Consider the following 288,358-nt stretch of genomic DNA (forward strand, 5'->3'; position numbering starts at 1 on the left):
TATTGAGGCATTTGCTCCTCAAGGGGAAGGCTATCTAGAACCAGACCCTGTGTGTATCCCAGAGACGGTGGGGGGGGAGGGGTGAGGTGGAAATCAGTCCTTGCCCTCAGTCTGAAGTCAAGGGCACAAGTCCCCGAACACGCAAGGAAAACTGGTGGCATTCATCAAGCACGTCACTGTGGCAAGGGATCCAGCCCTCTGAGGGGGGGCCAATGACCACAAGGTGGAGCTACAACGCAATCCTGCTCAAAGCTCCTGGGCCATCCGGACAGAGGCCACAGTTGCTGCTCTTCAGCCTGCTGGGGAGGCGGGAGGTGTTAGCCCCCCACCCGTCTCCCCATGATGATGACCTCTCAATGTCCTTTTACATTCAGTTCCTGATGGAATGCACGTCCGTCCAGCCCCAGCACTGAAATGATTAAACTGTGACCGAATGACAATTAAAAATTCATTGAATAACAGATTAACAGGCAAGATACAGGGACCATTCACGGCTCACAACCAAAAGCACCGTAGGCACAGAACTGCATTGCTAAATGAGCTTTCCAGCTCCCAACCTGTGGGCAGGAAAGACGCTAAATTGTGAGGGTGAGGAGAGAAAGGGACTGGAGTGGGGACTGTCTTCATCATCTTTAAGTTCTCCAGTCACCATTGTGGGCTATTCCACCCTGACACACCCGGCGTCTTCTACCCGAGCACATGTGTGTGCAGGCCCAAGACATTATCTCTCACTTGGTTTAATTTTGGGAGTAACTTCCTGTCACTGTCTTTCCAACTAAGTCATGTTAAAATGTCTAAGGCAGCAAATTCCATGGCAGCTTGGGACATGCCCACCATTTGGACAGAGGGCCCTCTTAGTTTGAAAACTTCTGTTATGAATGCTCCCCTCCTCCAAACATTTTATTCCGGGATGTTCCACTTGAGCTCCTTCCCTTCCTTCCCTCTGGCTGCTGCATGCAGCCCTTGGTCTGTAGCTGATGGGGGCACGGGTTCCGCATTCACTCCGAGGTGACATTGTTGATCCTGGTCAGCAGCACTGTTGCTTCTAAGCCTAGGACAGGGGAGAAGAGGTGGCTCATGTAGGGGGTGACACCAACGGGAATGAGGAGGAGGCAATGAGAAGCAAAGGGGCATTCTTACCTGTTCTCTTTCTCCTGGCACATCTCCTAGAGAGAGAAAGTTTTTCTATTGTGAGTTCCACTGACTTATAGCAGAACACAGGGGTTCTCCAAACTGCTTTGCCCAGGGCCAAGACAATTTACTGGTATAAGGAAAGCTCAAAAATCAACCGGACTGGACCAGATCCCAATCCTGGGCAGCATGTGAGTCACAATTAGCTTTATTACCTGGAGCCCCGGGGAAGCAGTGACCCAGGAGACCAAAGCAAAAACACTCACCCTCGGAGGACGAAGATACACGAAAGCAGCAGAATAGAGGCACAGTCGGTGACGATCCATATCATTAAGTAGATCTGAGGGGGCTACGGGGTTAGCAGAGGGCCGTCAGTGGTCAGAGTCCCCAGGAGTAGCATATGGGGGTAAATAAGTATGGAAGGGGACAGGTTTAAGGAAGGCAAGAGATGGGAGATGAAGAACAGTGAGAGCCCTTACAATAAGCCAGAGGGGGTGGTGCATCTGTTTCAGCAGCTGGCAGTCGTTGGTGGTGACTGAGTCTACCCCTGCACACCAGAGCAGGGAGAAGAGCCAGGGCTTGTTCACTACGAACAGGTTCACCGAGACATTACTCTGGTGGAGTGCCCTGTGCAAGTGGGAAAGGAACGAGGAAGCATCCAGAATTTGCCCAGCTCACAGCTGAGACTCTGCCCTGGATCCATCCTCCTTTATACGGATCTCTGGAATGTAGAATTAATACTAACGCCTTTCTCATGTCCAAAGCCCTATCCAGTTTAGCCCCTGTCTCTCTCTCCAGCTTCCTCCTCCCCTTTCTTGCTCTTTATTCTCTCCTTGCTTCTTCTGGATTTCCCACGGTTAGCTCATCCCACTTTTCAGTGCATCCTAACGTGGCTTCCCTGCTTCCTTACCCCCAACCCCAATCACTACCCGATAAAAATGTGATTTTCTTGTCTATATATTTTGGTAGTTCCCAAATTTCATGAAAGCTGGGACCTTTCTTGTCTTATTCACATGATCTCTTTAGGCCTACAATAAATGCTACATGATATATAGCAAGCATCCGATAGGTATCCATTGTGGGAATGGATGGATGGGTAGCTACCCCCGGCAGCGGTTCTTTCCTGACACTCAACTTTGGGGTTCCCTTTATTCCTCTCCTCTGGCACTTACTTGATATCCAACACTGGCAGGTCTTGATAGGGGAGGTTGAGAAACTGGGGCTGCTCAGTCCTGTTGCCCCCCTGATGTCCATATATCTGGCGCATCCTGGGAGCCCGTTGTTGCACAGAAGCACGGTCTTCATCCGGGAGCCAAAGGACCTGTGGTTTAGGGGAGATGAGTGTGCAGCCGAGGAAGTCCCAGGGATTCCAGGGACAGGTGCAGAGACCTTTGGCCACAAAATGTGGTATGTGACCTGGGGTAGGAGGACGAGAGCAGGAGGCAGCCTCAGAATTATCATGGCTTAAGGAAGGTAGGTGGGAAGAGGGGCAAAAGGGGGACTTTGGGAGCACTGGACAACATCACCATGGCTTGGGGCACGCTTGCATTCAACACAGCCTCCAATGTCTGATTCACAAACGTGTCATAGTATGAGTGGTTGATCGGGGGTCGGCGCAGGTCAAACATGACGGAGAGGTTGAGGGCTGCTGCTTCCTTCAGCAGTTCTTCTAAGGCTGGCACTGTCTGATTCTCAGCCTCCTTCCGATCAGAGCCTGACAGCGCTTTCGCCCCCCAGAAGGGTTGCCTCTATAACAGAAGGGAATTATTTCAACATCACAGGAAGCCTCTAGTTTTCTCCTGATACTTGCCATTATTTGTTCATTCGTTCCTTTTGAGCCGGGCTTTCACTATGCAGTCCTGGTGGCCTGGAATTTGCTATGCAAATGTAAAGCATGCTGGCTATGAACTCATAGTGAGCTGCCTCTACCTCCCAAGTTCTGTCTGGGATTAAAGATGTGAGCTACCACACGCAGCTCGCTCCCCTCAGTCTTACTAAGTGTGCTACCTGGGTTCTACCCACCTCTGAGCCAAGGTCTCTTTCTCCAAACTGTTGCTTTCTCCTGTCTAATCTTACCCTATGGCTCAGCCTCCTACCCCTCCAGGTTTCTAACTTCTTTTCCTCCTGCTACATCATTTATTTATTTATTTATTTATTTATTTATTTATTTATTTATTTATTATGTATACAATATTCTGTCTGTGTGTATGCCTGCAGGCCAGGAGAGGGCACCAGACCTCATTACAGATGGTTGTGGGAATTGAACTCAGGACCTCTGGAAGAGCAGGCAATGCTCTTAACCTCTGAGCCATCTCTCCAGCCCTACACCATCTCTTGAGTCTCATAGAGACCTCTGTGATCTTGAGCCTTTGCTTTCCTCCTGGTCCTCCGGTTCCTTTCTTGTTGCATGAATTACTTTGCACAGTGCTCTCAAGAGACTCCTTTCTGCCTTTCGTACACCCTCCAAACTCTGATTCAGTTTTCCAACTGTCTGCCCCCTCCACCTTTACGACAGGGGCTGCACACTGTCTCAGGTAGATGACAGCATGGGGACCCTCGGCATTGCATTTCCTGTTTTCACTCACCGTGGCTTGATGCACCTTTTACTTGCTCTTGACTGGCCTTTTCTCCCATTCCTCCTAGGGGCTGTTCCAAGCTACTGCCATCCTGCCTTCCTTCCCTTACTATCAACTAAAGATCTCAAGTGCTGACATAGGTAAACCTGGGTAACACTGAGTATTTGCTATGTGCCGAGTGTTTTCTGTGTATGAACTGACAATCTGAGAATCCTAGAAAGGAAGTACTACAATTATTATTCCTGTTATACAAATGAGGAAACTGAGGCACAGATTGGCTAGGGATCATTGGCCAAAGTCACCATAGCTAGTAAGGGCTAAAGCCAAAGTTCAAATATAGACATTCTAGCTGGGCGGTGGTGGCGCACGCCTTTAATCCCAGCACTCGGGAGGCAGAGGCAGGCGGATCTCTGTGAGTTCGAGACCAGCCTGGTCTACAAGAGCTAGTTCCAGGACAGGCTCCAAAACTATAGAGAGAAACCCTGTCTTGAAAAACAAAAATAAAATCAAACAAACAAAAATATAGACATTCTTGGTTCTTAATTATTCTGCTATGCCATCAGATATAGACTTAAATATATAAAAGAAAAAGAAAACTGAAAGTCTGTGTTGTGATCTTAATCTTTTTGAAAAAAATACATACATACATATTATTAGTGAATATTTTAAATGGTTGGATTATGGGAGATTCCAATTCATAAATTATTTTTCTGTGTTTTTTTTGGTACAATGAACAAATACTACTTTTGCCATCAGGAAAAGAGGTACTGTGAAATTAAAGTATCCTTTTAAATATTTGTCACTGCCGAGGATTAAAGTCAACACTTCAATGGCCCAAACTTCAAAATTCTTCAAGCTCAAGCCCCTACCTCCCACCACTCCATGAATCGAATCTGCCAGTTCCACTGAGCTACTTTTTGTTCTCTAGAAACCTACTTGTGTTTCCGGTCATTCCCCATGCCCTTACCTCAAACTAGCAGCTCCATGTCCCAAGCAAGGGTTTGGAGCAGATGTCAGGTTAAGTGCTTGTCTAGCCAAGGCTCCGAGGCCCATCCTAGCACTGTGAAACTAGTTTCCCATTCTGGCTTTGCGAAACAGTGGACCTCACTCCCGTCTGCCCAGGAGAAGTATTTTTATTGCTCTATTTCCGACTCTGATTGTCTTTCACTCCGGCTCTCTTTCCTTCTTAGCACGTGGGAGCGACATGAGGGCAGAGACTGTTCTTACTGACCAGCACAGGGTGCAGCGAGTACATACTGCTGGCATGAACTCTGCCCTGAGTGCCACCGAGGTGGTGGCCTCTTAGCCGGCGCCCTCACCTCTAAGAACCAGGCTCCAGCGTTGAGTCTCTGCAGTTCAGCCCAGGAGAAATCGCTGCTGTGGGCTGAGACTCGCTCTGGAAACACAGAGGCTACATCGGTAGTCCTGCTCAGCCGCTCGTCATGCATGAGAAAGGGGACTCCATCAGAGCTGAGGGCACAAGGAGTGTCAGGCATCCAAGCTCTGGAGCTGCCATCTTTTCCTGAGTGCCTTCACAGTGTCCCTCAGCCCACCAAACCCCTGGGCCCCACCCTCCATCACCTGACCATCACGTCTGTCTCAAACACAGTAGCTCCACATTCGGCTGTCTTCCTTAAGGACATCAGGGTGTTCTCGGGGGCCAGCTGGGAAAGGGAGTCAGGAGGATGTAGTAGGGAAGGGTAGGGGTCTGCAAATCCACAGGCCGAGTTGCTGAAGCCTAGCAGATTCTTCCTTACTTGCCCAGGCTTCTTCCTGTCACTCACCATGGGAGCCCCTCGGTGTCCCACCAGACCAGGCTTGGGGGGTAAGTCTCCGAGTTTCATGATGCAGGGGGAGGAGATGAATAGGGGGGCCAGGTAGATGACCAGAGTGATTCCAAAAAATAGGAACAGTAGTAGAACCTTGGGGCCTATAGAAAGTGGAGGACAGGCTTTGGGGAAAGGCAGCAAATGAGTGGGAACTCTAGGGGCAGAGGGCAGACGCTCAGGCACAAGAAACCGAATAAGCAGTGGGAAGAGACACTGGTGACCAGGGAGGGTGTGTACGGGCTGAAGTTGGCACCTCTTGGTTGCATACGGTAGAAGGTATCTGCCACAGGCCAGGCCAGGAAGGTGATTCCAGCAACTGCTCCAATGTGAAGGAATGGGGCTGTGGCCTGTGGATAACAGCTGGTGAGGAAGGCTCGCCCTCCTATTGTCTCCCCGCCTCCCTCTTAGGGCCGAACTTTTGGAGTTCAGAGAGACCTGCAATCTCACGGGACCAGGGACAATGTAATGTTCCAGGCCGCGGGCCAAGGCTTCTGCCTAGACAGTGGAGATCAGCCACTCACCTGCAGTGACAGTCGTAGACTATGCCACTCCTGCCGCCATTGGATATCCAGTCCCACCAGGCCAGTGGCCACCAGAAGTATAATGAGGAGCAATAGCACCTGGGGCAAAGGAAGAACGAATGGGCTTCACTGTCAGCCTCGCTCAGGGTTGAGTATGCTACCTCCTTATGCCGTTGACACAGGGTTCTTCCCCTCCCTGAACACATCCGCTCTGCTTTCACTCAGTAAATACGGGCTGGGTTCCAGGTCCTGGCCTGGACCCCAGGGATCAAAAAGTGACGGCCTCAAGCAAATAGCCATCCATCGGTGTTGGACCCGACATCCCTTCTCCCTCAATGCCACGTCATTGTACCTTGTGGAGACTGTGAAGATGCAGAGGCTGACCACAGAGCTGCAGGAGCAGGCCCAGGAGCTGGGGACAGAGGGTAGGGGCACTGAGGAGGGGCCCGGAGAAGGCAAGTTCACCCAATGGGGATGTGCAGACTGGCATCTCCTTCCCACCCCAGAATTATCGCCACCCCTTCAGTGGCTAGGACGAGAACACGACAATAGACCTGAGCAGGAATGAAGGGCTTAGATGGGAATTGGGTCAGATATCCTTGGACCAACCAATAGCAGGGATGCGTATGTGACCAGCAGAGAGATGACCAGCACGACTACCAGGGACCAGTCCATCCAGTGTCCCCAGTGGCGGAACAGGAATCTGTAGGAGGGGAAAGGGAGGTGTTCAAGGGGAGGAGGCGACTTGAAGGAGGTTGGGAGTTGAGTCCAGGAAAATAACTAGAGCAAAGGGGAAATGCTTCATAGGGCCAAGGTCTCCAGGGATGGGATGGCAGGGGTGTGGGGGGGATCTTTTCTAAAGCGGTTGGGAATGCGGGATTCTGGGGCCATGTAGAGCTGGGGATGACTGATAGCGGGGGCGGGGTGGCTGAGCATGGGTTAGGAAGGCTGATATGCAGAGGAAGGGGTAGATGGAACGTGACACACTCATTGAAGTTGTGCAGATCATTGAGAAGGATGAGCCCGATGTAGAACCAGCCCAGGGACAGGAGGAAGGTGAGGAAGAGCAGGCCAAACCAGATGCAGTCGCACTGCGGAGGGGCAGGAGAGAAGCTCTCAGCTGATCCCCTGTTCATGCTCAGAGGCCCCCAGGACAGCAGCTCTGTCCTACACTGAGCCGCTCTTCCTGTATTTGAGGGAGATTTTCTTCCTGGGGAGAGAAAACTCCTTCCTCCCAACTGCCTATGAGTACAATCAGTCTCCATATTTCTTCCATGCAGCCCTTTCTCTAACTCAAGGCCTGCCCCCCCAACCCCACTCCACCTTGCTGGTCTTCATCCTCTGTCTAGGCCATTTCTTCCAGTGACAGCTATATAGGCAGTGGAGGCCGTGGGCCCAGATGGAGCAGCAGCCAGGAGACTCGGCCATGGTGAAGGCCTGGGGGAAGGGACATGACCTTCAGGAAACTCTGACAGAGGACAGATCTCAGCCTCCCCTCCCTCTTGGGTTTGCTGTCACAAGGAAGACCCAGAACTCTGGATTCGATAAGGTGACTGGCACAAGCCTGGAAAAGAGGGACTGTTAGGAGTCTTCCATTTCTGCTGATTTTTGATATTTGGGAAGTCAGTGGTCCAGCCTTTTTGCAGGCATAATGTGTACTCCTTTCTATTTAATGACATCCAGGTTTGGGGTTGGAGTCCTTGCCCATAGTAACTTAGGAGAATTGCCCCAGGGTGGGGCAAATTCAGTTCAGCAAGTTAAGGCAGACCTGACTGAGCTTGAAGCAGCCAGCCCATTGCTGCCTTCCACCCCAGGAAGCAGAAGTAACCTGAAGCAGAGGTTCCCATTCCGACCCTGGGCTAAGGGAGGCAGAGCAAGCTGATTAGTTGCTATGGATACAGAGATTGTACAAACCACAAAGCCTGGACTGAAAGATTCCGTGTCCACTTCCCAGGGTTGGGGGCACTGCTAAGACTGGAGAGGAGCTGGTTGCCTGGATCCCTTTCTCCTAGGCCTCTAAAGGAGCCCCTTTCCTGCCTGCGCAGTCCAGAAAATCCAAGCCCCCCCCCCACTCTAGCCTCGTCCTTTCCTGCCCAGGCATCATGTGCAGTCACCCTCCACCCCAAAGAGAAATCCAGCTCTCACCTTCCCCCTCCCAGGGGCCCCACCCTCTGAGTTATCCTTAATGAAAGTACAACACACACACAGGGCAAAGGTGCATGTGTGAGTGCCTGCATTTGCGTGTACGTGTGTATAGGGGTGGTGGTGGTGGCGGCAGGGGAGTTGTCTTGGAGCAGGGAAGGCTTGTACCTTGTAGTTCTGAATACGGCTGAGACCAAGCTGATCCACAAACTGGGCTGGGCCTATGACTGTGATTCTGTATGAGAGGCTGGACGGTTTGTAGCAGGTGAGAATTCTACTACCGAAGCACCAATGTAAGCAGGGTGTGCTTGTGTGTGATATGTCAACATATGTACGTGTATGTGCACTAGTGGACTGGTGGCTGCCAGTAAATGGGTTTCAATCTGACTGAAAATGTAAAGGAATCCCTGGGTAATATCTCCCTCCCTCCCTCCCTCCCTCCCTCCCTCCCTCCCTCCCTCCCTCCCTCCCTCCCTCCCTCCCTTCTTCCTTCCCTCCCTCCCTCAGCCTCTCTCTCTCATCTAACTGTCCTGTACAAAAGGACAGGGCCCCTTGTTCACCGTGAGTCTTATAGGGGTCCACAGTGGGAGGGCTCCAACAAGGAGGAAAGGTGTGTGTTGTCTGTTCTTGAAACTACCCCCCTTATTCCAAGTTCCCCCTGGGAAAGGAGGGTTCTGTCTAAGGAGTGGCAGCGTGGGGTCTGGGGAAAGGAAGAAACCTTTACCTTGTGGGTCTCTTCCCAGACTGTAGTCAACCCAAAGGGAAGCCCCTGCTTCTTCCCATCCCCAAACTGGGCTACACTAGCCTGTTCTGAGCACTATCACACACCCCTTGTCTCCTCTAGGGTGTTCCCCTGCACCCCAGACTTCTAGAGTCCTCCCTCCCTCCAGAGCTGCCTGGAAGATGGAATCAGGATCTGGCCAGTCTGAAAGACCCAGAGCAGAGAATTTGATAGGGGTGTTGCCTGAACCCCTGGACTCCATCCCTGCGGGGTTGAGCAGGTCCCCACTCCCCAGCTCCCACCGGTCGCCCCCAGCCTTCCCCAGCCCTCACACCTTTTACTCAGGGAGCGCGCAGCTCTGCTTCCCAGCTCCTCTCCGAGGTGTCTGCCTCCTCCCTTTTGCAGTCCCTGGCTCAGCCTCACTGATCAAACAGGTGTCACTGTTGCCACCTACAGGAAGAAGTGTGGGTCCTCTTGGAATGTTCGCAGAGGCTCTACGGCCTGAGCCCAGCCACGGTGGGAAGGCGGGCGGGCGCCAGAGAGCTGGGAAAGAAGGTCGGCTTCTTTACTCGCAGGAGCTGGCGGTCAGGGGGCTTGGTGTGAGGAATTCCTTTGTGCAGCCTTCCCCATTCCTCTGTCCCTCCTCCTGGTCCCCTCCCAGTCACTGCCAGAGGGCTTTGTCCTGGTTCTGGGAGGCAAGGGCTGAGGGCATAGGCGGGAGGGAAGATGGGGGAGGTGACCACACAATTTTGCAACTTGGCAGCAGTGAGAAGGGGCCCCGCCAGTCCCCTGGAAACTCTAGAACAGATGAGAAAGTCTCACCTCAAGCTTCCTGGAAGTACAACTTCCAATCATTAGCTTCCCTTTCCTCTTGGGCTATTTGCATTTCTGCAAGGTCCGCCTATGAGACGCTCTTGAAGTGACTTTCTCAACTCTGGGCAGCCAGTTGCCCAATTCCTGGACTAGGGGTCCCTGTGGCCCCCTCTGAGAACCTCATTCAGGATATCGGGCTTGCTGCCTTGTTTGCCTGAACATTGAATCATTTCAAGAATCGCTTCGGGAGTGTGGAGTGTATTGGGGTACCATGCTTTTGGAAGATGAACATGCACAAAAGAATCACTCCAGCATCAACAGGAGGTGGACTAGCAAGTTGTGGTAAATTGAGTATAAAGCAGAGTTGCCTGTGAGCTTGGAAGGGCTGAGACAGCTCTTGCATTATGACTTGGGGTCTGTGCATTAGCACTGTTGGGGTGTTGTTACAAATAAACTGGCTTCCCCTCCCCCTCCACACACTCAATTTCAACAAGTGAGGGAGATTGGCTCTCTTCTGCCAGGAGCTGGTCCCCTCCCTCTCAGCTTTCCCATTGTATCCAGAGGCTCTAGTTGGCAATGACAGAGATTCCCTAATTCTCTCAGAATTAAAATGCAAAGAAAAACAAGGCTGCTTGCTGGCAGGAAGCCAGGGAGGGCCAGCGGGTCACCTAGTCCTCCACCGGGAGTCATTCTTGGCAGGTTGTTTTTCAATTTCGTTTCTTTGCTTTGGTTGTGTTGGATTCTAGAATTTTGTCTTTCTTTTTTTTTTCTTTTAATCACTGCTTGGCCCTTAGCTCTAGCCCTTACTGGCTAAGAATTTTGTCTTTCTTACATGTGGGGACAGTTTGTGAGCTCTTTAGAAGCAGAGGGGGTGGGGGAACAGACCAGGATTCAATATGCATTGCTATGAGTCTCAAGGCTGGCAAACTCTCCAAAGGCTTCAAATCTAGCCTGTATGTGGTCCTGCAAGGCTGCCCCTCTATCTTTTAATTGGAGATGATGGTAAAAAGTAAGTCTTGTTTCTCCTCTCTTTTTTCAAGGGGAAACAAGGAGCCAGTTTGTAGTTTTGTTCTGTAACTGAAAAGCAGCGTGGTGCTACACCCATTGAGCAGACTGCAGGGCATAAGGGTCATATAGTTAAGTGTATATTGAGTTCTCGTCTTTACGAACATTGTAACTCTCCATAACTACTTCCCTGTACCTCGGTACTATCAGTGTGCTAGATGTTCAGCATTCCCCGAAAGGCCCATGAGTTCAAGATTTGTTCTCTGGCCTGTGGTGCCATTTGGGAGGCTGTGACACTTTTAAGAGATAGCTTCTTGTGGAATGTTTTTAGTACACTTTAGGGTATTCTCTTGAAGGGACGATGGGATCCAGATCCTTCCACTGGTTTTTCTATCCTGGCCATGAGGTAAGCAGCTCTGCATCATCACATGCCTCTGTCATGATCTGATATGGGCTACAAACCCTGGTCTAGAACCTCCAAATCTGTGAGCTAAAATAAACCCATTTTTTCCATGAACTCATTATCCCAGGCATTTGCTATAGTATGGGGACGCCGACACTCTATTTTCTTCTATGTAAAGTACAGGCTCCTATCAACCTTGAGCATGTTTTGGTGAGAAGCAAATACAATTATGGCAGGAATGTGGCAATGGCCATGCCATTCCTACTTCCTAGAGCAGCACAGCAGAGAAAGGCAGTGCCATGCTCTGTGCCAGGCTCTAGGAAAGGGTAGGAAGTTGGGGCAGGTGTAGCTCTGTGACAGAATGTTTGTCTGACATGTCCAAAGCCCCGTGTCAATTCCTATCCCTGTAAACAAAACAGAACACCGAACAAACAAAACACTAGGCAGACTTCCTAGAAGAAGGAAATATCTGGACTTGTGGGGAAATTGTAATAGATCCCCTTAACAGTTTTCCCAGGGGGCTGAGGAAAAAGTGTTGGAATTTTATTTCTTCCTCTAACAAAAAAGGATCTCCTTTAAGAGCTAAATTTAAGTGTTGGAATTTTATTTCTTCCTCTAACAAAAAAGGATCTCCTTTAAGAGCTAAGGTTTATTTATTTTCTTAACATTTAAAAATGTTTCATTCACTTTAGCAACATGACAGACAGTTGAAGTTCCTGTTAAAATCCAGAGTTGGAATGGAGCAGCCCCACTCCTGAGTTGCGGTGACGGAGTTGAGTCAGGTCTCCATCCTGCATGAGGCTCCTCCATTAAGCTGACATGACCACGAGAGAGGAACATCTTGGCCTCTGCTGCATGAGAAGAAAACTCAATTGCTTGCAAAGAAAGAGCTAGATTGTGCTGGGGATGGGTGTCCTATGAGTCAGTCATCAGGAAGGTCAGTTAGTTCTTTCCAACAGATGGCTCAGCACCTTCTGGAGAAGAAAAGTAGTTGTTTGGAGTAGACAGAAAAGGTCAACATTCAGCAAAGGTCCTCTTCCTTTCAGTGACACTTTTTTTTCCTTTTCTCAAAAGCAAAACCTAAAAGCTACAGAAGTCTTTAGCACCCTTCCCCTCTGAGCTGCACCCTGAGAATGTGTCCAGGACAGACAGAAGAGAGAGACCATGACCATAACCTCAGTGGGACTCTTCCTGTATAGGAGAACAGCCAGAGAAGAAGCTGGTATTGCTGGCTAGAGCTCGCTTCTTCTTCTTGCTTGTGACCTTATTTTCTTGTGATTCTGAAGGTCTCAGTTCTGGGTGGTCAGAGGAAGGAACAAAAGCAGGCCTGCCCAGCAGCACCTGATCTGCATCATATATCTCTTTTAGGATCTAGGAAAGACAGAGACAGAAATGAATAGACGGGCCCAGCTGAGCCACTACAAAGGTTCCATACAACCCAAGTAATACGAGGCATCTCCTACAAATGCTCTCTATTAGATAACACACTCCAGCCAGCGCAGCAATTTGATTATATCTTTCTCCACAACTATCTCCCATGGGCTTCTATCATAGCTAATGCAGAGAAGGATGCAAACACAGTTTTTTCATGTTTTGAATTTAGCCACCCACCTTGCTACTGGGAGTTGTACAGACAGGGTTGAAGAAGCTTAATCCTGAGGTCACTTCTGTAGGGTCTTCCAGTTTAAAGGAACTTTCAGAATCCTGGGTTTGCTCAGTAGCATCTAAGTTATCCTGAAATCAAGCAGACAGGCTTATTATAATTTAGCTCCCTGAGTTACAAAATAGCCTGTTCCTCTTCAGCCAGGGAAGCCCCAGCTCTGAGGACCTGATCAGCCCATTACTCAAAGCAAACCTAAGGGAGCTACTGTTCAGAGAAGCCACAGGGCTTAACATGTTCTGTCCCCAAAGAAATGAGTTTGTGCTTAAGAGGTGAACTCCCTACACAGAGAAACCCTGACTCAAAAAAACCAAAAAAGAAAAAAAAATAACAAAAGAAAATATCTTCAACTTACGGCAAATTTTAGACCGGGTAGTGATGGTGCACGCCTGTAATCCTAGCACTTGGGAGGCAGAGGCAGGTGGATCTCTGAGTTTGAGGTCAGACTGGTCTACAGAGTGAGTTCCAGGACAGCCAGAGTTGTTACACAGAGAAACCCTGTCTTAAAAAAACAAACCAAACAAACAAACCAAAAACCAAAATAACAACAAAGAGGAAGAGGTAGACTCCAAGGACTTATTCACGTCTAGAATGAGACATATGGTAAAGGGAACTTTAAAATTAGGCCGAGCTGAGTGTGGGGTATATAGCTTACTACCAGGATTTGGGAGGCTGTGGCAGAGGGATGACAAGTTTGCTACAACCTGGGGGAATTAGCAAGACCTAGTCTCAAAGAAAATTATAAAAGAAGGAAAATGAGGTCAAGCTTTGGCTATTTCTGTGATTAAAGTTATTCTGCCTCTAACCTGCAATAGCACCTATAGGAGGCTCTCTGCATTAGTATTTATTTAGGGTACAGAAGTCATGTGGGTCATAAGGTGACTCTGCATAGAATTAGCATTAAAACTGGAGTGGTTTGTTGTAAAAAACAGCTGGATTGAGATCCAGGAAGCCTGAGGTTTAATCTTAGTTGTCAGGACAGCTATATATCAGGCAAGTAACTTCAGTTTGTCTCTGGAATTTAATTTCTTCTTTTGTAAAATGGAAACCTTGCCCCAAATCAATGGTTTTCTTTAACTGAAATTCTGTCTGTCTATTTATTTTAGTTTCTCGAGACAGGATTTCTCTGTAGCTTTGGGACCTGTCTTGGAACTAGCTCTTAGAGACCAGGCTGGCCTCGAATTCATGGAGATCCACCTACCTCTGCCTTACAAGAGCTGGGATTAAAGGTGTGTGCCACCACTGCCTAGTTTTAACTGAAATTATAAGGAGAGGCCCAATGTGAAAGTAAGTGAAGAGCAAATTGTTTTGATGGAAATGAAATTCTAAAGGTTTCAGGCAGAGACCCTTTTATGCTGCAGCTTCAGGGTTCTAGAATCCTAAATGAAAAACCATGAGAACAGTGAACCCTTACAAGCCTCCATTATGTCTCTGAGTTTTAGCCTGACCTATACATAGCTTACTTAGCTTAGAAGTCTTCGAAATAAAAGGCCCAAGCCCAGACTATTCCTGTGCAAATGTTCAGAAATGCACGATGAATGTTCATTATACAGTACACTTGCAAGTCTTGTATTATGTGTCAAGAGCTGTGGCCAAGATTTCTTGCCATCGGCATAAGCAGGTATAAGGCAAGTACAGAGACTGAACCTGGTTGCTGCTGCTCTTTTCAGGGAACATTTTGTTTCCTGGAGTTTGTTCTTCCTGGGAGTAGCAGAAGGACAGATACAGTTAATTTGCTTCACAACGCTCTTTCCCCAGAGTCATGGAATGCTCGGTTCCCATACAGCCTACTAACAATTGTCTCAAGATGCCAGAAGGATTCACTTCCTTTCTGGAAGCTGCTATCTCAGTACATGGCTTTCACAATTCCAAGTAAGCCTCTGGACTAGTTTGATCCTGTGTCTCTGTAACCTGTAAGTTCTTGCTTTCCTGTTCCTCGTTCCTGTTTCAGAAATCATGCAGAAGCTTCTCAGACAAGGCTAGGAGTGGGGGTGGGGACTGCATACCCGAGGAGTGAAATGTTTCTTTCTGGGTACAGAGGAAGAAGTGTAGGGATTATTGTTAGGAGATTCCAGGTTTCAGGGCAGAAGGAGCAAAAGGCTAGAAACTCTGGAGAGTTCTGAAGAGATGGTGAGAAGAAGCAATACTGATCTTACTTGGCTCTGCTGTTGGTTCCGACACTTTGTGGGGTCACAGCTGCATGCCACATTACAGTCTGACCTTTGCTTTCTGCATCCACATTGCTTGTTCCCACACCAGCCTTTGCAGGAACACTGCAAAACAGGTTTGTGGGAAGACACATTACTGAAAGGATTAGATTCTAAAGTACCTTTCCTTCATATGCAAGTCTTTTTAGAAACAAGACAAAGAGCTACCATCTCTACCAAACCAGTCCCTCCTTTCATTTAACCAAGATCACCAGGAAGCACCATAGGTTAACTAAGAACAGGTTACATCAAACAATGAAATGCTCTATTTTAGGCAGTATAGCTGAAGAAAGATAAGTGGTCTGTCCTAACACCCTTCTCTCATGACAAGTACTGGGTCACTGTGACAAATACTAGTCACAGTTTCACACTCAAAGACCATGCTAGTACAGTTAGGCTTATTTAGGGACAGAGTCAAGTTGTTCTGCATTTCGTGACCTACTTAACTGTACTTTCTTTCAATGCACATTTCTACATTTTGTCCAGTGTCAGCTAGGGCTTTGTCCTGAGCACTAACTCATCTTCAATATCACGAAAGATAGGAATTAAAATCATTTATATTTGAAACTGCAGTTTTCACAGCACACACACGCAGTACGTACACACACACACACACACACACACACACACACACACACACACACACACACCTTAAAGTCAATTTGTTTATTGGCTCTAATGATGACAAAAAGCTGGAAGGATGACTAATAGGTAAGATAACAAAAATCACAATCTAAATATTTTGACAGGCTGGAATTATAGCTGAAAGTAGAAAGAAAGGATACAATAGGAATAAATACAAGATCGGCATCTGGGCTCCTCCAAATCAGCTATTTAAATACAATATATGGAGATCTAGCTTAAAGTAGTTTGCACAGTGGGTCAAGGCAGCCCACATCTTTAATCCCAGCACTCGGGAGGCAGAGGCAGCTAACCCAATCTACATGGAGAATTCCAGGCCAGCCAGGCCTACACAGTGAGACCAAAATGAATCCAATAGTATGGTGGTTAACAAGTCCTGAGATTACAGCTGCCAGCACTTTTTTTCCTGGTGACATCTGTGGACTCATCCTGAGTTTATAATAAAATTCAAGATCTTAAGGGCCGCTGGGCGGTGGTGGCACATGCCTTTAATCCCAGCACTCGGAAGGCAGAAGCAGGCGAATCTCTGTGAGTTCGAGACCAGCCTGGTCTACAAGAGCTAGTTCCAGGACAGACTCCAAAACCACAGAGAAACCCTGTCTTGAACCCCCCCCCCCGCCAAAAAAAAAGATCTTAAGGACCTTACACATAAGAACTATCATCTTTGTTCTGTAGCTATATAGGAAACCCACAATAACACTTTTTTTGATCAGGAGGATAATGCATATCATCCTATAAAATTTTAAAGCCCAAGGCTATATACAATATTCCATCATGTAGATACGTCAGTTTGTTTAACCAGTCCCCTAATGATAGATACTAAGATAGTTTTGAAAGAAAAGACTCGCTATTACAAATCATGTTTAGTGAATATCCTTGTACACAAATGGAATCTAAACCATACATACAAGGCAAGGCCCTTGAATTCTGGCCCAACTACACCTAACTTCACCTTTCCCACTTCTCAACACATGACCGTCACAATGGCCTTTTCAGGTATGTAAACCCCATTCCCACCCTGAGGTCTTTTCATTTGCTCTTCCCTTCTCCTCTCCTTTACTCTTACTTCTCTCTCTTTCTTTTTGCGACTTAGGCTGGCACTACATAGCCCAGGTTGGTCTCGAACTTGTGATTCCTCTGCCTTAGCCTCTAGAGTGCCAGGAATACAACTATGTCCCCCCATGCCTGGTGCTCCTCATTTTGTTTAGATCTCATCTTAACCATCTGTTTCCCAAACAGCCTTTCCCCTCCCCATTATCACTATAACTTCACTATGGAGTTTTGTTTTCTTCTCTATCACCATTCAGAACTACTTTGTTTTTCTTGATACTATGTCTTTTCCTACAAGAATATGTTCACAACGATAAAGTTAAATGTATTCTCAGAAATACGCTCATTCCTGGCAAAAAGCTACTTAGAAAAGATTCTTGATGATTATTTCCTTAGTATGAATTACTATGTGAGTAATTCTGGGTCAAAGAATAGGAACGCTTTTAATATATGTGTTACTAAAGTGAGCATGACGGAATATTTTTAAAGTTTCTGATATTTTCAGGTTACCTTCCAGAACAGGTATACCAAGTTATAATTCTAGTAGCATTAAATAAGAATTTCTGCCTTAGTCACTTTTATCAACATGATACATTATAATAAATTAAAAAATCCCTTTAGCTACTTTGAGCAAGACAAACAAAATATAAGAGTTTTATGATCTGTCTTCTAGACATTCCTTCAGCATGGCCTTGATCCATTACAGCATCCTAGGTCCTTTGTCCATTTGTGGCTCATGTAAAGGCCTCAAAAATGCTCTTTTTAGCCGGGCGGTGATGGCGCACGCCTTTAATCCCAGCACTTGGGTGGCAGAGGTAGGCGGATCTCTGTGAGTTCGAGACCAGCCTGGTCTACAGAGCTAGTTCCAGGAAAGGCTCCAAAGCCGCAGAGAAACCCTGTCTCAAAAAACCAAAAAAAAAAATGCTCTTTTTACCCTGCCAGCATTTCTCTATTTTATCACATGGGATGATGCAAATGATATCTGAAGGACTGTCATGAGTGATTAGAATTTTTCATAGCCATAACCCGGTGAAATGATTTATAGAATAGCACACTTACACACAGAAGGAACATTTTCTAAAATCCATCAGCTGGCTGCCTTTGAACCCATAGACTTCTGATTTTGCTAGTCTTCAGGCAAGCAGAGACTAGAGACGGGCACTTGGTAGTGATGACGGTAGAGCTGAATGCTCATGAATATTTGACAGATGCGCCACACAAATGTCATATGCCTTTGCTATGCCTCCATCTTATTCTCTCTCATCCCAGGAAGCAGATTAGAATGCCAGAGAAGGACTGTGACACAACTGTACAGAAAGTGCTGGCAACCCACCAGCATATCTCAAGAGATAGCACAGACAGGACGACTCCTAGGTTTGCCTTCTCAGCGCTTACAATACACAAGAAATCTCTGCAGGAGCTAGAGAGGTGGCTCAGTGGTTAAGAGTGCTTGCTGCTTTTCCAGAAGACCCAACTTCAATTCCCAGCTCCAAAGGATCCAATGTGCTCAAACTGGAGCTTCTGTGTCTCTGGGCTCGAGCACCTGTACACATGTGGCATTCACCCACACAGACCCACACATATACATGAGAAAAAAATCTCTGGGGAACTTTTCTAAAACTTCAAGTCCTACCTCAGATCAACTCATCCCAGGTTCTATTTTTTAAAGAGCTCCCCTGAGAAAAACTAGGGTTGAGATGGTTGTTTGACAGTCTGTAACTCTAGTAGTAAGTTCAGCATGTCTCAGAAGAATAAGAGCTGGTCAAATTTTAAACTCAAAGAATAAAGAATACCACAGCAGGACTTAGAAGCATAGCTTTTATCCCTAAATTTAATACTTGGCATGGCCATGGAAAAGTCACTTCTGATTTCAGCTCTACTCTCTCATTAGCACAGAAGAGACAATATCTATTCCCTTTTGGGCACATATGGTAGCACACATTTGTACTGGGAGGCCCAGGCAGGAGGATCATGATTTTGAAGCCACCCTGAGCAACATAAGGAGTTCAAGGCCAAACTAGTTACCCTAAGATCTTGTCTCAGAAAACAGAGCAAAACAAATAAAGATGTGCCCCCAACACAGGTGACAAATGCAAAAAATTTAAATGTGGGTATAGCTCAATGGTAGAGCATTTGACTGCAAAATATTTAAAGATGCTTTCAGTGCTTTAATAAAAATATATAAATAATTATTTTATTCTTTACAAGGTACTTTTTATAATTTTTAAACTTCTAATATATAATATAACATTATATAAAGGTAGTATTACTAAATTTTTCACTAGTCCTTGGACTCAAGACATTAGTACTGGAAGTAATCTACTCTTGTTTAATCTCTTCATTGTACACATAAGGGAATGCAGGCTCATGGAAAGTAAGTACCTTGCTCAGTTACTCAATGAACTATTGATAAATTCCAGACTAGAACCCATGCCAATTTACCTTCTGAGTTGTTACTCAGTCTACTATAGCAAGTGACTTATCATTTAGCATCTCCTTAGCAAGGAAGACATTAATTCTGGAAAAGCCATCCTTTTGGTATCTGCTATAGTATTCTTTCTGTAAGCACAAGAAAGTGATTAGATTTCCCACAGGTCAGGGAACCCTGATTGCTCTTCGGGCTGATGAGGGAGGGGGACTTGATCGGGGGAGGAGGAGAGAAATGGGAGGTAGTGGCGGGGAGGAGGCAGAAATCTTTAATAAATAAATAAATTTAAAAAAAGAAAAGAAAGTGATTAGAGCTGCCATCTTCAGCTGGGTTGAAGCAACAATAATAAAGATGGCCTTCATGTATACTTAATGTGTCTTCCAAGCAGTCTGATCAAGAGTGGACATGGCATCTAAATATTTTGAGGTTGTTAAATAGGAGAGTCCACTTGATCTCTTTAAAGTCCATGCGTAGCCACTTATCAAATTATAAAGAATCACTTCCCAGTGTTAGAGCAACAATGCTGCTGGTAAGCTTTCTCAAGAGCAAGTGTATCCATAATTGTTTCATACCTGCAAACTCCTTTCCAAAGGTTTTAGGCCCTCTATCCTTTTGTTTTTGTGTATGTTTCTGAACTCTGTCTCTATAACTTAGATGCCTATTTAATCTACATTCAGCTCACAATGTTCCTTCAATCATAATAGTATAAATATTGGTTGAGGAAATAAACAAAAGACAGACATTGGGGGCTAGGGAGATAGCTTTGTAGTTAAGAGAACTTGCTGCCTTTGCGGTGGATCTGGACTTGATTCCCAACACCCAAATGGTGGCTTACAACCATATGTAACTCCAGTTCTGGGACATCTGATGCCCTCATCTTACCTTCACAGGCAACAAGCATGCAAATGGTGTGCACACATACGTGCAGGTGAAACAGTACACATACATACATTGAAAGTTAAAATCCTGCTTCATTTTGTGTACGTGTCTCAACACTCTGCTTCAAGTCTTTGCAATCTATGATTTATTGTGCCACAAATGTTCTCCCTCTTGTCCTCAACACTATCTTTGCCACACAGTCACCTCCTTCAATGTCATCTCCTTTATCTACACTTCTGATTGGCTTTAAAAACCCAAACCCTCCTAATTATTCTTCCTGACACAAATGCACTAAAGTTCTCAATATGCTTCTTCCTATTTCTTGTCTGGATTCCTCCATTAGGTTAGAAGCTCTCTGAGGGTACAGTATGCTGCATTATCCATGTCACCACCTGACCAACAATGACACCACCTGGCCGTTTGTTCCTTATGTCTGCTTCACTTAAGCATTTGGCTTTACAAAACTGGTCAAATCAAGTTTATGTTAAGGAAGCCAGTAAGTTAAATTAGGAGCCATTCTTTAAGAAGGTGATTATAGAGCACAGGAGGACTACTGATGAAGCACAGTATTTTGGAAATTAATGTTTCAGTATAAAACAGCTGTATTTAGTAATTATGGAGTACTAGCATTGTGGAAATAAGTAAAGTACACCTTAAAGTCAGGACAGTTTTTAGCTGGGCATGGCACTGCAAGTTCACCTATGATTTCAGCACTCAAGAGGTAGAAGTAGGAGGACTAGGTGTTGATCATCACCCTATGTTACACAATGAGTTCAAGCCTAGCCTGGGATTATATAAGGTACCATGTCTAAAACAAAGCAAAGCAGAGCAAAGCAAAGCAAAACAAAACAACACCCCAAGTCAGACTATTCATAATTAGCCTTAACTTAGCATGTTTGTTCTTACTATCTTTTTCCATAATTCCATTTGTTACTTAGCCTAGTAAGAAAAAAAGGAAAAAGACCACAACAGGCAAGGAAGATAAAGTACCCACTTCAGTTTCGGGTCCAAGGTTTTTTTAAAATACTAATGTGACCACCATAATATGGTGAAAATAAACCAGATCTGGGAGTCTGAACACTAAATTCAAATACTGACTATCACTTATTTTGGTGACCATGGGCCAATTCACTTTCCTCTTGTGGATTTGAAGCCTATCTGTAAGATGCAAGCCATAAATACCTCTCTGGATGTTTTTTATAATTATTAAAAGATGATGTCTTTTTATAATTAAAAGAATGGTTGGTTAAACTATAAAAAAAAGCTGTACAACACAGACTGGGATGATCACTTGGGTATCAGCTTCAGTGAAATGGTACAGAAAGCTAGTATTCATTCAGATTGCCATAATCCTGAACAATCAAAACGAGCCAGCCAACTTGAATACTCAGGTGTTCATGCAGCCCTCACAGCTCATACAGAGGTAGTCTGACAAGTTTCCCTTAGAGCTGATGCCTCTGAAGGAGCTCTAAGGAGTTCAGATGCAGGGCAGGGACAAATGTGAGATTCAGAAGCCAGCCCACTGGAGTTAATTCAAATGAGTGAAATTAGAGAGTTGGCTCATACCCCTTGGGTGTTCTTCCTGGACACCTTGACTAATTTTGTTGGTATCCACTCCTCATCAGTACAATCATCACTGTCATTCTCCTGCTCGATCACAGAATGCTCTGAATAATATTGTAGCTCCTCGATGTCCAAGCTTTCCTCTGGGCATTTGTCTTTAATTCGGCAAGGTTTGGGCTACAGAAAATAAGGCAGTTAATAAAGTTTTTGAAAACGACATATAACATGTTATCATCTCAGTAACTATTGTCAGCAGTATTTACAGAGATTTCAGACTTCTCAAATATATTCCACTTGATTTTGCCAATCACAAAAATTCTGCTTTAGCCTTGCAGAGTCTTTGAAGAGCTAGAAACTGGAGGTCAATCAATCTGAGGGAGGAAGAGAAGACTCATGGTCTAATAAGATAAGCATCTCTGGATGGACAGCTGAACATTGCTCTTTGCTTCTGTTCCTTCTCAGCTATGTTACGTAATAACTGCATGATTGACCACAATTAACCTTCTGCGGAAGCTGAGTGCCTATTTTCCTTACGAGTATATTCTAGTTTTATTGGGACTCCTTACTCTTACAGCCTTTTACGCAAAACAGGTTTAGTACACTCACTCAAACTTGGGCTATGTAAAGGTATCATAGACAACTGAACATTTTACCTTAGGTGGAATATATTCAAAGGAAGAGTCTGGAGACTGAAGGATAGTTTTCATAAGATGGGGTTTCTGTTTACTGGCTACTTGGAGGAGGGTCAGTTTCTGTTTGAATAGGAGAGACAAAGTATATAATGTTAAGGCAGATTCTGGGAGCGTTCATGGCTAAATCAAAGATTCCAGACCTAGGCTATCCTCCTTGTATATCACAATAAAGTGAGCATGGTTAACAATAGAGTATTTGGCTTTCTAAGATCACTATTAGATTAAGGAAAGATATTTAAGGAGGGGTATACTTTATTTTTTGTTTGTTACCATGCGGGTTTTTGAGACAAGGTCTCACTATATATCTTTGGCTGGCTTCGAACTCATAGAGATCTGCCTGCCTCTGCTTCCTGAGTGCTGGGATTAAAACTGCTGGATAAAAACTTACATTTGTTGACTGGTTCACATAAAACCTTGATGGAGACCTTACAAAATCAGGCTAAATATAGTCATCAAAACTGGGGACTGCTTCCAAGGGCTAGCTAGTCTTGGTGGCAACAAGGATCTCCTGAGGCTTATCAAGTGGGTGGAAAGTCATCTTACCTGCTTGATGGCATTGTTTTCTTGGAGAAGCTGCTGATTTTGCTCACATACTTCTTGCATCTTCCTAAGCTCTTCATCCTATTTCCCGATAGCATAATTATAGGTGAGGTTATTTTGGATCCTACATACGAGCTACTAAACAACTCAGACGAAAACACTGCTTTTAAGTGGCCGGTAGATGATTGGTTTTTACATCCCAGGCAGACACACAGAAAGATGTCTCATTCCTTGTTCCTAGGTACTGTGAATGCCTCATATTTCAGTATTCCCCAATATCCCTGAATATACTTGCAGGAAGTGAGCTTTCTTGTCATTTCCTGCTCTCATAGCACCTATGGACATCAGCATGCTGATTCAGAAAGCTGCACCACATTAGCTCTTCCCTGAAATCTGCATGTGCTTCTTCTGTGCACCCTTCTCACATAGACTAGCTAGTCTGAATGCTACTCTAACAAGCCTGCTTAAACTTGCTGGCACTTAAGGCAACTTTATTCATCTATCTAACTTTAACTTGTCTGGTTATGTCTTAAGGTGTGAAGGGCTAAGGCACTCCCGGACTGACAGTGCAGAAATAAGATTCTAAGTTGGACTAAAATAGTGCTCTCACATGCTACTAAAGGGTGTGGTGTTCCCAGACTTTGAAAGAATTTTAGACCTAGGCATTTTATTAACATGTCAGGTCTTGGCCCAGAACAAGTTCAGAGAGATACATTTGAATGCCTTCAGTATTTTTTTAAAATTTACTTGTACTATTTTTAAGTGTATATGAGCACAGATGCCTGCACATGTTGGAGGCTGGGCATGAAATTCCTCCTGAGCTGAAGTTACATGCACATGTGAACTGCCCGGCATGTGTGCGAGAACTCAATCCTCCGCAAGAGCACTCAGTGCTTTTAACTACTAAGTTATCTCTTCAGGCCCCTGCCGTCAAGACTTTAAGTAAATACCAGATCTTCCTCAGCTCTGGAACTTAGGTTAATAAGGCAAAAGAATCAGGAGGCCTAAGTCTGACATGGACCCTTCTGTTTTGGTACTGAAAATTAGGTTTTTGTTTTATCCTTTTTTTTTGAGACAGGTTTTTTTTTTTTGTGTGTGTGTGTAGCCCTGGCTGTCCTAGACTAGCTCCGTAGATTGGGCTGGCCTTGAACTCAGAGATCTGCCTGCCTCTGCCTTTAGTGCTGGGACTAAAGGCGAGCGCTGGGACTAAAGGCGTGCGCCATCACCGCCCTGCCTGAATATCAGGCTATTCTTATTGTAGTTAAGCTGATTTGCCATAACCAGATCCAACAGGGCCTCAAAAGAATAAAGGCTTTGGTTTGTCATTAATTACTTTCTGCTGCAAGTGCCACGGCTCAAATGGAACAGGATCTTCCATCATTTTTTTTTTTTTGATTTTCGAGACAGGGTTTCTTCGTAGCTTTTTGGTTCCTGTCCTGGAACTAGCTCTTGTAGACCAGGCTGGCCTCGAATTCACAGAGATTCGCCTGCCTCTGCCTCCTCTGCCTGCCTCTGCCTTTAGTGCTGGGATTAAAGGCGTGCTCCACTACCGCCGGCAACTTCCTTCATGTTTAGCATACCTGACATTTCAGTGTATTCAGTAGCTGCTGTTCCTTTTCACTAACCGGCTCCTCCAGCTGCTTCTCTGCCATTTGGCATTGCTGCAGCTGGCTGAGAAGATACAGCACCTAAAGAAAGACACAAGCACTGGGTGATAAGAAAGGAGTAAGGGGAGAAAGAATGTTATCTAGCTCAAGTAGTGATTCATGTAACTTTTTTGTGAGTTAAAGGTAAAGAATGTCTTCTTCTCATGGTCCAAAGCAATAAGCTTCTTAAAGCTGTTTCTCAGTATGTATCCTTGGGATCGGAGCCAGTGGCTAGAAAAGTCATTTTTGTTTCAGGTTACTTACTTACAAAATGTGAAAAAGACCACATAGCCTTTTGAAAAAAGCTTCATGTGCCATCACTGTTTGTTTACTTATTTTTTAGATAGTGATAGGGTCTCAATGTAGTCCAGATAGGCTTTGAACTTGAGATGATTCTTCTGCTTTAGCCTCCCAGAGTGCTAGGATTACAGGCATCGGCCACCATGTCAGGCACATTCTACTTTTTAAAATAATGAACCACCAAAGGCAGTGACAGGCCATGCCTTATCATTAACTTCTTATCTTGCTAAAAGTTACCTTTTCCTGGTTCTGTTGCTCCACTTTGATCAGCTCAGCTTTTAACTCTGTCTCCATCTCAGTAAGATGATTTCGCTCTTCAAACAGCATCTTCTGCATGTCAGTACAGCTGGTCTGGCTCTCCTTCAGGCTGCTCTCAAGCTTACTCACCTGGATTTTGGAGGAGACTAGCTGAAAGGATAAGAGAAAGTCATTCTATTTGAAGAATAATCTATCTTTTCCCCCATTCACTAAACAAGAAAGGGTCAGCTTTCTTGAAACAGTTTGAGAAAAGTTCTTCCAAAAAGTCAAAATCCATTCTAATTTTTTACCATGTCAAATAGATTATAATACTGAACTGAAATACTACTATTGGCTTTAAAAGTTTTACTTTTGATGCGTACTGGTGTTTTGACTGCATGTCTGTCTGCACACCATGTACATGCCGGGATCCTGCAGAGGTCTGAAGAGAGGGTGTCAGGTCACCTAGAACTAGAGTTACAGATAGTTGTGAGCTACCACACAGGTGCTAGAAATTGAACCTGGATCCTTTGGAAAAGCAGTCAGTGCTCTTGGGTCACTGAGTCATCTCTCTAGCACCCTAACAGCACTGTTTTATTCCTACGCCATAAACTGATATTTCTACAGAGACAGGGATCTTAGCAGTAGAAGCCACAACTCAAGTCATTTATCTGCTGCTCTGCATGGAGGCAAGAATAGAAACCTAACATGGACAATATCTGACAATTCCAAAATTCTGAAACTCTAAAAAGATCTTAAATCTTAAAGAAGAACTCACAGGACACAGTTTATTGTCAATTCTGTTTCAGAATCTCTGTTCACATGTTCGAACTTGTAGATCTGACAGCTGAAATTGTAGAACTTTCAAGACAAACCTCTTTAGGCAAGACTGGAATGCTGTACTGACCTACTTTTATTTCCACTACTAGTCCAGACAGTGAGCATCATAAATACCAGTACTCATTAGACTAGTCAAGATTCCTTAGTAGACTAAATCTGCTAGCCCAAGATAAAAATGTATAAAGCATAACAATGCTCCAACTTCTGAATTCAGAAACTATATGCTTGTCTTGAGTGATCAATTTTGATTCATTTTCTGGCAGCTTACAACAAAATATATTCAGGATAACGAAGAGGGCTTTTTCTTAAGACGAATCTGTGTATGCCAAAATGACTAAGTTTTCTCCCTGAGACTATGTCTCAAAATTTTAAACATTATCTCAGGTGTTTTTCAAAGTAGTAGTATAATACTTCATGCTTACCAGTAACTTCTTTTTCTATTAACAACAGGTCACATTACTGCATACTTGCTATATGTCAGGCATGATGAGTATCAATTTATGATATTTTTCTAAGTCACTATCCTGTCCTTGTTTCTAACCACCTTTTATCTACCAAACTCTTCAATGTTAGTATCTTGGAGTTTTTACCATGAAAAGTAGCTATAGCACTAAAAAAGTATTCCTTCATTTGTCCATAATAAACAGGAGAGACACAGCAATTCCTTCCTTCTATACTATTTCTTCACATGTTCTTCTTATAATAGAAATAAAATATTATGGGAAGACAAAAAGTGGCAAGTAAAAGGAAAACAAAAATAGTGATCCATCATAGGAGCAGTTCTTAAAAACAAAGGTGGGATCCAGTTTCTTGTACCGAACTCTCAGTTTGGAAGGCAAGAGAAGTAGACGGAGATGGTTTTGCCTTCATAGCATTTTGGCAGCTTAGAATGGCAATAGCTACTACAATGCCTTTGTGTAAAACAGTACTTCATAAATAACAAATGCAGTTCTAAAGGAGTAGCTCATCATGTTTCTAAGTAGGAGGTTTCTTTGCTAGCAGTAAACTTTTGTCTAATAAAAATTAAACTATGAAAAAAAAGAAAAAAAGTGTTCCTTACACTTCAACCTACCCAGCCAGGTCCCCTATAACTGTTATCATTAGGAAGAGTAATTTTACCTCTCCAATTAAATATTTTATGGCACATTTGGCTTCCAGAATTGTGGCAATATTCTCCCAGCGTTTTTTCGGCCTATCTTCGCTTTCAGCATCTAGGAGCTTTTGCTGGAGGTCTGCAATCTGAGCATTCCTTCAGGGAGAGAACAGTGAGATTTATTGTGATCAGCCTCAACAGCAAGAAGAAAGGGAGGAGCTCTGAGAAGAAAATTAAAAGACTCTTATATATGGAGTGATCAGTTAAAAAAAAATAATAAGCCACCTATTCAAAGTTTATGTGGTACCTCCAAACCTATAACAAAAGGAAGTCCAAGGAAATATCAAAGTGGATCTAATTTTATTAAATATTGGTTGAAATAAGTAGAACATATATATGTAGAGGCTTAGAACAATTGATTTTTTTCTACCTTTTATTTATATCTCTGTGTATATGTAGGTGTGGGGTAAGCATATCATGGTATGTGAACTGTTAGTTCTTTGTCTCATTGTTTGTCTCAAAATTTTTTACTATGCCAGGTGGCGGTAGCATATGCCTTTAATCCCAGCACTCAGGAAGCAGAGGCAGGCAGATCTCTGTGAGTTCGAGAACAGCCTGGTCTACAAGAGCTAGTTCCAGGCCAAGCTCCAAAGCTACAGAGAAACCCTGTCTCGAAAAACAAAAACAAAATTTTTTACTTCAGTATATATTCTAATTTTTAACCCTCTGTCAGATGTATAGCTGATAAAGATTTTCCCCCCATTCTATGGGCTGCCTCTACACTGGAATGATGGTGTCCTTTGATATGCAGAAGCTTTTATTTTTCATGAGGTCTCATTTGCTGTCAAAAGTGTGTGCTTCTGGGGCTGGAGAGATGGCTCAGCAGTTAAGAGCATTGCCTGTTCTTCCAAAGGTCCTGAGTTCAATTCCCAGCAACCATATGGTGGCTCACAACCATCTGTAATGAGGTCTGGTGCCCTCTTCTGGACTACAGGCATACATGCAGACAGAATATTGTATACATAATAAATATAATATTAAAAAAAATGTGTGCTTCCTATAAGTTGAAGTGTGTTCACTATTTTCTTCTCTATTGGGTTATGGTCTCAGGTCTGTGATTTATGTGGAGATTTTGGTGTATAAGAGGAAATAATCTAGTTTCATTTTTCTATATGTAGCTAACAAGTTTATATAGTGATATTTTGTTTTAATAAATAAAGCTTGCCTGAAGATCAGAGTGCAAAGCAGCCATACTAGTCAGACATATAGGTCAGGCAGTGGTAGTGCACTCCTTTAATCCCAGTACAACAAAGGAATATAAGGCTGGATAAGACAGAAACTCACTCTCCTTTCAGTCTGAAGATTTTGTAGAGGTAAGAGCTCTCTAGTGGCTGGCTGCCTTGCTTCTCTGATTCTTCAGCTGGAACCCCAATATCTGTCTCTGGGTTTTATTATTGGTGCTACAAGTTTGAACCGCATCATTTCTTAAAGATCCTGTCTTTGTTGCAGTGTGTATTGTTGGTCTCTCTGCCAAAAAGTTTAAGATCCCCAACTTTGCTTCACAAATGTAAAGAGAGAAGAATGACACTTACCTCATAGAGCATCATAGTGACACAGTCCAGAATGGATTTCAAAATTCCATTACTTTCTGTTCGCTATTGTTTTCCCACCATAAAATCTTTTGAAGAGGACAACTCTTGAATGAGTGGGATGGTGGCACCTATTTGGATTCCAGGCATAACATTTTATGCTTCAGCTATAGCCCTATTACCTGAGCTCCAGTTCAGTCTCCCGGCTTTCAATCTTCTTTGCAATACAATCTTCTGCTTCTGAATCTTGACTACGCACTTCATCAAGTGAGAATGTGCGCCTCTGTAAAGACAGTGGGCAAGAAGGTTAAAAGGAAAGAGTACTCCAAAGCAGTGAGGATTTGCTGGAAATTCTATGTGGTTATTGTTAGCATTTTCCCATGACACTTACTCGGAGTTTAGGAGGTGGATTCTCTTCAAATTGTTTTTTTTCTTTGAGCTGTGCCACATCCTGAGCAAGGATCTTTCTATCTTCAAGAAGGTCATTCAGATGCCGTTTGGCTTCCTCAGTACTGACCATAACTTCAATTTCATTTCCAAGCCAATTCTAGAAGAGAAATCAGTGACATGTGAGTTGGGCTAGATATAGTTCATTTGGACTAGAGCCTATGAAACCAGAAGTGAGATTCTTATTTATGTCAATCTCACTAAAACCATTACCTCTCTAAGAACTTTTATCAACAATATCCCCAAAGTCACGAGAGGCTTTCTATAGCAAACTTTTCTCTAGGTATCCTACTACTTCTGTTTACTGTTCCCATAATATTTGTGGGTTTTTTTTGCCATTAACTATCATGTTTAAAGTAGAAGGTGTGTGAGGGGCTGGAGAGATGGCTTTGAAGTTAAGGGCACTTACTGTTCTTTCAGAAGACCCAAGAGTGGTTGCCAGCACTCATGTCAGGCAGCTTACAACTGCCTGTAACTCTAGATCTTGGGATCTAATGCCTTTGGCTTCCCTCAGATACTTGAACTCAGGTACGCACATCCACATGTACATACACACACTTAAATATAATGAAAAAGTTATAAATAAATAAAGATAAAAGGGAGATTAAAAAGAAAATGTAATTAGCTAAATAGACTTTTAGAAACAGTAACCTTGAAGGTTGGATATAGCTTAGTGGTATAGTGGGTGTTCATAGTCAAAATGTTATAAATTTAATCCCCAACACCAAAACAAGAAAAAGAACCCACAAAAGACAGATGAGTTCTTAAAAGAACAAGAGCTGTGTAAGCTCAAACCAGACAAAATCCCAGGAGGTATAAGTGGGCTGAAGTCCTACCCCTAACTGGGGAGCTAGCGACAGCTATCAGGGGATAAAGAGTCAGCTTTCTGTAAGGGTGTGTCCTTGTAGGTAGCCCACACTCCAGTGAATGGTCACACAGCCCAGAGTATTTGGGCAGCACAGATTAGATTGGTGGGTTTAAAAATAAAAACGAGGACATGAAGTTGGTTGGGTAGGGAGGTAGAGGTGGATCTGATGGGAGTTGGGGAGAAAAGGTGAATATGATCAAAATATATTATATAAAATTCTCAAAGAGCTAATAAAATATTATTAAAACAAGCAACCACAACAACCACAAAATCCCGGTTATCATTTCTGTGAACATTTAAGATGATGATTAAGATAAATTATACTAATAGTGATAAAAAGAAAGCTCGAGTGGCTAAATCAGTAGCTGGTTAAGTAGAATTCTTATGTAGGAATACTACCATGGATAAAAAGGCCCATTTCATCAGGAAGAAAATAATTCTCAATACAAAGCACCCAAAACTGTGAAACAAAACTATCTTTAATTCAAACAAAAAGACAATAGAAGCAACAACTTGCTACTTATGAGAAACACACTTAAACAATGCACAATAAGTTAAAATCAATTGGGTCTACAATTACCAGACTAAACACTAATCGAAAGAGAGCTGGGGGGAGGACTACATTAACATTAGAGGTAGATTTTAAAGGCAGGCATGATGGTGCATACCTATAACAATAACACTCAGGAGGCTGAGGTAGAGGATCTTCAGAGTGAGGTCTCAAAGCAAAACAAGAAGCTGGAGAGACAGCTCAGCAGAAGATTCAGGTTCAGGTCCCAGAAGCCACATGGTGGCTCACAACTATCTGTAACGCTAGTTCCATCAGATCTATGCTCTCTTCTGGCCTCCTCAAACATTAGGCACAAATGGGGTGCACATAAAAGAACAGGCAAGCACTCATATACATAAAATAAAGACAAGTATTTTAAAAAGCAAAAAGAAACAAGTAAAAAAGAACAGGTAGATTTTAGAAAAAATATTACCAAGAATAAAGAAGTTATCTTCATAAAATTGAAGATGCTAATTATTTTTTTCTTTCTATTGAGACAAAGTTTTGCTATGTAACACTGGCTGGCCTAGAACTTGGTAGGTAGAACAGGTTGGACCCAAACTTGATATGATTCTCCTGCCTCTGTCTCCCAAGTGCTGGGTTTAGTTTACAGGCATGAATCACCTTGCTTGGTGAAGCCGATATATTCTAAATGTTTGTGCCGGTAATACCAGAACTCCAATGTTCCCAAAGGGCAGCAACATTGCTCCAGATTGTGAAGCATATGAAGTAGAAGTCAGCATTTTTTTTGATATTGTGTTATATGTTTTCACATCCCATCATATCTACCAAATACCTATTTTATTTCTTATACCTATAAAATTATTGTTTTTCATTTTCAGCATTGTATGGAAGAAACTACATTAGATATTAAACACTTAGTAGACATTTTGTTAGATGATTTTGTCCAATTCTAGGTAATATGTATTAGCATACTTAAGGTAGATAGGTCTGAACTATAATACTTAGCAGGTGAGGTGTACTAAGTACATTTGTGACTTAATGTAAGTGTTTTGGGATAGAGCCTCATTATGAGAACCATGCATCCATAAAATAATAAAAAAATTCTACTATGTTTGTAAGATATTAGTCTGTAGTTTCCTTGTAATGTCTGTATCTGGTTTTGGTTATCAGAGAAAACTACTGACAACCTCATAAGTTGAGCAGCAAAAGTAGTCCTTCTGATTCAGTTGTCTAAAAGACTCTGCATAGAATTAATATTATTTCTTCCCTAAAAATTTGAAAGAATTTGGGCTGGGCGTGGTGGTACACACCTTTAATCCCAGCACTTGGGTGGCAAAGCTAGGCAGGTCTCTGTGAGTTCAAGGCCAGCCTAATCTGTTTATCTGTTTAGGGAGTTACAGGTAACCCAGAGATGAGACTCTGTGTGTGTGTGTGTGTGTGTGTGTGTGTGTGTGTGTGTGTGTGTGTGAGAGAGAGAGAGAGAGAGAGAGAGAGAGAGAGAGAGAGAGAGAGAGAGAGAGAGGGAGAGAGAGAGGGAGAGAGAACTAGAAAACCTATCTGGATCTGTAGGGCCATATAGTTGTTTACTTGCTTGCTTTGTTGTGTTATTTATCTATTTATTTATTTAGGCAGGGTCTCTCTGGCTGTCTTGGAGCTCTATATGTAAACTAGGCTGTCCCCTTGAACTCAGAGATCTGCTGGGATTAAAGGTGTGCATTAGCACACCTGTGTTTTAAATTTTTTTTTATTGATCAAGATTTTCATAGCTGGGCAGTAGTGGCCCATACCTTTAACGTGGGAGGCAGAGGCAGGTTGATTTCTGTGAATGAGGCAAGCCTGGTCTACATAGTGAGCTCCAGGAAGCCAAACCTACATAGTACAACTGTCTTGGAAAGATAAAACTTTTCATATATGACTAACTTAAGGCCACCCTCTACTTCTTCTCTTATTCCCATCACCAGAAAGGAAATTAACCAAATTCAACTTCAAAATTGGATTGCAAGGGCTAGGGAGGTGACTCAGTGGTTAGATCTCTTGCCACAGAAATATGAAAACTGGAGTTTAGATTCCCAGCATCTATTTAAAAGTCAAGGGATGGGGGCATGGTAGCCTGCCTGTAAGTCCAGCACCTGGGAGTCAGAAACAGGATACCCATGCCTTCACAAGGTCCACCCCCCACTTATGCAAACCTGCATATACACATACTAAACACACAAAAACTTGGTGTAGGAGGCTCTTCTCTTCATGTGTTGCTTTCATTGGTTAATGAGTAAAGAAACTGCTTTGGGTCTGATAGGACAGAACTTAGGTAGGCGGGATAGACAGAACTGAATGCTGGGAAGGAGGGCAGAGTGAGAAACACCATGATCTTCTGCCTGAGATGGATACTGGTTAGAATCTTGCTGGTAAGCCACAGTCAGGTGGCGATACACAGATGAATAGAAATGGGTTAAATTAAGACCTAAGAATTAGCAAATAAGAAACTAGAGCTAATGGCCAAGCAGTGTTTTAATGAATACAGTTTCTGTGTGGTTATTTCAGGTGTAAGCTAGTTGGGTGGCTAGAATCTTCCCAGTAAGCGCATCTAGCTGTGCTACATAGAATATTAGAAATGGGCTAGTCCAGGTGCGAGAGTTAGCCTAGAAGAGGCTAGATAGAAATGGGCCAAGCAGTGATTAAAAGAATACAGTGTCCCTGTAATTATTTCGGGGCATAAGCTAGCCAAGCAGGCAGCGGGGGTGCTGGGGACGCAGCCCCACCACCCTTATTACTACAAATGGCGCCCATGTGGACAACTGTATCCACTGAAAGCCTGAGAAAGCTTGGAAAAGAATAGAGTAAAGCATGTTTCTTGTGGCAATTTCTTGGGTCTGCTCTGCTTGCTAGAGGCAAGCAAGCTCTCTCATCTAAGAGAGGCTTCCTGACTCAGCTTTAGCTGCAAAACCCTGCAGCTCATTAAGAGGTCCTGCCACGAAACACTTAAACGGTATTGACGAAAACCTGAACGCATGTTTTTCAGTTTTCAGCCGTAGCAGGAAAAAAGCTGCGCCGTTTAAAAATGCTGCGCTGTTTGAAAATGCTTGCTTTCTGGCTGTCCTGCCAGGGCAAACTCTGACTGTTTGAGGCAGGAGGGCCAACTACAGAGAGAGGACTTGTGTGTTTTCTGTGGACATAATGCTGCAACTTACTTGCTGGCAGAAACCTTGAAATGCCTTAGAATTATGGCATTAAACATGGCTACAGCCAGTACCTCAGCCACGAGGTTGGAAAGCTAAGGAATGGACTGGATATAGCTGGCAAAGCCACGGCTTTAGTCCTACTGATATTGCTTGGTAAATTAAAGACTCATGTGGTCAGAAAAAGAGAGATATACACTAAAGAGAGATTCAAAGACAAAGTAAATTTTTAAATGGTTTACAATGTATTAAAAATATATGCAAACTAAAAGTTAAAGTTCTTAAAGTAAAAAACAAAACAAAAAAAAGGAAGAGAGTTGTTGTGTATGGTAGTACACACCTTTAATTCCAACACTTGGAAGGAAGAGGGAGAATGACCTCTGTGACTTCAAGGTGCGGTAGCACACACCTTTAATCCCAATGCCTGGAAGGCAGAGACAGGCCAATCTCTGAGAGTTCAAGGACAGCCTGGTCTACAGACTTATTCTAGGTCAAAGATACAGAGAACCTGTCTCAAAAAGCAAAAAGTTAAAAGTAAAAATAAACGAAATAGAGGTTAAAACAAAGCTGTACAAAGATGGAAAATAGACATAGAATTTTGATACTGTCTGTTATTATGCTCTCTTTGAATTGTTTAAATGCTGAGGAAGGAGCAAAAGCTGCTAAAAGATATTTATTTATAAATGCTGCTGAACTAATCCAACATAGATATTTTGATGCCTTGACTTTAAAATTTGGATCTAAGGACATGATGCTTTGGAAAGGAGTTTCTTATTTTGTTTTCACAGAGGATGAGACCCTGTTCATTTCTTCTATTCCGATTTGGTATGATGGACCACGCCCTCCTAAAGGGTTCAGAAAATTACTTCACTCAACTGCCAACTGAGATAAACCTGGCACACAGGTTACACCCTAAATGATCTGATTAACAGCGCCCCCATTCAGCAGGAAGCAGTTTGGAGAGAAAAAACTGCGCCCATGTTCCCAAATATGGTTTATAAATGTTCTTTTACATTTAAAGGGGGATATGATATAGATATGAATAATTTGCATTAGTATAGATTTTGCTTTATTGATAGAGATTTAAGGTCAATTTTGTTATATGTATATGTATTTCTGATCTTTATTAAGGTATTGTGATTGTGTAGTTCATTTAAAAATGTAATGTATATAGGTAGTTAATAGATAATCATAATAGTCAAGTTTGTAGTCACGTTAGTTAAGATTTTCTAGATATGCATAGATATATTTTAGATAGGCATTTTTCATATTTTCAAAGATTATAGAATATGGCATTATAAAAGTTTTAATAACTTAGGGTTTTTCATGACAATGAGACACTCTGCTCCTGGCAGCACCAATCTACTTCAAGAAGAAGATGGGCATCGAAGAGGATCCTTATGGAGTTTGATAGCCATTTGGGCAAGAAACTGCTCTTGCCTGGACTATTGCATAAACTGGACACAGAGAACCCACAGAGAGAGGACTACTGAACTTGCCTAAAGGTGAGATGATCTTTCGGGGTTCCTGATTCATGAAAGAGTCTGTGAGACATTCTTCAGGACAAGCAGATAGTGATTGCCTTTGAAATTTCCTGCTTTATGGAAATGTCTGCTGGAAACTATGGGCCTGTAGGCCGAAGATGGATGCCCCAACGGTACAGAGGAATTTTGGGTGACTGTACAGGCAGCAAGATGTCTCTGTCATTTCTAGAGTTTTAAAAGTTGCTTTTTTCTTGTTTGCTTAGGTAGTATTGTATCTTTCTGGAGTCTTTGATGGAGTTAAGAATAGTCAGTTATAGTTATAGTTTTCCTTAGTTATGATAAAGATTATTGTAACTTTTACTTTATAACTGTTTTGTTATATGTAATTTTGCTATGTTAAAGTTAAAGCCTTTTTTTCTGTTTAAACCGAAAAAGGGGAAATGATGGAGGAAGGTCATTGGTTAAATAAAAAGAAACTGCTTGGCCCTCATTGGTTAGAAGATAGGTGGGAGGAGTAAACAGAACAGAACGCTGGGAGGAAGAGGAAGTGAGCTCAGACTCCACAGCTCTCCACTCGGGAGCAGACGCCTCAGAGAGACGCCATGATCCCAGGCAGACGCACGTGATGAAGCTCCGACCCAGGATGGACATAGGCTAGAATCTTCCCAGTAAGCGCACCTAGGGGCGCTACACAGATGATCAGAAATGGGCCAAGCAGTAATTAAATGAATACAGTTTGTGTGTTGTTATTTCGGGCATAAGCTAGCCAGGCGGCTGGGGTGTTGGGGACGCAGCCCCGCCGCTCCTATTACTACAGGCAGGGACAAACAAAGGGGCCCTCTCTCCTTACAACAAAAATTGATCTCAGGTTGTTCAGGTTATTATATGCATCTTCTTCAATAAACTTCTGTAGTTTGTATGTTTCAGAGAAATTGTTTATTTCAGTCAAACTCTCAAAGTAGGCATTTAGCACATTCCTTTTTAATCTTCATTACAGTATATAAAATATACAGTGATATAATTTATGAAATTTCTATTAATTACATTTTGTTTTCTACCTTTTTTTGATCAGGAAATCCAGAGGCCTATGAAAGAACCAACTCTTCCTTTCTTCCTCAACCAACTCCTTCTTACAGACGGCTAACTTGGAAAAAATTGATGCTTATATATATTTTACCATAAACATATTTTTTGTTTGACATAACACTTTTCGAAATAGAGTGCTATTATGCAGCCTAGGCTTACTTTTATTTTGTGATCCTCCTGCCTTGATCCCCAAAATTCTAGCACCATAGGTATGAACTATCAAAATTAGTAATAATTTTTACAAAGCTCATTAATTAATTTTTACTCTGGTCTTTATTACTTCCTTATTTCTGCTTAGTTTGTATTTAATTTTACTTTCTTAGTTTCTTCAAGGAAGAAGTTGATATCAATGACTTGCATTCATTTTTATCTAACATAGGTACATAGGGCTAGAAAAGTTTTCCTTTAAAAGCAATGTATTTTCATTCAATTCAAGATAAATTCTAAAAGTTTGGGTTAATTTTCTCTTTGATGGTGGGTTATTTAGAAGCATATCACTTAGTTTCTAAGTACCTGGGGAGTTTTTCAAATATAGTACATGTAACTCAGGCGCGCTTCAAACTGTAGTGAGGCTGGTCTTGAACTTCTGATCCTCCTGCCTCTACCTATGGGGATATTGAGGTGACAAGCATGTACCACCATGCTGTTTTTCAAGTATCTTTTTGATATCCATTTCTAGTTTAATTCCATCATGGTAAAAAAAAAACATACTGCACAAGACTTAAACCATCTTAAGTCATTCAGAGCACACTAAAATTTATTTTATGGCTCAGAATCTTAGTAGGTTTTCTCTATGAAATTATGATGTATCCCATTTCTTAGGTGTGCCAAAGTGAAAGGTAATGCTTATGCAGAAATTTGCATGTGAACTTTCTAGTAGTAGTTTAATTCATGTAATGGCTTATTTTAGGTTCTGATTTGATTGGATTAAGGGATACCTAAAGAACAAGTAAAGTCATTTCTCTGAGTATATCTGTCAGGGTGTTTTCAGGGGAGAATAGCAATTGAGAAGGTGGACTGATTCGAGAAAATTCATCATCAATGTGGGTGGCTACCATGCACAACAGGCCAGAGTAGCAGATAGAAGAAAACTGACAGGCAGGGAGGGCAAATCCTCTAACTTTCTTGGAGTTGGGGCATGAGAGCTCCAAGTACTTTGATCTTTGGACTCCAGGACTTAATTCAACACCCCCAGATTCTCAAGCCTTTGCCCTGTGACTTACAGTTATACAACTAGTCTCCTATCATAGACTCAAGTGTGGTATGGTATCCTGAATCTCCAGCATGCAGATGAACTACTATGGGACATTTAGCCCTCTCTAACTATGAGAGCCATTTCTCCTCATAAATCTCTAATGTCTATTGGTTCTGTCGCTCTGAAAAACCCAATATAATCCAAAATTGTTATTTAGGTGTGGCAGTTCATAGCTATACTTCCAGCACTCTAGAAGCGGAAGCAAGAAGAGTGCTACAAGTTAGACTAGCCATCCTGGGCTACACAAGCAATCCAGGCCAGCCTTTGCCTAAAAAAAGTTAAAAGCACTTAACAATTGATTGGATAAACAAACCATAGTAAATCCATATACTGGAATAGGACTTATACACAAAAATTGAGATGACTCAATCTTAAATACCTCACATTAAAATAAGCCATATTTGGGCTGGAGAGATGGTTCAGCAGAAACGAGCACTGGCTATTCTTTCAGAGGACCCAGGTTGAATTCCCAGCACCCACATGACAGCTCACAACTGTACAACTCCAGTTCCAGGGGAGCTGATACATTCACACCAATGCACATAAAATGAAGTTAAATAAAAAAGTAACTTAAAAAAAGAACCCATATTTTATGCTTGTAATTATAAGACCAACACAAAGGAGAGCTAACTATGATCTAGATCAGTGTATGGGAGGTGCTCATCAGTAGAGTACCTACCCAGCATGCACAAGGCCTTGGTTTTAATACTTAGCACTTACTAAACTACCCAATAAAACATGCGTATGCGCGTGCACGCGTACACACACACGCGTACACACACACACACACATACACTTTATGTCAATTATGCTTTAATAAAATAAACTCGGTAAGAAAAGTAATGTCATTTTATATCCTAATAGCTAAAATAATCAAGCCATGAGATTATTTTGATAATAAAGGGAAAACTGAAAAAAATGAAATCAATTTTTAATAAAAAATTAGTTTTAGGTATATGGGTATTTTGCCTGAATGTATGTATGTGTACCACATGTGTTCCTGGTACTGGATGGGTAAGAAGAGGATGTCTGATCCTTTGGGACTGGAGTTACAGATGGTTTTAAGCTTCTATGTGGGTTCTGGGAACTGATTCTGGGTCCTCTAGAAGAGCCAGTGCTTGCAACCACAGAGTCACCTCTCCAGCCCCCTCATTTTGTAAAATCCTTAGTATTCTTACATATTAGCTATAAATTTTATGCAATCCTAATCAAACTCGTAGCAGACTTGACAGAAACTTAAAACCAATTCTAAAATTCAGATAGAAATGCGAAGGACCCAGTTTTCTCAAACAAAAAAAGAAAAAGAAAAAAGAATAATGAAATTATGAGGACTTATACTATCTGATGTTTTGGAAATTCAGGAATAGCATTTAAGACATTTTGGTAGTAGCATAAATATGTAGATCAATGTAATGGAATCTACAAATAGATATACAGACATGTAATTCTTACAGAAGTATCATGCCAAAATGAACCATATGCCTATATGTAATGATTAAAATTACACATTTCAAAAAGAATATTTAGGAGAAAATCTTCACAAACATGAGTTTATTAATGATGTCAAGTAAAACATGGAAACTATGAATCATAAAAGAATCAATAAATTGGATAACATCAATTAAAAGCCTATGTTGGGCATGGTGGTGCGTGCCTGTAATTCCAGAAATTAGTGGTGAAAGATTACACGATCTGAAGAGAAACCAAGAGCATAATCCTAGCACCCAGGAGGTGGAAGCAGGAGGATCAGGAGCTCAAGTTCATCCTCAGCTATACAGTGAGTTTGAGGTCAGCCAGGAACACACATGGTCCTGTCTCAACAAAGATAAGTTTTGGTATTCCAACAATTCTATTTAAAAATGAAAAAAGCAAGTCAGGGCCTAAGAGAAAATAATATAAAACAGAGGTCATCTATTGGATATATCCAAGTTACAGAAAGAATTCAAAGTTTATAATAAGAAAAACAAAATCCAGTCAAACAGTGGGGAAAATATTTGGATACTTCACAGAATAAACATATTCAAAAAAGTAGGCTGGGTGTGGTGGCTCACACCTTTAATCTCAGCTCTCAGGAGGCAAAGGCAGGTAGATCTCTATGAATTTGAGGACAGTGTGATCTACACAATGAGTTCTGGGACAGCCAGGGCTATGCAGAGACCTTGTCTCAAAAAAAAAAAAAAACAAAAAAACAACCAAACAAAAAACAAAAAGCAAGTAGACACATAAAAAGATGCTCAGCATCCTTAGTTATTAGGAAAATGAAAACAAGGTATATGATTTACTTAGTAGAATAAATAAAATTTAAAAGACTGAAAATACCATAAGTATTGTTGAGAACATGCAGTAACAAGGACCTTTTCATTCACTGCTAGTAGTACAACCACTTTGAAAACAGTTAAGTAATTGTTTAATAGGTAAAACATATTACTTAGCAGATGAGAAAGCCATTCGAGTCTGGGATGTCTACCCAAAAGAAATAAGACACATAGTTCCCACAAAAACTTAGTCCATGAGTATTCAATGTAGTATCTGTAATAGTCCAAACTGGAAATAGCTCAAATGAGCGACAATGGGTGACCAGAGAAGTTATGATATATTAATACAATGGATGAGATACCACTCAGCAATAAAAGTAACTGTTATAATAATATGAATGAATGTGAAAATAATTATGCTGATAAGAGGCCAAAAAGTCAGATACCATGCAATTTCATTTTAATAAAATTATAAAAAATTAAAACAAATCTATAGTTAAAGCTAAACCAGTCTCTCTCTCTCTCTGGTTTGTCAAGACAGGGTTTCTCTGTGTAACAGCTCTGGCTGTCCTGAAACTCACTCTGTAGACCAGGCTGGCCTCATACTCAGAGACCTACTTGCCTCTGTGTCCCAAGTGCTGGGATTAAAGGTGTGTGGAACCACTGCCTGGTTATATTTGGGTCTTTAATTTAAAAAATTTTAAAACTTTAGATTTACTTAATGTATATGAGTGTTTTGCCTGAATGTATGTATATGAACCAGTGGATTCAAACATTCCATGGTGCAAAGACTTGCCTTGAACTCATGATTTTTCTTGCCTCAGCTTCATAAATGCTACTAGGTCACCAGTATACCACCATACCTTGCCAAAAAGTGTATTTGGGGATTCTGTGTATATTGGTTACTTTTCTCAGTGCTTTGCTCAAACACGTGACAAAAGCAACTTAAGGAACAATTGATTGGTTTTCACAGTTTAGTGACATACAGCTCCCCATAACAGGGAAGGCATGAGGGGAGGAGTGTGAGGTGGATGGTCATACTATGTTGAATGTCAGAAAGCAGAATGACAGGAATACTCAAACTCTGTCCTTTTTTTCAGTCTACACCCCTGGTTCATGGTATGATGCGACCTAGCATTTCATCAATCTATACTTTAAATAAGTACCAGTCACCATATGTCTGTTATACCAGAATAAAATGGAAACTGAGCTATGACAGGCAGGGATAGAAAGAATTCTCTACTCTTGTTCTTTGACAACAGTTTACAGATATAAATCTTTTGAAAAATAAGGATTTCAGGCAGAACTTCAAATTCCATATTTACTTTTAAATCAAAAGAAAGTTATTTCCTATTTTTCCTATCCCAAGTGCATGTAAGGAAAATGGCAGTTCAGGCTGTTCATACCTTCATTTGAGCTGCAGTGCCTTCCATCCCACGGCTTTGAGTCTCTTTCCGTTTATCTGCAACCTCCTTTTGCTTTTGGAGAGCATCCTTAAGACGTTTGTTGGCAGCTGCTACCTAAATACAATAGGAAACGGTGATGTTGAAGAACATTCTAATTTGTAGCATCTCAGTAAATAAACTCTCGGTTTGAATTCCTATAGGAGCCAGGTTTTAAAATCTCCATGGACATAACTGATGAATAACTATTGCTTCAACTTGCAAGAGGGGTAGATTTAAAGGAACTCCTGCAGGCTGAAAATGTCTGGGAATGTCATGTATTGCTAGCAGTCTGTTTTATTTTTTTAAGAAAATAAAAATCCAAATTAGAATTTAAAAAAAAATCACATTTAGGGCTGGAGAGATGGCTCAGCGGTTAAGAGCATTGCCTGCTCTTCCAAAGGTCCTGAGTTCAATTCCTAGCAACCACATGGTGGCTCACAACCATCTGTAATGAGGTCTGGTGCCCTCTTCTGGCCTGCAGGCATATACATGTAGAAAGAATATTGTATACATAATAAATAAATAAATATTTTAAAAAAATCACATTTAAATGGTAGTTTTCAACACATTTATTTGTTCACAGGTCATACTAGATGAAAAGAGATGAAGACTTAGGACTTATACAGCTTGGAAGGTAGTGCATGTTCATAATCCCACCACTTAGGTGGTAGTGTCAGGAAGATTAGGAGTTTAAGGTGGGCCTTGGCTGTATAGTGAGTTCATTGACAGCCTGGACTACAGAAAAACAAAAACAAAAAACAAATCCCCAAATAAAACAAAACAAAGAAAAAGACTTAAGAATTGTTGGCCAATATTGACACCTCCTATTCCCTAAGACACGTGTTTTAGTTTGAAAAGGACAGCCGGGCGGTGGTGGCGCACACCTTTAATCCCAGCACTCGGGAGGCAGAGGAAGGTGGACCTCTGTGAGTTCGAGACCAGCCTGGTCTACAAGAGCTAGTGCCAGGACAGGCTCTAAAGCTACAGAGAAGCCCTGTTTCGAAAAACTAAAAAGAAAGAAAGAAAGAAAGAAAGAAAGAAAGAAAGAAAGAAAGAAAGAAAGAAAGAAAGAAAGAAAGAAAGGAAGGAAGGAAGAAAGAAAGAAAGAAAGAAAAGGACAATGCATTTAGTACAGCAGATAGGCTTTTCTTACCTACCTCCTCAGTTTTACGTCTGAGCACTGTAGACTGTTTTTGGAAGTTCCTCTCAAGTTTGAGCAGCTCATACTGCCTCTTACGATCCTGATAACAAAAGAGTCAGATCTTAATTGATGTTCAGTTAACTAAAATGAAAACTTAAACTGAGAAGCCTTCTCAGACGTCCTTCATATTTAAGTCTAAGTACAGCAATACTGTGAGTTGCCTTATCTTCTCTTATCAGAATTAAGAACTGGAAGTTCTAGAAACTATGTTTGCATACATAATAAAGATCCTTGTCTTCCTCAGCTTATTGCTCTACGTGCAAATTCTCCATTTCTCAGACTTACGTTAATTATAAATATTATCAAAGATCATCCAGTGAAGAGCTTTGTCCATATAGGTGGCTGCTGACAGCTAGAACTCAGTTCTACTGATAAGATCAGTACTCTTTTATCCTCAACTTTAGGAGCTGATTGGTTATAAAACCCAGTGGCCAGAAAAAAGAAGAAAGCTACCATAGAGCTAGACATCTATAAAATTAGGACAACTCCAGCTAATGAAGCTTCTCATTTCTGAACAAATCTAGCTCATCTGAATATATCCTCTCTGCTCAGAGATGAAAAATCAGGATCATGAAACATTATGGGGGGCTGGAGAGATGGCTCAGAGGTTAAGAGCACTGACTGCTCTTCCAGAGGTCCTGAGTTCAATTCCCAGCAACCACATGGTGGCTCACAGCCATCTGTAATGAGATCTTGTGCCTTCTTCTGGCCAACAAGCATACAGACAGACAGAACACTATACATAATAAATAAATAAACCTTTTAAAACAAACAAACAAAAAAAGAAACATTATGGGATACTAGCCGCTTCAAACAACCACACACTTAACTGCTTTGATTTCTTGACTCAGTCCTTGTCTTTTTAATCCATTAAGTTTTCTGGTTCTACTTGTTGCTTACCCAATCTGGATGGCATTGTCAACCATTTTAGTCATGCCTTTGCCAGCATAAATATAAGAACTATTATGAGATGGCTAACACAAATGAACTCAAGGGTATTTTTGTAGACTTTTTGTCTCATATTAATTTTGTTTTGGTATTTTTTGTCTTACTGTTGTTTTACTTGTATATTAGTCTTCAATTTTATGTTCTTGGGAGTTTATTGTGTACACTTTTTTGTACTTAAAAATTATTCTGGTTTGTTTTGCCTGTTTGTTTTCGAAACAGAGAAAAGGAAGGCATGAATTTGTGTAGGCAGGGAGGATCTGGGAAGAGTTGGGGGAAGAGAAATGGTGATCAGAATATAAAAAATTTATTTTCAATAAAAAAGTTGAACAGCGGGCGGCGGAACGCGGCCGGACCACAGGGCGGCAGAACGCGGCCGGAACACCGGGCGGCGGAACGCGGCCGGAGGACGCCCAGCGCAGCCGGCGGGGACCCACTGGGACCAGAGCGGCAGCAGAGGACACAGGCTGCTGGCGGCGGGAACCGTCCCAGCAGCAGAAGCAGGCTGCAGGGACCGCGCGCAACACCAAGAACAGATCGCCCCACTACAATTAAACCAAAGAGGTAGGCCTTCGGTTGGGGAGGTCCCTGGCAAAGGAGGAGCCGGGTCCTATTCCTAAAGACCTTTCTGAGGGGTGAGAGGGATCTTGGCCCCCGGCAGGAACCAGGAAACAGAGCAAGGGCATTTTGTAAGAGGAGCCCCTGGCCAGCAGGGGAACCTGAACCAGTTTTAAAAGACCCCTTAGATAGCATTGATAGGAGGAGATGGGCAGGCGCCAAGGAAAGAATTCACCCAATAATCTGAAAAACAACATGAAAACACCAGAACCCAACGATCTTACAACAGAAGGTCTCCAACACCATAACACAGAAGAAGTGGAAAAAATTGACTTTATGAAAGCTGTAGAGTCCCTTAAACAACATGTGAAAAATGCCCTTATAGAAATGGATGAGAAGTATAACCAAAAATTTGAAGAAATGAGTAAATACGTACATAATACCCTGGGAAACCAAGAAAGAACGATCAAACAGGTAATGGAAACAGTTCAAGAATTGAAAACTGAAATGGAAGCAAGGAAGAAAACACAAACTGAGGACCAGCTGGATATGGAAAATCTAGGTCAACGAGCAGAGCCTACAGAAACAAGCATAATCAATAGAATACAAGAAATAGAAGAAAGAATCTCAGATTCTGCGGACACCATAGAGAAAATAAACGCTCTGATCAAAGAAAACTGCAAAGCCAACAAATTCTCATCACAAAACATTCAGGAAATATGGGACACAATAAAAAGACCAAATCTAAGAATAATAGGAATAGAAGAAGGAGAAGAGTCACAGCTCAAAGGCCCAGAAAATATTTTGAACAAAATTATGGAAGAAAACTTTCCCAACATAAAGAAAGATATTCCTTTGAATATTCAAGAAGCATATAGAACACCAAACAGACTGGATCAAAGGAAAACATCCCCTCGCCATATAATAATCAAAACACAAAATATACAGGTTAAAGAAAGAATACTAAGAGCTGCAAAGGAAAAAGGCCAAGTAACTTATAAAGGTAAACCGATCAGACTTACACCTGATTTCTCTATGGAAACAATGAAAGCCAGAAGGTCCTGGATAGAAGTACTGCAGAAGCTAAGAGATCATGGATGCAAGCCCAGACTACTATACCCAGCCAAGCTTTCGTTCACTATAAATGGAGAAATCAAGACATTCCAGGATAAAAACAAATTTAAACAATACGTAGCCACGAATCCAGCCCTACAGAAAGTAATAGAAGGAAAATCGCAACCCAAGGAATCCAACATTGCCAACACTGCTTACAATAACTCAGGCATCTAGCGACCCTTCACTAGCACAACTCAAAGAAGGGAGACACACAAATTCTACTTCCAAAAACAATAAGAATATCTGGTGTAAACAACCACTGGTCATTAATATCACTTAATATTAATGGTCTCAATTCACCTATAAAAAGGCACAGGCTAAGAGATTGGATACGAAAACAGGATCCAACATTCTGCTGTTTGCAAGAAACACATCTCAACCACAAAGACAGGCATCTACTCAGAGTAAAGGGCTGGGAAAAGATCTTTCAAGCAAATGGTCCTAAGAAAAAAGCAGGTGTGGCCATATTAATTTCTAACAAAACTGACTTCAAACTAAAATCAATCCGAAGAGATCGAGATGGACACTTTATACTCATAACAGGAACAATTGGTCAGGATGAAGTCTCAATCCTGAATATTTACGCCCCTAATATAAAAGCACCCACGTATGTAAAAGAAATATTACTAAAACTCAAGGCAGACATCAAACCACACACACTAGTAGTAGGAGACTTCAATACACCTCTCTCAGCAATGGACAGGTCAATCAGACAGAAACCTAATAGAGAAGTAAGAGAACTACTGGAGGTAATGAAGCAAATGGACTTAACAGACATCTATAGAACATTCCACCCAAATAGGAAAGAATATACCTTCTTCTCTGCAGCCCATGGAACCTTCTCGAAAATTGACCACATACTCGGAAACAAAGGAAACCTCCACAGATACAAAAACATATCAGTGTCCACCTGTGTCTTATCAGATCACCACGGATTAAAGTTAGAATTCAACAACAATCCTACCTCCAGAAAGCCGACAAACTCATGGAAACTGAACAGTCAACTACTGAACCACACCTGGGTCAAGGAAGAAATCAAGAAAGAAATTAAAGTCTTCCTTGAACTTAATGAAAATAAAGGGACAACATACTCAAACCTATGGGACACTATGAAAGCAGTGCTAAGAGGAAAGTTCATAGCACTAAGTGCCCACTTAAAGCAAACAGAGAAAGCATACATCGGAGACTTAACAGCACACCTGAAAGCTTTAGAAAAAAAAGAAGCAGATGCGCCCAGGAGGAGTAGAAGACTGGAAATAATCAAACTGAGGGCGGAAATCAACAAAATAGAAACGCAGAAAACAGTCCAAAGAATCAATGAAACAAAAAGTTGGTTCTTGGAGAAAAATCAACAAGATCGACAAACCCCTATCCAAACTAATTAAACGACAGAGAGAGAACACGCAAATTAATAAGATCAGAAATGAAAAGGGGGACATAACCACAGACACAGAGGAAATTCAGAGACTCATTAGATCTTACTACAAAAGCCTGTATGCCACAAAACTAGAAAATACAAAAGAAATGGACATTTTTTTAGATAAGTACCACATACCAAAGCTAAACCAAGACCAGGTGAATGATCTAAATAGACCTGTTAGTCGCGAAGAGCTAGAAACCATTATCAAAAATCTACCTTCCAAAAAAAGCCCAGGACCAGATGGTTTCAATGCAGAATTCTACCAGAACTTCCAAGAAGAGCTAATACCTATACTCCTTAATGTATTTCACAATATAGAAACAGAAGAGTCATTGCCAAATTCCTTTTATGAAGCTACAGTTACCCTGATACCAAAACCACACAAAGACCCAACCAAGAAAGAAAATTACAGGCTGATCTCACTCATGAATATCGATGCAAAAATTCTCAATAAAATACTGGCAAACCGAATCCAAGAACACATTAGAAAAATTATCCATTATGATCAAGTAGGCTTCATCCCAGAGATGCAGGGCTGGTTCAACATACGCAAATCTATCAATGTAATCCACCATATAAATAAACTGAAAGAAAAAAACCATATGATCATTTCATTAGATGCTGAAAAAGCATTTGACAAAATTCAACACCCCTTTATGATAAAAGTCTTGGAGAGATTAGGGATACAAGGGCCATTCCTAAATATAATAAAAGCTATTTACAGCAAGCCGTCAGCTAACATTAAATTAAATGGAGAAAAACTCAAAGCCATCCCACTAAAATCAGGAACACGACAAGGCTGTCCACTCTCTCCATACCTCTTCAATATAGTGCTTGAAGTTCTAGCAATAGCAATAAGACAACATAAAGGGATCAAGGGGATTCATATCGGAAAAGAAGAAGTTAATCTCTCGTTATTTGCAGATGATATGATAGTATACATAAGCGACCCCAAAAACTCTACCAAAGAACTCCTACAGCTGATAAACACCTTTAGTAATGTGGCAGGATACAAGATCAACTCCAAAAAATCAGTGGCCTTCCTATACACTAAGGATAAGGAAACAGAGAGGGAAATTAGAGAAGCATCACCTTTCACGATAGCCACAAATAGCATAAAATATCTTGGGGTAACTCTGACCAAGGATGTGAAATATCTATTTGACAAGAACTTTAAGTCTTTGAAGAAAGAAATTGAAGAGGACACCAGAAAATGGAAAGATCTTCCTTGCTCCTGGATTGGGAGGATCAACATAGTAAAAATGGCAATTCTACCAAAAGCAATCTATAGATTCAATGCAATCCCCATCAAAATCCCATCAAAATTCTTCACAGATCTGGAGAAGACAATAATCAACTTTATATGGAAAAACAAAAAACCCAGGATAGCCAAAACAATCTTATACAACAAAGGATCGTCTGGAGGCATTACCATCCCTGACTTCAAACTCTATTACAGAGCTACAGTATTGAAAACAGCTTGGTATTGGCATAAAAACAGAGAAGTCGACCAATGGAATCAAATAGAAGACCCTGACATTAACCCACAAACCTATGAACACCTGATTTTCGATAAAGGAGCTAAAAGTATACAATGGAAGAAAGAGAGCATCTTCAACAAATTGTGCTGGCAAAACTGGATGTCAACCTGTAGAAGAATGAAAATAGATCCATATCTATCACCATGCACAAAACTCAAGTCCAAATGGATTAAAGACCTCAATATCAGTTTGAACACAGTGAACCTGATAGAAGAGAAAGTGGGAAGTACTCTGCAACACATGGGCACAGGAGAGCACTTCTTACGTATAACCCCAGCAGCACAGACATTAAGGACCTCATTGAATAAATGGGACCTCCTGAGACTGAGAAGCTTCTGTAAAGCAAAGGACACTGTCACTAAGACACAAAGGCAACCCACCAACTGGGAGAAGATCTTCACCAACCCCGCAACTGACAAAGGTCTGATCTCCAAAATATATAAAGAACTCAAGAAACTAGACCGTAAAAGGCTAATCAACCCAATTATAAAATGGGGCATTGAGCTGAACAGAGAATTCTCAACAGAAGAACTTCAAATGGCCAAAAGACACTTAAGGTCATGCTCAACTTCCTTAGCGATCAGGGAAATGCAAATCAAGACAACTTTAAGATACCATCTTACACCTGTCAGAATGGCTAAAATCAAAAATACCAATGATAGCCTTTGTTGGAGAGGTTGTGGAGAAAGGGGTACACTCATCCATTGCTGGTAGGAATGCAAACTTGTGCAACCACTTTGGAAAGCAGTGTGGTGGTTTCTCAGGAAATTCGGGATCAACTTACCCCTGGACCCAGCAATACCACTCTTGGGAATATACCCAAGAGAGGCCTTATCATACAACAAAAGTATATGCTCTACAATGTTCATAGCAGCATTGTTTGTGATAGCCAGAACCTGGAAACAACCTAGATGCCCTTCAATGGAAGAATGGATGAAGAAAGTATGGAATTTATACATATTAGAGTACTACTCAGCAATAAAAAACAAGGACTTCATGAATTTTGCATACAAATGGATGGAAATAGAAAACACTATCCTGAGTGAGGTAAGCCAGACCCAAAAAGAGGAACATGGGATGTACTCACTCATATTTGGTTTCTAGTCATAAACCAAGGACATTGAGCTTATAATTAGTGATCCTAGAAAAGCTAAATAAGGAGAACCCAAAGAAAAACATATAGGCATCCTCCTGAATATTAACCTTCAGCAAGCGATGAAAGGAGACAGAGACAGAGACCCAAATTGGAGCACAGGACTGAAATCTCAAGGTCCAAATCAGGAGCAGAAGGAGAGAGAGCACGAGCATGGAACTCAGGACCGCGAGGGGTGCACCCACACACTGAGACAATGGGGATGTTCTATTGGGAACTCACCAAGGCCAGCTGGCCTGGGTCTGGAAAAGCCTGGGATAAAACCGGACTCTCTGAACATAGCGGACAAGGAGGACTACTGAGAACTCAAGAACAATGGCAATGGGTTTCTGATCCTACTGCACGCACTGGCTTTGTGGGAGCCTAGGCAGTTTGGATGCTCAACTTACTAGACCTGGATGGAGGTGGGGGTTCCTTGGACTTCCCACAGGACAGGGAACCCTGATTGCTTTTCGGGCTGGGGGGAGACTTAATTGGGGGAGGGGGAGGGAAATGGGAGGCGGTGGCGCGGAAGAGACAGAAATCTTTAATAAATAAATAAATTAAAAAAAAAAGTTGAACATACTGATTCTAGGAAACAGGCCATGGGAGGCATGAGATAAGGCTTTCAGTTGGCCTTTTGAATTTATCTGACCCTAAAAACTATAACATGTGTAAACTGATTAAAGCTGGAATGAAGTCTTGAAATAATCTTGCATCCACAATAAATTAAAAAATTGAATAAAAAAGAACTATTAGTTTCACCACTGGGGACTGTAGCTTAGTGGTAGAGTGCTTGTCCACTGTGCAAAAGTCTTAGGGAAAAGAAGAAGACAGCTATTCATTTTGTATAACTCATAAAATTTATACAGTAGGTACTGCACTAGGTTCTGGGATGTAGACATGAAGATGATCTGGTAAGCATTCTCACAGACTACAAATGAATATAAATGACACATAATTAAAGAGAGTACAATATAATTGTAGAATTGTAGTTAGGCCTATTTTAATAGGATGTGTGTTAGTATGAGGTTGACAGAATTATAGAGCTAGAAGACTGAACTTGTTCAGTGACAAGAAAACCCAACACTCTCATCACAAAGCTTCTCAAAGAAGTTAGTGCTCTAGCTGTCCTTACACTTCACTTGTAATTAGTTCTGCTGCTGTCCTGAAATCTCTTCCCTGTTTAATTTAGTGTCCTTTTTATAGTCCTGACTTTTGACAACAGACTAAACATCATCAGCACTCTCAAAACCTTATTGCAGTATCCTTGTTCATTTTCAGTCTTACAAATTTCATTGTTATTTTATTCTATGTGAAATAAAGAGATTTTATTCTTAGCTTTCTCTTTTTTCTTTCCTTCTACAGGATGCCCTTGAATTAATTATACTTCTTTTTTCTATACAGTCCCCATCTCTATAGTAATATTATTCCTGTGGTTTCAATTTTCACATTTCTGTTAGATAATTCCCTGATTATTAACTCCAGTCCATTCTCTCTTTTCAACTCAGCTAATATTGTCTCTCTGTCTCAGTGATTACACTCCTGAAACCACCATCATCACTGCAAAATAGAATTTGCCTCACTCAAAAGCCTGGAGTAACTGTTGATGCTCTCCTTGACTCTTTTTTGTGGTTGTTTGACAGAGTTTCACTGTATAACAGTCCTGGATGTCCTGGAACTTGATTTGTAGACCAGACTGGACTTGAACTCACAGAGATCTACCTGCATCTGCCTCCCACGTCCTGTAATTAAAGGTGTGTGCCAGGTGGCGACCTGGCCATTGATTCATTTTTGAAACGTATATTTATATTTCTTATCACTATGGTAATTCAGTAAACATTAGCTGAGTGCATACTATAATATACAATCACTGTTTTAGTCAATGAAAAAATGAAAGTGAACAAAATGAAGATTCTTGGCAATATAGCATATCCACTGCTGTAAAGTAATAACCTAGGGTTTTATAGATAAGCCTTCTTTTGTTTTTAGTGCTTTTATAGAGATAATGTATAATGCAATTTAATCACCTAGTGTATGATTCATGGCTTTTGTCATATTCATAGAACTGATGTAAAACCAACACCACATTCGCCACATTTTCACTACCACAGAAAGAAATCTCAATTCCTTTACCTGCTGTGGGACAATGGTCTTTTATCCTGTCACTTGTATTTTAATAAAATGCTGATTGGCCAGTAGCCAGATAGGAAGTAGAGGTGGGGAAAAGAGAACAGGAGAATTCTGGGAAGAGGGAAGTTTCAGTCTGCAGTCGTCATCCAGACACAGAGGAAGCAAGATGTGACTACCTCACCAAAAAAGGTACCAAGCCACGTGGCTAACACAGATAAGAATTATGGGCTACAGAAATAAGTGTTTATGTTCATTTTTTAAAATCCCATGCCAAAATCAAGGGGGTGGGAATAAAAGGGAGGCTGCAGAATGCCAGGTATGAGTGAAGATATAAACAAGGTCTCATCTCAGCCCTGAACCCTTCTGATCCCTTCAGACATCCTCAGGATCTTCAGGACTGTCAGTGTGGGGAATCCCTTCCACCAAAGGCCCAGGCAGGAGAATGGTGGGAGGCAGGGCTGGGGCAGTTCTCTCCTCTCCTATAAACTTGTAGACTCACAGTGAGGAAAAAAACCCTGCAGTTTTAAATAAAGAGATTTCTTTTTTTCCCTGGGGGGAAAAAGAATTATTGGCTAATATAACTTATAAGAAGCTTGAACTAATAGGCCAATCAGTTTATAATTAATGTAGACCTTTGTGTATTTCATTGGGACTGAACACCTTAGGGACTAGGTGGAACAGAAATCTCTGTTAACAAATGGTGCCCAACGTGTGGACAACTGTATACACAGAAAACCTGAGAGAGCTTGGGAAGTAATTCTAGACAAAAAATAACAGCATCAAGCATGGCTTCTTGGTAGCGGTAATTTCTTGGGTTTGCTCTTTTTGCTAGAGGCAAGTGCATCTCATTTAAGAGAGGCTTCCCGACTTAGCTTTAGCTACGAAACTTTGCATTGCCACCAAACACTTAAATGGTGTTCATGATTGCTGACAGCATGCTTCTTGGTGTCAGGGACCTTGAAACTCCATATGTAGTAATAAGGAGCAGCAGCGGGGCTGCGTCCCCAACACCCCAGCCGCCTGCTCGGCTAGCTTATGCCCCGAAATAATTACACGGACACTGTATTCTTTTAATCACTGCTTGGCCCTTTAGCTATAGCCCTTACTGGCTAATTTTGATATCCCGATCAACCCATCTCTAATAATCTGTGAGCACCGGTCTTAGTGAGCACCGGTCTTACCGGGAAGATTCTAGGTTGGAGCTTCATCACATGTGTCTGCCCGGGAGCGGGGCATGGCGTCTCTCTGCTGAGGCGTCTGCTCCCGAGAGGAGAGCTGTGGAGTCTGACCTCACTTCCTCTTCCTCCCAGCGTTTTGTTCTGTCTACTCCTCCCACCTATCTTCTAACCAATGAAATGGGCCAAGGCAGTTCCTTTACTAGCCAATGACCTTCCTCCATCATCCATAGAGTTGTGGCAATAAACATGGCTCCAGCCAGTACCTTGCCATGAAGCTAGGCTCTCAGAAAGCTAAGGAATGGGTTGGATCCAGCTGTCAAAGCCACAGGTTTAATCTTAGCCATTGTTGTTTAGCAAATTAAAGACTTATGTGGTCTGAAAAAGATAAACAGTAAAGATAAATTCAGATGAAGAAAACCTCTAAATGGTTTACACTGTGTTTAAAAATATATGTAGGCTTGTGAGAGAAAAGAAAAAGGATAAAGTCCTTAAAATAAAAAAGAAAGAGAGTAGTTGGGTTTGGTGGCAACACACCTTTAATCCCAGCACTTGAGAGACAGAGGCAGGTGGATCTGTGAGTTCAAGGACAGCCTGGTCTACAGAGAGAATTCCAGGACAACCAAAGATACACAGAGAAACCCTGTCTCAAAAAGCTAAAAATTAAAAATAAATGACATAGAGTTTAAAATAAAGCCACGTAAAGATGAAAAATACAAAGAGTCTGGATATTGTATGTTATTGTGTTGTCTTTAAATTGTTTGATGGTTGAGGAAGGAGCAAAACTGCTAAAAGATATTTGATTATAGATGCTGCTGGATTAATCAACATATATGTTTTTTAAATGCCTTGACTTCAAAATTTAAGTCAAAAGGTTATGTTACTTTGGAGAAGAGGTTTTGCTTTTGTTTCCACAGGAAATGAGAGGATGTGGATTCATTCTGGGCTAAGAAAAATCAGGTTTGATCAAGGAAGACCCCCTGAAGAATCTCCAATAGGAGCAGATGGTACAGATGATCCAACATTTCAGAGGACCTCTGTTGGAGTTTCCTCTGAGTTCTGCAGTTCAAGAGTCCAGAACAGTTACAAGACTGTTGGCTGAGATGATCAAGCCTCACAGAATTTTCCAGCCAGGACTTGACCATAATCTTAAATTTTCTTTAGTTCCCCCCAAAAGATTATCAGGGCCCCCAATAAGCAGGAAGTAGACTGTAAACCTATGATCACATTCCACAAAAATGGATTATGGATATTTATCTATGTTTAGAGCATTGTTAAAAGATGTTATGGATAATGGAACAAAAAGTTAAAAGATACTAGATTCAGAGTTCTTGTTTTTTTAAAGGGGAGAGAAGTGTTATGGGACAATGGTTTTTTATCCTATCACTTGTATTTTAATAAAACGCCGATTGGCCAGTAGGCAGGCAGGAAGCAGAGGTGGGGCAAAGAGAACAGGAGAATTCTGGGAAGAGGAAAGATTCAATCTGCAGTTGTCACCTAGATGTGGAGGACGCAGATGAGAATGCCTCGCTGATGAAAGGTACCAAGCCACATGGCTAACAAAGATAAGAATTATGGGTTAAGATGTTAAGAATTAATAAGAAACCCGAGCTAATAGGCCAACCAGTTTATGATTAATGTAGACCTCTGTGTATTTCTTTGGGACTGAATGACTGAGGGACCTGGTGGGACAGAAACCTTGGTTAACATTTACCTATCATAATACAACACTGTCACTGTAACTACTATTTTCAACCTATAAATCTATCAGTTCTGGACATTTTCTGTAATATATCATTATTTGTGACTAGCATAATGTTTTCAAGGTTCATCTGTGTTGTAGCATATGCCAGTACTTAATTTCACTCTATACATATATTTTTATTTATACATATACTTATTGATACACTCAGGTTTCCTTCTACATTTTTGGCTAATATCACTTATGTTCTGTGAACATTTGCATACAAGTTTTTACAAGGATAAGCCTTTATACCTTCTCAGTAGACAGAACCATGAATAGAATCACTGTCTACTGAGAAGGTATAAAGGCTTATCCTTGTAAAAACTGTATGATCCAATTTTTTTTAGCCTAACAAACTGTCAATTGTTTGTCGAGGCAGCTACCCCATTTTCCCATTATACCAGCAAATGTACGATGTTATCTATTCTGAATTCTTGCCAAACCCTGCCTTTTCTTTTCACAATAATTTTCTCAGTGGGTGTGAAGTGGTATGTCATTGTGGTTTTCATTTGCATATACCTGGTGGCAAATGACACAGAGGACATAGAGTACCTTTTGTGCACTTTGCTGCTCTATTCATCTTACAACTGGATTATGTTTACTGAGCAGTAAGATTTTTTATGTACTTTCAATGTAAGACCCTTGGCAGCTATATGACTTAGGAATACTTTCTGCCATTTTCGTCTACTATTTATATTGATGCAGGTATTGTTTACAGTAGAGCAGCTTTAAGTTTTTCTAATCTAATTTTTCTTTTTTTATAAAGATTTATTTATTATATATACAACATTCTGTCTGTGTGTTTGCCTGCAAGCTAGAAGAGGGCACCAGATCTCATTACAGACGGTTGTGAGCCACCATGTAGGTGCTGGGAATTGAACTCAGGACCTCTGGAAGAGCAGTCAGTGCTCTTACCCTCTGAGCCATCTCTCCAGCCCTCTAATTTTTCTTTGATGCTTTAGGTATCCAATTAAAAAAAAAATGGAGTGGCTTGGGAAGTATGTAGGGCCACTGGCAGTGGGACCAGGATCTAACTCTAATACATGAACTGGCTTTGTGGGGTCATTCTCTATGTAGAGACACCTTGCTCAGCCTAGGCATGAGGGGGTGGGGAACCTTAGTCCTACCTCAATGAGGGGGATGAGACAGTCATAGTTGACTTTTCAGGGGAGGCCTTAACCTCTCTGAGGAGCAGATGGGAGGTAGGGGGGAGCAGGAGGAGCGGAGGGAGGGGCAACTGGGATTGGTATGTAAAAAATAAACAATAAAGTAATTAATAAAAGAAAAATAAAAAACCTTTTGCCTAATCAAAGGTCACAAATATTAACACCTTTGATTTTTTTCTAAGAAATCCATAGATTTAGCTCTTACATATATTTAAACTTTATTATATATTTATTTAGAATGTGTGCGTATGCATAGTGAGGAGGTTCAAGGGGAACTTGTGGAAGACAGTTCTCTCCTTCTAAATATGTTGGTTCCAGTAAATGAACTCAGGCTTCGTGACAAGTACCTTTATTGGTTAGGCTATCTCACTGGGTCACAGAGAAACTTTTTATATGGTTTGATTTAATTTTATATATGGTGTGAGGCAGGTTCCAACTTTAGTTCATTGATTACCTGATTGATTTGGCATTGTTTGAAGGAAAAACTATTCTTTGTGTATATGATCAAATGCATCTGTACATATGCACATGGTGGAAGTGAGAGGTGAGTCTCAAGTGTTCTCTCTCTCTCTTTGGTTTTTCGAGACAGGGCTTCTATGTAGCTTGTCTTGGAACTAGCTCTTTTAGACCAGGCTGGCCTCAAACTCAGAGATCCCCCTTCCTGCCTCTGCCTCCCAAATGCTTGGATTAAAGGGGTACTCCCACCCCCATTCCCGGGCTCAAGTGTTATTTCTTAGGAGTAATCTATCTTGTTTTTTGAGACATGGGTCTCTCACTGGCACCAATGACTCATAGAATAGCCCAGTCTGATTGGGTATTGAGCACCTCCCCGAAGAAAAGACTATTCTTTCTTCATTGAATTGTCTTGGCACCATTGCTGAAAATCAGTTGGGTCACCAGTTCTAGTGACACATGTTTGTAATTCCACAACCTACTCAGGCAGGGTCTGGGACAAAGCAAGTTGTAGCCAAGTTTGTACAACTCAGTGAGATTGGAGTTAAAAAATGAAAAAGAAATACATTAAAAAGACATGGAGTAGAAGAGGGCAACTGGGAGGAATTAGAGAAATATGGGTAGAGGTAAATAAGATCTAAATACATTGTAGATATGTATGGAATTACTAAATATTAAATCTTAAAAATTAGGAAATTAAAAATATAAGTACAACCAGGGCCAAGGATATAGCTCAATGGTGGAATGCTTGCTTAATGTGGGCAAGGCTCCACATTCAATCCCTGATGCTGGCACTCCAATAACACAACTGATTATAAATCATGATTTTGGCCATTCAATTCTAATCCACTGATAATGTATCTATGTTTGTGCAGTGTTAGTCATAATTGTTATAGCCTTTTCTTTTTTATTGCTCTCACATTTCCTCCTGAATTTTAGAATTAGCTTGTGAATTTCTGTGAGAAAGTCAGAAACGTTTTGTTTTGTAACACTAGGGACTAAACCCAGGACCGCATTTTGTCACTAAAGTTCTGACTAAAACTTTATTGAATCTACAAAGAAATCTGAGGGATATTCTATCTTTAGAATATCAAATCTTTCCACCCATGAACATGAACTATCTTTTATTTGGTTCTTTAATTCAATGTTTTATAGTCTTCAGTGTGAAACTGGAAATTTCTTTTGCTAATTATTCCTAAGTATTTATAGAGGCTATTCCAAATTAAATGGTTTTCCCTATTTTTTATGTATAAAATACAACCTTTTCCGCTTTAAAATTTATTTATTTTATGTACACATGTGTTTACTTGTGTAAATTTATGCGTACTATGTGCATGCATGAGCCCAAGGAGACCAGAAGAAGAGGGCATTGGGTTTCTTGGAGCTGGAGTTAGAGGCAGTTGTAAGTGGTTATGTGGGTGCTGGGAACTGAACTTAGGTCCTATGCAGAAGCAGGAAATACCACTGAGTCATCTTTCCAACCCCACAACTTATTTTGTTATATTGACTATGTATTCTGCAACCTTGCTGAACTGATATGTTAGCAGAAATATTTTAGTGCACCCTCTGGAATTTTCTGTATATTTGGTCATGTTGTCCGCCAACAATTTTACAGGTTAGAATCAATATGAGAATTTTTAAAGGAAGGCAATAAGAGTGGACATCCTTGTTCCTTATCTAAGAGAAAAATTTTTATCATTGAGTATAATCTAATGTTAGTTTTACATACATGACTAACAGATTCAGGAAGTCATCTTTTAACTTTGATATTTTTTTTTATGAAAGAAGGTTGGGTTTTGTAAAATGCCTCTGCAGATATGTGTTGAGGATTAAAATCAGTATGTGTGTTTGTGTGTGTTGAGGGCTGAAGCCAGGTTCTCAAGCAAACCAAATTTCATGAAAATTCTCTGTTTAACAGATGGTATATTTGTAAAAGGGGGAGGTAAGCCAGCAGGAGGGTGGCAGCACCTGCTGTTAAGCCAGTGACCTGGGTTTGATTCCTGAGACTCACAGGTAGAGAAATCAACTAGAGCAACTTCTCCTCTGATCTCTACAAGTGGGCCATGGCACATGTGCACCCACACACATATATGAGATAAGTGTTAAAAAAAAGTGGCCAGTCCATTTTATATTCTACTAGTAATGTGTGAGGGTTCTGATTTCATCACATTACCACCAACTTTGCTATTTTCTGTTTTAATTGCACCTTTTCCAGTTGGATGAGGTGATTTCCACTGTGGTTTCCATGTGTGCTCTATTAAACCATTCAATTGTCAAGTATTTTTTTAAAGATTTTTTTTTGTTTTTTGAGACAGGGTTTCTCTGTAGCTTTGGAGCCTGTCTTGGAACTAACTCTTGTAGAGATCCGCCTGCCTCTGCCTCCCAAGTGCTGGGATTAAAGGCGTGTGCCACCACCGCCCGTCAAGTATTTTTTGTTTCTATTACATACTATGCTCTTTCTTCTCGTATTTTGTCCAAGTAGCATGCTTGGTTTTGAACTGCCTATTGTTAAGCATAAACTAAACTAAATACAGACACTTTGAAAATCTTTCTTTTCAGAAAAATCTAAATACTAAAAATCTGGTGAGATGGTGGGTGGTGAGATGGCCCAGTAGGAAAAGGTACTTGCCACCAAGCCTGATGATCTAAATTCGATTCCTTAAATCCATATGGTAGAGCACAAGATGCTCTCTGACCTCCCATATCTGACTGATGGTGTCCTCCTCTCTCTGCACAATACAATAAAAATAATTTTTAAAAGATTTTGCTAAAACAAGTGTTTTTTTCTGACTCCGTGAGCTATCCATTACCATAAGCAATCATCAGTAGTATATTTTCCCTAGTGACACTTTGGTTTCTTTAGAATTCTCCCCTGCCAAATCCCTCCTGTATTTAGAATCAGAAGCATCTGTAACTTGCTGAATCGCTTATAAGATCATTCTGGTTTTAGCGCAATATCACTGGAGGTAAGCAGATAGTGTCCCTTATCCTACAGCAACATCAAATTCTACTGATGAGGTTCAATGTATACCTTCTGCCTTCTGTTTTATGTCTCATATATTTTGGTCTTGTTTTTCCGTTATTGCTTGTTTTTGCTGAAGTGATTATTTTTTTGTGTGTTGTTCTTCTTAAAATTATTTTATTTATCATTGTGTTTAGGGATGTGCCATGGCACATGTGTGGAGGCCAGAGAACAATCTGTAGAGACACTTCTTTCCTTCCATCTTTAATATGTTTCTGGGGATCACTCAGATTAATAGGCTTAGCAGCAAACACCTTTACTTGCTGAGTCTCTTTTTGTATTATTTTTAAATCCTCCAATGATTTAGTCCTTGTATTCAAGAAATCCAGGCCTACATTGCACTTTCCTGTATAAACAAGATATTATTCAAGGATAGAGCACATTTATTACTCAGCTTTAACTTCCCATAGTACCTAGGCCAGAGTGCCTTGCATATGGTAGGCACCAATAGAAAGCTGTTCAATTCATGAATGTCATACTTCTGGAGGTATCAAATATACAAAAAGAATCTTAAGTATTACAACCTTGGAGAAGGGCTCATTAGCTAGGCTTTTGAGAAGCTTTAATTAACTTACCCGTTCTTTTAACTGGATTACTTCTTTGTCTTTTTGTTGCTTCCACTGTCTAAACTTCTCAGCATCCTCCTTCATTTGACGCATTAATTGTACTCGTTGGTTTTTCATCATCTGCAAAAAACAAAAGTAAACTAAACCAAACAAAACCAGTGTGTTAGTCATGTGTACTTTATTCTAGGCTGATGTACAGAAGAACAGAGCAGCCATAAACAAGAGAGGAAGGCTAGAGCTAAGCTGAGAAGGTCACGGACAAATGCTGGTTAGTTTAGCTAGACTTACACAGATTTCCAAATATAGACCATACGAATGGAGACTCAAAAAGAAACCTTCAAAAAAGCTAAATGCAGCCCTACCTTTACTTTAGATAAGTAGACTTTCAAGGAAGCATTTGTGTTTATTTTGTGTACGTGTGTGTGTGTGTGTGTGTGTGTGTGTGTGCGTGTGTGTGTGTGTGTGTGTATGAATGTTGGTGAGGTGTTGGATCTTCTGGAGTTGGAGTTCCAGGTGAGCCACCTCATGTATTATTAGGAACTTAATTTGGATTTTTTGGAAGAACAGCAAGGGCTCTTAATTACCAAGTCATCTCTCTAGCCCCTCAAGAAAGTAAAGAAGATATTTTGTTTGTTTTTTTAGATAGTGTCTCACCAGGCAACTCTTATTGGCCTAATAATCGTTATGTAGAGCAGGTTGACCTTGAATTTAGAAAAATTCACCTGTCTCTGCATCTGGAGTACTGGGATTAAAGGTGGCTCCAATGAATTAATCCTAAAATCAGGGACAAATTCGCCTATCAACTATTAATATTCTAAAGAATTCAGTACAAATGAGCTGTAATCACTTTGCTGATAGCACAAGCTAAACAATCAGTAACTGAAAATATCCTCTAGATGTCTGACATCTTGCTACTACTTTACAAAATTGTACCCTGAGATCATGGAAGAAGATCAGAACATCACCATTAAATATTGACACATTTTAATCTCTTGGTTTAACGTTAAAATTTCTGTACGCAAAAAAGAAGTCAAAGGTCAAACCAAAATTTTATACTTTAGATTCTAGAGAGTGACTAGCACAATGTCCTAGAATACCATACTTATGGTCATTTTTACATCTGAAATGATTGCCCTCCTTCCCACTTTCTCTCCTGAAATCACTTCGGGCATGGTTGTAAATGAACACCTATGCTTGCAGTTCCAATGTGGTCAAGGGTAAGAGTTTATTACCCGTATCTCTTGGTTCAGTTTGGAGACAGTATACTCAGTGGATTCCTTCAACTTCAGAAGTTTGGACTGTTCATGCAATTTCTTTTTCAAATCAGCTATTTGACCCTCTAGCTCTTGGAGACGTTTGCGACGGCGCTCACTCAACCTAAACACAGTTGTAATAGAAGAGAAGTGAAATGGTTTATTTTAAAACATCTAACAAAGGACTCTCAGGTTTACAACTTTAGATCCATCCCTCTTTAAAATAACGACTACAACCCATCCAATAGAAACTGTCTCTACTAATGAGAGCTTCATTTCAGAGTAAAGCAACACATTTTTGAGTAGACAAAAATGAACTGCTTCAAATATATTCTCCCACCATTCATGTCCAAAGGGAGGAAGTCACCTTGCTTTAGCTGTAAGCACTAATCCTGATGATTATTATATAAATTGGAGACAGAAAGTAAGCATTTAACATGACTCTAAAGAACCTGAGGTTTAAAATGAAAACAATCCTAAGTAAGAGCAAATTGGGCTGTCTACGGTAAAAGTCTAAGAGAAAGGAGGGGGTTCTGATTGCCTATCTTAGCTTTATTCTAACTAATCAATGGATGGCTACATTGATTTTTAATTATTAACATGGGCATTAATTTTATTCACAAACAGAGGCATAAACATTGTCAAGGAGGCCTTAAGATTTTTCAAGTGCCTGCTCACATTTAACTTTTTTTTTGCATTTTAATATTTATTTCTTATCCATCAGATTAATGTCATTTAAGTGGCACAAAATAGTATTTCATTATTTAATTTGCATTTGTTCAATCACATTTAACTTTTTAAATCCTTCCTAGATCACACTAGCCTGAATCAATAGCTCCTGTCTGTGAACGCTAATACAACTTTTTCTTTATATTTTATTTCTTGTTTTTTCGAGACAGGGTTTCTCTGTGTAACAGTCCTGGATGACCTGTAAGTAGCTTTTTAGACCAGATTGGCCTTGAACTCACAGAGATTTCTAGTCTCTAGTACTGGGATTAAAGGCTGCCCTGCTTAATACTGCTTTTTCTTAACAAACTAACTTGTAGTTACTGCTAAAAACTGATTTGGGCACTAGTTGTTTGCTGTGTTATAGCATGCTTTTATTGTCATCCTGAGATGTTATTTTATTGAGGCTTGAGTGATGGCTTAAGACTTAAGAGCAAATGCTGTTCTTGCAGATTAGCCAAGTTCAGTTTCCAACACACATACTGGGTGGCTAACAACATCTGTAACTCCATTGTCAGGGGATCTTGTACCATTTCCTGGCCTTCATGCGCACCTGTACTCATGTGCACATACTATAACCCAATAATTAAATATAAAAAAGTAAAAAAATCTCAATTATTTAATTTTTCTTCTGTTTAGGTTTCTTTTCCCTACCTACTATGTTTAAATCACTTGGGGACATTGAATGGATCTTCTACTTCTCTATTCTCTCAAAATCACCTTATATATGACAGAGCCTTAGCATTTAAAGACTTTATTCTTACTTAGCTTGGTTGACATCCTTCTTTGTTGTTTGAAGTTCAAGAACCAATTCTTCCTTTTCCTTCTGTAGACTGAGGACTTCCAACTCTAGATTTTTAATGTTATCCTAAAAAAACAATACAGGCCAGAAAGAAAGGATCAAATAGAATGGGAAGACAATTGATTCAACATTCTGTCTCCAAGAACCATAAATTACTATTTTTTTTGTGGCAGGGTCTCATTATACAGCTATAGATGGCCTGGAACTTGAAAACTGGCCTCAAAATCATAGAGATCAGCCTGTTTGTACCTCCCGAGTGTTTGGATTAAAGTTGTATACTACTTTGCCTGGCCTGTGAATTACTTTTATTAATTTTTCCTTCTTTTCTCCCTCCCCCTTCCTTTCTCTCTCTCTCTCTCTCTCTCTCTCTCTCTCTCTCTCTCTCTCTCTCTCTCTCTCTCTCTCTCCCTCTCTCCCTCTCTCTCTCTTTCTTTCTTCTTCTTTTTTAAAGTAAGACAGGGTTTCTGTGTAGGTTTTGAACCTGAACCTAGAACTTGTCTCTGTAAACCTGGCTAGCCTCAAACTCACAGAGATCCTCCTTTATCTGTCTCCCAAGTGCTGGGATTAAAGGTGTGCACCACCACCTGGTCTCATTTTCTTTGAAACAATCAGATTCTTATTATTCAGGTCAGTCTGGATTCTTTGCTTTCCTCAAGCTTTAGAGTCCCAAATGCTAAGGTTACAGGGATTCCATATCTGGCTTTATGAATTAAATTTTACTATTTTAATTGCACACTGAAAATACCTATTTTTTTTTTGGTTTTTCAATACAAGGTTTCTCTGTGTAGTTTTAGTGCCTGTCCTGGAACTAGCTCTTGTAGACTTGGCTGGTCTTGAGCTCAGAGATCCACCTGCCTCTGAGTGTTGAGATTAAAGGTACATGCCACCATTCCCCAGCTGCTAAAAATACTTTTTAACTTAATGAAGCTGGGTGGTAGCAAAAAAAGGTCTTGTGAAGTTCAAAGGCTCCAATTTGAATCTTTTCTTTTTTTGGTTTTTTTTGAGACAGGGTTTCTCTGTAGCTTTGGAGCCTGTCCTGGAACTAGCTCTTGTAGACCAGGCTGGCCTCGAACTCACAAAGATCCACCTGCCTCTGCCTCCTGAGTGCTAGGATTAAAGGTGTGCGTCACCACCACCCGGCTTCTAATTTGAATCTTGACTATAACACTAAGCATACAATAGAAAACCCCTTTTAGCCTTAGTTTCTATTCCAAAAAGAGTTAATAAAGTAGTTCTGAGAAACCTATCAATAAAAAGAATTTATTGCAAGGTTGGCTTTTGATCAGCTCCACAAAGCGGTCTTCTGATCCCTGCATATGTGTAGTGATGAGTATGTGTGTGCACACATGCAAGCACACACTTTTTTTAAAAATTGGAAAACTGTCATTATTTCTTAGAAAGAGAAGGAATGATTTACCTGTAATTAAAAGGTACTATTTTTATTAAGAGTATTTCTTTTTACAATTGGTTCCTAGGGGGTAAAGACTAGCTACATTCCTTCATCTATATCTCATTATTTATATTATAGAGTAAGAACTACCCTAGAGAAACTTGTTTTCCATGTTTCTGGGTAGTATAAGAGAGACTCACTAGCAATCTTTTATTGATCCTGGAAAACAAAAACACATTTGACATAAAAAGGGTTGTACTGTATGCCTTGCCATAGACAACTGAACTACATTTTTATCCTTCCTCCTGTAATTCCACTAAAATGAGGCAAAAATTGTATAAATTAACAAGCATGAAGAGTAGGCAGTATTCAAAACATTTCAACAAACTTTGAAAAACAGCAAGTGACTTTCAGAACGGAAACAGTCTTAGAAACTACACACATTTATTAGAACACACTTATTCTATAAGTAGGGACTACATTTATGGTAACATTATCAGACTATCACATGCCCATGGCATACAATGAGACAGTACATTAAATGGAACAAAATTACACATTCCCTGTAAGGAAAGTATCCTTAAGAAAACCTGATAATAGAATTCCAGGTGCACCGTGCACATTATCTTGTTTTTTTCATTATCAAAAGTGGTGTGCTTGTCTTCTTTCTATCAGTTAATGATGGTAGACACGACCAGCTGCTGACGGAGAAAACACTTTACCTTATACAGGAAGTGAATGGGCTGTAGTTGGCTATCATTCTGAGTCATCTTCTTAGCTAGTGCCTCTTTCAATGCAAGTTCTTTATTCAACTCAATCAGCTCCTTGGACATCTGAGCTTGACGGAGAGCATGTTGAGTGCTGAAAGCAGTAGAAGACCTGCTGGTATCTGGACTGATTTCCACTTGCTGGAAAAGATAATGATTTTGTGATAGCTATTCTTGGTTGTCAATTTGACTATATCTAAAATTAACTAAAACCTAAAAATGACTGGGCACGCCAGTCTTTTTTTTAAAATATTCATTTATTTACTTACTTACTTATTTATTTATTTTGTATACAATTTCTACATGTATGTCTATTTATTTATTTATTTATTTATTTATTTATTTATTTATTTATTTATTTATTTATTTTGTATACAATTTCTACATGTATGCCTGCAGGCCAGAAGAGGGCACTAGACCTCATTACAGATGGTTGGGAGTCACCATGTGGTTGCTGGGAATTGAACTCAGGACCTTTGGAAGAGCAGGCAATGCTCTTAACCACTGAGCCATCTCTCCAGCCCCCTTTTTTTTCTTTTTTTAAGTGGAAGACCCACCTCTAATCTGGGCCACACCTTCTGCTAGAAGACTATATAAAGGATATGGAAGAGAGAAACTTGCTCTGTTGCCTGCTTTCTCCTGCACTCACTAGCAAATCCATTCCTTCAATGGCATTAGAGCCTACTTCTCCAGGGTTCTAGCATATACTGAAGATCAGTTGAGCCATCCAGCCTTATAGACTCAACAAATACTGGATTCGTGGACTTTGCATACATATGAAGCCACTATTGGATTAGATGGACCATAGCCTGTAAGTCATTCTAACAAATCCTATCTATCTATCTATCTATCTATCTATCTATCTATCTATCTATCTATCTATCTATCTATGAATGATTCTATAAGTTCTATTACTATTACTTAAAAGAATCCTGACTAATACAGATTTGTAAGAGATACAGGAAGCTGGAGCTCCTAAAATACTACTTCACTCCCCAAAGCCATTTTTCTATCAGCAATACCTGCGTTCTTTCACTCTTGTGGTTTATCATATAATATCTGCTTGAAACACTTGAAATTAACTATGGAGTTTATTCCTTTCCTCATATAATCCTCTCTAATATACACAAGTTTTCTTGTTCTTTCCTATACTGATCTGACAAACAATCCTTACTTTCATTTCATCTCAAGAGGCCCCCAAAGAAGAGAAGACATGGGAAATGGCACTTTGGAAATGGAAAAAGATTCATTTATTCTGACACAGCTAACTTTTATTACTTAATTTATCTCTTATCTTGTTTCATTCAAAATAAGGATATTACTAATATGTACTTGCTTGGGAGTAAAAAGCTGCTTCAAGAAAAACCACTGACCAAACTTCCATTTTTTACTTTACTGTATAACCTTCAATCAAAGTAAATAACAGATACACTTTATCTATCAATATGATCTGAACACTCTAAACATTTTCCTTTCTTTGTTCGAGTACATGATCATCCCATCCATAGAAAAGCATATTCAGAAAACATTTTCCTCAAATGCTTTTTTTTTTTTTTGGTTTTTCGAGACAGGGTTTCTCTGTGGTTTTGGAGCCTGTCCTGGAACTAGCTCTTGTAGACCAGGCTGGTCTCGAACTCATAGAGATCGGCCTGCCTCTGCCTCCCAAGTGCTGGGATTAAAGGCGTGCGCCACCATCGCCCGGCCTCAAATGCTTTTTTGACACTGTCATTATTTGTTCCTTACCTTGTTTTGAATTATTGGGTAATTGAAACAGAATTCTACCACCTAATAGAAAATAAGCCAGATTGAAAAATGAAACATGATGCCCCCTGAGAAGTCCTGCTGCTCATTACTAGTTAAATTATTAGAAATAGAGCTTATCCTTGTTTGAGGTATTATGAAACAGATTTACTCTTAAGATTTCTAGATTTCCAGAGTATTCTATGAAGAATGGTAATAATCACAGAATCAAATGATCAATTATAGGAAGCTATAGGAAGCAGCAATGAGAGCTCCAGGTTCCACTCAAATGGGTCAATTACTTACAGTGTCTGCTTCTACTGCAGTATCAATGGTTGCAGTCATGCAAGCAACAGCTTCATCCTGTAGCAAAAATGTTTTGATTTAGAAAAAAAAAGTGAAGTCAAATTTACAATTTTTTTAACTGCTTATTTGATTTTACGTGATATTTTTAAAGTATACACAGAGGTCATTTATGGTACTGGACTGATTTTGTACTCAGAGATAACATAACAGCAATTGTTTCCATTTCCCACCTCTCAGGAAGCTTTCTTTTTTCTAAAGGGTAATTGTGTAGTCTTTAGGGATAAAAATAAGATCATGTAGTAAGAGAGCAAAGATCACTAAGCCCGAGTGAAACATTTAACCATTCTAACTAGTCAAAATTTAACCCATTTTATAGACAGTTATACTTTACTTTTATGCTTCTCCCACTGAGTCTCTATTAATGTACAAGCCTAGCCACTCCTCTGGACATACCAGCAAAAAACAGATATAAAATAATGGTAGCACATCAGGAAAGTAGACAGAATGAAGAGCTGGCTTTGACTTTTATTTTCTAGTCAGGCAGGATGGCAAGCTCTCACTCGACAGGGAAACTAATGTCCTAGATTGAGTATGCCAGAAAAAAATGTACTCATAGTTGCACATGGTCCTGTGGCCTCTGTTGTTCGCATCCTATGATGGTGCTGTCGGTAGTTACTAGGAGTAAAAGAATAAGCACCTTGGGAGGTTAAGTTCCCTTGTAGAGAATGGCTAATCCTTTTTTGTGCACTGGAACACCTAGAAAGGTAACTAAAAACTACCTATTAGGACGAATTTGTTTCTAGACAATCACCTGAGCAGTTCTATTCTCATCACTGAAATTTACACTTCACTCGGCACTGTAATGTATATATCACTGCTTCTGCTTCAGTGATTCTGAAGGCTTAGGAAGAAAGCTTTGTTCTCAGGAAGTCATGTGGTGAAGGAGTTTAGAGGTGACAAGTGTTGGTTGTCAGAGTTTAGGGTTAGAACATGCAGCATCTGTATCAGCTGTGTGAAACAACACACAGTTGCAATCTTAGTACCTTAAAGGTCAGGAGATGGACCTTTAATGAGTGCTGTTTGTAAAGCATTTCCCTTGTTCTGCCCAGAAATTCCTAACCAGTGAGGATCAAAGAGAACTCAAAGGAAGCTTCAGTGTTTGCAAATTCTTTCTTATCCTAATGTACAGCATTGGCAAGTCTCCAGGCATAGGGAAAGGTCTTTAAAAAACGAGGCACCAATCTAGGATTGCTTAGTGGTTACCCTTTCTTTCTCCTGTGTTAAAATTTCAATATATTTATATTACCATTAGAGATTATAAGAGCTCATAACACTGGGGGCTCTTTTTAGAAACAGCCACTTGCAATGTACTTCCTGGAAATCATATAGCTACCTTCAAAGTCACTGTCCTCCTGCTCCCATGTCCCAAGTTCTGGGATTACGGTAGTCACCAACATTTCCAGCCTAAAGACTTTTCCTAGCACCTTTTAGAGGATCAAGACCAAACTAGATGGCTTTTGGACCAGTGAAATTTCAAAATGCCAACATTTCAGCTCATGGCTATGGCGATGTGTTTTGTATAATCACAGAATGGCTCGGTTCTCACAATTATAAATGTAACATTATGCCAGGTGGTGGTTGCTCACACCTTTAATATAGCACTCCATAGGCAGAGACAGGCAAATCTCTGTGAGTTTGAGGCCTAACTGGTCTACAGAGCGAGTTCCAGGACAGGCTCTAAAGCTACAGAGAAACCCTGTCTCAGAACCCTCCCCACCAAAAGACTTCCAAAAATATCTAGTAGTAGATTTTGTTTCAGCCTAACAAGTCCTTTTCTCCTCTTCTACACCCAATCTAAGGCTGCAACTTCCAATGTCTTTTTTTTTTAAAAAAAGTATGATCAACTCAAGTGATAGGGGATCAAAAGCAGGGTACTTCATTTACAATTAATAGCAGAGCCTTCCAAAATGAAGTATGTGTTTAAAAAAGACATGCAAAATACTTTATATGGACTTTGTCCTGGAAGAGGGGATATAAACAAAAATCGTACTTGATTCTGCAGGAACGAAATGACTGATTTTCCTCACAGATTACTGCAACAACAAAGTTTACTTGAATTATACTTTAAGGGTACAGCTTGGTACCTAAAGCCCCAGGAGGAACGTCCAGGAACAATGGTTGCCTTCATGACTAAAAATGAGGTGTTCACCTGTCACTTAAAATAAAAATAGTTTTAATTCAGAATGAAGGGCACATGTACTTACATTTGAAACACTTTGCTTTCACTGTTGTGAGTCTTAATAAAAGTCATGGGGATATATTGTTGTGTATTTAAAAAATATGTAACTGGGAGGGTCTCTAGACAATAGAGAAGAAAAACTCTAATTCAAGAGTCCAGCAGGAGCCTTGGATAAAAGGGTTTACTCTGATTAACTATGATGGTGGAGGGAAGCCAAGAACTTTATCAGCTTGTGGCAATCTTTAGCACTCCCCTACTGTGTGTGCCAAGTGCATTTTAGTGGTAGACAGCAATTCTACAGAGTTTTTCTGAGCCAGTCACCACTAACAGAACTGCCTACAGGCATACCAGGCTGCAGCTCTATTGCCAGCTCTTCAATGAGGATGGTTTATTGTATTAAGTTCATTCCATGGCTTTGCTTCATCTTTCATGTAGTTCAGATCTCAAAAATAAGAAGTATGAAATTCTCTAAAGTTGGTGTGGCAACGAACACTGCTGTCCTGAGCCCGTATTTTCAGGGGTTGTAAATTTTGGCTCTAGTAGGTTTCTGTACCCTACATTATCATAATTCTGGGACAACTCACAAGGTTAACTTATATTTTTCAGATATAGTTAAACAGAATTAGAACTAGAAGCATTTATTTTTGTGCTAGCCATTCTTCAGCAAGTATTGCAAAATCTTCCCATCTTCTAAATTTCAATAATTCTTGGCTTTTGGAAGTATTTCTTTTTGCCTCCAAAAATGTTCATATGCAAATGTATAAAAGGTTAAGGCAGATGTTGAGAAATTTCTCAGTATTTGTTTTCTTTAGATCTTGCCTCTTCCAATCTTTTGCTGTCATTTCTGCCAGTGATCATAAACCATAAAGTTTGAGTAAAGAAATTTTAAAGATTTATTTATTTTTTTTCATGTGAGTGTTTGCCTGGATATTATATATGTGTAATGTGCATGCCTGGTGCCAGAGAAGCCATCAGATTCCCTAAAACTGGAAACCAAACCTGGGTCCTTTGCAAGAGCAATGAGTATTCTTAAATGGTGGTCATCTCTCTAGCTTCTCAATAAAAAGAAATTTTTATTCTCACTATGTAACCTTGGGTGGCTTGGAACTTGCTATGTAGACCAGGTTGGCTTTGAGCTCATTGAGCCCCAATTGCCTCCCCCCCGCCAAGTGCTGGGCTTAATTCGATAAATTATTTTTCTTTTCTTTCTGAAATTATTGTAAAATTATGCAATTTCCTCCCTTCCCTTTCCTCCATTCAAACCCTCCCATATATCCTCCTTTCTCTTTCAAATTTATGGTCTCTTTTTTCATTGATTACTTACATGCATATATGTATACATACACACACATATATATTCCTATATATAACTATCTCTTTTGTGGGATATTTGTACACTGTGTAAAAAGATGTGCTGCTGTAACTGGTGCAATAAAGAGCTAAATGGCCAATAGCTAGGCAGGAGAGGATAGGTGAAATTTCTGGGGAGAGAAAGGAAAAGCAGAAGGAATCTAGGTGTGCAGCAGATGCCAGGGAGATACTGAAGAGGTTGGACATACAATACAGAGTAGAGGTAACTGAGCCACATGGCAGAATATATTATTTATATATTAATAAAAGCAGGTTAAAATAAGCAATAAGAGCTAGTGGGATAACCTAAGCAAATGGTCAGCCTTTCACAATTAATAAAGAAGTCTCTGTGTTGTTATTTGCAGGCTAGCGGTCCACATAAGAAAGTACAATTACACTTCTCAGTCTGCATGTTACTTGTATATATATGCTTTCATAGCTAAGCATTGGGCATCAGATAAGCAACTGGTATGCTCTTCCCTGGGGAAGACTATTTGTCTCCAGCATTCCTTAGTTGCCTGGAGTTCTTTGTGTAGAGCTGAGGCCTAGGTTTTCTTCAACCCCCATCAAGGAAATTTCTTTTTTCAATAGAGATCATTACAGAAAATCATGACCAATCAAAATGCAGAGTTCTGGAGCCCAGTCTCAATGGATTCATTTGCAAAACAATTCCTGCCTGTAAGATTCAGGAAACACATGGAAGTGGGCATAAAAAGCTTGTAAGAACCAGAGGATTGGGGGGGGTTGCTGTGAGACCTGGTCTGCAAGGAATGGAAGAAGTTATACCCAGAGAGTCTGAATAAAGTCTCAAAAATAATTAGAAAACTTCCAGAAAAGGATTGAATCGACATTTTCCTAAGGAAGGGACACGAAAACTCAAACAACCAAGAGTTCAACAGCAATTAACAACAAAAACTGCTGGGCTGGAGAGACGGCTCAGTGGTTAAGAGCACTGTCTGCCCTTCCAAAGGTCAGGAGTTCAATTCCCAGCAACCACATGGTGGCTCACAACCATCTGTAATGAGATCTGGTGCCCTCTTATGGCCTGCAGACATACACACAGACAGAATACTGAGAATGCTTTATATATAATAAATAAATCTTAAAAAAAAACCTGCCACCTGAGCCAAAACACAAGGATACCACACACACCTTTTTTCTTTTCACCTTATAAAGCTTTCAATCTTTGGGAAGTTACGTAGTATTTGAGTCCTCCCCACATGTGCATAAGCTGAAATAATGTCTTTAACCTCAACCTAAGTCACCTAGAATTATTTCTTTCTGACAGTAAATACAGTAAGTAAGGTTTCATAACTAGTAAATGGCGGAGTTGGCTCTAAACCTGACTAGGTCTGGCTCTGGAGCCCACATTCCCCATTACTATGTTCTGTTTCTTAGATAAGTAAACTACAGTTTTGATCTCAAGTTTTCTATAGCATCTCTCATTCTAAACCATGGTTTAATGTTTTAGAGAGGTTTACTTATTTTAGAATTGACCTCCATAACTTAATAATAGTTTATTTTTTCATTTACTCTTTTAAATCTCTTGGATGATTTTGTCATAACACGCCAGAAACTCTAGAAATAACAAACTGGCAAGACCAGAGATGGAAAATTCACTGTTCTAGGAGAATATAAACCTCTTCCCAAGAGGGCAGAATTCCCCTTAGGTAGTTACAAATACATTTATGCTATAGAATAATAAATTGAAGAATGTAAATAGAAAAGCTCTAAAACAGGAACTCCATCCATAAAATAAGAGTGGTTCTTTGTTTTCTGAAAGAATATTATGTAGTCTAGTCTAGCCTTAAAGTTGTGATGTTCCTGTCTCTGCTGAGAGAGAATGAATCATGTCTTAGTCTCATATCTATTGTGATGACAAAATTATAGGTCTGCAGTGCCATGGCTTGGTGTAATACAGAAATATTTATGTATATTTATACATATATATGTATAAAACCTATGAATGTTTTAATGTAGAACTTAATGTTCAGATCATATTCAGTGTTTCATGATGTCTCAAACAGTTCAGTTTAGGTATTTCAGCAAAAGTTCATAGAATTAGAAATGTGTATATGCGTCAAGGAATGAATGAAAGTGATAGGCCTATTACAGTGCACCTACTTGACTTACAGTCAGCTGAGTAATCGCTTGTTGTAGGTTGCGTATTATCTCTATGTTTTCTTTTAATTCCTGGTCTTCCAATGTTTCCACCAGCTTTTGAAGATCCACTTTACAGCTAAAAATTCAAGCAAAAGAACGCAAGGGTTAATCATACCACAAAGGCCAGATTACATATGAAGATGGTTTAAATTGCTAACAAATACCTCATCGGAAACTTACGCTGCATGCTGCCTGAGTTCTTCTAGCTTGGCGTTCATTCTCTCATTCGCTTGCTCAGTCTGGAACAAAGATCCAGGAGATGATAAATGGCAGTATCTGACAACTTCACCTAATTATGCTCGATCCTCTACCCTGTAGATGAAGACCTAGGTAGTGGGCTATATCTTTTCCTATAAGAGAGGACTTAGTGGGCTTTGGTTATATAGTAGGAAATGGTATTTTTTAGCATTTATGAAAATTAGCCCTAAAATTATGAGCTACTAAAAATAACAGCTAAACAGCTGGATTTTTATGTCTTCTATGAAGCTCAGGCTATGGGTTAGAATGTGAAGCCTTGATTTCAGAAAGAACTTTGCAACTTGAGGAAAACCAATAATACTTCCTGCTGTTTCAACTGCCTCCTTCACGGTACTTAGAATTTTCAATTTATTTTATTTTTTATGTATATGAGTATTTTGCCTCCATATATTTATGTATTTCATGTGTGTGCAGTGCTTGGAGAGGCCTGAAGAGAGCCTTGCTGTGGTAGGAGTTGCAGAAATTTGTAAACCATCAGGACCTCTGCAAGAACAACAAGTATTCTTAACTGCTGACTCAACTCTCTGGCCTAGCATTTAAGAGAAGCCAGTTCTCAACTTGTGGGTCACAACTCTTTTGAGTGTTGAACGACCCTTTCACAGAGGTTGCATATCAGATATTTACATTGTAATTCATAACAGTAGCAAAATTACAGTTATGAAGTAGCAATGAAAGTCATTTTATGGCTGTGGGTCCCCATAACATGAGAAACTGTATTAAAGGGTTGAAACATTAGGAAGGTCAAAAACTATACTGATTTAGAGTATTTAAACATAAAAGGACCTCAGATCAATTTGAGCTAGGATTTTTTTTTTAACATTTTTTTATTGATAAAAGAAGAATAAAGAAAAAAAAAACAAATTTCCACCTCCTCCCAGCCTCCCTTTTCCCTCCCCCTCCTCCCACTCTTCTCCCTCTCCTCCCACTCTTCTCCCCCTCCTCCCACCCCTCTCCCCTTCCCCCCACTCCTCTCCCCCTCTCTCTCCAGTCCAAAGAGCAGTCAGGGTTCCCTGCCCTGTGGTAAGTCCTAGGTCCTCCCCCCTCCGTCCATATCTAGGAAGGTGAACATCCAAACTGGCTAGGCTCCCACCAAGCCAGCAGATTGCGTAGGATCAAAACTGCGTGCCATTGTACTTGGCGTGGGATAAAACTGAACTCTCTGAGCTAGGATTTTTTAAAAGTAAAATTATATTATCTGATATGGTAGGCTATTTTTTAACAAGAGAAAGAAAGAAAAAAGATAAGGCATAAGAATAATGCTAGTAAAAAAATAAATGACAGAAGGCATCTATGTTTTAGGAAGAATGATTATTTCAATCACAGAATTCGTGAGAATTCATGAGAACCTGGATGCTACAACAGATTTGGGAAAGACAATTCTGACAGGAAATAAAACAATAAGCTTATCAGGGAGCCATTGTAACAACCTTATAAAGGTCATATAGGTATATGGCTAGAATAAGAAGTATCATCTAGGGGGCTGGAGAGATGGCTCAACGGTTAAGAGCACTGGCTGCTCTTGCAGCAGTCCTGAGTTCAATTCCCAGCAACCACATGGCAGCTCACAACTGTCTGTAACTCCAGTTCCAGGGCATTTGACTCTCACACCAATGAACATAAATTAATAATAATAATAAATTTAAAAAATAATTAAAAAAGAAGTATCATCTACTATGTCAGTCATACTCACATACTTATGAAACATACCACTTTAAAGACAAAAAAATGAGGCACTAAAATAGAAAATAAAACTCTTTTAGATCCCACTTGCACCTTTTGCTAGTAGAGGACAATAAAATGGCTGCAGGATTTGGTCACTTCTAAAGAAAACTTTCAGGAGCTTCCTTCTCCTTAACTAGAAAGCACTCCTGCATGAAGTGTTTACATTACAGAGGTACAGTTACATTTTGGTAGAAACTGTTTCCCTTCTGGCAATAGCTATACAATCTAAGATTTGAATTGTACTTAGGCTAGTAGGAAAACTGTAGTGAGAGAGTCAGCATGCACCGACTGATTTATGAGGTTAGAATCAGACAAGCAGGATTTGAAAGTGGTGTAATCAGTCACGTAGCAAACCACTTATTTGGAAATTAACATATGGAAAATTAATTCAAATGATTTTCCCAGCTGTTTTACTTCCCCATGACAGCTGTTAGGATGAAATATGAAATGTGAGAGCTTTAGACAAAGAGAATGAGAGAATTCAGAGTGGAATGAAGGAATGGTTACTTGGCATATGTAGAATATTCCTTTACTATAATTCTTGAGACCTAAAAATGCTTCAAATTTCAAATGGTTTTCAGATTTGGGAATATTTGTATACATGACAAGCTATCTCAAGAATGAGCCCCAGATCTAAACATGAAATTCATTATGTTTCCATCACAAACATTTTTATTAACATAGTCTGAGGGTGTACACAAGCTTAAGACATTGTCTCATGTAGCCCAAGCAGGCTTCAAATTCACAATGTTGCTGTATATCTGATCCTCAGAACCCTACCTCCTAAGAGCTGGACTGACAGGAGTACACACCACATCTAGTTTGTGCAAACTGGAAAGCAAACCCAGAGCTTTCTGCCTGATTTCAGATTAGGGATGCTCAAGCTGTATTGTGGATAAAAACTGGGCAGGATTTAGGGTAACAGGAATTCACTTCTTTCCTCTGGGACATTTTATGACAAACCTATTTTAAAATGACTTAGTATAGATTAATTGTAGTGATAAGTATTAATTGTACCATGCTGTATAAATGTCTTTTACAATACAAATCATGTTAAATATTTTAGAAATGAAGCTAATAAACATTCAAAGTGTTGGTGTTTGAATTTTGGAGCCTCACCAAAATGATTCTCTCTAACATCTGGGCTGTCTGACCAGCTGCCTCACTCAGACCACGACTTAATTTTTCATTCTCTTCTATCAAAGACTGATTCTTCTCCATCAGGGACTGTAGATTTTCTGATGGTTCCACACTAAAACAAAGAAAGTAAAATTTTAGAAAAATACATTTGATGGCCTGATTGGGGTAAAACTACATTACAAAAGGCCACCACTATCTATCCTCTCAATCATGCAGCATATTAATGTATGAATAAGAAAAGCACTCAAGTACTTCACAATTTGGAAGAAGAAACAATTCAAAACCAGATAAGGCTATATAATAAGCATAACTAACTTTTTTTGGTTTTTCTTTTTTTCTTTTTTGGTTTTTTTTTTTGAGACAGGGTTTCTCTGGTTTTGGAGCCTGTCCTGGAACTAGCTCTTATAGACCAGGCTGGCCTCAAACTCACAGACATCCACCTGCCTCTGCCTCCCAAGTGCTGGGATTAAAGGCGTGCACCACCACCCGCCTGGCTTTTTTGGTTTTTCAAGACAGGGTTTCTGTGTAACAGCCGTAGCTAGCTCTGGAACTAGCTCTGTAGACCAGGCTGGCTTCAAACTCAGAGATCCACCTGCCTCTTGCCTCCCCTCCCCACACGAGTGCTGGGATTAAAGGTGTGCCCCACCACTGCTTGGCTTCATGATTAACTTTTGTCATGGATCACAGTTTAGGATTTTTCTATTATTTGTGTCATGCAGTTTACGAAATGAAGGCTAACTATCTAAAATACACATTCTCCCATTCTTCCCACCCTTAACTCCTCATTAAGAATTAAGGAGGCCATGGACTCATGAACACGACTCTGGAAAAATATGCTTGCTCTGCAAGCACAAAGGCCCAAGTTTGGATCCCCAGTGCCCTTGTAAGAAGCAAGGCATAGCTGAATGTGGTTGTAATTCCAGTGCTGGGAGGCAGAGATAGGACTGTGGATCTCACTGGTGGCCAGTCAAGTCTAGCCAATCAATGAATTCCAGGTTAAGTGAAAAAACTTGTTACAAAATTAAGGTTGACAGGAGCTGGAGAGATGGCTCAGTGGTTAAGTGAGTTTGTTCCTCTTGCGGAGGACTGCAGTTTAGATTCCAGAATCTACAGCAGACAACTTACAACCAACTACCTGTAACTCCTTCCTCTGGCGTCCAGGGAACCAGCACTCACATGCACAAACACACACACACACACACACACACACAAACACACACACAATTACAAATAATAAATTTAGCTGAAAAAAAGAGGTGAAGTGCTTATAAAGGAAGGTACCTAATGACAACCTCTGTCCTTCATACATGCATGAATGGGTGTTTGCACTTGCAGATGCACACATGCACAGACAGACAGATGCGTGCACACACAGACAGACAGACAGACAGACAGACAGACAGACAGACAGACAGACAGACAGAGGAAGTAGTGCTCAGGGAGCAGCTGTTCACAATCTCAGTAAATGACAAATGATTTCAGGAATACAACATGACCTCTCACCTAGTTTTAGACTTCAATCAATTTTCAGAGATCTTAACTTCTTAAACTTGCTCTTTATCAAAAAGTTAATAGCAAGGCCACACAATAAGGTTTCTTATCACCCTGTTAAGACTTTGCCAAGACTCTTTAGAAGGAATGTTTCATTCAAAAACTATTAACATACATAGCATTATTTTAGAATGCTGTTTTTTATTCCCTTATCATTAAATTGAAAACTTCCATATCATTCAAGAAGCTTCAAAGTAGTGATACTTTTAACTCACTATTTTTTCCTAAAATATTTCTCTAAGTGGAGAAATCATACTTAAGAGAACTGTTCATTTTTCCAAGAAAAATTTAGTACTTATAAGAAGACTCTTCACTACAATTTGAGGTTAATACTGGAATATTTAAACATTACTAAAATATGTGAATACTTCCACAGTAGCATGTGCTAGGCTCTATAATAAACATTTATGTACATTAAATATTTCATTCTCACAACAGCCCCATTAAGTACGTTCTTTTGTGATTCTCATTTCATGGTTGAGGAAACTAATATACAAAGAGGTTAAATAAGCCAAGGGCAAATAACTAGGGGATGATAGTGAAGGTGGGATTTAAAGTCAGCAATCTAGTTTCAGAGACCATACCCCAAGTACTACACCAACTATATACTGTGAATATGTATTACTCTCATTGTAGCTGGGCAGGAAGAAATTGGGTGGGAGAGCCAGACTTGGAGAATTCTGGTTTGAAGGAGGACAGAGTTAGGGAGAGTTGCTGAGAGACACAGAGCGAACAAGACATGCTGGAGGACAGGTAAAGCCATTAGCCACGTGACAATATGTAGATTAGTAGAAATGGCTTAATTTAAATTGTAAGAGCTAGTTAGCTGTAGCAGCAGGCCGCTTGTTTGTTCCGGCCACCCAGCTAGCTTAGCCCTGAAATAATGGTGAAGGAGAGGTCTTTCCGTCTATGTGCTGCTTTCACTGGTTAATGAATAAAGAAACTGCCATTGTCTGTTGATAGGGCAGAACTTAGGAAGGCAGAGAAGACAGAACTGAATGCTGGGAGAAGGAAAGAGTCAGAAAGATGCCATGGAACCACCAGAAACAGATGCTGGAAATTTTACCCGGTAAGCCACTGCCACGTGGAGATACACAAATTAATAAAAATGGGTTAAATTAATATAAGAGTTAGCCAATAAGAAGCTAGAGCTAATAGGCCAAGCAGTGATTTAATTAATACAGTTTCTGTGTGGTTATTTTGGTTCTGGGTGGCCGGGATGAACAAGCGGTTCCCTCCTCCTACAGTTAGCAATAAACCTGAGCTATCAGCCTAGCATGTGTAATTAATATTAAGTCTCCATGTCAGTTACTTGGGAAGAGATGGGACATAAAATTCCACCTACAAATGGTACCCAGTGTCAGGCAATGAAGCGCCACAAAAAAACCTGAGAAATCTTTAAAAGGGCTCTAAATACACACAAAAAGAGCTAAACTTGGCTTTCTAGTCTCATGTTTCTCATGATGGCAACAATGTGAAGACTTATCTCCTAGAAGCTGCCTGCGGACTTGAGCTGACAGCCTGAGTTCTGCCAGTGTGCCATGAGCTAAACCATATTGGGATCCTGTAGTATCTTACACAAGCTGCCATACAGAGAGTTGTCTCTCAGCCACTGCATGTGGACTTTAGCTGCTAATGCAAGTTCTGCCAAAGCGTTGCATGGATGGTTTGGGATTTTGTTCATGCAAACAGAAAAGATTACAGTTACACAGTAAAGACAGATTCAGATAGGAAAAAATGGGTTACAGTTTTGTTTAAAAATATATATAGGCTTGGGAGAGAAAAGAGAATGTATAGACAGCTATAAAAAAGAAACATAGGGTTTTTTTTGTTTGGTTTGGTTTTTCAAAACAGGGTTTCTCTTTGTAGCTTTGGAGCCTGTCCTGAACTCATTCTGTAGACCAGGCTGGCCTGGAACTCATCTGGCCTGGTCTACCTCCCAAGTGTTGGGATTAAAGGGGTGCACTAGCAGCACATGACTAGTTTTAAAATAATAAAATAAAATCCTAAAAAGGGACTAAAGTAATACAAAAAAAAATAAGCCACATAAAGGTGGAAAATACAGAGTCTGGATCCCATATGTTCTTGTGTAGTCTTTAGATCTTCTGATTGCTAATAAAGAAAGGAAAGCTGTTGAGACACATTTGAATATGAAAGCTGCTAGATTAAACCAACCTATATATTTAAAAAATGTCTTGATTTCAAAATTTAAATCAAAAGATATGTTACCTTGGGGAGGATGTTATGCTTTTATTTCCACAGGCAATGAGAAGCTGTGAATTCATTTCAGGTTAAAGAAAACAGGTTTGATTAGGGAAATGCCCCTGAAATTCTGGCTACAGGTATTAAAAAAAATTTAACCTAGAAGAACTAGTTAAGACACATAATGTGTTTTTTACCTGCTTAAACATAAAACAATAAAATCATCTTTAACTGACTTGCACACATCACATATTTCATACCAATATATATATGTTACCTTTAAAAGTTTATGTATTTTCAGAACAAGGGGACTGGACACTAATAAAAACGGATGGCCCAGATAGTACAACATCCCAGAACACCTGTTACAGTCTCCTCAAAATTCTGCATCAAAAACAGCTTTGAGGCTACTGGCTGAGATTACCCAGTCTCACAAACTATTCCAGCCAAGACTTAACAATTATTCTGGTTGTCTCAAGGTGCCCCCAAAGATATCAGCATCCATAAACAATAGGGAGTAGTCTAGAGAACGACATCCACATTCCCCCAAAATGGGTTATAAATTTTTATTATCTTTTAAGGGGGGGTTGGTTACAAGTTCTTATTGGTAATGGTCAGGGAAAACGCTGAACAAAGATTAGATACAAGGATCTCTTTCTGAAAAGAAAAAGGGGGATATAGAAATGATAGGATAAAAGGGTAGATTATGGAATCTACTTTTAAACCAAAGAAAAAACAACTATTAATTTCAAAATATTTTAATTGGTATGGATTTTGTATACTGACACAAATTTAATTTTCTTATATGGTATGTATAAGTCTACTCTTATTTGGAGTATTATATTTATGCATCTCCTTTAAAAATATAATTTATAATGAAGAAATACAGATTAATAGTCATCTATAAGTCCAACTTATATCAGGCATGTTTTCAAAGTAATACACAGATATATTTAGACAGATAAATGGTTTTCAAACACTTCAAAGGCCTATAAAAATAGCATTTAATATGTTTAATAACCTAAGGTGACTTTTCATGACAGTGAGACACATTTGCTCCTGGTAGGACCAATTTACTTCAGAGAAAATAAAGGGCATGGAAGAAACTCCATATGGAGTTTGCCTTCCTAATGGCAACAGACAGCTGTCTGGGCAAAAAACTGCCCTTGCTTCAATTGCTGACAGTATTCTGTTCAAACTGGACCAGGAGAACGCATACAAAAAAGGTAACTGCCAAACTTTGCCAAAACAAGGTAGAACAGTCCTTAAAAATACCCTGCTTTCCAGAAAAGTCTGGCAGGTCCACTAGGCCTGTAAGCCAAAGTTGAATGCTCCAATGTTACAGAAGACCCTAAGGTGATTGTTCAGACAGCCAGATGTCCCTGTCATTAAGTAACATTTTACACTTCTGGGGTCTTTGATGGAGTTGAAGACTAGTTAGTTATAATTATAGTTTTCCTTAGTTATGATAAAAAGGTAAATTAGAGGTAAAACTTTAGATTCACCAAGATAAGATAGATAATAGAGTATTTTCTCTAATTTTGCCAAATACAAATGGACTATATATTGTACCTGTAATTCTTACTTGATAACTGTTTTTGTTACATATAGTTTTACTAAGTTACAGTTAAAGCCTTCCTTTTCAATTAGACAATAAAGAAATGCTATGGAATAATCTCTCTGTACAGTGTGAATATGTATTACTCTCATTGGTTAATAAAGAACTGACTCGCCGATAAATGGGCAGGAGAGCCAGACTAGGAGGATGCTGGGATGAAGAAGGGCAGAGTCAGGGAGAGTTACTAAGAGACACAGAGGGAAGAAGACATGCTGAGGATGGGTAAGGATAAGGCACATGGCAATATACCTATGTATCTACATATATATGTACAGAAAATACTGCACATAAAAGCTCTCAGCGTAATAAGAAAAAGATGAATTCTCCACAAGATTGTAACAAAAGCAACACCAAACCACAAAATAAAGTGGGACACCCATATTATGGGAAGGGCTTAAAGGAGTAAAGCAGAAAGCAGGATTTGGACCAGGCAAAGATAAGGCAAAAAAGAAAACACACTGAAAAAAAAAAAACCAACAAAAAAGTATTTCTTATTTCACATGTTATTTAGTTGTCCATGCTAGGAATTCAAATTTGCTAAGCAAGTACAAGCAGATACAGAAATAAGAACAAAGGTTCCATCAACACAGATCCTGGAAAAAAAAGATACACTCTAAGGAAAAAAGCTAAAAATACTCAATATGTAAAATGTACTTTTTGTGAACTGCCATACAGCATGTCTAAAAGTACAAATATACATTGTTGAAAAAAGCATTTTTATAAAATATTGAATGATGAATTGTATGAATCATTGTTTCTTGTAGTTTATTTTAAAGTTTTATCTCTCTACCTACCTACTTTATCTATCTTTATCTATCTATCCACCCACCCACCCAACCACTTACCTATTTGTGTATGGGGTGGGAGGATGATACACATACATGCTATGGCACATATGTGGAGGTTAGAGGACAACTTACAGGAGTAGAAACAGCTTGTTTCCTTATATCACATGGATTTCAGGGAGCAAACTGAGGTTGTCAAGCTTGACAATAAGCATCTTTATCAGCTGTGCCAACTCAATAGCCTGAGTCTACTGAATTACAAAACATGAGTACTACAAAAAAACATGTTTAAGATATTTTATGTGTATGTGTACATCTGCCTGTGTGTACAGGAAATCTGGGTGCAGGTGCTTGCAGAGGCCAGAAGAGGGTGTATTATTCTCTAGAGTCACATACAGGTAGTTGTGAGCCGCCCAACGGGGGTGGTTAGGAATCAAACCCTGATCCTCTGCAGGAGCAGTATGTGCTCTTCATCAGTGAGCCATCTCTTCTGCCCCAAAGCATCTTTTATTTTTAATTTTGGGATAAGGAAAGACTTTAAACTATGAATTGAAATTCAGAAGCCTGAGGAGAATGTGAGTGGTATAACCACTTTAGAAAACAGTTTTACTGTTTATTAAGTTAAACACATATCTCAGTACCCATGAGGCAGAGGCAAGAGGATCTGGTCTACACAGTAGTGAGTTGCAAGTCAGCTGGAACAACATAGTGACAGCTTACCTCAAAAACAAAAACAAACAAACAAACAAAACAAATGACCTAGCAATTTCATTCCCCAATAAAAATGTCAGTCCACAGAAACACTTGCAAATGAAGATACACAGTGGCACTATTCATAAACAATTTAAAAGTCTATAAAATGACAAATAGTGTAGTATATCCAGATATGGCATACTATCTAGAAACATATATATGCTTTAATATGAATGAATCTTAAAAATAACATGAAATAAGTCAAGAAAAGTCAATATACTGTATGAGTCCACATATATGAAATGTCTATAGTAAGGCAAATATTTACAAACAATGAGCAGATTAGTGGTTTCCTTGTGGTGGGTATATAAATGTGAGCAATACAAAATGGGTAGAAGATATCTGTCTGGACATGTTCTAAAACTGCATTGTGGTAACAGTTGTTTAACTGTGTAAATTTAATAAAAATCATTGAGTAGTATGTGTAAGAGGAGTAAACTTTACGGTGTATAAAAGATCTTAATATAGCTGGTAAAATCCACAGGCAGTAAAAAAGATTGATTCATTTTAATACATAAAAGAAAAAAAAAGATCTGATGGCACAGGCCTGTACTACAAGCTACTCTAGAGGCTCAGGAGGATTGCAAGTTCATGACCTGCCTGGGCAACTTAAAAAAGACTCCTTCTTAAAATCAAGACTATGAAAAGGGCTGGACATAGCTCAGCAGTAGAACAGTCAGTCATCTAGTAATATGTGAAGACCTAGGTTGATTCCCTAGTACTGCAAATACACATACACAGAAAACAAACAAACAAAACCCAAACAAATAACAACAAACCCATGACCTAAGATAACAAAATAAAAGACTAATGATAAATTAGAAGAAAATATTTGTAACATATACCACAAGGGGCTAACATAATAAACAAAGAACTGATTAAAATATGCAGGCCCAAATTAGGGTTTACTATCATTCAAAAAGCATTAAAATAAGAGTTAGTAAGAATATGAAGGAACTAGAAGTTTTGACTACTACTGGTGAGAATGTAGAACAGTACATTACCTATGAACTGTATGGTAGTTTAGTTATAAAATTAAAAGCAGAATTAACACAAGATTTAGCCATTCTAATTCTAGGTGCATACTCAAGGGAATTGAAAGCAAGGGTATACCTGCTGTTTGAGCTTATCAGTTGGTCAGAATTCCAGAAAAGGAAGCAAGGTTAAGTGATTAGAAATGGACGAACCCACTGCTACAACAAGGAGAAATATAGTTGAGACTTGCTTTCCTCCCTAGGCTGGATCTGAGGCTCTGAGATTAGAAAGAGAGCTAATAAGCTCCCAGGAAAGGCAATACTAGCATTTGTTTCTTGTTTAAACGTTTTTCTCCTGGGTGGGATCTGAGAGTGGACCTTGAGGCTGACGGGATCATGGAGTTCTACTTTATTGTGACAATTGGATGCTAGAGTCTTCTCACTCCCTGGAACAGACTCTAGAGTAGGGTCTAAGGGTAGGCCTAGAGGCTGGCCATCTAGAGGTTTATCAGGTAGTACTTTAGCACTTTCTATTTCTGGGAGTTGGAAGCTCATCTTTGCAAGTGAACTATGCTATTGACTTATACCTCTGAGGCCACTACTATGGCAGGCACAAAAATGTACACATTTATCCTTTAGGTCTCCTTGCTTTTCTACCCAATCCCATGTCACGAAGCTTTGTAGTTTCCCCTATATTTCCTGTTCCCTGTAAAGTCATGCTTGAGTAGGCGTACTCAGGAAAATCTTGGAATGCTAGGAAAGATGGGTTTCTCTTTCCTCTCTTAGAATCATCAGTCCTGGGAATGCTCCTCTGTGTCACTGTGTGCTAACTTGGGAGGAGTCCAGATCACTGCTGCCTGAGAATGTGGCTGGAAGAGTGATTCCACTGAGGGGCTGAAAACACTGTTCCCTGCTGCATTCAAGATGTACTGTAAATCTGTTACTAGGGACATCAGTGGCTGGATGGAGTTGGAAGGAATGGGTAGAGTTGAGAAGAAAAGGCCAATTTAGAGTTAGTCACATATTCAATCTTTGTGGACTTAAAAATATTTAGGCATACTTAAGATACAATTAAATTTACCCATTTAAGATGTAAAAAAAATACACTAAAATCTATAGTGCTGGAAGAAAATCAAAAGTATCAGTAGAAAACTGTGGTTTTTAATACACATACAATCTAGATAGATACAAAAGTGTAGATGAGTACATGTGTAGGTTATTATACATGCAAGCATTTCTGAGTCCTACCCACCAAGAAGGCTCAGGGGCAGTGATACCCCAGCAACAGTGAGCACAACTAGAGAAACCACACAGATCTTGGTTTCTAAACACCAGTTTCCAATACAGGAAACCAAAGCTCCTTGGAGATATGGTTAATTCCAGGCCTGGAGCAAAGATTTGTAATATCTTGTTTAAATGCTCGAACTTGATGATTTGTTAAAGGACATAAGAGTCCATCTGAAGGAACTCTGAATGGACAAAGAAATCAACCAAATGATAACTATGGATGTTAACCCAAGAATAAATATTCATGAATCTATGTATATAACTAAGTAGTCAAATAAATAAGTAGATGGCAGAGACAGCTCTTCCTTAAAGGAGCATTCTAATTAATACATTTCTGGGTATAGAATCTATGTTCTTTCCATTACATAAGGATAACTACTGAAATCCTAAGTAATTGACAAGGTTGGCAGGATCACTTCCTGGACATCAAGTGTCCTGAGAAACTACAAGCTATCAGAAGAAAACAGTCAACAGGCAAAATACCATCTAGAAGAAAACACCTTTAAAATTAATCTATGACTTACTTTATGCTTCCAGGCAAGGTACCTCCATGGGCTTGTAGCAACAAGACCTGCAGTTGTTGGACCTGGGAGATGCAATAAAAATAATCAGCTAATTCACAATCAAAAGCCACTTCTCACCTGGTGTGGTGGCACATATCTGTAATTCTAGCACTTGAGAAGCTAAGAAAAGAGGATCAAAAATTTGAGGCCAGCCATGGCTACACAGACAGTTTCTGAGTTCCCAACCAGAACAGGATACATAATCAAGACTCTCAACCTCAATCCACGAAATAAGGCCTAACCCTTTGTAATGAAGTCACTACAACTAGCAACAGGATAATCTTACTCAATGCCCATGAACCTTAAGTACACCTTAAGCACTTAAGTATATCTTATGTGGCATCTGTCATATAACTGTTTGAATAAATAAACAAGTAAGTAGATTAGAAGATGGGCATTTTTGCCAATAGAAATAGACGTAAGAGAAAATAAAGGGATAGATTGAATGTTGTTTTATAATTCAGAAGACCCAGCATGCAGGTTATTACTTGTATTTGCTACAGAGACCTTGAATAAGAAAAAGGAAAAAGACATTAACATATAGTCACTATCACTGCGGAGGAAGGCTGGAGGAGTGAGCACTGGACAGATGGGAATACAGTTCCAAGTGGAAATCAAGTCCTCTTTCCTCTAGCATGCAGGAAAACTTGACTCTTTTAAACCTGCATCAACAGGGCCAAAAATGGTGATGTGTACCTTTAATCTTAACAATCAAGAGGCAGAGGCAGGCTGATCTCTGTGATTTTAAAGTTAGCTTGGGCTTCATAGTGAGTCTATGCTAGTCAGGATCACATAGTGAGACCCTGTCTCAAAACAAACCAAAGCAAAACAAAATACAAAAACCCTACACCAATACTTGAGCATAGTGGTGTTCACCTGTAATCCCAGCACTAAGGAGAGAAGAGGATCTTCAACTACATAAATGTCCAAGGCCAGCCTCTGCTACGTTGTGCTACATGAGTCTGTCTAAAAAAAAAAAAACCAATCGAACTAACCAACCAACCAAACAGCTAACCAGAAACCCTCAAAACCTTCCACATCAATACTATTCCTGCCTTCACGGTTCCTGTACTAGGACTGTGAGCTGCTCTACAGTCATATGTATACCACCACAAATTTACAAAGAGATAGATACCTTTCTATTTCTGTTGAGAATGATTTTAAGCCATGTGTGGTCTCTTCCAGTCCTCTCTCTATCTTATTCCCCAACTGCTCACCATTAGAAGATGATCTGTCCTTATATAGTTGCTGTTTTCCTTTTCAGTCTCTCTGGATTAAAGGCTCTATCATACTTAAAAAACAAACTTATATCTCTTTGCCCTTGATTACCTGGCCATTGCCTTTTCTCATTTTGCCTCCGTGGATGAAAAGCCATTCACTTTCACTTATCTACTATTCTATACCACTGACTGGCTCTTATCACTCCCGACTTCACAGTAGTTGCCAACAGCTTCCCTGACGATTAAAAAAAAAAAATCAATGGATACTTTTCATCTTTATACTTCTTAGTAAATTTGTTCTTATGGCAACACTCCTTGAAGGACTCTTTCCTTGGTTTTGGTGACATCATTGATTTTCTTCCTGTCTATTCTTACCTGTTTCTCCTTTATCCATTCTTTAAGAGCTGGTATTCTCAAGTTGTAGGTCTGGACCTCTTCATTTGGTTCTTTAGCAAACATTTAGTGATTACTCCATGTGTGATAACACTTTGTTCTCACGTACTCACTAAGTTCAGATATCATCTAAATGCTAATGCTTTTAGAGCTGCCTCTTTACTCTTCATCTGATACCCTCTAAATCAAGCCTATGTAGTCAGCAATATTTGCGTATTTCTATACACATTCCCTAAACACCTTTCAAGTTCAAAATGACCTAAACTAAATATATCATTCCTGTTTTCATGTGCAACTCTGGTTTTCCATCTGCTTTCCTTATCAATATGATTTTTTGTAATTCAAGGAAGAAACTTGAAAATCAAATGTGGCTCCTTCTACCCACTTCGTTTCCTACATTAACTTTGCAACTAAGCAAATCCCAATATACTTTACTTTTTGTTCTTTGTCCTCTACTTCTGTGACCGTTCCTTGATTTTTATTGCTACGGTCTTTAGTACAGACCATAGTTCTCACCCAGGTTATTACAAAGCCTGTCTTATTTTTTTCTTTCTAGCCAGTCATCTTTCATCTGTTGTTACTGTACAAAAACCAGATTTCCTTCAAACGCATATTTCATCAAGTTATTCTCTTACTTAAAATCTGTAGCCCTTAATACTTCCCAGTTCCAAGCTCTTTAACAGAGCATATTAAGGAACTCCAGGATTTGAGCCCTGCAAGGCGTTCTTGCTTCATCTACTCTTCACTTTTTTGTTTTGTTTTTAAAATACAGGGCTTTTCTGTGTAACAGTCCTGGCTGTACTGGAACTCACTTTGTAGACCAGGTTGGCCTCAAACTCACAGAGATCTGCCTGCCTCCCAAGTGCTGGGATTAAAGGCATGCACCACCACCATCCTTCTTACCCTTCACTTCTTATCAGTAAAATACCCAATGGCACCCCCTAATATTAAAGGGATAGCAAACACCGTATTAGTATTATTATTTGACAAATATAATTAGAACAAAGAAATAAAAGCTAAATCATTCCATTCACATACTTTGTAACTTTCCTATAAAATCTTATACCTGTTGCTTAAGATGATTAAGTTCAGCTGCCTGGGGATCAATATTAATAATAGGTTTGTTCTTGATTTTTCTTGCTCTGTCAGCATAGCGAAGGGTATTTAATGTTTCCTCTAGATTAGAATCAGCAGGACTCACACAGGCTATCATAAGTGTATGGCTATTGCCTCCTAGAGAATCTGAAAAAGAACAATAAGGGATAATGAAAGGAAATAAAATCAAACAAGTAGGTTGCAAGCAAAAGCTGCCTATTTGGGCTGATGACTTTGAATTCATAGATGAAAGAAAAAATCTTAGGGACACTTGATTTGGCTTTGATTTTATTTTTCAGAACTATTTGGCTTTAATTTTAAAACCATTCTAATTATTGTTTGAAAATTTCACACATGCATACAATATATTTTGATTCTATTCACCCTACCCATCCCAGATCAACCATCTGACCCTTCCTAATTTCATCTCTTTTCTTTTTATAGTTCAATGATTAAAATTTATGCTGCATATATACTCATGGGTGTGGGGTCATTTACTGTGATAGCTACAAATTTTTGATTTGTTTCAATATAAGAATAGTAAAACCTCAGATGCACAAAAAGATAGAGATTTAGAATCCTATTTTATATGCCACTAGACTCAAGATAAACTATGAGTTCAGCAGTTAATCAGGTTTTAAAACCAGGCTTGGCTCAGGCCCATTACAAGCCTCTACTGAGATTAAATATTCCTAGGATGCCCTGTCAATGAAGATTTTAACTCTCCAAAGAATTCTTCTTAGCATACTGTCAATTAAAGAAAATGTAACCAAGTTCATTTTCAGATGCAAGGCCCTAAGTACAGATGGCATTCTATAGATTCCTTGGCTCTCAAAGCCATCTGTAAAGACATTTTCTCATTCTCTTAGAAATCTGATTGCCAATAGCTATTTCATCTTTTCATCAATTAGCTGTGGATGTGACAGCCCACTAGTGTTTTGCCTGTTTCACCTTTGCTTTCTTTCTCCACACTATCATTCCAAACTACCCTCTCTTATTTTAGAGGCACTTTGGACTTACCCTGAAGCAGACGAGTCAGCTTGGAATCTCTGTAGGGCACAAAGCTACCCTTTTTGTCATCTCCAAGAGCACTGATTACATTTCCCAAGCACAGGAGGCCCCGGTTAATGTTAATACCTAATAGTAGGAAAGAAAATTTAAACTTCTTGGGAAAACAGCTAACAAATATGTACATTTTTTTCTGATAAAGGAAAATACTTCATAGAAATATCACCAGCAATACTAAGGAAATGTCTTAATTCTATTCATTTTTCCGGGAGTGCTGCTTCTTAGGAAAGCTCAGGGGCAAAGGCTCAAATGTTAGGTTCCTACAATTGAGTGCATTGCACTTACTGTTTCTCATGGAAACAAAGCGGAGACAGGTAACAATTGCTATGACAACCACCATATACACAGATAGTAAAGTAACCTTTTGTATCCATTATGACAATCTTTAAAGTAACACTGTGAAACCAGGTTTATAACTACTTTAACAATCTTACCATTATTTTCATCAACATTATTTTCATTTAGCAGGTAAGGAAAGTAGTTCAGATGTTAGTTGGCTTCCCTATATACAAATAGTAAGTGGTAGGCATGAGATTCCACTTCAGAATTTCAGCCAATCGGGCTGGAGAGATGGCTCAGAGGTTAAGAGCATTGCCTGCTCTTCCAAAGGTCCTGAGTTCAATTCCCAGCAACCACATGGTGGCTCACAACCATCTGTAATGAGGTTTGGTGCCCTTTTCTGGCCTGCAGGCATACACACAGACAGAATATTGTATATATAATAGAAAAATAAATATTTTTTAAAAAAAGAATTTCAGCCAATCTTACGCTTTTTGTACCACATTGGAATATCATAATTCTTGTTGCTTAAAAAAGGTAAAAATTACTTTTCTACTTTACTATCTACTTTTCTTTAAAAATAGGGCCTCACTCTATAGGCCGATCTCCATTCATTGCAAGCTCTTCCACCAGCATCCCGAGCTGGGCTTTTCTATTTTCTACTTAATTCAAACACTCTCAAAATCTTTCAGGTCTGTCTAAAGCATTTGACTTCTCCCACTGTTACATTTACAGCACAAAGGCTTTATAGGATGATGTTTGAGTCCATGGGCTTTGGTGTCATGTAGACCTAGATTTCTAATCCTGGTTCTGTTACTGTCATAGGATCATAGGTAAAATGCTTTGTAAAATGAGGCAACTCTATCTACTTTGTTGGGTTGTGGAAGGAATTATATGAGATGTTATAACTAAAAGGAAATTAAATGTTAGACAAATAATACTTTGGTTTAAATGTTTTTGTTTCCTTCAAAATTCATGTTGAAATTTGATCTCCAAACTTTTAATCTTGGCACTCCATGGCAGAAGCAGGAAGATCTTTGTGAGTTCTAGGGCAGCCTGGTCTATATATTGATCTCCAAGATAGTCAGGGCTACATAGAGAGATCCAGTTCCAAATAATAACAATCTTAACAATGCAAAAAAAGAGGTTAAGGGTGTGATAATACTGTCTCTACCCTCATGGATAGAACAGATCTAGCAAGACCTTTTAGTCTTTCTGCCATGTGAGGGCACAGAGAAGGCAACCTTATTAGATACCAATTCTGATGGTGACATCATCCTGGCATTCATAGATTTCAGGTGTAAAAACATAATTTCTACTGTTTATGGATTACCTATCCTAAGGTAGATTGTGAAAGTAGTACAAGTAGTACAGATGAACTATGAGAACTTGTATCATTACTGTTAGCTCTACTTAACTTTATACTTATTCAGCCATACTTTGGATTCCCTTATAACGTGAAACAAATATATTTACACAATCCTATTATAGTTTAGATATAAAATGTCCCCAGAGGTTGTATGTTGAAGGTTTCCTCCACAGTTGGTAGTGCCATTGACAGGTGATTGGGAATTGAACTCAGGACCATGATTGGACCATGACAGCCCTATCTGTATCAATGGACTAATCCATTGATGAGTTCATAGTCAAATACACTACTAAGAAGCAGGGTCTAGCTGAAGGAGGTAGGTCCCTGGAAGCATGGTTCTGAAGGGCATATCTTTATTTAACTTTATTTTATGTACATTTGGTATGAAGGTGTTAGATTACCTGGAACTGGAGTTACAGACAGTTGTGAGCTACCATGTAGGTGCTGGAAACTGAACCCAGGTCCTCTGGGAGAGGAGCCAGTGCTCTTAACGGCTGAGTCATCTCTCCAGCCGCATGAAGGGTATATCTTATCCCTTCCTATTCTGCTGATTCTGTTTTCCAGAGATGAGGTGAATCATTCCTCCCCACAATGGAATGTAACCTCGCCACAGGCTCAGAAAAGGACTAAGAAACATTAGACGGAAACTAGAAACTTGGAGCCAAAAGATAGCTTCCACCCTCTACGCCAACTTTCTCAGCAGTCTTGTTCATGATGAAAAACTCCAAAATCCTCACTGACTACATCTTTCATGGACCTTATTTTCTCCTTTCTTGTGACTACCAATTTGGAACTAACATCTCAGGATTAGCTTCTTGGGGGTATTAGCTGCCTATTCTGAAGCCACAACCAATCATTTCAGTTTTGTGTTCTCAAGCACTCAATGCTCCTATGACCTGCCATTTCCACCAGAGCTCTATTTTTTTTCTTAAATTTTTTTATTTGCTATGTATACAGTGTTCTGTCTGCATGTTCACCTGCAGGCCAAAAGAGTGCACAAGATCTCATTATAGATGGTTATGACCCACCATGTGGTTACTGGGAATTGAACTCAGGACCTTTGGAAGAAAAGTCAATGCTCTGAGCCATCTCTCCAGCCCAACAGCTTAATTTCTTTCTCTCCAACTAAAATAAGACCTCTCTTCCCACACATATTAGAAAAGTATCTTACCCATCCAGCCCCTCTTACCATAGATAGAGGTGTGTATGTGTGTGTGTGTGTGTGTGTGTGCGTGCGCACATGTGCGTGCACATGCCTGTATCTCTGCAGGGTGCAAGACTGAAGGAACAATATAAACAAATGAGTTGAATCCATTACAACCATGCTATTGATCTTAATTGAACCCGTGGTCAATTGATGATCTTGCCTGGCTAATTTAACTCACGTGGCAGCTATTCTAAACATCATTTTCAATACTACAAAGCTACCTTCATTCTCTATTAGTAGATTTCATCAAAAACTTCACAGAGATAATGTTATACATGAAAGCTCCCTAACCTTTGTCCTCTCTACTTTATGCTCTTTACTTTGCTGTTACTTATTCCTTTGCTTTTGCACCTATTTTGGTGAAAACAACTATCATTACTATGAAGTCTCTGTTCTTTACCTCTGTTCATATTTCTAGTCCCTTTATTGCCTCTGAGACCCAGATGCTTTGATCTATTTTCCCATTCTTAAACCTTCAGTTAATTTCCCCCACTAACTCCTTCATATATATCCATATATATACATTTCCCTCATTTACATCAAAAACAGTATTCTTAAAAATCAATCCCTTTGTTTTCTTTTTATTGCCAGTTGGAAAAATGCAGCACTTTGCAGAGCCCTTTATTTCACTCAGGAAGGACCTGCTGAGATATAGCAAATCTGCCTGCAGTACAGGTAACTAATCCCCACATTAGCCCTCTGTTTTCTATTTCATCTTGTTATTAAGATATTAAAATGGAGACTGCAGTGGTAGTGTGTACACCTTGAATCTCAGCACTTGGGAGACAGAGGCAGGCTGAATTATACAAAATAATGTTCCAGGACAGCCAGAATTATACAAAAAATCCTGTTTTGAAAAAAAATTAAGACATTAAAATGGTAAATTCTTGGCAAACAAACAACAACAACAAAAAAACAAAAACGACATTGTTTGCAGAGCCTTAAAAGCTCTGGTCAAGGTGGCTGGAGAGAAGGCTCAGCAGTTAGAGCACTTGTTACTCTTGCAGGACCTGGGTCTGATTTTAGAACCCATATTGTGACTCACAATATTCATCATCCCAGTCCCAGGGGAGCTGACACTAGGCATACACATGGTAAGCATACACACACACACACACACACACACACACACACACACACAGACAAAACACTCTTATACATCAAATAAATAAATCTTTAAAAATGTTGTGATCAAGGATGGTTCAAAAAGTTGTTCAGATAAAATTATGTGATGAGAAGTTCTTTTAAAACTCTGCAAGACTGAAAAAGTCCAAACAAAAGGAGAGTTGAGAATATTATTCAGTACCACTTCATACTTATTCATTATGGCAAGAAATAAATAACAAAGGGGAAGTTTTTGGATTTAAAACAGAAATACAACTTCACAGCTACCAGAGGCACATTACAATAGCTTCAAAAGAAGGGTACATCTGTGGTAGGGAAGAGCCTGGCTGGGAGGAAAATGAAGCAGCTCTATATAGAGTGGTTCTCAACTAGGCAATTTTGCTTATTACTGGACAGCAGACAATCTCTGGAGATAGTTACTGTCACAACTTGGGGTGAGAGCGGTACATGTTTCTAATAGGAAGAGGCTAAGAATTCTGTTAAGCATTCTACAAAAGTACAAGAGAGTCTTCTGTTTTGTGTTAATTTCATTGGTTAAATAAAGAGACTGCCTTGGCCCTTTAATAGGACATAAAATTAGGTAAGCGGAGTAAACAGAACAGAATGCTGGGAGAAAGAAGCTGAGTCAAGGAGTCGCCATGATTCTCCTACCGGACACAGATGCAGGTTAAGATCTTCCTGGTAAGACACCTCGTAGTGTTACAGGGATATTAGAAATGGGTTAGATCGATATGTAAGAGCTAGTCAATAAGAGGCTGGAACTAATGGGCCAGGCAGTGTTTAAAAGAATACAGTTTCCGTGTAATTATTTTGGGTATAAAGCTATCTGTGCGGGCGGCTGGGTGGCGGGACACAGCCCCGCCACTCTTATTTCAACAGAGCTCCCCACAAAGTAATTTAATTCAAAATGTCAACAGTACCACAAGTGACAAATCCTGGTTAACATGAAAGGAAAATTATGCATGGATAAAAGTCAGGTAGACTGGCTGAAGAAGTTGCCCGGAAAGACTTAAGTAATAGCATAATATGGTTGTGTTCTCCAGTCAAAAAGGAATGGATTAATCTGTTACCAAAACAGATTTTAAAAATTACATAGGGCTTGAGATGTAGCTCATTTGGTAGAGCGCCTCTCTAGTATGCACTGCAGGAAGCCCTGGGTTCCACATCCAGGACTGCATAAACCCGCATGGTGGTAAACACCTGTAATCTCAGCACTAGAGGGTAGAGAGGCAGGAAGGTGAAGAGTTAAAAACCTTGGCTATAAAGTAAGTTCAAGGCCAGCCCGAGATGTATATGGTTCTAAAACAACAACAAAAACAAGCAAAGAACCTTACAGAGGTAACCATTCAAAAAGTGGGAAGAACATTTGATTAGGAGACAGAGGATCTTAACTAAAACTTGGCCTCAGTCACTTACCAACAAATTTCAAATTTTCTCCATAAAACAGTGGCAATCTTTTCCTTGGATTATGAGAGTATGATAAAAATAAAATGGCATCTGTTGAGAGCCATATACAAGTAATTCATGTTAAAGGGTAGAAAACCTTAGATAATCTGGCTATTTGCTAAATCATATGAGGCTGAAATCCTGTATCTACTCTGATGACAATTACATCACCCAGAAGGAACTACAACTGATTACAGACGTGAATACTTTTGCTTTCAAGATAACACAGAACTGACTCTAGAAGTGGACTGATAGAAATCTGGTTGCAGGAGACTAAGGAACAGACAAATGTCAGTACCTGAGATTTCATAAAAATCATCTCTAAAATTCAGGAAAGAATGATATTTAAGATGCCAATGTTATGAAGTATAAAGGGAAATGAATAGGAGTCTTTTCAAAAGAGAAAATTCAAGCTGGCAAGATAGCTCAGTGGGTAAGGGTGCATGATGCCAAGACTAACAACCTGAATTCCATTCCCCAAACCTACATGATAGAGAGAACTGACACATACTGTCCTCTGATGACACATGTGTCATGGCATGCACATACATATACATATGAATGAATAAATGCTATTTTTAAGTTAAGACTAATAAAATTATAATTATCTGCACATAAATTAATTAAAATCATTGAAGATGATTTTAGCTAGAAATTCTGCTCTTTAGAGTTGTGAAACTACAATACCCATCCCCTGTTTTCAATCATTCTCTATCTATATTATGCAAGGCTTTCTGTATCTCTATTAAATGTTGGTATTCCCTTATAACCATGTTATAATCTTTTTAGTCTATACTCCTTCTGTTTAACCTCCTCCATGCCTAGAGTTCCAAGTATCTACTACTATCAGGGCCTGAAAACTGTATCCACAAACAGGGCCTTTTTCCTGATGTCCAAATCTGTACTGTGAGTGCTCCCTGACTATCTTGGTTAGACTAGGGCACTGCACAAAAGACCTGAACAGAACAGAATCTGCTTAGCTGCACTCTTACTCTATTTCCAACACTGTTCCTTTTCATTGTCTCACCTTTAGAAGGTCATGCAATCAATAGCAAATCTGACTCATCCTAGAGTCTCCCTATTGTTACCCCCACATATCCAAGGCTTTTATTCACTGCACATTTGGTGGATATGTACAGTCTCTATCACTGTGCTAGTTAGCTTTCAGATATATAAAGATGAATAATGATATCTACTTTATAGGACTATTGTAAGAATTAAATGAGGGGTTGGAGAGATGGCTCATCAGTTAAGAGCACTGCTTGATTGCTCCAGAGGACCTGGGTTCAATTCCCAGCACCCACATGAAACTCGCAAATGTCTATAACTCCAGTTTAGAGGATCTGGCACCCCACAGACGTGTGTGTGTGTGTATACATATCATATAGGCAAAACACCAATGTACATATAAATAAATCTTTTTAAAAAGTAATTAAATGAGTTGATTTTTGAGAACTTCAGCCTAAAAGGAGAGGTTGACATACAAAACAAAAACTGACAGTGTAATACTAGAGTTTACAAGGTAGCTAGCTAGCTGAATCAACGAGCTTCAGGATAGATGAGAGATTCTATTTCAATACAAACAAACAGAGAGAGTAACCAAAGCACATACCCCAAATCTATCACAGGTCTCCACACATACATACCCATGATTTGGGATTCCCCTCTGTATGCTATGAACATATTTTATGAGAATTGGTTAATAAAGAAGCTACTTTGGCCTATGGTAGGGTAGAATACAGCTAGGTAGAAAAACAAAATTGAATGAAGGGAATAAGAAGGCAGAGTCAACCCGATGCCATGTAACCACTGAAGAAAATAGATGCTAGAATATTACCAGTAAGCCACAGTTGTGTGGCAATACAAAGATTAATAGAAACAGGTTAGTTTAAGATTTAAGAGCTAGCTAGGAATATGCCTGAGCCATTGGGTAAACAGTGCTATAATTAATATAATTTCTGTGTGATTATTTGGGTTTAGGAAGCAGGGAAACAAAAGTGCAGTCTGTCTACATACACCCATCTGAACTCACACCCCTCTACATTCACAGATTGGGTGGTGGCTAGAGAGATGGTTTAATGGTTTAGAGCACATTCTGCTCTTATAGAGGACCTACGTGTCCCTAGCATCCAAGTCTGGTGGTTTAGTTACTTCAGAGTCAGAGGAACCAAAGCCATCCTCTGGCCTTTCTGGGAAGCTGCACTCATGTACAATACCCAAAGACATACAAGCATACACATGATTTTAAAATAAAATAAATATTCTATTTAGCAAGTATATCTCTCTGTGTACATGTGCCTATGTTCAGGCACACATGCCTTGGTAGACAAGTGGAGATCAGAGGGCAGCTCTCTGACTGCTTTTCTCTTGTCACCTTGTGGGAACCAACAACTAAACTCAGATCTTTAGGCCTACCTCTTCTAGTCACTGAGTAATCTTACTGGCCCCCACACAGAGATTCTTAGAGTGAGTGACGTACTCAGTATCATAAATTTGAACTTATAACTTGAGAGGTGGAAACAGGAAGATTGAGGGTGCAAAAGCTAGCCTTGGCTACCTACTGAGTTTGAGGCCAGGCTGTAATACATACTCTGTCTCAAACAAACAAACAAAAATAAATGAATAAACAATATAAATGCATCTAAAACCCATTTTTCTTTGCAATATTTTGATAATATTTTAAAATTATGTGTATATGGGGGAACCAAGAGAATTTACACTCAAGTGCCTTGAAAGCCAGATGTTGGTGTAAGCTAGGGAGGATGTAGTTGAAGGGGAAGCCCTATTTACTGCTGATGGGAATGTAAACTAGTATGGCCACTATGGAAGCCAGCATGGAGGTTTCTCAAAAAACTAAAAACAGAACTACAATATGACCTAGGTATTTTTGAGTATGTACTCAAAGAATTCCATATTCTACAAGAGATATTTGTACATCCATGTTTATTGCAGCTCTACTCATAATAGCAAGGAAGTAGAATCCATCTAGATGCTTATCAACTGAACAATGAATAGCAGAAATGCTGTACATATTTATACAATAGAATTATATTCACCTGTAAAAACTTGAGTTCTATTCCCAGTACCAGAGTCAACATACAGTCAGGGAGCATGTGCGCTTGATGTAACCAAGTTTCTGAAGGCAATGGGAAAGGGGGAAAATACAGGAGAGAACACTCAGCTGTAATGCTACTGAGATGTGAATCAACACAACTATGTAGACAGTGATGAGTTACAGATGACAACATAAGTTGATGGATGTGGACTGAAAATACACAGGGGCCAGAGATGACATTACAGTTCTCTGTCACTATAGAATTTTAAGACAAAAACCCTATGAAATCATTTTTAAAAGGCAATGTCTAAACCTGCAAGACAAATTGGGCTTTAAAGAAAGGCTGTGTTAGAGACAGTTTGATTGTGAGGGTAGGGTAGGGGCAGGCACACATTGGGTTCTCTGCAAGAGGAAGAGAAGGCTGTGGAGAACATATACAGAAACTGAGCATGTTGTGGGCCACATAGCTTGAGTGGATAGTGTGGGTAGGGAAGCTATGAAAGACAGCAGAGGAGCTAGGCTAGAGCTTGGGGGGGGGGGGGGGCAAAGGGTCTGGAAGGACAAGTGGCAGTGTTTAAAGTTCATCCTGTAAGTAGGACATGATACTTCAGTTTGTATCTGGAACAGGTATCATACGCAAAGTGGTATTATAAGAAGCTTGGTCTAGCTATAGTATTTGGAATGGAGTGCCTTTTAATGGTCCAGTCAGGAAGCTCTTTTCCAGATGTACAGGATGATGCTATAAACTTGGCAGAGACAACAGGAACAGAATGGAAGTGGGTGTATCTCCACACTAGTGCTAAGAAAGAACCTAACAGCAGGTAGTGGGTACTCATTCCTAATTGGGGAGATCATGCTGAGTATAATAATTAACCTAATGGAACAGCAAAAAGAAAAGGAATCATATGAATTAAAAAATGAACTAAGACAGTAAGAATTTACAAATCAAGGGAAGTTCAAAAAAGGGGGGAGTCAATTATAGCATTAAAACAACTCCTAATGACTTATTGCTATACCCGTACATCAGTATATCTTATAACCCTCACGAGAGAAACTTTTTCTTGAAGTAAATGGCAATCAACAGCAAGACACAACTGTCAACATGCAGAGAATACGATACTGTGTAGTGCTCAGTCCTAAAAATAGGGCATCTCCATCACACACACACTCCTCTTAGGGATTTATGAGGATGAAGATGAGGATGAAGAATGGAAAGATGGTAAGAGTCAGAGACAGTGAATGACATCAACGAAACGGGGTAGATATACATATGAACTCACAACACTTGTGACAGTATGAGCACGACCTGTGTGAGCTCAAGATGGACAAAATCCCAGCATGGAGGGGGGAAAGGTAGAAAGTCCTACCCCTAGCAGAGGAGCTATTGGTATTTGGTTTCTGGTAGGAAAGTCAATTTTCTTTTCTGGTGTAACAACTGACATATTGACCACTCTAGGGCAGGACTCACACAAAGCAATAGTCAGGCAATACAAACTGGACTCGATGGGGGAAAAGTAGAGAAGAGACATGAAGTTGAGTGAGTAGGGAGGTAGAGGAAAGAATATGATAAAATACGTTGCATGTAATTCCCAAAAAATAAAAAGATCATTTTAAAAACATCTTAGTTGAAGTGTCAATGCACAGAGAGGTCAGATAAGTACTGAAAGAACCAATTGGTTCTAACAATTAAAATATTCATGGTGGATCTTCTACATACTGGCACTAACAAAAGCTAACACAGACTACTGAATCTAAAACAAAACAAGTTGCTGGATACAAAATCAATATTAATAAGTTTATTTTTGATCAGTTAATCCTAGTACTTAGGAAGAAGAGGCAGGTGGATCTGAGTGTTCAAAGCCAGCATTGTCTACATAGTGAGTTCCATGACAGCCAGAGCTACCTGGTAAGAACCTGTTTCAAAAAAGATAAGAATAAGTGAATTTTGGCTCACGCCTTTAATCCCAGCACTCGGGAGGCAGAGGCAGGCGGATCTCTGTGAGTTCAAGACCAGCCTGGTCTACAGAGCTAGTTCCAGGACAGGCTCCAAAGCCACAGAGAAACCCTGTCTCGAAAAAACAACAACAACAAAAAGACTGCGGAGATGGTTCAGTGGATAAAACACTTGCTGTGCAAACTTGAGGGCCTGAGTTCAAAGCTCTGATCCCACAAACAAAATTAAAGAAGTTAAGCCATGGCGATAATATGATTCTATATACAGAAAAAATTGAAGTATTTTATTTCTTTAGAAAGCCATTAGAATTAATAAATGAACTCAGTAAAATAGCAAGATTCAAAACTAACAAAAATCTTTCTTATGTATCAATAATGAATCTACTTAAAAATTATTAAAACAATCTAATTTGTGATAGCCACAAAAATAAATATATAGGAAGTGAAACACCTATACAGAGAAAAGTTTTAAAAGTCTGGTGAGGTAAATTGAACCACACACAGAAACACACACAGGAAAATGTTCCTATGTTTCTTAGTTAGAAGAATAGATATTGTTAAAGTCCATACTGTGCTCAGCAGTGGTGGTGCACACCTTTAATCCCAGCACTCAAGAGGCAGAGGCAGAGGGCTCACCAAGTTCAAGGCCAGCCTGGTCTACAGAGTAAGCTCCAGGACAGCAATGACTCTGTCCTGAGAGAGAGAAACCCTGTCTCGGGGGGGGAGGGGGGGAAGGCAAAATGCTCATACTGCATCAAAATACCAATGACATTCCTCACAAAAATAAAAAAAATAACTGTAAAATTAATATTAAAGAACAAAAGGCTCCAAAGAAATTTTGTTTAGTGATGAACAGGGACCAAAACCAAGACAAGTACTCTATCACTGAGATATATTGTGAATTTTCTTTGTTTTTCTGAGACAGAGTCTTGCTATGTAATTCAAGCTGACCTTGAGCTCACTATGGCTAACCCTGAACTGCCTCCATAGTGTTGGGATTGCAGTTAAGTGCCACCATTCTCAGCTAGCCAAAGCAATCTTAATCCCCCCAAATAGCTGGAGGGATGACAATACCTAATTTCAAGACACACTACAGAGCTACTGTAGTCAAAACAGCATGGCCCCTGTAAGAAAGACAAACATACAAACCAATGTAACAAAAAACAGACTCCAGAAATAAACCTAAGTAACAAAGATGCCAAAAATGCATCGGAGAAAGGACAGCCTTTGAAATAAATGGTGGTGAAAAACCTGAGTGTTCACATGTGAAGAGATGATACTTAACCCTTATCTTTTAGTCTTCACAAAAATCAGCTCAAAATAGATGAAAAATCTAAATGTAAGACCATAAACTACTATTAGAGTACAAGGGAATTGTTTCAAGACACTGGTATGGGCAATAATTTTCTGGATAGAACTTTAAAGGCACAGAAAACAAAAGTAAATATTAATAAAATGAATTACAAAAAGTCAAAAACTTTCAGCAAAGGAAACAATAAAAAAAGGTAAAAAGATCAGCTACAGAATGGAATGTCTTTTAACATTTCATCTGATAGAGGATTAATATCCAGAATATATAAAGAACACCAAAACCTTAAAAATACACACAATTCCATTAAAAATAGATAAATGATTGAAATAAATACTTCTCAAACTATAAATCACCAATAAACTTGTAACATATGCTCACGATATTTAGCTATCAGCAAAATGCAAATCCAAGTTATATTGATACTGTCACTGTATACAAACAGATAAATACTGGCAAGGATGTAGAAAGTAAAGAAGTCTTATACACTGTGGAAATTAGTATGGCTGTCATAGAGAACAGTATGAACACTAACTAAACTAAAAATAGATCAACTATATTACCTAGCTCTCCCAATTATGACTATATAGCCAAAGGAAACAAAATAATGCCAAAGGGCTAACCATCTACACTTATGTTTATTATGGCACTAACCAGGATAGATAACTCAGCAATCAGTCTAGGTGTCCTTCAACAGAAGTTGAAAAAAGTTAATTTGGTACATATATACACAATTGAATATTATTAGCAGTAAAGAATGAAGGTTTGCCTTTTAAAGTTAAATGAACAGAACTGGAGGACATTATTTTAAACGAAGAAAGGCCAGTTCAGGCACCCTCTCCTCTGCTGCCCAAGGACCTAGCTGGGGTCATCCCCGTGGACACCTGGGATCCCCTCTAGATCCAAGTCTCTTGTCAACCCTAAAATGGCTCCCTTAATGTAGATACCTTCTTCCCTGCTCCTATATCTACCCTTCCTCCATCTCCACCCTCCCATTCCCCCAAGCTCTCTCCAGTCTTTCCTTTCTCCTTTCTCTCTCCCCCCTCCCCCATCTTCACTCCCCCCCCCCCCGTGCTCCCAACTTTTGCCCCAGTGATCTTGTTTGCTTCCAATTTCAAGGATTTATATATGTTTTTCTTTGGGGTCACCTTGTTATTTGGCTTCTCTAGGCTTGTGAACTATAGGCTTAATGTCCTTTGTTTATGGCTAGAGTCCACTTAATGAGTGAATACATACCACCACTATCACACTGATGATTATCTTGCATATCACCATAGAATCTTCGTCCAGCGAAGGATGGAGATAGAGACAGAGACCCTCATCAGAGCCACGGACTGAGCTCCCAAGGTCCAGTTGAAGAGCAGAAGGAGGGAGAAAATGAGCAAGGAAGTCAGGACTGCGAGGGGTGCGTCCACCCATTGAGGCAGTGTGCCTGTTTTAATGGGAGCTCACCAAATCCAGCACCAGCATGTGATCAAACCGGACTCTATGATTGTGGCTGACAATGGGGGCTGACTGAGAAGCCATTGATAAAGGCACTGGGACTTGTTTCCACTGCGTGTACTGGCTTTTTGGGACCCTAGTCTATTTGTCTATTTGGATGCAAAGCTTCCGAGGCCTGGATGTAGTGGGAAGGGCCTTGGACTTCCCACAGGTGCAGGATTCCCTGACCTCTCTTAAGGAGGGAGGGGGAGGGAGGAGGGTAAGTGGGGGAGTGGGAGGGGAATGGGAGGAGGGGAGAAAATGTAAATTTTTTAATGGAAAAAAATAAATAAAAAATAAAGTCAGACACAGGAAGATATAATATGTGTTCTTTTATGTGGAAGTTAGAATTTTTTAAATTAAATGTGATGCATTACCTAAGGAGGTCAGAAGAAGGTATCAGAACCCCTGGAACTAGAGTTACAGATGGATGTGTGCTGTCATGTGGGTGCTGGAATCAGAACTGGGCCCTCTGGAAAAATAGCCAGTGCTCTTAACTGTCTCCAGTCCATATATATATATATATATATGTGTGTATATATATATACACACACATATATATATATATGCTTTGATATTTATTAATTTATTTAAATGTTTACGATGTGTGTGGCTGTGGTGCGGTATGTGTATGACCTACCTATGCATATGTGTGTGGAATCCAGAAGTCATTAGGTGTCTTCCTCTATCGCTTCCCACATTATTTTTGAGATAGGGTGTCTCCCCGAAACTGAATCTAGATTGGTTAGACTGGATTGGTTAGATTAGCTAGCGGTGGGGACACTACCTTCTTAGCCTCTCAAGCCCAGGACTATAGATGCATGCTGCCATACCTGCTTTTTATGTGGGTCTGAGGGATCCAAACTCAGGTCCTCACATTTATACTGCAAGCATTTTGACCACTGAGCCATCTCCTCAGGTCTATCCATCCATCCATCCACCCACCCATCCATTCATCCATCTACCTACCTACCTACCTACCTACCTACCTACCTACCTACCTACCTACCTACCTGTGTGGTGGGATATCTCTATTGCCCAGGATGACCTCAAACTCCAAGCTTTAGTCTTCCAACTATTGGAGTTACAGATACCTGTCACCACACCATCCTAATTTTTTCTTATAAAGTACCCAGAAACAGATCAAGGCAATATTTGGGCACTTTATTTACACCAATCCATCCATCCATTAGCTGGGTGTAGTAGTACAGGCCTTTAATTCCAAGCATGCCAGAAGCAAAGGCAAATGGATTTCTGTGAGTCTGAGGTCAGCCTGGTCTTCAGAAAGAAGTCCAGGACAGCCAGAGCCACACAGAAACCCTGTTTTGAGAAAACAAACAAAACCGCATATAACCACACATATTTTTTTAAAAAAGTAGCACTGCTTCTCAGAGGGAAAATGAATTTTTTAAATAGTACTAGGACAAATATTAATATGGAAAAACTAGAACTATTCATCATGCCTTATATAAAACATTTTAGGTAGATGAGAGACTTAACTGTGAAAGATAAAACTGTGTCATTTCCACTGATAATACAGAATACCTTCAAGATCTTAGAGTGCTGAATTTCTTAAATAAGGCACAAAACAACATATACATGAATGAAGAAAGTGAAGCTTAGGGATGTAGCTCAATAGAATGAGACCTTGGGCTCCATCCCTAGAATGAGGGCTAGATGGAGAAAAGAGGAAGATACAGGTACACTATATAGGAGTGGAAGAGTCCCCCAAAATAGAACTATATGAATAGTATGGAAAATACTACAAGGAAAGCTGAGTGTGGTGGCTCATGCCAGCTCTTGGGAGGCTGAAGTAGGAGAATTGCTGTTAGTTCCAGAGACAGGGTTTCTCTGTGTAGCAGCCCTGGCTGTCTTGGAACTCTCTCTGTAGAGCAGGCTGGCCTCAAAAGCACAAAGATCCACCTGCCTCTGCCTCCTGAGTGCTGGAATTAAAGAATTGCAACACCATTTGGCTCATAGTGAATATTTTTAAAAGGCATATTTGAACAGACATTTTACAGAAAACAAAATACATATAGCCAATAAATATACGAAAGGGGAACAAATCCCATAGCCATCAGGGAAGAAAATTAAAATCACAGTGAAGTAGGAACTCCATCCCTACTCAACTGGCAAAAATTAAAAATTCAGACAAGGGGTTGGGGACATAGCTAAGACAGTAATAGTTTAGCAAGCATAGAAATCTGAGTTCAATCTTTAGCACCCATGTAAAAAGGTAGGCATGATAGTCCATGCTTATATTCTCAACTCTGGGGAAGTGGAGACAGGTCACAAAGCTTAGACTAAATGGCAAGCCTAAGGTCCAGTGAGGGATCCTGTCACAATAATCATGGTGGACAGCACCAAACTAATGACACCTGAGATTGACCTCTGACTTTACACACATGCATCAGAATGTGCATCTGCACATATAGACATACATATATACATACACACACACACACACCACCAAAAAAATGTTCAAATACAAAAGTTGGGCAATGTGGAGTGAAAAGGACTCCTACATACGCATATACAGTTTGGAAGAGTTAGTAGTATATATACCCAATGACCCAGCAGTTCTACTTGTAGGGATCTACTCTAGAAAAGGTCCGTACATAGTCATGAAGATTCAAGTTTGTATGGCATTGTTGATAATAGTCACAATCTGGAAACATCTGAAATATCCATCAAATGCTAGAGAATGCTCTGCTTATCACCCTAGGTAAGATTTACATGGGTAGGTATTTATGTTATAATTATCTGTTAATCTATGCCATTACTTATGTAAATTTCTGTGCTACTTTACAAAAAATAAGGGGGAATCCCAAGTGTAGTTAAGCAGCATGAAGGGTTTTGGGTTGTGGTTACCCTTTAGGAGAATAGAAGAGAGCAAAAATGGAGCTTCTGGGACACTTCTCATACTGTTTCTTCAACTAGGTGCTATTTATGTGTGTACAACTATCATCAGGGCACTTTCATATATGTAGATTAATACTTTGGTGGACTAACACACTTCCTGTACTGTCTTTGTAATCTATCTGGTGGTTGCTTAAATATTCTAAATCAAGACAAAAAAAGTGGGCTAGATGTAATAGGAAATGTCAGCATTCACTGACTGAAAGGAGAACAATACCTGGAAAGGGCAATTCTACCAGGAAGAGAAATGCTCGATAAACGTAAAAGTATATTAAACTCATGAGGCAGCATTTACCCTTAGCAAATCAGAACAATACTCAGTAGAAAAAGGAAATATCTCATGTTGTGCCTTTTTGGCATATTTGAGCCTTAATGAACAAAGAAAAATGGTACACTTAAGGGACTAAAAAGCCAAACAGTAGAAGGAATATATAAAACACAACTTAAAAAAAAGTTAAAGAAGCATATAACTTGTATTAAAAAAACTTTCTAAAAGAAAAAAAAGAATTAGATACTATTTGCCAAAAATTTATCATTCCAAACAATAAAACACTGAAACAATTACAATTTAATTTGGAAACTAAAGTCCTATGAGGAAAACAACTTCATAAACCCAGGTTGTATGCTATGACATCCTTCTTGCTCTTAAATAAAAAAAGCAATAGAAATAATCACAATAAATATTGACAAAGGTAATTTCCTTTTAATCAATTTCCTATTAAGAAAACTCAAGATAAAGAAAACTCAAGATTCTAGTTAATAAAACAATTCTATTGAAACATATTTTCAAATGGATGAATTTCAAGAACATAACGTTGAGGAAAACAGAAGACACATACATAATGAAGTCATTTATGTTTAGAATTTGATAGAACATCAGTACAAATTGCTAAAAGATACAAGGACAGAGATATTAATGGAAAAGAGAAATATGGCAGCCCATACTTAGAATAGTAGTTAGATCTCTCCCTTAAGGAGAGTAACCTGACCTAATTCCTTAGGTCAATGTAACCTGACCTAACTCCTTAGACTGCTTTGGTAAAATAAATAAACAAACCAAACCAAAACCTTAAAAACCTTGGGGGGGGGGAATCCTTTCTCAGCAAGGAAGCATTCTCCACAAATGACAATCCCTTTGTATAGAAACCCACACTCTGGTTTTCTAGGCACCACACCATCCTGTCTCCTCAATGTCTTTATTTGACTGCTTTACTCTTGGCCTTAAAATGGGAGTGCTCCTCATTAATATGTAATGTTGGTCCTCTCATTATCTAGTTACATAGTTTTCAAATATTTGTCTCTAGTCCAGTATCCTAAATTTACTACTCCCTCCTGGACTTTTGCTAATATGTATTCAAAAACTGATAAATTCCAAATCAAATTCAGAAGTTCTCCCTCTGTAGTCTCTTTTCTACTAGTCACTTGACAACAAGGGACACCACATGAAAAACAGATAATTTAATTATTATTGCAGACATCAGACTTACACAAACTTAGATGACTACAATGTCACTAGGAGATATAATCTTCTGTAACTGAGGTTGTGCATGGGGCTCACTGTTGACAGTCATGGTTATGTGACATGGCTGAGCTTTATTTCTGCCTTTCCTACAGTTTTAGCACCTTCTTCTTTATCTAGGACTCAACTGTGTGTTTTTTCCATTAACTTCTTTGCCTCACAAATCAAGTCAACCACTTGGATACCTACTTTCCTCACTCTCCATAATACAACATGTAGTAATTCTCTGATGGGCTGTATCTACTCTGTTCAAGTATTATGAAAGAGCTAGCAATTTTCTTAATTCTTAATAGGTAGAAAGTGATTCCTTTTAGAGGAAGCATCTTTGAGAATGGCCACTGACATAATTCCACTGGTAGAAGCTACACTCATAAGACCCTCTTCCATTCTCAAAAGCTACTTCAAATGCTAACAAGCACCTATAAAACTCTTAGAATGCTTAATTCAGCTGACGAAGCACACAAATATTAGTAGCACACTCTGTTACTTATTAGACATCAGACACAGAAGGAATTAATAGTTCTCAATCAGGCTACTAGTTACTAGGACTTCTGCTATTTTCTAACTATGAGTTTGTTTAATCAGTGTATTTCTAAGGAACTATTTTTACAAATAAGGTAAGTAAATGTAGATCAAAGATATGGCAAGAATAAGCCTTCCATACACACACACACACACACACACACACACACACACACACACACACACAATCAGTGATTCAGACTGGGAAATTCTTGAAGACTGCCTAAACTTTTCAATAAATAAATTCCCAAGAACGGAACGGGGAAGAAGAGGTAGGTGAAAGAGATACCTCCAGATTTAAAAATATCTCACAATCAGGATGTGGTACCTCACAATTGTAACCCCAGTCTTTTGTGGACAGGGGCAGTAAGAGCATGAGCTTGAGACCAGCCTGGGCTTAACAGTGAGACCCTGCCTCAAACAAACAAAACAAAAAACCTAGGGCATATCAAACAATGACAAGGCATGGCTCTTGTTTAGATTTTTATTCAAATAAAATCTGAGATAATTTAAATAGCAAGTCATTTCAGGCAAGAATCTTTTTTTTTTAAAGTGTTCTTAGCCGGGCGGTGGTAGTGTACGCCTTTAATCCCAGCATTCGGGAGGCAGAGGAAGGCGGATCTCTGTGAGTTCGAAGCCAGCCTGGTCTACAAGAGCTAGTTCCAGGACAGGAACCAAAAGCTACGGAGAAACCCTGTCTCGAAAATCCAAAAAAAAAAAAAAAAAAAAAGAGTTCTTATTTTCTACATATGCACACTGAAATAAGTAAAACAAGACATTCAAGATTTGTTTCAAAATATTATCAGGTTACAACCATACCACCCTGCATGCAACTATCTTGTCGAAAACTATCAGAGAGTGAAAGTAGGTAGGATGCAGATAAAAAGTCTGGCCACAAATTAATCACCATTAAAACCGCTTGACACACCTGAGGGCGTCATCATACCAGTCTGGCCGCTTTGGTACATGCTCATAAAACTTTTTAAAGGGAAAGAGAAGAGGCAAACTCAGTTTCAACCCAAGAAGTCATACAAAGAATATACAATTCAGAACCCAGGAAGAAGGTGAAAGTATAAGAAGAAAAAAGTAAAGCTAGTCAACAAATCTGTCAAACTGATAAGAAGTAGAAAAGACATACAAATGACAAAAACAAACATAATTAGAACTAGAGAATAGAAAGCAAATTTATTTGCAATATTATGCCAACAAATTTGAGAATCTACACAAAATGAATAATTTTCTGAGAAATATAAATTAGCAAAATTGAATCAATATATAGAAAAATCAAATCATCAAAAACATTTTTGAAAATATTTCCCATGTTACAAGAATGGCATTAAAGAAAAACTGAAAATGTTCCAAATTATTTTATTTTCAAACTAAAATTAGATGGGAAAGCACATATACCAAAAAAAAAATTAGAGGCACTCTCTCACAGAGCCAGACTTGCAAAAGTCCTGTCCTAACTACCCTAGCTGTGGAGAATAACATTTCATGATCAATTCAGTAATTTACAGAAAATCTATTTTTATAATCTTATCAACAGTGTAGAAAAAAGGACACTACCTCATTTCCAATCAAGATAAAATACAGCACTAATGTGTTTCTCTCCTTTTCTTCTTTTTTGAGATTGTGTTTTTCACGCAGTCCAGGCTGCACATGATGATGATGATGACCCTGAACTCCTGATTCTCCTGCTTCTACCTCCCACATCTTAGGATTATAGTGTGCCTATTATGTCTACCTGGTACTCATTTCTTCTTTTAAAAATATACAGCTAGGGATGGAGAGATGGCTCAGTGGTTAAGAGCATTGGTTGCTCTTCCAGAGGACCCAGATTCTATTTCCAGCACCTAATTGGTGGCTCACAACTCTCTCTTTCCTGGCCTCTATGGACACCAGGCACACATGTGGTGCATAATCATACAAGCAGGCCAAATACCCATAACATGTAAAATAAAATAATTTAAAAGTTCTACTACTTACAAATTAGCAATAAAAGACCACTTCCTTAACTTGATAATGGCTACACACTATAAATGTACAGAAGACAGCCAAGAGTAAAATAGTTGCAAACTTTCTGGTTAGAGCATGAAAACAAAACAAAAAGAAATACAAGAATGACAACATCACTGGCACCACCTAGCATAATCCTGAAGAAGTTAACAAAAGAAGAGAGGCATAAATATTTGAAATAAAGAGACCAAAATATCTAACTGAAAATAATGAGGCAGAGGCAAGTGGATCTTTGTGAGTTCAAGACCAGTCTGGTCTACATGAGGTCTAGGCCAGCCACTTTAAAGCCAGAAAAAAAAGAACAGTGGAAGGGAGTTAGGTTCCAGACAAGATCTAAAAAGTAATATTTTCCTATACAGACATAGAAAACAGAAGTACTCAAAATATCAACAAAACTATAATGTTGTGTAGAAATCCTAACAAGACATGCAGTGTAGCATGAGTAATAAAATCCCACCCAGAGACAGATATTGGGGTTCAAGCTGAAGATCAGTAAAGCAAAGCAGTCAGCCACTGGCTCTTACATCTACTTCAGACCAAAATGAGCCATTCTGCCTCCATGAATCCTCAGATTGAGACTGAAAGTGAGGCCTGTCTCCTCCCATTTTATATTCCTCTTTAGGGCTGGAATTAAAGGTGTGCACCACTACTACCCAGCCTCTATGGCTAACTCGTGTGGCTGCTTTGCACTGATCTTCAGGCAAGATTTATTAAAACACAAATAATATATCACTATATTTCCCCCTTTGTCTAAAATAAAAAAGGCTATAACTAATAGAAAATTATATACAATAAGTACAATAACTATATACAATATATAGAGGTAATAAATAGATCAGCAGTGTCTAGTTCATTTGCATTTGACAAATTCAGAAAAAAATACTTCATATCTATCCTATCTTGATGAGTTCAAAACATTGTACCTAATTCACTTTCTATCCTGATTTGCCTTATCAAATTATCTTTTAATGTCTCTCAACCTTTTATACTTTACACCTCTTTAGTGAGTTTCTTTTCTGAGTCTGGTAAACAAGAAAAAACTATAATTATAACTATCAGGTCTTCATCTAACTCAGAGATCCGAGAAGTAAATATTATTAACTCAGTAAGCAGGAAGTGTAAGCAAGTGACTTTCAAAAAATGTGAGAAATGACAAAAACAGCTGAGTGCCTGGACAGTCACCCAAATGTTGGGGCATCCATCTTCAGACTATAGGCCTAAAATAACTGACAGACTTTTCCATGAAGCAGGATGTTCTGAAGTGCTGTCCTATTTTGTCTTGACAAAGATTTGGCAGTCACTCTCTTTTGTGGCCTGCTTATCTCATCAGGACAGCATACTGTCAACAGTGAAGGCAAGTGCATTTTCTTGCCCAGAGGCTTACTTTTGTCACAAAGAAAGTAAACTCCATATGGAGTCTCTTCGATGCCCATCAACTTCTTTGAAGTAGACTGGGGCTGCCAGAAGCAGACATGTCTCATTGTCATAAAAAAGAACCTAGGCTATTAAAACATCTTAAGTGCCATATTCTGTAGATCTAGGAGTGTTTTGAAGATTACTTGTCTATTTAAAATATATTTGACCTTGAAAACATACCTAATGTGACTACAAGTTTGATTGTAATAGGTGACTAATTACTAACCTGTATTTATTATCATAAATAATTGGTAATAATAACTTTCAATAACTAGAAATTTGCATTACATTGTTAAATGAGCTGAATTGGTACAGTGCCTTGAACAAGATTAGAAAGATGTACAGCAGGCTTTAACAAAATTAATTTTGAATTTGTATCAATATACAAAACAACTTTTGAAAGCTCTGTCTACACTGGACCAAGTGGGTGGGAAGGATCAGGTGGAAGGAGAATGGAGGTAGAGAGAGTACTAGGAGAGACTATTAGAATTAAGCGACACCTTGAGGATGAGCTAGAAACCTAGTGCAATGGAAACTCCCAGGAATCTATGAGGGTGACCCTAGCTAAGATTCCTAGTAATAAGGATTACAGAGCCTGAATTGGTTATGTCCTGTAACTAGGTAAGACTTCCAGTGGAGAGACTGGCACACCGATCCAACCACATAACCCTCCACCTACAATTTATTCTGCCTACAAGATGTGCTAGGGTAAAGGTGGTACAGAAATTGTGGGAGTGGCCAACCAATGACTGGTCCAGCTTGAGACCCATACCACCAGAGGGAGTCCACCCCTGACACTGCCTGGAGGGCCAGGACCCAGAGGCTAGACAACCCAGAAATCTAGGACAGAAGCAAACATAACTGACAAAAGAGTCACTGAAATGATTCCTAATGATATTCTGCTGTACTCATAGATTGGTGCCTACCTCAACAGTCAGAACTCTAGATCTCAGTAAAAGTATGCTATGAAACCATTTGAATTATGAAAATGTGAACAAGTGGGAACCCTAATACAATGGAGATGTAAAATGGTACCAAGTATGCTAGAGTTTGTTAATCATTTTGTTATCATCTTAAGCATGTATTTACCCTCTTGAATTCCTAGGTATGTCCTGGAGAAAAATTAAGACATGTTCACAAAAGGGCACATAAATGTTTTGAACAGCATTATTCATAATGGATAAAATTTGAAATAATTCACCAACGTAACAGAAGTCAAATCATTATATAATCAAAAGCTAGAACATTATTCAGAAATACAAAAAACCAATTACTAATCAAAGCAAGAATATGAATAAGCCTCAAAAACATTATACTGGGCCTGAAGAACTTAGCTCAGTAGTACATCACTTGTCTAGCATATGCAAAGGCATGGGTTCAGTCGTCAGCACTGCAAAGGAAACACAAAGCTCAATATATTGAGTAAAATAAGCTAGGTGTGTGTCACACACACTACATCATCATAGTTAAAGGAAGTCTAAGAATGTGCAAAATTACTATGGGGCCAGAAAATAGTAATTGGCTGCTTCAAGTAGAATGGGGGTAAAATGGGTGAAGAAAATTTCTGAGTGGGATGGTAATGTTGTCTAATGTTTGGGTAGTTGTGGGATCTCTCTCTGTGGCTAAGGAAATCCCCGGAGGGTAGGTGCATTTCAGGGATTTCCTTGCATGGAAGCCTGGAGAAGTCATTGAGTGAAGCTTTGAAGGTGAAATCTGGATTGCCTTGGAGACCCCAAGAAGTTAGAGATGCCAGAGCTGTGGGATACCTGCTGAGGAAAGCTAATAACAGGGAATGGAACCAGCCCAAGAGAGAGAAGTGCACTGCAATTACCACAGCTGAAAGAAGTTGGAGTTCTGAAGAGTGTTTTGACATCAGACAGAAATACAGAATTTATTCTGAAGGGTTTTGGTATTGCTTTGGTCAATATTACCTCACTATGTTTCCTTTCCTCCCTTTTGGAATAATATACCACTGTATATTGAAAGTATGTGATCTGCTTTTTGATTTTCATTTTATGGGGGGGTTATAGTTAAGAGATTGTCATGAGTCTCAGAAGAGTCTTCTGAACATTTAAACACTGTTGAGACTGATAGACTATGGGGACTATTGAAGTTGGACTGAAGGCATTTTACATTATGATATGGCTAAAAGTCTATAGGGTCTAGGGAACAGAATGTGGTAGCTTGAACAAAAATAACCTCTTATAGGCTCATATACTGAATAGTTTTACTTTTAATATGCAAGCACACACACACACACATGACTTTATGTGTCTATATAAAACTTAGGATCCACAATGAGAGAAAACATATTATTCTTCCTGACTTAATTTGTTTAATACATTTGATTCTATTTTCCTGCATGTTGCAGAACTATTTTCTTTTTTGGCTAAAACAACTAAAATCTACTTTATTTTTAAATGATTCATTATTTACATATGAGCATATGTAAACATAGAAGCCAGAAGAGGACATCAGGTGTCTTCCTCCATCATTTTGTGCCTATTCTTTTGAGGTAGGGTCTCTCCTGAAGTTGGGATTCATGTTTTCTCAACTAGGGTGGAAGCCTGCAAACCACAGTAATGCTCCTGTCTCCACCCCATTCTGAGCTGTGGGAATTGACAAAATGTCTGGCTTGTTACAGGAGTGCTGTGATTCAAACTGTGGTCCTCATGATTGTGCAGTAAATTCTCTAAACTGCTGAGACACCTCTCTAGCCCTAGTCTCAAGGTCTTACTATGAGAGTCCAGTCTGGCCTAGAATTTATTTTTTTTTTCGAGACAGGGTTTCTCTGTGGCTTTGGAGCCTGTCCTGGAACTAGCTCTGTAGACCAGGCTGGTCTCGAACTCACAGAGATCCGCCTCTGCCTCCCGAGTGCTGGGATTAAAGGCGTGCGCCACCACTGCCCGGCCTGGCCTAGAATTTATAATCCTTATGTTTCAGCCTCATTTTATACTTTGCTAATCTTTTTTAATCATTCCTTATATTTGAATGGACTAAAAGTGCTGACTTGCTGGAGAAAGTGTGCCATTGGGGGCGGGCTTTGAGGATTCAAAAACCCATGCCAGGCCCAGTCTCAGTCTCTCTACCTTTCTCTGCTTGTGGATTAGGATATATAGCTCTCAGCAATTCTACAGCACCATATCTGCCTGTCACCATGCTCTCTGCCATGATGAGAATGAACTAAGCCTTTAAAACTGTAAGCAAGCACCCAATTAAATGCTTTCTTTTACAAGAGTTGACTTGGTCATGGTGTCTCTAGCAATAAAGCACTGACAAAAACAACTGTTATACTAGTTAGCTTGACTATGCTAATAATTTCACAATAATATTATCAAAACATGATACTAAAGGTAATATAAACAACATATATGAAGTTAATTTATAAAAATAAAACTCAAGCAGGCGGATCTCTGTGAGTTCTAAGCCAGCCTGGTCTACAAGAGCTAGTTCCAGGACAGGCTCCAAAGTTACAGAGAAACCCTGTCTCAAAAAAACAAATAAAAGAAAAAAAATTCAATAAACCTAAAGGGAGAGAAAAAAAATCACCCCAACAGTAGCTAATTCTAAATGTTCAAAGAAAATCAAAATAATTGGGGGAAAGCATATAGAAAATTTGAGGCTTGCTCAAGCAATGAATAAATGCTAATGCAGAGCTGTAAAGTGCATGAGTGTGGAAGGTGTATCTCCCAACATGTACAAAGTCCTTGGTAAATGATGGGAGATTTGCAAGGCCAGCATTTAAGGAAACCTGTGACTAATCATTAGCTAATCACTAAACTAAGTAAGCAGAAACTTCTGTGATGGCAAACTAGAGAGAACAGAAACTACACAGAATTAACTCAAGAAAGTTACAAAACTGAAAACAAACCAACAACAACAACCAAAAAAATATATGAAAGCATAAAAATAATGCAACCATGTCAAAAATGACAAAAAGGCACTTGATAAATACCCATATATAATAAAAGCAATGCTCAGCAAACCAGACTTAGTGCTTCTTCAACATGTGTGAAGGCTTCTATGTAAAATGCATAGCAAACATACACTAAAAGTAGAAAAAAAACTGTTGTGTTTTTTTCTCTTAAGGTCAAGAACACGACAATATTCACACTTAATATTTCTATCAAATAATGCATTGAAACTTCAAGCAAAGACACTTAGGCAGAAAAGGAAAAGCCCTAAAGAAATAAAAGCATCCTGATTGGAAAGAAAGAAGTAAAATTCTCTCTTCACAAATGGCATAATCCTGTACATAGACATCTTGAAAGACCTAACCAAACTATTAGAACCAATAAACTGTGCAGGTCAATGGATACACGATCAATTATATTAAACTCAATAAATAATTTTTAAATGAAATTAAAAAGACTTCAGGGGTTGGGGATTTAGCTCAGTGGTAGAGCGCTTGCCTAGCAAGCGCAAGGCCCTGGGTTCCGTCCTCAGCTTCAGAAAAAAAAAAAAAGACAAAATAACAAAAAAAAGACTTCAATTTAATAGTGCTGAAATAATATTTAGAAATAAAATTAACAGAAGCATTAAATACTTCAAAAAATTTAAAGCTCATTAAAAGATAGTAAGGAAAAAGGACAGTGTTCCCGACTATAAGGCTGAACACGGCTGAAGGAGCAATGCTCTCCAAAAAGACCTGCTTATTGTATGCAACACCTCTGAAAATTCCTGTTTGCTTCTTTGCAGAAATCAATCAGGCTGATCCTCAAATTGCAATGAAAATTTAAAGAACCAGGCGGTGGTGGCGCACGCCTTTAATCCCAGCACTCGGGAGGCAGAGGCAGGCGGATCTCTGTGAGTTCGAGACCAGCCTGGTCTACAGAGCTAGTTCCAGGACAGGCTCCAAAGCCACAGAGAAACCCTGTCTCAAAAAACCAAAAAAAAAAAAAGAAAAGAAAATTTAAAGAACCATGAATAACCAATACAATCTTTAAAAAAAACCTGTTAGAGGCATCGCTTTTCTCAACTTCAAAACTTACTACAAAATTACAGTAATCAAGTCAGGTAGGCACTGGTGAAAAAAGAGACAGATCTACAGAATAGACTGCTTCTTACAGGGAGATCAATGAAATTTAGTAGGAAAAGAATAGTCTTCAAATAAATAATACTGGATATCTAGATATACACATGAAACAGATTGGAAATGAGGAAATAATCTTAACACGACATTCAAAAACTAACTGAAATGAATCAAACATAAATAAATGGTCATTTTCTCCAAGAAGATATACAAATTATCAATGAGTACATGAAACAATGTTTAACATACTTAGCCATTAATTAAATACAGATGAAAACCACAATGAGATATTTTATACCTACTAGGAGGGCTAGAATTAAAAAAAAAATGTAAATACCTGGTTCGGTGGTACAGGCCTTTAATCCTAGCCCTCAGGAGGCAGAGACAGGAGGAATGCTCTGTGTTAAAGGTCAGCCTGGTGTGCATAGCAAGTACCAGGCCAGCAATTCTATTCTTAGATTTATACCAAAGAGAAATGAAAACCTCTATCTTTAAGAAAAACTTGTGTACAAATATTCATAATCAATACGGTAACACATGTGTGTAATCCCAGCAAATGGGAGGTGGAGGCAAGAAGATCAAAAGTTCAAGGGCAGACTGGGCTACATGAAACCTGGTTGAAAAAAATTCATAGCAGCATTATTCATAGTAACCAAAAAGCAAACAAAAACTGGAAACCACTCAAACATCTGTCAAGGGAAGAATACATCAATATAATGTGTGAAATAGGGCTGGAGAGAGGGCTCAGAGGTTAAGAGCACTGACTGCTCTTCCTGAGGTTCTGAGTTCAATTCCCAGCAACCATATAGTGGCTCATAACCACCTGTAATGAGATCTGGTACCCTCTTCTGGCCTGCAGGAATATATGTAGGCAGAACACCATAGACACAAATAAATAAGATGTGTGAAACAATTTTCAATGAAAAGGAATGAAGCAATGATACATGCTACATGGATTAACTATGAAAACATGTTTTGAGGAAAACAGTCAATCAAGGGCTGAGGCACTCAGGATTAGCATGCACGAGAACCTAGGTTCAATCCCTAGCACTGGCTCAAAAAAAAAAGTCAATAAAAAATGGGCACACAACTACATAATTCCTTCTATATGAAAAGCTCCAAAGAGTCAAATTTGTAGAGGGAGAGGATTAATAAGTAATAGGGAGTGGCTGCTAATGAATATTAATTTCTTTGGGGGAAGAATAAAAATAACCTAAAATTTATTTTGGTGATGGCTAAGAACTCCTTATGAACAACTAAAATTCACTCAGTTACATGTTTTAAAAAGGGCACACTACTCATAACTTTACAAAAAAGAAAGTTAAAATGGAGTTAACAAGTAACCCAGAAATTCCATTCCTATGTATATTCTCAATATATATTTAAAAGTTTGTCTGGGGTGAGCATAGTGGTGTACACCTTTACTTTCAGCACTCAGGAGGCAGAGGCAGATGGATCCTAGTCTATATATAGTGAATTCCATGTGAGCTGAAAATAGAGAGCAAGATTCTGTCTTAAAACAAAAACAAACTGTCTGTTTGAAAACTTATATAGAGAGACTTAGAAAAAAATATTTACAACAGCCATCATTGATAATTGATGAAAGGACAAAATGTGGTATATCCATACTGCTGAATACTATTCAGCAATAAAAAGAATGAGTACTGATTAATATGCTAATGTGCTTACCTTGCAAATCTTACACTAAGTTAAAGAAGTCAGTCACAAAGGTACTATATTTCATCTAAGGATAAATGGGAATGAGGGATGGGTCCCAACAAGTTGTGATGCTTTTCTTCAAGATGATAAAAGATTCTGAGATGAGGTTGTGGTGATGCCTGCACTGTTCTGTGGACATACTAAATCAACTGACATGCACAATTTTAAATATAGTATGTTGAATTATATCTCAATTATGTAAATCTCCCAAAGAAAACAACCCGGAACTAAACACCTGAAAAAAGAAAAGGAAGGTATGGGTATGAGACCTTTGAAATTACATTACAAAGGCTAAAATCCAAAGTGTGAATAGCAAACAAGAAGAGTGCGTATAAAACTCATTCAGAAATGAAAGATGGATGCCAAAGAGACAGTTCACGTATATCACTGGGTTACTGTCATACTAGATGGTTTCCAATAGCATCAACTTTCACACTTCTCTAGTCAACAACTTGAACAAAGATGGAAACCATGTTGATAATGTTTACATACGGCAACATCTGTAAGGGACAGCAGACACTTGTAACAACAGAACTGGAATATTTTAATTATATGTGGGTGGAGATAAACCTAAAATTTACTGGAGCAGATGAAATCAAACCAAGGGAGAGGTTCAAATTTCATACCTGAATTTGTGAATCAGTACAAGGGTAAGAAATAACTTTTCACCATTTCTGAAAGTAATCTCAAATTTGAACTGTAGATATTATTTAGAAGGTAAACTGAAATAGTCCTTTCATAATACCAACAATACCAACAAAGGCATGCACATTTTTATCAAGAGCTATGACCTTAATTGTCTCACCCTCTTTCAGACGATCTCCTTCAGCCTTGGTTTTCTTCTGTCTCTCTGAGCCAGCAAGGTCTACAAGATGCAGCTTGGAACGAAAATTGCTGTTTCTGTGATGATAACAGGAAGACACAGTGAAAACAATACATGAGCTTGAAAGCAGCTGAGTTATCAAAGCTAATTGGCTATCTCTTATTTCTTTCAAGACAGGACAGGCTCCAAAACCACAAGAGAAACCCTGTCTCGAAAAACCAAAAAACCAAAAAAAAAAAAGAAAAGAAAAAAGGAAACACCTTCAAGACAGTAAAAGTAGCTCCAGTGGTCATTAATGCTCATCGTTATAACATCTAAATGTCAAATCAACGGAAAAAGCCACCTGACATTTAGCCTTCACAGTACATGACAACTGTGATGCTCTAACTTACTTGTCATTTTTCTTTCTTTGTTCTATGGAGATCGTAAAGATGGCATGAGATCGAGATGACTGGGAATTCATAGCCGTGGAGGCCACAGTCCTGGAGTTGTTACCCTGCTCTAGACAGTCAACAGTATCCGAGGCAACTAGCACAGTCTTCTCCGTGAGTCCCACAATCTAATTTCAAGAGGAAAAAAAGCTTCTTTGATTCATTCTTTTCATTCTTGAATAGACGTAAAGGGATTAGAGAATGGAAAATGCCTTCCTGTTCCAGGAGAATATCATTATATGCAAGGCTGGAAAAATGAGAACTTTTAATAGGGAACTATATGATGACATCTGAGAAGCAAAGTCTCCAATCTTACCTATAAAGTTGAGAAAAAGGGTACTAGATATAGTGCTGGAGTTAGAGAAGGTCTCTAAATCTTGGAGGGTAAAAAGTCAACATTTGCTCCAAAAGAGATCAAGTACAACATAAATTGCAATGGCATTTCTCTTTGCTATTTTCTCCTCCACATGACTCTGTTCCTTCCTGTACCTTCAATCCATTTCATACTCCATTTTCTCCTAGAGAAAACAGCATGGCAGTTTTCACCAGCTTAGGAAGCCACAAACATCAAGTTTTAGGCATGGTCCTTAACTACCTGAGGGAACTTACACATGTCAAACTCTCTTGGAGCTTTGGGGTAGGGCTGATAGGACTGTATTATTATGAGGTTCCTGCTAGCCTTAGTATACTATGAGTGTATTCCTAAATAGCTATCTGTGACTCCAATTTCTTCTCCTTTATTTCTAGTTGCTGACTACTTATCCTTTGGAATCAGGACATTATAAACAAAATTCATCTTGCTTCCTTCCACCAATACCAATTCTCCTTACTATGTCTCATTTCTATTAACAGCTCCACCCTCATAGTTTCAAAACTTCAAATCACTGTCAGTTCCTCTTACTCCTTCATATCCCATGTATCACCAACTCAGACATTATTGGGAATCAGCTACTTCTTTTTAAAACCACATCCACACCAATATTACCTCATGTGCAAAACACAAGGCAATAATTTCCCCAACTGCATCTTCATCACCCTAGTCTTTCTCCCATTGAGTTTATTTTCATTTCCAGTCAGCCTTCCTAGAATGTCAGCATACTACTAACCCTTATTCTAGATGAGGTGGATACAAAGACACTTTGAAATTCTCTCTGAAGTTCCGGGAGCAACAAAGTTGGAGAGATACACACATAAGACTAAAAGCCCAGTGTAAGTAGCCAGGGCAGTGTTTCCTTCAGAAGCTTTACATAATTACGTACTGTTAGTGAGGGCTGGGGAAAAACTAAGTTGTCTAGGCTGGCTTCATAATCTTTTCCTAACACAGTTCTTTTCACTTCCCAGCCCAAGTTTCCTATCCTAGACAGGCCGGTCTAGGCTTTACTTTCCTGCTATAGTTACTCCTTACTATAAAGTCTTTTTATGCAAGTTATTGTGTAAGGGTATGTGTACACACACAGCTGCTACAGCAATACATCTGCTGCCAAAGTACATGTGCAGAGGTCAGAAGACAACTTGTAGGAGTCAGTTCTCTACTTCCACCTTGTGGGCCCCAGGGCTCAAACAGTTACCAGGCTTGGTGGGAAGCATTGTTACCTGTTGGGCTATCTCCACAGACCTCCTGTTTGATTGTTTCTTAAATGCTATCTGGAAAATGTGTAAAAACTTATTCTTACACCAATTTGTGCCAGGAACACATTTTTTTTGAATCACATATCTTGTCTCACACAATGTCTGCCCTGTCTTCATGTGGGGCACATAAAAGATCTTAAGATATAGTCAAGATGTAGTTCAGCACCCACATTCTTCCTGATGATATATTTTGCCCAGATTTCTTATCTTTGTTATCCAAATTATCTTCCTGTATATTTCAAACTTACCAGGCCCGGTATATTTCAAGTGTGGCTTTAATACCTGGATAACAGGAAAAAAGACTGGCACCTAGTCTTTGCTACACCTTAAATAGTCACTCTCTGTTCTTTGTGACGAGCAAGAAAGAAAGTAGATAAGCTACAATTTCCCACACTTCCCCAAGCCTGTTCTACTCAATGTCATCCACGCACAGCCTCTGATTCTTCTAGTTCTGAATACTCAAGCACTGCACCTAGACCATGTGATCAAAGTTCTCAGATAAGTGATCATTTCCTTATGGGGCTATATACTCTAAATTGCTGTATTTCGTTTTCTACTTTTTAAAATCATTCCAGAGCCCAGTATAGTGTCTGGTGGTGATGTCCAGTAGAATTTTCTATGATCATGGCTATCTTACATATCTGTGCTCAACAACAAAGTAGTCAGAAGCAGCACAGAAAAGTGACCCCTGGATATATGGTTAGTGTACCTAAGGAACAGATTGTTCAATTTTAATTAATTACAAGTTAAATACCTTCTTGTAGCAAGTGGCTACCATACTAAAGGGCTTAGTCTCAGAACGCTGTAAACAATGTTCTTCTACGTCCTTCAAAAAGAAAGTGATGATGCTGAATACAAATCTTCCTTTAATTTCTTCTCACAAGAGCACTCCTCTAGCAATTCTAGCTTATATAAAAGAATTAGGGCCAAACAAAACCTGAAAGACTAAGATGTTGGCAATCACTAAAAAACCAGTGGCAAAAAAGGGATGTGACCTTTATTACTCACCAACATTTGTAATAACATCACAAAAAGAAAGGAAAAAAGTAAAACACACCTTTATGCCTTCTTTTGGATCCTCCCGGATATTTATTTGAGTTTTCTCACGAGATGGACATAAAAGGTCCAAAATTTCTTCATTGTAAATCTGATATTGTTGAAAGAAAGTGGTAAAATATGTTAACAGTGGCCACCTCTGTGGGTTTCACAATCATAAGTAATTTTTAAAAATAATATATATATATATATTAAAGAAATATATGTTTTTACACATGATAGCTAAATAGAAAGAAAGGAAGGGAGGGAGGAAGGGAAGGAGGGAGGGAGGGAGGGAGGGAGGGAGGGAGGGAGGGAGGGAGGAAGAAATTTTAAAGCCTTTAATGGCTGTGGGTATAGGTCTGTAGTAGAGCTTTTCCCTTGCCAACCATGCACAAGGCTCTAACACCGCAAACAACAGATACAAAGGAAAAACAAAGTAGAGGAGAGAGAGAGGAGAGGAGGAAAGAATAGAGACAAGAGGGGTGAAGATAGGAGAAGACTGGAGGGGAGAAAAACAGAAGAGGGGAAAAGGAAAGTAGGAGAAAAGGAAAGGGAGAAGAGAAGGAGACAGAAGAGGGGAGGGGGAAAAGAAGGAAGGGATTAGGGCAGAGGAAAAGATAAAGGGGAGAAAAAAGGGCTTTATATGTATTAACTTCATATTAAATTCATATATTGTAACACAATTAATACCGCTTTTAAGATAAAGTCTCTTGGAAATAACAGGCACAGGAAAACTTAGTTATATGGGTGTTCAAATTCAGTTCTATTACAAAAAAGATTGATTTGTATTTTAATTATGTGTATGTCTGTATGTATGTTGGCATGAGCCTGTGGAGGCCAGGAGCATCTATCTGATCCCCTAGAGCTGGAGGAACCGAACCCAGGGTACTCTCCAAGAACAGCATGTGTTTTTAACCACTGAGACATCTCTCCAGCCCCCAAATTCAGTTCCTTACTGCTACCACAACAGCATCACTTTACCAGTTAAAATGTGAACAATGGTTGCTTATGATGCGAAAGGGTGGAAGTTGGGAGCAAGGGAAGAACTGAAACTAATGCTTCAATAAAACAGTAAAACTTAAGTACCTAAGAGAATGTTTCATACATGATGAGCTCTACACCTCTTTACTGTTATTGCTGATGTCATTTTAACACGCTAGTTTCTCAAATCATTTCTATATTCAATTACCTTGACCAAGGCTGAGTCAATCAAAACTCAAGAAGGCAAAGCTAGATGGGGTTGGAGAAATGGCTCAGTGGTTAAGAGTGTACTGCTCTTGTAGGAGGACCCACGTTTAGTCCCTAGCACCCACGTTAAGCAGCTCACAACTTCCTGTAATTCCAGCTCTGGGGTATCCTTTGTCTCTGACCTTGTCGGGAACCTGCACTCACAGGTGCACATACGCACATACATACATACATACATACACACATACACACACACACACACAAATAAAACAAACCTTTAGAAAATAAGACGTAATTGTAATCATCTGTAACCTCCTAATTTTATCTCTTATACTCTGTTAATATATAACAACTCGACATCAGGATGAACTATTTACATACAATTTACAATTAACATGCATAAATTTTGCAAGTTTAATTCTTATTCCTCAAAGCTATCACTGCATCACTGCAGTAGAACCAATAAACTAGCTTCTAAGAAGCCAAATTCTCTAAATATGCCTTATGCCTTTGGGTATCATGAGGTTAAATACAATTGGCCAATCAATTTTATACTGATATACACTACAATTCAGGTTCCTTTAAGGACAGGGTCTTTAAAATCTTGTTAATCCACTGAATCTCCCATGTACATTATCTATCTGAGTACCCAGATCAGGGTCTGGCACATAGTAGATGCTCAATAAGTATCTGTTGAGTAAATATATATTTTATCACCAGTTACAAAGCATAATATTTTGCCTGATTTTTACTAACATTCTTCATGAAGCAGCAGCATTATAACTCAAGCCTCAGGAGAAAAGTGAAATGGAGCACTTTTCTGCATACTCCACAGGGAATCAGTGATACAAGCCAAACTAAAATTAAAGAATTTCTATATATTTTTGTATGGAAGTGCCAACTCTTATAACAATCAGATTAAACAGATTAATTCTAATTAAGAACTGGGTTGGATCCAGATCCAACTGAGAAAGTAAGTTTTTGCTATCAATTTATTAAAATGCAATTTACTAAAAATTCAATTTACTAATTTGAGACATGCCAGGAAAAAAATCTCATTTCGATGTATTTTTCTACTCAAAGATAATCTTGAATTCAGAATAACAAGATAAAACACTTACCTCCAAGTAAGACACTTTCAGAGTAAATTCAAAGTCACTCTTTTTATTAATTTCTTGGAAGAGAAGCTGTATTACCCTGGGAATGACCCCGATAGTTGATTCATGTTCTTGCTCTGCAGTGTATGCACCTCCCATTGAATAGGTTTTTCCAGAACCAGTCTGCCCATAGGCCAGGACAGTTGCATTGTATCCTGGGAAAATAGAAGCCACATGGATAACAGTGGCTTTCTTAAGACAGATTCCTTTAATTAGCAGCTACAAAGAAGAGTTCTGTGGGTTCTATAAATTTATATTACTCAAGAAAAGTAAAGAAAATTACTGGTCTCAAACTGCACCACCTTTTGAAAGTCCTTAAAAGCCAAATACAGATGTGGGAGCTGAAGAGATGGATCAGAGGTTAAGAGTACTCAAAGGCCCTGAGTTTAATTCCCAGCCACCATAGGGTGTCTCACAACCATCCATAATGAGATCTGGTGCCCTCTTCTGGTGTGGTAGGTATGCAGGCAGAACACTGTATACATAATAATAAACCTTTAAAAAAAAACCACAGATGTGACTAAGATAATAAAGGTAGCCAAGTCATGGTAAAAGCCTTTCCAAGATTTATTCTTGAGGATTTATACTCCCTATTTCGAACAATTCTAAATTATGAAAGGTAAAAAGTAAATAGAAGTCTCAGCAGCTGTGTATGAAAGCACATTCTTGTATCCCAGAGTTCAGGTGGCTGTGACAGGATTAAAAGTTGGGACTGGGGCTGGAGAGATGGATCAGTGGTTAAGAGAGTGGCTGCTCTTCCAAAGGACCCAGGTTTGATTACCAGCCCCCACATGATAGCTATAACTGTCTGCAACTCCAGTTCCAGGGAACCTGATGCCTTCATCTGGCTTCTGTGAACAGCAGCCGAACATGTGGTGCACAGACATACAAGAAGTCAAAACAGCCATGCACATAAAATAAAAAGAAATAAATCTTTAAAAAAAATAGAAAGAGATGGGATAGGGAGAGAATTTGAAAAGCAGTAACTTTTTTTTTAACAACTGATGAAAAATCTCTCTCTGAACTATCTGAACATACACAGACCACATTGTCAGGATCCATGCAGAAATAGCATTTAAGTATGATTAAATGTCATATTTATCCTTTGCTTTTATAGACTATTAATAAGGAATAATCCATTCATAGATGCTCATGAGCCAGGCCTGGTAGGGCTTTTCTGTTAATGCCAGCACTTTGGAGAGTTCATGGCCAAGCTGGGTATGATAGAACACATTTTTAATCCCAGTATGCTGGAGACAGAGGCAGGAGGATCTCTGAGTTTGAGGCTATCCAGATCTACACAGTGATAGTGAATTGTAGGCCAGTCAGTGTAAAACAAAGAGACCTTGTTTCAAAAAAAAGAAAAAAAAATTAGGATCAGATTGAGTTACACAGGAATACTTTTGTCTCTAAAACAAGGCAGAAATGTTTTTTTTTTAAAAAGTCCATGATATAATGAGCTGAAAAAAGAGGCTTAAATAGCAGGTTAAAAGTAATTTAAGTGAAGCTGGGTGGTAGTGGCGCATGTCTTTAATCCCAGCACTCAGGAGGCAGAGGCAGGAGGATCTCTGTGAGTTCGAGGTCAGCCTGGTCTACAAGAGCTAGTTCCAGGACAGGAACCAAAAGCTACGGAGAAACCCTGTCTCAAAAATCAAAAACAAAAAAAACAGTAATTTAAGTGTAAATAAAAATACAGGAAAAGATCAAAAGGCTATAAATTCACATTGTTATGATTATCTGTGACTAATAGGATGGTAAACAATTTTTAAATTATTAAATGGGACGCACCGTGGAATAGTGTCTGTATTTCCTATTGCCTATATAATCTGCATCGCTTGCAGACAGGTAAGATATATACCTGTTTGAGCTTAGTTAAAGTATTATTTTCTACATCTATTTTTATTTTCTGCCTTGCCAGAAAATACGGAATACTACTTGGTACATTTCCTTTTATACCATAAATTTTGAGTTTTGACTGAAATTGGAAGCAGATAATTCCAGCTATAACTACAGCAATATTTTTTAAAAGAAAACAATTAGATAACCGATGAGTTATTCACACATTAAATTATTTTAACTTACTAATTTAGTATAATAATTTAGTATAATAGCTAAAGAAACTATAAATTCAAATTTACTTCAACATCTAATAGATACCCCAAAAAGCCATCCCTTATGAGAGGATTAGACACAGTCTAAAGGCAACTCTGTTAAAACAACCATTATATTTTTGTCAAAGCTGTCATTTACTTTTTACCCAGATAATTTTGAGGCCTAAAAAGAAAAATCTTGGGGCTGGAGAGTTGGCTCAGCAGTTGCAAGTACTGGCTGCTCTTCTTTCTAGAGGACCCGGGTTTGATTCCCAGCACACACATGGTGGCTTACAACTATCAGAAACTCCAGTCTCAGGAAATCCAATGTCCTCTTCTGGCCTCTCCAGACACTGCAAGTTATGTGGTATACAAACATACATCCAGGCAAAAAAGTCCATACATAAAGCAAGCAAACAAACCCACAAACCCCACAACTTTTTAAAACCTAAAAATAGAAAATGAAAAAATCTTTAAATTTAAAAAAAAAGTAGGCCAATTTAAGTGATAACTCTGAAGTTTTTTAAAAAATTTTCTGGTGTGGTAGTTCAACACCTTGAATCTCAGCACTTGAAAGGCAAAAGCAGGCAGATTTCTGTGGATTTTTAAGACAGCCTGGTCTATACAACAAGTTCTAGGCAAGCTAGACCCTGTCAGAAGAGGAGAGGAGAGGAAGGAAGGGGAGGGAATTTCTACTCTAAGCTCTTAACCTGTAATCGGAAGTTTCTAATATATTGCTGCTATAATCTGATGACTGTTGGGCAGGATATAATATTCTATAACTTTCTACAATATCACAAATGCAGATAAGCAACAACATCTTAGGAAACCAAGTTTTAGTACTGTGTCAAAAATACTCAGGACTCTGATACCAGGAGTCCAAAGTATAAGGGGATACTATTGAGCTGAATATAAAAAGACAAGATTTGTTCTTGCCATTAAGGATGGTGTTAAACAAACGCATGTATATCTGTATTCATATATTCATTTGTATTTTAATAAATAAAGCTTCCCTGAAGATCGAATGCAAAACAGTCACACTAGTCAGCCATATAGGTCAGGCAGTGGTTGCACACACCTTTAATCCCAGCAGCCACACTAGTTAGCCATAGAGGCCAGGAGGTGGTGGTGCACGCCTTTAATCCCAGCACTACAGAGGAATATAAGGCTGGATGAGACAAGAACTCACTCTCCTTCAGTCTGAAGATTTTATAGAGGTAAGAGCTCTCTAGTGGCTTAGCTGCTTTGCTTTTCTGATCTTCAAGTTGAACCCCAATATCTGTCTCTGGGTTTTTATTATTTGTGCTACATATCTGAATCACTTTATATTTGCCATTGTCTTCAAATAATAGTTTAATCCTCATACTTCCCAGGGTAAGAATACAAAAGAAGGGGCTGAAGGAATGGCTCTGTGGTTAAGAGAATGCACCATTCATCCAGATGAGCTGAGTTCAACTCCAAGCACTCATTTCAGGTGGCTCACAAGCAGCGCCAGAGGAATCTTGACACTTGTGGCCTCTACGGACACCTGGACTCATGTGCACAAACTCACACATGGTGGTGCATGCCTTTAATCCCAGCACTCGGGAGGCAGAGGCAGGTGGATCTCTGTGAGTTCGAGACCAGCCTGGTCTACAGAGCTAATTCCAGGACAGGCTCCAAAGCCACAGAGAAACCCTGTCTCAAAAAACAAACAAACAAAAAAAAAACAAACACACACCAAGAGAAAGGCAGGCAGGCAGGCAACAGGCAGAAGAGACAGACACACACACACACACAATTTAAAATAATAAAAAATAGATAAATAAAAAGTACAACTACTGTACTTTTACTAAACTATAGAAGTGCATTTGTGGAAAATGACCAGATAGTGAAGAGTCTAAAAAAAATATTGTTTTAGAAATGACCAAAGCAAACAGGGGTGGTAGCTGGGCATGGTGACTCAGGCCCGTAAGCCTGACGTATAGGAGAATTAGGAGCTCTTATGTGGCCTGATCTGTTGGGAGGGCTGGCAGTGGGATCATGATGTATCCTGGGTGCATGAACAGGCTTTTTGGAGCCTATTCCCTATGGAGGGATATCTTGCTCAGCTTTGATACGGCGGGGGGGGGGGGGCTTGATCCTGCCTCAACTTGGTATGCCAGACTTTGTTGACTCCCCAAGAGAGGCCTTACCTACTCCAAGGAGTGAATGGGGGATAGGATGGGGAGAGGTGGGGGGAGAAAGGGACAGTGGGGGAACTGAGGCTGGTATGTAAAATTAGGAGCTAACAGCTAGTCTCTACTGCATTACAGAATGAATTCAAAGCCAGCATGCACTCGATGAGACTCTGTTTCAAAACAAATAGCAGAATATATGTGATATGAAGGGGAAAAGAGGAAAATAAGGGTGGGGCTTTAATTACAAAGGAGCCAGAGAGGACAATACGGGAGAGGGAGGATAGAGGGACAAATAACACTAAGGATGTTTGAAAATGCCATTAAGAAGTCATACTATTTTTATTAATTACAAATAGTACATATAAGTATATGTATATGCATATATAGTTTAAATGAACTTATACCATTTGGATTGGCAATGCTCCCCTTCAAGAGTCATAGATTATCTAACAAAACCCTAGTACTAGACATGAGAAACCTTTCAAGTTGTTGGTCAGAGGAGACAAGAAACTCCCAGTACAATACAGGCTACTGTTATTACATTCCAGAGGCTAAAGGGTTAAATCCCTATTACTGAAGACACCATGAACTTTGGACACTGGACTTGGAGGATCTACAATGGATCTGACCTGAACAGGAACTAGCTTTCATAGCATAGGAAGGTGCTATGCAAACTGCTGAGCAAGTGAAACAACCAATAGTCCTACCTAGCTGTGAAGCTTATGAACCACAATGGCCAGCATTAACCTGATATCCCTAAAGGTCAATAAGTGACACTCATATCTTGGTGCTAAGGCCCCCTCAACAGGAAGGAAATCATGCCTGATACTTGAAACCTAGCCAACTACAACTACCCAGGGCTAGTGAGGCATGGATCTTGTAGAACCTACTAAAGCTACTTTACTAAACAAGTATAATTTCAAATTGCATTCTAAATACTTATCTTTCTACCCACAGATAAGAGAAGCCCTCACACTTTGGAGAAGCTTCTCTTTACAAAAGATAGAGACCATTACAAGAAACTATAACTTGTTCAAAATACAGAGACACCTCATCATGGGGTGCTCAGCCTCAGTGGGTACATACACAACACAAATCCTCCACCTAAGACCAGGGAACATGGCAGACAAGGGTGCAGAAAGATTCTAAAAGCCAGAGGAGCAGTAACTCTGCTGTGAGATTGTGTCACCTAGGAAAGGCAGAAAGGCTTCTCCTACAATATGTCAACAGTATAGGTGCCTCAACAAGACCCGAAGAAAGATAATACCAACAGGCATGCTAACACGGAAGGGAGAAAACTCATAGGGCCCCACTCCTACACAGAGAACTACAGTCAATTAACGACTGCTGAGAGATGAATAAGTCTTTCCCAGGGACGATCCCCTTAATTGGTTATCCATACCAAGTGGTCAGTCCTGAAATCATATATAAAGCAACACTATAGACTCAGCAGGTTCTATTTACATATTATGCACTAGAGAGAGAGAGAGAGAGAGAGAGAGAGAGAGAGAGAGAGAGAGAGAGAGAGAGAGAGAGAGATAACAATTAAAAAGGGACCATGCACTTAAAGAGAAAAGGAAGGGGGAATAATTTAATTATTGAAAAATAAATAGGATGAGGAAGAGTGGAGGGAAGAAAGTTAATTAGATGAGAATCAAACAAAATCATGTAAAAGAGAAAAGTAATTAGAAGAGAATTGGAAACATAATGGTTTTCCAAATATGCAAAAAAGGAAGAAAAAATTAACCTTACAGTGGGAAAATTTGGCAGATTAATACCTTAGCCAGAATATCAAAATGAATACCAACAAAAATAGGGCAAATAAAAACCATGTACTGCCTAACAGGAATCAATGGGAATACAGAAGCACACCTGTGGTGTTTATTGCTAAAAACCATACAGCTCAAATTTTATCATGTCAGATAAAAGCAAACAGACATACAAATAAGTGCTCTGTAATCTTAAGTATCAAGACAATGAAAGTAAACAAAGATTCAAGAACTACTTTATACCTGAGGACTAAAGAACATGATTTTTGAACTAAATCCTTTTGCTATTAAAGGGTATTGCTGAAACTGACAAAATTTGAATAGTTCTAGGGATTAGATGGTGGCAATGTAACAATGCAACTTCTGTATGACAGCTTTGCCATGTAATTTTGACTCTTAGAGGAAATACATGATCAAGTATTCAGCGGTCATTAGATCAACAACTTATCACAATTGATTCCAGAAAAAAAGATGGCTTCTTTAAGCCCTGGGTTCGCTTCCCAGCACAGAATAAAGCAAACCAGGGATGGAGGTACACATCTGGAATCCTGACACTTAGGTCACAGGGAGACTGAAAAGTTCAAGGTCATTCCTGCTTATTTAGTGAGTTCCAGGAAAGCCTGCACTGCCTGAGACCTCAAAGAAAAAGAAAAAACAGGTTGGCAAGATGGCCTGGTGAGTAACAGCATTTACTCCTGAGCCTGACAACTGGCATCTGGGCCCTAGAACCCAAATAGTGGAAGAACTAACTCCTGCAAGTTGTTCTATGACCTTCACATGTTCATTGTGACACATTAGCACATACAATTCACATTAAATAAATGTTAAAAAAAGTAAATGAATGAATAAAGGCTGGGTCTGGGGAGATGTCCCAGTGGGCAAATTGCTTTCTGTGCAGCCTGAGAACCTGAGTTGAGATCTCTAGCAAGCTACATAAAAACTGGACATGTTAGCATGTAGCTGTGTAAAGCCAGCACTAGGAGGGCAGACACAGGTGGATCCTGGGGACCTGCTGGCCATTCATTCTAGCTGAAATGGTTTGGAGAGAGACCCGTCTCAAAAAAGAAGATGGAGAGCAATAGAAGAAAACACCTGTTAAACCTCTACATGCAATAAGACATGCATGAGCAAGGACATCTGTATACACATGTGCATATACTTCGATATTTAATATACCCTGAGACACGATATCATTTAAGTTTTGCTATGTGTACTCATGCAGGTACACATAGAGTTAAAAAATTTAATCCCAGCACTCAGGGAGGCTTAGACAGGCAGATATCTGAGTTCAAGGCCAACCTGGTGCTGGGATTAAACTGTGAGCTGCTTGATATGAGTGTGGGGAACCAAACCTGGGTCGTCTACAAGAGCAGTAATTGCATCCTTTTTCTTTTTGGTTTTTCAAGACAGGGTTTCTCTGTAGCTTTGGAGTCTGTCTTGGAACTAGCTCTTGTAGACCAGGCTGGCCTCGAACCTACAGATATCTGCTTACCTCTGCCTCCAGAGTGCTGAGATTTAAGGTGTGCGCTACCGCTGCCCAGCTAGTAATTGCATTCCTAACCACTGAGCCATGAGTCCAGTTCCCATGGTATTATATTTAAAGGATGAAAATACATTTGACTAGCTGTTGCTTAGAAGGCTTGAGCGTATCTAGAATGATAAACTAAGATCACTGGGTCGAAACTAATGGGAGATAAATTTCTTTTCAGTATTGAGATCTTTGTTGCATAAATAACGTTGTGTAAAAGCTGATAAGTTCAACAGATGGATTTCAATATCTGGGGGAACACATGGTAGGAAAGGACCATTTCCTGTAAGCTGTCCTCTGACCCCCCTCTCCCACACTCTGACACACACTCACACAAAGTAACTGTAAAAAAACTGAGTTGTCCAAAAGAAAGCAGCCATCAAGTGGGCTACTTAATGACAGTATGACTTCTCTGTCAAAGAAAAACTTTAAACAGACATTGGAGGTGTGTTGTAGTGGTTCGTGTATATAACCCCAACACTTTAGGGGTAAAGACATAAGGATCAGGAGTTAAGGGTCAGCTTCTGCTACATAACTATCTAAAGGTCAGCCTGGGATAAATGAGACCCTGCCACAAACAAGACACTGTAAGTTCATCTAATTGCTATAGCAAGGCAGGAAATCCAAGCAGATAAAGAGGAGGAAAGAAGGTGGAGTCAGGCTGACACCACATAGCCACCCAAGAAGCAAGGGGTAAGAAACTAAGAGCCTCGTGGTAAAATATAAAATACAAATGGGTTAGTTTAAGGTATAAGAGTTAGATAATAAGAAGCCTGAGCTAATAGGCCAAATGGTGTTGTAATTAATACAGTTTCTGTATGATTATTTGGGTCTAGGCAGCCAAGATGCAATGTATTTTATAATTGAAAAGACTAATATGATACAGTTCTAATTTTTAAATGAACAGCTGGTGAGGTCTGCACAAAGTCCCAGCATGGATACTCATGAAGTCCTGCACCTAGCTGAGGAATTACCAGCAACTGATGGGAGCTCAATGGAGGAGGAACAATCACTTTTCTTCAGGGATGTGACCCGCAGAAGCTACCCATGCTCTATAAGATGCATCTACATACTGGCAACACTAAACATTCTCTGTGTTCAAGAAAAAGAAGAGAGAGTATATGTGCTGGAAATAGGGGACAGACTGGAGGGGAGGAGATGGGAGAACTGATAAAGCTGATATGCTTGTATGAAATTCTCAACTAATTAAAAAATTGAAAGGAACTCAGGACCGTGAGGGGTGCACCCACACACTGAGACAATGGGGATGTTCTATCGGGAACTCACCAAGGTCAGCTGGCTTGGATCTGAAAAAGCCTGGGATAAAACCGGACTCGCTGAACATAGTGGACAATGAGGACTACTGAGAACTCAAGAACAATGGCAATGGGTTTTTGATCCTACTGCACGTACTGGCTTTGGGGGAGCCTAGGCAGTTTGGATGCTCACCTTACTAGACCTGGACGGAGGTGGGTGGTCCTTGGACTTCCCACTGGGCAGGGAACCCTGATTGCTCTTTGGGCTGATGAGGGAGGGGGACTTGATTGGGGGAGGGGGAGGGAAATGGGAGGGGGTGGCGGGGAAGAGACAGAAATCTTTAATAAATAAATAAATTTAAAAAAAATAAAATTGAATAACCACTGTACTAAAACAATTAGACATCTCTCAGGTTCTACTTCTCTTTGGAATCCTGCTAATAAAGCCTTTGCTTCTGCAAGAAACTGGCCACGATATTCAGGGGCTTAAAAAAAACTATCTAAAAAATTCTACTCATCATTCAATACCTACCTCAAAAGTTCTCTATGCTTGGACCTTCACCTAAACTCCCCGAAAAGGAGCTAGTGGCAGCCTTCGACTTGTCATAGGTACTTCGTAGGAAAGCAGCAAAACGTCTATAGTAGGCGTCACTGTGTGTGTTACCACAACGCTACACATTAAACGGGGTCTCGCTATGTAGCCCTGGCTGGTCCTGAACCCAGTATGTGTAGACCAAACGGGCTGGCCTTGATATTTACAGAGATCCACTTTCCTCTGCCTACCCCTGAGTGCTAGGATTAAATGCATGCACCATCACATCCATTTCTGACTATATTATAAACCAGATTTGGCTCTAACAAACTCGGGGGGGGGGGAGAAAAGAAAAAGAAAAATCACAAAAACCATTTTAAATAGGTGCAAAACTTTAGGTTTTTTTTCTATGTATTCAAACTCACTTATGTAGTCATCTACCTGTTCTCTGACCTTTCTGGACTTTGAACTCCTTTAGAGCCCAGAGGCTATATTATCTGAATACTGAGGCTTTTCACTCCAGCAGGTTGGCATACCATTAGAACCAACAAATCTATATTGTTTTGTTTCGTTTTGTGTGTCTGTGAGACAGAGTTTGTTTTTTGGTGTGTGTGTGTAGCCCAGATAGGCTGGAACTCAGAGATCTGCTTGCCTTTGCTTCTCAAGCACTGAGATTAAAGGCATGCGCCACTATACTCCGAGGGCTGAGCTGGCCCTCTAGGGATCCCACACCAACAAAAAAAAAACATGCCTAGGTCAAAGATAAACAGCATAGTCTAAAACTAGCTTCAAAGGTAAAAAGACTGAAAGATTTTCACAAATTTTACTAGGCTGTGAGCTTTTTTTTTTTTAAAGGAAGGAGTCTGCTTTAGCCGTTCCTATCTGTAGTGCCTATATATCCACACAATACATGCTCAAAAAAACAGTGAATTAAACAGCCTCACCTTTAAATATGCCTTTTATGAGTGGAGCTACTGCTGTATTAAAGACCTCTTCCTGCTCAGTAGAGGGGTCAAACACAAAATCGTAGGTAAACGATTTATCATTACCAACCACCACCTGCAAAAGGCAAAAGATAGGCATTGGGGGTGGTGAGAACTAAAACCCAGACCACGCCCCCAGCTGCCTTTCAGCTCCAGCTGGGGCGAGCTAAACTCTTACCCACCTGAGGCTCTCCGGGTACGAAGGACAGGCACGTCTGGCAGCCCTCACTGATCTCTTTGGAGACCAGGGGGCGACAACGCAGTGCCACCCTCACAGGAATTCCCTTCACCTCTTCTTTCATGGTAGCAGCTCAGCAGGCGTCCACGCGGAGTGAAGGCGGCTCTCCGAGGGGGCACCGGAAGCTGGCAGGAGTGGGAAGGCCCTGAGGCCGTAGGGGCTCTGGGAACTCGGCAGGGCAGCCTCCCTCCCAGCGAGATCACAGCCCTCCCGTCACTCACACTCGGCCACAGCCTAAATGTCGGTCAGTCTCAGCACTGCGGTGTCTGAAATAAAAAGGAAAAAACCCTCCAGCGCAGCCAGCGACCTCGCCAAACCCCTAACGTACTAGAAAGGGCCGCGTCTGAGCTACCGCGGCCCCGTAACTCACCAAACTAAACGTCCCTTTCCCGGATCTTCCCTGGCGCCCTGTTCCAACTGGAGCTGTAACCGCCAAGTTTCAAATGGAGCCCGGAGGCGCCAGCCAATCGCAGCGCAGACAGCCGGGCCGGGAACCTGCGCGTGAGCACGCACAACGTGACGCCGGCGAGGGCTTGGGAACCGGCTCGCTACAAGCGAGCTCCGCCCACGCTCGCTGGTAGCCAGCATCCGCTTCCGGTTCCCGGGCCGAATTGGCCGCGAGCCAGGGCGCCGCGGAGGGAGGCCTGTTTGCCGGTGAGGTGGTGCTGCGATAAGTGGTCGTGAGCGCGGGCTTCGGGCGGGAGGCAGGACCTGGATCTGGAAAGGAGCCGGTGCCGAAGGAGTCCATCTGTGGACGGCGCGTTTACTAAGCACCTCTAGAGAAGGTGGGGCGGCGCCTGGCCCCAAGCCCTATGGGAGAGAGTTGGCACTCCCTTGCTGTTTTAAAGTAGATCTTTGTAGCTGCGTTCTAATTTCCCCTTCTCTGGGTTGAAGGCGATGACACCGATATTTCTAGAACTGTGAGAAATGAGAACATGCCATTAGAGTGCTTAACAAGGTGCTAGGCATTTAGATATTTAGAAAAGTTGATAAGGTTTTTTTTTTGCCCCCTTGTCCCCTCCCAATCTCAACACGTCCATGCTGCTAGGCCCATAAATGGATGGCCTTAGGGTGGAACGCTTTCTGAAACAGAGAGCATAGTCCTTTGAAAATCATTTTATTTGCTTTGATTTCTCCTTTTCAGGGCTTTGCCTGAAATGGATACCCGGATCCCTTATGATGATTACCCAGTGGTTTTCCTGCCTGCCTATGAGAATCCCCCAGCATGGATTCCTCCTCATGAGGTGGGAACCATCCTCGTCCCTGAATAAGGGATACCTACCTCCAAGTATGAGATCTATGAAAGATAACGTAGCAAGATCGTGAAGCTGAATGGAGAGTGAATCAAGGGGTGAATTCCAAATGGGGACCCATAGGAGACTTCTTGTAGTATCATCTTTCCAGGACCTTTCACGCCAGTGAATGCCGAAAACTGGGAATCATAGTTTCCATTCTGTCAATAAAATAGTGATCTTTGGGGCTGCTAGCGGGTCCTGAGGCTGAACATCTCATTTAGACTGTGGTATCTGTTTCGTAGAAACTGAGTCTGTTACTTCCTCACTTCCTAGCCCTAAGTTAGCTGGTTTATTGATGTTCTAGAAGAAGGTAGGTGTAATTAAGATTGGCAGTAAGATTTCTGAGGTTGCTGTGTCTTGCAGAGAGTGTACCACCCAGACTACAACAATGAATTGACCCAGTTTCTGCCCCGAATCGTCACACTGAAGAAGCCCCCTGGTGCACAGGTAAACTTATAGAAGCTGCTAATCTCACCTACATTTTGGCCATGCCAGAGGTTGGACTTGGTTGGGGCTTGGATGTGAATTGGGAAGTAGGTGGCCAGAAAAGCTGGTGCTTCCGTAGTGTCTCGTTTTCTTCTGAGTACACTGATGTTCCTACGTATTCTTGTGTCTGTGATCTTGTCTTACAGCTGGGATTTAACATCCGAGGAGGAAAGGCCTCCCAGCTAGGCATCTTCATCTCCAAGGTCTGTGCATGAATGTGTGTGTGGCAGGCTGTATGGCTAGCTACTTCCTTTTAACAAAGGGAATTTATTAAAATACACTGGTGCCCCAATAGCTGGAGAATGGATGACCGGTGGAGTCATAGAATGGGCATAACAGGAACTCACCCTTTCCTTCTCAAAATTACATTTGGGTCAGGTATGGTCAGTAATCTGAGGACTCCAGAGGCAGGAGTGGGAAGGTCAGGAGTAGGCAATAAGAATCTATAAAGCAGGCTAGGTGGTGGTGGTGCACACCTTTAATCCAAGCACTCTGAAAGCAGAGGCAGGTGGATCTCTGAGTTTAAGAACAGCTGGGACCAAACAGCAAAAAAAAGAATCTATAAAGGCAACTGCATGCCTTTTATCCCAGCACTCGGGAGGCAGAGGAGGTGAATCTCTGAGTTCAAGGCTGCCTGGTGTACAGATCAAGTTCCAGCACTACACAGAGAAACCCTGTCTCCTGAATTTCCCCTGCCATCTCCCTGGAATTACTCCATCTCAGTTACGTGTATTATCCCTTTACTAACAGGTCATTCCAGACTCTGATGCACATCGAGCCGGACTTCAAGAAGGGGACCAAGTTCTAGCTGTGAATGATGTGGATTTCCAGGATATTGAGCACAGCAAAGTAAGCATAGCACATGGGCTATAGTCGTATAAGAAGCCATCTCAGGTAGGACAGGCCGGACGGGATTAGCCTTATCTGTAAGAAAGCATCTCTTCAAGGGAAATGCACCAGAAGAGAGCAACTCTCGGTGACCTAGATGTTTGAAGTGGCAGATTACATTCCTTTGGTGTGTTTCTGTCCTGGGTAACCTCTCATCATTTGTACAAGCTGCTGTGTTCCTTCCAGGCTGTTGAAATCCTGAAGACAGCCCGAGAAATCAGCATGCGCGTGCGCTTCTTTCCTTACAGTAAGACAACTTTTTTTTTCCTTACATGGCAGGGCTCTAGGTACATAGAACTCTTATTAATATGGAGAACAGCAAACCCTGGAAGTTGGGAATAGGGAAATTGGGAGCTCAGCCCGAAAATAATGTGGTGTGTTCTTTCTTACCCCAGATTATCATCGCCAAAAAGAGAGGACTGTGCACTAGAGGCTTGCAGCCCATAGCCCTCCATGTGGAATCTGCCCGAGCAGGCTGGCTAGCCCTCTGAGACGCAGTCAGGAAATTCTACTCTCAGCGCCTTCCTGGCTTTGCGGGTGGGGAGGATGGGGAGCAGCTTACCAGCTGCGTTCTATATCAACTGTACTGTCCTTGGAGTTCCCCTAGTTTCCTGGGTGAGTTTCATTCTGGAAAAGAGAGAGCTGGTGATGTTTGTAGCCTGTGTGGAAAGCCAGCTGGAAAGCAACTGGCATTTATCAGGTACCACAGATGGGTCACTTAGCATTTTATTTGTAGAAATCAGAAAGAGAATCTGGGGACCTTCCATCTGATTTGCCTAGCCATGCCACCTAGTCCTTGTACATATACTTTGGAGTCCCATACACTTGGGAGACTCTGAAGAGACAGTGGTTTTGCCCCTTCCTCCTCATCCCCCTAAAGTAAAAACACAGTACCAAACAAATGTGGCTTGAGTGATACTATATGAATATAAAATACCACTGAGTAAAAAAAACCTACAACAACCAAACATTGAAAGAAACAGCAACATCAAACCTATTTTATTATTTTCTTTTTATTAAAAATTTCTGCCTCCTCCCCGCCTCCCTTTTCCCTCCTCCTCCCCCCACTCCCCACGCCCCATTCATCAAACCTATTTTACAACTATCTGTGTCTGGCTAGAATACTTGGGAGGTTAAAGAACCTTAGCTGTAGAATAACCAAGGGATGCCTAGGGTCAAGGACCCTGCAGGCTAAAACTGCCCCTTCTCCAGGAGTGTTAGGCTGACTGCTACAGGGGCTGGTATCAATATATTCTCCTTTCCCATGTTCTCTGATCTGGAACTTAAACCAAGGAAGTAGCATGGATACACTGCTTCTCACAAGCAGCAGTAGGAAACTGGTTCGTAATTTCCACTTGTAGTTTGAGTAGAGCTAACTGCCAACTTCCTCCTTTTTCTGACCCCACCCCAAATAACTTTTTGTCATCGTAGATATTTAGTGACTGACCATTAGATACTACAGAAATCACATCTGTGCAGTCTCCACTGACATCAAAATACCATTCAGAATTTAAAGTTTTTTTATTTCCTCTGAAGAAGGTGCTACAGCAATGAAAGCCCAAATTTTGACTTAAAAATCCCACAGAGAGTCATCAAGATGGTTCTCTGGGTTGACAATCTGAGTTCGACCCCTAGGACCCACGTGGTGAAAGGAGAGAACTGATTCCCAAAGTTGTCTGTTGCCCTCCAACTGCAGGCTTTGGCATGCAAGCACATTACAAGAATCCTGGGGAGCTGAACTGAATCTCTTAATTCCTTCTGGAGAGTGAATCTTTGGTTTGTGGGAGAACTAGAAATCTACCTATTTAAATAAACAAGTTAAATCAGTTTTTCAAGTGGATGACATGCAGAAACTGGCTCTTCCCATGAATCCTACCCCAGCTATACTAAAGGTATTGCTCGAGGCTCAGTTCTGTTATTGGCACCGTACCTTCTGAACAGAGCTGGAGGTAGAATTAGTTTGTCTTCCTGAGAAATCCTCTAATTTGCTCTGCTGACCCCCAGTGGCCATCTGAGAAAGAAAAGCATGGACATTTCTGCAAAACCTGTTAGCTGAGTCTACCAAACAACGTTAAAGTCAAGACTCTCCGTGGTTAAGAAATTTGTGTTGAGTTTTTTTTTCCCCTGAGACAGGTTCTTGCTACATAGTCCAAACTGGCCGTGGACTCAGGATCTTCCCGCCTCATCCTCTGAAACTCAGAGATCACAGGTGTACACCACTACACCCAGCTGTGTTTAACAAGTGTGTGGTGTGTGTGTGTGTGTGTGTGTGTGTGTGTGTGTGTGTGTGTGTGTGTGTGTGTGGTGTGCATCTGTATGTGAAGGTCCAGGGGTGTGTGCTTGGATGTAAAGGTTCAAATCAACTATTTCCTCAATCACTTTCCACCTTATCTTTTGGAGACAGTGTCTCTCACTGAACCTGAATCCTTTTATTTGACTGGCCTGTTTGGCAAGGAAGTCCCAGGGAGCTTCTTCTCTCTGCCTCCCCAGTGCTGGGATTACAGGTATGTGCTGCTACATCCAGGATGCCTCTTTTTTTTGAGACAGGGTCTCTATTATGTATCTCTGGCTGTTGTGGAACTTACTGTGTAGACTAGGCTGGCCTTGAGCTTGGAGAGATTCACTTGCCTCTGCTGGGATTAAAGGTATGTGCCACTATGACAGACTAAACATCCAGCATTTTAACTGTACTGTGGGGTTCAAACTCATGTCCTCATGTTTGTGCAGCTAATACTTTACTGACTTAAACATCTCTGTAGCCTCCAGTTGAGATTACTCCTCACCACTAATTTATTAATTCATTACTCACGTTTTACATCTAAGGTACAGGGAACATTGCAGAAAAGGGGGATGGCGTGGAAATATGTCAGAGCCAGAGGATAGATAGGAGAGCTTTCCTCTGTCTCCTGGATATGACATAGCCTTGTAGTCACAAACACACCACAGCTATGGCTACCTGCATAAGAACTTTTGAGATTTGTATGATGAGCTAGGGGGGAAGTCGATAGAAGCTTCTTTTTTATTATTATTTATTTAATAAAGATTTCTGCCTTCTCTCCACCACCACCTCCCATTTCCCTCCCCCTCCCTTACTAGACCTGGAAGGAAGTGGGAGGTCCTTGGACTCCCCACAGGGCAGGGAACCCTGACTGCTCTTCACTGACAAGACAGGGGGAGTTGATTGGGGGAGGGGGAGGGAAGTGGGAGGCGGCGGCGGGGAGGAGGCAGAAATCTTTAATAAATAAAAAAGTTTCTTGTAAAGATCTTGCTCTAGAATAGCATTTGTTCTAGAATAACATGTAGGTTACGACCCCTTTGAGGGGTTGACCAACCCTTTCACAGGGGTCACCTAAGACCATCAGAAAACAGACGTTTACATTATAGTTCATAACAGTAGCAATATTACAGTTTATGAAGTAGCAATGAAGTAACAAAATAATTTTATGGCTGGGGTCACTATAACAGGAGGAACTGTATTAAAGGGTCGCAGCATTAGGAAGCTTGAGAACCACTGCTTTAGGACGAGGTTCACAGGTATTCATTATTTTAATTTTACTAATGTGGTTATTGTTCTAAATAAGATTCTTCAAGGCCCAGTAGAGTGCCACTGAGCTGGATTTCAGGTTAAATTTTATTTAATGTAGGTGGCTTGCGGGAAGCTTGTGAACCTGGCCTTTTAGTCGTCAATGAAGATAGATAGGGTACTCTGTCACCGAGTAGTTAGGAGATGGAGTAAAAGGAGATGACTACTTCTGGGAGCTGCTTTATTTTAAGTATAGGAGTTGGAAGAGAGTATTAAAACCATAACCCAGCCAGGTGTGGTGGTGCACGCCTTTGACCCCCAACACTTAGGAGACAAAGGCAAAGAGGTTATCTGTGAGTTCTAGGTCAAACTAGTCTACACAGCAAGCTCCAGGACAGCCCGGACTAGATAGAACAGTGGTTCACAACCTTCCCTTTGACCCTTCATACAGTTCCTCATGTTGTGGTGACTCCCAACCATAAAATCATTTCCATTGCTACCTCATAACTAATTTTGCTACTGTTATGAATTATAATGTAAATATCAGTTTTCCTGTGGTCTCAGGTGGCCCCTGTGAAAAGGTTGTTCAACCCCTTCCAAGGGGCCACAGCCCACACACTGTGAGCCACTGACAATAGACCCTGTCTCAAAAACAAACCAGCTGGCCAGTGGTAACACATACCTTTAATCCTAACACTTGGGAGGCAGAGGCAAGCAGATCTCTGTGAATTCAGGGTCATCCTGGCCTACAAAATGAGTGCCAGGACTGTTACACAGAGAAACCCTGTCTCAACAAACAAAACCACCATCACCTTAGGGATGGGAAAGAATAACTGCTATGGGAAGCCCAAACACAGTGTCTACCAAATTGGGCAACGATGACCTAAGCCATAGATGGGGAAAGGGGTTTTGATGCCTGAATTCTGAAAATTCTCAAGTCAGTTTTTAGCCCCTAAGTTTTATGAAATGGTAGGAGAGTTGAGGAGATGAGTCCAGTCTCCTAGGGACAACTAGTAAAAATGAGGAGTTCTGACCACATGGTTTTTACTTAAAGTCAAACGAAGAAGCTACCTTTGGCTAAAGTTAGTTCTGTTTTCCTTTAGCACTAAGCAGAAAGTTTGTCCTGGCTTTTAACACTGAGTGAAGCTTGCTGCTCTGCTTTCACTCTCCCTACCCCTGGAAAAGCTAAGAAAAAAGATGTGCCCCTTTTCCAGGAGTGGAGGTGAAGCCATTTATGAAAGGAAGGGCAGAAACTGTATTGCAAGTGCTGCTGCCTTAGTAAAAGTTCAGAGAGTAAGATGATTTTGTGCTTTCAGACTGTATGATGGGGGGGATGAACCTTGCCTCCTCGCTGTCATAGGGCAATATAAGGTTATCTAAGTGGTGGTGGGTAAGTAGAGAGTGCAAAGGATGTCTCAGAAAGAGAAATGGTGTTGTGTTTTTCACACTGCAGCTGGTTTTGGCACTGGTCTCAATAAACGTCCCATTGAATTCAATTATTGTTCACCCTCTTCTGCAGAGACTTGCCTAGCTAAAGGAGGATAGTAAAGGGACCAGATAACAGAAACCTGTAGTGAGCTTAACTCCTTTATATATGGTGATGCCAGGAGCACTAGAAGCCTTGAACACAGTACTTCTGTTCCAACCTAGTTTCTGCTCCCCCATATAAACAGCACAGTAGGCCCTCCATGTGAGGATTGGACCTGAGGTGTGCAGACCAACAAACCTTACTATTTGTTGTTCAGAGCAGTCATATACCACACTGGTGACACTTCTTTCTGCCCATACATCTAGTACTTGTCTCTGTGAAAGGCCAACCATTGTGTTTTCTTCAGAGACCCCTCCACCGTCAACACATGCCAACGCGTACCACAAGAGACTCATCCTAGAAGCCGCCTCCCCATCCCATTCCATAGTATTCATAGCTTCTTATCCTAAAGCCCATTCCAGACCAGAAACATGAGCCTGGCTTCGCATAGAGACTGGTATTTGTGTTTCCTATTGATCTAGACCACAGCCTCTGGCCTCATTCTAGGGCTCTTGGCCTCACCATAGAAGGAGCAGAAACATTCCTTGAGCTGGACAGGCAGAAATGATGTCACAATGGTTTTCTGCACCTGTACCACCTGACATCACACCATGTTCTCCAGTAGCAACTGGAAACAGTCGTCACAGCCAGGCCTGGGAGTGGGAAGCCCTTTGGCTTCCCCTCTGCACTTCCTTACAGTATAAGTAAGTACTAGATACTGCTAGGCCAAAAGTTGATTACAAGAATAAGTGATCGAGTGGGGACCAGGGTAGCTGAAGTCAGAAAAGGGAAGTGACTTGTCAGAGGAAAGTCTGGGACCGCATAGGGGCAAAGTACTTAATACAGGTAATCTAATCAAGCTTGTGAGCCAGGTGGGGGAGGGGTGCAGGTGCTTGAAGCGGACAGATCATCCCCCCCACCCCCCCACCCGTAGTTCCAGTCCTCTCCTAAAAGGAAGGAAATAGCACAGAGACCACCAGCTGGTCTGGACAAAGCTATTTTTTCAAGTGCTGCACTGGGGCTTCTACACAGGACTGGCAGAGATAGGCTGCCGGTGTCTCTGAACTCCATTTGCTGCTGGAGTTTTCCAGTTCTGCCTGGTCTGTTGCATAAACTCCTCGAGGACTATGTCCTCCGAGCTTGCAGAAGCAGCATAGGAGAACTGAGGGTTAGCAAACTCTTCCTGGGCTTTCTCCACATTCTTGATTCTAGAAAGGCACTCCCTTTCCTGCTTCTCAGCCCTCCCCCCACCTCCATGGATTGCTTGTTTCCCTTTTGAGTCTGTCTAGACAATGGTGTCCCGGGAGTGTTAAAAGGGAAACAACGGAGTGTAGGAAGGTCAGGTAGAGGGAAGGAATTATAAAAGGAAGACAGGAATGATGCAATGCACCCCAAATCAACAGCTTAAAATAGAGAAGGGGCTCCCCCCTCCGTCCATATCTAGGAAGGTGAACATCCAAACTGGCTAGGCTCCCACAAAGCCACACATGAAGTAGGATCAAAACCCTGTGCCATTGTCCTTGGCATCTCATCAGTCCTCATTGATCGCCATGTTCAGAGAGTCCAGTTTTATCCCATGCTTTTTCAGTCACAGTCCAGCTGGCCTTGGTGAGCTCCCAGTAGATCAGCTCCACTGTCTCAGTGGGTGGGTGCACCCCTCGTGGTCCTGACTTCTTTGCTCATGTTCTCCCTCCTTCTGCTCCTCATTGGGACCTTGGGAGCTCAGTCCAGTGCTCCAGTGTGGGTCTCTGTCTCTATCTCCATCCATCACCAGATGAAGGTTCTATGATGATAGGCAAGATATAGGACCACAGGGTAGGGAACCCTGACTGCTCTTTGGACTGGAGAGGGAGGGGGAGAGGAGTAGGAGGAGGGGGAGAAGGGTGGGAGGAGGGGGAGGGAAATGGGAGGCTGGGAGGAGGTGGAAACTTGGGGTTTTTTTCTCATTTTCTCAATAAAAAAAAAGATTTAAAAAAAATAGAGAAGGGGCAACCAGCCCAGTTTTGCCAGTGGGTATGGGATTATAAAGAAAACAGCAGAATGGGTTTTTGAAGGGAAAGAAGAGAATGGAAGGGATGAGGGGGAAGAACAATTCCAAGAAGATCACCAGCTGACAGGCAGGGAGACAGAAAACAGGGCTGTGGAAAGCACCAGGCTGTGGCGTGAAGCTAGACCATGCTTCCGGTTCAGTCTTGAAAGTGACACTTAGAGGAAGCTTTTAAAAATTCCATCATAAAACAGCAGTCGGCAAGGGGGTGGAATAGGCTTCCAAGCCTCATACTGACTTACCTGGTAGCCACCTTGCAAGGATGGAGAGGGACGAGAAATGGCTCATATGTGGCTCTGCAGTCCCGTGAGGAAATTTCTTTGCTCTTCTCCCTCCTTTTCTTTCTGGGTCTCCCCTCACCTATATGTCCCCTGAAAACCTAGACATCCTATCTACCCCTGCCCAGACCAACTGGAAATCTTCACTCCCCCTCCCCCCCCACATAGGACACCATCAGGTTGACTCTAACTTTGTAGGATACCAGCTCCTTGTTCATTCCAGGTTGAAGACTTGATATTGTAGTGTCAATTTGGGGATGTTAGGAATATAATTGAATCTAGCTCCCCCAAATCCTTCCTGTGGTTTCCTATTGCCATGCCCTGTTACCTGTGTCTTTTCCCAAAAGATATCCCAGACTGTGATTACTTTTACCCAGTTGGGATGACATTTTTCTTCCTACAATTCCATTTGACTGTGTTACTGTCTGCTCAAGGGCCTTTTTTTTATTGACTATAACTACTCTGCTTGATTTCCAGGAGCCAAAGCAATCTAGCTTCTCTTTTCTGCTCTAACTCCTAAACACCTAGAACACAGCCTAGGCAGAACCGCCTTCCTTTTTTGCTCCTCAAAATGCCATGTGGGCTTCCTACCTTCTAGCTTCTTCCCATGCCAGGTTTCCAGTCTGGAATGTTCCTTCCTTCTATTATTAATATCCAGATTTTACCCATTCTTCATAATATGACCCGCATGCAACTAACGCTTAGCTGTTGGATTCCATTCACTTTCCCCAGTGTTCCTCATCCAGGCTGTATATTGACTGAAGGCAAAGACAGCCTTAAATTTCTTTGTATAATCTGATTGTGTTGCAGAGGAATGAACTTGTAATAAGTGCTCAATAAAAATAAGATACCAAAAGCTGTAAGAATCTTGGGGTAGTCTTTTGGTTGCTTTGGGGTGCAAATATAAAATATAAAATAATGCTCTTTGGATAATTTCTAAGGCTATTTCTAAAAATAATGACCTGTAGATAGTCGTTTGATAAGGCATGGGGAAAACTGGGCAATTATGATTGTAAATGACGGACAAATGGCTTTGGTGAGAAACACGTCTAGTGCTAATCTGAAGGCATAGAACCAAATGAATGGCATCAAAGAATTCTATCAATTCCAGTCATATAATTCTCATTTTATATCCTCCTTTCCTGCTATTTCTTATCTCCTAACCTTCTCCTTAATTCTATCTTCTCTTAGATAGTAGCTAATGTGGAGATCACATGTTTAGAGCCAGATGGCATATAATAGAATCCTATCTGCCTCATAATCACTCAAACTTGACCAGGTCCCTTGTCTTTAAGCCCCAGAGTTCTTCCCTCACCCCCCAGGGGAAAGCGCAAATGCAGTCCCCCACTAACAAAATTATGCAGTCGAGTTTCCCGCATTTGGGGAAATCGCAGGGATCAACACACCCCAAGTGCAATGGGTGAGCCTCACTCTGGGAAAACCACCTGTGTGATCATGGTATCTCCCCTGCCAGGTAAGTATAAGCCTCAGAGTTCATATGTGTAAGTCGAATACCATACCTGGCCAGGGTTGGGGATGGAAGGCCCCGAGTTCATCCTCTGCACCTCAGAAACAACAAAACCCTGACCACCTGGCCAGTGTACCTAAATAGTATTCTTAGGAAGGGAAGATGATAGATGTAAAGCTTTCGTGAATTGTGTCTTGTTTTCATTTTCTATTATTAGTACATTTTGATTTCTCCATTTTGTGCCCTTGTATGGGTGTGGGGGTACAGGTGGCATGGTAAACAGGTGAAGGTCAGAGGACAATAAGATCTTCACCATGCAGATCCTGCGGTTTGAACTCAAGCAGTGAGCTAAAGAAGCGCCTTTACTTGTTGAGACATCACACCAGCCCCATTTGTATCATTTTAGTGACAGGGTCTTGCTGTACAGCCTAGGCAGGCCTCATACTTGTGATTCTCCTGCCTCAGTGCTGACCACTAAGTGTGCTAGGATTACAAGCAAGCACCCCTGTGACTCGTTTGGACTGTAAAAATCTTATATAACAAAGATTTTCTGTTCTCTGCATTTTCCTTTCTCATTACCTAAGATCTAAGCTTCCTATGGGTCCCATAGGTATTCATTTAGCTTGAGGCTGGCTCTGAGGCCTGTGAGTGTGCTGAACACTAGCTGAGGGGCATTTTAAAAGACAAATAGTCTCAAACAAAGATGAAACCTCAGAGCCATGCATATAGCATGTAGGATGGGTTAAGGGTAGAAAGTAGAGGCTGCAAATTACCTATGAGCTTACATTGTGCTAGAGGCCAGATTGGTGCCTTCGTGCTTGAGTTTGCCATCCAGTGCCAGGCCCTGTTTCTGGTAGTAGGCAGCCAGGAGTGGAGTTACTGCCAAGGTCCGTGACCCTATACATATGCAGTAAGTTGTCATCGCATGTTTGCTTTTGTCTTTTCCAGACAGGGTTTCTCTGTGTAGCCCTGGCTGTCCTGGAACTAGCTCTATAGACCAGGCTGGCCTCGAACTCACAGACATCCACCTGCCTCTCCTTCCCGAGTGCTGGGATTAAAGGCATGTGCTACCACCAGCCAGCAGTGATCACATGTTTTAATAGGCCTGTTTGAGGAAAAAAAACTAAGATAAATGTAAATGAGTAAGAAGTCCAGTTGCGTTTTAGAACCTGTGGTCTGGGGGTTAGATGCAGAGCAATAAGACACTCACCTGCAATCTTGATTCTTTAGATGACCCTGTTGGTAGAGTTGTTGATAAAAACAGACAGAAATAGCTTCTCCATAGTGAATCTGAACCAGAAGAAGGTTGGAGGGAGGATACCCAGACCTAAATCTAGAATTTTCATTTCCTTAAAACTGTTGTCCCGACTCCCATGTCTGCCTACTCAAGTTAAGACATCAGTAAAAAGGGAGTATCAGAGGGGTTCTAATGTGAGGGATAGGATATAGGTGGGTATCACCAACCTCCCTGTCCATCCAGGAGTTGTTGGGGTTGAGCTGATGAGAAGAAGCTGCGAATGGTCTGTGCACGGGGACCAGGGTCTGGTTCTGGGGTGAAAACTGCACTTTCCGTGTAACCAGCAGCACAGAATAGCTGAGTAGAGGCCAAAGGATATGATCAAAATCTCATTCTAGAACCACAGACAACTCCATACTGCCCTTAGATCTCTGTGTTTACTTGGGGATGGAGGTGGGGAAAGGCCTCCCTCAGAGAATGCCTTGAATCTTTGGTGTTCTATAAACCAAGGGGTTGCAAACTGGCCCGCTGGCTAAATCTGTCCTGTTTCTTGTTTATCTATGGCCTGCAATCTAGGAATAATGCCTGCAGTTGTAAATGGCTAAAATAAAGAAAAAGCCATAGTCTATGACAGATGTTATATAAAATCTAAGTGTCAGTGTCCAAGAATTCAGTTTTGTTCGAATGCAGCAACATGTTTTCATTTTTTTGGTATCCATGACTACTCTAGCACCACAACAGCAGAGTTCTGCAGTTGCAACCAAGACATGGGAGCCCACAGATTATAAATATGCCTCATTTGGCTTTTCACATGTCTCCCAACCCATGTCCTAGAGTGAAGAAGGAAAGTGAAATAGGAGGGAATCAGGACATCCAAGTTGGTGGCAATGGTGCTATGGTAACTAGGTCTGCTGTCCTAAGAGCAGGGTCGGTGGTAGAGGCATAAGGCAAGGATTTGAGGAACACCAAGAAATACCTCTTAGGGATTTTCTCATTCAGATTTTCTGCAAAGAAATTCTTCACTTCAAAGTCCACCCCACACAGCTGTAAAGAGTCAGGAACAAAGAAAAATGCATTTCCAATTCTATCTCTCCCTTCCTTGTGGGACCACATAGAAATGTCTTCATCCCTTAGCTCCATTTCTCCAATCTCGTCCATCTGTCTTTCTTCCTACACCTCATTGTAACTACATGTCTGTCTATCTGCTCTCTATCTGTTTGGAGCCAAAGCATTCCCCAGGTGCCTGTGAATTAAAGGTTTGGCCCCAGCTTATGTTTCTTTTCTTTTTAAAACAGGGTCTCATTGGGTATCCCTGGCTGACCTGGAAGCCACTGACCAGGTTGGCTTCAAATTCAACAGAGATCTGCCTACCTCTGCCTTCCAAGTGCTGGGATTAAAAATGTGCACCACCACACCCAGCCTAGATGATGTTTTTGTTGGGAGGTGGTAAAAACAAATTAAGAGTTGAAACCTCTTAAGAGAGATTGGGAAAGTTTGGTTATTACAGACATGCACTTCTTGGTTCCTCCCTGGACACTATGGGGACCAGACCTCTTCTGCCATAAGCTCCCACCATGATGTACTGTGTTGCAACAAATCCAGATCAACTAAGTTGCCATAGACTGAACTATGAGAGAAAAAAAGACAAAAAGTCTTCTTTTTGGATTGACTATGTCATTGGTGGATAGGTAACTAGTTCACTGTCTTCCCTTGCCTTTCCTGAATTTTCAGGCCTAGGTGCAGTGTCACTGAATAGGGCAGGGTAGCAACCATCTAAGAAATCAAAAGGATCTCAGCAAAACAGGGAGACCTTTTCCTGTTCTTTTATCTCTTCGTCTCCTCTGGAAATTGCCCAAGACTTAAAGTCAGTACCTGGAGTGTGAAAGGCCCCAAGTTTGTGCAGAAGCTGTAAGGCTGTGAGGGGGCCCTGGGTGCTGCTTGATTCAGCTGGAGCCACTTGCTTGGCCTGTACATAGAGATCTTCGCATATGTCAGACCAATCACATCCAAGTCATCACAACCATAGTAAAAAGCACATGTCAACATGACAAACACTGCAGGCAAAGGAGGAAAAGAGGGACTTGTCAGAGCAGTGGTGAAGGAAATCCTAAATGGGGGATAGCAGGGCCCAGAGAGGACCCTGTTATAATCCAGAAAGCGTGGCCATTAAGAAAAGGATCAATACATTTGGTTGCAGGCAAATTTTAAATGTCTCTGTTAAAAGTTTCAAAAATTAAAAAAGGAAATCCAGAGTTAACATATTTGAAGCACATTTAATAGTTTAGCATCTGGAATATAAAGAACTCTGGGAGGCTGAGGAGATTGTTCAGTTGACAAAGAACTTGCTGCGAAAGCATAAGTACTTGCATTTGATCCCATGTAAAAAGGTGGGGCGTGGTGGTGGTACATGCTTCCAATTCCAGCTCTGCTAGGTGGAGAGAGGTGGGGAGCCCTGAGGCTCAGTGGCCAGCCAGCCTAGTCTAACCAGTGAACCCCAGGACAGTGAGAGATCCCGTCTCAGAAAACATGGTAGATGGTGCCTCTTGAGGAATGACACCCAAGGTTGGCCACTGGTCCCCACATATACCTGTTCACATGTGAATAAAATAACTGTTACAAATCAATTAAAAAATGCCATTCTCAAAGTTTGCAAAGAATGAGGATGTATTCTTAGTAGAAGCACAAGTGGAATGACTGGCCAATGATTTGTGTAGTCTCAGTAGTAATCAGATGCACTCAAATTAAAGCCACAGTGGGAAAACATTTCACACAGATCAAACTGTCAAAAATATTAAAGCCAGACAACACTAAGTGTTCATAAGGATGTAGCCCAATTGGAGTTCAAATGAACAATTGGTGGGAACTACATTAATATAACCACTTTGGAAAACTGGTGCTGTCTAGTAAAATTGAATCTTTTCTCATCTTCACTTATGAATGGGGCTAAGGTCCTTATTAGAGAAGACTTATGTAGCATCCATCTTTTTTTCTGTTTCTTCTGCCACCTAAGGATACAGCATTCCTCCCCTCTGGAGGGCCCAGCAATAAGGCACAATTTTAGATGCAAAGAGAAGCTTTTTACCAGAGAATTGAACATGCTAATCATTTGAACTTGGATTTGCCAGGCTACTGAATGGTAAGAAAATGGATTTCTTTTCCTTATATATCACCCAGTCTTGGGTATTATGGTATATCAGCATTAATGGACTAAGAAATATATTAGCATGATTAAATCTCAAAAAATAAATACCAACAGTGTGTAAAAAAAACTTCTAGCAACAGAACTAAATGCATGGTGCATCACCATTTATATAAAGCTTAAAACTGTATGTAACAATATAAAATTGGTTGTAGATACATAAACGTAAATTATAAGTATACAAGCATCATGGAACAAATAAACAGTAAACCTAGGAGAGTGGTCACCTGCGTAGGAGAAAAGAGACGGGTGAGGGAGAGAGACTCAAAGGACACAGGAAGCCTCAGGTTCTATAGTTCTTTTCAAAGCTAGGTAGTAGCTATAATCTTTATGCCTGAAATGTTTAATAGTTCAAAGGAGTTAACGAGATTTAGGGTCGGGTACCAGCAAGCTAGCACAATGGGTAATCCCCCACAAGCTGGATGACGTCACTTTAATCCCTGGGACCCACGAAAAGCTGGAATTGGTGGCTTGCATCTGTAATCCCTGCATTCATAAGGCGAAATGGGAGCAGAGGCAGGAGATTCATGGGTCAGCTAGACAGAGTAGCAGAACAAGAGAGACCTCAAGCGGAAAGGAGAGAACTGACACTCCTAAGCTCTTCTCTGACCTCTGCACACACCCCATCACATCTGCATTGACATACCTGTATTATATGCATGTGTGCCCATACAAACACGTAATAATAACAACAAAATTTCAAAAATATTTCGGGTCAGGATACCTGGACTTTAATAGGACTTATAAAATTCCCTTGGCTTCTCTGAACCTGTTAGTATGATTGTCAAAAATAGGACTGGAGTTGAGGAGATGGCTCAGTGGGTAGCCGTGCTAGCCCTACAACCACAAGGACTGAGTTACAATCTCCAGAACCCACATAAAAAGCTGGACATGGCTGCATATGCTTGTAATCCCAGCATTTGTGGGAAGAGACAATTGGATCCCAGAAGGTCACTGGCCATCATGCCTTTCCAACATGCTGGGCTCAGTTCAGTGAAAGACCCCATCTCAAGTGCATAAGTTCTAGAGGATGCCACCTGGAGGTCTCCTGTGGCCTCAGTGGGTGAACAGGCCAGCATACATGTACACTCGCATGCACTACCATCACATTCACACAGCACATACATACATGCCCTCAATACACACATGGTCCTGCACTGTGAGCCATAACTCTATTATGTAGACTTCACAAAAATCCTTAAGTAAAGAAAAAGTTAGGTAATGGATCAGGATTCCTCTCCTTCTACTTATTTATTTATGCATTTGTTTATCTTGACACAGGGTATCCCGTAGCCTGAGGTAGTCTTGAACTTCTGAACATGTGCCACCATGTCTGGTTTCTGCAGTGCTGAGGATTGAACCCAGGACTTCATGCATGCGAGACAAACGCTCTGTCAACTAAGCCACATCCCCAGTCAGGTTCAGAACTTCAGGCCATAACTCATGAGGGTCTAGACTTTAGAGCCTAGTCTCATGTGTACCAAAGTTCACTCAGAGGATAGCTATGAGGAGTTAATGTATAAAAAATCCCTTTGATGCTTAATGTGGCATTTAGATGTAATCTTAGCACCTGGGAGTTGGAGGCAGGAGGATCAGGACTTCATGACTAACTTTAGCTCCGAAATGATGAGGCCAGAATGAGCTGCGTAAGACCCCGTTTTTAACAAAGAAAGAAAAATAATTTTATTTGGAAGCATCCATAGATATGAATGATTGGTAATGATGATGATGATAATGGTGATAGAAGTCTTAGCAAAAGATGGAACAGGTACAAGTGAACTCATACTTTGCAGCTGTTATCTAAGATTAGGGGTAGACAGAAAGCCTCCGAACTGTACTAATGGGGTGTGGGACGGGGTAGGCAGGTGTACTCCAAAGCTAAAGTGACAGGAAAGGGAAACAGAGATGGGTAACTTTAAGTCTATCTGGAGTCTTTACACAGAGAACTGCCAACAGCCATGCGTGAATAGAAACCAACTTATTATATATGTTGTACATGGTCCATAACTGCTGCACACACCAAAACAAAACCAGACTAAAGTAGGAGGGGAATGGTTAGGAAGGAGGAGATCCTCGGGAATGGGGGATGAATATGATGATAATATACAAAATATGTAAGAAAGAATCCTAAGTGCTGGCTCAAACTCACAGAGCACTATCTGCCTCTGCCTTCCAAGAGAATAGCTCTCCTGAAATGCTAGGCTTCGCATTACCATCAAGCCAGATCCCCAGCCCTGCAATCCAACCCTTTCCATCTCCATGGCTTCTCGGTCTCTTGCTATCTTTCCTCGCTCCTCTGTAGTCAGAAGAAGGCTATGTCCTCGCAGAGGAGAGAGATGATGCTGAACTGCTGAGCTCAAATCAGAGCTTAGGCCGCACTCACTGACTTTGCTCTTTCCATGGCCCGAGTTAGGCACCCATAGCAAGGTGCTCCAAGGTTCATCAGGTTGACAACCTCTCCACAAAGGTTACTAGACCCTTTCCTGACTCGTTCCTTATCTCTTTCATTTGGCCCTGCCTTTGCCTTCTTCAGACTCTTGGTGGTAGTACAGTGATTATAGGGATCAAGCCTATGACCTTTTTAGAGGCAGGGTCTCACTATGTAGTCCTAGCTGTCATGGAACTCACTTTGTAGATGGGGCTGGCCTCAAACTCACAGGATCTCATACATGCTAGGCAAGCACCCCACCACTTAGCTTTCTTTTTACATTTTATTTTTAGACAAACTCTCATTAAATTGCCCATTCTTGAACTTGTTTGTGATCATCCTGCCTTGAGCAGCCCAACCACCCTCAGTTACTGGGATTACAGGCCTACCTTACCAAATCTGGTAGCTCGCTTTTACTTTCTTTTAAAAATCAATGTCTTCTCTAAATGGATCCATTTTTTTGTCTTAATTGTATGAAGCATAGACATACAAACTTGTGAGTATTAGAAAGTAGAATCGAAAAGAGAATCCAAAGCTCTCCCACAACGTCATATTCCAGAGAGAACGGCCACGTTATCTATCTTCTGTGATCTGTTGCCAATTGTTTTGTTTCTGTAACTGAACACAAAGTAATCTCAGGTGCTTATAACTGGTCTCTCATTTCATTTTTGAAATGAAACTTTTTTAAATTTCATGACCACTGTACCTTCGTGTGCATTTGTGAGAGAGGCCAAGTAAAGTGGTGTTAGACAGTAATACTGTCACATGCCCACACCTTTTGTCTTACTCGCTGCTAGCACTCAATGGCATAGAATAAGATACTTTCCATTAAAACACACACCTCTGATGAAAAGGACATAAGAAAATACGGTGGAAGTGTGATGATGCTCAGAAAGTGACCAAACAGAACTGGGGGTAAACTTCAGAAATGTGTGTGATTTAAATGAACAATAATATAAAAGTCTGCTAAAGAAACATAAAAGAAATTCAAAGGAAAGGAAAAAATCTATCTAATTTCTGAGTAAACGAGCATTTTGGGGGAGGTAAGTTCTGATACATAGCTCCATTGGCCTGAAAGTTGCTATGCGTGCTAGCCTGGCCTTGAACTTGTACTTTGCTTCCTGACTCAGCCTCTTAGATACTGGGATAGATGGAGGCCATCATGCAAAGTACCATGCAATTTTTACAAGTAAATATTTCCTTCCCTATGATATTCTGGGCATTTTTAGGAATGTGCCAGGGGCGGGGTATTTAGATGTTAAAAACAGAGTATTTGTTACTTATAAATAAGTTAGCTAACTCGTGGCTATCCTGCAAAGTTTCTCTGATATTTGAAACTTGCCAGAATGCTTATTCATGGTGCTTAATCTGAGAGATGAAGGAGCGTTTATTCCTCAACATCTAAGGGCTGTTTCTAGACTAGTCATCACCAACTGATTCAATCTTTTTTCCAGTTGAACCCAATTTTCAGTCCAGTTGGATCACAGTGGGGTTAATCCATAGTGCAAATTAAAAGGGGAAAATGCAGTGGAAAATATTTCTGTGCAATCTTGAATTAGAGTTCTGCTGCCAGAGTGCTGTCTCCTGCTGTTACTGCCTGTGGTTGTTATTCCTTTGGAATTTTTTGTTAAAGGAATGTTTAGGCTCTCTCTCTCTCTCTCTCTCTCTCTCTCTCTCTCTCTCCCTCTGTCTCAACACATACGGACACACACACACACACACACAAACACAAAAAAAACAAACAAAGGAAAAACTCAGTGGAATGACATATATCATAGCTTACAAAATGGAAGCCCAAGGGACACTTAGGGTATAAAATAGAAATAAATAAATAAATAAATGGAATGGTTAAAGACCTATACAGGTCTTTAAAAATCACTTAATGAGTTGTTAGCATTTGAAGGTCAAGACATTTATGTAAAAATATGGGCTTTTCTGTGTGTTGGTTCACTCCATAGGCGTCTAAGCTTAAATGGAAACCAATAGTCGTGCAGGACTGCCATACCAATAATGGGAAAAAACAGAAATTTTGTAAAGACATTATTTTAACTTCAACACATATTTGCTTTGTGTAATTTTGAAGAGCATAATTTTATTTGTTCTCTAGAAGCATAGTTATTTTGAATACTCTTTGGGGAAAAAATGAACAATCTTTAGAGATTTGGGTCCTATGAAGTGCTTACCGTGAGCTCCACTTCCAGTTCTTTTTACAACCAAAAGAATGTGGCCATGTTATGCCCTGCTTCCTGGTTGTCAGGACCTGGCAGACAAAACACTTGCAGTTCCTGTCACTTTCCGGTTTTCTGATGCCCCTCTGGCCTAGGCCTCTCATTCATGTCGTCTGTCTCGCATGTGTGGCTTTTCTGCACAGGAGCTGGTTCTCCTGCAGCTTACAAAAACCAATAAGGACTTCTATTTACTCTTTCAACCTTTTAAGTACTCGGGGTCAACAAGGATTGCTCCATCTTCAGAGAGAGGGGGAGGTGGCATCCTGATCAGAAAACCTTTGAGTATGAATTCGACAGGGGTTGATTCCTGGAAAGATGCTTCCCTTCCTACCCTTCAATTGGCCTCATTGTTCTGTGTGGTCATGCTTGGCCTGTGTTTTACTTCCTGGCTCCCACTCCCTTCACAGGCTCTTTCCCCCTTGGGACTCACTAACCAATGGGCTCCATCATGTCCAAATCATCCACGAAGCCTCATTTCCCAGGTACAGGGAAAGCTGGTGTGGAACAACTTGCTGGGGCAGTCTCAGTTATCTTTGAATGAATAGTCCCAAAGCCCAGAGCTCAGCCCGCCGAGACCTTGAGGGATGTGTCCGCTTGTCCCCTTTGCACTTTATTTGCTCGGCTGTACCAGGTTCTCTTACCTTCCCACTGGAGCTAGTCTCCCTAAACACTCTATGGGGTGCAAATCAGAAAGAGGAAGGGAGTTGGCAGATTAGGAAAGAGGAGAGAAAAGAAAGGGAAGTTTGGGGAACAGAAAAGGATTCCTAGGATTAGAAGAGGCTCCAAGAGCATGAGATAGAGCAGAGCAAAGGTAGGAATAACTGGGGGGGGGGGGGCAAAGCTATGAACCTTTCCATCCCAAAGGCAAACACTCAGGTTTGGATAAGGAACAATTCAGAGATCCAGAGCCCCTAATATACTAGACACTTAAATACCAGGCCAGCACTCAGTGCTTCCTGTTCTTCCCCCTTCCTATGACACCTCTTCAGTTACACATTTGGCCAACTGGACAAGGGGAAAACACCTCCCTCCCTATTTGTTATAAGCCAATCTCTGTCTCTGTCTGTCTGTCTCTCTCTCTCTCTCTCTCTCTGTGTATACACATGCGTGCATGTATGCATATGTGTGAAAGTGTCTTCCTTGGTTGCTCCCTGTCTTATTTATCCCACTTGATCCCTATCCCACGTTGTCTCTTAAACCATGGTTTGGGGGCTGCAAGATACTGAACTTCAGCTGGCGCACAGTCGTTGGCGAGACATGTTTGTTAACTAAATGAATGAACAAGTGACTGGATTATATCTCTGTTTGTCCCTGGAATGGACTTGACGCTGAATTAGGATGTTTTTGACCTTCAACTAAGATAAGGAAGAAAGGGGAAAAGGGGGAGGAGGAAAGGTGTAGGGGAGAAGGGGTTGCTGTGCTCAATTTCTTGCTGTTGGTGGCAGAAGCCTCCGTGGAGATGAAAAGTCCTCCTTGCCCTTACTTATCTTCCCTCTTATTACTTTCCTCAAAATTTCCCACCCTGGTTCCACCCATCTCTTCAGGTTCTAGGGAACCATAGAGAGGGAAATGTCTTTCTGGTGCTTTCCTTCAGTACATACCAGGCCTGGTCAGAGGGATGAGTTGAGGGTGGTGCATTCTAGAAGTCTCTTACATCAATCATCCATTGCTTGCATCAGGAAAGGTGTCCCTCTCCTCCCCCTAAAGGAGACACTAAAAGCAAGGACGGTAGGCCTAGTAGGTAGAAGTAGGGAGATTTAGAGCTGGAGTTCACATGAGCCTTCAGCTCTGGTTGCTAAGCTGGCCTCCCAGCCTCTTATATCTGCAGTCCTCTGAACGTGTAGATTGGTGGGAGTCAGAGAACAAGAATAGGGTTGAGGTGGGTGGCATGAAACACTGCTATAATTAGCTTAGGGGCCAAGAGTTTGGAAAACAGATTAGTGAGCACAGATTAGTGACTATGAAATCAGCCGGCTGTTACTGAGGAGGTAGGGGATTCTGATGATGGTACTGATTAAAAAAAAGAAGTAAAAAGGAGGGCATGACTGTTCCTTTGTATGGTGGAGGAGAAGGTTTGTTGTAGATAAGAGGCACCTGGAAGGGTCCGGAGTAACAATGACCCTGAGCCAGGCCATGTAAGGGAGACCAGGAGACCAAGAGGCCAAAAGGGCAAAAAAGGTAAAAGGAGTAAAAAGGATCACATAGCCCAAATGGCTGGATTATATTAAGGAAGAGCCACTCGGGGGAATGGAACCCCAGACCCTGGGCTGCTGAGTTCAGGGTAGGGGGTGGGTACGCCAACCACACCCTGTAACAGGTAGGAACTGAGGGATACTGGGAGAACGTGGGGACCAGGTCCGCTTTGATATGTAAACAGGCACCTCAGCCATTTGTCAGGGATTTGAGACCTATCAGTTACAGGCAGTGCATTTAAGAAGGGAATTTGTGGGCTTTGGACTTGTAAAGCCTTCCACATGAGGGCTGGGATCAAAGACAAGTTGGAATTCTTAAAGGTGAAGGGGTAAAAGCAGGAGGGCTCATGGTGTGGACCTTGGTCTGTCTGAGCAGCCTGTGCCACATTCCAGCCCTTGTATCTTTCACCATCTGTTGTAGGCCACATGAAAACCCAGAGGGTGGGAACGAGTCCTACTTGGGACCTTGGGCTCTTGAAGCCTGATTACGATGAGACACCCAAGTTATCCTAACTCCGGTGTAGGAGAGGAATCAGTCTCCTGTAGGCGGTGGAGCAGGAGCAGAGATCCTTGAATTTCTTTTTTCTGAGAGGAAGGCACAGCGTTCCTGGCCTGGGGGCAGGTTCTCTGCTAGAGCAGCAGAGCGTTACACTTCAGGGAACAGGCAGCTGACTTCTGGATGACCCAGACCTAGAGGAACTTGCCCACCTCCCACTGCCAGCTCTTGAGTCTTTCCAATCCCTGAAACTAGGTCCATGCTCTAAGCAGCCTGCCTCAGCTTGTGTGACCATTCATGGAATTAGAGCTATTTCTGTCCCTGCAGCCACCATAACAGTAGCAACAAAGTTCTCTCTAGTTCTTGTTTTTCTCCTAGGGCCTGGGCCCCACCTCTGTACGCATGAAGCGTGTAGAAGCAGAAACTCCGAGGTCTGAGGATCCAGGACTCTGGTCAGCCTTCTCCTCCCCTTAGACCTAGCTGGCCTTTACTTATAAACACAGTCTTCAACCCTTGAGATGGGCTCTCTAGGTCTTGAAGGATAGCTATGGCTGTGGCTTAGAAGGCTGGCTGAGTTGGGCCCTTTCTCACCTACGGCTCTATGTAGGGTAGAGATAGAAGTATCAAGATTACCATATGGCTGGGTGTGGTGGCACATGCCTCTAATCCCATGGCAGGGTGTAGTGGTATATGCCTCTAATCCCGACACCTCAGGAGGGAGAGGTGAGGTGGATCTCTGTGAATTCCAGGCCAGACAAGGCTACACAGAGAGACCCTGTCTCAAAAATGAACATGTGAATGAAAGAAACTAATGATAGAGAAATAGCTTAGAACTCAAAACCAAGGGCTACATGTATGGAACAGAATATCCGTGTGAAAAACGTCCCAGAAATACACATGGTAGAAAAGGCGAGTGCTATCTTAATGACCCATAGGAAGTCACAACTCTTGTAGCCCCGTACCATCCAGTTTCCAGTTCTCTGGTTCACTTACTTCCTTGATTGGAAATGTTCTTTCTTAATAAGCAGTCTCTGTTACCGCCACAGTCCAGATGTCCCTGGTCCAATTCCTATAGGTCACAGGGATCTGGAAATACAGCAGGTGCCCTGCAGATTCCAGTTTCTGCCTCTAACACCTAGATAGAAAGCCTGTATTCCTTTGCACAGTTGAGTGAGTCAGCCGGGCCCTTCCGTGACCAGCATGCTCCTCAGGGCCAACTCAGTTAATTGCTCTGTGTCTTTCACAGGCATTTCCAGGCAGTTAGAGAAGCTCGAATTCTGCTGGGACTGTAATGAGACAGAAACTAAGCTTTGGCATGTGGGAAAAAGCCTGAAACTTGCTAAGGTTAGTGCCTATGGGGAAGGTGAAAAAACCAGAAGCAATCTATTTTTGGCCTACGTTTCATCAGACCCACACTCAAAGACCCACTCCTCCTTTTAGGGGCTTATCCCCTCTCTGAAATCAGGTTCTGATCCGCTCAGTGGGAAGAAAGGAGACCTGGGCGGTCTTTAACTCATTATTATCGAACTTAAATCTTTATCTCTTTTTCTGATATTTGCAACGTGGGGCTGGGATATAATTTGTAGATGGTAAAATGCACAATTGTTTTTGAGACAAGGTCTCACTATGTAGCTTGGGTTGGCCTGGAACTCACAACTCATTGAGATTGCAGGCATATGCCCCCGTGCCTAGAATAATGCATAAATCTTGAATGCACTTCAGTGAATCTTTACTTACTATGATGGACTGAATACTGACACCCCATGTATCAGGCTATAATTATTAAAGCATATAGATATTACCTTACATGGTGAAAGGGATTTTGTAGATGTAATTGGAATTCTTTGTTTGCTTGCTTGTTTGTTTGTTTGATTGATTTTTGAGACAGGGTTTCTCTGTGTAGTCCTGGCTGTTCTGGAACACACTCTGTATACCATGCTGGCCTCGAACTCACTGAGATCTGTCTGCCTTTGTTTCCCAAGTGTGTGATTAGATTCTTTTTATTTTTAATAATTTATTTATGTGTATTTTATGTGTATTGAGGTTTTGCCTGCATATATGTCTGTGTGAGGGTGTCAGATCCCCTGGAATAGGAATTATAGACAGGTGTGAGCTACCATGTGGGTGCCGGGAATTGAACCTGGGTCCTCTACAAGAGCAGCCAGTGCTCTTAACTACTGAACCACCTCTCCAGCCCCGTGATTAGGATTCTTAAAATAGGGAGATTATTCTGGGTTATCTGAGTTGGTCCAAAGGGAATCAGTCACTAGTCTTATAACGAAAGAGAAGCAAGCTGTATGTGTGTGCACCTTTAATCCTGGCATTTGGGAGGCAGAAGCAGATTGATCTCTGCGAGTTCAAGGCCAGCCTGCTTACATAATGAGTGCCAGACCAGCCAGGGCTACACAGTGAGAGCCTGCCTAAAAAGAAGACGAAAACTAGGTTTGACTGAAGAGACAGGCCATATGAAGGCGGAAGTAAGATGCTATCACTGCTGGCTTTGAAGACCGAGGAAGAAGCCAGTGCTGCAAACTGCAAAGGCAAGGAAATGGATTCTCCCCACAGACTCCCAGGTTGCCAGGTGACTCTCGCAGTTTAAGTAAAGTCCTGCTGACACTTTAGTTTTTAGCTCACTGATGCTGATTTCAGACTTCTGACCTACGGGGTTGTAGAGAACTATTGTGTATTGCCTTGAGAAAAGTCTGTGATAATTAGTTATAATATCTGTGGGAAACTCATACCCTGTGTACACCCACATCCCCCGAAAAGTCCCTTGTTCCCCTTTCCCATTAGGAATGTCCCAAAGAGAACTATCGCCATCTTTTCAGTTGACATGGAGGATCTGTGTTTTCCAAGGATGCAAGGGTAAGAAGGCGAAGGAATACATCTGATAGTCTGTTGGGAGCAATATTTTCACGTCCTTATCCACTGCCACTCTGTATCCCTCAATGATATCTGAGCTAGACCGTCCAGTTATGATGTGGTACTAGTACCTCTGTGTGAGGAAGGGGTGGCGTATTCAGTAAGGATTGTAGCACACGGTATTGCTCACCAACTCAGCAGCCCTCTCCCCATCTTTGTAGACAGAGTCACCCTTTACAGAGGTGTCTACCCTCCTCCGGTGCCTCTCTCAACAAATGAGTTAGGGTTGTTTCATCTCTTTGAAAGTCACTGGGTTTTCTAGGCATGATGAAATTCAGGCCACTGAGATGTGAGAGGAAATATGCTGGGGAGGTTCTGAAAAAGGTTTCCCGAGTGATAAATATAAATGCACAGGAAGAGAGGCCTTCCTCTCTTCTCATTGAATAATGCCAAGTTTGGGTGCAATGCCCGAGCTGCCACAGTCCCCGTGTGACCATGAGCATTCCTAACAACATGCTGAGGGCTGCAGATCAGAAGGGCGGAAAGAATCTAGCTCGGTATGACATTACTGAACTGCTGAATCCGCTCCTGCACTTAAATGCAAGCTAATATATATTTCTTTTTTTTAAGTTAGCTGAAATTTTCAGTTATTGCAATGGAAAGGAAATCAACAGATTTTAAAATAGTTTATTGGCATGTGTTAACTATACATAATAAGTGTCATGATGACAGCTCCAGACATGAACATAATACATTTTGACTGTGTTCAGTTCACCCTCAGTAGTCTTTCTTGCTCCTCCCCCTTCTTCCCAACCAGTCCCCTTTTGTTCTCATGTCTGTTTTCTCTCAGTGAGACTGGGATTTACGGGAGCACGGGTTAGACTTGGTTTACAGGAGCAAGAGCACTTTACCAGTAGTAACACCACTGAAGAAAACAGTCTCTCCCTCTAGTACCATCACCATCAACCTTTAGCTACACATAAATCCTCAGGGAGGGGGTGGAGCCTCATGAACTCCTCCCCTTCCATAACGTGTGTGTGTGTGTGTGTGTGTGTGTGTGTGTGTGTGTGAGAGAGAGAGAGAGAGAGAGAGAGAGAGAGAGAGAGAGAGAGGGGGAGGGAGGGAGGGAGGGAGGGAGGGAGAGAGAGAGAGAGAGAGAGAGAGAGAGAGAGAGAGAGAGAGAGCCCAATTCTGTTTAGATCTTGTACAGTAATTCTAGCTGCAGTAAGTCCAGGACTGTAGCAGTCATGCCAGACCGGGAACTCAGTGTTCCATACTGCTCCCCCACCTTTCTCTGGCTCTTACATTCTTTCCAAATCAACAGATTTGAGTGGGATGTGAACAAGGGCATTGGCTCAGTGGGGGAGGATGGAAAGGTGATGATGGATCAGCTACTAGGAACTACCTACATGACTACATTTAGAAAGACCAGAAAGGCACACTAAACTGGGTGTGGTGTCACATGCCTGTGATCCTAGTACTTCGGAGGAGGCTGGGCTAGGAGGACTGTTGAGTTCAAGACCAGCCTGGGCTACTTAGTGAGTTATAGGCCAACCTGGAATACAGGGTAAGATCCTTTTTTTTAAAAAAAAAAGCCTGACCCCCCACACGAACATACATTTTAAAGGCACGCTAGAGAGAAGATATATGAGCAAAGCTAACTTGAGTGTGATTGTATGGAGCCAGTCACTTGCAGGTGATTTTATTGATAAGTTTGGGTCATCCAGGGTTTCAGTTACTGCTTCTTGCCATCAAGGCTTAACTTTCAGAAGGTGACCTCACTTCCCTTCATCAGGAAAACACTCTGACTATAACCTCAAAATACTACTAACCTACTACCAATGATGCAGATGACACCGGCCAGATACTATGCTGAGTTCTTTTTTTTTTTTTTTGGTTTTTCGAGACAGAGTTTCTCTGTGGTTTTGGAGCCTGTCCTGGAACTAGCTCTTGCAGACCAGGCTGGTCTCGAACTCACAGAAATCTGCCTGCCTCTGCCTCCCGAGTGCTGGGATTAAAGGTGTGCGCCACCACCGCCCGGCCTATGCTGAGTTCTTATGTGTATGTCTGATCTTCTCCTCACGACAGTCCAGATTCTGACAGCACTCACGAGGAGTGGAGGAGCAGGGAGGCTCCATTCACAACCAGCCAGCTGATAGGTTACGGGACTGGATTTCAACCTTAGCACCGTCTGCCTTTGTTGTTCAACTGTATTCTCACCTCCCATTCATTTCTTTCCTTTCTTCCATCCTTCACTCCCTCCTTTCTTTTCTCTCTTCTCTGCCTTCTTTCCTCCATCCTGATTGAAAGAGATTAGAAAACATCCTTCCCCCACTTTCAATTCTAGTCCCCAAGTAAACAGCGGGCATTTCAGAGAAATTGCCATTAATATATTTATGAATATTGCATGCGAGGGACAAGGAAGGAGAGGAGAGAAGTATCTTTAAGTATTTATTTTAACTGTGTGTGTGTGTGTACACCTGAGTAGGTACCCACAAATGGCAGACAAGATTGTCATATCCTTTGGAGCTGGGATTACAGATGATTGTGAACTGCCAGATGTGGGTGCCGGGACTCAAACTTAGGTCCTCTGTAAGAGCAACAAGTACTCCTAAGTACTGAGCTTTTTCTGCAGCTCTGAAACAGAAATTTGAGAGGGGGAGAGGGAGGAGAGAGAGAGAGAGAGAGAGAGAGAGAGAGAGAGAGAGAGAGAGCGAGCCCTATACTGGAATGTCTCTGTTATTAGAATTACTGATAACATCTTCTGGGTGTGGTGGTGCATATTGTAATAACAGCGCCAGGAGGTGGAGTGGCAAACCTGGGTTACAGAACAAGATCTTGTCCTAAAACAAAATAAAAGAAAATTATCAATAACTTCTAAACGGCAGTTAAAATCATGAGGATAACTTTCTGAGGAGAGCTGGAGAGGGGAAAGTCGGAAAGAGGTGGTGGAGAAGGAGAAGAGGAAAGAAGGGTGGTGGGAAGGAGGGGAGTCTGCTTTGGGGAAGAGCCACATTTGGTGGAAGGATGACCAAAAGGAGATGGGGAAAGGGGTCGGGAGTGTCCAGAGGAATCGCAGAAACCAAGCAATGCAGACCACAGAGAACAAAGGGAAGAAGCGGCTCAGAGATGAGGGCATCTGTCTGTGGGGCTTTGTTCCCTCTGTAAGGGAGGTTGGGGGAGGTCTTTCCCTAAAGTAGCCACTGGGCGGCAGTGGCAACAGCAGCTGCAGCAGCAGTGACGGCAGCTGCTGTGTCCAGGGACAAGCAGAAACCTGCTTGGACTGAAGTCAGGTGAAGCCTGGCAGCCTTAAATCCGGGGAACCCCTTGAGTTAAGCCAGCTTGAAGCAGTAGAGCAGGAAGCTGTTTCATCCCAGATCTTTTAAAAAATTATTTAATTTTATTTTCATTTTACATACCACCCCCAGTTCTCTCTCCCTCCCATTTTCCTGCCCCCCTCCCACCAACCCCCCCCCCTCCATTCACTCCTCAGAGGGGTTAAGGCCTCCCTTGAGGACTCAACAAAGCCTGGCATATCAAGTTGAGACAGGGCCAAGCCACCTCCCGCCCCCCCCCCCCATATCAAGGCTGAGCAAGGTATCCCTCCATAGGAAATGGACTCCAAAAAGCCGGTTCGTGCACTGGGAATAAGTCCTGGTCCCACTGCCACCCCACTTTCCCCCTCTCCCCCAGCAACAGATCAAGCCATAAAATTGTCACCCACATTCAGAGGGCTAAGTTCTGTCCCATGCAGGATCCCCAATGGTCAGTCCAGAGTCAGCGAGCTCCCACTAGCTCTGGTCAGCTGTCTCTGTGACATCATGATCTTGACACTCCCTTGCTCTTATGATTCCTCCTCCCTCTCTTCAGCTAAGCTCCAGGGGCTCAGCCCAGTGCTTGGCTATGGGTCACTGCAGCCAGATCTTTTCTAACATGGCACTTCTCCATGACTAGAGTCTACACCAAGTCTCAAGACACACTTCACCTCCCATGAAGAGGTCAAATTTATCCCTGGGAACAGAATAATGTGAAGAACATATAACAGATTTGCAGCATTTTATGACTTACAAGTGTTTGAACGCCTATTGAGCAATTCATATTCTGATACCTATGTTTTACTGCCCCCATTTCACTGCTGAGGAAACTAGAAATAGGTGCCCAGGTTTATACAGCTAATAAACAGAACAAGGATTTGAATTGAAGATAGCCTGGCTCCAGGCAGACATTTGGGTTTTTTATATCACATCCCAACAGTCAGTAGCCCAGGACTCAGGTTGTGCCTGAAACAGGATAAGGTCTCCAGGTTCCTCCCACATCCAGAGCTGTAGGTCTTCCAAGAGATCCAGCTTCTGGCTTCTAGAGCGTCCTTTTCAGGCCCACCTCCTCCTCTCTCTTCCAGGATGCAGTTAGGTCACATTCCTGGGACTTGAGGATCAGGTTCTGAGTCTTGATTGCTTCTAAGCTCCACTTGAAGATTCTGCTCCAGCCTGCTCATCCCTCCCAACAAGTACTGCTCACCTTACCCACAGCACCCTCCAGACCCAATTTGCCTGGCATGCTAGAGACAGTGGTACTTAGGAAGCCAGATTAAGTTTCTGAAGCCTCAGAGCCACAGTTGCTGTCAACTGTTCACTGTCATTAGGTTTTTAATAATGGAAACTTGCCCCGCATGCCTTCTCTACTGTATTAAGACCAGGTTCTCCTGGGGTGATGGAAAGAGACAAGGTGCTGTGTAGGAAGGGGTGGGAGGTGTAAGGGAAGCTCATTGGCTAGCATCCACATGGAGATATGAACTGCTTCCTGGCCATCTGTTCTTACATGTGTCATAGGCATCTTAAAACATATATGCTGGAAAATGAACTTCCTTTCTTTCCCCAAATGTTCTTTCTTATAGCCTTTCCTGGGCCTGTTTACAGAAGTTCCCTTCTTCTAGTTGCCCAGGCAAGAAGCCTGGAATTAGTTCTTTTTGACAGAGTCTTAGTGTGTGACCCAGGCTGGCTTTGAACTTGGAGCAATCATCCCAGTCTCAGCTAGTGACATTACTGGCATGTGTTGGAGTCACTCTTGATTCCTCTTCCTGTGCTGCTTGCCGTGCTATTTGTCTCAGCACAGAGCTTTCTGGAGAGCAGATCAGACCATGGCACTCCTCTCCAAAGCTTCCGTGGCTGTCTTTCACAGGCTAAAGGCCCTACGCTGGCTCACAAGAGCCTTCAAGACCTGGTCCCTCTCAAATACTCTGACTTCATATTCTGTTCTTCTTCCTCAAAATACCTGGTCTTTATACAAGTCATTCCAGTATTCAAAACAGCAAATTCTTCCTTATTGCCTTCATTTTTCTCTATAACAATGATCATACTCTTTATGTTTTGTTGATTTACCTCCAATATTATGTAACGCCTATTAAGCTGACAGATTTTTTTTTTTTTTTGGTTTTTCGAGACAGGGTTTCTCTGTGGTTTTGGAGCCTGTCCTGGAACTAGCTCTTGTAGACTAGGCTGGTCTCGAACTCACAAAGATCCGCCTGCCTCTGCTTCTGCCTCCCGAGTGCTGGGATTAAAGGCGTGCACCACCACCGCCCGGCTCAGATTTTTAATTTTTATTTTGTGTGCATTGATGTTTTGCCTTCACGTACATCTGTGTGAGGGTATTGGGTCCTCTGGAAAGGAGTTACAGACAGCTGTGAGCTGCCATGTGGATGCTGGGAGTTGAACCTGGGACCTCTAGAAGTCAGTGCTCTTAACCGCTGAGCCATCTCTCCAGCCCAAGCTGTCAATTTTTAATCTGTTTGGTTCACTCGTAGCAAGCTACCAGGATCTAGAACTGAAAGTTCTTGGGAAATGTTTGTTGACCCTTTTCCAGGTCTGATCCAGTAGCATGGAGGATCAAGTTATCATGCTCATCAAGTTATGGATGTTAGAGTTTGGCAAATCTTGATCTTACCATTAATTATCAAAATACTCAAACTATCTGTATCTTAATTTTCTCATCAATAAAGTAGAGGCAGTAATAAAACCTATTTGATAGAGAGCCTGTAGAATCATCAATGGGTATAAAGTCCTTAGAGCAGTGCCTAGCACGGAGTAAGGACTAGATAAACATTTGCTGTAATTAAATGCATGCAGAGTAGAGATGGTTATCAGTAGTTTACATTTTCAAAAGTCCTTCAGTGTGTTGACTCGCTGTTGTCCATGTTAAAATTCATTTCCCATGTCTCTATGCCCATAAACTTATATGATCTTCCTGTAATTTAATTATCTTCAGTGGCCTGGCTCTTTATCTGTAAACGTGGATGTCTTCTTGTGTACACAATCATTTTGAAGCTGTTAAATAGTAATCTCACTGGGTCCCAGTTTCCCAATCTGCATGCTGAGTGGGTTGGACTAGATAACCTCCAAGAGCTTTTCTAGCTCTGACAATCTGCTGGGATGGGACAGGAGGAGGGATAAGCGCCACCCCGAGTCCCACCCCCAAGAATATGCCCTCTGGCTGCCAAGAGGGAGGGTGACAGAGTCAGCTGGGCTCAGCTTCAAGGGCACTGGGTAGGAGTCTTGCTAAGGCAAGGGTAGTGGAGGTAGTGCCGCTGGGCTGGAAGCAGGTGTGAAGTGGGGTGGCTTCAGAGGGAAATAAGCGTACAGAGAACTAGGACCAGGGCGAGAGGAGAGGGAGAGAGTCCCTCAGTCACTAGGACAGAGCTTTGATGGGGAGTTAGATGATATTTCGAGCCTGGGTATCTTCCCTTTAGATGTTGCTGGTCAGCCTCCACCCTCTTCAGCTAGCCAGGCTCTGCAGGAGAGGAAGCTGCAGAACACCACTGATTGCCTGTCCGAGTCCCTGCACTGACTGATGCCCATCAGTCCCTGGGCTGGACTAAGGGAGCTGGGTAGGAGCTGGGACTAAGGGAGCTGGGTAGGGGCTGGGCTAAGGGAGCTGGGTAGGGGCTGGGTTAAGGGAGCTTGGTAGGGGCTGGGCTAAGGGAACTGGGTAGGGGCTGGGCTAAGGGAGCTGGGTAGGGGCTGGGTTAAGGGAGCTTGGTAGGGGCTGGGCTAAGGGAACTGGGTAGGGGCTGGGCTAAGGGAGCTGGGTAGGGGCTGGGTTAAGGGAGCTTGGTAGGGGCTGGGCTAAGGGAACTGGGTAGGGGCTGGGCTAAGGGAGCTGGGTAGGGGCTGGGCTAAGGGAACTGGGTAGAGGCTGGGTTAAGGGAGCTTGGTAGGGGCTGGGCTAAGGGAACTGGGTAGAGGCTGGGCTAAGGGAGCTGGGTAGGGACTGGGCTAAGGGAGCTGGGTAGGGGCTGGGCTTAGGGAATGGGTAGAGGCTGGGCTAAGGGAACTGGGTAGAGGCTGGGCTAAGGGAGCTGGGTAGAGGCTGGGCTTAGGGAACTGGGTAGAGGCTGGGCTAAGGCAGCAGGGTAGTGACTGGGCTCAGGGAGCTGGGGAAGAGCTGGGTAAGGGCTAGGCTGGCCTGGATTGCACTTGGATCTGATCCTCCTCGCTCTCCTTGTTGCTTTTCCTCTTTTGTTGCAGGTTGGTCAGGACTGGGAAACTAGGGAAATCAGACATTCACTTCTGTCCTTTCTACCTCTAGGGGGCCATGACCAGTTCAGAATCCTTGCTATTTACATCTTTAAGCCCCAGCCAAAGTTCTGGAGATGGACGCTGTACCTTTAACGAGGAGTTCAAGTTCATCCTGTTGCCTGTGAGCTATGCAGTTGTCTTCGTGCTGGGCCTAGCCCTCAATGCCCCAACCCTCTGGCTGTTCCTCTTCCGCCTTCGACCCTGGGATGCAACAGCCACTTACATGTTCCATTTGGCATTGTCAGACACCTTGTATGTGCTGTCACTGCCCACCCTGGTGTACTACTATGCTGCCCGAAACCACTGGCCCTTTGGCACTGCCTTCTGCAAGTTTGTCCGCTTTCTCTTCTATTGGAACCTCTACTGCAGTGTCCTTTTCCTCACCTGCATCAGCGTGCACCGCTACCTGGGCATCTGTCACCCTCTGCGGGCGCTCCGCTGGGGCCGCCCGCGATTTGCAAGCCTTCTCTGCCTAGCTGTGTGGCTGGTGGTAGCTGGCTGCCTCGTGCCCAACCTGTTCTTTGTGACAACCAGCCCCAGTGGGACCACCATCCTGTGCCATGACACCACCCGGCCTGAGGAGTTTGACCACTATGTACACTTCAGTTCGGCAATCATGGTGCTGCTCTTTGGCTTGCCCTTCTTGGTCACCCTGGTCTGCTACGGACTCATGGCCCGACGACTGTATCGCCCTTTGCCGGGAGCCGGACAGTCATCGTCTCGGCTCCGCACGCTCCGCACCATTGCTGTCGTGCTGACTGTCTTTGCTGTCTGCTTTGTACCGTTCCACATCACCCGCACAGTTTACTACCTGGCAAGGCTATTGAAAGCTGACTGTCAGGTGCTGAACACGGTCAACGTGGTCTACAAAGTGACCCGGCCCCTGGCCAGTGCTAATAGCTGTCTGGATCCAGTGCTCTATCTGTTCACCGGGGACAAGTATCGACGCCAGCTCCAGCGGCTATGCAGAGGTACGGGGCCCCAGCCTCGGACTATGGCCTCCTCCCTGGCATTGGTGACCCTGCATGAGGAAAGCAGCAGGTGGGCAGACACCCACCAGGACGTCATCTTCCCTACCTATGGGGGAGACAGATTATGACCCTGGACACAGGCTATGAAAGGAATGGCGGTAACTGCAGGACGGAGGGAAGGGAGCCTGTCACTGACACCTGATGAGCGGCTGCCCTCTTTTCAGTCCACCTTTGGGGCAGTTACTCCTCCGTCTCTACTTTTTCTGCTTTTCTGTCCTTTCCTGGGGCCCCTGATTCGATTTCTAGAACCCACAAAACTTCCTCAGTGCTCTTTGCCCTTTCTGCTTCCCCGGGCCCTTCCACAGCATGCCTTTCTCCAACCAGAGTAGAGAATTCAGCCAGAGGGGTGAAGGGTGGAGTGATCTCAAGACTGTCCTGGTGTATATAATGGAACAAACCATCATCAGGAAGCTGGGGTGCTAGCATATCACAGATGACATATTTGCCATACATAGCATCCACACCCACTTCCTGGCGCCCTCTCAAAGACAAGCTGGTCTTACCTGCCAAGGTGCTGAAATAGTATATAAGACCTCCAAACCTGCCTGGCAGAGTGCCACCAGCAGCTAGAGCTTGGTGCTGTTGAGCTGCTGAGCAGCCATGAGGTAGAGTACAGACAGCCCTTGAGGGGCGACCCTGTAGAGCTTCTGGAGGCAGAGTCCAGGTTGACAGCAACCTTGGGAACAAGAACGAGACTAGACCCACCTCTGGGACTGTGGAGAATGTATTTGGTAGCTCCCATATGTTTAATAAAAGGAAGAGTGGACAGCTCTGACTGAGAGGGAAGAAGACCTCTTGAGTCCATAGCTCCAAGTTCTAGAACTGATGGGCAGAGCAGGTTTGTGCAAAGGATAGGGCGGTGACAGGAATAGACGCCCAGAACTGGCTCTTGACTGGTCTCTCCCCTTTCTCTAGCTCTAGTTAGATAAAGGATAAACCTGTCACCAGCTCGTTCGTCGGGCTGTAGGATTTCAAGGACAGGGTGGGGCACTCGGTTTTGCACCTGTTCAGTCCTCTTGCCATAGCACCTAATGAGTTAGGAGGACCTGGTGGGTGTACGGAGCCAGAGGAACTCAATCCTGAGCCTGAAAGTTAAGAGTTTCTGGACCTGGTGGGTGTACGGAGCCAGAGGAACTCAATCCCGAGCCAGAGAGTTAAGAGTTTCTGGGCGGGCTTTCATGAGAAGGGAAATTTATTTTCAGCCTCTTTTCCTAGGAAATCACCTTAGGGCCTATGGGTCTTCTGAGTCAGACCCCAGCCTTTGCTCATCTACTGATACCAAGTTCTGATTGGCTTCTACGTGTTCTCTCTGTCTCTGGATAGTAGGGAGGGAGGTGCTAGGCTGCAGAGTAAGGCAGCTTAATCTTCATGCCCCTCTGCCCTCCTTTCCAGGCTTTACAGGGATTCTCTCCCTTGGAACACAAGAGTTCTTCTATTAGTAGTAAATTATTGACGTTTTTTTTTTAAATTCTCGCCAGGTTCCCACTCCTAAGGCCACAGCCCCCTTGCCTGTCACCTGTCCTACCTAAGATTATTCTCTTCAAGCTCCTCCATTGTCAGGCCCCATAACTCCAAGCTGCTTAGTCAAGACTAACTTCCTGGACTTTACAGACTGCTACTATGTACCTCTATCTAGCCTAGAACTAGCTACAGAGACCTGGGTGGCTTTGAACTCAGAGATCCGTCTGCCTTGTTGCCTCTCTGAGTGATGGGATTAAAGACGTATGCCACCAAGACTTTATTTTTCTTTGTCTTTTTTAGTTACTTCCATTACTGATTTTATACTTTACACTGATTTTATATCATTTAAAAAAGTCATAAGCACTCATATCTTAACCTTGCCGTCTCATTTTGCAGCTCTTCTGTTTGTCTCTACTCAATTCCAGGAAGAGAGCTCTACACCCCTCTTTCTCACGGAATTGTTCCAAACTCTCCGAACTGCATTGCCTCCCGCTCTGCTGCTCTCAGATCACAAATTACATCTTTGGCAAGAATTTTAATGACACACACACACACACACACACACACACATACCAATACACACACACACATACATATATATTACCTTTATCCATCTTTGACCTCTCTACTCCACTTGACTCTGTTGCATGTCTTTTATAGTTGTTTAAAACATAAAAATATTCCATACTTTCTTCATCCATTCTTCTGTTGAAGGGCATCTAGGTTGTTTCCAGGTTCTGGCTATTACAAACAATGCTGCTATGAATATAGTTGAGCATATACTTTTGTTGTGTGATAGGGCCTCTCTTGGGTATATTCCCAAGAGTGGTATTGCTGGATCCAGGGGTAGGTTGATCCCGAATTTCCTGAGAAACCGCCACACTGCTTTCCAGAGTGATTGCACAAGTTTGCATTCCCACCAGCAGTGGGTGAGCGTACCCCTTTCTCCACAACCTCTCCAGCAAAGGCTATCTTTGGTGTTTTTTATTTTAGCCATTCTGACAGGTGTAAGATGGTATCTTAAAGTTGTCTTGATTTGCATTTCCCTGATCACTATTTTAGAGTATTACTCAGCAGTAAAAAACAAGGACTTCTTGAATTTTGCATACAAATGGATGGAAATAGAAAACACTATCCTGAGTGAGGTAAGCCAGACCCAAAAAGAGGAACATGGGATGTACTCACTCATATTTGGTTTCTAGCCATAAATAAAGGACATTGAGCTTATAATTCATGTTCCTAGAGAAGCTAAATAAGGTGAATCCAAAGACAAACACATAGGCATCCTCCTGAATATTAACCTTCATCAGGTGATGAAAGGAGACAAAGACAGAGACCCACATTGGAGCACTGGACAGAAATCCCAAGGTCCAAATCAGGAGCAGAAGGAGAGGGAGCACGAGCAAGGAACTCAGGACCGCAAGGGGTGCACCCACACACTGAGACAATGGGGATGTTCTATCAGGAACTCACCAAGGCCAGCTGGCCTGGGTCTGAAAAAGCATGGGATAAATCCGGACTAGCTGAACATAGCGGACAATGAGGAATACTGAGAACCCAAGAACAATGGCAGTGGGTTTTTGATCCTACTGCATGTACTGGCTTTGGGGGAGCCTAGGCAGTTTGGATGCTCACCTTAGGAGACCTGGATAGAGGTGGGCAGTCCTTGGACTTCCCACAGGTCAGGGAACCCTGATTGCTCTTTGAGCAGATGAGGGAGGGGGACTTGATCGGGGGAGGGGGAGGGAAATGGGAGGCGGTGGCGAGGAGGAGGCAGAAATCCTTAATAAATAAATTAATTAATTAAAAAAAACATAAAAATAACACTTAAAAGATCTCACTGTGACAACACTGAAGGAGATGTGGAGAGAAAAGACTCACCTATTTCAAACCCCTATTTTCACTTTTCATACTTCATGTTTTCTTGATTTGTATTCAGGTGCTGTAGAAGTGTAACCACAGTGTATAAAAGTCTGTTTTTAGGGTATTATGCTATGATAGACTATAATCCCAAGAGTTGATAGTAGAGCAAGAGGGTCATAAGTTTGAAGTCAATCTAGGCTATGTAGTGAGACCCTATCTCAAAACAAATAAGTATAATCTTCTCTTATTTTAAACTCTCTCCTTTCCCGTGTCGATGCAGTCTTTCATGCTTATTATTTCAATAGCTATATAAAACTACTCCCATTGGTAGATTATATCTTATTAGACTCTCCCTTGCTATTGAGCATTTAGGTAGCTCAATTTTTCTGTGCTTTGAATATCTTCCTGTTTGTGGCTTTTTTTCTTCTTGGCAATTCTGTGTCGAGTCTAGTGCAAGTTCTCAGGAGTAAGATTACCAGACCAAAGAGCATGAACGTTTGTATGGACTGTGATTTTTCAAAATGACTGCATAAATTTTTACTGTCACAATGATATACGGCTATCCTCGTTCCACTGCAGTTCCAGCATCAGACTTCATAGGAAATCTTTCTGGATGGTAAACATTCAATTTGTTAATTTCACTTCTTTGCCTCCTTATGGCACTGAACACTTTCTCTTGGGTTTATTATTCGCATCATTCTTCAGCTATTTTAGTGGTAAGCTTCTATTGAAATGTGATAATTATTTAATATGTGTATTATCATTGGTCATATTTGACATATTTAACTCATTTATTATAATGCTTTATTTCCTTATTCCCTTCCCTGGATTTAGAGTCTCTTTCCTCCTGCTTTTCCTTCATTACTTCTCTCTTTGCTGTCATCTTCTTGTCTGACTCTCAACATGTGGGGGTTATCTAATCCTTTCTCGCTTCTCAGACTGTTGAGATCCTCTTGGAGAGAACAAATAGCAGGTGGCTATGATTTGATTTAGTTGACTTCTGGTCCTTGAGAAAACCTCACAGGTCACACAGGGCTTGGGTTCCCCGTCATTTTCCAGTTGAAGAAACAGATCCAGTGAGGTGTCATGCCTGTGACTTTCTACACAATGGCAGGAAGAAACTAGACCCTGGACTGGGTTCCCACGACTCCTTTCATTCTCCCATGCCAGCTTGGTGTTAGGCCAGACCTTTGTCCCTCTAAACCTCAATTGCCTATTGGATAGGTTCACTTAGATCTTCCACTGCTTCTAACCCATAATATACAAAACGAAACCACCTGAACCAGTTCCCCTACTCGTCTTGCTCATTTCTATTCATGACATCTTTCTTAAATTACTAGGCTCTAAAGCTTCTGGGGAAATTCATTCTTTTCTCTTCCTATCTCCAAGTTCTGACATTGCTTTTTTTTGCCAGTTGTAATTGGCCTTCTTTTATGGTCCCAATGCTACCCTTCTAATACTGACTCTTTTCATGTTCTCCCTGACTGAATGTCATAGGTTTCTGGATAGTCCTTACCTCTTGCCTCCTTTTACACAAATGCACATTGTCAGCTCAATCTGCCCAACACTTCTCACAAAAGTCTTTGATGATTTTTTATTGTCTACAAGTGAAAATAATTTAGGCAGAAATTCAAGAAGGTTTTATAAATCTTCTATTCTCCCTCAATACAAATGTCTCTTGTCTAGGTTTTTGTGTTTGTTTGTTTGGTGTGTGTGTGTGTGTGTGTGTGTATCTTGGGACAGAGCCTACGGTCTTGCAATTGATCTATGTTTCTAAATTTCTCTAGGTAAATAGGTCTCTTGTTTTCTCTCTCTGGACAATGCTTGCACTTTCTTACCTCTGGACTTTCATTGTTTCTGTTCTCTTTACTGAAATACCACCCCCCCCAAGTGTCCTTTTTTAAACTTTTTCCCATGGGCCAGGCTTAGGTTTCAGAGACTTTCTCTGTTGATTCTTAACCAACAGTGATCTTCCTGATGTTGTCTTCTGTAATTACTGTCCACAGCAGTCAGCACCTTTAACATTTCTTGACATCACGGACACTATTTTGAATTATCAGTTAATTCTTCATGCATTCTTGGCTTGTGTATCCCACCTATAAACCCCTTGAGTTAATGTATTATAAAGGAAAGAACACAAGACTGGGGATCAGGACACCCAAGTTTGAGCCTTGAATCTGGAAATGGGACTCAAGTGTGTCACCTTAGATGAGTCATTCAAATTCTTTGAGCCATAATTTCATCATCTATGAAATGGAGATCGTAATCTCAGTTTTGTGTAATACTTCAGGTTACAGTGAGGCTGTGCAGAGCTAAAGTGCTAAGCAAATATAAGTAGCTGTTATCTCATTCTATTTGTTTAATAAATGGTGCTTAATAAATATTTAAAGTATGATTACATGCTAGCAATTCAGTTTGTTGTTTCTCTTCCTGGATACTGTCCACTTTAAGATGCTTACATGAATCTCAAAGAATTAAAGAGCCAAAATGACTTTTGGAACAGCTGGGTTGAGCATTTAAAAAAATGTTTGGAGTGGAAGTAGTCTATCCAGACTCTCTCATATTTTGCTGTGTGGGTTCCTTGGCCCGTGTATAAAGCTAGCCTGAATGAGAGGAGAGGTGGTAAAGCTGACCTTTCCGCTTTTCCCATAGTTTGTATCCTTCATGCTATCCTTTCTAGCTGACTAGGCAAAGTTAGCTGATCTCTTGGCGCTTCAGTTTTCTCATTGCTAAATTAGGGTAGGAATGCCTAGTTGGCAGGGCTGTGATGAAGAATCCATGCAATAATAGCGAATGAAGAGCATCACTTGCAGTTCCTGTTGGTGAGACCCCTTTTCAATAGTTTTCAACTTTAACAAAACCAGATGAGCATCCCAAGGTCTAGATCTTGATCTCGCTCTGCCTAGAAGTGATATATAAGAGCTTGACAAAAATAAGCCTTTGTGGGAGCCGGAAGGCTAAAAGCTGCTCACTGAAGGCTAACACTAGTGATGAGCTGGAAGGAAGCAGATCCCGCTTCTGGCATCAAGGGAGTTTTCAAAAGAGAGATTTATAACTAATTTTAAAAAGATTTGAATTAAAAAGGTTAAGAAAATAAACAGTTGTGTTAAGTGCACAAGAGAATGGAGGAAGTCTAAGAAACTCAGAACTAAAAATAAAAACACTTTATTCTCTGCCAGTTTGGATTTGTGCACCCAGAACATTAGTCAGTGACATTGATTAGAGAGATCATTCTTAAATAAATTTTCTTTTAAAAAATTTAATTCTATGTATATATATATGCCTCCTGGTGTGTGTGTGTGTGTGTGTGTGTGTGTGTGTGTGTGTGTGTGTGTGTATACCTATGAATGCAGATGCCCCTAGAGGCAAGAGGCATCATTGGATCCTCCTGGAGCTGGGGTGGTTTTGAACTGCCTCACATGGGTTCTGGGAACTGAACTCAGGGTCCTCTGAAAGAGCAGCACACACTCAACCACCAACTCATCTCTTCATCTCCAAATTTATTATTTAGTTATTTCTATTTATTTAATTTTTTGAGATGGGATCTCACTATGTGGTCTTGGCTGTTCTGGAACTCAATATGTAGAGCAGGCTGAGTATGGACTTCTGCCTCTTGAATGCTGGGATTAAAGGCATGCGCCACCATATCTGGCCTTAAATAAATTTTCTTCATGCTTTGTATAGTTCTCTTCCACCTCGGGTTTCTAAGTTCCCTACTTATTTGCGCAGTCTTCAGAAGAATCCACTGAATAGCAGTGCAGTCTGTAGGCTGAAATTTCCAGCATGAGTTGAGGTGTCGTTTCTCACCAAAAGAAAGTTTTGAAAAAGTATTCGAGTGCAACTAAAGAGCTGGCATATCTATAAGGGACCTTGGTGTGTTTGGTGCCAGAGACAATGTATTTGGATTACAAAATGGGACAAAGACAAATGATTCGTCCTTGAGCGAAAGTGTAGATTATTAAAAGATAGCGACTCTCTAAGAGAAAGAAGATGAAGTACTTCTTGGGGGTTGACTGATTATCACCATTAATTCTGTACTATTGGGGTCCTAATCATGTTCTTGGATCTATTCAAGAGAAGAAAAACAATTCGATGTGTTTGGGAAACTCAGGAGAGAAGCTAAGCGGAGCACCAGGGTGATGGCATCTGCTCAATTTGTGTTATTCTCAATGATATTTAGCTTAGTGCTCATTGTAAATCACATTTTTTTTTATTACACAGTAGCCGTCTACTTCCAACAGCAATAAGATATCATTCTGGTTCCGGGGAGATTCCTTTCTAGAAGGTAGTCATTATTTTTGATTTCTGACAATTTAAGGTATTATGGTTTGACTTTTGAAAAAAAGTTATTGTCTTTATCCTTTTTTTTTCTAATGAAACTTCCCAAAGAACTTTTTCCAGGATAGTAATAGGTGCTACTATGCTTTTAAGTGTATGAGTTAAACAATTGTAAACACGTCTCTTCACTGCTAGATTTATTAAGAATCATAAATCTCATAATGCCTGTTGTTGTGAATTCCAACGAAGAAGGGGCTATGCATATATACGAGACTGGGAAATTATGAAGAAAGGGGTTCGGTTTGGTTTAGAGTGTGACACTGACAAAGGAGCTGGGCTGCTGCTACTTCCGGTACAAAATATGAGGGCAAGCAGAGGCATAACAATGCAAAGCAGAAAAAGAAGCCTAGCTTTATAGCAATATGCTCTCAAGTTAATAAAGCCAGCTGCTTGAAAATTAAGTCATCCCTTTTTAATGACCTAATCATCCCTTAAAGATACTACCACCTTTCAACACTTTTATATTGCAAAGAAAATTGAGTATAAGTTTTGAAGGCAAAAACCACATTAGAACACAGCATACATTTTTCTCTGAGCTTGTTAAGCATGGCAACTTTTATTCCCCACAGCACATCCCAAGAACCTGCCGAGATAGTCAGTGCTTCTCTAAGGCGGGAGACCTACTGAAACCACTAAACCAGAAGATATAAGTTGTCCTATGGCTCCAGCTCCTCTAGATTTCTTTCTTTCCACTATGAGCAAGTACATAGCAAAGAAAAAGAAAAGAAATGACCTGGTCTAGTGGTACAGGCCTGGAATCCCAACTTCACAGGAGGCAGAAGGATTACCAAGTTCAAAACCTGCTTAAGCGACAGACTGAGGTCCAGTCAGTGAAACCTTGTCTCAAGACAACAAAATAAACAAGGGTACAGCTAGAATATTTGCTTCGCGTGTATGAGGTCCTATTGTAGTAAACCCCCAGAACTGGAGAAAGTAGGGAGATGATGGGAGAAGAAAGTTGTAATTTATATATTATTTATTTATTTGCAGTGGGAACTCATGCCTGGTTCTGTAAAACTGGTCAAGAGCCTTTAGCTAGAGAAGTCATGGGCCCTAATGGGAAATTTACTACCACTGCTTTGCTGACTAGCCAGGCTTGCCTTCCAAATACTCAAGAGAACCCTTAGAACTGCTCGTTTTGCCATCTTTTCAGTTCTATGCTTATCCTTTTGATTGCAAAATGGTCACTCATCTTTGGAGAGTTTTGTGTTTTGCACAGGAGGAACGGAATATTTTAGTCACATTTGTCTGTCTGAAACCAAATTAATTACCTAAGAGAACAGCCCCAAGGAGCAAAGACTTATTTTAGCTACTGGTCCTTGGCTCTGTTGACTCTGGACACAAGGTGAGTCAGAATAGCACAGTAGTGGGAGTATGTGAAGGAAGATATCATTCACCTCGTAGGGAGAAAACAACAAACAAAGCAAAGAAATAAATAAACAGTTGTGCCAGTATAGATGGATGCTGCCTGGAACCATAGCCCCCAGGATGCTAAAGCAAGAGGATGTACATAGGAGGCTAGCCTCCCTACACAGGGAGCTGGAGGTTAGACCTGGGTTACATAGTAAGACCATGTGTCAATAGAAAAGAAAGAAAACAATTTGGACTTTAGGCTTCCTTCCTTCCTCTTTTAAAAATATTTGTTTGTTTGTTTGGTTTTTCAAAACAGGGTTTCTCTGTGTGCCCTGGCTGTCCTGGAACTCACTCTGTAGACTCATGCTGGTCTCAGACTCAGAGATCTGCCTGCCTCTGCCTCCCAGGTGCTGAGATGAAAGGCATGCATCACTATCTTTCAGCTCAGGCTTCTATTCTTTCTTCTTTGAGTGATACAATCCATTTCCAAGGTATTTGAGCCCAGTGCCTCATGTATACAAAGCAAGCACTCTACCACTGAGCTATATTCCTAGTCCATTTTGCCTTTTGAATGCTTTATTTTGAGATAGGGTGTCATTCAAATGGCCTGTCAGGATTTGAACCTGTGGTCTTCCTGCCTCAGCCTCCTGAGAAGTTGAAATCACAAGCCTGTGCCACCAGACATAGTTTTGTTTTAAGGCCTGGGGATTGAACCCGGAGCCTTGTGCACCTGCTTTGTCACCGAACCACATCCCAGTTCCCTTTGTGCTTTGATTTTGAGATAAATTCTTACTAAGTTGCCAGTGATAACTTTGAGTTTAAGTCTGTAGCCCAGGTAAGCCTTAAATTACAATCCTCCTGCTTTAGCCTCTGGCATAGCTGGGATTACAGGCCTATGCTACCAAGCCTGGCTAAGTCATTAATTCTTTATTATATGCACCTCAGATTTTCTTTCTATTTAGAATCATGTTTATAACTGCTTACTATGTTTTCTAATTCAGATGCCTGGTTGACAAAAGACAGATGAGGATGGTCCAACTCTAAAGCCATTTTCTTTCCTTGACTTTAACCTGGAGTTTCCATCGGAACACATAGTGCCGATCTTCAAATTTGTCACCGATTCTTGGCATATGGCAATTTGATTTTAAAATTGTTTTTTTTTTTTTAAATTTTGATTTGTGAAGACATTGCCAAACCAATAGGGCTGGCTTGTGTAAATTTTAATTAGCACTAAATTCTACCACTAGCAAGATGGTTTAGCGAGTAAAGGCTCTTTCAAGTCCAATGACCTGAGCTGGATTCCCAGAACACGTATGGTTGAAGGAGAGAACCAAGTACGTTGTTGCCTTCTGACTTTTATAAGTGCTCGGTAGTATGTACCATCTCCCTCCTCCTACCCCACAAATAAATAAAATGTAATAAAATAAAATTTCAAAAACGTAAGAATTAAAATACATCTTTAAAATTACAAAGTTTTGTCATCTAATTGTAAAGCCTTGGTTTCTCAGTATTATGAAGCAAAGTCCTTATTGCAGAAGAACTAGACGATATAGGCAAGCAAAACAACCTGATTAAGTAGGCAATGCTTTCTTAGGGTCAGGAAATCATAATCATGTAAAATAACTTGATAATTAGGCTTCATTATACATTTTTAAAATTGCTGCAGGCAACTTGTCAGTACAGAAGAATTCTGAATAATCATGAGAAGGCAGGAGCAGGGTGCTCCATTCTCTGATGTTAAGCATGTGTGGGAACTTCTTTCCTGGGTACAGTATGGGCAAAGCAACTTTTCAAAGAAGAAACTTGATAGATGCTGTTTCAGCTGGTGATCACAGTCAGTATCAGCATGGATGCTTGTTGATTGTATTCATTCCAGATATTATGTGATAAAAATAGCTTCCTGCCTCTTTTGTCTTTCTCTTTAAAACTTTTTTGATTTTTTTCTTTTTGTTATTATATTTTTAAAACAAATTTTAACTTTAAATATATTTTGACCATATTCCTCCTTTCCCCTGAGTCCTTCCAGACCCTCTCCCTCTCCCTACCCACCCAACTTTTGTTTCTTCCTCAAAAAGCAAACAAAATCCCAATACAACAACAAAACTCCCTAAAACCAAGAAAACATGATAGAAACATCACCCAAAAAGAAAAGAAAGGAAAAAAGAAAAACAACTGAACTGCAACCAAATGAAAGAACATGAGACCTGTCCCAGAGTGGAAAAACATGAGACCTGTCCCGGAGTGGAAGATCATGAGACCTGTCCCGGAGTGGAAGAACATGAGACCTGTCCCGGAGTGGAAGATCACGAGACCTGTCCCGGAGTGGAAGATCATGAGACCTGTCCCGGAGTGGAAGAACACGAGACCTGTCCCGGAGTGGAAGATCATGAGACCTGTCCCGGAGTGGAAGAACATGAGACCTGTCCCGGAGTGGAAGATCATGAGACCTGTCCCGGAGTGGAAGAACATTAGACCTGTCCCGGAGTGGAAGATCATGAGACCTGTCCCGGAGTGGAAGAACATTAGACCTGTCCCGGAGTGGAAGATCATGAGACCTGTCCCGGAGTGGAAGAACATTAGACCTGTCCCGGAGTGGAAGATCATGAGACCTGTCCCGGAGTGGAAGAACATTAGACCTGTCCCGGAGTGGAAGATCATGAGACCTGTCCCGGAGTGGAAGAACATGAAGCCTGTCCTGGAATGGTTGACACATGAACATGTGGCTTTCCCTTGAGTGTCACTCATATACCCAGTGTCACTCCATTGGAGAAAACTGATTTTCCCTCTCCCAGCAGGTATAAATGACAGCTCAGTTGTTAACCTTACCCTAGTGACTAGGTTTCCATTCATTTACTCATTCCATTTTTATATATAACAAAATAAAATAAGATAAAATAAAACTATCACATAGAAGTTGGACAAGGAAAACCAATAGAAGAAAATGAGCCTAAGAGAAGGCACAAGAATCAGAGACCTACGCATTCCCACACTCAGGAGTCTCATAAGAACACTAAACTGGAATCCGTAATACATACGCAGAGGACGTGGTGCAGACCTGGGCAGGCCTTGTGTGTGTTGCTTCAGTGGCTCTGAGTTCTTAAGAACTGTGCTTAGTTGATTTAGAGGGCCTGGGTTTCATGCCGTCCTCCTTCCCTTCCGGCTCTTACACTCTTCCTGTCCCCTCTTCCACCGGGTTGCCTAAGCTTTTATTTTTGAGTCCTTAAAACTCATTCTCCAGTGTGGCATGAACATGGATTGAGGAAAGCCCGCAAAACCTCAACCCTATGCAAAGAACTACAGGCAACCAAGAAATGCTGAGAGTGGGGGAAATAGTCTTCCCTAGTGAAGAGCACATCAATTTTTTATCGAACACAAAATAGCCAGCCTGGAGGATGCATATATGATGTGGGAGTGTCATATATCAATCTGTTGATTTCATTGGCTAAGCAATAAAGGAACTGCCTCGGCCCATTTCATTGGTTAGAAGATAGGTGGGAGGAGTAGACAGAACAGAATGCCGGGAGGAAGAGGAAGTGAGGTCAGACTCCACAGCTCCGTTCTCCGGAGCAGACGCAGGAGAGACGCCATGCTACCTGCTCCAGGGAAGACGCACACCATGCCCCAGCTCCGACCCAGGATGGACTTAGGCTAGAATCTTCCCGGTAAGCGCACCTAGGGGCGCTACACAGATGATTAGAAATGGGCCAGAGCAGTGTTTAAAAGAATACAGTGTCCGTGTAATTATTTGGGGCATAAGCTAGCCGAGCCGAGCCGGCGGCTGGGGTGTTGGGGGACGCAGCCCCGCCGCCGCCCCCTTATTACTACAAATGACGCCCAGACGTGTGGCTAACTAAACCCACTTAAAAAACCTGAGAAGGCTTAAAAATAAGGGAGAGAGAGTTTAACACTGATTTTTGCTGTTTGTTGGTGGTGTGCTGTAGAGAGATTTCCTGATTCGGCAACAGCAGCAGAAAAAACGCTGTGTCATTTCAAAGTGTGGCTTCCTGGGGCTGTGCCACCAGTGCAAACTCTGGCTTTATGTTTGTGTTCCCGCTTGGGGTCAGAAGGAGAGTGCTCTGAGACCTTGACGATGACTCAGAGCTCCCCGCCTGCTCCTGGGCAGAAGGCAGAATCAGGCTTAGGCAGGCGGAAGAGCATGGCGGATTCCTGCCGCCATACAGAGACGTGTTTTCAGACTGCACAGTGCTCTGTGTGTCAGATTTGGATGTAACTTGGATGAAAAGAATTTCTGTGCTACACGCTCAGTCTCAGAATTAAAGTGCTGAGTGCCGCTCTTACCTGGTAGCCCCAAGAGGCTTCCTGACTCAGCTTTAGCTGCAAAACCCTGCGGCTCATTAAGAGGTCCTGCCACAAAACACTTAAACAGTGTTGATGAAAAGCTGAACACATGCTTTTCGGTTTTCAGCCGTAGCAGGAAAAAAGCTGTGCCGTTTAAAAATGCCGGCTTTCTGGGCCATCCTGCCAGGGCAAACTCTGACTGTTTGAGGCAGGAGGGCCGGCTACAGAGAGAGGACTTGAGTGCTGTCTGTTGTAGCTTGCTGGCTGGCAGGGACCTTGAAATGCTATAAACATGGCTACAGCCAGTACCTCAGCCAAGAGGCTGAAAAGCTAAGGAATGGACTGGATCTAGCTGGCAAAGCCACGCCTTTAGTCCTACTGATATTGCTTGGTAAATTAAAGGCTCTTGTGGTCAGAAAAAGAGATATACAGTAAAGAGAGATTCAAAGACAGAGAAAATTTCTGAATGGTTTAAAGTGTGTTAAAAATATATGCAAGCTGAAAGTTGAAGTTCTTAAAGCAAAAAACAAAAAAAAAGGAAGAGAGTTGTTGTGTGTACACACCTTTAATCCCAACACTTGGGAGGCAGAGGGAGTTAGACCTCTGTGACTTCAAGGCGTGGTAGCACACGCCTATAATCCCAGTGCTTAGAAGGCAGAGACAAACAGATCTCTGTGAGTTCAAGGTGTAGTAGTGTACGCCTTTAATCCCAATGCCTGGGAGGCAGAGACAGGCGGATCTCTGAGAGTTCAAAGACAGCCTGGTCAAAGATGTACGCTCAAAAAGCAAAAAGTTAACCTAGAAATGTCACAGCTTAGATTCTTAAGCGCCTAGTGATTTAAAGGCGCAATTCAAAAGTGCTCCTGGATAGTAAAAAATTGCAGATTCACAATAGGACAGATTCAGACCACTGAATGAGTCACACTGTTGGATGAATGTACGTTGGCTTGGGAGAGAGAAGAAAAAGAATATAGAGAATAAAGTTAATGGTTTAAAAAGAAAAAAGTAAAAGTAAAGTCTTTAAAGAGACAGAGTACAGATAGTTATAGATATAAATAAAAATAAGCCGCGTAAAGATGGAAAATTCACAGAGAGTCTGGATTATGTACATTGTGTTTTCTTTAAAATTTTTGACTGTGAAGGAGCTAAGTACAGAGAGACATTTCATTATATGGGCTGCCAAGTGGAACCAGAACGGATATCATGAGGGTATGATTTCAGAATTTGGGTCTAAGGATATGATGCTTTGGAGAGAGTCTTCTTTTGTTTTCACAGAGGATGAGACCCTGTTCATTTCTTCTATTCCGATTTGGTATGATGGACCACGTCCTCCTGAAGGGTTGCTGTGAACATCTTCAGAAAATTGCCTTGCTCAACTGCCAACTGAGATAAACCTGGCACACAGGTTACACCCTAAAATCATTAACGACGCCCCCATTCAGCAGGAAGCAGTTTGGAGAGAAAAAACTGCGCCCATGTTCCCAAATATAGTTTATAAATGTTCTTTTACATTTAAAGGGGGAAATGATATAGGTATGAATAATTTGCATTGATAGAGATTTACGGTCAATTTTGTTATATGTATAAATGTTTCTGATGTAACTTTTACTTGATAACTGTTTTGTTATATGTAATTTTGCTATGTTAAGGTTAAAGCCTTTCTTTTTTGTTTAAACAGAAAAAGGGGAAGTGATGTGGGAGTGTCATATATCAATCTGTTGATTTCATTGGCTAAGCAATAAAGGAACTGCCTCGGCCCATTTCATTGGTTAGAAGATAGGTGGGAGGAGTAGACAGAACAGAATGACAGGAGGAAGAGGAAGTGAGGTCAGACTCCACAGCTCTTCTCTCGGGAGCAGACGCAGGAGAGACGCCATGCTACCTGCTCCAGGGAAGACGCACACCATGCCCCAGCTCCGACCCAGGATGGACTTAGGCTAGAATCTTCCCGGTAAGCGCACCTAGGGGCGCTACACAGATGATTAGAAATGGGCCAGAGCAGTGTTTAAAAGAATACAGTGTCCGTGTAATTATTTGGGGCATAAGCTAGCCGAGCCGAGCCGGCGGCTGGGGTGTTGGGGGACGCAGCCCCGCCGCCGCTCCCATATTACTACACACATATATATATATATATATATGACATCGTATACACTGAGCTGGATGTAATTATGTATTTAGGAATATATTTCTTGTATATAGCAATAATTAATGAAAAAGATGCTACATATTTGAAAGAAAGCAATAAAGGCTATGTGGAAAGATTTGGAAGGAGGAAAGAGAAGGGGAAATGGGTAATTATATCATTATCTCAAAAAAATAAAAAGGCTATTTTTAAATATAATTTTTAAAAGGAGGGAAAAATAGACAAACTCCAATAGAGGACAATCCTATAATCTTCTTGTCCAGTACTTTCCAAAACTATCAAAATCATTAAAAAACAATGAATGTCTAAGAAATTGTCCTTACCAAGAGGAATCACATGTAATGTGGTATCCTGGATGGGGTCCTGAAGCAGTAAAATGTCATTATATAAATGTGCAAGAAAGTTGAATGGAGTGTCATTACACTATACCGTAACAACATAATATGCTAACATCAAGGGAAGCTAAGCACAGGGTGTATGAGAATGATGTACTAGCTTCAGTTTTCAGGGGCTTTTTGTTGAGATAGAGTTTTCTGTGTAGCCCTGACTGTCCTGGAACTCTGAGGACCAGGCTAGCCTCGAACTCAGAGATCATCCTGCCTCTGTCTCCTGAGTGCAGATATCAAAGGTATGCACCACCACTGTCTGTCCAGATTTTCAGTTTTTATCTAAATTATTTTGGGTAATTGTATTAATTACTTTTCTATTGCTGTGATAAAGCCCCATGTTCAAGGCAACTTATAAAGCATTGAATTGGGCTTAGGGCTCACAGTTTCAGAGTGTTAGAGCCCGTGATGATAAAAGGCAGCCAGCGCAGCAGGTGAGAGCTCACACCTCACAAGCAGGAGGCAGAGAGAGCACATGGGAGTGACAGGACATTTTTGAAGCCTGGCCCCATGATGCACCTCTTCCAACAAGGCCAAATCTCCTTATCCTTCCCAAACAGTTCCACCAAGAATTCGAACATATGGGCTTATGGGGGCTATTTTCATTCAAACCACCACCACAATAAAGTCCGGAGAGCCCAAAAAATTCTTTATCAAAAGAGACTACTAATTCTTGAATAGATACATGTATGGGATCTATTATATATGCATACACATTTTAATTAGTTACTTCTTTTACTTCTTAAGTTTTAAATTAGGAATAGCCTTAATTCCCCCCATGATCATTAAATACAGATAGCCTTGCTTCCAAGTTGTGACAGTGGTACTTTTCTGGAAAATTCCATTTTCATTATTACTCTGCCATGTTGAAGAGTTTGAATCTCATACTGTAGGTATCATTACTTAGAGGAAACCTGAATGTCCCATGAAGCTTTAATAGGTGTTGTTTTATTTATGGGTTCTGTCTCCACTTAAGTATATAGGATGCTGAACACTCACTCCCCTTGGGAAAATCACAATGAACAGACTCTCTTTCAACTCCACCTGCCCCCATGACCTGCCTAAGGACTGGATGTCTTGCACCTGCCTTCTGGATACCACATTAGTGCATCTCTCACCCTCCAGGAGAGCAGCTTCCTTTTGCAGTAGATGGTAATTAACACGCAGACTCACAACTGATCAGGATTCGAGAAGAAGTGAGAGGCTATGGAGTGCTCAGCTCTAAATGGGCCATGCATATCCAGTCCCTGTGCCCTAAGGCTCAGAGGTCATTGTGGAAGAGGAAGCAGAAAGATTGCAAGAGCCCGAGGAGGTGGATGTCTACAGGGAATCAATGCTTTTGTACATGATAGGAGAGTTACACATATGAACAGTTCTGACGGCATGCATGCACAAACTTAAGCCAAACAAAACCCCAGCATGGAGGTGGGAGGTGGGCATGAAGTTCCGCCTCTACCTGAGGAGTTATTGGTAATTGATAGCTGTCAAGAAAAAGAAGAGTTAGTTTTTTTTTAAGGGCATGATGCTCCAAGGGATGACCACACACCCAGGAATATATAGGATTTGCTTATGGGACTTGATGGTTTAAAACAACGAGGACACAAAGTTGGGTGGGTATGGAATGGGAGTAAGATCTTGGAGTAGATGTAGAAAGGGATGAATATAATCAAGACACAATGTATGAAATTCTCAACAAATTAATAAAAATCTTTAAAAAGAAAATTACTATGTCCATTAATGTTCTAAACTTTAGAGCTAAAGTCTAAAGACTCTAAAAACACTTCAGTAAGTATATCTATCTACTCTAGCACCTCCCAAGCTCATTTTTACTATTATCTTCTGTTCAGTAATTATTAGCATCTAAGAGCATTAGTGGTACCCAGAGCATAAGTTAGAGAATATTGGTAGGGCCATTGTAGAAGCAAGAAACAATTTTAAGTAAAGGATGACTAATCGGATTTAAGATTCAGCAAGGTAGCCTGATGGAAGGATTGACTAGAGCAGATTTTCCTAGAAGGAATAGCAATAGTCAATGAATTTGGGTAAAGCCTTTGTATATATTACGGCAGTAGAGGAGAGGAGGAGCTTGTTGGATTAAGAAAAGGTAGCAAGTTTGATATGATTTGGGGATACAATGGGAATTTGGAGGAAGGCGACGACTTGCTTGGGACAGGGATGAGTGGAAGGTGTTTGTTGGGGACTGGGAAATTGGATCCATTTGACTATTGTTTACAAGGGAAGTCTGGGTTAGAAATAGACCCAAAATTATGTAAAATAAGAGAAGGTGGAACAGTTAAGAGTCAAGCAAAAGCAAAAAGAAAAGAAATTCAAATGGGCCCTTAACTTTGGTGAATTTGAAAATGTGTCTTATTTTTGTCTGGATGTATGCTGCTTTGCGAGTGTGAGTGAAGGGCCGGAGGAGGTCAGAAGAGGGTGCTGACTTCCCTGGAGCTGGAGTTACAGGTGCCTGTGGAGTAGCCTAATGCGGGTTCTTGGAACCAAATTTGGCTTCCTCTCTCTCTGCAAGAGCAACATGTACTCTTAACCACGGTGCTATCTCTCCAGGCTCTCAAAGTGCCTCTTGCTGTTTTTTTCTGAAGTAAGAGACATCTCTGTTTTTATTTCCTCCTTTAAACTTCCCACAGTTCAGGAGCTGCAGATGGTAGCATGAAACACAGGTATCCTATTCCCATGTACTTAGCATGTTCTAGGCCCTGGAATCCATTCCTAGCACACATAAACCAGGTGTGGTGGCACACTCACGTAATCTCAGCATTTTGGAGATAGAGGCAGGAGGATAAGAAGTTCAAGGTCATCCTCTGACACCTAGCAAGTTTGTGGGCAGCCTGGGCTACGTGAGATAGCATCTCAAACAAACAAAAAACAACCACAAAAAACCCCCCAGGAAAATAAAACAGAGTACAACTTTTAGAAAGAAAAAAAAACTATAGATAGAATTTTGTAATGATTAAGATAGCCTGGGACCATTTCAAGGCAAACAAATGTGAAACACTTATGTCAGTGGAGAACTGATCTCGAGTAAGGCACCTTTTGTCTGTCTAAAATCACGCTTGGCAGTGGTGAGGAAGTAAGCCTTTGTATTTGAGGACAGAAGATAATTTTTAAAATTGTACATGAATATTTGTAACCGCACTGTTCATAGTAGCTGAAAAGTGGGACAAAAGAGTTGTCCTTCCGCTGATGGCTGGATCAACAAAATGCGGGTCATCCTTAATAGACCGTTATTCAGCCACAGAGAATGGAACCTTGAAAATACACTGAAAGAAAGAAGCCAATCATGAAATAACATATGCCATTTTGTTCCATTTCTAGGAAATACTCAGACTGGCACAGCCTTAGGGACAAGGGAAATCAGTCATTGCCAGCTGCTGAGGCAGCGGGCAGTGACTGCGGTGTGTACTCAGTTTCTAGCGGTGCTTGAAAGAATCCCAAAACAGCTGGCGGTGGTCGTTGTACAGCTGTCTGGAGATACTAACCACTGCTGGACTTTGAACGTCAAACGGGCTAAATTTATGGGATGCAAAGTACATATTAATTAAAATGTTTTATTAAGATTTTTAAAAACTGGAGTGGTAACCGCTTGGTCATTGTTTGAGTCCTTCAGGATCTAGGGTTTCAAGTTCAGCCAAGACCCGAGACTAGAAGGGCCTCAGGATGTACCCCTCTGAAGACTGAGGGGGTGGAACTCCTCAGGGACAACTCCCGTGGGGGTGTGGGCAGGGGCAGTACTATTGTCAGAAAGGAGCTCTTAATGTCCACTCGCTGAGCATGCGCACAGCCTCCTTCATCTTCCTTTCCCAGGACTCTCTGATTCTCTCCAAAGCAGGTGCTCTCAAGGGGAGTCTCTTCAATCACAAGAAAAGCAGCTTCTGGGTGTTGGAGCAGCCGTGCTGGACCTTATGCTGGTCAAACAGCTTGTGTAGGGCATCCATGTAGAGCGCATGGTATTTGTTCACCATCTCTGGGCTCGGGTTTTCAATACGGGGCAGGGGCAAAGGCTCCCCAACTGTCAAAAGAGATAAAAAAAAAACTAAGAGTGAACGTGCCAGAACCCTCATTTTTTCCACCCTCCTCTCCTTTCTAGGGCCACTCCTGTCAGTTCTCAGCTCCCCCACTCTGCTGCCCTCTTATTTGGTGGAGGAGGGGTAAGATGCAGCTACATAGATGGGAGAAAGAGCTTAGATGGCCCCGAGGCTGAGAGCAACACTCACCTATAGTGACAATGGGCTTGTGGTATGGCAGGAGTCCCAAGGAACCTTGATTGAAGCCTTGTCCATAGAAGACACAGAAATAGAAACCAAAGATCCGGCGGAAGAAGCTTTGGAACTTGTACATCCAGCTCTCCTCATGAAACAGCACTTGGTCATATACCTCAGTTTCTCCAAACGTGAAAGTAGGGACCAGATGAGCGCTGTAGGAAAATCTTCATTTCTCAGACACAGGCTATTGTGGAAACCATGCTGGAAGGACTTTTAAGGCCAGGCACTCTTCCATTAAGATGCAGTGCTAGAGGCCTAATTCATTCTTTTTGCACTTCACAGGGTCCCCTATTTGGTATGTCCTGTCTTGAGAATTTCCAGGACAATGAGAGTATTAACTCTAGCCTAGATTCCCAAGTCAAGACACAGAGATCCAGACAGGAAAGAAGAGGTTGGAAGAGACCCACATGGTGACCAACTTCCAGTGGGTGTCGAGAATGAAACATCTAACTTTCTGTTCGAGAAATCACAGGATACGGGTAATGTGGATATATACGCATATTTGAAATGCCCCTCCCCAAGGAGAACAATCAGAAGGTAGTCTGTCTGTCCTTGGGTCATGGGACTGGAGTATTGTTTCTTTTCTAAAGGCCACAAGAGCCCACTGTGAACAGTGGATGCTCTAGGGAAAAAACAAAACAAACAAACAAACAAACAAAAACTAAGGCTCCTTACAGCCCATATCTGAAAAAAAGAGAACACAGCGATTTGGTATGTGTTACCTGATTGGTTCTTCATAACACAGAGGACATGGTGGGGAAACCAGAGCCCAGGTCCATAAAAGAGAAGACCGTACAGGCAGCCAGAGAGTAGCAGGTCCTAGACTAGAACCCAGGTCTCCTGACCAACTCAGAGCTCTCCCTGTATATTATAGTCTGGACTGGCAGGCCACTGAGGGAAGGTTATTTAAAGACAGGTTTGTGTCCTCCCTGAGTATGCAGCAGACAAGTGCCCCTGTGTCCAGCGAACTAGACCACTGGACTGGTAGGCTCCCGATCACTCCAGACACCAGCTCTCTTTTTCCTTCCTTTCCCAAGACAGTGCACCTAACATTTAACAACCCCTCCCATGTGTGCAAGGTACATGGTAGGTATTTTATGACTGAATTCATTCATAACTCACTGGACCTGGGGGCTTAGATCTATAATCGAAGCTACTCATGAAGCTGAGGCAGGGGGATCATGGAGCTGTGAAGCCCAGTCATCCCATGCAGGAGGAACAATGATCAGTAGCTGTATCAGGAAGATGAAGATCCCAAGGCTCAAAATGCAGTCCCAATATGTATGGTAAGCCACACAGCCAGGGATATTATTATTAATGTTATTGTTATTATTATTATTATTACTTATCTGGCGCTAGGATGGAACCTAGAGTCTCATGCATGTTAGGCAGTTGCTCTACCACAGAGCTACAGTTCAAGCCTCCTGGAGCCAGGATTTTCAATCAGGCTCCAGACTCCAGCTCTTCGCATAAACCCATTGTTTTGTAGTGTGCCTTGCACTTACTATCCACAGACAAATGTGAACTATCTGCTAGTCACAGAGAAATGTGGACTTAATTGACTTTAGCCTGAGTCTAACTGCCCTGGACATTGTACTAGAGTCCGTGGTCTGATTTCCTGGGAACTGGTGCAACTCACCGAGAGGAAGCGGATGGCCTAAAGCTTAAAAAAAAACTACAGCCATCTCTCCTACTCTCCTAAGTTCCTAGAGGGCAAACTCAAGTGGTACTCAGTTTGCTACAGTCTACAGGGTAATGAGCAGAAAGGGACCCCTACTCCTCCCGTGGAGGGACCTACCCGTGTCGGAGAGCTGTGCGCACAAACCCTTTGCGCTTCTGGAGGAGGAGAGTGGTGGTGTTAGGCACACTCTGCAGGGCCTCTCCTACTCCTCCCACAACGATGCCCACGAGGTTTCCAGTGCCGTGGCTCAGCAGGTAGTCGATGGCTGGCTGGCTCACAGAACACACTCCTAGAGAGAATCAAGGGCAGAGCGGGCACAGTCATGAGGAGAGGAGCAAATGCCAGAGAGAGTAGACTGGTTTCTGGGTTCCCATGGCTCACAGGAGGAAAAGCTCAAGGAGATGGGACAGAAGTGTGAGGAAGAGAAGGCAGTAAGCAGAGAGAACACATTTCACTTGAAGGCAAGGTCAATCAGAAGCTACAGCAGGGTGGTTTTTAGTGGGATAAATCCAACTTTCTGAATCACAATTCTGATTCCACCCTTTTCAGTCCATGAATAGCAATACCTATTGTTCATTGAATACATACTCCGTACCAGGTATTATGTTGAACACTTATTTAAGAGATTTGAGAGAATTCTCATTAAATCATTGTACTATTTCAGCACTTATTTTTCAGGTGAGGAAGCTGAGTCTGCTAGAAGATTAGCTAATTTGCCTATGATCTTTTTTGTTTGTTTGTTTCTTGAGACAGGATTTCCAGTAACTATGGAATCAGTCCTAGAACTCATTCTGTAGACCAGGCTGGCCTCAAACTCACAGAGACCCACCTGCCTCTGCCTCCCACGGGCTGCGATTAAAGGCATGAGTCACCACCGCCCAGCTAATTTGCATGTGATTTTACAGCAAGCAACAGAGCCAAGATTTAAGTCTGGATAGGTTCACCCCAGGGCATAAGCCTTCACACTGTGATTGTAGGGCAAAGGAATGGTGCAGTGTAGGGAGAAGAGGCTTAAAGGGTGCATGGTATGAAGCAGCTACAGTGAAATGGCCTAGAAACTCCAGTGAGTATGATCAGAAGCACCTTTGGCCATGAGGTAGTCCCGAATAATGGGGATCTTGAAGAACCAGGACAGCGTGGCCAAGTGAGGAGTGATGCCTGGGAAGGTCTCCGAGAAGCCTGTGGCCTCAGTGCAGAAGTTGCAGAAGGCGCCGAAGGTCAGGAGACCATGGGGATGGACCCCCATGATGTAGTTGTGTGAAGGTGACAGGTCCTTTGTCTTCCGGATCTGCAACCATGGAAACAAACAGCATAGAGAGAGAATGAGCACACATGAGGCAACAAGGTGAAGACATGTCAGGGATTTGGGTATTCTCTGAAACAGTTGCCTAACAACAGACAAAGCACACAAGGCTTTCAAGAAGCCTGGACTTTGATCCCCACAGCCCTGGGATGACAAGACAGGATCCAAGGCAACTGGGACTAATGAGCCTCTTCTCTTGCTTGTGGGTTCAAGCAGTTTCAGCCATCGGTATCCAGGAGAGCTTTATGCACATTATCATTTTCTTTGTGCAATGTTGTATTAGATGTCATGGCCAGGAAGCTCCGCTTGAGAAAAATCAGGACTCGGACTGAAGGGCTGGCTCAGCAGTTAGGAGCATTTGCTGCACTTGCAGAGGCCCCAGCGCCCATGTGGTTACTCACAACCACCTGTAACTCCAGTTCTAGGGGCTCCAGTGTTCCATTCTAGTCTCCTTGGGCACTGAATGTATGTTGTTTGCTTACACGCATGCTTACGCAAAATGCTCACACACAAATAAAAAGAAATATATTTTAAAAATCCAAACACTGGCCGAGTTTGTCATCGACTTTAAAGATTACCCAGAGGAACCTCAGAGCAGCCTGTCTCTAGACCTCCTCTCTGCGGTGTCCTCCTTTGCCTGCCTCCAGTATCTGCCTGGGTAGCTTTCCGTGAACACTGAAAGTGCCGCTTGGCTACTGCCACAGCTGTGAAGCATTTCCTGGCTAGCCTTCACCAGAATCACTTCTGTGTCTTGTACCAGATTCTAATTACGCACTTACCCATTCTTGCCATCAGATGTGAGCGCCGTGCTCATGAAGAATCACGTTGTTGTTACTTCTCTGAGGCCCAAACATGTGGTTAGTGGAAATTTTTGAATCACTTTTGTTAAATTGAATATACTTTCACTCGGCCTGTATCATAAGGCAGGTGGTGCCAAGAGCGTCCAAAATATCCCAGCAAAGTACAGAAGACCATGCTGTAATCCAGCCAGAGCTGACACTTTGCCAAGATGCCCAGTTTTCTTATGGAGAATGCTAGTTCTTCGATATAATGTCTGTGTTTTGAGTGTTGAGAGGGACACTGGGGAAGGGATACTTACTGTAATAGGGAAATAGTCCCTGATGTGGGTCCAGACATACCAGTTTCTTACCCAGGCTGAACGCCTGCCACCTGAGACAAAAGTACCAGTAGAGGATGATGTTAGTATTGCTATTCCACACCTCTCAGTCATCCAGGGATTCCCTAGCACCGTGGAGGACCACGTCTCTGCTACAGAGGTAGGAAAGGAAGACATTCCAGAATAGTTCCAGCTGCCTGGCATTCGAGTCTCTGAGAATTTGGAAGGGAGGTCTGTGGCATGGTGAGTGGGACCCTCCCACAAGCGGGCTTATAGGCTATGGTGGAACATTCTTTTTCCCAGGTTCGCGAGTCCTACCTTGATTTGGAGTCTTCCAGTCCAGGAGTAACCAGACAAAGTAAAGTGTTGGCAGCAGCCACAAGGGTGTGAACAGCAGGCCAAAGAACAATGGCTGCAGGATCCAAACTGAGGGAAGAGTAGGCAAGGCCAGGTTTGTACTGGCAGCAGAACTCAGCCACACCCATGCTCTGAACCTGGGCTTCAGCACAGTCTAGGTCCCAACATTTATCCTTCGGAATTTTTTTCTATTGTCTACCATATGCAATCCCCAGTTCTCCTCCTACCTCTCATCCTGTTCCTCTGACTCCCTGTCTAGTCCCCATTCCTGTACTCTGGCTCTGTGCCTGGAACAAGCTTTTTATCAACTGCTCACATTCAGCTATCATTCCCTCCCTGCCTGTCTCCTGGCTCCCTTTGTATCCATCATCCCAGAATCTGTGTTAGGTATGAGTCTACCTTCCTTTGTCCTCATACTCCCCATCTCTTCCTTGACCATTCCCAGCCATCATCCCCATCCCCATACTGTTTCCTCCCCACTGTTCTTGTCCTCTTGCCCATCCACCATTCCTGCCATAGTCTTTCTCTCACTCAACACTACCTCTCCACTCTCAGAGTAGCAAGCTCTATGGCTCAAATGCTGGCTCTAGAGCTGGGCATGTGAACATACAGCTGTAATTCCAGCACTCAGAAAGCCGAGACAAGACAATAATGAGTTAGAGAGCACGCTGAGCACGGACTTCTCTCATAAAATCCAACCAATGCAGCAATAAAACAACAACAAAGGCCATCAAGAGGACAAACAAAGAAACAAAAGCTCTGCAGGCCCCACTTTTCTAAGCCTACAATGCTAGCTGTTCCCCTGTGCCATTCCATGTTGCAGGAAACCCCTGTAAGCACATTTGCTGTCTATAGGTAGTGCAGGTTAAGGAGTGGCTACAATTGGCTGGCACATTCATATCTATTGGGACACCCCCCAACTCCTGTCTTTTCCCACTGTGCCCTGGGCCTTCATCGCTTCTTTTCCATTCGAGGTACAAGACCCCATGGCTCAACTCTCTAAGTCAATCAAAAGACCAAGAATGAGACTTCCCAAGACCATAAGAACATCCCCCAGGTCTGGCCCTGCCTCCTTGGGTTGGCTTCTTGCTGGGCACTCTTGGTTCAGTACTCACAGATGGCAAGGTAGCTCAAGGGCCACTGAAGAAGGCTCAAACTCTGTAAGTAATCAGACTTCTTAGAGCAAGGCATTATGCCCAGGTGCCTGAGGGAGGTAAGGGTCCCAGAGCCTGTTCCAATGAAGGGTGCCACCAGCGTCTGCAAGCTCACCTAATAGTGACTGATGAGGCTATGAAGAGCTGACACTTGCCCTCTCCCCTCTTTTCCAGAACTCCCTCCTCCCACCCACTGCGGAGGCCTGTTCAGTAGCCCTGGGGGACTGCCCTTGCAGGTCTAGCCCCGCCCACCGCCCTTTGACTCTTTTCTGTGACTATGGGGACATCAGGATGAAGAAAGGAGAGCAGAACTGTCATCCAGCCTAAGTGACAGATACCCGGAAAAGGGGCAACTCTCTCACAGGCCACTCAGACCACAGGAGGCGTACACTGCAGGAATTAGCTGGTGGGAGGAATATTCTGGGGGTTCTAGGGTGAGGGACACCTGGAGTTGGATCGCTGTTGCCCTCAAGCAACCCGACGCTAGGTTGCGCAGTCTCACACTTTCTCTGCAGGTGCACTCCAGTAGAGACTGGAGCACATGCTCGTCTTTGTATTTATTGCTAACTCTGGTGTGAACCCAAGCACCAGGAAAACAAACAAACAAACAAAACCCCAACTATTAACATTTTGACATGCTCGTTTCATCTGTCTGCTTGTCTGGGAGGAGTATTTGACAGCCACCATGTGACACCATGCCAGGTTGTCACTAAGGCCTTCTTTATGCAGATATAAAACCGCAGATGACTTCTTCGGCAGTGCCACTACCCCGTCACCCTTAACAAATGTACTGATTTCCTAACACTATCTGATGTTCAATACACACGCAAGCGTCTTTCTAGTTAGCTCTAAACAAGATTCCCTGGTTATATTGGGCTATTGTGCCGCTCTCACTCTCTCTCGGTAAAGTAAAACCAGAGACAAAATCACTTAAATAAACATACGGTTAATGAATTATTATCTGATAACACCAGGCAGCCACCATTAGGTAAAGATGTAGAACTTTTCCATTTGGCCCAGCCCCTCTCCATGTGGCCCATTCCCACCCCAATCCTCTTTCTCCTCTCCAAGCAACCATTATCCGGAAAGCTGGAGTCATCCTCTTCATGATTTTCTATGGGCCACCTGTCCAGATGTGATTTAAGTTCTAAATTTTAAAATTGCAGTTTTCTTCTTTTTAGCCTTCTATTCTGGAGTAACTAGACTTATAATGGTGTTACGGAACAGTACAGAGAGCCCCCTCCACCCTCCACCCAGCTCACCCTCTCTGTTGTTGAGTGTGCTGTGGAATCAGGGACTGTTGTTAAAATGAAGAAATCCACACGGAGAATCTCTGTTACTGTACTCTAGGTTTTACTTGAATTGTGACTGCTTTTTCGCTGGTGCCCATCTTCTGTTCCAGGATCCCATTAAGATTCCACATTCCCCCTGATCACCGTCTCCTTTTATTTATACTCTCCTGGTCTCCCCTGGCCTTTCTTGATGTTGGCACGTTTGAAGAGGTCAAGTCCATTTTGTTTTATATCACCCTGGCTGGCTTAGAAGTCTCTATGTAAGCCAGGCTGGACACAGAAACCCCACCGCTTCCTGAATGTTGACGTTAGAAGTGTGAGCCTCAAGTCTGTTTATTTTAAAACTGTGGGCCTGGGCGGTGGTGGCGCACGCCTTTAATCCCAGCACTCAGCAGGCAGAGGCAGGTGGATGTCTGTGAGTTCGAGGCCAGCCTGGTCTACAAGGGCTAGTTCCAGGACAGGTTCCAAAGCTACAGAGAAACCCTGTCTCAAAAAAAAAAGTGTGTGTGTGTGTGTGTGTGTGTGTGTGTGTGTGTGTGTGTGTGTTTTGCTGGGTACTGAACCCAGGACTTTGAGAATGCTGGTCACATGCTCAACGACTGAACTACATACCTAGTAGTGTGACTGTTCTCAATGTCTGGCAAATTCTAGGCCATGGATGTCAAGTGTGCAATCTTGAGTGTTTCATTTTTGATTTCTGTGACCGGATGATCGCTTATGTGTAATGAGATCGCTGGAATCCTATGGAGGCGTTTGTTTTGGGGACTTCGATGGGCAACTATAAGACGCACAGTAATAGAGAAAACAAAGGACCTATTTCCAAAAAGGAGAGGAGAGAATGCAAGAGAGGAAGGCAGGTGCCAACTGACCTTTGAGGCAGTTTGATGTTAAGGAAAGTTCCATATGCTTCAGTTCCCCTTATCCCAGAGTGCCCTCCTCCACCTCCAGGCCTAGAAACTAGCCTGGCTCCAGGGCAAGTGGTAGGTATTGCTGAGCAGCTGCTCTGCTGAGGTCCTGATGTCAGCTGGGATTCAGGCTGAAGCCTCGTCCTTGGCACTCTGCTCTCCAGAAGAGATTGTCTTACATCGCCTCCTGCCCACACTCTTCTCATCCTTGTAGATTATTTTCTCCAGGAAGCCAGCCTCCTAGCTTAGCATTTTTTTATTGAATTTTTCTCTGCTCCCTTCCCTGCTTCTCCCCTCCCCTTCGACCCTCCCCCAAGGTCCCCATGCTCCCAATTTACTTAGGAGATCTTGCCTTTTTCTACTTCCCATTAGCTTGACTTTTTAATAATGTGTGAAGTCTCAGTATTCATTTCTATTTCCTCCCGTCCCCCCAGAAAAAAAATAGAAGGCAAATTGTTTAGAAGACAAACTACAGAAAGTTTATTGGTATATATGTTACATTTAGTACCAGATCCCACCCCTGGCATTAGTATTTTTGTATATAAAACTTCATGGACCTCCGTGTGATAATAAGTGTGTTTTTGAATATCAATTGAATAACACATGACACACTGAGCCTGCTATGTGCATAGATTATGACTGTATTTGTATCTGTTTGAAACAATATATGTGCAAGATACTATTTGTTCATTTTAGACAATGCTCTGTAATAATGAAGTTACTCCCTCATGCGTCAGCAGCTTGCTGCCTACAGGCTGTGAACAATGGCTTCTTGCTTCTTTTTAAATAAAAGTTTATGGGGGCTGAAGAGATGGCTCAGTGATTCAGAGCACTGACTACTCTTCCAGAGAACCTGGATTTGATTGCCATCATCCACATGGCTACTCACAACCATCTGCAACTCTAGTTCCAGGGGATCCGGTGCTCTGCCTTCATGGTTCACACATGGCTAACAGATACACTTGCAGGATACCTATACACATGAAAATAAAATGACTAAAATTTTATTTCCTTTTTTTCTGATTATGGAAAGAATCCGTGTAAATCGGTCAATTTTCAGAGTACTCAGGAAAGTATACAAATAACCTCACCTTTCACGAGTAGTTACTATTAATTGTAAACATACTGGCCTTCGTTTTTCTTGAGTATTTTTTCCTATATAAATGCGGTCATCAATATAAAATTACTGTTCAGTTTGGATTCATGAGTCCAACACATCAAGATGTGTATCTGAGCTCTCACTTAAGTGACTTAAGTGCTTAGCGCTTCCATTTCATCATCTGTCAAGATTAAATATTGACCCATATCACAGGATTGTCATTTGTATATAATGGCGCATGCAGAGTCCTTGGCTCGGTGCTTTGCTCATGTATATGTTCATATTAAAGGTTCAACAAATGAAACAATAATCAAAAAGTTCAATGTTAGTTTTTAAAATAATCAGCTAACTAAAATACATCTCCCATATTCCATTTTGTAAGCCGTTTTGTATGAAATGGTATACGGTGACATTATTTCATGTTACTATAGCTTCATACATGACATTTCCTTGTATGGCTACACCATAATTCATTTCTCAAACCTTTATTGTATGTGAACCACTACTTTTCTTAATTAATAATTAATCAGCTAATTAATTTTGAGACAAGGATTCACTATGTGGCCCTGGTTGTCCTGGAACGTGTAATATAGACCAGCTTGGCCTCTAATTTACAAAGATTTGTCTGCTTCTGCCTTCTGCGCGTGTGACTAAAGAATTGAGCCACCAAACCTGGTTTATTTATTTAGTTTTGCTTCATTTTAAAAATTCTCTTGTGTTTGTGTGTGTGTGTGTGTGTGTGGAGGGCACGTGAGCATGGACATATGTGCCTAAGGAGTCCAGAGGAAGGTATTGGATCCACCGGAGTTGGAGTTACAGGTAGTCGTGTGTGAGCTGCTTGATTTGGGTGTGGGAAATGAACTTAGGTCCTCTGGAAAAAGATGTATGAGCTCTTACCTGCTGAGCTATTCCCTCCAGCTCCTTCTGCTTCATTTTAGACAAGACTCACAAATGGCCCAGGCTGGCCTTGAACTCATCCTGATCCTGTAGCCTCCACTCCTGACAGCTGAAATAATAGGTGTGGGCTACCATGCTCACTCAGAAGCTCTAACTTATAGATAAGTACTTTCCAAACTTAAGTCAGATTTTTAGGTAAGTGAAAGGTTACTTGCTGGCCAGCACACCTCCTTTATTGTGTTAAATGTCCTCTCCCCCAGTGAATTTTAGGAGTTCAGGCACAGTGCAGAAGTCAGGCGCTTTTCTAGAATGTCATTGACGTGAAGATATGGCACAGGCATAGGAACCAGAGAGCTAGGCTGCATCGCCTTGCAAGAACTCTGGGCTTGAGGAGAGACCATGACCCTCTTCTCCAAACAGGTGGGCAAATAGGTTTGTTGCCCCCCACCGCACCTATGTACCAATCCTACTAGACCTGATAGTGTTACTTTTTAGATTCATCTGAAAATAATTAAATTTAAGCCAGGTCCAGTGGGATGTGAACCCTGGAAAAATAGGATTTTTTTAAGCAGTGGATCATTGAGGTCAGTCTGTACTTAGAATAAACTTGAGTAAGAGATCTGTGTTTCATATTATTTTCTTTCCCCTTTGAGAAGAAAGAAAATGAGTCTAGTTTCACCTGAACTAAAACGGTGAGAGTGTTTTGCAGTTTCCATAGTCAGAATATCTGGGACATCCAGGGACTTTTTTGGCTGCCCTGAATTATATTAAAGGAAATGCAACAATAACCAAAAGAGATTAGAAAACCTGAGGCTATGGAGACCTGGTTGTTAGTAAGAACACTAAATCTTTGTCTTCATTGTCGTTTTTAGTAATGTGACATCATTGAATTGTATTAATTAGAATCTGTTGTTGATGGCATACTCTCAGCTCTCCTTATTTTGGGGTTTTATGAGACAAGGGTTTTCATGTAGCCTAGGTTGGCCTCAAACTTGTTATGTAGATGAGGCTGGCCTGAACTCTCATCCTCCTGCCTATACCTTCCAAGTGATGGTATTATAGGGTGTGCAACCTCACTTAGCTTTTGATGTCATACATTCTTTTATCAATTTATGGGTCTTCCCTTCCTTCCCTTCCTCCCTCCCTCCCTCCTTCCTTCCCTCCCTCCTTCTCTCCCTCCCTTTTTCTTTCCTTCCTTCCTTCCTTCCTTCCTTCCTTCCTTCCTTCCTTCCTTCCATCTTTACTGACGCATGTTATTCCTCCACATTACACTGCCTGTCTCTGTTACCCACAGATTCCATCAGGACACATTTGTTCACTAGGAACAATTCCTGGGAGGACTTTCTTCCTTGAGAACTACACATGGAAAGCGTCACTTGCCCCCGAATTGCAATCTAGCAGCTCCTTGGCTGGTATTGTCTTAGCTTCTTCCTCTCAAGGCTGAAGGGTTCTTTCTGGTGCTCTAGGTTTGGAGGTATAATCTTACTTGTTTTGTTTTCAATCCTCAGCGTCTACAGATTGATCAGAGCAGTTTCAAATGCGCAAGTGAGTTCTGTCAAAATAGCATGTGGGCAGAACCCAGTGAAATTAGGTCATAGAGGAGGCTGGACAGGTGTTACCATTCTCCTGAGTCAATGTCTAGTCATATGGAGATCTAGATATTAAAAAAAAACAATAGGTTGAAGCTGTAAGGTCAGCAGTAAGAGGTCAGCAGTGGGGGAAGGCTAAGAATAAAGCAAAAGCCTATGTCATTCCCCAAAGTGACAAAGTCAGTAGAAACTACGCCGGTCCAAGTAAAGGTTACTAGAGCTCAGAAGGGCAAATTAACCTTCTCACTCTCTACCCATCTGATGGGAGACAATCAGACTGAGATTTTACCATTTCCCTACTCGCCTTGGCATGCTGGCCAGTCTGCCATGTGGTGTCACTGGCCAACCTCAGCTTGTTTCCCGTGTTTCTCTGTCTATCTCTGGCAATCTGCAGACTCCTCTAAGCTTTTAGGATGAATTCATTTTGTGTGCTGTGTGGGAAGCAGCCAAGCTGGAGGTGGGAAGGGCTGCGGATTTGCTCATTGCAGCATGGCAGCTGCAACAGTGAAAACTGCGGGTTGCAAAGAATGAGCTTGTCATCCTGAATGTGGCCCAGTAACTGACAGCTGGGAAACTTACCTCAGTCCTGTCTAAGGCGATTAGACTGGAAGGGCCTAAGAGTCACTCAGCTTAAAGGGGAAGCTTATTGGCTACAGGCTCTCTGGTGCCTATGCACCTTCAAGGGGCTCCTTGGAGATATTGCCTGTGACCACTGGGTAGGTAACAACGTTGCTCAATGCTGTATCAAGGATTTGAAGAATGACGTGGTTACCTACCCACAATGGATGTTTCTGGAAGAGCTTAGGTTTTCAGCCTTTTCAGAATTGGTTCTAGAGAGACAACAAGCCATAAACAATGATAAAACACACACACACACACACACAAACACACACACACACACACACACACATACACATACATCTAATGGGGTGGGAGAAGCTAGCTGATATGTTCAGATTCTTCCAAGGCTTCACCTGTACATTATAAGATACAGTATACCTTCCATTGTCACTGTAGCTGCTGGGAGGGAGTGGCTCTCTGTCACTGTAGGGTACTGGGAAATGATATCATCTTTTATTGTACTTGGCTTGTTCTAAAAATATAAAGTTTGGGTATGGGTTTGAGTACAGCTACTGGGAGGGAGAGAAACTTTATTATGCCCCAGGACTATGTTTTGTTTACATGCAGGAATCAGGAAAACATAGGAGTCTGGGTCTACTGACTAGGCCAGAGGTGGGAAACACAGATGTCTTTAGGGACCAGAGGTACTAGAAATGGAGGAACAAGCTGAGAGTCCTAAGGAACGATCCTGTGATGACCCGGACAGATGCTGCTAAAGCCTTCCGACTTTTTTTTAATTATTTTAAGCAATCGAATACAAACAAGAAAATTAAAAGAATAATCTAAGGATATGTTATTTTCATATCACCAACTACCTAAATTCAGTACTTGCTAATATTGTGTCTATTTTGCCTCTTTATAGGTACACATGGGGTGTTTGCACACATGTACAGGTTTATACATATCTTATCTTTTAGAAGCATTTCTAGTTTTAAAAATGATGACCATGCATTTTAAACAAAACAAAACTTCAGATTTGCTCCCAGGATTTGTGGATAATGAGGGATGGCTGGGAGAGAAGCGCAGACATGCCCGGACAAGTCCTGGTAGTTCAGTCCACACTAAGGATCTGACATGGAACAAAATGTTAGCAGAAGCTAACATGGCCCTTCAGTCACCTCCCATCCCTCTTATTTCTAGAAATAGTATATGATCCTTCCCAAATCTGCTCATGTTTTTCTCTCTCTTTTATTTTGTGCTTTTATGAAATGCATCATACATATAAAGAGTTGAAAGAAAAATAAGCGAGCATATATGTCCTCACCACCCAGAATGAATGTTACTGGATTGGGGATAGGTGTCTCAGAGATAGCATGTGTGCCTTATATGCGTAAGGCTCTTGGTTCGATTCCAGTGCTGTAAAACAAATCCAAAAGAAAGTGATAGAACTAAAAACTTCCAATGCCTTTCCTATGCTCATCTGATTCCCCTGTCCCCCTGCACCCCGAGCAACCACTCTAGTGATGTTTGCCTGTTATTCTAGATTTGTAATTTTTATCCCGCATGCATGCAAGCCTCCTAAACAAAAGCCCTTATTTAAGTTTGCCTTCATTTGCTATAGACACCCCTCAACTCATGACTGTTTTACATGCTGACAAACTCACTCTAACTAAAACATAAGTCAAAATGAATTTTAAAGCCCTGAGCTGCCGAGCATTGTAGCCTAGTAACGCAACACGCTGTAGACTATTTGTTCTTTCCCTTCTTGATTGAGTGGCTCACCGGGAGCAGTGAGTCACTGCCATTATTAAGTATCCTAAAAGAGAATCACTGACCTGGGAAAAGATTTAAAATTCAAAAACTAGTTTTTAGTCAATGTGCGTCATTTTGTACTGTCAAAGTTGACAGGCTGAAAGGCAAATTACCATTGACTCAGTGTGTTAGTCATCTGTCTGTCACTGGGTCAGAATGCCCAGTGACAGAGATGGAAGCTTTATTTTTGCCCATGGTTTCGGATTTTTTAATTAATGCTCATTTTGGGGCCCTTTGGTATAGTGGGAGAATGTAACAGAGGAGGCAGACAGGAAGGGGACAGATTCTCAATATCCCTTTCAATGACACACTTCAAATGATCTAACTGTATTCTAACAGGCTCCACCTCCTAAAGGGCCTACCATCTCCCAATATTGCTAAACTGAGGATCAAACTTTTAAGAACACATAGGCTGACTGGGAACTGGTGGCATATGCTTTTAATCCCAGAACTCAGGAGGCAGAGGTAGAGGCAGGCAGATGGCTGTGAGTTTGAGGCCAGACTGGTCTACAAGAGGCAGTTCCAGGACAGTTAGGGTTGAAAAACAGCAGGTTAATGTCTGTAAAAGTTGGTCTGAGTGCTTCTCAATCTGCAAATGGACCAGAGCTCAGCTTCCTGCTTCCTCTGAAAGTGCCCCCACCTTATTTAAAGTCAGAACTGAACTTCCACACTCACCCCCAAACCCTCATTCTTGATGCCTCATATTTTCTCCAGCTCAGACCTGTTGGAAAGAAGTATGAGTCCAAGGACTTACGTGCAAGATATTGTATCTCTCATTCATCGTCCACCAAATATCCGGGTATTTACTATGTGTAATCTGTGCTGTGTTTCATAGTACTCTAAGTGCTGTGGTTGCAGAAGGGACATAGAGAAAACTCTGTGTCCTTACGGAGCTTAAATTCTAGGGAGGGAAGACACTAACAAACACACAGCATGCTATGTACAAGGCAATAGAGTAACGCCAAGTGCTACTGTGGACTGTGAGGGAGATCAATCAGACTGACCAGGATGGAGAGCGAGCTGTGGTTTTAGAAAGGCTGATGGGGGAAGACATGTGGAGTATAGAGGTAGTGGTTTCCCTGGCAGGGAAGATAGCAGCTACTAAGGCCCTGAGTGAAGAGCACGCACAGCTTGCGCATGGAGCAGCGAGTGGGCCAGAGTGGTTGGAGTGGAATGAGCAACACTAAACAGTAGGAAGCTAAGTGACAGAGCAGGTGATTCACTTAGCCAAGGCCAGTGAAGACGGAAGTTATCTTGAGTCATCAGTGAATGTACACGGAGCTGAAGTAAAGCCCAAGGCTGGGTTTTGTTCATTTCCAGAGACTGTTGTTAATGAGATAAAAGCTGCATTTCCCAGCCTCTGAAACCTCCCCTCTGCTGTTTCTCTACTGAAATACCTTTTCAAGCACAGAACCAGCTCGGATTTGAAGCCAGCCACTGGGCTGGGGAGGAGGTTTAGTGGATAGACTTCTTGCTGTGCAAGCATGAGGGCCTGTGTTCAGATCCCCAGAATCCATGGAAGAGGCTGGGAGCGGCAATGTGTCCCTCTGATCCCATAGTACGGGAAAGTAGAGAACGGATGAAACTGGGACTTGCTGGTCAGGTCAGGCAGTCTAGCTAGTCTCTGAACTCCAGGCTCAGTGAGACATGTTGTCTGTTTTAAAAATTGTTTTTATTGACCTATATATTTTTCTCCACTCCCCTCCCTTCCTCTCCCCTTCCCTTCTACCCTCTCCCATGGTCCCCATGCTCCCAATTTACTGAGGAGATCTTGCCTTTTTCTAATTCCCATGTAGATTAGATCCATGTATGTCTCTCTTAGGGTCCTCTTTGTTGTCTATGTTCTCTGGGATTGTGGATTGTGGGCTGTTTTTTCTTTGCTTTATGTCTAAAAGCCATTTATGAGTGTGTACATAAGATGTGTTGTCTTTAAAAACAAGGTGAAGCCAGGCAGAGTAGCATAGGCCTTTAGTACCAGCACTTGGGAGGGAGGCAGAGATGGTTAGAGTCTTTGAATTGGAGGCTTAGCCTGGTCTATAGAGCAAGTTCCAGGACAGCCAGGGCTACACAGAGAAACTCAGTCTTAAAACAAAGCAAAACAAAACCTCCAGTAAATAAAGAAATATGGCGGCGGAGAATGAAAAATTTCAGCAGATTGCCTGGCCTAGGGCATCTCAGAAAGGACACTGGAATTGGTCACTGAGGAGCAAGGAGTCTATCAGCAAAGTTATTAATACTACGACTAAAGAGACAACAGCATGGTGGGGTTCCCAGGAGGGCACAGGCCCAAACATTAGACCCAACAGCAGCATGGTGGGGTTCCCAGGAGAGTACAGGCCCAAACATTAGACCCAACAGCAGCATGGTGGGGTTCCCAGAAGGGCACAGGCCCAAACATTAGACCCAACAGCAGCATGGTGGGGTTCCCAGGAGGGCACAGGCCCAAACATTAGACCCAACAGCAGCATGGTGGGGTTCCCAGAAGGGCACAGGCCCAAACATTAGACCCAACAGCAGCATGGTGGGGTTCCCAGGAGAGTACAGGCCCAAACATTAGACCCAACAGCAGCATGGTGGGGTTCCCAGGAGGGCACAGGCCCAAACATTAGACCCAACAGCAGCATGGTGGGGTTCCCAGGAGGGCACAGGCCCAAACATTAGACCCAACAGCAGCATGGTGGGATTCCCAGGAGGGCACAGGCCCAAACATTAGACCCAACAGCAGCATGGTGGGGTTCCCAGGAGAGTAAAGGCCCAAACATTAGACCCAACAGCAGCATGGTGGGGTTCCCAGGAGAGTAAAGGCCCTCAGAATTAGAGACAACAGCATGGTGGGGGTCTCTGAAGAGAGGAATCAAAACCTATGTGACAGAAATGGGTTCTTCTTGAGAATGGGGGAGGTTATACAGCAGAGGCTGCAGACAGGTTCTCTGACTCCCAGGTGGGAGGCAGGGAAGGGTGTGGTAATCAGGGTGTGGCACTAATACCATTTTAGTGTAAACTCACTTCTCAGGTGACAGATTCTGCTCCAGGAAATTGGTAAGCCAGAGACTCACGGGCAGTGTCTCAATAGGGTGGCTGTCAACACCTGTGAAAGAGAGAGCTGCCAGGAGTATCTGAGCCTTAGCAGCAGCTGGATTCTACCATCACACTCTTAAACAGAGAGCAATACAGCAAGATACTGCCTGATGTTGACCACTGGCCTCCACATAGGCCTGTAGACCTATGCTTTACACACACACACACACACACACACACACACGAAAGGAAGCCACTCATTTTGACTCCTTTAGTTGCAGTGATAAGTGCACATTTGAATGAGCATATTGGTACTAGACTGATTTATGTAAGTTAGAATGTAGGCTGAGCGCATGTCACAGCTTCTTTAAATAAGACGGCGATGAATTTGGTCTCTGGTAGCTCAGCTCTAGGGCTGGGCCATCTCGTGTTATGGTCTCATTTTACCGGCATGACCTAAACTGGCTGAATCAGAACACTCTAGACCAAGTAGATTCCCTGTTTAGTATTGTTTCTTTAAATTCCATTTTCTACAAGCAGTTAGAGGAAGGCTTGTAAACCCTGAGTCGGGTTTCGCCATGTCCCTGCTCAAAGCCTCTCCAGGGATGAGGGTTATTTCTGGATGATGATGTGGAGAATGTCCCAGGACAGGTTTTTTTTCTGTTTTCATTCTTGAGACAAGGTCTCACTATGTAGCCCAGATTGCACTGGAACTTGTGATCCTCCTGTCTCAGCTTCTTGAGTGCTGCTGGGATTTAGGTGTGTATCATATGCTCAGCACTCTTGGACATGTTTAAGTAAAAAAGAAAAGTAGGGTACAAAATTTCATACAAAGCCTACATTTTGTACAAGGAGAGGGAAATTGGAATATGTACATATTCACACAACATGAGAAATGCATATATATTAGAATTTGTATATATACAAACATTTGTATATAAACAAATTCATACACATACATTCACACATAATAAAAATTCTTTTGGTTGCTAAAAATATTTAGAAGGAAGAAAACACTAAATTAGCAAATGCAGTTAGCTGTGGGGAGTGAGTGGAAGGGAACTAGGTAGTGGGCTGTTGTTGGAAAGGAAACTTTTCTGAATATATTGTATCATATCAGCTAATAAGTGTGGGAAGAATGACAGAAGTAGAAAAAAACATTATTGTTCAATCTCTGAAGAAACAATAGTATCAGGCAACGAATGGTCGTCATCAGTGACTGCTAACATCATGAGGTGAAAGGTATCTTTAGAATGTCACAATGAAAAGTTTCAGTGTGGCAGGGTGGCTCACACTTGTAATCCCAGCACTCGGGAGACTGAGGTGGGAACATGGGGAGTTTGAGGTTATCCTTGGCTTTATAGCAAGTTTCAATCTAGTCCAGGATACAGGAGACCTTGTCAAAGGAGAAGAGGAAGAAGAAGAAGAAGAAGAAGAAGAAGAAGAAGAAGAAGAAGAAGAGGAGGAGGAGGAGGAGGAGGAGGAGGAGGAGGAGGAGGAGGAGGAGGAGGAGGAGGAGGAGGAGGAGCTGGAGGAGGAGGAGGAGGAGAAGAAGAAGAAGAAAAAGAAGAAGAAGAAGAAGAAGAAGAAGAAGAAGAAGAAGAAGAAGAAGAAGAAGAAGAAGAAGAAGAAGAAGAAGAAGAAGAAGAAGAAGAAGGGAAAGAAAGACAGACACCGTTAGCATCTGCACTGCAGATAAAACCTTAGAGTTTCTGAAGAGATAGCTCTGTGCCTCCTTGGTTGAACCTGAATCTACATCCCTTCAGGCTGACATCTATTTTACAGGAATAAGGAAAATAAATAAGTTAACATACATCATAAGAAGGCAAACAGACAAATCAGGAATATAGGATTTGCCTCTATAGGGCAATGCTGTAGTTTTTTGTTTTAAGAAATCACTGATATGAGCAAAGTGGGGTGAAAAGAAAAGGAACAACACCATACAAATAGTTTATAGGTCACCATAAGCTAACTGGGAAAAATGGCTTGAAGGCAGCTGTAAGAACTCAGCTAAGCACAGAGTATTATATGGGGAACTGGTTGATTTGGTTAGGTGTGATAATAGCTTTATTTTATATAAGAAAATAGGCTTTAATGTATTGGTTTTATTTTTAGATGTGATATACAGAAGGATAGACTAGCTAGAACAAGTAGTAACAGTAAAATTTGGCTAACTGCGAAATCCAGGTGACACGATTAAGGAGATTTATCATCCTATCCTCCATACTTTGATATATGTTAAAAAAGCATTAATTAACTTCCAGTCTTTATTTAGATAAGAAACCATATCTAAAGTTACCCCTGGGTCTAGGAGGTCCTGCTTGATCAAGCCACCATTTATTTCAGATCTTCTGATATCTTCTTCCCCTATTTAGTCTGTTGCAGTTACTGTCTGTCTGTTCCCTGACAGTTTCATGGCAAGTGTACTGACTTTCCTGAGTGTTTTGATCCCTCTGCCTGGACTATCCTTCCCCTGGAGTAAGCAGGACTGGGCCCTCTCATTCAGATCTCTGCTCAAGTAATACATTACTGGGGGCCTCTCTTGCTGCTATAGTTAAAATATAATTCCCTGCTACCTACTGATCGTTAATTAAACTTTCTTCAGTTTTCTTCCTGGCAGTAACTGATAGGAACATGACAGTGCTGCTTTCTTGTCTGCCTGTCCAGTTATTTTATTTCAGCTGCCAGCCCAGCATCCCGACCAGTGCCTGCCACCTAGTAGGAATTCTCTAATTCTATATTAGAAGAGTGTATGACATCTTGAGGACATGGAGCGCCACATCACGATGACATGCCTGCTAACGTGCTAATCCTCTAGGAACACGATGTGCCGGCCTGACCTCTATATGTCATATAGTATGGGTGATCTTGGGGATAAAGATAAGGCATCTAGCAGACTCTGCTTGTCTTCAGGGAGGATTTGTTTGTACAGATGCTTTGAGGCTATTGCCTGGCTGACCTCCAGGCAGCCTGGTTTGTAAAGGGGGTGGAGTTCTCCTCTAGCTATCCGTCCAACTGCTGCTTCCTGACTCACCCAATTCCTGTCCCAGGCCATTCCTAAGCTCTATTTTCTTCTAGTTGCTATGGGAAACAAGAAAGCTGGTAGTTGAGACAAACTCTACCAGATCTGGGTGAGTCCATACTACAGGCCCTAAATCCTTTTTTTTTTTCTTCCTTACACAGTACATCCGAAGATTGCGGTGCGGGAGATGCTCTGAATAGTTTTCTCCACGGCAGTCTTGGGTCAGGGGACTGGTAGTAAGTTTGAAGGCCTCTTCTAACAGGGAATTCTGCCCCCCCCATCTGTTTTCCCTGTATACTCTCTCTATCGCCCAGCTTGATCCTTCCATGTCCTGCAGTCACGGGACAGAATTCAACTTGGGCCTTTGGCATCCTAGGGACACCTATTGAGAGATAGCTGGGCAGAAATTTCATTCAACTATCTTGAGCTCCTCACATTCTAAAGGACATTAGATAATACTGTGATGCATGCTTGGGTGCTTGGGTAATAGTGTTGTCTCATTGAAATTTGGAACAAGGATGTCACAATTTCCTGGTAAGTATTGTCAAGGGCATTCTTTATTATCCCCCAAAGCTTCCAAGTGTGTTTCAGATATTCTTAATGTTACACTTTGATTTTTCAGAAGTGAACATGACAAGTGGCAACTTGCTTTTGCAAAAGACATTAAAGAACCTCAGAGTAATAAAGTGTACATCTCATAAAGATAGCAGTCTAAGAAATATTATATGGCTATTAAAGAAAATCTTATTAGGCAGCGGTGGAGATAGCTCAGTTGGTAAAGTGCTTGGCAAACAAACATGAGACACTGAGTTCGATCCCCAGCATGCACCCATGTAAAAAGACAGGCAGCCAGGGTCTGTAAAGTCAGGGCTGTGAAGGTGAGGCAGGAAGTTATCTGGAGCTGCCGGCCAGCCAGCCTCGCTGAATTGCTAAAAATTCCAGGCCTTGGTTTGTATTTCTCGGCACTGTGATTTCGTGGTAGCATTAGATAACAAAATGTTCAGTTCGATCTCACTGATACTCGGTTGCAAATAACAAGCATCTTCTTGGCTGAGTTCTAGTAACCTTGCTGTAATGACTGTGATCTCTGCTGGGCTCTGTGCACATCCTTCCTCAGTTTTGCTGCTCTATCCAACAAGTTTGCCCGTAGCTGGCACACTAGATGAGATACCTTCCTTTGATAGCGCACTCTGCTTGTTTTTATGTGCTCAAAGAGAAACAATGCTTTTGCCAAAAACAGTTACTTGGCTCATTATCTACTATTTGAGTCCAAAAATCAAAGCAGTGCGTTTCAGTTTTGTCACAACTTTTGTTGATGCTTTAAACTGCTTGGACATTTCTCAAACCTTGGAAAACTGAAAAGCTGTTCAACCGGAAGGAAACTGACCAAAAATAACTGAAGAACAGTGTAAAGGGGATCAGATTTCATGGCCTCTCCCATTGCAGACTTTTAGTGGCTTCCTCTTCAGTAACTTAGAATAGGCGCTGGAGACGGGTCAGGTGTTATCAGCACATACTGGTCTCACAGTAGACCTGAGTTTTGTTCCCAGCACACGCTCAGTCAGCTCACAACTGCTTGTAACTCCAGCTCCAGGGGATCTCTTATCTCTGGGCTCTTCAGGCACCACCCCCATACACATGCACACATACCCTCACATACACCTAAGCATAATTAAAATAAGAAAATAAATCTTTAAGAAATACTTAGACTACCATCCCAAGCACTTGCACAGACCTGAGAAAGTTGGCACCTGCTTTCCCTCGCCCTAAACCAGTCTCCTTCCTCCAGTTCACCTGGCCCTCAGCTTGTGAACAGTTGATGTCACCAGTATAAACAGGACTTTGGACATTACTGTGAGGATTTTAATTGTGAGAAAAAGGGCTTGCCTATAAACGCAATTCTGTTGCTTTCTTACTTTTTATTCTATTCACCCCCACACACATACTTTGGCCACAATTAGAAAAAAGTGTAAGTAACTGTGTTGACAGACATGCTGTGCGTGTGTGTGCGCGTGTGGATGTGTAAGTGTGGGTGTGCACATTTGTGTGCACATATGTGGAGGCCAGATCTGGTGCAGGCCTGGTGCTGGTAACCATAGCTGCTGTCATTTTATGAGTACAAGGGCCACGTTGTGTTCAGAAGACAGTGTTTCCCAACATTCCCTTCTGTCCTCTTTCACGGGTTTTTCACCCTCTCCTTCATGGTGTTCCCTGAGCCTTGGGGATAGGGGTGATGCAGATGTCTGGGACTAAATGCTCACCAGTCTCTTCCTGAGCACCATGTGTCTTTACATTAACTGTTGCCTGTGACAAAATGAAACTCTTCTGAAGACTAGGAATGGAGCAGTACTAAAATCTGTGGCTATAAATGTAAGTATTTACGAGGCAGCTTGACAACATCTTCATTTAGCAAACTAACAGTAGTTGATTCTTCCCTAAGGTCTGTGAGCTATGGTACCAGGCATGAATTCCCTCCTATGCAGTTGGATTCAAATTGAATCAGAGCTATGCACGCCACTATTGTGACAGCGGGTGTATCTTGACTGGCAGGTCAGTATTGTTAGAACATGCAGGGTCCAGCACTGGGTAAGAACATTCATGATTTTGCCCCCCAGTGGCCTACATAGCATCTTTCAGTATTGTTAAAGCTAGCCAGCAGAAAGGAACTTTCCATGTTAGTTCTAGGTTGAATCTTTTCTTTGTCCTGAAACCAAAGTGTTTGGTGTTTTCAGCAATAGGTGTTTTTTTTTTCTTCCGAGAAAGTGTTTCTCTGTGTCTAAAACTCTCTCTGAAGACCAGGCTGCTGGCCTTGAACTCCCAGAGATCCGCCTGCCTCTTCCTCTCGAGTGCTGGGATTAAAGGCGTGCGCCATCATCGTCTGAGTCCGGCGATAGGTTCTTATCATCTGGTTGCTTTGGGCAGGCTTTCTCGCCAACTGCTCATAGGGAAATGTTTCATGCATGGTGCTGGGATTTTTGCTTAATAAGCCATGGTTTCTGGTAGAAGCATTATCCACCTATCTAGGGTACCTTCATTCAAACTCTTTTAACTGGGTCATGATTTTTTTATTTTGTGGAAGTTTACGTTTTAAAAAGTCTGAGCAATCCATGACTATGAGGTTCAGGTCCAGACATTTCAACATCAGAGATCATGCTTCAGGCAAGGGGCTATTGATCCTAAAATCCATTCAGCTCCCTCACAAGCAAAATTCTGTAATAAAGAACCGAGGGGCCACTTAATGGCCCTTGTCTGCAATATCTAATGCTTAAGCTTCTGATAGTGTGCTTCTGAGTGTGCCAAGAGCAGTTGTCTTTTAAATTAATTATATATATATATATATATATATATATATATATGTACGTATATAGATTAGCTTACTAACTTATAGGTTTCTATAGACTTTTCATACATTGTAGCATGAGGGCCTGCTTGTTGGTTTCTATCCTGCCCAGTTCCCACAGCCATTAGGTCCCCCCAAAAAATCACACAGAGAGTCTGCATTAAGTATAAACTGATTGGCTCATTAGCTCAGGCTTCTTATTAGCTCTTGTAGCTTATATTAACCCATTATTCTTATCTATGTTAGCCACATGGCTCAGTACCTTTTTTAGTGGGGTAGGTCACATCTTGATTCTTTCATGGTCTGGGCAGGACTGGGCTTCCTCCTTCCTAACATTCTCCTGTTCTCATCGCCCCGCCTCTACTTTCTGTCTGGTTGACCTGCCTATACTTCCTGCCTGGCCAATCAGGGTTTATTCAAAACATGATTCACAGAATACAGACAATTCTCCAGCACCAATACATCCTTAGTTTTGGTTAACTCTCCCCCAACTTCTCCTCTCAAGTGTGAGTTGCCCTTCACATCCCGTCTCATTTCCACTTAAATCTTTATGTCCCTGGCATCCACGTCTCCTTTCTTCTCTCTCTATTTCTCATTCCTATCTCTGCTTAAACCTTTCTAGATGTCTTGGAAGTGTGTCTTAATTCTAGCAATTCTAATAATTTAATTATTATTGTTTATTTTTATTTATTCTATTTTTATATATGTAAGAGTGTTTTGTATGTGTGTATGTAAGGTCTCTGAGGCTGGAGAGATGGTTCAGTGGTTAAGAGCACTGCCTGCTCTTCCAAAGGTGCTGAGTTCAATTCCCAGCAACCACATGGTGGCTCACAACCATGTGTAATGAGACCTGGTGCCCTCTTGAGAAAGATATCTGGTCAGTTGTCCTCATCAACTAGGACCGTAAACCCAATATGGACAAGTTCAACAGAACCGCCATATACGGGCTGCCCATGCATGTTTCAGCAAGAAAAAAACAATGTAAGGGAAGTATATGCATGTAGATTCTGGGGAGGCCAGAAGAGGCGATCAAGTTCCCTGGAATTGCAGTTGCAGAGAGTTGTGAGCTTCTATGTGAATGCTGGAAATTGAACCCAGGTCTTCTATAGGAGCAGCATGGACTGGGACTGAATGAGCATGTGATCAAACTGGATCCTCTGAATGTGGCCGACAATTGGGGCAGACTGAGAAGCCAATGATAACGGCACTGGGATTTGTCTCTACTCCATGTACTGGCTGTTTGGGATCCTAGTCTATTTGGATGCTCACCTTCCTAAGCCTGGATGGAAGGGGGAGGGCCTTGGACTTCCTACAGGGCAGGGTACCCTGCCCTCTCTTAGGACTGGAGGGGGAGAGGGGAGAGAGAGTGAGGGAACGGGAGGGAAGTGTGAGGAGGGGAGGAAGTGGAAATTTTGATTCCTATTATTTATAAAGTAATAAAGTCTACTAAAAATTAAAATCCAAGCCATCTCTTTAGCCCACATTTAAGTATTTTAATTATTATTTTAGCATATAATAAAATACTGGGGCTGGAGAGATGGCTCAGTGGTCAAGAGCATATGTTATTCTTTCAAAGTACCCAAGTTCAGTTCCCAGTACCCATGTTGGGTGGTACACAACCACCTGTAAATTCAGCTCCAGGTCTCCAGTGATCCTATTACCTCTTCTGATTTCTGTGGGTACCAGCACTAACATGACATACACCCCCCCCACACGCACAAATATGTTTAAAATATATTAGAGAGGCCTTTAATCTCTGTAATCTCAACTGCTCAGAGGCTAAGGCAAGAGAATCACAAATTCGAGGCCTACCTGGATTACAGAATGAGTTCCAGGCCAGCATGGGTAACTTTGTGAAATCTTGTCTCAAAATCAATAGTAAAAAGAGGGCTGGGGCTCAATGGCAGGGCACTCGCTTGGCTTGTGGGAGGCCTTAAGTTAAATCTCCAGTATAAAAAAGTGGGCAGTTTTCCTTTGTTGGCTACTCTATCAACATAGAAATGTTTTACATATTTCAATAATTGGGTAAGACTTTACTAGTGATGCAGAATTCTATATGGAACTTATTTTTATCAGTGTGTATTAAGTGTACAAAATAATGGGTTTAATTGTGACATCTTCATATATATAATGTATGTATTTGAAGGGGATTTTTCTTCCTTCTTTTTTTCTGGAGGTGGGTGGGGTGAGGCTGGGTTTCTCTGTGTGGCCCTGGCTGTCCTGGAACTCACTCTGTGGATCAGGCTGGCCTTGAACTTACAGAAATCTACTTGTCTCTGCCTCACAAGTCTGGGAGTAAAGGTATGCACCACCAGTACTGGGTTTTAAGGGGAATTCAATTTACTTTTACTTTGTTTGAGATGCTTGATGTTAATTTATAAGTTATATTTTATTATATGGTATCCTTTTTGGTATGTGTATTGTTTTTGATTCAGATCAGCTCCTACCATTAATGAAAACATATGAAAGAGAAGCTATCTTGGTGGCCTTCTTTGGGGTAATTACATTGGTTCAATTATTTTGGGTAGTACTTTGTACATAATCAAAACTATACTGATTACTCATACTGTATACAACAATTAATGAAAGACAAAAATGGAATCAAATATAGAGCATAAGTCATTAGATTTTTAAGGAAAAACATACTCAATAGAAAATTTTGGCAACCTAGAACTAAGTGAACTTCATAGACATGATGCCAAAAGCAAGGTGTTTATAGAGGGCTGAAGAGTGACTCTTACAAATATGGCCATACCCTAGTCCTCTGAAATGGTGAACTAGCACCTTCCTTAAAGACACAGAAGTAATTCACCTCAAAATCTGGAGATTATCCAGGATCTTTTGTGTCACGGTTATGTGGGTTACCATGTGGGTTCATAGAACAGAAAGACAGAAATATCAGAGTTAGAGGAGACCCGATGATAATGGGAGATGTGGGATGATGTTTCTGCTATAAGAAAGCTGAGAGATAGAGCCAGAGATCTCTGTGGGACCCAGCCCAAGTCAGGGACCTCCCACAGAGCAGGCCCAAGTCAGGGACATCTGCAGGAACAGGCCTGAGCCAGTGACCTCAGCTGGAGCAGGCCCAAGGCAGCAACCTCAGAAGGAGAATCCCCAAGCAAGCAACCTCCATGGGATCAGGCCCCAATGATCCCCCGGGAACAACCTCCAGGAACACCTAATGACCTCTGGGGTAACTGGAACCAGGGCCCTAACTGCACCACGAGGAACAACGATCTGTGCCTTGGATCCACTGGCACCTAGAAAGTTGATCACCAGAGACATAGCCTTAAACTACGCCAATCAGAGGAAAATATGAAAGTAATGATTCAAGACTTGAAAACCAAAATAGAGACAATAAAGAAAACACAAAGTGAGGGAATTATAGAAACAGAAACTATGAGAAAATGATCAGGAACCATATTTGCAAGCATAAACAGCAGAATATAAGAGATGGAAGAGAGAATCTCAAGCGCTGAAGATACAATAGAGGAAATAGACTCATTGGTCAAAGAAAACATTGACTCTAATAAAAGCTTAACACAAAATATCCAGGAAATATGGGGCACCATGGAAAGACCAAACCTAAGGATAATAGGTATACAAGAAATATAATTCAAAAGCACAGAAAATATATTTAACAAAATTATAGAAAACTTTCTCAACCTAAAGAAAGATATGCATATCAAGATACAAGAAGCTAATAGAACACCAAATAGAGTAGTTCAAAAAGAATGTCCCCTTGCCAAATAATAATCAAAACACTAAACATACAGAATAAAGAAAGAATATTAAGAGCTGCTAAGGAAAAAGGCCAAGCAACATATAAAGGCAGACCTATCAGAATTATACCTGACTTCTTAACAGAAATAATGAAAGCCAGAAGGTCCTGGTTGTAACATGAGGGCTGGCTTGTTGGGGTTTCTGTCCTGCCCGGCACCCCACAGCCAGCAAGTTCCAAAGAAAATCACACAGAAATCTCCATAAGATTATAAACTGATTGGCCCATTAGCTCAGGCTTCTTATTAGCTCTTGTAGCTTATATTAACCCATTATTCATATCTATGCTAGCCACATGGCTTAATACCTTTCACAGCGGGGGCAGATCACATGTTGCTTCTTTGGTGGTCTGGGCTGGACTGGCAAATGTTCTCATCGCCCCGCCTCTACTTCCTGTCTGGTTGACCCGCCTATACTTCCTGCCTGGCCAATCAGTGTTTATTTAAAACATGATTGACAGAATACAGACAATTCTCCTGCACCACTCCCCCCCTTTTTAAACAAAGGGAAATATTCATAGTCCCCATGTATTTTATCAGCTGGAGAGATGGCTCAGTGGTTAAGAGCATTGCCCATGTATTTTATCAGATCACCATGGCTTAAAATTAGAATTCAACAGTGACACTTATCTCAGAAAGCCCAGAAACATATGGATGGATCTATAAAACATCATATTAAGTGAGGTAACCCAGACCCAGAAAGACAAATATATGTATTCACTCATAAGTGGCTTTTAGACATAAAGCAAAGAAAACCAGCTTACAATTTACAACTCCAGAAAACCTAGACAACAAAGAGGACCCTAAGAGAGTCATACATGGATATAAACTCCATGAGACATAGAAAAATACAAGATCTCCTGAGTAAATTGGGAGCATGGGGACCATAGGAGAGGGTACAAGGAGAGGGGAGAGGAAGGGAGGGGAATACAGAAAAATATATAGCTCAATAAAAACAATAAAAAAATGAAAAAAGCTAAGAGCTGAGAATCGTGAACAGCCATTAGAAAGGAGAGACAGGAGAATAGATTCTCCCTAGAGCACCCAGAAAGAATAAAGCAACATCTTATTTCTAACTCAATGATATCCTTTCTCAGGCTTCTGGCCTCCAGGACTGGCAGATTAGTTTCTTTAAAAGTTGCCAAAGCCAGGCATGGTGGCCCATGCCTATAATCCCAGCAGGTGGATATTTGTGAATTTGGAGCCAGCCTACTTTGCATAGTGAGTTCCTAGACAGCCAGGGAGCACACAGTGAGACCCTGTTTCAAAAAATGGAGTAACCAAGTTGGTGGCAATTAGTATCAGCTTCAATAAGACACTCATACAATTCATGTAAGAGAAAAAATTTCATAAGTGGGCTCCAACAAAAGTGACTTTTTTTTTTGCAAAAGGCCCTGTTAAAATATTGAAAAGAGGGCTGGAGAGATGATTCAGCTGTTAAGAGCACCAGCTGCTCTTTCAGAGACCCAGGTTCAATTTCCAGCACCCATAAGGTAGTTAACAACTATAACTCCAAGGCCTGACACCCTCATACATATATACATGCAGGCAAAACACCAATGCTCATAAAATAAAAATAAGTAAATTATTTTTTAAAATGTTGAAAAGAAGTTTGATGTCATAAAATAGACCTGTTATTCCAGCATTTGGAGGAGGGAGGCTGAGAAAAGGAAGATTGCAAGTTCAAAGTCAGCTTGAGATACATGAGCCCCAGGCCAGCTTGTGCTACACAGCAAGAATCTTTGTTCAAAAAGTTGAAAACAGCACACAGACTAGAAGAAAAAAGATCTACAAGCCATATGTCCAATGAGCAAATAGCATCTAGAATTTATAAAGAACTCACAAAACTCAGTATTGAAGAACTAATCTATGGCCTAACGAAATGGCTCAGAGAATAAAAGTACTTGCTGTACAAGCCTGACGACTTGAGTTTGAGCATCAGAACCCAGGGTGGGTGGAACTGACTTCTACACCACATCACACCACACCACACACACACACTAAAAACAACACAATGTCTTTCAGTGAATAAATGGTTAAACAATTGTGCCACAACCAGGCTATGGAACAGTTACTGCTCAGTCAAAGGAAGGCTATTTTGATACGTGATAACTTAGATCTTTAGGGCATTGCGCTTAGTGAAAAGAGCAGATCTCAGCAGATTGAACACTCTCTGATTCCACTTGCATACCATCCTTGGAATGACACAGCTTTAGAGATGGAGAAAGCAGGAGTAATGCCGGGCGACATTAGTAAAGGCAGTATTTTACTGAATAACATGGGGCATTTCTCTGTGGTGATGAAACAGTTCTATAATATGATGAGCATAAGGGCTATACTAATCTATGTGGAGAGCCAGTTGTGCACACAGAAGTGCTCACAGACATAAGCTATGCATGTGAATATGGGGAACATGGAATGAGGCATATATTCAGTTAGCAATACTGTATCAAGTTAATTGCCTGTTTTGATACTGCATTACATTTCTATAAGATATCATCATTGCACGAAGCTGGATAAATGTTCAAGAGATTCTACTCCTGTGACTTCCGGTGAACTGACAAGTTGCTTTAAAATAAGACTCATTAACATTTTACCATGATTATTTTTCCTTTAAGACCCTTCTTATTTTTTGCCACTTATTGGGATTGAACCCAGAACCTCATGAAATTAGTCAAGCACTGTTCTATTGAGCTATATGACCCAGTGGCAATACTTTTCCTTAAATATCCCCTTTTCTTTGAGACAGAATTCACACAACACAAAATTCACCATTTCATGGGAGACTAAGCCAGGAAGCTGATGGGTTCAGAACTATCCTAGACCACATAATAAAAGTCTTTCTCAATAAAGCTCAATATTTGTAATGGGAAGAAACAGACTTTAAAAAACTTTTTGAAAAAGAAAGAAAGAAAGAAAGAAAGGGGGAAAATAAACCACCTAAAACACCCAAACCAACCAATGAACCAACCAAATAAACAAAAAACCCAAATGTTTAAACTAATATTTCCCCATGGCTTGCTGGGCCTGCTTTCTGACAGTAGCCAGGACCACCAGCCCAGAAATGGCGACACCACAGTGAACTGGCCCTCCAGAACCAATCATCAATCAAGAAAATGCATCCCAGAGTTTTCCCCATGGGCCATTTTGGGCATTTCCTCAATTGAGATTCCCGCTTCTTAAATGACTCTAGCTTATATCAAGTTGAAGTAAAACCAACCCCAAAATATATAGTAACTCAATGCTTAATTTTTTGAAGAATGTCAGTATTTTCCTAAAGTAGCGTCACCATTTTATATTTTCATAAGCAATGCCCAAGAATTCTGGTTTCCCAACATCCAACAGAGAGTTGATGCTGTCATTTTTATAGTTTTAGCAGTGAAAGGGTTTCAAGGTGATACTGATTTGCGTTTCTAGGTATATGCAGGCATGTTACCTACTCTCTAGGGCTGTGACTTACAGCATAGCTGTCCTCTATTTTACAGCTAATATCCGCTTACGAATGAGTACAGATCAAACTTGTCTTTCAGGGTCTGTGTTACCTCACTCAGGATAATTTTTTTTCTAGTTCCATTCATTTGCCTTCAAATTTCTTGGTGTCATTGTTTTTAACAGCTGAGTACTACTCCATTGTGTAAATGTACTACATTTTCTTTATCCATTCTTCGGTTGAGGGGCATCTAGGTTGTTTCCAGCTTCTGGCTATTACAAATAATGCTGCAATGAACATAGTTGGGCAAGTGTCCTTGTATAATTGAGCATCCTATGGGTATATGCCCAAGTGTTATATAGCTGGGTCTCATGGTAGGTTGAATTTTGTCGAAGGATTTTTTCAGCATCTAATGAGATGATCATATTTTTTTTTCAGGTTGTTTATATGGTGGGTTACATTAACAGATTTTTGTATGTTGAACCATCCCTGCATCTCTTCAATATAGTGCTTGAAGTTCTAGCAATAGCAATAAAACAACATAAGGGGATCAAGGGGGTTCGTATTGGAAAGGAAGAAGTTAAACTTTCGTTATTTGCAGATGATATGATAGTGTACATAAGCGACCCCCAAAACTCCACCAAAGAACTCCTACAGCTGATAAACACCTTTAGTAATGTGGCAGGATACAAGATCAACTCCAAGAAATCAGTTGCCTTCCTATACACTAAGGATAAGGAAGCAGAGAAGGAAATCAGAGAAGCATCACCTTTCACGATAGCCACAAATAGCATAAAATATCTTGGGGTAACTCTGACCAAGGAAGTGAAAGATCTATTTGACAAGAACTTTAAGTCTTTGAAGAAAGAAATTGAAGAGGACAACAGAAAATGGAAGGATCTCCCTTGCTCTTGGATTGGGAGGATCAACATAGTAAAAATGGCCATTCTACCAAAAGCAATCTAGAGATTCAATGCAATCCCATCAAAATCCCATCAAAATTCTTCACAGACCTTGAGAAGACAATAATCAACTTTATATGGAAAAACAAAAAACCCAGGATAGCCAAAACAATCTTATACAATAAAGGATCGTCTGGAGGCATTACCATCCCTGACTTAAAACTCTATTACAGAGCTACAGTATTGAAAACAGCTTAGTATTGGCATAAAAACAGAGAAGTCGACCAATGGAATCGAATAGAAGACCTGACTTTAACCCACAAACCTATGAACACCTGATTTTCAATAAAGGAGCTAAAAGTATACAATGGAAAAAAGAGAGCATCTTCAACAAATTGTGCTGGCAAAACTGGATGTCAATCTGTAGAAGAATGAAAATAGATCCATATCTATCATCATGAACAAAACTCAAGTCCAAATGGATTAAAGACCTCAATATCAATCAGAACACACTGGACCTGATAGAAGAGAAAGTGTGAAGTACTCTACAACACATGGGCACAGGAGACCACTTCCTATGTATAACCTCAGCAGCACAGACATTAAGGGCATCATTGAATAAATGGGACCTCCTGAGACTGAGAAGCTTCTGTAAAGCAAAGGACACTGTCACTAAGTAAAAAAGGCAACCCACTGACTGGGAGAAGATCTTCACCAACCCCGCAACTGACAAAGGTCTGATCTCCAAAATATGTAAAGAACTCAAGAAACTAGACCGTAAAAGGATAATCAACCCAATTATAAAATGGGGCACTGAGCTGAACAGAAAATTCTCAACAGAAGAAGTTCAAATGGCCAAACGACACTTAAGGTCATGCTCAACTTCCTTAGCGATCAGGGAAATGCAAATTAAGACAACTTTAAGATACCATCTTACACCTGTCAGAATGGCTAAAATAAAAAACACCAATGATAGCCTTTGTTGGAGAGGTTGTGGAGAAAGGGGTACACTCATTCATTGCTGGTGGTAATGCAAACTTCTACAACCACTTTGGAAAGCAGTGTGGTGGTTTCTCAGGAAATTTGGGATCAACCTACCCCTGGACCCAGCAATACCACTCTTGGCAATATACCCAAGAGATGCCCTATCATACAACAAAAGTATATGCTCAACTACGTTCATGGGAGCATTGTTTGTAATAGCTAGAACCTGGAAACAACCTAGGTGCCCTTCAATGGAAGAATGGATGAAGAAAGTATGGAATATATACATATTAGAGTACTACTCAGCAGTGAAAAACAATGACTTCTTGAATTTTGCATGCAAATGGACGGAAATAGAAAACACTATCCTGAGTGAGGTAAGCCAGACCCAAAAAGAGGAACATGGGATGTACTCACTCATATATGGTTTCTAGCCATAAATAAAGGACATTGAGCCTATAATTTGTGATCCTAGAGAAGCTAAATAAGAAGGTGAACCCAAAGAAAAACATATAGGCATCCTCCTGAATATTAAGCTTTATCAGGCGATGAAAGGAGACAGAGACAGAGACCCACATTGGAGCACCAGACAGAAATCTCAAGCTCCAAATCAGGAGCAGAAGGAGAAAGAGCACGAGCAAGGAACTCAGGGCCATGAGGGGTGCACCCACACACTGAGACAATGGGGATGTTCTTTCGGGAACTCACCAAGGCCAGCTGGACTGGATCTGAAAAAGCATGGGATAAAACCGGACTCACTGAACATAGCAGACAATGAGGACTGCTGAGAAGTCAAGAACAATGGCATTGGGTTTTGATCCTACTGCATGTATTGGCTTTGTGGGAGCCTAAGCTGTTTGGATGTTCACCTTACTAGACCTGGAAGGAGGTGGGAGGTCCTTGGACTCCCCACAGGGCAGAAAACCTGGTCTGCTCTTTGGGCTGATGAGAGAGGGGGAGTTGATTGGGGGAGGGGGAGGGATATGGGAGGCGGTGGCGGGGAAGAGACAGGAATCTTTAATAAATAAATAAATAAAAGAAAGAAAGAAAAAAAAGAAAAAAGCATCAAGGACAGCTGAGGAAAAGAAACGGGTTCTCTGCACATTAGCAGAACTTCAGGGTGACTAGGAAGGAGTTGCACAGTGCTTTATTCTGGAGCTTCGTTGTTGGGGGTGAAACAGTGGGGCTGCACCGCCATCTGAAACACCAGCATAGCTGACAGAGTCCTATCTGTATTCAGAAGCCACAGTTCAGGCCCCCTGCTGACCCAGTCCTTAAGTAATAAGGGCCTGGCCTTAGGGGATCCAACCCAGTTCTGTTCTAAGTAGAACTTCCAAGCTTAAACCTAAATACTAACGACGACGGCACCAAGGTTTGTGGGAAAGGAGCACAGAGTTTGTTGACTTCTCATTGCTTTTATTATGGAGTTGATGACCAACTTCCAAGACTCCTAAACTGGGTCATTGTCATAAAGCACCAAGGTGTGACAGAGCTACCCCCTCTGCTAGTCAGCCTTCACCAGTCCTCTCCTGTCTTCCCTTTACCCAGTCTGTCTTGGTTACATGGGGGGGTTCAGTTGCTGGACTGCCAACTCATTCAGCACTTCTGGCTCGGTTGGCATCTCTTCACGTCTTTAAAATCCACCTCTGTCCCCAAATTCTCCCTTCCCTGTGGCTTCACTCAGATCTTCTCTGGATTTGAGCTGTAGTTACAGAGATTCTGGTCCCTGTTATATAATTGTCAACTCCTGGGTCTCAGAGAAGCCATATTCCACTTTGTGCTGGTCAAACAGCTTGCGTAGGGCACTGATGTAAAGCTCAAAGTACTTTGTCACCGTCTCCTTGTCGGGATCATTGATCTTGGGGATTGGCAGGGGTTCTCCAACTATGGAGGAGAAGAGACAAGCATCAGAGTCCCTACCCCAAGGACACCACCCACACCTCAGTAGGGATCCCATTCCAACAGTCTCCAATCCCCTCCGTTCATTCTTCCCTCTTGCTGCAGCTATGTTTCGGCACTTATTCTCTGGTCACTTAAGTTTCACCAATGTTCCAGAGAATGAAAGCAAGCACAGGAAAGAGCTGAGTGAGTGTACTTCAATAAGGATGTTTCTCTGACAGCCGATGAGCTCTGTCCCACCTATGGATGCTCCCCACTGTTTGGCTGCCCTTCCTACCCTGCTTTCAGCTGCACCTATTGCAATGCCCCTTAGTAGACCCTGGCTGTTGAGCCAGATTGCCTGGGGATTGGTGGGTGACTTTGGGTGGAAGACCAAGAACTTGAGTGGCCTAGAAAAGCAGAAAGCTTACCAACGGTGGTAATTGGGTGATTGAAAGGCAAGAAGCCCCAGGACCCCCGAGTGAGGCCCCTGCCATGGAAAGTACAGAAGTTTAGGCCTAGGATTGTTTTGCCAATTTTCTGGAAGTTTTTTTGGAAGAACCTTAGCCATGTGCCTTCACGGAAGGTCTCTTGGTTGAAAACCTCATTCTCACCAAAGGTGTAAGATGGGACAAGGTACGCCCTGCAAAGAGAGGGACAGCAGTATGAGCTGAGGCAGCCCCCTCACCCCCAGCAACACTCTGTCTGAGGCGGAAAACATCCCCAACCTCTGAACAACAGGATAAGATTCCAAGCACCCAGACATCTCCGGCCTCATGTTTCGTTCCTGCCATACCACTTCCTCCAATGGAGCATCACTGTGGCTGCTGCGTCTTAGCCCATGGTGGGAAGGAGTAGCTCAGGAGACTTAGTCCCTTCATTCAGCATCTAGCATGATCTCCCCAAACTACACAGGCATGCATGCCACTCCCCTGCTTGAAGTTCTTCCAGAAGTCCTCACTGCAGCCCTCACTGCTTAGCACAAGCTCAGTGCCCTCGCCTTTTCTGTGTGTCCAGGTTCCCCACTACTTAACCACAGTTAGTGTGCCAAGTGTTCTTACCTGTCTGTATGTTCTATTCCCTCTGCCTTCTCTCTACGTGACAAAGCCCATTTGACTGTTCAGTACTCCAATTCCCCACTGCGGATTTGTTATCCCTCAGCTAGTGCTTTTCTCTCTCCTGCTTTCCCAATCCAGGCCTTGCCTTACAGTCAGAAGTGAAAACCCTGACAGTTCTCATTGAATCCCTGGGGTCGGGTCCAGGGCAGTGCTGCATATATCATCTGGTTCCTCATCCAATGCCTGAGCTTTCACTTCTGTTTGTTTGCTTACTCTACTGGTTTTGAGGTGCTGGGGATTCAGCCCACAACCTCACACATGCCAGGTAAGTACTTTATCACTAGGAAGAACCCCACGAATTAAATTTTTTTAAGCTGGAGACAGGATCTTGCCAACTTGTCCAGGCTGGATTTGAACTTGTAGTCTTCCCTCTTCAGATTCTAGAGTAAGGGGGGGTTACAGGCAACTGCCACAATGTCTGGCTCTTTTCCCATTTCATTCTGACTGGCAACTCCTACTCATATTTTAACTTTAATACAGTTCAGATGTCACTCTCTGATGAAAGATCTAGTCTGGGACAAGGTCTTTCTATAAATTGATGCTGTCATAACAATTTGCATATGTCTCATGTATCACATGTCATTTTCCCAACCCATTTCCATTGAGTTCTTTTTTCTGTGCCAGCACTGTTTTAGGTCATGGGGATACACCAGTGAACACAAAGGAAGAAGAAAAATCTCCATACTCATGGTGTTTACCAGCAGCGATGGAGGAGGCCATGGGAAGAATAGTAAGCACTGAAGTCAGGGAAGTGGCCGAAGACCAGCTTCTTCAAGACCTTTTGCTCTGTGTGGCCCAGGAGTCATTGGGAGCATTTTAAGATGTGATACAACTTGACTCATGGTTACCAGGATTGTTCTAGCTACAACTGGGAATAGAATCTTGGTGGGGGAAGCAAGGACAGAGGCAGAAAGAGCAGTTCCAAGAGTTGTAATGATCCAGTAGAGAGATAATGGGTGCTTAGATAGTAGTTCTAATGTATGGGGATAGTAGTTGGGATGTAAAAGAGCTGGAGTCTGCATATGTTTTGTTATGACATGTGCATGTATTTGTCATCTACATTAGACTGTGAGTCCACAAGTGCCAGATATTGTTTATTCCTGTATTTCAATGTCCTATACTAACCTTGATACACAGTAGGTATTTGACAGCTGCTGCAAACACTCTCTGGGGGCATCCTCTGAGTGGCCATCCCCTGAACTCTCAGCCAGTCCCTTCATTGCCCTTGGGTGGTTGGTGCGGGGAGGGGGGGAAGAGGGGGAAGTGGTGCAGAAGAATTGTCTGTATTCTGTCAATCATGTTAAAAATAAACGCTGATTGGCTAGGCAGGAAATATAGGCAGGAAAACCAGATAGGAAGTAGAAATGATGCAATGAGAACAGGAGAATTCTGGGAAGGAGGAAGTTGATTACTCCCATTCCTGCCCAGACCACCGAAGCAGAAGGATGTGATCTGCCTCACTGAAAAAAGGTACTGAGCCACATGGCTAACATAGATCAGAAAAATGGGTTAATCAAGATGTGAGATTTAGCCAGTGAGAGGCTAGAGCTAATGGGCCAATCAGCTTATAATTTATGGAGACCTATGTGTGATTTTTCTCTGGGACTAAACAGCTGGGGTACCGGGCAGGACAAAAACCCCAACAACAAGCAGGTCTGGGCCCCCACTCATGTTACAGGTGGTCCTCAGGGCCTCCCAGTGAATGAGAGAACATAGCCACTCTCTCTCAGAGTGCCAGACTAGTGGATCCTTTTCTGCTCTTCTTTCCCCAACTTCAAGATCTAAAAGTGCCCACCAAGTGTTTGGGGATTCAAATAACACCCCCAGGCATATGTGAAGGGCAATAGGAAATAATCAGAGGAAAGGGGTATCTAGTAGGTTTCCCAGAGAGGATGTCATTGTAGATATAGCTACAGAGGGCTAAGGCACCATGACAAGAGAGTCCCCGGACTTAGAGACCCACCCTGTCTTCAGTGCTAGCTTCACAAAACCTTTATGATTTTTGAGGTAGATTGTGGAGACTCCAGGGCGGCACAAGAGGGCTTCAGAAGCTCCACCCACCACAACGATCACAGCATTGCCAGAGCCTTTCTGGGTCAGCTTGTGCTTCAGGGCCAACTCACTCACTGGGCATATACCTGTGAAACCAAAGAGTCAAGTGGATAGAATGAACTTGGTGCCCAAATGTGGGAGAAGGCTTCTCCCAGGATCTTCCTGCTAGAGACAGTTACCGTCTTCTGTCTTCGGTCTTCATGCCTTGGGTTAGCCCTAGCCTGAGAAGGTATTCTTAGTGGCAGCTGCTTGCTTACCTTGGTAGGACTTTGGACTTCTACGGTAAGGGCTATACTGTTTTTTCCCCTTGCTTTTATTTATAGCTTCTTGTCTTCTGGATGAACCCTTTCCCTTTCTCCCCATAGACTGTAGAGCTATCTTACTTTCTGTCCAGGCTGACCACTATGGAAATCCCCCAGAGGTATTTCTTCTGGAGGTAATCAGGCTAGCCACTACCAGTGTGCTTCCTCCCTAAGTGTAAGCTGCTGAAAGGACCCTTTGACTCGGATTTTGGGTGAGCAGGGAGACCAAGCCAAATTGAAAGGTAGATGAACAATGGAATGTGGATGACATTCTGTTGTTCAACAAAAGCTGCAGACATTCATCACTTTGAAATCCCATTTTTGCATTGAATTAATCTTCTGTCCTCTACTGGGATGGCAGAATTTGCACACAAGATCTAGCCATCGAGAGAAACCCTTATACCTGGACATACCAACCTAAGAGGGGCGCTGAACCGTCTTCTGGGATTCCCCTCAAGATAAATGTAGCTTACCTTTAGTTTGCCTTCAATTGTTTGCTGATGTCCAGAAAGATAAACATTCATCCAGAGAGAAGGGAATCTATCACAGTGTCCTGGTTTGAAGCCTGGCACTGAGAAGTTGTCCTGAATTCTGATGGGTGATTGTCCTTTATCCTTTGGCATATTAAGCAAGGATGAAGGGATTCCCATGAGATGCAGGACATGGACCAAGATTGTATGTACTAACTGGCATGAGAGACTTTATAAAGTCTTTATGGTGCCTTGGAAGGAGAGCTGAAAGGAGCCAGTTGCCATCTCAGGAAAGAATCTGGTACTATTTCCCCTGTATTTACATTTAGAATGCTGCTTTTACTCTCTGCTTTCCATTTGGGCTTGATTCTGCACTTAGCCTTCTGATTACCCTTTGTAAGGAATCCTGGCAACTAGAGAATGTCTGTAACTTGCCCTGCTACCCAATCGAACTGCCTTTCACCCTTTGTACAGAAACTGATGCTAGGACACATACTCCCAACGCCAGCTGAACTCTTTAACAAAGTCAACTGAGTTTTCTATCACAAAGCAACTGTGGCGCTTATTGGGGTAGACATCTTGAGTTGGATTTCAGAATGGGATGATTTCTTGTACCTACCCATGGACATTACATACTCTCGCACAATTGGGATCCAGAAGATTCCTTCCAAAGTTGCTAAAAAGGGAGTGATGGATGGGAAAATCCTGGAAAAGCCAGTGGCCTCCGTAGCAAAGTTGACGAAGGCACCAAAAGAGAGAACGCCATGGGGGTGGCTGACGATGATGTAGTTCTGCTTGGGAGAAAGGTCATGGGTCTTCACCAGCTGTTAGAGGAAGATTGAGGGAGACTGATCAAGCAGAAGGAAGAAAGGATGTGAAAACTCAGAGCCAAGCCAACAGCCTCTAGATCTTTGCTCATTAGGATGTTATTGTCATGGAGATCTCCAGGGATCGTGGTGCTAAGTGATGCTGGCCTGGGTTTGACATGGTAGAAAAGTATTGCTCACCCGTCTCCCCACCTGCCCATCTATTTTGGATTTATGTGCTACATCAGGCCTCTAAGTGTTCGCTTTCACTGCCAGCCGTCAGAGCCCTTGAAAACCTGGGTCTCCTTATGGACGGGGAGTTCAAGCAATAAGGAGCAAGGGCATCTGGAAGAAAGATGGGCACCTAAAGGAAAGGCACTTGGTTACCTTTACTGGGAAGTAGCTTTGGAAATACTTCCAGAGAGTCCAGTTTCGCACCCAAGCTGAACGCCTACCGTCTGTGGACACAGGACAAAGAGAAGAAAGAGTGAGCCATTGCTAGTCCCTCTACCCCTCCCAGAGCTGAAGAAGAGTTTGCCCTTTGTTCCTCAGGCTACAGAAGCAGCCTCGTTCTTAGGCGCTTAAAGCTTCATGGGAAGCCAGCCAGACCTTTCTCCTCTTCTCCTCATCGTTCCATCCACTTCCCTCTTTCCTGTCCCTGTGACTCCACCCTTAGCACAGAAGGGCCCACAACCCTGCCCACATCTCTTACCTTGGCTGTGTGTGTTCCAGTCACAGACAAGCCAGATTAAGGAGAGCACGGCTAAGGGCCATAGGCTACTGAAGAGCAGGCAATAGGGTATACCTAAGATGGGAATAGCTCCTGAGGAGACACAAACGATACATGCCCTTCAGTTTCGCTCGAGGCTCGATACACCTCTCACAGCCTCATGACACCTCTGCCTCTCCACTGGGGAAGCAGGCAAGGCTGCTGTGGGGACCTTCTTCTCTTTTCCCCTCAGCCATTGCCTATCTCTTGCTCTGCCTCAGGCTGCTGTCTGGGTCGTTGGATCTGGGTCCTCCTGAAGTCTGAGATGAAGTTCTTAGAGCAGGCCTTCAGCTCGAGTCAAAGGACAGAACTGCTTGGCAAAAGGGAAGAGAAACACAATGGGCTGGTGGCTGATTGTCCTCACCCTGGCAGTTCAGGAAGTTCCTTACAAAAGCTAGATTTTCCTTGCTTTGTTGAACTGATAGGACCACACATTCTGAGGGTAGAGGCCTACCTGCAGTGTCCAGGCAGTGTGACACTGTGAAGAAAGTGTAGATTAGAAACTGCTTTATTATATTTATTCTGTTCCCTTCAAAGGCTTCCGAACTGTTCAGAAGAGGGGAGTGTGACTCTGTTAGCAAAGAGACATGAGAGGCTGGAAAATGCGCACATGTTAATTCTTACAGCAGTAACATAAAACACTGTCTTCGTTAAATAAATTTGTTCATTTAATAAAAAACAAATTTATTTATTTTTTTCTCCTGAGATGGAAGCCAGGGCCTTGTTCATGCTAGACAAGTGCTCTACCACGGAACTACATCCTCGGCAATGGGGTCCACTTTAAATCAGCATAAAGTCTTAGGCCACTTGCTCTGAGTACTCCAAGGTGCAGCTCACAGAGTGCAGCTTACAGAGGCCCTTATGTTGCCAAGACATCAACACAGGCCGGGCATAGTGGTGCATACCTTTAATCCCAACACTCAGGAAATAGAGGCAGGTGGATCTCCACCAGTTTGAGGCTAGCCTGGTCTACAGAGTGAGTTTGAAGACAGCCAGAGCTACATAGCGAGACCCTTTCTCAGACAAACAAATGAATAAATGAAAAAGACACCAAAACAGCAGGTGTGGCTTTGAGATGGTGTCTCAGGGCTAGCCAATCCAGTGCTGCGCATTCAGTATGAAGAGGAGAGGGTTTTCTTGTGTTCGCTTCAGCTAGTGCTGCTGTGGTACTGGATACAGCCTTTCCCCAGCTCCTCAAAATGTCTAGGGCGGTGCAGATTTTCTGTCGCCTCTCTGATTCCCACAACAGTCTGCTGTCAGTGTTCCTACACACGGGGAAGGGGAGCTCCCCAGACCATGCCAAGTCCTCTGATACCTCCTCTAAACTTCCTCCCTATTTGACTTTGATGCTTAAGCTAGAACTACCAGGAAACCGTCCACCTCTTCTGATAGCTGCTCTTTAGTTTTCTCCAGTCTCCTGTCTTCTTGTAGACTCCAGCAGACCATGCCTGTATGTCAGCACTGTTTTCTGACCACAAATGTGGGATTTCAAGAGGTAGAAGAGCTGGCGTGATAGTGCAACCCGGTGATCTTAGCAATGGCAGGAGGACCAAGAGTTTAAGGACATCTTTGGATACCTCATGAACCTGGGCTACATGAGACTCTATTTCAAGGAGAGAGAGAGAGAGAGAGAGAGAGAGAGAGAGAGAGAGAGAGAGAGAGAGAGAGAGAGAGAGAGACAGAGAGAGAGAGAGAGACAGAGAGAGAGACAGAGAGACAGAGAGAGACAGAGACAAAGAGAGTCTCTACATACTGTTGACTGTTCTGGAACTCATTGCATAAACCAGGCTAGCCTTGAACTCACTGAGATCCTCTTACCTCTGCCTCCTGAGTGCTGAATGCCTACTAGGGATTGGAACCAGGGTCTCACAGATGCTATACAAGCACTCTACCACTGAGTTATGCCCCCAGGATGAAAGTCTGAATCTTCTAAGGATAGCTCTTCTCCTCCTAGGAGTTAGAGCATCCCTCCTGCTCTTAAAAATGTGATGTCCAGTCACCTTTCAGCCCACCCCAACACATGACCCAAATAAAACCTGTGTGAAAAGCAGCTAGAGGGAAAATTTTCCGATATTCTCACTTTGTAGAACTGTGGGGGAATCAACCAAATTCCTTTTGACACAAAACTTTTGGTAGCCTCCGATGGGCATGACCACTGGTTCTCCACTTCAACCAAATCAGGGTCTGTAGGCCCTGACTTGCAAAGCCCTCACAGGAAGAAAGTTATGTGCAAGCAGCCAGTTGCTACCATATAGCAATGGTGTGAACTGTCATGTGGGTGCTGGGAATCGAACCCAGGTCCTCTGGAAAGAGCAGTCAATGTTCTTAACTGCTGAGTCATCTCTCCAGGCCCCATGATGCTGACTTTGTGAATGAATTGGACCCCTTCTCCTCTTTAGCTTTTTGGGAAGAGTTTAAGTATTGTTGATAGTAACTCTTCTTTGAATGTTTAGTAGAATTCAGTGACAATGTCATCTGATCTTGGGCTTTGATTTGTTGAGGTTTCTGATTATTGACTCTTATTAGTATATGCACATCTTCTGACTTGTATAGTTTATATTTGTTTTTCTGTGATCCATACTTGCTAGGTTGTGTATGTCTAGATATTTATCTACTTTGTTTAGGTTATACAATTTGTTGTTTATATGATATTTCTCATAGAAGTCTCTTGAGATTCCCACTCTTTCTCTGGTGGTAGTTATAATGTCTCTTCAATTTTTAAATTTCACTTAATATTCACGTTTTTGTTGGTTTATCAGCTAACCATTTAATTTTATCTTTGTCTTCAAGAGGCTAACTTTTGCTTTTGTTGATATTTGCATTTCATTTATTTTTGTACTGATCTCTATTATTCCTTCTTCATGTTATCATTAGTGAATCTGGTTGTTCTGCTTCTAGTTCCTTTGAGGTATAAATTTAAGTTTCTAGCTATTTGAGATCTTTATCTGTTCTTTAAGTAGGTGCTTATCAACATCAACTTTTTGTTGAATGTATAAGTATTTGATTTGAGGAAGTATTTAAAGGAAGTATTTAATGGTGTTGGTTTTTAAATGTCTATTTTCAGTTGCTTCTTTTTTGACCTTCCCTTCCTCCCTTCTTTCCATCCTCCTAACTCTCATCCTCCCTCCCTCCCTCCCTCCCTCCCTCCCTCCCTCCCTCCCTCCCTCCCTCCTTCCCTCCCTCCTTCCCTTCGTTTCTTTCTCAAATGGGATCTCATTGTGTAGTCAGCCTAGACTGGCCTCAATCTAGCAATCTTTCTACTTCAGCCTGCTGAATGCCTAAAACAAACAAAAGAAGAAAAAAAAAATAAAACCAAAAATACACAAGCACATGAATGCATCATAAATTTCTTAGGATTCTTTTCTGGGTAATCATGCTAACTGTAAACATTTTACTATCTTGTCTCATTTGCTAGAATTCTTAGTGCATAATCCAAGTAGTGAAGGTGCTTTCCCCTAGAGGTAATTTTTCTTTTTCTTGTGTGTGTGTGTTATGAATGCATGCATATGCATATTTACACACGTGCAGGCGAAAGTGTGGGGGTGTATGTGTGTGGGTGCAGGTCCAAGGTTGATGTCATTTGTCTTCCTTGATGGCTCGTAGGGTTTCTCTCTGAACTCAGCAATATCTATCTGAGCTTGTCAGTGTACTCCAGGGATTTTTCTGTCTCTGCTTCCTGAGTGCTGGGATTCCAGGCAGCGGACACCCCTGCCTGGTCTTAGGTGGATTCCGGGGAGCCAAACTTCAACCCACACGCTTGTGTAGCTAATGCTTTATTCGTGGAACCCTCTCCCCAGCTCCTTTGATTTATTTGATTAATTTCTTAGGTTTTTGAGACCATAATATAACTGTCTAGAACCACTGAGTTAGAAGCATGGCTTCCCTTGAGTCAGTTAATGATCTCTCCCAGTTCTGCTATTGCTCAAATGATTCTGCTCCCCACTTCCAGGCGACCACCTGCTCAAAGCCATCATTATCTCTCTAGGTGAGTCTGCGTGTCTTTGAAGCCAATTGCCTGCTTTCCCTTGGATCTGGGTGCAGTCAGTAGAGTGAATTTAAATCTGATTCTATCACTGTGCAGCACATAGCAGGGACATGTGTCAAAAAGGCATGCCCATGACTTGGTGAGTACTTATTGGTTCTCACTTAGCTATAAATATAGAAAGGTAAGAGAATAAATGGTCTAGGCATGGTGGCGTGTGCCTATAATTGCAGCTCTGGGGAGGCAGAGGCAGAATTTACGTGTTAGGAAAGTGTCCATTTTGAAAGAAGCCCAGCCTCCAGGGTTTGGTCTAGATGGCGGGCGCTTTGAGATCCAGTCCCCGACTTTTCTGTTGTACTGTGTTTCAGGCCCTTCAGCTCATTCTGATATTGGGATTCAGGGCTTCTCCGCATGTTGGCTTCTTTGCCGGCATGCCATTTCCTTAGCTGTTTGCCTGGCTAGCTCTGAATCACTTTTCAGACCTCAGGATAAATGTCATATGTTCAATGGTTTGAGGCCACCTTTGACATTTTTCCTTCTCCTAAATAAAACATTTCTGCCACTCATCCCCCTCTCTCCATCTCCATTGCTACTGCTGTGCTGGGAGGGGGAATTCCTTCCCATCTTCCCTGTAGCCTTCTGTCTGCTTTCAGCTGCTGGAAACTCCCTTCCAGTTTTCGGAACTGCACCTCGACATTTTTGAAATGCATTTCCATGCTCGCCTTTTCCAAAACCCATCAATGTGCTGCTGAGCAAATCAAGGCGCAGCATATTTACGGAGTTCTCTCCTGATCAGACCCAAGTATTTCCTAGCCCTGTCTCGCAGTATCTGCCCTCACACTTCCCGTGCTGGTTCTCAGAGTGTCGTCCTCTCACCACTCGCAGGGACAGCAGGGGATATGAGAGGGTGGCATATCGTTGGGATGCTTTCTTGAACATAGAACGACTAAAGGTGAATTCATTGTAGCAATAAAGACTTCAGCTCAAAAAAGAATTCTGACTACAGAAATTATTCACTTAACGAAAGCATTATGTTGAGTAGCGTAGATGGTATACATAGCTGTGGAACGAACCAGAAGGCTGAAGCAGAGGAATCGGGTGCCCAGGCAGCTCAGTCAGTCCTCACTCAGCCTTCGACCACACCACATCAGTCCACTTCTATGTAAGCAGCCGTTCTGTTCTTTTATTCTGATTACCTTCGCTCCAACTTTCTGCCCACCAAAATTCCGTCATCCTTCAAGGCTTACCTTAAAAGATACTTCCTTGAAGATATCTTTGATGATTCCCCAAGCAGAATTAAAAATTTCCTTCTCGGCACACTTGCAACATAATACTCGTGCCTCTGTCTGTTGCTGTCTTATTGTGTTTGCTTGTGAGTACCACATCTGCCTGTCTCTCTCCCCAGAAGACAGCTATAGCATATTGCCCAGTACAGGGCGGTGACTCAGGCTGAGCTGTTGCTACATAGAATTGTATAGTAACCTGGATTTCCACATTCTCCAAGTGGCAGGTGAAAGTTAACAGGATGAAAAACACCTGTGACCTTATTCTCACCAAGGAAACGCCTTCGACGGCTCTGTGTGCTTGTCAGGCTAGAGCGACCAGCTGTTCTCAGTATTAGCCCAAATCCCTTCTAGGCAGAAACAGTATGCTTCAGGGCGATGGCCAAAGTCTGAGTGTTGGCGGTTGGCCCAGTGCTTTCAGAAATCCAAGAACGTAGTGAGATTAACCAAAAAAAAAAAAAAAATTCTGTGCTTCTTTTGATTTTTTTTTGGAACTAAATCAATGATAAATACTACTTGTCAGAGTAAATGTGAATAAAATAATTGAACAAGCATTGGCCGAGCCTACCTCTTAGGAAATCTCTGTGCTAAATCAGGAGGAGATTGTCAGGGACAGGAAGAGAAAGGCGAAAGGAATAACTGTGAAAGTGGAAATAAGCTGGGCCTGAGATGGGGAGTGCTGAGCAGGGATTAGGAGACACTGCTAGTCGGCATCCCATGTGCACTAGCACACTGAGAACCTCACTTTACAGGTGATGGGATGAAGGCTCAGAGAAGACACCCATCTTCATCCCAAGTCTTGAGAAAAAGGAGATTACATCTGTTGGGTCTCGATTAAGTATCTGACACTTATTATGTGACAAGGGCTATTTTAAGAGCTTCTCGGTGTTAACTCACATCAATAGACATAGAAAACAAAGTTCTTGCCTTCCAGAACCTCTAGTTCTTAAGTGAAAGATACCTCCCAAGAGGAAGTTCAGCTGCTAGAGGAAATGAGCACGGAAGATCTTGAGTAAAGTCCTGGAAACAGTAATGTCCCAGGGCTTTGAGTAATGTCCTGACCGGCTGAAGTACATAAAGCAGCCATGAAATGGGTTGGGCCTGGGAAGCAAACTGCAGAGATGAGCCCCAATACTAAAGGCCATAAGCCAGGAAAAGATAAGAAGCAGATAAATGGTAAGGAGCCCATTAATTGCAGGAAGAGTTTGGGGTAACTGTGGGAACAGGAGAAACTGGAGGCAGGGAGTCGGGAGAAGGGGTTCTGTATTCATGACTGGGAGTGGAAATCTGAACAGGGCTATGGTTTCTCCAACCAACTTGAAAACTGCCATGAAAGTCGAATGTGATGATACATGTCTGTCATCCTAGTGATTGGGAAGCTGGGATTTATAGTGAGCCCCTGTCTCAAGATAAAACAAAACAAAAAAGAAAGAAAAGAGAAGAGAAGAGAAGCAAAGAAAAGAAAAGGGAGAAAAAAAGATGCCACGGAGATTGAGAGTTTCCAGGTGAGTGCAGTTAATTGGATATAGGAATGCTAGGGCATAGCGAAGGATCTCTTGCCTGGGCCTCCAGGCATGCATCAAATGTGCTCAGTTTCCTAGGACCCCATTATCATTCTTTTTGAAGCTACAATGAAATCAGAGTCTCGGTTGCCTGAGTTTGAAACACATCCTATCTCGGTGGTTCAAATGGCAAGGCTGATAGTCTTAAGAGGCTCTACTGTGGCCTGAAAATTTGTGTGTTGGAAACCAGAGTGATGTCCAGGTTTTAAGAGATGGGACCTTTAAGATAGATTAATGCTGTTATCTCTGGAGCGGGCTCCTGATAAAGATGAGTTTTACTTTCTCTTGCTCCTCTCTTTTTCGCATCCTCTCTCACTCTTCCAAATTCTGCCAGGGGAAGAAGGCACAAGACAGCCCATTCCTGACTCTAGCACCTTGATATTGGGCGCTCCACTCTCCAGCACCCTAGGCAAAATACTATTATGCATGAGTTGCTCAGACTGTGGTATTTTGCTATAGCAACAAAAAATAAAGACAGATGGGACAGTGGAGCTTCAAATGATGTCAGTTTCTATAATAAAAAGGGAGAAAATTACCATGGGTTGAGTATGTTCTCACTTTGCTGGATTGCAGAGTAGCTGTAAGAGTCAGGATGTACTGTTTCTAAGGGAGAGGGGACTGTCTGACTTGCTCGAGGGCACAAGAAAACAACTGTCTTTCCTGCATGGGATCTTGTAGCAAGTAAGAGGCAGAGCTGATCTGCCTTACACCCAAGACTATGTCCTAATCTTTTGTAGTACCACAAACCAGAAGAAGACAAGCACCCACACAGGAGGATGACTAAAGTGGGGGGGGGGGAGCAAACACGTGGAGCGAATGGTTTCTCTCGAGGAAGATGAAATCTAGGAAGATAATATATTTAATGTCAAGTTTGCGCCTATGAAAAAGAAAAGAACCAACTCTTGCTCTCATGGAGCTTATTGGCTAGAAGGGGATAACTGGGGTCTGCACCCAGTAAAGCCCTTGAATGTTACAATTTAATGGACAAAGGGTAATGGTCCTGGTTAAATACTACATACCTTAATAAATAACTTTTTTTTCTGTCACTGTCTTTGTTTAGAGACAGGATCTTGCCATACAGTCCTGACAGGCCTGGAGCTCAGAATGTAGCCGAGGCTAGACTCAAACTGATGGCTCAACTGGCCAAATGCTGGGATTACAGGCTTGAGCCACCAAGACTAGACGGGTCACAACTTCTTGAAATGTCTTGATTTGGACACCATACTTTTCCACTTCAGTGCTCTCCACAATGCCATAGTGAAAAGCGGGGTTTCCGGCTCCTCGTTTGAAAGTTAATTCAACTTCTGTAACTAAAATAGAATGTTGTGGGTTTAATTTTTTAAGATATAAGAAATGCTATCCAGTTTATTTTTGAAAAGTGCCTTAAGCCTTCAGAAGTGACACAGTCTAGAAAGCAGGACAGAGAAGATAGGGTTCAAGTACTGTCCCTCAGGAGAGGCACTGACAGTCTAGGAAGGCCACTCATCATCCAGACAAAGAACTAGGCAGAAGTTAGGGGTATGCCCTCATCCCCATGAGTAGATTACAAGCTTCACACAGGGGAATGAGCTGATTCAGGGTCAGAGGCACAGAGTGGAGATGATCAAGGATGCTCAGATTACTAAACTTGTACACCATCAAGCTAGCCAAAGGAAACAATCATTTTTGAGTGTGAAAAGGTATATGATCAGTTTTACAAAGGTTCTTGGCCCTGGGAATCTAGTTCAGTGTGAACATGAGATCTTGGATTTAGTCCCCAAGACTGAAAGGAAGGAAGGAAGGAAGAAAGGAAGGCAGGCAGACTTGTGGGATCATGCAGCAGAATAGATTGGAGAGGGTGGAGACTAGAAAATAGAAGACTAGAACTATTTTTCATAGCTCCAAGAGATGGCAACTCCAAACCCAGAAGTGTAGTTACTTTTTCGTACTGTTTGGCTCTTTGCTCTTTATTCTTTGGGGGCCCACCATCCTTCTCCCAAATAAACACATGGAGGCTTATTTCTTATGAACCCCAGCTTATTTCTTTGTTTTCTTTTATCTGTGTGAGGATGTTGGCTCCCCTGGAACTGGAATTATAGATAGTTGTAAGCTTCCATGTGGGTGCTGGGAACAGAATCCTGGGTCCTCTGGAAGAGCAGCCAGGCCTCTTAACCACGGAGCCATCTCTCCAGTCCAGTTTTGTTGTAATAGGAATGGCGGGGCTGTGTCCCCAGCACCCTGGCCGCCTGCTAGCTTATGCCTCAAAATAATTACACGGACACTGTATTCTTTTAAACACTGCTTGGCCCATTAACTCTAGCCCTTACAGGCTAATTCTTATATCCCGATCAACCCATCTCTAATAATCTGTGTAGCATCAGTCTTACCGGGAAAGATTCTAGCCTACGTCCATCCTGGGTCTGAGCTTCATGCATCTGCTTGGGAGAGGGGAGGATGGCATCTCTGCTCCAGAGCAGAGCTGTCGAGTCTGAGCTCACTTCCTCTTCCTCTTCCTCCCAGCATTCTGTTCTGTTTACTCCACCCACCTATGTTCTAACCAATAAAATGGGCCAAGGCAGTTTCTTTATTTTTTAACCAATGACCTTCCTCCATCACAGTTTGGTTTATTTCTAGACAGCTTTCCTTAAATTATCCCGTCTATCTTTTGCCTCTGAGCTTTTACCTTTCTTTACTTCTTACTTCGTGGCCAACGGTGTGGATGTGTGGCTGGCTCCTGATGTCCTCTTCTTCTTTCGCTTACTGACCTTCTCTCCTATCTATTCTCTCTGCCTGCCAGCCATGCCTATCCTTTCTCCTGCCTAGCTGCTGGCCGTTCAGCTCTTTATTAGACCAGTCAGGTGTTTTAGACAGGCAAAGCAACACAACTTCACAGAATTAAATAAATGCAACAGAACGCAACATATCTTTGCATCATTAAACAAATTTCTACAGCATAAACAAATGTAACACATCTTCAAATAATATTCCACAATAAAGAAGAGACATGTAGAAAGCAAAGCTCAGAAAGAAAGCTGGACCTCAGAGGGCTGTCCGAGCTTCCGTTTTCTCTAACTCATCTTCCCATCCTCTCTTCTCACTCTCTCCATCCTACTTGTCCCTTTGCCTTTTTGTCCTCAATTTCCTGTCTTCCCTATTTCCTCACCTAACATCCTGCGGGAGTTGATATTGGCTATGAGTCATCCCCAATTCTCTTAGCTTCTGAGCTTATTATCATCTTACTGGGTGTGGAATGAAACCTCACGACAGTTTTGATTTTCATTTTCCTAATGACTAATGCCACTGAGTATATCTGCATGTATGTCTTGACTTGTTTTAGACAGATTATTGTTCTATTTGTATAACATTTTCTTTCTGTTCTTTTGAGAATATCATTCCAAGAGAATCACCAAGGAGGCTCAGAGCATGACAGAAGGGATGAAGGGGTAGAGGAGATAAAGATAGAGATAGAGGAGGGAGGGAGACTTTTCCGTGCAGAGCACTGCCTGTGGCCCTAGCTAAGAAGATGATGATGTGAACTCTTATAGGAGTCTCAAACTTGGCCAAAGTCACAGTGATCTGATGTACTCCACGCTGATGTACTCCAGGACCCACGACCTTTTCATCATGCCAGCCTGCTTTTCCTTCCGGCCTCCTCAACCTGCTGCCAAGATTTTCTTCACCTGGCACCCTCACATTCCTCTCTTGCGACCCCTTCACTTATTACAGTTCACATTACAGTATAGTGATTTGTCTCTGCACAGTCCTAGCGCATGAAATGTGTACAGTGGTGGGGACATCTGTTTCTGTCAGTTGATCACAAGATTCTATAATCAGCTCATTGTTACAGTTCAGCAAAGGCAACTCAAGGTCTTATAATAAATCTTTCCCCTATAACTATTGATGAAGAGATCTGAATATATTTGGCACCTCAGTAGACACTATACTCTACTGGATAATTGCTTTGATAATCTGCAGGACCCAGAATTCTTGAAAGAACAGAAAGAAAACGTTATACAAATAGAAGGATAATCTGCCTAAAACAAGTCAAGACAGAGGGCCAAGACACACATGCAGACATGGTCAGTAGCATTAGTTATTGGAAAATGCAAGTCAAAACCATGGTGATGCTTCATTCCACACCCAGTAAGATGCTCAGAAGCCCGGAAGCCGAGAGAATTGGTGATGGTGCCGAGTAAGTTAAGGAATCTAAACCCTTGTGCACCATCATGAGACAAAGAAAATGGTGCAGCCGTTGTGTAGATCAGGTTGGCAGTTTTCCAAAACCAGCACCAAATATAATGTCATACAGCCCATAAATCCCCCCCTTTTTTGTATATCCTAAAGGTTAGAAAGCAGGGTTTCAAAGAGGTTGTTACACACGTACTTAAGACAACATCATTCCTAATAGCCGAGAGGGAAAAGTGCATCAATGGGTGAGCGAATACACAACCTTTAGTGTAGCCAGGAAAGGGATACTTGATTTTTATAAAGGAAGGAAGTTCTGACACGTGCTACCTACCACAGGAATAAACTTAAAGACTTTATGTTATGTGACATCAGCTAGTGACGAGAGTGACTAGGACATGATCGTCTAGAACAGGGAAGCTCATGTGAACGGAAACTAGAATGGTGGTTTCCAGAGCTGGGGTGGGAGTAGGGCTTAGGGATTCAAGGTTTGATGCGTATGGAGTTTTAGTTTAGGAAGATGAAAAGTTTTGGACATGGCTGCAGAACACTACAGAACACTGTGTAACACAGTAGTTAGTGCAACTAAACGCTTAGAACAAGGAATTCTCGTCTCTCTATATTTGTTATAAGAAAAAAGCTTTAACAATGCAGACCAGAACAGATCCACTTGATGCTTCTGTGTTTTCACTGGTGACACAATGGTGCCATCATGTGTCCCTAGCATTCCCATTCTGCTCCTCCAACTCTTCAGGAGGGCTGGGAGTCAGTGAGCTATAGTGGGGAGGAGGCCCCTGGCCTTCTTGATCCCTTACATATGGTATCGCCGGATAGACCCTCTACTCTAGGCCTGCTGGAAGACAGTGTCCTTTGAAAGGCAAAACAGAGTAAAGAAAAGGACAGTCTGAAAATCATTCTCTGGGAGCAAAGTAAAACCACTGTACTGAAAATAACTGTCCAGAGTAGCCAGGGTGATGTGAGCGTGTGTGTTCAGGCACCATAATAAGGTGACCTCAAACGTGAAAGTATCCCCCCCACCTCTCCCCTCCTCCTTTTTTATGCTGCTGGGGTTGAAACCAGTGTTCGACACTGAGCCCTGCCTGGTGCCCTCAGCGCTTCTGCTCTCTCTCCACTTCCGCTACTCTCTTAGCCTCCCTTTCTCTCACCCTTTGAGCTCCAGACTTGAAACAGTGGCTGCCAACCCAACACCACATCTCTTTGACCTTCCTCTGCCCTGGATTTTTCTACTCAAGGGGAATAACTTATCCAAGGGGGTCTTTTTGAGAAAGTTGAAATAAAATGCAAAGGAAAACAGAAAGAAACTGTAAAGGGGTAAAAACAAAAGTTCTGCCAAAAATATCTTTTTCTTTCCCTTCCTCTCCTCCCTCCCTGTATCTCCTTTCCTTTCCCTTCCTTCCTTCCTTCCTTCCTTCCTTCCTTCCTTCCTTCCTTCCTTCCTGCCTGCCTGCCTGCCTTCCTGCCTGCCTTCCTTCCTTCCTTCCTTCCTTCCTTCCTTCCTTCCTTCCTTCCCTCCCTCCCTCTCTTCCTCCCTCCCCCTCATTCTCTCTCTCTTTCCTCCATCTCTCTCCTTCCTCACCTACTACCTTCTTTCCTTCTTTTCTTGCTGAGAAAGGGTCTCACTTTCTAGATCATGTTGACTCGGAACTCACTGGTCACTGTGTAGCCCAGGCTAGCCTTGAACTCACAGCAATCCTTCTGTCTAGACCTCCTGAGTGATGGAATTACAGGTGTGAGGCCTGTGAGGCCTGCCTGCTTTCAACTTCCCCTTCTTTAAAATGTATGCATCTATTATTTTCTGTCAGCATCATTATTTGCGTATGAGGTGTGATGTGGGAGAGCGTAGGGGCACGTGTACCATGTTGTCTGTGAAGAGGTTAGAAGACAACTTGAAGGAGTCAGTTATTGCTTCAGCTGTGGGCTCTGGGGACTGAAGTCATGTTTGAACAGCAAGACCTTTTACCTACTGAGAAAAAAAAAACTCACCAGGTTTAATTTCCTTTTCTTGACACAGCTAAAGTTAAACAGACGATGAGCTCAGCGTGATTTGATTTTAATGAAGCTTAGGAAGCCTGTGTCTTCTAGAGGGTATGGGTCCCCTCTGACAGTCTGATGACGTATACAAAACCCTTCTTTTGAATAATATTCTTAAGCGCATCAATAAAATACTCATCACATGAAGGCAGGGCGCATATTAAAACACGGCTATCACATTACCCACAATGTGATACAGTAGCCTTGCTCTATGAACTAAGAAACCTACTGGAATTTGGAAGTCATCATTTGCATGAGTCAAACTTTGCGATGGCTGTAACAACTACTTGAATGAAATGCAAATCTCTGCCGTGTCTGCTACTGACAGAATCAGAGGAGCTGCTTTCGCGTCCGAGGCTTATTGCCTACATTCATCACTGAAGGATTGGCTACATCCCATCTAGAGTGAATAACTGGAAAGCCACGTTTCTTTCCACCAAAACGGAAAGTCCCCAAGCTGCCCCTGAATTCTTAGTCTACAACGCTCTGGTTAAGAATCTCTGCTCTCTTTAGGATATCAAATTATAGACTCACTGATCTTTATTTATGGCTAGAAACCAATTATGAGTGAGTACATCCCATGTTCATCTTTTTGGGTCTGGGTTACCTCACTCAGGATAGTGTTTTCTATTTCCATCCATTTGCATGCAAAATTCGAGAAGTCATTGTTTTTTACTGCTGAGTAGTACTCTAATGTGTATATATTCCATACTTTCTTCATCCATTCTTCCATTGAAGGACATCTAGGTTGTTTCCAGGTTCTGGCTATTACAAATAATGCTGCTATGAACATAGTTGAACAAATGCCCTTGTCATATGATCGGGCATCTCTTAGGTATATTCCCAAGAGATATCCTAAAGAAGCTAAATAAGAAGGTGAACCCAAAGAAAAACATATAGCTATCCTCCTGGTTATGGGAAGTAGACAAGATTGCCGGGCAAAAAATTGGGATCTTGGGGGTGGGGTGAGATGGGGGTAAGGGGAGATGGGGAGAGAAAAGTAAGAAGGGGAGGATGGGGGGAACTTGGGGAAACGGGATGATTGGGAGAAAGGAAGGTTGGATAGGGGAGCAGAGAATCACATATCTTAATTAAGGGAGCCATCTTAGGGTTGGCAAGAGACTTGGACCTAGAGGGGCTTCCAGGTGCCCAGGGCGATGTCCCCAGTTAGTTCCTGGGGCAGCTGAGGATAGGGAACCTGAAAGGACCCTATCCTATAGCCATACTGATGAATATCTTGCATATCACTATAGAACCTTCATCTGGCGAAGGATGGAGATTGAGACAGAGACCCACACTGGAGCACCAGACTGAGCTCCCAAGGTCCCAATGAGGAGCAGAAGGAGGGAGAACATGAGCAAAGAAGTCAGGACCACAAGGGGTGCACCCACCCAAGGAGACAGTGGGGCTGATCTATTGGGAGCTCACCAAGGCCAGCTGGACTGTGACTGAAAAAGCATGGGATAAAACTGGACTCTCTGAACATGGCGGACAATGAGGGCTGATGAGAAGCCAAGGACAATGGTACTGGGTTTTGATCCTACTGCATGTTCTGGCTTTGTGGGAGCCTAGCCAGTTTGGATGTTCACCTTCCTAGACCAGGATGGAGGGGGGAGGACTTTGGACTTTCCACAGGGCAGGGAACCCTGACTGCTCTTCAGACTGGAGAGGGAGGGGGAGAGGAGTGGGGGGAGGGGGAGAGGAGTGGGAGGAGGGGGAGGGAAATGGGAGGCTGGGAGGAGGCGGAAATTTTTTTTCAATAAAAAAAATAAAAAAAGGGAAAAAGAAGTGTGTGTGTGTGTGTGATTTGTGTACTTTTATAAAGAAATAAAGCCCCTACAAAAGTCGTGGAATAAAAAAAAATCTCTGTTCTCATTCAGCAAGCAGAGGTAGTGAGTTCAATGCTAGCCTAGTCTATAGAGTGAGTTCCAGGATGGCTGGGGCTACATAGAAGAGACCCTGGCTTGAAAACAAACAAACAAGCAAAAAGCAAAACAAAACCCCCTCTGCTCTAACAGGTCATATAGTTTACTGTGGTTTGGCACCATCTGTTCCCTACCCAGCTCATCCCTCAGGATGCCACTATTTCTCCCCTCCAAGCTTCTAAGCTTGCCTCTGTAGTTGACCTCCCAGAAGGCCTTGGCTGCTGGTTCATTAGCCCACCAGTGATCATTGAGTCTGCTGAACATCAGCTAGCTTTTCCTGATGATCTAATGTCACTCACGGAGACCTCGGACCTTACAGAATTCTTTTACAACATTCTTATACTAGGGGAATCACCCAAGCTCTTTCTAGTAACACTAATCTATCAATAAATCACCACTCTGTCCCACTCTTACATATGATCCCTTTCAGGTAATGCATACAGTACAACTCCTGAGAAGACTGGGATAATATTTAAACCAGACTGGCTACAGGCTCCCTCTGACCTCTGGGCCTCCACTCCAGTCTCCCCCGGCAGGGGTGGAGGGACCCAAGCAGGTGCTGGCACCAGAGTCTTCCTCATGTGGGGATACCCAACCTCTTTCTGGATCTGTTCTCTGGCCCTTGAGGTTTACTCACCTAAAATGACATAGACTGGGATCCACTGTAGGACAGAGAGTGTTCGGAGGCCTTCCTGCACATCTAGTTGGGAGAAAAAGGCCATGGTCTCAGTGTCAGTCCACTGTGGCAAGAAGCTCAAGCAGAAGCGCTAAGCCACTGAGACAGAGCTGATGTCGGACGCTTTGTTCTAATCTCTTATATCTTATATGCTTAGCTGCTGAGCTGCTGAGCTGCTGTTAGGCTTGACCAAACCTTTCCTCCAGTTTGCTTGACTCCCTGCTCCGCCCCAACTTCCTACACACATAAGATTGCACATTAGACTAGTATGTTTCCTTTCTGTACATGGACCGCTGATTTGGATGAGGCCACAGTGGCCTCGGGTAGCTTTAGCTGTTGGATGGCTTCTAAGTAGTTCAGAAGAAAGGAATGGCTTTCTCCTCTGTACCTGGCAGCTCTCCAAAGCAGCCCGCTGCTAGTACCTGCTACAGAAAAGCATCTAGGGACCACATTTGCTTCTGCTCCAGTGGCCAATCTGGCTCCTTCAGCTGAGAGCCACCCAGCCCAATAGAACTGTTTTGCACTATGCCTAGCTGCACTCCTCCAATTCTTCTTTGTGCCTCTGTTCCCAGGGGTTCTGGATCAGCAGACATCATATAGCAAATATGGAAAACCACTGCTTGAAACTGCAGCTGCACCATACTCCATGACCCCCAAACTATACCCTTTGGAAAATTCATGTTGGAAGGCGGTATAGTAGGGAGAATCATAGACTTCAGAGCAAGAGAGTAGGAGTTCAGATCTGATCCTTGACACTCGTAAGTTAGTGACTCCCCATGCCTTGGTCTACCCATCTTTAAATTGGGGACAATGAGAATGCCTGCTTCACAGTGTTGTAAATTGGGGACAATGAGAACGCCTGCTTCACAGTGTTGTCTTGAGGATTAAATGAGTGGATAATCATGATGTGCTCAGCACAAGCCTTGGAGCCCAGTGTGTAATGTGAACACCTTCCCCAAGATTATCATTGTTTTCAGCATATGGCGGCTAACCATCTGGCTGTTTCTGGTTAAGGGTTGTGCTTCTGTCTATCAGTCTTTGCAAAATTAAAGACCATTCCAAGTTCCATATCTCAGAATTGATTTTTTTTCTAGTCATTATCTATTGGATGATATTGTCTGTAAGTCACCATTGCTATGTACTGAAAATTCAGTGCAGAAGAAGACAGGCACAGTTTTGACTTCAATAAGCTTAGGGTCTAACAGAAGAAACAGACATTTAAAAAAATCTCAAAAATGTCTATACAGTTGAATTTGGAAAAGATCAATATTCCCTACACAAGATCTTGAATATAAAAGATAGCCAAAAAGTTCCTGCTTTGTGTAACTAAAAGTGTGCTTGTAAAAATCAAATGAAAAATGATATCAAATGTCCTACAAGTATGAGAGAATACTGATCCATCTGTCCCACCTAGGCGACAATGCAAGTCCTTGCTGATGATCTGACTAATTAATGGGACCCTTCAGAGGTGATCTTGGGAAAGCAGATAAGAAGGGGCCTGGAGAGCCCATGGCAGACGAGACCCACACATCAAGAGCTCTGAGGATCTTACTGATCAGGTCTCTGCTCCTCTCCACTTTCAGATGGGGGTACAGAGGAAATGTATTAAAGTCTCAAGGTGACACGTGGAATCAGAACAAGGGCAGGGCCAAACTGTCTCCCATCTCTGTGTCCCTAACATAGAGCTCAGGACCACCTAGCACAGGGAAAACTTTACTCAAGTAAATGCTGCTGGAACCAATGGGGGAGCTTAGAGCTTCTGGTCCCTAAAGAGGTAAAAGTATCTCGTCCATGGTCACACAGTCAAGAGTTTTCTCTTCCATTGTCTTTGACTTCCCTTCCCTGGTGGCCGTAATCTATTTACTGGTACATTGCTACCATTCACTGGCCAACTCTTTTTTTTCTATTTATTTATTTATCTATCTATCTATTTATTTATTTATTTTTAATTGAAAAAAATTTCTGCCTCCTCCCAGGCTCCCATTTCCCTCCCCCTTCCCCACTCCTCTCCCCCTCCCCCCGCTCCTCTCCCCATCCCTCTTCAGTCTGAAGAGCAGTCCAGATACCCTGCCCTGTGGGAAGTCCAAGGTCCCCCCCTCCTCCATCCAGGTCTAGGAAGGTGAGCATCCAAACTGGCTAGGCTCCCACAAAGCCAGTACATGAAGTAGGATCAAAACCCAGTGCCATTGTCCTTGGCTTCTCAGCAGCCCTCATTGTCCACCATGTTCAGAGTCTGCTTTTATCCCATGCTTTTTCAGTCCCAGTCCAGCTGGCCTTGGTGAGCTCCCAATAGATCAGCCCCACTGTCTCAGTGGGTAGGTGCACCCCTCGTGGTCCTGACTTCCTTGTTCATGTTCTCCCTCCTTCTGCTCCTCATTGGGACCTTGGGAGCTCAGTCCAGTGCTCCAATGTGGGTCTCTGTCTCTATCTCCATCCATTGCCAGATGAAGGTTCTGTGATATCGCCCTGGGCACCTGGGAGTCCCTCTAGGTTCAAGTCTCTTGCCAACCCTAAGATGGCTCCCTTAATTAAGATATATACTTCCCTGCTCCCATATCCACCCTTCCTTTATCCAAACCATCCCATTCCCCCAAGTTCCCCCCATCCTCCCCTTCTCAATTTTCTCTCCCCATCTCCCCTTACCCCCATCCCACCCCACCCCCAAGATCCCAATTTTTTGCCCAGCAATCTTGTCTACTTCCAATATCCAGGAGGATAACTACATGTTTTTCTTTGGGTTCACCTTCTTATTTAGCTTCTCTAGGATCACAAATTATAAGCTCAATGTCCTTTATTTATGGCTAGAAACCAATTATGAGTGAGTACATCCCATGTTCATCTTTTTGGGTCTGGCTTACCTCACTCAGGATAGTGTTTTCTATTTCCATCCATTTGCATGCAAAATTCATGATGTCATTGTTTTTTACCGCTGAGTAGTACTCTAATATGTATATATTCCACACTTTTTTCATCCATTCTTCCATTGAAGGACATCTAGGTTGTTTCCAGGTTCTGGCTATTACAAATAATGCTGCTATGAACACAGTTGAACAAATGCTTTTGTAATATGATAGGCCATCTCTTGGGTATATTCCCAAGAGTGGTATTGTTGGGTCCTGGGGTAGGTTGATCCCGAATTTCCTGACAAACCGCCACACTGCTTTCCATAGTGGTTGCACAAGTTTGCATTCCCACCAGCAATGGATGAGTGTACCCCTTTCTCCACAACTTCTCCAGCAAAGGCTATCATTGGTGTTTTTTTTATTTTAGCCATTCTGCCTGGTGTAAGATGATATCTCAAATTTGTTTTGATTTGCATTTCCCTGATGGCTAAGGAGGTTGAGCATGACCTTAAGTGTCTTTTGTCGCTGGCCCACTCTTGACCCAGAATACATGCTGTTGAAACACAGGGAAATACCAAGCATATGGGACATAGAACCTTAGTTAAAATGTGCAGGATAAATATAATACGGTAACTCTAAGGGTACAGTAGTGGCATGCCTACCTTGGTGGTGACCAACAGCTCTCTGATTGGACTTAAGAGCCACTCAACAAGAGTGAAGTGATGTCTGGTACTGGAAACCTAGCCAGTGCTAGTGAAGTCATGGCTACTGGAGGAGAATCTAAACTCCACTGTATTAAACCAGCATAGTACCTAAGCACATTCTAAATACGTATCCTTAGACTCACAGATAAATGTGGTCCTCACTCCTCATCAAGGAAATGTCTCTTTGCAACAGACAGAGACCATTATAGAAACTACAACCAATCAAAACACAGTTGTGAAGCTCATTCCTAATGGATACGTGTACAAAATACTCCCACACATAAGACTTCGGGAACATTGTGGAAGAGGGTGTGGAAAGACTGTAAGACCCAGAGGATCGTGGAATTTGCTGTGAGACTGTGTCTCTTAATAATTTCAGAAGGCTCTGGGTGTGGCAGTGCACACCTTTAATCCCAGTACTTGGGAGGCAGAGGCAGGATCTCTGAGTTTGAGGCCAGCCTGGTCTACAGAGTGAGTTCTAGGACAGCCAGGACTGATTCACAGAGAACTCCTGTCTCAAAAACCAATAATAATAATAATAATAATAATAATAATAATAATAATAATAATTTCAGAAGCTATACCCATAAAGACTCTCCAACAGGACTGCCTACACGTCAATAGGATGATATCAATATACATGCCAAAGTGGACAGCGAAAAGCCCAGGAGGCCTCAGCCCTTCACAAAGAACTACAGGTAACTGAGGAAAGCTGGAAGAGTTGTCTAGTGCCAATTGCTCAGTCTTGAAAATGTACATACAAGTAATGTTACATGGACTGAACAGGTTATATTTCGGAATGAAAAAGAGGTCATGGATTTGAAAGAGAGCCAGAGAGGTGTATGGGAAGGTATGGGGGGAGGAAAAGGAGGAATGATGTATGTTATACTATAATCTCAAAAGTAAAAGAACAGAAAGAATTAAAAGACACTGAATAAAGGGCTTTTGTATACTCCCCGAGTCTTAGTTTTCTCATTTGGTAGAAGATATTAACCACACGTATCTGGATGTGTTGGCACATGCCTGTAATCCCAGAACTTGGGAGGTGAAGGCAGGAGAATTAGGAACTCAAGGTAATCTTTGACTACATAGTAAGTTTGAGGCCATCCTGGGATAGGTAAGACCTTGTCTCAAAAAACAAAGCCAAAAAACCCAACAACTAAACAGGAAAGATTACTTATTTGCTGTGAGGATTTGTTGTGATGTTTGGAAAGCCCCTTAGCTGGTACCCAAAGCTGGTCCACCGTACTGGAATTTGGCAATGGGGAGTGGCATGTGCCGTGGGATATATAGACTTCGAAGAGCCTGGCCTCTAAGGGTGTGGAGAGCCCACCCCCCAAATCTGCAGAACTTTGCTGCAGTGCAGGGATAGTTGCCTCTGAGAGAAGCTTCAGGCTTAGGGAGCAGAAACAAAAGTGAAACCTGGAAGGTGGTTGAGCGGAGCCGCTCCTCACGAGTCCCTTTATGACTGGGTCTAGCATGTACTGAAGGAGGCTAAGAAGTGGTGGTTGGACTAGGGATCTGAGAGGGTAAAAGGCAACCCAGACGGAGCTCTCAGGATCCCTAGAAGCATGAGTCACTGAGTCGCTTATTAGACCGGGCCAGCACAGTGGCTTCCGGTGCCTGGTGTAGGTGAGGCTGAGTATTGTCCAGGATCAAGAGCTTTCTGGATGCACCTGCTTTGACCTGGGTCAAAGGTGAACAGCGAGTCCATCCGGCTTTTGCTCTTACCACTGTTTCCTGTACTTCAGGAGCATGCTGTCCACTGGCCTCCATGTTACTTCCGGAGGAAATGCTGTCAAAGACGGTTCTTACAAAATGAAAACCAAAGCAAGCCAACAGCAGCTTACAGCCAGGTATAGTGGAACACATCTGTAATCTCAGCGTCCAGAAAGCTGGAGCAGGAGACTTGGGAGTTTGAGGCCACCCTGGACTAGAGAATAAGTTCCAGACTAACCTGGATTGCACAGTGAATTCCAGGCCAGCCTGGCCTATCTAATGAGACTCTGTGACAAAAGGAATTAAGAGAATAAAAACAAAACAAACAACGACAAAAACACTCTTATGGGATCTCTGGCCTATTCCAAACTTTCAAAGATGCTGTTACTTTGGAGATCAACTCCAAGCCCTAGAGCCTAGGTCTGGACCCCTTTTTACACTCATTTCTGTTCTCCTTCAAAAATCTCATTTAAAGCCAAGTTTGGTGATACATGCCTGTAATATCAGCATTCAGAAAGCTGAGGCAGGAGGATCACTCTAAGGTATAGACCATCCTGGACTACATAAGGATACCACATCTTTTATTATTTCGAAGTGTCTATTCTCCATACCACATATAGCCTTGCTCCTCAGTCTGCCACAAGCTAGGCGTCCTTTCATCCATGGTAGTCTCAGAGCAGCCCGAGTCTTTTCCATCCTTCAGTGTTCAGTGGAAGTGTTATTCCCGAGACACGGAGCTCTCTGAGTCCCCACTGCACATTGTATGTACTTTTGGGAGCACATATACCAAAAAGTTAGGCTGTGTGCCTAGACAGCCAGGTTCTAGTGCCACTCTTGGTAGACAATAAGCCTTTAGCACATGTTCTTTGAGTAGCCAGCATGCTCACAGGGCTCAGAATTCAAGAGGGCGTTCAATGGAAAGCTTCCTTTTCACACCTGCCCTGTAGCATCTCTACATCCTTCCCCCTTCAGTGCTACTTTTTCCTATCTAAGCAAATCGGGGCACTTGCTTGGCTAACTGATTAAAATAAAATGTACTAAAACCCTGTAAGCAATGCAAATGTTCAAAATCCGAGGATGGCTACACAAGGGACGGCACGCTAACATCGGAGGCTATCTAGTGGTCAGTGAGGCAAGACAATTACTTCAAGGTGCACTGGTGTATTCTTTACTAAACTTTCAAGGAGAAGGTGGAGTGAGCTCCACTTAGTGGAAAAGCAGTCTCCACTGAAATGCTCCATTAGTCTGCTAGCTATGGAGCTGACTGCAGCTTTAAGGTAAAGCTATTCTGAGCTTTCTTTTATGCAGAGTTGTTTGAATATGAAAAGAACGAGGCTGGATTATTGTGAATCTTCCTGATGAAGCAGCATGATTCATGTTAGGACTCATTCATCCCCCGATCCATTCAGCAAGTGTTTGAATACTTGCTTTCTCAGTCGGGAGAAGCCAGAAACAATGGTGAGCTTTGGAGGATGAGCACAAGTCGGTTATGGGGACACAAGGAGCCCTGATGGAGAGAGGACTGGCAATGGCTGAGTCCACTTCGAGGCTGTCAAGCTCTCATTCTGTTTGTACATCAGGAGGAGCCGTGTGGCACATGACAGGAGACATGCCTGGGGTTTAGGTGGAAAAGTCAGGGCACGTAACTGTCATAGGCTGAAATGATCTGGGACACAGAAGGTAGGGTGAAAGAGGGGGAGAGACATAAGGAAACAAGAAGGGACATTAATTAAAGGTGGCAAAGAAGTCTCAAAAAATATTTCTCAATTCTTTGGGGCCAGAGCCAGGAGCGAGGGCCAAGGGCAGCAGATGCTGAATGTCCCCTTTCCTCCTCTGTAGGATGCACACACTCATGGCCAGTGTGTGTTGTTTGTTGTTCTGGAAGGCCTGGTAGATGAAGAGAGCTTTGACTGACTAACAAAATATGCAGGAGTCCTGGAGTGAGAGGCGGTCAGAGAAAGCTTACAAGCTTTCCGTTAAGCAGAGATGAGCCAGGGCTAGACACAGAGAGGGTTTGGCAGACCCGGAAGGCAAGGGGCAGGGATATTTCCTTGTAGGCTGAGTTTCCTTGTAGGTTGAGGAAGGAGGAGGTGGTAGAAAGGATGGTGTGTGTGTAGGAATTTCCCAGTGAGTAGATCTTAGATGTCCCTGAGAGGTTCAACAAACAAAACTGATGGAATCGTTGCTTAAAACAGGAACAGAGAGCAGTTTGCTACCGGGATACAGTCTCTGCCTTCTCAGGCCTTATGTGCACTGGAGACAGTGCAGCCCACTGGAAGCTCTTCTGGAGTCAGCAGATCTGGAATTCAGGTTCCTTAGAGCTAAGTGATCTTTGGACACTCACTTATCTGAACCTCATTTTTTTTCATCTACATACTCAGACTTTGGTAATATATAACTTGGGCAGTTTTAGGGATTAGAAATGTTCTGTACAAAGCTACTAGGATCTATACACACACACACACACACACACACACACATATATATCTCAGGTGCTTACTATACAGTAGCTATTAGCATTATTGCTATTACTACACTGGAGTAGGGTAGCCTAAGACATTGCTCAGTTTTACTGTCATTGAGGGATTTCTTACCAGTTGGGACTAAGAATTTGAAAGCTAAGACTGTTCATTATTCTTTCCATATATTTGTCAAAGGCAGCCTTGGAGCTAGACAAGTGAAACCCAGTTCTCAGTCTGCTTACTGAGAATCGCCTTTGGCAGGTATTCTGGCATACAAAGAAAAGCATGCCACAAACCTTTTGGCTGCTGCTGATCTGCAGAAGACAGCTTGAGAAAACACTGACACTGTGGCTCTGGGCATCATCCCATTCCGAATACCCATATTTCAGAAGGTATCTCTGAGAGATCCAAATGCCCCTTCAAAACCTGCACAATCTGGGCCTGGTAGCACATGCACATAGTTCCAGCCTCTGGGAGGCTGAAGCAAGGAGAATCACTTGAGCCTGGGGATTTGAGGCCATACTGGGTTAGAGTAAAACGTAGACTTTTTAAAAGTATCATAGCACAAAATCAACAATTCCCCGTATCATAAAATCTGTGTTGCACCTGGTGCTCTCCATTTCTTACTCCATTCAGGAGGAAGGTCAGTGATGAGCTGGTGTGGAGGAAGGTCAATAGTGAGTGGGTATGGAGGAAGGTCAATAGTGAGCTGGTATGGAAGAAGGTCAATAATGGGTTGGTATCGAGGAAGGTCAATAGAGTTGGTATGGAGGAAGGTCAATAATGGGTTGGTATGAAGGTCAATAGTGAGCTGGTATGGAAGAAGGTCAATAATGGGTTGGTATCAAGGAAGGTCAATAGAATTGGAATGGAGGAAGGTCAATAATGGGTTGGTATCGAGGAAGGTCAATAGAGTTGGTATGGAGGAAGGTCAATAATGGGTTGGTATGGAGGAAGGTCAATAGTGGGTTGTGGGTAACCCTTGAAGCTGTCTGATAGGCGAAGGAAGCTTCATCATACCCTCTCATTCACTATTGTGTGCACACATTTCAAATAGGAAGTTTCTTTGAAGTACACGCTGCAAAGCATTAAAAAGCAAGGATTACCTGCTTTCGCGTGTTTGTTTCCTGTGCTCCTCACTCCAGGGGTAAGAAGGGTTGTGTCTCTGAGGGGCTAAGAGGGTGACAAGTTGGGGCTAGAGCTCCAACATCCCTGGCACGGAAACTGGAGTAAACTGCCTTGCTTGATGTGTAGCTTAGCTGTGCAGTAGGCAGAAAGGAATCTGGGGAAATGCCGTGCAGGTGGAGAAGACGGCTGTTTTGCAAGGAGACCATGGTAACAATGTACAATTGCTGTAGGCTGACCCGCTGGGATGTGTGCTAACGTGCCAACTGTGCCTATGTGCCAACCTGAGGCCAAAAGGAAGTGGAAGAGGCAGCTCTTTTGGAGTTCAGATACCAGAGAACTAATTTTAGTTTCAAAAGTCCCTCCTTTTCAAGTAGCTTTAAATGACAAAAGGAAACATTTTGTTCCAGGTGACAGATTCCCAAGAATTGAAACTAACCCAAAACACCATTATTTTCGGATGTGAATCATCCCTTTGGCCCCCTGCTGTGTCTTTCTCAAGAGGGTCTTGAGAGGTGCCAAAGTGCCCGGGACATTTCAGTATGGGAAACATTACTTCACATTGGTGCACATCTGGAATTCCAGTGCTCAGCTGAGGCAAGAATTTAAGGCCACTCAAGAGGAAAAAAATGGAAAAGATAAAAGATGAATGGGACTCCCCCACCCACACCTTGCTTGCTCTCGCCCTTGCCTTATGTTTCTCCCTCAGGACCCACTTTTCTTTCTTTTGACAGTGTTACTAGGCTGGCTTCAACACTATGTAGCTAATGCCAACCTTGAATTCCTGATCTGCTTGCCTCCACTTCCAAGTCTTGTGTCCCACCACATTGAACTTTTGCTTCTTTTGCCAGTCAGGATCTCATTATGTAGTTCAGGCTTGCTTTGAACTTGAAACCCTCCTACCTCAGCCTCCTCAGTGTGCACAGGGCACTGGGCTGCCATTTGCAGATTGAACTGCCCTCTACGTGAGAGCCAGAGAAGGCCAATGCTTTCCCTCAACTTAAGCATCTACATGGTTTGCTTAGCTGAGTGACAGTGAGAAGTCACTGATTCATCTCTGAGACGGTTTCCTTCACTGGAGAATAAAGATATGTATCTTGCCTGACAGGATATGAGAACGAAAATAAAAACAAAACCAGTATATATATATGGGCATATGCGCATGATAAGCAGTATTGTTAACCTGTCAAGAGCATCGAGAAGTCTGGTTCCTGGAACTCACCCAGACCAGCTGCCTCCGAGACCCTGGAAGGCCTGGCTCTGGTGGGAGTAGAGAAGGTGGTGCTTTTTTGGTTTCTGAGCAGTGAGGCGTCAGGCACAGAGTGCTGAGGAGAACGGAGGAAGATGGGTTGCTCACCACCTCCCTCTGGCTTTAGCACAACCTTTTCTTTGCTGAGTCAACTGAGAGGGGGCCTGGAGAGTTCCAGTGGTGTTTAAGTGGCGGTTTTAGTTTTAAGGATGTTCCCACCAGGAAGTTGCCCAAAGACTCGTGACTAAAAGCATAAGAAACCCAGGGTGGGCTTGAGGAAACCACTCTGCTTGGTGCATCTTGTTCTGTAGCATGGGGCAGTATTCCTGCCTTTGCAAGGCCTTTTGTGTTGATAGTGGGTCAAGTGGCTCATAGCAAATGCCTGTTACCTGCCCACTTCCCTTTCCTGCCTACTGGACAGACCAGTCATGGCCCTGATACCAGCATGAAAGCCTTACCCTCTAGCTGCCTATGGCAGTGGTGGCCACGATTCACTTCATCATCCCAGACCTAGGAGACAACCTCTACATCAACTGAAGGAAGACACTTTGGGGTTTTAATGCATGAAGTCACACAGGTTCCTCTTGATTAGGACCTACTTTGTGTGGCCTGCCTCCTGAGCTCCACGTGTGTGGAGGCTCAATGAAGCTGGAGGCTACATAAAGACAATCTTATAAGGACCCGGACAAAGCTGTCTGTCAAACTGGCTAGTCTGTAAATAACTAAACTACTGGGTAGGGTTCAAAGGGCAGAAGACAAAGCTGCGGCTAGAGTCAGCCTGTCAACAACCGGAGTTGGGCTGAGAACACTGCTCTGGCTCTGGAGGAAATCTCAGCCACGCTCTACCAGTTTCAGGAGCCTCCCTGTGAGGGGGAGATGGATCCTTTATTAGGAAGTAGACAAATATATTATTGGTAGCCTTCTTGCTGTCGCCACCCACGAAACAGCCTCCTCCTCAGCACCTGACAGCCCTCCACTTCCCACCCCATAAACAAGAGGGAGTTGAGTCTTTGCAAAGCTAGACTGCAGGAGCTAGAAAAGGAGGGCTGAGTCATCTTCCTCTTCAGAGGAAACCAAAGTGGACCGGAGCCACAGAACAAAAGGATGTTCTCTAAGCAGATCATAGACTGCTCTTAGGAGGTACCAACCCCTCCATCCCAGAAAGTTCCTACTTTCAGCATCACGGGCGCCATTCCCTCTTCTCGGCATCTACGTATCTGATCAGCAGGAGTATACTAAACAGCCAGCTAACAGAGGCATACATTCCCGCCGGGCCAGGGATGGAGCCACACAGACAAGGAGGTCCAATGAGGCTGGAGGCGGCTGCCTTTCATCTTAAGACTTAGGCTAATATTCTCAGGAGGATAAAGGATGAGTCTTCAGAGCATCCTCTCTGGAGCTCCCATTTCTCATGGTCAGCGCCAGGACTAGGTAGGTAGGAGTTTGATAACAGAGGCTTTTTCTTTATTTAGAGACAGTTTCATGCAGCTGAGGCTGGTCTCACTCATTACGGAGTTAAGGGGAGTTAAGGATGGCCTTGAACTTCTGAGCCTCCTCCTACTTCCCAAGTGCTGAGATCACTGGCGTGAACCAACTTACTCATGAGACTAATTCTTTAAGGGTCCCTTCACCCACAGCTATAATTTCTGAAACCAGTGCCTTGTAGCAGAGGCACTCTTCTGCCTTCTCTTCTTGCACAGCGTTATTCCAGAGCATGGGTGATGCCCACAGGGCCCATACCACACCTAGTGGCAAGGAGAAAGCATGGGTAGTTCAGGACTCTTGTTCAGAATGAAGGCACATGACAAGGACTTCCAGATGCTCAGAGACCCACTGCCAAGCCCTGCTGCTCCCCTACAAACAACAAAACCAGCTGATACCCACGTCTGTGCATAGGCCCACATAATAGAGGGGTTTTTTATTACTTTTTGAAGAGAATGAATTCATACTGTCATAGATTATATAGAGCTGTTAATGCTCTGACCACTTGAGAAATCATATTACACCATGATGAGAACTAACAAAGCCAAACAAAATCTCTGGTCATTACCTAGGGTACAAGCAATTATTTGACACTACAGAATGCAAAGCAAGATTCCGCACGGCTGCCTTCACTGCACCCTGCTGAGGTTGTCCTTGGTGTGCACCATGTTGTCCTTTCGCTCTTCAGGCAGATTAGCCCATGTTCTGTCGGTTGCCATAGCCCCTGGGATGGGTGTCCTTCCAGTCATCCCACTCTCGCAGTCTGTGCAGAGTTTTCTCGTCACCCTCGTCATCCTTTTGTTCCTGATCTTCCTGTTGCTGAGCTGCTCTTTTCAAATCAGCTAGCACAGGAAAATGAGATAGACGGGAGAGAAATAGAAGAAAACCAAAAAAAAAAAAAAAACCAACATTAGGGGAGCTCAGCTTGGTTCTGAGCACAACCCCAGACAATGAGAACAGAGCACAGCTAGCTGCTCAGGGACGGCACGAGTGGGAAGAACATGTCTATTACCGAATATATTACATGCTATGCAATGGTAGCAAGTAAAGATGCCTCCAGAAGTTTCCAGAGAAACCAAGATCATAGAGGTGTCCTTCACTAACGGATTCTATTTCGGGAATCTTGCTAAATGACCAACAACCCCTTCATCAAAACAAAAACAAATAAATAACCCCCACAATCCTACCCACCAGCAACAATAAAAGCCCTAGAAACCTGAGATCACAGAAGTTAAGAAATATATATGATTTGTGAATTTCCAGAGATGTATGTAGCATTATAGGTAATGATTTCTCTACCAATTTGCTCCGTTCATTTCTTAAGGTTAAAGACATTAGGTATATGTATCTCCATAAGGGTTATGAGCACCAGGAGCCCTCAGAGGGCAGAAGATGCCCTGGAACTGGAGATACAAGTTGTTATGAGGCACCACGTGGGTGCCGGGAACTGAACCTGCTCCTGCAGACAAGAGCAGTGAGTGCTCTTAATTGTTGAGTCATCTTACTAGCCCCAACTTCCTTTATTATAGTCACACAATCTTTCCATGTATTTACTTTTCCTTGAATTTGGTAATGTTACAGAATTCTTACACTGTCAACCATGCTTAAGAATCAAATGAAAGAAATAGTTTCATGGACAGTCTCATCCACTCCGATATTTGACTTGAGTGTTTTTTGTAATTTCACATTCTTTGATAATTTTTTTAACAAGAGTTTGAATTTAATTGCTGTAGGTCTTCAGGTTTCCAGTAATTTTGCATTAAATAAACTTCCTCATATTTATCTCTGTTCACATCTCAATAATACAACACCCACAGGATTTTCTAAGAAAAATATGTATATTTTGGGCTGGTGAGATAGTTCAGTCAGTAAATGCTAGTTGCACAAGCATGAGGACCCGAGTTCAGATCCCCAGCACTGACACAACAATACATGACCCCATTTCCAGCACCGGGGAGGAGGACATGCAGATCTCTGGTGCTCATTGACAAGTCAGCCCAGTTCAGTTAGAGAGTCTGTCTCAAAAAAATAGACAGCAATTGAAGAAGACACTTGACACCTGATGTCAACCTCTGGTCTCTACTTAGATGCACATCCATGTACAAATCATACATACAAAGACACACACACACACACACACACACAAACGGAAACAGACATACACACACCAAAGTCATAATAACAGGGCGGTCGCATAGGCAGCGGCTGTGTGAAGCTGGGCTCAGGCAACATGTACTACAAGTTTAGCGGTTTCACGCAGAAGTTGGCTGGAGCTTGGGCTTCGGAAGCCTATAGTCTGCAGGGGTTAAAGCCAGTGGTTTCCACAGAAGCACCACCTATCATATTCACCAAAGTCATAATAACAAAATTAGCATAGTAATGACCTAAAAACGGATATATGAACCAAAGGAACACATAAGAGGAGATCCTAGAAGTAAATTCAAGAAGCTATGGCCAACCGATCTTCACCAAAGGCGCTAGGAACACACCCAGGGAACAGTTTTTGCAGGAAATGGTGTGGGAAAATTAGCTGTCTATATGCAGAAGAATGAAACTAGATCTCTATTGTTCAGTTACAAAAGACCTACTGAAAATAGTCAAATATCAGACTGAAAATATAAAATTACTAGAAGAAAACAGGAGAAATCACTTCAGACATTGGAAGAAGTAGGGGTTTTAAAACTGATTTGTTTTTCTATTTTATTTATTTAGTGTGCTTCTGAGGGGGAGGTTTGCCACAAAATGACAACTTGTGGGGGGTGTTTCTCTCCTTCCACCATGTAGGCTCTGGTGACAGAACTCAGGCCATCAGTCTTGTGTGGCAAATGCCTTCACCAGCTGAACCATCTTGGTGGCCTGCAAGGACTTTTAGATAAGACCTCCCCCTGACCCCTGCCTCAAGCATTGGAAACAAAACCAAAAATAGACAAATTGGATCACCTCAAACTACAATGAAAGGTTCTGCACAGAAAAAAAAAAATCAACAGTAAAGAGGCAACCTGCAAGTTTGGAGAAAAGCCTGCATCTAGTAAGGGGCATATATCCAGAATATACAATAGCAAACAAAACAAAACAAAACAAAAATAAAAACAAAGAAACCAAACCCTCCAAATAATATAATTTAAAAATGCGCACTAGACTTACTAGATTTAAGTAGACGTTTCTCTCAAGAAGACATACAAATAACCAATAAATATATGAAGAAATGGTTAACATTATTAGTTACTAGAAAAACGCAAGCCAGAAGTACAATAAGACTCAGTTTTACTTCAGTTAAAAAGCTTATGATCAGCAGGGCGGTGGTGGCTTAAATGCAGCACTCGGGAAGCAGAGGCAGGCAGATCTCTGTGAGTTCGAGGCTAGCCTGGTCTACAAGAGCTAGTTCCAGGACAGGCTCCAAACCCACAGAGAAACCCTGTCTCGAGAAAAAAGGAAAAAAAAAGAAAGCTTATAATCAAAAATGGAAAACATAAATTCTGGAAAGGATGTGGGGGAAAAAAGAACACTTGAACATTGTTGGCGGATTATAAATTAGTATTCTCACTGTGGGAAACAGTCGAGAAGCTACCTAAAAATGAAAAGCAGAACTACCATATCATCTAGCAATCTTGCTACTGGGCAAATACCCAAAAGAAATGACATCAGTCTGTCAAGGAGACATTAACCACTGTCATGTTCACTCACAGTAAAAAAAAAGGAATCAACCTAAGTGTCCATCATCTGAAGAATGGATAAGGAAAATGTGTTACAAGTACATGAGGGAATACTATTCAGAGACTTCAAAAGGATGAGCATCTTGTCATTTGAAGTGACATGGATGGAACTGGAGAGCATGAAATGAAATAAGCCGGCCATAGAAAGGAAAGTACTGCATGATCTTGCTCATACACGGAATCAAAAAGATTGATAGCAAAAACGTTGAGAGGAACACCGGTTACCAGAGGCTGGAAAGAGTACAGGAGCAGGAGGGATGGATGAAAGCATGGCCAATGGGTACTGAGTTACAGTTACACTGGAGGACCAGTTTTGGTATTCTATTGCATAGAATGGTAACCTTAAATTGTGCTAACTAATAAGAGCTATGGGAGGCCTGGAGGTTAAGCTCAGAGGAGAGTGCTTGTCTAGCATATGTGAAGCCCAAGGTTCCACCCCTAAGGCCACAAAAAGAGAAGAGAAAAGCTAGGACTTTGAATGTTTTCTTTTGGATATCTGCCCAGTAGTGGGACTGCTAGATCATATGATATTTCTATTTTTATTTTTTTAATTAAATAAAATGATGGTCGTGGAGACAGCTATGTTTATCTTGATTAAAAAACATTATACAATATATACATATACTGAAACACTGAATGACACCTGTAAGCTTATACATTTTTTTCCCTATGTCAATTAAGAATTCAGGAACAATTTGGTAAGAAAGGCTTGGTTGTTACATGTACTAGAGCTACTGATAACTGTTTTTGTATGGAGTGCAGGGGAATGAACCCAAAGCTTCATAAACACTGAGTGGGTGCTCTAACTGAGCTCCAACTGCAGCCTCCATTCTCTTCCTGTGGTCCCAGGGGAGGGGCAAACAGAGGGCACTGCACTTACTAAGCAGGAGTCTCTATCACCGAGCTACATCCCTGAGCCCCAATTATCTTTTCTGAAGCCAAACTGGCTAGCGGAATGGAAGTTTCCCGATCCTTCTCAACACATTATCTAACTTTATCTTGACTATTTCTCTTCAGAATTAGAAACAGCTATTTCTCTGGGACATTCAGCTTTCTTTTGATAGGAATTTTTTTCTTTTCTTTTGTTTTTGACAGAACCCCACTGTGGAGAGCAGGCTAGCCTTGACCTCATGTTGTCTTTACTTGCTGCTTCTGAGAGCTGGAATTCCAGGCCAATGCCACTGCATCAGGCTGGGAATGGTACTTCAGTGCCACAATTTAGACTAGCAGGTATGGTGACTACTAGGCCACTTTTTTTCTAGTCTTTTCTAGTCTTTGCTAAAGCAAAGGTCTGTGCATTTATTATAAAATATACATTTTTATGTGTTTATATCAGGATTACATACACCATTACTTGCTGTTAACTTCCTTTTTAAATTGAAAAATCCCTAGTCCTCAAAGACAGGACAGAGTAAGACTATCAGGCAATTACTCATCTGTACTCCCTTATATCGTACAGCCTTGAATAGTTAATTACACTAACATCGCCACCAGCGTAGTCACTGAGGGCTGTTGGGGCTCTTTGCATACACCTTTCTCATCTCCTCATTTTGAGACATAGTTGTATTACACGTTCATTCCTCCTTAGCTCCCACTTAGTACTGCTTCTGAGAATAACTGTCCTCCAGTCACCACCAATGGCTCCCACTACTGCGGTTGTCTGAATCTCATTTTCTAGCAAATTCTTCAGGGAGGGATCATGGGAATAGTAACTTTTAGTTCCTGGATTTAAAAAACCATCAGTACTCTTTATACTTAAGAGTTTTTATCAGATACAATATTCTTGGTCCTATTTTTTCCTCTTTGGGGATCTTAAATATTTGCTACTTTATTTTTTCACAGCATGAAGCATGTCATAGTTCACAGGTAAGCTAAGACTTTTTTCCCTCAGATGTAAATCATGTGCAAAATGTTGAGATGTCTACGACATTTAATTATTTAAAAAATTCATTTGAACTAGTCTTAGTCATTCTGGGTGAAATATTTCAGGAATATAATGTTTTTTATTTGTTTGGTTTTTATTTTTTCAGACAGGGTCTACACCCTGGAGGCTGGCCTTATACTTTCTATGTAGCCCAGGCTAGCCTCTGCCTCAGCCTGAATGACAGGCTTTCTTGTTTAGATAATCCCATCATCCATATGGCAGCTCTTTTTGCTGTTTTTAATATGTCATTTTATCCAAAATCCTCTTTATCAGTTTCTTTATAGTTTTCCTTGTTTAAAAAATATTTAAGCTATTTTTTTCGTACAATATTTTGATCATATTTTCTTCTCTTCCAACTCCTCATCATCTCTGTTTTGATTTTCGTCTTTTTGTTGTTGTTGATGTTCTTATTTTTTTTTCCTTTTTACCTGGTAAGACATTTTCGGTTTGGACTCATTTTTCTTTCCTTCTACTTCAGCTTTGCCAAGTCTCTCTACCCCATTTCAGATGGCTCCTCTGTAGTCAATGCAACTTTTCAAATAGTATTTTACAACCCATTCTATAATATTCTTTCATATTTGTTCATTTTTGTTTTGCTGTATTTTGTGTTGTGAGACAGGTCTCACCATAGCCAAGGCTGGCCTGGAACACTGGGATGCTGAGGATGGCTTTGTACCTAGTTGTTCCTACCCCCACATCCCAAGCGCTAGGGTCCCTCCTGCTTTTTGTTAGCCTAGCCTTCTGGAGTGTTTGCAAATATCTCTTTTAGCCCCTTAATTCTGTGTGGGATTTGATCTTGGTAATTTTCCTTTTAATTCTGAAATATAATATACATGTCCCACAACTCATCTACTTAAAAGTTATATTCAGAGCTCTCCGACCACAATCACAATGTGTTGCTAACTTCTATGTGAAGTTTTTCTGAACTTTTAGGGAGGCTTGTGATCAAGGTGGGTATCCAGTTTCCCAGGGGCTCCACTCTGCAGCTTTCCCCCACAGTGAAGTATGGCTTCTAGAATAGATACCCAGTCTGGTTCTCTCTCACTTTTACGTGACCCTTCTCTTTCTTCTCTCTGGCTCTTGTCCTCACAAATTTTGATTTTACTTGTAGCAACACAAAACAGAGCAAAACAAGAAAGAACAAGTCTGAAAGAACGCTTTAAAATGAGTTGGGAGACACTATTGTGTAGGGAGGGAGGCCCTGCCTTGCGAGACCAGGTGGCTTAATTCCAAGAGCTCATTAAGGGCTGGAACTCTACTCCTGCAGATTGTCTAATCATGCGTGCTTTTCATGTGCTTGGCATGAAAAGATGGCAGCCATCTCACCACATTGGCCTAGAGTTTACCGGACAGCTAAACCTTCCCTCCTTCCAAGTGCTGTTTCGAAACTGGCCTCACTGCTGTGGTTACTGACTACGCTACTTTGAAACTCATTATTCTTCGCTTTTCCAGGTAGTTAGCTCCTGGTGCCTGCAGCACAGACGCCAGTAACCTGCTCATATGCGCATAGATGACCTGCCTTTTCCTATCTTTACTTTGTGGGTCACAGGGATTCACTGTCATCTATCTGTGTTGTAGCGTTCAAGTTTATTTCGCATTTTAAGTATAAACATATGTAAAAAAGTAAAAGACAATGTGGATGCAGCCCAGTGAATAGTCACATACTTAACAGGCTCGTGTAACTGGTCCCCAGACAGAAATATGAAACACTAACTTTGCAGAAGCCCCTCAGGTCCAGCTGCATTTCTGATCCCCAACTAAAGGCAAGTACTATACTGGCTTTTAATCAGCACATACAACATGTTTCTCCTGTTTTGAACATCATGCGAATGAAATCACACTGTATACATGCTTTTGTATTTGGCCTTTCCACACACAATTAGGTGTGCGTCAGCCACACTTATCACTCCAGCTAGTTAACACAGCAGCTCATCATGTGAATCCTCCAAAACTTGCTTATCCATTCTGGAATGTACGGGCACCCAGGCATACTGTATCCACACTGGGCTATTAAAAACGATGCTATGGCTTCATATTTTATGGGCACATTGTCCCTTGGGTGTATACCAGTGGTTCTCAACCTGTGGGTCACGTCATCAGATATCCTGCATCTCCAATAGTCATAGCAGCAAAATGCAGCTATGGAAGCAGTAACGAAGTAACTGTATGGATGGGAGTCACCACAACATGAGAAACTGTATTAAAGGGTCGCAGTGTTAGGAAGGTTGAGAACAACTAGTCTACACTAAGAAGTGAGACCTTGGGGTCAGAGTAGTATGCCTATATTCAATCAACTTCTGTGGAACCACCATCAACTAACTCTCTTAGACCTCCCATCTTTCCTGTTTCCTTCAGTTGAGCTTACTTCTTGTTTCCTTTGCTCCCACCTTACTGAAGTAGGATCTCAGGTCGCTGGGTTCATTGTCTTTCCTCCCCAGCATTGCATTTTCAACATCATACATACTCCCCTCTGAGCACAGCTTCAATTGTATTCCTCCAATCCTGGAGCTCTTCCAGTGTAATTCTCCTTTGACTCATGGGTTATTTAAAGGCATGTTAATTCCTAGATATTTGGGGAACTCCCCAGGTATGTTATGGTCTAAGAACACATTCACTGTGATTTCGATTCTGAAAATCAGTTGAAAATTCTGATGGCCTCTATGTTGAATGTGTCATGTGTATTTGAAAATGTTTCTTTTGCTGTTGTTGGACATAGTTCTATAAATGCCAAATAGTGTATGGTGACTGACAGTGTCGATCAGATTTTTCTAGAGCCTTACTAGTACATAATTCTATAAATTACTAAAAAGGTATTAATATTTTCAATTGTGTAGGTCAGCTTCCCACTACTGACAATATAGCTGAAAATAAAATAATTGGAGCTGTTTTGACTCATTGCTCCAATTCTTCATAATTTGCCCCCGTAACTTTGGGTCCAAGGTGAGGTTGACCATCATGGTGAGGAGCATGTGTTGGAGCAAAGCTATTTGCTTCATGGTAGCCAGGGACCGGAGTGGGAGCATGAGAGAAGGGGCCCTCAAGGAGCTATTCCCTTCAACAAGGCCCCCACCCCCAAATTATGAACCTACCAATCGATTATTCCACTGATGGAAGTCAAAGACCCTGGGATCCATTCACTACCCAAAGCCCTACCCGTAGCACCGGAGATCATGCTTTCAACATGTGGAACTCAAAGCAGAACCCCAGTTGTGACTGTAGGTTTGTCTCTTTCTCCATTTGATTACTTTGGTCCTCCTGTGTCTGAAGCTTGTTAACAGGCACTTGCAGTTACAGTTCAAGTGTCTTCCTGGGCAACTGCCCCTTTCTTTTATCAGTCTGAAATGATCTTTTAAATTATCCTGTTCTCTTGAAATCGGCTTCATCTAGTATCACTGTAGTTACTGTTAATATGGCACATGGTTACAGTGCTTTTTCATTTTTGGTAATATTTAAATTTTTGTATTCTAAAATACACAATTTCCTATTAACAGTAGGCAGCTGTGCTAAGATCATTGATCCTTGATTTCTCGTTTGAAGGTTTGTTTTATTTACACTTAGGGTGTTCTGGGTTTGGCCACTTCAATAGATGAGTGCTGGCCGACTTTTTTCATTTATTTAAATGCCGGGATACGGAGATCTGCAGATCTTCTTTAGTGAAGTATTTAATTAAGATTTTTTTGGGTCATTTTTTTTTCATCTGGCTGTTCATTTTCTTAATATTGAATCTTAAGAGAATACTTTGGATAACAGTCCCTTAGCAGATCTATCTTTTAAAATACTTTGTATTAATCTATGGCTTGTCTTACTCTGTGTGTGTGTGTGTGTGTGTGTTGTGGAATGTACTGTGAAGGCCTCCTCCTTCTCTCCGTGTCTGGTCCAGTCTGCTGGCCATGTTCAGTCCACCACTTCTCCCCCTGCTCTAGACTCCTCTGGACAGCTGTGCTCCCTCCCCCACACAGTGACAAGAAACACCTTCGTCTCGACCACACCTTGGAGCATGTCTTCACTTTGTTTACTAGGGATACAATTTCCCATCTTCCCTGGGCACTTTAAGATGCTGTCTCTGGCTCCTGTTGTTTCTAATGGGAGATGAACAAGAGTTCCTGTTTTTGCTCTCTGGGTTCTTTATTTCCCGTGTGGGGAATATGCGTACCTGTACACAGAGACCAGAGGTTGACACCGAACATCTTCCTGAATTACTCCACCTTAGATATTTCAAAGAAAAGTCTCTCAATGACCATGGAATTCACCAATTTGACTAGCCTGGCTCACCGATGAGCTTTGGAGATCCTCCTGTCTGCCTCCCCAGCTCTGGAAGGACAGAGCATTCACCACCACACTGGGCTTTTTGAAAAACCTGCGTTTTAGGGGCTGACTCAGGTCCTCATGCCTGCATGGAAAGCACACATCCCCGTGCAGACACACATAACAAAAAATGTCTTTAAAATAAACAGTTTATTAATTCTCTGCCTGTGTATGTTTATGAGAGCATACATGTGAACTGATTTTCTCTCCACTATGGGTCCTGGGGATGAAAGTCAGGTTGTCAGCATGCACCTTTACCTGCGGGACCGTCTCAATGGCACAAGCCTACCTATTTTTACATACATATAGACCCATACAAACCTCCCGGATAAAAAGGTGCTGTAAGTGGAAATAGTTCAAAGCCTGCTCCATAGTGCTATACTGCTAAGCTGCGAGGTTCAGTGGGCTAAATGTAGTAAAGGCATTTTTTATATGTGTGTGGAGTGTACGCACACATGTGCATATACAGGCCAAAGGTCGATGGTGCTGCCCCAGCTCATATACTGGAGTAAGGTCCTTCATTTGAGCCCAGAGCTCGCTGTTTCAGCTAGTCTAGTTGACTAGCTTGTTCTGTGCCTCATGGAATGCTGAGACCAGCATATCCACCTAGGATTCCCATGGGTGCAAGGCATCTGACCTCCACTTCTCACGGTTCTGTGGCAGCAGCATTACCTGCTGAGCACCTCTCTAGCTCCTAAAGATATTTTGACAGGATAGTTTCAAGATACCACGGGTTAATCAAGATGTAGCCCTGTGGTAAGTTGAAGAGCATCTGGATTAGAGATTTGGAATTTCTGTCCTCTAGAGAATAGTAACTTTTAATTTTAGAAGACCATGAAACTGTTTGGAACCAACATGCCTGTTTATCTCTGTTGCATTGCTAATGGTTAAATTCTCTGGTTAATTAGGGCTCCCCCTGTGTGGGTCTCTTCTTTTTAGAACCTCTTTCATCACTTTGCAGTTGCTATGGTCACCTTAACTCAGTGTTCTCATTCCTCAGTCAGTAAGTCTACAGATTTCTATCTGACTTTTAGTTATGCTATGTAATGAAAGTGCAGCATACCCAGAAGTGAACAGCTTTAAAAAAGCCAAACAGGACACCTTTCAAATGGCCACTGCTTGTGTGTGCGTGTGCATGTGTGTGCGTGTGCATGTGTGTGCATGCGTGTGTGTGTGTTTGCACTACTGGAAAGAGCACTAACACTGGAAAGTTAAAGGCCTGAATTTAAATCAGAGCCTGGCCACTGTATTACTTAAGGCAGGCTAATTCACTTCTTACAGACCATTATCTCCATGGAGATTAGAATGCTTCCTTCACAAAATTAAGAGAGTCAACGAGACAAGGAAACTAAGGCTCAGAGGGTGGACAATGTCTCACCTGTTAAGTGGCGGGAAGTGAACTGATCACCCCACGCCTGTTTGCGACATTTTTCCTGCTACATAATACATACACACATTGCTCTTCCCTTTGCCCATCTTTCCCTTTCAAAGAATCCTCTGAGTACCTCCTATGATCTAACTACCAAACTGGGCAGCAAGAGCACAGAACATCAGAACTCCTGCTTTCCAGGCATTTTAAGTTCCCTTCATTCCTTCCAAGTGTGGCCTGCCCTCCAGTTTATGCATGCTTCTGGTCACTTTCTAAACACATGGAAGGAGTTACCCTTTTAAAAATATTTTGTTCAGTTTGTAAGTTTTGACTGCCCAGGGACCAGCATGATACCATCTGCTCTGCCATTACCACAAGTGGGCTTTTGATTTTGCTATCTGGCTGCTGTTCTCATGTCAGAACTGGAGATTGGAAGACAGTACTGCTGAGAATCATCTGCTGTTTGTTTCAATGGTGAAATGACATAGCCTAGGTGACTCTTGCCAGAATCTCCACTTAGACCACCTCTGCTCGGGTTCTAGCTGTGAAGGTGTAAGGAACCAGCAGTTAACCATCTTCCTCCCCCACTCCATACCTGATGTCGGCTTGGCTATCCCCCGGTCTGGTAATGCTCCGTACTTCTGATGCTGGTCATACCAGTCACTCACCGTCATGGTTGCCAGGCTTGGATAACCAGCTCCAAATACTCTGCAAAAACCACATTCCATTTAGAGAACAAAACAAACAGAGTAATATCGAACAGACTCTTCCCTCTTTAATGGCGAGACGGGTGCTTATGTCTTTCTCATTCCCCTACATGGAATCTTTTGGGGACCTGTACAATCTCCTCCAGCCATGCAGAAAAGGGGGCATCCATAAGGAAGCACTAAAGTCAAGAGCATTCATGAGATCGAGAGGGTAGATAGCCCAGGGTCATCTCCCGGTAGGCGATCCCAAGGGCCAGCACTCCACAATGACACAATTAGCAACTGACAGGGGCGGTTCTGAAATGTGGAGAGAGAATACTTTCCTGCAGCCCCATGGAACAGCGTCAATAATGCAGAATTAAATCACAGGCAGGCAGGTATGTCCTTCTGAGAGTTGCTCACGAAGGCAGGAAGAGTGTCAATAATAGGAAAAAACCATGGAGAGTATGCAATTCTGCATTCGAGTGACTGCTTTCTTTCTGCGTTACAGCGGCTTTTTAAAAACCTGATGTGAAGGGAATTCCTGAGGTCAGCCATGGAGAAAGGATCAGGAAGGCTCTTGGCCAAAAGAGCATCATTCACAGCCGAAGCCATGACTTTGAAAAAAAAAAACCACCCATGTCTGTTTTGTAATTTACCCGAGCATTGCATGGAACCCTCAAAACTGGGCTGCGAAGGCAGGACAGTCTGCAGCACTACCTACTTGGCCTGAGCCTTGTTCCGCGTGAGTATGAAGGGTTTCATTGGAGGCTTCTCTGGAAGAGATGAGTGAGAAGTTGATTCCTAAGAAGAAAATTAATTTTAGAGGCGCATTTGTCATTTTACCCATTTTATCACATAGGCTTTCAAGTCTTCTGGTGCTGAAAAAGCTCTGCACTCAAAACTCACTCCCTTTCTGCTGCGGGAGCTCCTTCTGCTTCTTCAGCCAATAGCCTTTAAGATACCAGTCCACTTGGGCGTGGTTTCTTCTGCTTTAAAATGCAGCAGTAGCCCTTCTCTCTCTTTCTCTCTCTCTTCCGGCTACTAGACTCTGTTCCTGGTCGCCAGAGGGCTGTTGTCTAGGACAGTGATCTGTAAGTTTTCCCTTTAAATACATAACCCCTTTATTAATCATAATTCCAAACTGGTGTGGGATTGCTTTGTGACTTACGTCTACACCTTTCTATTATGTGTCTTTGGTTTCCATGCATTTTTTTCTTGTGGGGGAGAGTTCCGCGTGAATGTCAGAGGATGGTTTGCAGGAGCCAGTTCTTCCTTTCCATCACGTGGCTTTTGGGGACAGACTCAGGTTATCAATCGTCTTGATGGCTCCTTTTATTTATCAGTCTTAAGAGGTATTAAATACTTTGCCAAAATGAGAGCGAGCTAGTCCTCTCAGGAAAAAAACCATTTGGTTTCAAAATAGGCCCATCCAAAGAAGGAAATTCTAAAGCCTACTGCTGTGTCCCACATATACCCCTGAGCTGTGTTCCTTCAGCCTGACCTTCTGTGGAAAAGAATTAAGACCTTTCTTCCAAAAGCCTTTGCAAATGTAATTATGCTGTTAATTTCTGAGACCCTCTAGTGTATTTTAGAGACTGATTCCTGTCTGTAAAGGGAGGAAGGGCAGACCAGCCGTTCTTATATAAAGGTATACAGACATGCTGGAAAAAAGTAAAGAGAAGGAGCCAGAGGCAGGCAGATCTTTGAGTTTGAGGCCAGATTGGTCTACAAAGTGAGTTCCAGGATAGCCAGGGCTGTTACACAGAGAAACCCTGCCTCGCAAGACAAAACAAAACAAAACAAAAAACAACTTAAAAAAAAACTTTAAAAAAAGGAAAAGTCTGGTTATGTAGAAGGTGCTCATTTGGTTTTCATGTATTGCTTCCAGAACCCAACTCAATACCACATGAGAAGTGGTTTAAAAAAACAAAACAAAACAGACAACCAAAATACATACACCCAGCAAGGCAGGGACAGGGAAGGACTCAGAAGAGCCTTAGCCTTGACATGCTAGAAAATCCCATGTGAAGGACCAAGCTGGTGTTTTCCTCAAGTGAGAGCTCCCAGGCTCACGAGGACAAGGCAAACTAAAAAGCTGCTGTGCCGAGGACCCGGATCAACTACTGTGGTGGCTGATCAAGTCAGCTCCTGTTGAATCCTGTACAGAGAGCAAGTGGCCACAAAGCATATACTCTTAAAGCAGCTCCGGGATGGGGGAGCACAAAGTTACTCTAAAGCTCTTCCACAAGATTGCTTAAAGTAGTCTTCTGGGCATTCTGCACATGAAGATGGCCCTGCTGCACTGGCTCCTACCTGGATGATCACCTAGTCTACAAGTGTGCAACTGGTCTACGAGTGTGCAACTGGTCTACGAGTGTGCAACTGGTCTACGAGTGTGCAACTGGTCTACGAGTGTGCAACTGGTCTACGAGTGTGCAACTGGTCTACGAGTGTGCAACTGGTCTACGAGTGTGCAACTGGTCTACGAGTGTGCAACTGGTCTACGAGTGTGCAATAAGTTCTAAGTCTTTCCCGGACCTAAACACATTCCCCACTCCTTTGCTTCATCTTCCTGGTTTCTTCCTCCTCTACTCCTCCACTTACTCTAATGCTGGCCTTTCCCTTCTCTCCAATAATTAAGTAGATTATAACGGCCCCTCCCTCCTTAGGCCTTCTTTCCACAGTCAAAATCAGTTCCAATTTGAAGGAAAAGTACTTCCTTGCTACCACCCAGTTACAACTAAGTGCCTTAGATTAGGGAGTACCAGGGACGGCTGCCATAAGGAAGCAGAAAGCTACCCTGGCGAACCATCAACCTTTCTCCACTTATCCTAAAGTCAACAATGTTTTTACGAAGACCTAGAAAGATGTAGTGTTTGCAGTGCTGAGGAATAAAATGAGGGCTCTGTCCATGCTAGACAAGTTCTCCATCACTGAGCTATTTTTCCAGTGTTTTCTAATTTTTGTTGTGAGACCTTTTGTTTTGTATCTCAAGTCACTCCTTTGGATTTGAACTCACTGTGTAGCTCAGTCAGACCTCAGACTTGGATCCTTCTGCCTCCAGTCTCCCGAGTAGCTGGGATTCTAAGTGCGCACCACTACATCCAGCTAAGGCCTTTGATTTGCGTTCACTCCTGCAGAATGTTCGAACTTCTGGTGGCAGCTTTCCATGGCTCTGTGGGCAAAGACAAGGCTTACCTCTCTTGGAGAGTCTTTTTCTTTCAGGATCTTTATTTCCTGGTCAATGCTTTCAATTTCTTCTAAGCTGATAGCAATCCACCTCCGAAGGTGAAGGAGGTGATATTCACGAACACGCTCATCATCTGCTTGACCACTTTCCACAGCAGATTTCAGTGCAGACAACCTATGCTCCACCTCCTTCTTCTGCTTGTATCTGTTCCACAGAAAAGCATCACCCATGAACTTACACATACAGATTTCCTCAAAAGAAGGCAACAGTAAGGTCTGCGTTTGCAGCTGTCCAGGCAGTATGTGTGCCAATTCCTACCTTGGAAATAGTCTACGATCTAGGAATAGATTCTATAATCCAGAGCCAGTCCCGAGATTACAAAGCAAGAGCGAGCCTAGGCACATCTTGATTTCAGTAAGCCCTGTCATTATCTTTCAGAATGAGATGCTCTAGTCATCCGGCCATATCAGTCCTCACTCTGCTGGATGCTCAGCGCCAGAGTGCTCCCTGTAAGTCCTCCACTTGGAAGATGAACCTTAGAGGTCACTGCTTACCTGCCACTGATGCAGGCCTTCTTATAAAACTGTGGAAAAGTTGGTCGGTCATCTTTTGTCTTTCATGCAAAACATTCCTGAGGTAGATCTTCTGACTCGTCTCTACCTAATTTTAAGCTTCAATGATCTTGACCGCCATTTTCCAGGATGCATTCTAGTACCCCCTCTAGCATTCATCTGTCAATTATCTCCAGAGTGTGGCGAGCACTTCTAGTACTGGGGACAGTTTGTAATAGAAGGCCCCTGCTTTCAAGCAGCTCTCATTCTAGTGGAGGAAGGTGGATCCAAGGGAACAGATGACAAGCTGGATGAGAATACACGCTATGGAGCAGTAAGAAGCAAGGTGAATGGAGAGGAAAACGGCATGGAAGCAGGCATGCTAGTATACCCAAGTGAGCAGAAGCCACCCTTCCAAAGAGAAGGCCTGAGCAAAGCCATCAAAAGAAGGCAGCGTTGTAGCGATCCTGATACTGAGAAGAGTAAGGGGAAAGCAAATGTGCAAGGAGAAGGAGCGTCTAGAATAGACAGAAAGCAGGGAAAAGAAGTAAGGTACCAGCACCTTAGGGAGACAGCAGCGCAAGTGGCAAGAGATGGATGCATTAAAATAGGAAACAGGCAATAGTTACTGATGTGTTGGATGTGAAGGCTTGCAACAGACAAGAACCAAGTAAAAATGCCATGGTTTCCAGAAGTCTATCAAAATCCCTCTGCCTGGAACCCCCACTCCTTACTTCCAGAATAGGAAGCTGTTCTTTGGGGGTACCTTGATAAGGTCTTAGCTTCAAGTCGATGGAGAGTTTAAGGTGAGGAGGGTGGTCTCTGAACTCCTCAAAGTTTATACAAACTCTACTCGGATGCATTCTCTTCTTCCCTTCCTCTGCATACATGTGTCTTCCTCTTCTCTCATCTCCTTATCCCCTTGCTCTCCTTTTCCATCTTATTTTGTCAAGAGGTTTGATCCCAAAGCCAAGGACCACTGCACTGTAGACACTGTTATAAAAACTTTTAGGCTCTTCTTTAACCCAACAAGAAAGCATCTTGTATGCTACAGCATCACCATATGTAGCCGTCTGGGTAAAACAATACAAAGGCCAATTCCTAGCTCAGGAATGCTACTACTACTACATTTACTTGAGATTGTTTACTTGGCTCCACAAACAGCTACTCATGTTCTTCCATGGAGGTGCCTATGTCATAGGAAAACGACACAGAAGGATCCTAGGAGGTCTACACTCCAGGGTGAATTCTGGGTGAGTCTAGTGGTCCTTTAAATAAAGTTGTTTGGCTTTTCTCCTTCTCCATGATCATTCATCACATGCATTCTGGTCCATTCCTTGCTTCTGGGACTTAGCTCTTTCCCATCCTTTAGACTCCTGGCTCTTCAGCACCTGTTCTTTTAGGCTAGTGGCTTAAAAACAACAAACACACAAACACACAGTAACACACAAAATCTTTTCTCTTAGATAAGGAACTTTCTTCAAATGAGAATTTGAATAGGACCCTAGTAAGTAATATACAAATAAAAATTTGTCTTGAAAAAAATTAGAGGAAGGCTCCCAACATAACTCACTGGTGGAACTCTAAGGCTCTGAAGGACAGACTGAAAACCACTGTCCTAGACTACATTAGTGTTCTAGACTCCCCAGGGTGGACCAACTTTTACCTTAGAATTCCTTAGCCCTGTAACCACCCTGACTTGGGCGATTCCTTGCGCTGTTTCCAAGCAGTTACAGTGCTAAGGAATTACAAATGTGTGGCAAATGGGGTACCACAAACATCAGACATGATTACCTTCTGCAGTTTCCATACCAGCATCACGTTTGCCTGGTGGCCAGGCAGTTATAACACCCATTTCCCTCTATCTTCAAATTTCTGCTTCACCCTTCCTCCAGTCCTCATCTTTCATTTCACCCTGGTTTCCTATCCATCTTGTCCCGATCCACTTCTTTCAGGACTCGCCGCCAGTTACCCGCCTTCCTTACTCATGGCTATGCATTTTCACTCTATTTTCTTCCCATCTTAGAATCGCCTTTCTGCAACCTTCCTTCCTTCCTTCCTTCCTTCCTTCCTTCCTTCCTTCCTTCCTTCCTTCCTTCCTTCCCAGTGACTACTCTTTTATGCTTGAGAAGGATCAGCACTAGAACTAGAAATCTGAAAACCCGAGTTTTACTTCTAGCCTGACCACTTACTAGCTATGTAATTCTGGTCAAGGCAATTTGAAAAGCACACCCCCATATCTGTATAATGTGGATCTACTTCATGGGGTTGTGATAGGAGCAAATGGAAAAATGTTCAAGAAAATTCTTTGTCAATAGCGATACAAACATCACTAGTAGATAAGCAAACAGCCTGGGGAGGGAATGGGAGCAGATAGCGCCCCATCTCTTAAGTAGTAGAATTTAGTTACACCAAGATGGTCTGATTCCAAAGAATCAGTTTTCATAATGCTATATTGCTTCCATCTTTTCAAATACTACTCTATCTTTCCAGGTACCCCAAGCTTTAACAATGATCAAATTACTGGGCTGGGCATCATGAAATACAATACAGTTGGAATACTAATACACTACTAGTCAAGGCTTCTGACCTTAAGAAGCTCCAAGTCTAGAGACTAAAATAATTATACTATGCTAAACAGCGTGACTAGGGATTAAAGTGTGTGTTAAGGGAGGTAGGGGTGTGTGTGGTTGTGGGTGTGTAGGGAGAGGCCTTAGAATTGTTGTAACATTTTGCCTCTGTAAATTCTTCTATTGGTACTTTGTTGCATCTCTTCTGATAGTTATTTTCTTCTTTTTCTCCCTTAGCCTGCCCCCAACACTTAATTCTTAGCTTTTTCTTCCCTATGTCTTTCCTTGGAAAACACATCTATATTCACCAAGGTAGTCAGCGCCTAAATTTTTTTGCATCAGTCACAACATAGACTCCCAAGTTTTGGTCACTATTTCCATATGTCTAGAGAAGAGGCCATCTAGTTGTCACTTACGAACCGAAATCCACTAAGCCTTATAGTCTGATTACTTACCCAGCTTCTTTCATTTCTGTTAAAAGAAGGGATGTGCTGTTACTCAACCACACTCATACTTAGTCCTGAAAGATGATTGAGAGTATGCACAGGGAAGCAGATATGAGAGAAGACATGCCATTCAGGTGTTTTATTTAGGACAGATTCAGCATCTAGAGTCATGGGCAGAAGGAGTTACAGAAAGGAAGAGTCTGAATAATTTGGGGTTTTGCTTGTTTGCCACATAGGAGATTGAGCCCAGGCCCTCGAGTATTCAAGGAAAGCACTCTATCATTTAGCTACCAAAATTTGCCCTGGGTAAGCTTTCTAGCCATATAAATGCTCCTTACAAAAGCAGTGTCTGTGATAGCTCTAAGTTCCCTTTTATCGCTTCATTCCAGCCCTACTGGTGACGTGTGGCCCAACTGTTTCCTTTCAGTATTCAGTGCACAGTCCTTCAAGCAGACCTGCTCACGAGAGCCTTCAGCTCAGACCAGAGCGCTAGCTACTTCCTGTGCACACTGCATTCTACTTCTGTTTGGGACAGGCTCATGTTCTTTCTCCTATTGGTCAACAGGAAACACTGGTGAAGGACTGGGCACACGCCAGGCCCTGTGCTAGGCACGCCACAGTGAACAAGAGAGAAATGGCTCCTCTCCCGAGGGAGCACACATTCTGAGAAGATGAGCTACATGCCACGAAGCAAACAAATGTGGAGGGAAGAGAAAATGATAGGCGCTAACTACTTAAAGTGACTGGTGTGGAAAGGGATCGCTGAAGAACAACATTCAAGCTGAGACCTAAACAACAAACAATCGGCCGTATGAAGAATAGTTAGTATAAAAAGAACAGCACGTACAAAGACGGAAGGAGCTGGTCTGTTCAAAGACCTGGATGGCAGTCAATATAGCTAGCGTCCAGTGAAAAGTGAAGAACGACACGTGATGAGACTGGAGAAACAGATGCCAGATTACACAGGGCCTTGGCTACTTAAGCTCGGGAGGTACTGAGGGCGTAGACCAAAGTGTGCTAGCGGAGATGGAAGACAACAGGAAAAGACATCTTCTGTTGCTAGAATTGACAGGCCTTGCTGATGGACTAGATGGCAAAATGCAAAAAAAAAGGTAGGTCTTGAAGTTACCTTCTAGGTTTCCTGCTTACACACCCAGCTGAATGGCAGTGTACTTACTGAAATAGTGATGAGCGGGTATTTGGGCACACTTGGAGTGAAAAGCCAGGCTTCGAGCTGGAGCTGTAGAGTGCTTCCCTAGTATGCATGAGGCCCTGGAATCAACCCCTAGCACCACAGCAGAAAAGGAGAAGAAAGAAACAGGAAAAGCTAGCACATGTGGAATTACCCATAAACGCTGTGAGAACCACGGTCAGAAGAGAGAGAGGATAGTTACAGGAGTCCAGGGGCATTAGTAGAAATGCAGCGTTGACAACTCACCTGTCACACAGTTTTTTTAAAAAAAAATGTTCAAAGATCAAGATTACATGCCAAAGAAATGTAAATCAAAATTGTATACCTTTTTCTATTTAACTAATTGAACTTTCTAGTGTTAACATCCAGGACTTGTGAAATGGGAAATACTTTAAGACTTCATTCTTGTGGAGGGCAATATTGTTGCCACACATCAAAAGTCTTAAAATATTCAAAGAGGAATCTATTCCAAGCAAACAGTAACCAAAGGAGTACAAATGTTTGTTCACAGCATCACTTAGAATCACACACACACATCAAAAACAAAACAAACAACAAGCAAAACCATACCCCCAAATGCAAGCTAACAAAACAAAACAGGATCTAAAAACTTGACAATAATAGTTTAAGTGATTATGGTACAGCTATAGAATAGAATATTACAAAACCATCAAATATGGCTTCAAATGACAGGGGAAATGCTCACAATATTAGTGTTTTAAAACCAGGATAAAAAGCTGCATTTACAGTATTGTTCATAATTTATTAACTAAAATAACTATATATCTGAACGAAAATACAGCAGAAAGTTAACAATGACATCTACGAATGCTAAGATTAAGGCTTATTTTTGATTTAAAAATGTTTTGCAAATTTTTCAACAATGTGTAGTATTGCTTTCACATTCAGGAAGTCTACAGCTTCTATTTTTAGAGATCTTTCATCTCCCAGGCCACTGTGTTCTGAACCTTTGCCTCATCCTCCCTCACCTCTCTCCATCTCTTCTGCTTTTTTCTGGGGGTAATTGTCGGGACACAAACGTCACTGCCTCAGCTTCTGATCTATGCCTATGGGCGGCCAGTCCACAGTGTCAGAGAGAGGGTTCTGGAATCCATTTTGTCTCAGTCTAGCCCACGGTTTTGAAAAATCATTCCCTGTGACTTAACTGTTCCCTACCTACATTGTATTACTTTTCATACCCTTAGCACCCGAACTTGAGAAATTCCAATTTTACTCTCCTCTGTTTTCTGTGTATTTCCGTGTGCACACGTGCCATGAATCAACACTGGTGCCTTTTGGGTGCCAGGCTGACTGTATTTACCAACTCACTGTCTGTGTCTACCACAATCAAAGCTGCGCGACTGCGCTGACTTTGGCTGGTTTTCTAACATCTAGAACAGTCCCCGGCATTCATGAAAGGCTTCATAACTATTTGTCAAATAGCCTAATTCTCAACCTTCTGAAGTCCAAGCCTGACCTCTCTGAGCTTCATTCTGTCGGACATTTCTACAGAGATGTCTTGTAGGTACTGCAAACTCAATATGCCACAGTACCGATTTTACACTCTCCCCATCCTGATTTACTTTATAACTTAAATTTATTTTTACGAAATATTTCAGAATTTCATACACACATACTGTGTATTTTGATCATATTCACCCCCAACTCCTCCCAGATTCACTCTAACTCCCCCTCCAACTCCTTGTCCTTTTATTTTTTATTTATAACCCAACTTTGCTGTCTATTTACTCATGGGAGCCAATTTCTGCTTCTTCACCATATTAAACTGGGACCATTGTTATTTAATTTCACATAGGACTGAACCTGAGGCTTAGATAGGCTAAATAACTTACCCCAAAGTCCAATGATCCGTAAGGAAAGCTGACACTCAAACCCAGAGCTCCGATTCTGTGATCTTACTTTTAACCACAAATATGTAACTCCACCTGACCGTGAATGCCTACTGTGCCAGCCACTGAGCTGCACTAAGAGCTTTATATGTATGTCTGTTAGTCTTCCATACAATAGTCTATGAAAGCGGACTTATTATCTCAATTTTAGACCTGGGGAAATGAAGTGATTTGCCCCAAATCCCGGAGTAACTAATGATGGAGCCGGGACTCAAACGCCCTCTCAAGCTTGCTCCTTCCCCATCACATCCCAAACTCTCTCTGATGTGAGCCCCACTCTTCTGCCCACTCCCCACCACCATTTTGCTCTAGCCTTATTTTGCTGCTTGGGAGGGGACGCTTTTTCTCTTTCCACACAGCCCCGCTCCAATACTGTTTATCTAATGCCTTTGTGGCTTGAATGACACCGTTACTTCGTTGGGCTAACCCCTCCTCTCTCCTTCCTCGGGCTAACATTTCCACCTCAGAACAGAAATCCCCTTTGCTGGGAGCCTGCTCTTCTCCCTTGTTCCCTGGACCTCTTTCTTCAGAGCGCCTATGCATCTCTCCTCGTACCATCTTATACTCGCATTGTTTCTATGCCACCTGCCCACACCAGAGCACAGTGATCACCCACATTCATACAAACACCCAAACAGGTTGCATCCCCAGTGCTTAACTTTGTTCTTAGACACTGAGCATTCACTGAATTTTTTTTTTTTTGGTTTTTTCGAGACAAGGTTTCTCTGTGGTTTTTGAGCCTGTCCTGGAACTAGCTCTTGTAGACCATCACTGAATTTTTTTAAATCTAAGAATAAACAATATTAAGGTCACACGATGCTCTACCAGGACTATAATTAAGGATATTACACATCTCAGCTTGTACTCCTGAAGAGAACTGCTCAATAAATAGAACAGAATACTTTCTATATCTGTGATATTTACCCCATACAGACAGCATATGTACGGACATGGAAAAAGTCAGGATATACTTTGCTAATCCCAAAGGTCAGTATAGTAAACACCGCTACTATCGGCAACTATAAGGTGTGTGCTGGGGGGTGTGGAAATCCTGCAGTTTAGGTATAACCCCCTCAACAATGGCAGAGGCTTCTCAAGACTCTGGAAAGTTTGCTTTTACCATGGCCTATGTTCAATAAAGAACCATGAGAATGGCATACACCATTCTGCAGTCCACACACACACACACAAACACATGCACCCCAACAGCACTGCAGCCCTCAAATTACAGTCATTGACCCACCTCTCTATTTTAGCCTGCCTTTGAGATGCCATAGCAACGAGATTTGGATAGGCCATGGAGGTGCTAGCAGTGTTATTTTCAGCTGAGTTATTCTTGGTTTGGGGTAGTTGAAACTCTGCCACATGATAGCAATGACACTGAGTTAAGAAATTTAGGAAGTGTTCTCGAGCCCGCTGCAAATGATCTAGACGCTTGCTGGGGTTGACTTGTTTCATGGTGAGAGCTCCTTGCAACGCTGGCACCATCAGGTACTTCAGGTCGGTGGAAGCAATCTCTTCCAAATCTTCATTGCGGCTGGAAAGAGCAAAGAGGAGGCCGTGAAGCCTGGCTGAGCATTAAACTGTGGCTCTTGCTTCTGGGGAAGAACAGAGTTTGCAGAGAGAAAACAGCATTGGCCAGATTAAAAGAAAGTGGCTGAGTTTGCATACCCAAGGCCGAGCAAAGTCAGCCGTACACTAGGGAGCATTGTCCTGGGATATTAACCATCTCAGAAGAGACGTGGACAATGAAAAGAATGCAGACAGAGTGAGCAAGCAAGAACCACGCGAGTTTAGCCTTAAAGGTCCTTTCCACCCAGGCGCAATGGCTCCACCCTTGCTAACCAATCATGCTCTGCGGTTACTACCCTCTCCCCCATACCTGAACAAATCAAGTTCCGATAACATTCCAGAAGCCTTCGCAAGGAGGTCCAGTCCTTTGGACACCTTATCCTGGATTGTCCGGGAGCCGGAGGGTTCAGTTGCTACTTCCACTTCCTCCAGAAGTTTTGTGCTGGTTTCGAAGAGCTCCGGAAGCCGCGGCAGCAGTAAGTCGTCTTCAGACGCTGCCATCTTGTGGGAGAAAGAAACCCGGAACAATTCTGACCGAAGTCAAAGGTAAACTCAGTAAAGAGCCCAAAAGGTCTCACGACACAGGAAACAGTACATCATTGGCCAATTGCTTGTTACCAAAGTGTCCCAAATGACTTCTGGGAGTAGTAGTTTACGGGCCATAGCAACCGTTTCTATGGACTCATTTTCAGCAGTCAGCCTGTTTTAAAGTTGTAGAAGCTGTTTTACTGAAGATGGGCTTGAGGAGGCCAGAAGTGGACTAACAAGTTCCCAGGACTCTGAGACCCTGGAGTGGCGGGGTTGAATTCCGAGCGCTAGCCAGCGTGAGAGGGCGACCGTGGGTGCGGTGCGGGTTGGGTCAGCTGCCGGCCTTTCCTCGCAAGTCAAGTCGGTCCCCAAATAGAGTCCCGGCACCCAGGGGCCACTCTCTTGGTTCGCGGGTTTGCTTGCCCTAGCTGGCGCCTGCTCCCTTCCGTCTTCCGTCCCCACCACTCTTGCTTGCTCCCAACCAATCCTCACCCACCGGTTCCCCTTCCCGCCTCTGTCCCCACACACTCGGATGCTCTTTGGGGCGGCACCCTATGAGGCCTCTCTCTTTGATCCCGAAAGTTTGGAAACTTGCAACTCCCACCTGCCAACAGCCGGCTGCCTTTCTTTCTTGTCACTTTCTTCTGAAGTCACACTTTACTTCTGGCAATCGTTAACTCTTGTTCCCCGTGCTCCGTGCCTTTCAGCCAAGCCGACAGGTTTTTTTCTGTGCATGCATACAGCACGGATCACCTGCATTAGTAGCTAGTGATTTACAAATCTACCTGACCAGAATGAATCGGATATGTTCTAGTTGGCTCGAGTACTAAGTTACCCAGAGTCATCATGATACGATTAGAAAATAAAGTGATCTCTTTGCAAAGCGGAATTGCAGAATGGCGCTGTTTATTAGGTGGCCACCTAGTGCTTAGATGTGGCTATTTTAAATTGAGATGTGTTGTAAAAAGTAAACTATACCTCAATGTCATAATCAAAACATGTAAAATATCTTAACATTTTGGCTACATGTTGAATGACAATATTTTTTGAGACAAGGTCTCATGTAATCCAGGCTGGCCTTGAAGGAGGATGACCTTTAACCTCTGATCCCATGTGCTGAGGTTATAAGAGTGTGACACCGTATTCCGTTTGTGTGATGCTGGGGGTCAAACCTACACAACTTACACCTGCATCTTTGCCAAGCATCCTACCAACTGAACTGCACTCCCAGTGCCCCACCCCAATAATATATATTTGGATATTCAGTTATGCATTCTTAAAAATAAATTTGTTTATTTTTCAAAATGCGTGACAACTAGTTTCTTTCTTTCTTCCTTCCTTCTTTCCTTCCTTTCTTTTGAAACATGTTCTCAAACTTGCTATATAGACAAGGATGATATGGAACTTCTGATCTTCGGTTTCCACCTCTTGAGTGATGCTAATACCTTCCTACTGGTGCAGAGTACAGTCATACCTGGTTTATTTGGTGCTGGGGATTGAACATAGAACCTTGTGTCTACTACATTCCTGGTCCAATATATTTAAAGTAAATATATTATACATCTATTATTGTTAATTATTGAACGTGTGCCTGTAATGTACATGTGTTTAGGCACACATGCCAGGTCACATGTGCTGAGGTCAGAGGGCAGCTTTGGAGAGTCCGTTCTCTCTTTTCACCTTCGCGTGGATTCCAGGATCAAACTCAGGTTGCCAGGCTTGTGCAGCAAGTGCCATTATCTGCCATCTGGCTGGGTAGAAATTTTAAGTTACATTTGTGGCTCTCATGTTCCTGTCATACCTCATCGATGTAAAATAGAGCTCCAGAGCTTTGAAGGAAAGCATGTCTTTGCTTTGAGCAAATAGTTCTAAGTACATATTGATTAAGTTCAGGCACTCTCTGAGTTGTCCTAGGAGATTTAAGTTAAATAGAAGACACACTGTCTGCCCCTAAAATAAGCCTTTTAAACTAAATATGGATGAAAAGGGATTCTTTTTCATATAAAAATAACTAGAGGAGAATGTAGGGCAGTACTGCAACCAAGACATGACAAATCACTCCACGCTTCCAGATAGTTCATTCTGAAGGCTTCTTTTAATTTTTTTCAACTTTATTTATTTTGGGGGGCACATATGTTATGTTGCAAGTGCGCGCGCGCACACACACACACGCGTGTGTGTGTAGGTCAGGACAATTTGGGGGAGTGATTTCTTTCCACTATGTGGGTCTTGGGGATTAAACTCAGGTCGGCAGACTTGAGAGCAAACACCTTTACCCATTGAGCCGTCTCACTGGCCCTACAGATGGCTTCTTAGATAAGACTTACAGTCAGGATTTGGAAGTAGGGAGCCTCAAAAATCAGGAAAAAATCTACATAGAAAATAGGTGACTCAACCAACCCATTTGTGACAAAGCTAATGCCTTCTGAGTTCAAATGTTTCTACTCGTCAGCCTTCAGTTGGGATGGAAAAAGGGGGAGAGATGACTCAGCAGTTAAGAACATTTCCTGCTCTTCCAGAAGACTCGAACTTAGTTCCTAGTACCCATGTCAGGTGGCTCACAACTTCCTGTAACTCCAGCTCCAGATTACCAAATGCTCCCTCTTCCCGATTTCACGTGCACTGCACACACCTGGCACACATGTGCGTGCACGCGCGTGCGTGCACGCGCACGCACGCGCGCGCGCACACACACACAAATAAAAGAATAAAGATAGAGAAAGCTTTTCACGTGAGATGAACGAATTGGCAACAGTGCTTTGCGAGAGTGAGAGGGAACCAGGGCCTAAGTAGAGGCTGAAAAGGTTACCCAGTCCAATGAGACTAACAACCCTCCCTTGCCAAGGCAGAGGGATACACTTGTGAATTTCCCAGGTGATTTTCTGATACTTTGTGTCACCTTAGTAAATTGATGTTTCAGGGTTAACCTTTGCCAGAAATACAGAAATGGTAGATGATATTTGTGGAGGAGCCTTGGAAACTTAGCAACTGTGACACTGGAGATAAACTGTTTTTCTGCATTTGTTTGGATTAAGATACACCTTTGCTGTTTCCTAAGAGGGGAAAAAATACACAGAATTGTAATTTGGTTCTGACCTTTGTGAGCCACTTCCTTTGGAGCGTTGCTAACTGCTTTCTGAGTGCCTATTATATATGGGTTCTGTCATTTTAAGCATTGTATTTAATGATGATATCAACGTTTTAAGAGTTAGAAAAAAGTAATAAAAATGAGTTGTTTGTTGTGTTTCTCTGCATAAAACACTTTGTCATATTAAGTTCCTGTTGAGATGAGCGATTTACTACATCATGTTCGTTTAGGGAAAGTACAAAGGCCCTTAAAATTCAAGAAAACATACTGGTATTTAAACACTGTGGTAGAATGAGTCCTTTCCAAGACAAGCTTTAGAGAGGTTTACAGGCAGCTTTGAATAGATCAGGCAGATTCTTGCAAACTCAGAACCTTTCCCCAACCTGCACAGCGGTGCTCCAGGCACCTCTGAAGGACGGGCAGTTAACCTTACACAGTCCCATTGCTTTGCATAGGAGGAACTGGAAGCTGGAAAGGGTTGGACTACTTGCTCAAGGCCACACAGCTAAAATTTAACAGTTGTAATGAAGGAAACTGGAGCCTATGAGACTAGGAAGACTAGTAGAACATATTTGAAGCATCTATGAATGACCGTGGAAATGAAATTATCTTCCAAGGCCTTTCCCATGTGACTCCATGATAGAGATGATGGATGGTCATTTATCATGTTGACTCTCACCACGGACAGACTTTAAAAAAACAACAACTGGATAACAGCTTGTGTGATTCATGAGAGGAGTGTTATAGAGCAGCTCCTCCCTTGCCTGTGTAAATTCATGCGTCTGGCCATTGGGAACCTCTTGGACTTTCGAGAGGTCTCTGGTTGTTTTGTTCTAAGCGGGTGGTAATCAACACTGCGGTGTAGTTCTCTGAAAAACCCGCATCTGTGCTGAAAATTCCAGCCAGTCCTGCCTGATCTGGGGCAGAGGACATATTGTAGACCAAGAACCAAATGATTCAGAGTGATTGTTAGCTCTCTTAACCTCTGTATCCGAGTATTAGGGAAAATTATGGCATGCACTGTTCAACTTAGCTGAGCAGTAGCTACTACCAACGTTGAAGCTATGGGTATAAAGTACCATCTCGGAGACATACAGACTGTACTTCCCGCTCTGTTGTGGGGTGCTCGCCTACCTGATATCCTCAGCAATGTGTTTGACAAATGGATTTATTTGTGACTTTCTTTTGTTCTTTGACAGTTACCATTCGTGCAACCTCTTCCACACTGGGCCATTTTATTAAGGGGAACCTGGATTTGCTTTCCTGTGTCGTAGCCACTGACATGTAGTTCAGAATAAACCATCCCTTACTTCCTTTGGAGCGAGAACTGTGCTTTGCCTCCGCACCACCCATGTTTGTGAAGAGACTGTCCTTGGTAAGCACGAAGAGTTGTTTTGAGAAAGTTACAGCCTGGTTTGGGGTCTTGGCATTACACTGCACACAATTTGATGTCATTTAGTGCTACTGCTGCCATTAAAGACACAAAGTGTTTTTGGAGACTTGAATCTCCCTGCCTAGTCCAAAGAATTTCATGAAAGGAAAAAAAATTGCCCAATTCAGGGGCAACTACATTAAGTGCCTTTTACAAATTCTGTTTCTATATGTAACTCTGAGAAACATGATGTATTTCTCAAACGACCCGCATGACCTGGTTTAGGGTCCCACATCTACTGCTGAATAGCTGTGTTATCTCAAAAACATCTCTTTCATTTTTCTAGACGTATGTGCTACTTGAATGTCAGGCACTGTGGATTTGAAGAGCATCACTCAAAGTATGAGACCTCAAAGGGTCTATACATCAATGGAAGAGTCCAAAGTAATTTGCTAAGTATTTGAAGGAAGATATGCCAGAAGAATGAGGAGGAGAGGTTTGGCTGTAGTAGACATTTTGTTAAAGGTCATTCCCCCTAATGTGACTTCAAGGCTCTCTCTTTTCTGATCTGCCTGCTGACTTTCTTTTCTTTTGTGTTTCTTCGGGGATACTAAGCAGGATTTGTGGCAAATCCTAACTCCCTATCACGTTCTCTTAGGCCTTCAAGTATTTACTTGGGTTGTACCTTTTGCCCTCACTGCTCTTCTCCCCAGGCAAATCTGTTCACTACTCTTGACTGAATTCCAAGATTACTTCCCCTGGCGGCAGCACTTCTTTACTCTGCCTCTCTCTAGATCAGGCAGGTCTGAAATCCAGTCTCTTTCTTCAGCCTCTTGAGTGCCAGGATTAGAGCAGAAACACTTCTGTTGGTTAGTGTTATGCCAACTTGACCCAAGTTAGTTATTTGGGGGGGGGGGGGGCGACTCTGAATTGAGAAAATGCCTCCATGAGTATTGCGTGTAAGCAAGTCTGTAGGTCGTTTTCTGAATTAATGATTGATGTGGGAGGGCCGGCCCAATTCTCTTGGGGGCAGTGTTACCCCTGGGCAGATAGTCTTGCGTGGCATAAGCGAGTGCCCGAGCAAGCCAAGGGAGCAATCTTGTAGGGAATGTTTCTGTTTGGCCTCTGCTTCAGCTCCTGCCTCCAGGTCCCTACCTAGAGTTCCTGCCCCAACTTTTCTCAGTGATGGGGTGTGGCCTGAGAGTTGTAAGTGGAAATAAACCCTTTCCTTCCCAAGTTGTTTTGATCATGGTGTTTGATCACAGCAATAGAAACTAAAGACAGCATTTCTTTCTTTTTTCTTTTTTTTTGTTTTCGCTTTTTGAGACAAGGTTTCTCTGTAGCTTTGGAGCCTGTCCTAGAACTAGCTCTTGTAGACCAGGCTGGCCTCAAACTCACAGAGATCCACCTGCCTCTGCCTCCCAAGTGCTGGGATTAAAGGCGTGTGCCACCACCACCACCCGGCCAGGGCAACATTTCTTGATCTTCCTTCTGCAGGTGAGGTCTTGCTCTTAGCTGCTTCTCACACCTTCCATACTGGACACTGAATCTCGGGCCTGCATTCCCAGTCCTCGTCTTAGCTCTTACAGCATCTTACTCTGCTCTCTGGAATGGTACTGGATTGTGGTTATCTTTAGTCACATCTATCTCTCAGTAGACCTAGGGGTCTTGGAGGTCAGGGAGTATATTCTCCAGCTTGATTTATCCCATCTCAACACCTGCCACCTGTTCAGGAGGGACACAACGAAGAATGAATGACTTTGCATAATAATAGTAACACCTAAGCTCCAAGTGCCCACTCCTCGACGGCGGCATCTGTGCTAAAGTACTCCATACACATGTTCTCAGTTCTCACCAGTACCATGAGAAATAGGTACCCCTGTTGGACAGAGGATTAAAGTGTGGCTCAGAGAGGTTAATGTAATCAGCTCAATAAATAATGCTACCTTCAGGCAGAATCAGTTCTCAGATCTGCTCCAGAGCCTATGCTCTTAAGCACTACGCTCTCCTGCAGAAGGGGAGGACAAAGACAAAGAATGTACATTTCCTAGGTACATAGAAAGTAAAAGGAACCAAGCAGAATGGTTAGGGTGGCTCATGCTAGCTAAGGTGCTTCTTAGATAAGGGGGCTAAATCAGGCCCCACTCCCCGCAACCATTCCCAGCTTGCTCGGCTTGCTTCCTTCCAGGTGCTGGCACCAGGAGCACTGACTACCGCTGCTCACAGTGGGCTGAGCCCTCTCACATCAATGAGCAGTCAAGAAAATGCCTGCAGGCCAATCTTAGTCATCTTCTCAATTTGGAAGACACTTCCCAGGTGACCAGGGCAAGGTATTTGATTTGGCTAATATTTATCGAGCGCCTTTTATATGCCAGGCGTTGTGCTGGCTGCTATGGTAGAAATAAGTGTGGGCTTTACTACCAGAGCTGCTAACAATTACATGAGGGGAGAGACTTCAGTGTCGAGGGGTAGATGCTTTTATAGCCATACCCAGGGCTTAGGATGGAAACACCCATGAGAAGGGTTTGAGTGGGGTGCAAACGGAAGGCCTTTCATCGGAGCCCAAACTAAGTCTTGAATGATGACAGTATATGCGGGGAATCTGGAGAATTTCAGTAGTGTGAGGCTTACTGATGGCAGTAGCAAGAAAGAGATGTCTTCTGCACTTGCCATACATTTTCGAGTGTCTGCTATCTTCAAAACACTGAATAGAATAGACAAAAATTCCTGCCTCCACAGACCAGGAAAGACAAGCTAGAGCTACTGTATCTCCCCTATTTGTAGAGTAAGCTTTACTGAGTTTAGATAATGTCTGGACTGCTTCAACCAACAGACACGGAAGAGTTTCCAGTGGATTCAGTAGTTCAGTCTTCCTGATGTTGTGAGCTAATTCTACCGGAGGATGCGTGGACACTTGTATAGCTAAATAGAACATCTGTATTGCTGGCCAGCAACTGCATGAAAACTCACCCAAATTATGCAGCCCCGAGCCTCGCCATCCTTTGTCTTTTATGTACAAGTGAACATAATGTATGCGCACATCCTGACTGACACATTCTGGTTAACAAGAACAGTTAGCAAGGAGCAAAATTACAGAAGCCAAAAAAAAAAAAAAAACCCAAACAAACAACCCCCCCAAAAAAACAACAAGGCTAGTACATTTAGGACTTTTCTGGATCTTGGAACTATGGGTTAGGTCTTTGATAGATTAGGTCTTTGTTTGTATTTTTGGCAGCTGTTAGGGCTTCTGTGTTGGGTCCTAAATTCAGAATGGCGTCTCCAACATGGTTTCAGTTGTGCTAGGGTCTTGCAGTTTGTTACACCCAAGTATGCAGGCACACTAGAGACACAGAAGATGAGTTTATGTCATCTATCAAAACCTCTAGTAGTTTCTAACATCATAGTTAAAAATCTTACTGACAGATGTTCCCTGGAAGACCCCACCCTTTCTTTATCTGTTGCTATGGAGATAAGTTGCTTTACTTCTCTAAGTACCATACCCCCACCTTTAAGTGACTCTCAGGGAGGTCCCTACCCATCTCCATGGAAATGATTCCATGCACTCCAACCTTTCTTCCAAGTCACATCCTTGCTCCTCAGGCTGTCACCATAGAAACTGAATGCCCCTCTTCTCCAGTCATCTCCATGGTGACCCTCTTAGATTTAAGTACCCTCAGGATATCACCAGGTTCATTGTATGCTAGAGTTTTAGAACTCTGTCTGTGTGTGTGTGGGGGGGGGGTAGGGGTGGGGTGGTTTCCTGCAGTAGCTGCAGTTTTATCTGTCCCAACTGTGAAGGCACAGCACTCCTTCTCCCAGCAAAGGGGGTAAGGAAATTCTTGGCTTAAAGAGGACTGACTGTACCAGGTACTGGGCTAGGCACTTAGCATACTGAAGTTCCTAACTAGCAGTTCTGTAGAGTCGGAGGCAGAGGTCCCCTTTTGCCCTCACCCCTCCCACATTCCTCAGAGAAACGAGGATTTATTTCTATTATTCTTTGCCATGTGGCCTTGAACAAGTAGCCTCTTATCTCCATCCTCATTTCTCCCACTTGTAGAATAAGTGTTGGGAGGAACTGTCTCTTGAGCATCCTCTTATTAAAGTCAGCTCATAAGTAGCTCTCTCCACGAGGAACTTCTTTTGCAGGCACAAATGCTAGCAAGTCTGTTGAGTTTTTTTTTTCTCCACTTGATTTTTTAAAACTGAAATGGCGCAGGTCTTCACACTTTTTTTTTGTTGTTAAATGTAACACACTAAGTTTCTTGTTTGGAATTTCTCATGGTGTTTTGTTTTTGTGCAGGGAGCAGAGGAACCCCCAGTGAGTAAAATCCTGATTGAATATGTGTTTTGGCATGGGTATGGCTGTTGAGGTCTCCAAGACTGATTGGGGCATGGAAACGGGTAAAACTGTTACTCATATGGGGCAGGTTC

The 288,358-nt window shown here is 42.1% G+C and overlaps 7 protein-coding genes, 1 non-coding gene and 1 pseudogene across 16 annotated transcripts; 3 read left to right on the plus strand and 6 right to left on the minus strand.

Moving 5' to 3' along the window:
• Positions 1-430: 430 nt before the first annotated feature.
• On the minus strand, positions 431-9,589 carry Gdpd2 (glycerophosphodiester phosphodiesterase domain containing 2). 4 transcript variants are annotated; one of them, XM_075957620.1, is made up of 16 exons: positions 9,375-9,589; positions 7,381-7,494; positions 7,045-7,148; positions 6,667-6,760; positions 6,410-6,469; positions 6,058-6,156; positions 5,790-5,883; positions 5,492-5,637; positions 5,289-5,371; positions 5,027-5,177; positions 2,658-2,879; positions 2,304-2,452; positions 1,611-1,758; positions 1,398-1,480; positions 1,141-1,166; positions 431-1,051 (listed from the first exon to the last, which is right to left on the minus strand). In XM_075957620.1, exons 2-16 carry the CDS (start codon positions 7,483-7,485, stop codon positions 999-1,001), a joined length of 1,617 nt encoding a protein of 538 aa, XP_075813735.1. In that variant the 5' UTR covers positions 7,486-7,494; positions 9,375-9,589; the 3' UTR covers positions 431-998. The 4 variants fall into 4 exon arrangements, with proteins under 4 accessions (XP_075813735.1, XP_075813734.1, XP_075813732.1 ...); XM_075957619.1 differs by having other exon boundaries at positions 9,255-9,573; XM_075957617.1 differs by having other exon boundaries at positions 5,289-5,637; positions 9,255-9,573.
• A 2,182-nt stretch (positions 9,590-11,771) lies between these two features.
• Kif4a (kinesin family member 4A) lies at positions 11,772-134,298 on the minus strand. Of its 4 annotated transcripts, none has more exons than XM_075957091.1 (31): positions 134,134-134,298; positions 133,708-134,029; positions 133,487-133,601; positions 123,173-123,363; positions 120,883-120,972; positions 118,158-118,324; positions 117,748-117,842; positions 88,527-88,643; positions 87,478-87,653; positions 84,760-84,821; positions 75,045-75,177; positions 72,126-72,184; positions 71,916-72,021; positions 66,194-66,250; positions 64,103-64,288; positions 61,953-62,056; positions 60,442-60,586; positions 59,219-59,329; positions 42,191-42,278; positions 40,999-41,108; positions 28,899-29,054; positions 28,690-28,790; positions 26,945-27,074; positions 24,986-25,156; positions 24,383-24,490; positions 22,806-22,883; positions 22,224-22,322; positions 21,574-21,747; positions 14,958-15,074; positions 12,753-12,875; positions 11,772-12,512 (listed from the first exon to the last, which is right to left on the minus strand). In XM_075957091.1, exons 2-31 carry the CDS (start codon positions 133,825-133,827, stop codon positions 12,318-12,320), a joined length of 3,684 nt encoding a protein of 1,227 aa, XP_075813206.1. In that variant the 5' UTR covers positions 133,828-134,029; positions 134,134-134,298; the 3' UTR covers positions 11,772-12,317. The 4 variants fall into 4 exon arrangements, with proteins under 4 accessions (XP_075813206.1, XP_075813205.1, XP_075813207.1 ...); XM_075957090.1 differs by lacking the exon at positions 134,134-134,298 and having other exon boundaries at positions 11,986-12,115; positions 12,317-12,512; positions 71,907-72,021; positions 133,708-133,962; XM_075957092.1 differs by lacking the exons at positions 42,191-42,278; positions 134,134-134,298 and having other exon boundaries at positions 12,181-12,512; positions 40,999-41,112; positions 71,907-72,021; positions 133,708-133,962.
• Pdzd11 (PDZ domain containing 11) lies at positions 134,295-137,513 on the plus strand. 2 transcript variants are annotated; one of them, XM_075957096.1, is made up of 7 exons: positions 134,295-134,417; positions 134,908-135,007; positions 135,422-135,505; positions 135,691-135,747; positions 136,295-136,393; positions 136,619-136,679; positions 136,828-137,513. In XM_075957096.1, exons 2-7 carry the CDS (start codon positions 134,921-134,923, stop codon positions 136,860-136,862), a joined length of 423 nt encoding a protein of 140 aa, XP_075813211.1. In that variant the 5' UTR covers positions 134,295-134,417; positions 134,908-134,920; the 3' UTR covers positions 136,863-137,513. The 2 variants fall into 2 exon arrangements, with proteins under 2 accessions (XP_075813211.1, XP_075813210.1); XM_075957095.1 differs by having other exon boundaries at positions 134,350-134,548.
• A 7,614-nt stretch (positions 137,514-145,127) lies between these two features.
• On the minus strand, positions 145,128-145,290 carry LOC142841911 (U1 spliceosomal RNA). Its single transcript, XR_012909147.1, has one exon. It is a non-coding gene; the product is annotated as a U1 spliceosomal RNA (small nuclear RNA).
• Positions 145,291-167,505: 22,215 nt separating this feature from the next.
• On the plus strand, positions 167,506-169,780 carry P2ry4 (pyrimidinergic receptor P2Y4). The gene has a single exon (XM_075957908.1). The coding sequence runs from the start codon at positions 167,506-167,508 to the stop codon at positions 168,586-168,588; it is 1,083 nt and encodes a 360-aa protein (XP_075814023.1). The 3' UTR covers positions 168,589-169,780.
• Positions 169,781-188,235: 18,455 nt separating this feature from the next.
• On the minus strand, positions 188,236-194,292 carry Awat1 (acyl-CoA wax alcohol acyltransferase 1). Its single transcript, XM_075958239.1, has 7 exons — positions 194,217-194,292; positions 193,063-193,170; positions 192,727-192,797; positions 191,408-191,612; positions 190,442-190,613; positions 188,596-188,795; positions 188,236-188,390 (listed from the first exon to the last, which is right to left on the minus strand). Exons 1-7 carry the CDS (start codon positions 194,290-194,292, stop codon positions 188,236-188,238), a joined length of 987 nt encoding a protein of 328 aa, XP_075814354.1.
• Positions 194,293-222,207: 27,915 nt separating this feature from the next.
• On the minus strand, positions 222,208-232,675 carry Dgat2l6 (diacylglycerol O-acyltransferase 2 like 6). The gene is made up of 7 exons (XM_075956937.1): positions 232,621-232,675; positions 228,224-228,334; positions 227,899-227,969; positions 227,325-227,529; positions 225,845-226,019; positions 223,195-223,406; positions 222,208-222,769 (listed from the first exon to the last, which is right to left on the minus strand). Exons 1-7 carry the CDS (start codon positions 232,673-232,675, stop codon positions 222,615-222,617), a joined length of 984 nt encoding a protein of 327 aa, XP_075813052.1. The 3' UTR covers positions 222,208-222,614.
• Positions 232,676-255,913: 23,238 nt separating this feature from the next.
• On the minus strand, positions 255,914-279,476 carry Igbp1 (immunoglobulin binding protein 1). 2 transcript variants are annotated; one of them, XR_012908897.1, is made up of 6 exons: positions 279,250-279,476; positions 278,611-278,904; positions 270,707-270,902; positions 268,230-268,309; positions 267,415-268,031; positions 255,914-256,350 (listed from the first exon to the last, which is right to left on the minus strand). XR_012908897.1 is itself a non-coding variant. In XM_075956584.1 (6 exons), exons 1-6 carry the CDS (start codon positions 279,438-279,440, stop codon positions 256,202-256,204), a joined length of 1,023 nt encoding a protein of 340 aa, XP_075812699.1. In that variant the 5' UTR covers positions 279,441-279,472; the 3' UTR covers positions 255,914-256,201. The 2 variants fall into 2 exon arrangements, 1 of the variants encoding a protein (XP_075812699.1); XM_075956584.1 differs by having other exon boundaries at positions 267,415-267,527; positions 279,250-279,472.
• On the plus strand, positions 257,699-262,636 carry LOC142841594 (cytochrome c oxidase subunit 7A2-like, mitochondrial pseudogene; annotated as a pseudogene).
• Positions 279,477-288,358: the final 8,882 nt, after the last annotated feature.

Source organism: Microtus pennsylvanicus, chromosome X (assembly GCF_037038515.1).
Source record: "Microtus pennsylvanicus isolate mMicPen1 chromosome X, mMicPen1.hap1, whole genome shotgun sequence".
NCBI lineage: Eukaryota > Metazoa > Chordata > Mammalia > Rodentia > Cricetidae > Microtus > Microtus pennsylvanicus.

Coding starts and splice junctions, on each gene's coding strand:
- Gdpd2 (XM_075957617.1), bottom strand. CDS start 7,485: ATGGCCGAGTCTCCTGGCTGCTGCTCCATCTGGGCCCACGGCCTCCAC. Junction 2,880..5,026: donor CTGGAGCCTGGTTCTTAGAG/GTGAGGGCGCCG, acceptor CTTCTGTTATAG/AGGCAACCCTTCTGGGGGGC. Junction 2,453..2,657: donor CAAGCGTGCCCCAAGCCATG/GTGATGTTGTCC, acceptor CCTAAACCACAG/GTCCTTTGGCTCCCGGATGA.
- Kif4a (XM_075957090.1), bottom strand. CDS start 133,827: ATGAAAGAAGAGGTGAAGGGAATTCCTGTGAGGGTGGCACTGCGTTGT. Junction 75,178..84,759: donor ACCTTGCCTGGAAGCATAAA/GTAAGTCATAGA, acceptor TCTTTGTTTTAG/TGTGGAACCATCAGAAAATC. Junction 12,876..14,957: donor GGAACCAACAGCAGAGCCAA/GTAAGATCAGTA, acceptor GCTTGATTTCAG/GATAACTTAGATGCTACTGA.
- Pdzd11 (XM_075957096.1), top strand. CDS start 134,921: ATGGATACCCGGATCCCTTATGATGATTACCCAGTGGTTTTCCTGCCT. Junction 136,394..136,618: donor AGGATATTGAGCACAGCAAA/GTAAGCATAGCA, acceptor TGTTCCTTCCAG/GCTGTTGAAATCCTGAAGAC. Junction 136,680..136,827: donor CGTGCGCTTCTTTCCTTACA/GTAAGACAACTT, acceptor TTCTTACCCCAG/ATTATCATCGCCAAAAAGAG.
- P2ry4 (XM_075957908.1), top strand. CDS start 167,506: ATGACCAGTTCAGAATCCTTGCTATTTACATCTTTAAGCCCCAGCCAA.
- Awat1 (XM_075958239.1), bottom strand. CDS start 194,292: ATGCCTTGCTCTAAGAAGTCTGATTACTTACAGAGTTTGAGCCTTCTT. Junction 191,613..192,726: donor GGGACTATTTCCCTATTACA/GTAAGTATCCCT, acceptor CCATGGTTGCAG/ATCCGGAAGACAAAGGACCT. Junction 188,796..190,441: donor CGCACAGCTCTCCGACACGG/GTAGGTCCCTCC, acceptor ATTTTCCTACAG/CGCTCATCTGGTCCCTACTT.
- Dgat2l6 (XM_075956937.1), bottom strand. CDS start 232,675: ATGCGGAGAAGCCCTGAATCCCAATATCAGAATGAGCTGAAGGGCCTG. Junction 227,970..228,223: donor CTGGAACACACACAGCCAAG/GTAAGAGATGTG, acceptor CTGTGTCCACAG/ACGGTAGGCGTTCAGCTTGG. Junction 223,407..225,844: donor AAGCTAGCACTGAAGACAGG/GTGGGTCTCTAA, acceptor CTCTCTTTGCAG/GGCGTACCTTGTCCCATCTT.
- Igbp1 (XM_075956584.1), bottom strand. CDS start 279,440: ATGGCAGCGTCTGAAGACGACTTACTGCTGCCGCGGCTTCCGGAGCTC. Junction 278,905..279,249: donor TCGGAACTTGATTTGTTCAG/GTATGGGGGAGA, acceptor TGCTCTTTCCAG/CCGCAATGAAGATTTGGAAG. Junction 268,310..270,706: donor AAAAAGACTCTCCAAGAGAG/GTAAGCCTTGTC, acceptor TTTTCTTCTTAG/GAATCAACTTCTCACTCATC.